The sequence below is a fragment of the Engystomops pustulosus genome, chromosome 4 (genome assembly GCF_040894005.1).
Source record: "Engystomops pustulosus chromosome 4, aEngPut4.maternal, whole genome shotgun sequence".
NCBI lineage: Eukaryota > Metazoa > Chordata > Amphibia > Anura > Leptodactylidae > Engystomops > Engystomops pustulosus.
Window position 1 is genome coordinate 175,853,930 of NC_092414.1, and position 267,546 is coordinate 176,121,475.

General features: G+C 41.6%; 2 protein-coding genes across 6 annotated transcripts; one reads left to right on the forward strand and one right to left on the reverse strand.

Moving 5' to 3' along the window:
- Window positions 1-3,158: 3,158 nt before the first annotated feature.
- PCSK6 (proprotein convertase subtilisin/kexin type 6) lies at window positions 3,159-134,883 on the reverse strand. 4 transcript variants are annotated; one of them, XM_072148621.1, is made up of 21 exons: window positions 134,621-134,883; window positions 81,011-81,115; window positions 69,028-69,138; window positions 68,519-68,662; window positions 66,792-66,868; window positions 63,984-64,072; window positions 54,828-55,000; window positions 52,573-52,785; window positions 47,164-47,264; window positions 46,207-46,310; window positions 45,458-45,575; window positions 41,571-41,759; window positions 37,676-37,812; window positions 32,481-32,657; window positions 30,507-30,609; window positions 27,887-28,083; window positions 27,220-27,307; window positions 13,906-14,009; window positions 9,453-9,582; window positions 8,506-8,618; window positions 3,159-6,966 (listed from the first exon to the last, which is right to left on the reverse strand). In XM_072148621.1, exons 1-21 carry the CDS (start codon window positions 134,774-134,776, stop codon window positions 6,869-6,871), a joined length of 2,727 nt encoding a protein of 908 aa, XP_072004722.1. In that variant the 5' UTR covers window positions 134,777-134,883; the 3' UTR covers window positions 3,159-6,868. The 4 variants fall into 4 exon arrangements, 3 of the variants coding, with proteins under 3 accessions (XP_072004722.1, XP_072004723.1, XP_072004724.1); XR_011855049.1 differs by lacking the exons at window positions 3,159-6,966; window positions 8,506-8,618; window positions 9,453-9,582; window positions 13,906-14,009; window positions 27,220-27,307 and having other exon boundaries at window positions 27,948-28,083; window positions 32,468-32,657; XM_072148622.1 differs by lacking the exons at window positions 3,159-6,966; window positions 8,506-8,618; window positions 9,453-9,582; window positions 13,906-14,009; window positions 27,220-27,307 and having other exon boundaries at window positions 27,940-30,609; window positions 32,468-32,657.
- A 72,105-nt stretch (window positions 134,884-206,988) lies between these two features.
- On the forward strand, window positions 206,989-247,166 carry PLEKHO2 (pleckstrin homology domain containing O2). Of its 2 annotated transcripts, XM_072148627.1 has the most exons (6): window positions 206,989-207,146; window positions 221,208-221,354; window positions 229,333-229,449; window positions 231,025-231,129; window positions 242,941-243,042; window positions 243,275-247,166. In XM_072148627.1, exons 1-6 carry the CDS (start codon window positions 207,138-207,140, stop codon window positions 244,493-244,495), a joined length of 1,701 nt encoding a protein of 566 aa, XP_072004728.1. In that variant the 5' UTR covers window positions 206,989-207,137; the 3' UTR covers window positions 244,496-247,166. The 2 variants fall into 2 exon arrangements, with proteins under 2 accessions (XP_072004728.1, XP_072004729.1); XM_072148628.1 differs by lacking the exon at window positions 231,025-231,129.
- Window positions 247,167-267,546: the final 20,380 nt, after the last annotated feature.

Here is a 267,546-nt window from a genome sequence, read left to right on the forward strand (position 1 = left end):
GCTTTCAGGCATATTTTGATACTTGCTTCTCTTCTTAGAACTGTAGGAAGAGGGAGAATGAGTAGACAGGACAAAATTATCTTTGGAGGATCTTCTGCTGGCCCCACCATTCTCTGTGTACAGAGGGACACTGGAAAGAAGCTAAAATGAAGCAAATTTCCCCTCCTTTCCATTGTGTTGCTGTCCTCAGGAGGCCTATCTGATTGAAAGTTTTTGAACAGGGAGCAATAAGTTACTGCTTTTAATTTTTGGTTGGCACCTCACGATAAATAAGGGGGGGTTTGGGTTGCAGTTTGGGCACTCGGTGGCTAAAAGGTTCGCCATCACTGCTATAGGGGGCTGGTTGGCTATACACTGGGGGGTCTGTGACCAATGCATTTCCCACCCTCGGCTTATACTCGAGTCTATATGGTAATTATCTACTTTTATTCTACGGGTTGTTGCGGAGGCGGTGATACTATAAATGTGGAGTTTGTGTTATGATTTAGACTTTTTTTGTGTTATGTCTCTTTATATGTTATGGGGATTATGGGCATTCTTATTGATTTATTGCTTTATTTTTACTAAATAACTTTTTTTTACATTATCCACCATGGGACATGATCATCTGATTGCTTGTTCATGATAATATTCTGCAATACTAATGTATTAGCAGTGTCAGCCTATGCACATGTATAGCTCCTATGTATGTGTGAATATCCTCACTTGTGTGACATGTGCCTGGGAGCTGCAGCCAGGACCATAGTAGATAGACGTTATATATACTAGAATAAAGCACTTCAGACATTTTGAGCAAATAATTGTTTTATTGATCAGGATGGAAGATCTTTGGACTTTACCTCGGGAGCTGATGATTGGGGTAACGGAATTGCTTCCATTTTCATTGGAATTACATGGCTGGTGTCATAACTAGACATTTCAGTACAGGACAAGGGTGGAGGATTTTCCGTATCTTTTACCAATATTAGGTGAGGGCATCCAGATTTGGAAATAAAGCAGCTTCATCACTGTAGTCTAATAATTCTAGCATGAGGTACATTAAACTGTACTCAATTATTAAGTATGGGTTTAATGTATAAAATTTACTTTCAATAATAAAAAGATGAAAGGACACGTCACAAGATTTCACCACCCCCTCAGGTATGGTATCACATGTCCTTTCAAGAATTCCCTTGTTTAAGTGAAATCTCACCTAGTTACCTATAATATATATATTCTCCCCCAAAATGGAAAATGAGCAGAGAAGAGTCATATTTACTAGAGACAAATTAAGTTTAGAGGGGGCAAGTAGAGTCACTTCAGACGCTGCAATCTTCAGCAAAATATAAAATTCTTCTCTGCTCACTTTCACATGATTTTGGAGATTTTTTTTTTTAGGCAAAAGAATGAGTTCTAGAGAGCACATTTCATCCCCTACCTGAGAAGGCTAGTAGTTTAATGGGGTAAAATCATTTTAAAGCACTTTAAAAGGGCATCTACCACCAGGACTGTATGAAAATGAGCCTGAGGGGCTCCAGAGGTGTTAATGGAGCCGGGAGCCCCTCAGACTCATTTGCATACAGTCTTTCATCCTGGTGGTACATGTCCTTTAAGACATCCTCTCTACTTACATCACTGGTTTTATAAGGACTTCTATTAGAATCCAGTTTTATCCCTCCAATTACATTACTGTTAAGATTTGCGTTTACAAAACACAATGTAAACGCGATGTTAATGCATGTTTTAATGCCTTTTTAATGCCAGATGCCTTTTGTTAACATTTTCTAAAATGTTAATAGTAATGTAATTAGGCAAATCACCTCTCCTCAGCTGTTGTAATGCGTTTCAAAACACAACACAACGTGTGACCACACCCTTAAAGGAAACCTACCATTTGATTTGAATGCTGTAGCTACACTGATGCAGGATGATATCTTGGTTAATCCCTGAGTTTAGCGGTTTTGCTGATAAAACAGATATAACATTATAATAATGAAGCTCTGTCACTTCTATAGCAGCTTCAACGCTTCTCCTAGCATGTGAGTTATTCTCTACAGGAGAGAACAATGTAATCCCTGGGTTGTGCCTGAAGTCAGAATAATCAATTGCTGCACCATCCCCCTGTGTATGAGTCATCCAGTTCATCTTGATTAGTCATGTCTTTACTAACTTCCATTTGTAATTACAAGCTCCGTGTCTAATGCATTTATCTAGTAAAGAAATGATTTCTGCTGCACACTATAAGGAGTGAGTTGCACAGGTGCTACAAACATCAGACTCAGTTTGTAATGAGGTATAGGAAAAGAGGGTTTGCTTATAGCAATGTGGCGCTGGGTAAAGAGAATGGCGCTCTACTCCACAAGCGGTACCCACCGCCATTCTCTTTACCCAGCGCCACAGTGCTATACGCAAACCCTCTTTTCCTATACCTACTCACACACAGTCTGATGAAGGTCAATTGTCTGACCGAAGCGTCACAACTTTGGATGTTTGTAGCACCTGTGCAACTCACTCCTTATAGTGTGCAGCAGAAATCATTTCTTTACTAGATAAATGCATTAGACACGGAGCTTGTAATTACAAATGGAAGTTAGTAAAGACATGACTAATCAAGATGTGACCGAAGCGTCACAACTTTGGATGTTTGTATGTAATAAAAAAACCTTCTTTAAAATTCAAATATGTTTATCTAGGCAGCCAGCCTGACCCAGCTTTCCCAAGGTCCTGAATGTTATAATCGTTTTTTCAGCAAAACCACTCCGCTCAGGGATTAACCAAGATATGATCCTCCATCAGTGCAGCTACAGCATTCTCAAGGTATGTTTGCTTCATACTATATCAAATGGTAGGTTTCCTTTAGTGTCACTGCTTTCACCGCTAGTGGGATGGGGAGGCTGTGACCTTTAATCAGCTGTGTTTTTTTTTAAGTTTTTAAAGCCACAAAGAGAATTCCTGCAGACCTTCCTTCATGTATATCCCCAGCCTAAAACCAATGTCAAGAGAGAAAGATTCTCTAAAATCGAGGCATAATATTCAAATTCCAGGTAAGCCGATCCCAAATGTACCAAGTTTATAATCAAACTGCATCCTAAAAAGATATACTTCTATAAAAATCACATGCAACATAGAAATATGTACATTTTGATGAATGCATCCTGAAAATAAACACCAGACAACTATTTCTGATACAAAAATGACGAAATTTATGGAAAAATAATAGTTCTTGACGTTATAATTTAAGAAAAACATATGTAAAAACAGTGCGGAGCATTCAAAAACATTTTACATAAAAACTATTAACCCCTTTAGTGGCTGCGCAGCACAGACACTTCTGGAAAGGCCACTATAGACCTATGTACAATTTTGGCAATGGTTCTTCAGGCAGAATGGAAAATGGCATCAAAACGGTGGAGGCTAAAAAATAAATCTTATAACATTGGATTATATTGACCTTTGAAATATATTTATATATTATATACATAATTTTCACCAGATTCCTGGAACAGCCATGTTAAACAATTCATATTTAAAAGGGTTAATTCAGCAACGAGTCTTAAAAATAAATATTGTACATGAGTTTAATATTTTGGTGGACTTTCCCAATCCACAGGAGAAGGGATAACGTGATGAAATGGTGGGGGGTCCAAACGTTGAGACCCCTACAATCCGAAGCGCAGGGGTTATGGGACAGCTGGAGATGGACAAGACCAGTGTTCAAGTCTCTCTACCAGAGAATAAAAGGACAGCAGTGCACATGCTTAAAGGGGTGTTCCCATTTCAGAAAATTATTGTTAATGTTTTTATGATAAAGAGTTGCACAATTTTTCAATATACTTTCTTAATCAATTCCTCTCTGTTTTCTAGATCTCTGCTGGCTGTCATTCCATAGACTTCCAGTGGACAGAAATCTAACCAAGTTTACACAGGTGCACAGCTCATTAGTATCAGAGAGTAATCAGCGCAGAGTGTTATTGTGTGACCATGGTTACACAGGTGCACAGCTCATTAGTATCAGAGAGTTATCAGCGCAGTGCGTTATGAGTTGTGCACCTGTGTGACCATGGTTACACAGGTGCACAGCTCATTAGTATCAGAGTAATCAGCGCTGAGTGATATAACGAGCCGTGCACCTGTGTGACCATGGACAGACTTCCGTCCACTGGAAGTAAACAATGAAGCGTCCTATAGAAGGACAGCAAGCAGAGATCTAGAAAAGTGAGGAATTGATACAGAAACTATATTGGAAAATTGTATATTTTTTTTTATAATACAAACAATAACATAAATTTGCTGTCATGGGAATACCCCTTTAACTTTCTGCTCCAAAGTGTTCACCTTAATAATAATGCAGCATGTTATCCAGAATCCTTTGGTTAAGGAATAACATTTATTCTTGGTACAAACCCTTTAATTAAGCAACTCCAATACCAATCCACTCTCTATACCGAAGCTGTTGTACATGAGCAAGCTCGGGCCAACAAACTCACTCTATCTACGTGTCTGTGGGATTTACTCAAAGAAACGTAAACTAGTGAACGGACATGTTGGTCCGGTTCAGCAGTATAACTTTGTAGTTGCTAAATCCCAGAGACACGCGGAGCAAATTTGTAGTAGCAATTTCACGGACCAAACACTCCAAGCATCATTGATTACAGTACGCTACTGATAACTGCAGTGATGCAGGGGCTCCTAACATCATATATAACTATGATGCTTGGAGTCCTGTCACTAGCACAGTGTTCAGTCTGTGAAATGCGGCTGGCGCACAGTCTAGTCTTCATGCATCAATCACTTTCATGTGTTTTTGGACTAACAGAGGTTCAGAAAGATGAATTAGGTGGAAACACCTCAGCTGGGTCCATGCACACACTTTTTCTCCATTTATAATGGACCTGTAGGTTTAAATGGATAGTCTGCTGTTACCAAAACAGGTCCATAGACAAGAGTGGCGCAGTATGGAAGTAGAAGGCTGCTCTCTATTCGATTTTAGGAATTTGCTAAAGTGAAACAGTGGGGGAATTTATAAAAACTGGAGTTTGTTACACTAGTCAGGATCTATGTGTGCTGACATAAGATAACAAGGGTCAAAGCTATTCGGGGACAGCCCAGTCCATTCACCCAAAGATGAAAAGTGCTACCTATTGATAAGTGGCTGTACAGTAAAAATATGGCTGCACAGAAAATGCCATTTTTAATAATTATCTAACTTCAGAAACCTGCATAAAATGTATGATAGCTCTCCCAATGTATTTTAGAACAGCAGCTGGTACACGAGTATACACTGCAAGATGTCTGAAGGTATACGCTTTTCCTTAATATGGATTTTCGTATATTAAAGGACATTTACCACCAGGATGAAGGATTGTAAACCAAGCACACTGACATACTGGTTTGCGCCCCCTCTGGCAGGACCTACTCTTTTTTTAGTTTTTATGCCCTTGATTTAATTTAAAAAAAAGGCTTTAAAATTTATGCAAATGAGCCTGAGGGGCCCCAGGATAAATGTGTAACTAAAAGAGTACCCCGTCCAGGCACCATCACATACATAATGCTTTCTGGAAGGCAACAAGTGTGACTTTCTAAACTTAACTAAACTGGACTTTAAAGTGCATCTACTACCAGGATAAAGCACTGTATGTAAATGGGCCTAAGGGGCTCCAGGCCCTATAGGTGTTAATGGAGCATGGAGCACATCAGGCTAATTTGCATACAGTCTTTCATCCTGGTGGTAGATGCCCTTTAAGACTAGGGTTCAGAGGCAAAAAGGATCATCTATTGCCGGGTTTCAAGTTCCACAGGGGAAAAATCCAATCTCTTTTGCAGTGCTGTAGCCCAAGTCAATATAAAATGGTATATTGGTGAGAGAATGGGTGTCTACCACCAGCACCGATCATATGTGAGAGGTGAATGTATATTGTAGGGTTTACATATTTCATTTTAGTGGTAGTGGTATATAGGAATCCAAGTCTGGGCTTGGATCTCTGTACAATACACTAACTTAGTTGACATCGGATTTGTAAAAGTTGTCTAATCTACTGAAATCTAGTGAAAAACAGAATTTAAACTGGCAGAACGTGACAACATTAAACAACTATTAAATTATCCCAGGCGCGTTCCCATACCAGTGTGAAGTAAATGACTTGTGTAAAAAAAAATTTTTTTGCGTGAAGTTAAAAAAAAACAAAAAAACTATCAACCCCATGAAGACGATCCAATCCTATGATATGCTGGAGGTCTTTGTGCATACATGTGCTCATGTGAATTCTTCCCGAGATGAGTTACTAAACCTTACAGACTTGTGTGTGCCCTCGGTGCGGTGTGCCAATCTCTTATACGTTTCCTAACAAACTGGGACCAGTGAAAGTCTAATAGCAGCGAATAACATGATCCAACAGACCCAAAAATCTGTCACCAGCCGTGCCGATTCTTCATAGATATAAGGCTGACCTACTGTTCATATGCAAGGCACATGTTTCTTCTTTCTTCTGGGCTTACTGGCACAAGTAAGGAGAGGTCTACCCCAGATGGATACCGCTGCCCTCTCCCTCCCTTACGGGATTATCTGTCGTCTCAGTCTTCGGATTTGAATGGGTAAAATACAATGGGTGCCGGAAACCTCGGGCAACTAATACATGACTTGTGATGATCCTGCGCTCAACGTTAATTTATAGCTTGAAATCCCTTCCAGAAACACTATAACACCACATTGGGGGCAAGGGGGGGGGGGGGGTTATAGTCAATCGGAGAGCCTCTTAACCCATTCGTTGCCAGTCAGCCTGGGCATGAAATGGATTAATGCAATCAGGATAGCACCATTGCCAGAAGTGGGTGTCCTGGACGCTACGTCCACAGCAGTCACACCATGGTAGAAAGAAGAGACTTCGAGGGGTCAGCCTGCCAGCATACAAGTCCGACAGCAAAACTGGATGAATAGCTTCCGTTCACAGAGTTTGCTGGACTTGACCATCTCACAGAACATTTCGTCAGCTGATGTGCATGGGGAAATGAACAAAAAAAAAAAAACAATATAATCAGATTATCAGGACATCAATCTCATTTTCTAAATTTCCAGTATTTTGCATCACAGAACAGGTTTTGGTTGTATTAATGCAAATGCTTGCCGTGTAATTCTTCCCTGTATCACCACTTCTGTATGGTGAAAATCATTACATGTTCATATGCAAAGTGCCCTATCCAAAAGTCCAAAATTTCCCTAGGGATACATTAAACTGATTACAGGCAGACCCAGGTTGCGTAGAAGATAGGTTCTTTAGGTTTGTTCCTAAGTTGAAATTATATGTAAATCGGAACTGTATATTTTTTATATCTTTTTGTCCCAGTGACAATTGGATTTTCAAAATTTTTGTGCTGTCATGAGAACAAGGATTATCAATAAAACTTCATTACAGACACCTTACAGCTGATCATTATAGCGCGAGACTAAAGTAACATCCAGGGAGCTTCACCAGAGGTCACAGTGGGCAGAGAGGTCTGTCTGTAACTAGGGGTTGTCTGTAAGTCAAGTGTAAGTCAAATCAGGGACCGCCCGTATACTGCAAATGACAGGCTGTTACCTGTAGTCTGTATTCAGCAGGCTGACCTGGACTATATTCTTAGAATTACTAAGAGCTCCGTACCGTGCCGAGATAATATATTGCAATGAACACTAATAATATATATAATTACTCATTAGCTGCGCACACCCCGCTTTGTATGTGTTTAATGAACACTAATGGCATACAAGCACAATTATGGTAGTCATTGATTTCTGGTTAACTGTATATGAAAGAGGGTCTACCATACTAAATGGTTGGCCATACAAAGCTGTGGACCGTATTGATCCTGGAGATCTCTAAACTTTATGTAGCAGCAGGTATGGATTTAAATTACTGGATTGTAGCTGGACTTGAAGCACTTGTGTGCTCTGGTGTGTGAGATCTCCTGACTGAACACTGCACATCACTACATATTCTAAATCATTTAATATGCTAAACTTTCTCCTACTGACATGTTAGTCTAGCTGCTGACCTAGCTGGCTACTTGTACTAATCGCCATGCCAGTCTCACAGGCCACCGAGTCCTTAAGAGTTTACTCCAAACACTAATCGGCTTAGACTTGGCTGGCAACCAGTTAAGGTAGGTACTTAGCTAGGTACTAAGGGGGAGGGCATCAGGTGTCACTCTGCATGCAGCACAGCTCCTGAAAAAAGACACTGCATGCAGAATGTAATTAAGTACTACTGGGCAGGCACACTCACTGACAGAGCCAGTTAGTCATTATCACAGCTTGGAGGCAGGCGCATGTGCAGTATAGTGGCACCGCCACTGCGCATCACTCCCAGAGACAGTCAGATCACAGCTGTGAGATGTTTGTCGGACATTGCTGGTGGGGGCCCTGGGTCATGCACCCCTGCAGCCCTCTCTATAGTGCATTCCTGCTAACACTGTACACAGCTTAGTTTCTTCTCCAAACTGAAATATTAAAATAATTCCTCTAACCTATGGGATTACATGTAAAAGACTTACCATTGTTACAGGTGTGGTTAGTGACACAAGACCCGCTCAGTAGGCTGTATCCTTCTTTGCACTTAATGCAATGTTTGCCAGTGGCTTCACAGATCAGGCAGTTCTCTTCACATCTGAACAGCAAAAGTTATGGTAACATTAAATATATTTCCTCAACCTTGTACTATGTTCTTATCCCAAAGAAAGGACATAAACATAGTACAAAGAGTAAATGTATCACATTTAAATAAGTACAAGCAGATGTGGGCCCTACACAACAATACATAAAAGGTGGGTACATGGACACTAAATAAGTTATATGCTATTCACAAGAAAGATGTACATAGTCCACTCCCCCTGATGAAGTCACCGTGAGTGACGGAATGCGTGGGGTGGATACACACACTTCCTGATTGCTCGGGTGCTTTGCTCCCCTCTCCACAGCCATGCCGGCTCTAGGTTTCTATTTTAGGATCGTTATTGGGGTTATCATGTCATGGTTGTGTTGAGTTTACATTGATTTGCACATATATTGATTTCTGTACTATTGTATTTATTGTTGAACTGATTTGTATATGGATCATTGAATTATGTGTTGTGTTTATTGGCGAGTAGACACCTTTAGGATTGGTGCAATCAGGGCATGAGTGCTGGTGAGCATATTCTATTCACCGCACTGAGTTTCTAGTGTAGATTGCTACACTTTTTAAATGTTTTTATACCTTATGTCTGGTCTTTGTGTAGTTGAATTAATAAAGAATATTGCTTGGGTTGTTATGGCACATCTTTCTTGTGAATAGCATATCACATTTAAATAAGCTCACACATTAAGTCATGGGCCAACACAATGTTCCCCAGGTTACTCCATGTATAATATATTTATACAGTATATGTATTATATACACATACATATAGACATACATACATATATACATACATACATACATAGCACTCACACAATATCTTACCTTCTGCATACTTTGTGTGGCAGCCCAGGCACTTCTTCTGAATAAAAGCCAGGGCTGCAGGCTGGGACACAGCGCCAGTCATGCAAGTGGAAGTCCTTGGCACACTGGGTACACTGATCTTTTCCAGTTCCTAAAAAACAAAAACACAATTAGGGCTAGCTATAAAGATGATGAACTCTTTTTGTGCATAAATTATTTTCCAAATGAAGCAAGTCAATACAATGAGAATGTACCTACTACATCTCCCATAAAGTCCCCCATACTCCGAAAATATTCAAATTGCCATGTGTGAATGTGTAACCGAAGATAAAGTTGGAAATTAAATGTCTGGAGTCTGGTAGCAGCTTTCTAGATTTACTACACCTGTACCTCATCCAAACTGATTGTAAACAAGAGCCAGGGATTTCGCTTTGCCCAAAAGTGGTTGGAAAATTTAGGGTGATTCAACACATAGCGTTTTGAACCCGTTTTTGGTCTGTTTTTAATCAGTCCGTCCAAAAACGCATGAGATTTTGACCGGTTTTAACCAAGATAATTGGTAAAATCTGTCAAAAACGGATGCTTTTTCAAAAATGCATGTGTTTTTTAATGCATGCATTTTTTAACGGACTGCTTAAAAACGGAACAAAAACAGGTTCAAAACGCCATGTGTGGCATCACCCTTAGATCTTCATACACATTACAGGCAGTCCCCGGGTTACATACAAGATAGGGTCTGGAGGTTTGTTCTTAAGTTGAATTTGTATGTAAGTCGAAACTGTATATTTTATAATGGAAGTTCTAGAAAAAAATTTTTCTTTTGCCCCAGTGACAATTGGAGTTTCAAAATTTTTGGTGTAATTGGACCAAGAATTATCAATAAAGCTTCATTACAGACATCTTACAGCTGATCATTGCAGTCTGGGACTATAATAAAGCATCCAGAGAGCTTCACCAGAGGTCACAGTGGGCAGAGGGGTCCGTCTGTAACTATGGGTTGTCTGTAAGTCGGGTGTCCTTAAGTAGGGGACCGCCTGTACATGGTTGGTGATATCATTAAGAATTGGCATGTCCTGTTTAAATGGATCTGCTCACTGATTAACACAAAGTACGAGGCTACCTCCGGAGCGAGCGAGTCCGTTACTCACAGAAATATTAGGAGGTATTTGTTCACATTAGATGACAATAAAATTGCTGGTTCTTGGAAACTTTGATCTTAAACACATGACCATCTTGTACAGGTTATAGTGTGAACACATGGCACACACCATCTACCTTTACTTGTTTTAGTGAAACACATTGGCCAACATTTATGAAAGTGTTTGCTCCAGTTTTCTGTCTGACTTTGCACTGAAAAGAATGTGCAAACTGCTTGTACATGTATTTATGTATAAGTGTCTGCGTTAGTTTTATGTTGTGGCTGCACTGTGTCTGCCAATCCACAAAATTCTGCACCTAAAAGGTTGTCCAGGTGCAGAGTCTGACCATGCGCCACATTTATAACCGTATCTCGACAGAATTGTGTTGCACGCTCTACGTTAAAGATGCACCCAAAAGCTTGGTGCACACTTACCGAGCAATGCCGGGTGCGCCAGATTAAGGAATAATTCTAATGTATCTACCGGTAGTATATGATGGAGGACAATGGTCATGAATATACCTGGTGTGTGCCATGTTTTCATACTACATGAAAAGTAGGATTCTCAAGCCTGTTAGAGTGTGCGGTACCTTTGCTTCTTAAAGGGAACTTGTCAGCATTAATGGACGTAAAAAGCCACTACCAGTATGTTACCAAGCCGCTGAACATCTTCCAGACTGTTTTTTTCATGGCCCATTGTGGTGGCATTATCCAGAAAATCTACTTTGAAGTGAGATGTAAATTGGCTGTATAACGTCAAGAAGATGGAGATTTTAACACAGAAGTCAAGCTCCCTCTTCCTCAGAAAGCCCCCATCACAGTAATTGACGGCCCTGAATCCAGAGACATAACTAACCAGATCTCCTGAAGTCACATGCATGATGTCAATCACAGAGGAGGAGGCGTTCCGAGATCCCCACCCTGACTTCAGTGTTAAACTCTCCGCCTCCTTGACTTTATACAACCAATTTACTTCTCACTTCAAAGATTATTTTCTGGATGATGCCAGCACACTGGACTATGAAAGAAACAAAAACTAGAAGGTATTACACTGTTTGACAATATACTGGTAGTGGTTTATTAGGCCAATTGTTGATGACAGGTTCCCTTTAAATATCTTTTGCAAAGTTCACCTACAAAATGACGTAGGAAACTAGTACATTTTCCTCTTTTAAATATAACTTTTTGCAGATGGAAAATTAGTATTGGTGAACATAAATAGGTTTTGTGCCAACCCAAGTGTATTAAAACAGGGACATGACTGCAAGCCCTAATGGAATCACAGACTAAAACTATTGGAACATATGAAGCGGAAGAACACAAATGATAGAATTTGCAATCAATGACAGACTATGTGGTTACAGACATGGCTGCTCCGTGGGAGGAATTGTCTGAAGTAGCCGCCATGCCCACAGTACATTCAGGTCACCTCCTTGATCAGATAACACTTCATTTATCCAGAAAGCTTTTATGGTGCAAGTGACAGAAGACTTCCCACTTATGTGATGTCATTGCCCTAATCATGGAACTGCCAAAGTAATGAAGACTACATGCATCCAAATCCACAAGTCATGAAGGTTCTGCTTGTCTGTAAATAAGTTTGTGGTTCTCAGAGAGATGAGCTTTTCCTCCCTCACCCTGCCTTAATTTAGGCAAATCTACAAACACCTCTCAGCTCTTCCAGCAAGAACCCACGTCACAAGTGCACTGGGCCACCCAGATACTTCCCAAACAGTGTGTGTGTGGGGTAAAGCCACAGAGCAGACAGGAGACCCTCTAACAGATAGTTCAGTATAATGAATCTCAGGAACTCCTATAGCTCCATTCTCCTCCAAACAAGCCATATTACTTTACCTATATTGCCCCATATTTTAAAATTGATTTTAAGGCTATATGATTGAGGGAATGTAAATATATATTTTTATTCTATTTTATTAAATAGGTTAAAATACTGAGTATATAATTCCATTTTTTTTTATAATGCCTTAGAATTATGTATGCTAAAGCATGACTGTCTGGGCATAGAAACTCCTTAAGCCGCTGTTCGGGCACCGCTTAGATGTTATTACAGGACAGTGATGAACCCTAGGGCAGTCATATGAGGTCTTTGGCAAGTCTAGGGTTGTCATAAAAGACAGGATAGGCGGTTCCTTGGGGGACCCAGGGCCCGTAGCCATGGGGGCTATGCCTGCCAGTATGGCTGCTGGGGGGCAATCCGGTCTTGGTCTCTGTCAGTGCTGTGGCAGCGGATGCCACGTGATGCCGCACAGAATAGCGTAGGGACCCACTACAACGAGGTCACAGTGTAGTGGTTGCTCGGCTTATACAATTTGATCAAAATGTAACTAAGAACCTCAAGTTCGTTATATAATGTAGTCTAGCGGCAGTAGATCATTGTGTGATTTGTGGTCCACTTCTTTTTCTCTCCCCATGTAAGGGATACATGTCTGATCACAGAAATTTCAACCTCCGTGAACCCTGACAATTAACAAAACTGGAGACTTCAAGCACCCCTACACTGTACTTTATGGGCTTGGTCATCTGGGATGGCCTATCCTTTTTGCTGTCCCAGGACTTCAAGTAGGTGTCAACCAAGTGCGAAATAGAGCTCCACTGAATTGTATGACAATTTTGCAACAGCCAACAGGACAGCAGATTTCAGAAAATCCTGGGTAGCAGATAAATGTCTTGTATATCTAAGGGGTTTACACCAATTTTACTTGTCTCCAGTGAGTGCCTGATCCATGAGGCCTGGGTGATGTAATTTACAAAGCAGTCCCGAAATACAATAGGGTTTAAGAGACCACCACAGAAACAGGCAAAATATATGTAAACAATGAAGATTTCCTCTGACCAAAACCTAGCAGAGATCTTTAGAATATAGAACGGATTCTGAAGATATAGTAATATATATTAAAAAATTGTACAACTGAAGGTGTACAGTAATACAGCAGTCTTTAGGCAAGTTAGATTCTAAGCGTTCGGCAAAATTTAGGCAGAATCTACAGTAAATGTAATGTCTTTTGGCTTTGCATCCAGCACAAATATTGGAAGCCCACACTTCACTACAGAATTCTTCCAGATTGTATTTGCATAGAAACTGACGGATGACAAGTCTCCTAACACTTCATGATACAAGTGACACGCACACACATTGCATGGAAATATTAATAGTAGTAAATCAAAGCATATGTTGCGCCTTCACAAGTCATCCCCGATGTGTGAAGTCCCAACTGGTCAAATTAAGATTCTGCAATATTATAGAGCGAGTGCCGAGACCTGCCAGGATCCTGTCTACAGATACAAACCGCATGGAGAGTTCTGCCTATGACTTACCCACACACGACTGGCACGATGCGTGGCACCTGTCACATTTCATCAAAGCCATATTAAAGAACGTCCCCTGCTCACACTCCGGCACACACATTGACCCTGAAAGGCTAAACAGAAAGAATTGCTAAAATAAAGTTCACAATATGACACTTTCACATGAGTTAGTAATGAGGAGAAAATATGGCAAAAGACTGAAACGTACTTTAAATTATTGCCTTATTTGACAGGTCCTCGGCGCTGTGCCATTGCTAATGTGCCATGTGCTCTAGATCTGCTGCTTAACCTCTTAAAGACCTGACCCTTTTTTGTTTGTGTTTGCACTTTTCAATCCCAACTTTCCAAAATAATGATAATAATAATTCCTTTATTTATATAGCGCACACAGATTTGCCAACTCTCAACTTTCATTTTTCTGTTTAAGGAGCTACATGAGGGCTTGTACCAGTGTACCTTCCTAGCATGATGTTGTATACCTAGCTTGGCATCTTTCAGAGATACCAAATTTATAGAAGTTTTATTAATTTTTAATACATAAAATTTTTTTTTTTAAACCTTTTCTGCAAGAAAAGATTTCTTAATTTCGGCATATTCTAATGGCAATAACTTATTTATACTATGGTGTATGCTGTGATTTTTTGGCGGGAGAAGGCGATTCTGATTAGCGTGTGAAGAAACAGGCTGCAACTTGCAGACACAGAGCGCTGGGCTTTAACACTCAATGTCTTATATATCGGACACAGAGCCTTGAGATCGGAGCGGAGCCGGCATCATAAAGCACGGGATGTCAGCTGTAACTAACAGCTTACACCCCAGTGTAACAACTGCGGTCAGAGTGAGCGCCGATTGTGTGCGTTTAACCAGTTAAATACTGTGGTCAGCACAACTTGCCTGCTGGTGGTCTCTGGGCCATGTTGGCCCTTCACGCTCCGTGGGGGCGCCGATCGCTGTAATCGCAGCTGACCAGGACCCCAGGCCCAATGCCCCAAATCCTCATTAACGCATAAAATGTCAGAATGTAAATAAGGTAAAAAATCTTTACACAAAATCCCAACACATAGTATCACCGCATTCGTAACAACCTGTAGAATAATAATAAAATTATTGTACCAACATTATGAACATTATGAATGCTGTAAAAAAAACAGAAAAACAGTATAAGCCGAGTTTTTCAGCACAAAAATTGTGCTGAAAAGCACAAACTCGGCTTATACTCAAGTCAAACAAAAAAAAAAAGGGAAAAAAAAAAAACTATCAAAACTCACCTTTCCAGCGGTCCCCCACTGTGATGTCAGCGGCTGCGGCTGATGTCAGTGCTCTGCGGACCTGCCGCTGACAAAAAAGAAAAACAATCAAAACTCACCTTTCCGGTGGTGATGTCAGCGGCTGCGGCTAACGTCAGCGTTGTGCGCAGTACGGACCTGCCGCTGACTGCTGGATCACACAGAAGACCCGAGGGGGCCGCCGGAAAGGTGAGTTTTGATTATTTTTATTTTTTTTACATTAACGGGGCGGGGGTCCGGCTCCATAACAGGGCACAGGGGTTGGCAGGTTATATTTCCCGGGGCACAGGGGTTGGCAGGTTATATTTCCCGGGGCACAGGGGTTGGCAGGTTATATTTCCCGGGGCACAGGGGTTGGCAGGTTATATTTCCCGGGGCACAGGGGCTGGCAGGCTGTATACTGGGGCACAGGGGCTGGCAGGCTGTATACTGGGGCACAGGGGCTGGCAGGCTATATACTGGGGCACAGGGGCTGGCAGGCTATATACTGGGGCACAGGGGCTGGCAGGCTATATACTGGGGCACAGGGGCTGGCAGGCTATATACTGGGGCACAGGGGCAGCCAGGCTATATACTGGGGCACAGGGGCAGCCAGGCTATATACTGGGGCACAGGGGCAGCCAGGCTATATACTGGGGCACAGGGGCAGCCAGGCTATATACTGGGGCACAGGGGCTGCCAGGCTATATACTGGGGCACAGGAGCTGCCAGGCTATATACTGGGGCACAGGGGCTGCCAGGCTATATACTGGGGCACAGGGGCTGCCAGGCTGTATACTGGGGCACAGGGGCTGCCAGGCTGTATACTGGGGCACAGGGGCTGCCAGGCTGTATACTGGGGCACAGGGGCAGCCAGGCTATGTACTGGGGCAAGGGCTGGCAGGGTATATACTGGGGGGGGACTGCTGGCTATATACTACTGGGGGCTACTGGCTATATACTGGGGGGCTGCTGGCTATATACTTCTGGGGGCTTGCTCGCTATATACTTGGGGGAAGGGGCTGTGATCAATGCTGGCTATATACTGGGGGACTGCTGGCTATATACTTCTGGGGGCAGGGGCTGTGAACAATGCATTTCCCACCCTCGGCTTATACTCGAGTCAGTAGTTTTTCCCAGTTTTTGTGGTAAAATTAGGGGTCTCGGCTTATATTCGGGTCGGCTTATACTCGAGTATATACAGTATTTCATCCCACAAAAAAATGCAATAAAAAGCAATCAAAAAAACCTCTCTGCTACAGAATTATACTGATACAAAGGTCTACATGTCCCACAAAAAAAAAAAATTATCAACCAGCTATGTAGACAACAATTGGAAATACCAACCCCAAAATGGTGTCACTGGAAAATACAGCTCATCAGACAAAAAAAATTGTCGCTCCTTCCCTTCTACGCCTTGCTGTGCACACATACAACAAATAAAATCCACATGTAGGGAGTCTCCATACTCAGGAGGAATTGCATAACAAATTTTAAGATGGGTTTTCTCTTTATCTTTTGGAAATGTGTCAATTTTAGGGCTAAATGAACGTATAACCGACACAATTTGACCAAAATTTTACCTCCATTTTGATGTCTATTTATTATGACGATCTTAAGGGGTTAATCTTCCTAAAAGCGGTTTGTGATAGTTTGAGGGGTGCAGATTTGAAAATGGGTAGATTTATAGCGGGTTTCTAATATTATACATTTCAAATTTGATTAAAAATAAAAATGATCCACAAAAAAGTCTATTCTGAAATCTCCTTGAAAATTACGGAAAACCCATGTACGATTTGTAAGCCGCGTGACATCAAAATAAATTTTCCAAACATTTTAAAAATTGTGAAAATGTTAAGTAAACATAGGGGAAATGTTATTCAGCAACTTATTTAGGTGGTAAATCTATCTGCCTGAAAACGAGATAATTTAAAATTTTGAAATAACAAATACAAAATTTACCATTAAAATGAAGTACAACATGTGGCAAAAAAAAACAAACTTAAAATCGCTTTCATAAGTAAAAGTGTTAAAAAGTTATAACCATATAAAGTGACGGAAGTCACAATACAAAAAACGGGGTATAGCCTTAAGCTAAAATCTGGCTGTCTCCTGAAGGGGTTAATTCTTCGCTACCTCTTTGGCTACATTCACACGGACGTATGAAAACGGCCATATCCGTACCGTACGTTTTTTTTACGGATTACATACGGCCACATTCATTTCAATGGACAATACGTCTGACCATTTATATTGCCGTTGTTAACTCCGTTCCGTACCGTACTGTATACTAGCCGTATAAAAATATAGAGCATGTTCTATTTTCTCCCGTATTTCAGTTCCGTATGCCCTAGAAGTCTATGGGGACGTATAAAATACGGGTTACATTCGTGCTGCATACGGATGAAAAACATCACGTATATACGGCCCGTAAATACGGGACTGGAGAAATCATACGGTCATGTGAATGTAGCCTTTGTCAAGACAAATCATCTGCCAAGCTGAAGACAGGACTCTTCTTTGCTTTCTGCTGACACAACACTGAGCAGTGGGCATTAACCCTTTCTGATCTCTCCCTGGCTATAGTAAGCAGCAAGCATTACTTTCAGAAACCAAGCCAAAAGCAAAGGGGTTAATCCTCCCTGCCAGGAGCTGTGTAAACACACAGATATTAGATGCAAGCTCATAGTCACCCTCCATAGACACACACATACAGGCTGGTATATGGAGCTCTGCAAGATGGAGCGCTTTAGCCCGATTAAGAAATTCTGCTTGGTTTGGAAACAATTAGGCTACAGAGCTCCCACTTGCAGAGATCGGTAGAAAATAAAACGTTTTTCCCATCAGAAAAAGCACCTCTACAGTCTCAGGACAAAAACTTATTTCAGAAATGAAAAGGAAAACTGCCTATTTGAATATCTAAGCAAGTAATGGATGAAGTGGCCCATCTTTCTCCAGAACATTGCTCCCATCCCGAAGGTCCCTATATTAGATCAGGGCTAGTTTTTCCTATGGGAATCTGGTCATGTAGCATCATAGTAGAACAGAATTGTCTTAGAAATTGCTTGCCGTGAGCAGATTTTCAGTTTCTTTGGTGGTTCAAAATTTATCAAAAGAACGTTAAAACAACTACTAGAAACATTCCCTGTGATGTACAGCTATTTCATGTGCTGTCCATGGTGCTGAACACAAATGAAGGCGCTGGATCCAATTGTTACGAACCAGCATGACAATCTATGGAGAAATACTGTCACAAATCTCCTTTTTTTTGCTAATCTGATATATTATATGCATCCAGGCTCCAAGCGGCCATAGGCAATATATCGGTGAAACCCTGAACTAGGTGTCCCACAGACCCTTCATGCGTAGTAAATGCCAGATTACTTTACTTCTTACAGTTATACAGCAACTTGTTCATCCTGGTGTTTTTTTTAACTGAACAATATGGTGATATTATATAGGCCCCTAGTTTATTTTTATATGCTGGATATTTCTATATCCACTGGATGGAGAGGACACATAGATGGAGCCTCTTAGCCCACCACTACCAATCCTCCCTGGGCTCCACCATCTCAACCACACTTTGGGCACTTGCTCCTGCTCTGCAGTCATATTTCTATATATTTTCGAGGTTCAGTGGTAAGTGCAGTTGAAGAACCCGTCAACAACTTACTGACAGGGCTCCAAGATCTATAACAAGCAAGGCTGGTCATCAAGCTACCTTCAAAATATATCTGGGTCACTTAAGTTTTCGTAATTTACGAATTGCTGTTGGGTAATATTTGCAAGTACCAACAAAGTGGTAAGGGGGTAGAAAACAGATTTTATTGGTGGACCCCAGGCATCCTGATTCGACACTTTTGGTATCATGAGGGTCATCCAGAGTAAGAAAAAAAATTACAAAAGGTTCATTAAGGGTTGTCTACCCCCTTATACATTTTTTTGGATAACCTATCCACAAACCTAGAAGCAGAAGGTCCTGTGCAGTGTATAGTGGTGGTGCCGAGAACGGCACCACCAGTATATAGTGAGTCCTGCTTCTGGCTACTTCCAATTTATATCACGTGGGGTAGAGTGCAGCCATGACACAAATTTGTTACAGAAGAACATGCAAAGTCCGACAAAAACTGGTGCAGGGGATTTCATAAATGTGGCCCAATATCTTCCCCTTCGCTATAATAATTCCTTTATTTATATAGCGCACATATATTATGCAGTGCTGCACAGAGATTGTCAAATCAGTCCCTGTCCCCAATGGGGCTCACAATCTAATCCACTAACCAGTAGGTTTTGGAGTGTGGGAGGAAACCCACGCAGCGAGAACACACTCTTTGCAGATGTTGACACTGGGACTTGAACCCAGGTCTCCAGCGCTGCAAGGCTGTAATGTTAACTAAGCCACCGTGCTGCACTATTTATACGGTGTTCAACGCAGAAAAGTCAAATCATTATTTTTATTTAGGGTGACACTTTATATCCTGTGTATAAATTGCTGCCATCCTGGTTCTGAATCATTTCACTCTGTGATCAAATGATAGTTTTTTTTTTAAATTTGAAGTTGTATTTTTGAAGATTAATACAAAATTGATTCATATGTGCTGCTGTATATTTATAAAGTTCTAAAATTTTCTCACAGCTCAAATAAAACAAAAAAAAAATAGAAGTAAATAAATCTCTCACAATGGCATCGGGCACCTAAACTTGTACAGTCATAAAAAAAAAAAAAAAACTTACTGCAGGTGATAATAGTGACCTTTTTAATATATAGATTTTTTTTAAATGTCTTCGCTTGTTTTCCCCTCCTCCACTTTCTATGAAGTGAAAAGTGTATATAAAAGCAGTTCTAAAATCCGTAGTCGCAGCAAATAAGCAGAGAAGAATTCTAAGGAGAAATCCTATGGAGGGAATGTCAGAGTCAAAGAAAAAAATGAGCCCCACAACACTGGCCAGTAACATGATAGAGTGTACTTACCCCCTATATACCAGTAGCGATCCAGTGCTGAACATCTAGCACTGCTTTAAGTCTCTGTTACACTGTGACCACCAGAATACTCCCATGGGTCGTCAAGATCCAGGGAAAGGCAAAGCCATTTGGAAGTCAATGGAGCAATGACTTGCCACTATGGTCTGTTTCACAAATACTATGGATTATTAGATCCCATTAATGATGAATCCAAAATGGGTATGGATGGAGGGCAACCGCCTCTGGCTTTCCATCATACCCCTGAGTCAGACACTTGCAGTGGCCAAAACATGGGCTGCGGCAGTCACAGCAGGACTGGCAAAGGATTGGCATGTACCAGCTCAAGGTCATGGTGAGACTTTTTTTTTTTTTACCAACGTAATGTGATGAGATATACCCTTTTCATGCTCAGACCACAAAAGACATCTGCAGGAGTTGGCGGATGCTTTAGTCCAGGTCTGAGAGGAGATCCCTCAGGAGACCATCTGTAACCTCATCAGGTGCATTCTGGGGCGTTGTAGGAAGGTCATACAGGCACGTGGAGGCCACACACAATACTGAGCCTCATTTTGACTCGTCTTAAGGAGATTAGATCAAAGTTGGATTAGCCTGTAGTGTGTTTTTCCTTCATTATAAGGAGGCCTCCAGGGGAGTGCGCTCCGGGGTCCCCCACCAGCAATGTCTGAAAGTCAGCTCACAGCTCAGAGCCGTCTTTCTGGTGGCAATGTGCTTGATTGGTGCCACCACACTGCATGTGCACCTACAATAAAGATGTGAAAGACTCACGGGCTGCGATAGTGAGTGCGTACGCACCTAGCCACATTCAATTGCATTCTGCATGTCATCATGCTTTACAGGAGCTGCGCCGCAAACACAGTGACACCTGATCCCCCCTCCCCTCTTAGTACCCAACACTACTAGTTGGGTGAACTGGTTGCCAGCCAAATCCTCGCCAAACAGTCTTAGGCTACATTCACAAGAACATATAGGGGACATATATATGGCCGACATATTTACCCCATACACTTCTATGGCCTCACGGAGCCGTACTGGAGCGGTACTGTGCCGCACATGTGCGGCACCGTACCGTTCCGTAGCACATAGAAAGATGGGATATGTCCTACCTTTCTACAGAATACGGTGCTGTGCACTGTATATTCCTATGGAGAGGGGCGGGGGTGAGCTGCGCTCATCCCCTGCTCCTCTCCCTGGTGCCGATGTATGCCCGCCGTACTACGGTATGGCAGCCATACATCGTGTGAATGTAGCCTTAGGTTTGCTTCCTTACAGATCACTCGACTAGATGTGTGAGAGAGAGAACTCTAAAGGAAGCAGCGACGCCTGGGACAGACGAGGCAATTCGGACTAGTAGTCCGTGCTACTGCCACTGTGCCAGCAGCTAGTCTAACATGTCAGAGGAGAAAACTTAGAATATTAATGATGATTTAGAATAATAATGTTTAACACTGTCTGGATACATTCAGTGGAGTTCCCACAAGATTTTGCACCCAGGGGCCTACACCTACATTAATCTGGCCCTGAGTATTCATGTATCTATCCTCCATATGGTGCTGACGTCTACCTTTCCACATGAGACATTGAGTGCGTTGCACCTGTGATCACACATCCAAACTGTTAGCGCTTCATAGCGGTATCTCTAGATCCTTACAATCAGTTACTGTGGGCTCCTCGAACTCATCGCCGGCACTATCCAACAAAAAATTCAAAGATGTGGCCAAGAAGTATTTAAAGCAGAAAAAAAACCCAGATGTGAAATATCAGAAAATCATCAGATGCAAAAAAAAAGTAAACTATAAGAGGTAAAGAAAGAATTGAAAAAAGTCCTTTAGATTTACCCCATATCACCTCTGCTAAAACAAGTTCCTAACTTTGAACCAATTGTATAAGAACCTGTTCTGCACTGTCAGGTTAAACTTTATTTCACATTGTTTAATTAGGAGACAAAAAAAATCTAAACCCACCCAGTGTAGTACCTAAACAGATGTTTCTCTGTTCACACTTCATTTGTGAGCTACAGATGCATAAAACTAACTTAATGTCAAGTTAATGTCACAATACTGCCACATCCGCATCTTTGGTGTATGAGAAAAAAGTCTTTTTTTGTACCCAATGTCTGTCAGCATACCTTGTATCACAATATAAAATAGAAGAGTCGACTATAAAGACACTGCACAATTAAGATACAGTAAAAAATGCTAATTTTAAACAAAAAAAAATCACATTGTAGGTCAGAACAGTTTGAGTACAGTACTGATTTTTTTTTTTAATTAAAAAACCACTAATTTTATTTCAACGATCTGCCACGAATATGGTATGATTAAAGCTACTTTCACACCAGCAGCTGTCAGTTTATAGTAGCTATTACCATCATGATTTTAGCAGGAATTGTGTAGATCTTCATCTTTTAAAAGAACCAATTTATATATTTCCTGATGCGAGGGAACAAGAAAAACAAGACAAAAAACAAACACCTCATAAATTAGGCTCACAACAGTACATCACAGCCCCGGCATAAAAATAAGGTCTACAGTAGGATAGCAATTTAAAGGGAACCTGTCACTAAGCTACTAGACCCCTCGGGAAGGGTATGAAATGTCCTTTCTAGAATCCTCTCATGTGAAATCTCACCCATTTCTCTATTAAAAAAAAAAACTCCCCCAGAAACAGGCAGATACGACTCTTCTCAGTCCAGTTTAGTGGTTGCAGGGCTAGTATAACTTCACAAGCCCCTATCTTCTCTTCTATAGTACCTAGACATGCTTTTTGTGTCAAATTAAAAGACAGATATCTCATCTTTTACTAGATCCCATAAGGCTAAGGCTGCATCTACACGATCGTATGGAGGACTTATGTATGGCCGCAAGCTTGCAGCTGTACATACGTCCACCATAGATGGTAAGAGGCGCACAGAGCGATGCATACCACTCCATACACGGGGAAAAGAGGACATGCCCCATCTTTCCCCGTGTGCACGGCCGTACACCCTGCATCAATATGGAGAGGGGAGAGGTTTCCCCTCCTCCTCTCCAGCGAGCCGGATATATGCCGCATATGTTCGTGTAAATTCAGCCTTATGGTTCAAGCTACAGAACTGGAAATACAGACAGTAAAAAAAGGCAGGAACTGGATCTTAATCTGCAGCTCATTTCCAACCATGTATTTAGATGCCTATATCTCCAGTTCTGTAGCTCCAAAAGCCATAAGCCTGATGTCATATCAAAGATAAGAATCTCATGTTTCAGATCACACCAGTGCTAAAGAGCAGAAGATGGGGGTGTCAGAATCGATACAACTCCTGTAACCACTTAATGTGAAAATGAGGTGAGGAGAGTTTGGGTGAGATTTCACATAGAAATGGGAATTCTATACAAGACTTTTATCTCCGAACTGAGGGGGGGTGGGTTAGTAGTTACATGGGATAAATCTGGTAACAGGTTACAGATCCCATACAAAAGGCACACGTGGTTTAGAAGCATGTGCTAAATTTCTCTTTCAGGATCATCTGGCTGCAGACTTTTTTTTTTCCACACTTCATGGAAATGCTACATGGGTGTGAATCTGGTCTTAAATTTCTTTAGGAGCACCCATGATTTCCTTTAAAAGTAAAAAATTAAACATCTGAATACAACATGTTGTATTTTGGCTTGTGTATTTTTGTGGTTGTTTATTATAAAGGCCATAGGTGCGCAATTTTTTTTTCTTCCATTGTTCCCCGACGGGAGAGAAAATCTATTTGGTATGAATCTGCCATTTTTTAGGTACTAAACGGATCCAACTTGCTTTGAACAAATCTTTTCAAATAAATACTTGCTATTGCTGTCATTTATCCCACAGTTTAGGGAGGGATGAGGGAAAATTTAAAAAAAATGAACAAAACAACATAGGAGCTTTTCACGATAAATCTGTGTTGGTTATATACCAATTTACAGGACAATTATGGAACATTGGTTCAGACCTTAACTCAACCTTTTTAAAAATTTCACAAAGCTTCCAAGAATAATAAATTATCAGTTTTGCAGGCTCCTTTCAGGCCCTCCAAGTCTTGACAAACACCAGATTACAGTAAAATGATACACAGAAGTGTTGAAAATACCTGGAACTGGTAGCAAAAGGTCTCAAATATGATAGCAAAGCAATTTTGAAAAAAAAAATAAAAAATCAAGCACCATCTGTGCAAGAACAACACTGTCTACTTATCCAATCTGAAAATTTTTTAAGAATTTCAGATTACGGTAATTGCTCTCTAGAGCACAAAGTTAAACTTTAAGTGTAAAAAGCTCATCCACAGAAGATGGAGAAGTCTGAATTCGGAGGATTTTTACTAGTATTTGTGCACAGCAGGAGCACACTGTGCGTTCTGTCACACCGGCACCCAGGAGACCGTATCCAGTCAGGACTTGATTTACGTCCAAATGAGTGAAGAGAAAGCGGGTACTAGTCTGGTTGACAGAGTCCTGGCAGCATTCGATGCTGAGCAACAAACTATAGCCCAAGGGAATCACTGAAGGTTCCTGAACAAGTGGCAAAGAATAGCAATGTACCTGCTGCAGGTCATGCTAAGGATAATCTCCTTTACCCTTTCTAAAGTGACAAGTTATATCCTTTTTCGTTTCCAACCCCTCGTTCCACATGACATCTTCTGGGATAATGTCATGTTAAACATTGGAACACCAGAAATATTTTTTTGTTAAAAATAAAGAAAAGTGTGCAGAGCAGTCTGACAATGTATTGCCTTTCTATTTCGATTTTTTGCATTTCTTAATGAATTACATCAGTTTTCTTAGTAAACCATACATGTCAAAAGGTCCTCTTGCAAATTGACAATTGTAAGCAGCATCAAGGTCCCATTGACATTAGCAGCCATGTCTCAACCAGTCACCTCCCTCATATCCCGTTGACGTCCACCCTTCCATGTATTGAGATCACATGTAGAAGTCATCCAGTGCACAAGCGCTTTAAAGTATGGTTCCTAGATATACACAATCCCATACTGAGGACCCCCTTAAATGCAGAGGAACCACTAGTGAGAAGAAATGCCCCACACATTGTCTACAATTGTCTATAATATATTGTACACTATAGTGTCGTGTACATTATACTGTATGTATATTACGCCACTTGTCTCATCAGAAATCCCCTTTAATCTCAAAAAATGTCTATAGTATTTCTCCCAAAGGTAAAGGTCCACCAAACAAAAAACTGCTGTTCAGTTGTCCTGAAGATCCTTAGACCAGCATAAACTTGGAAAAACATCAAAGAACCACAAGTGGAATAATTCTAAAATATTTAAAAAACTTGTGCTGTTGCCAAAACACATTAGTCGCCTCCTAATTTGTGTAGTTATCCCAAAAAAATATTCATTCGTCATGAATCCATTTCCTACGCCGCACTTCAAAAATCGAAAAAAAAAAGTTATTGAAATGAATGTGCTCCTGTGACACCAAGAAGATCAAAGAAGAATGTGCCTTCAAGAGTTTTACCTGCACTCCAACACAGTGGTCCATTCAAGCCCACCTTCAGAGTTCCCATTTATCCAAGTTACAGCTAAATATTTGCTCAGGTCAATGTGTTGGTTTCATTGAAAGCAAACACATCCAGTCTTATTGAAAATGTTTTTTACGCAGAGACTATCAGTCCACAAAGGAAGGTGGCGGCTCCAGGCTATAATTATATGGCACCTAAACCTAACCCCTGGCTGGTGACCTTATCCCATTAGGTGACGGCGCTTAAATTAGATTGGGGCTGTGTAGGGTAATTAGTGGGTGCATGGCCAGAAATGACAGTGTACGACAGGATCCCTCCTCTCTTTGGAATCCGATCAAGTGAGACAAGCGCTCATGTTTTGCAACATTTAAGTATCACCTCATTAATTTCAGCCTCGTTGGCAGATGATTATTATACACTGGAATGAACTTCTGACCTTGTCCAAAACAGGAAAAATACAGAATATTTTTTATTATACATAATGTGATGAGACTTTGACAGCTCTTAAAATAAGGCAAGTGTGCATGTCCTAATTACCCAATCATATCCTGACAAGATCTTCAAAACCTGGTAAAATTGAGAATCCAAGCAAAAAGAACTGTAAGAACCTTGTGTTCAGAGATAATTTTAATGTTGATTTCTGGTCATCAGGCTCCATTTGCTTTAAAGGAAACCGGTCACCAGGGGCCTAATTTTCGCTAAAGACAGGTTGCAGAAGCCCATTAAAGTTGGATGCCTTTTCTGTGCATTTGCATTACAATATAATTGTGTGTTTTAACTTACCTTGCACCCCAACAGAATTCTGTTCTGAGAACCAGGTATGTTTTGGTTTGGCTGCATTAAAAAAACATATTACTTGTCTGTGCTGTCACACCTCAGCTCTCAGCCCCCACCTTTGTGCTCCTGTACAGCTCCTCCCTCCCCCACTGTTGTCAACTCACCAGCCTGTGAGCTCTGTCCCTGTGTGAGTGAAGAACAAGGAGGGAGGAGTTGTACAGGAGCTCAAAGCTGCGGGCTGAGAGCTGAGGAGTGAGCAGCACAGACAAGTCACTTTTTTTCTTTTAAATGCAGCAAAACCAAAACAAACCTGGAACTCTGAACAGGATTCTCTCAGAATGCAAGGTAAGTTAAAACCCACAATTTTATTGTAATGCAAATGCACAAAAAAGGCAGGCATCTTTGCAATGCAGCTGTAAAATTAGGTCCCTGGTGACTCGTTCCCTTTAAGAATGGTTCAAAAACAACCAGAAATTAATATGATCATAACAACCACAACACAAGTCCAAGTGTGCTGACCTCTTAGATCACAGTGACTGATCTACTTGTGTAGCTTTATTCACCTAGGGCAGTGATGGTGAACCTTTTAGTGCCCAACCTACAGCCAAAACCCCACGTATTAATCACAAAGTGCAGACATTCGCATTAACATGCGAATTTAAACAATACCGGTCAGGCAACCCTTCTACGATGGTACAATATGGTCTAGAGTGTACAAAACAACCGCCTTCTCTCCGATGTATCCTACAGGTAGCAACGCTATTAAAATGGTTACATATACTGTTTTCTGTCAGTATGTGGCTGGGGACTCACCTAAACCCATCCCTGCACACCACACATTTATCCGGGTATCCGAGACATTTCTTACAGTTTTGGTGACACTTGAGACATCTCCTAAGGCCTAAAACAGAACATACACACCATTAGTTCATGGAGTTACCAGTCATATAAAACCACAAATCCTAGAAAGTAGCAGCTTAACGAGCAAGATTATTCAAGTGGATCCGTCAGTATAATCTCCTTCTCTACAACAGACCCAAATGTGAGCAGGTCATTAAAATTATGGCCATAACGTACTGTTATTCTGATGTCTAGTGACCTACTAAGAGGACACACAGTGCTCGTAAATACATTAGACCTCTAATATAAGTACTGTCATACTGACAGGATCACTTTAATTTCTAGACCGGGTACCATGAGACAGTAACTGCAATAATAACCTCTAACTTTATACTTCAGTATTATGATGCTGTAGCATGGCACAAACTGGAGTTTTATCATCTGTAAAACAGATTTCATTAAAGGGAACCTGTTACATTGAACAAGGATCTGCAGGTAGATGAAATATTGTAAAAACGGATCCTCCTTTGCTGGTTCTTAATCTTTGATATAAAATATATATAAGAAAATAAGGCCAGTTAAAACTAAAACATAAAGGAAGTAGATGAATAAAAAGGAGGGAGGGACACAGGATATTTACTTTCTTCAGCATATGCCCCTGCCGGACAAGATGTGGTACACATATTGTTCTCAGGTTGTAGGTAGAAGCCCCTCTTGCAGGAGCTGCACTGATTTTGGCCCCGTCCTAGGCAGGTTTCGCATCCTCGGTGGCAGCGCCTACATCTTCTACTAGCAACATCTGTCAGGTATCCTGAGGGACAGGCGCTCACACATTTCCTGCATAAACCGGAGCATAGGAATAATTAACACTAACACAGGCTGCAGAGTGATATTTCACAGCGATGTCATGGTGCAGAAGGCAGGCAATGGGATTTGAAGGGGTCAATACGATGAAAGGCAGAACTATTGAGGGAACTATTAAAGAGGGGTTGCTTGTACTGGATACCTTGATTTTTAAAAATAAATATGTGGAAAAAGCACTAAATTTCCCGTAAGTTTAATGGGAACCTACCACCACGATTCTACCTATAAAAGGTAGAACGGGACGTGTATGGGACGTGAGGATAGCCCTTTTTAGAGCTAATCCGCACGTCCCTGCTATCTTTTTAAAACTTTAACAGCCCAATATGTAAATTTTCTTAAGCGGCTACTGGGGTGTGGAGTAGCCGGACATGAGGCTACGTGTCGCGGTTACTCCACGCCCCAGTAGCCTCTTTTCTCCTTCTACCCTGACATCTGCGGCGCGCAGCAGCCACGCTATTAATAGTAATAATAGTGATAATAGTAAACTTTTATAATATAAACGGGCCCTTTCCTCATTTTTTACTCCCCACCTTCAAAAATCAATAACACTTTTTATTTTTTACATGTAAAGAGCTGTGTGACGGCTTGTTTTCTGCGTAACAATTTGCACTTCATAGTAATGGTATTGAATATTCCATGCCATGTACTGGGAAGCGGGAAAAAAATTCCAAATGCAGTGAAAATGGTGAAAAAAGCATTTGCGCCATTTTCTTGTGGGCTTGGATATTACGGCTTTCACTGTGCGCCCCAAATGACATGTCTACTTTATTCTCTGGGTCAGTACGGTCACGGGGATACCAAATTTGTATAGGTTTTATGTTTTCATTCATTTACAAAAATTAAAACCTCCTGTACAAATTTTTTTTATTTTTTTATTTTGCAATCTTCTGGTGCTAATAACTTTTTTATACTTTGGTGTACGGAGCTGTGGGTGGTGTCATTTTTTGCGATATTCGATAATATTTTCAATGATATCATTTTTAGGACTGTATGACCTTTTGATCACTCTATAGATTTTTTTCAATATTTTTCAAAATGGCAAAAAAGTGCAATTTTCGGCTTTGGGCGCTATTTTCCGTTATGGGGTTAAACACATTGAAAAACGTTAATATATTTTGATAGATCAGGCATTTTTGGACGCGTCGATACCTATTGTGTTTATGATTTTTATTGTTTATTTATATTTATGTCAGTTCTAGGGAAAGGGGGGTGATTTGAATTTTTAGGTTTTTTTATTATAATTTTTTTTTAACTTTTTTTTCTTTTTCTTTTTACTATTTTTCAGACTCCCTAGGGTACTTTAACCCTAGGTTGTCTGATCGATCCTATCATATACTGCCACACTACAGTTTAAAACTTTAATAGCCTAATATGCAGCTTTGCCAGCAGCGATCGCTGTGATAACACCCGCCATCGTTGCAAGCACCGATCGCGGGTGTTACCGGTTAGCCTTTGCTGCAATATGCAGCAAACACTTACCGGCTATGGAGAGGGCTCAGTCCGTAAGCCCTCTCCATGCAGCGGGACCTGACCTCCGCCGTGCATACACGGCGGGCAGTCGTGAACCAGTCCTTTTTACTGCTTCTTTTTCCTGCAGTGAGCTGTGTATATGAAAGCTTTAATAATAATTTCTTTATTTATATAGCGCACACAGATTACGCAGCACTACACAGTTCTTGCCAAATCGGTCCCTGTCCCCAATGGGGCTCACAATCTAATCAACCTACCAGTATGTTTTGGAGTGTGGGAGGAAACCAGAGGACCCGGAGGAAACAGAGAACATACAAACTTATTGCAGCTTTCTGAGATCCATTCACCTCGGACAGATAAGAATAATGATCTTCTCTTTCCATTTCTAAAGAAAATTTACCTTCACTATTCAGCTCTCCGAGGAGATCAGACTATCAAGCTACCATCTGTAAAAGGCTATGTCATTACCAGACACTACCAGGTTTTTATCTCACAGCTGTCAGTGGATACAGAACAGAAAGCGGATTTACAAAAATTGCTTAAATAAGGAAGAAAGAAGGAGAAATAGGAGGACAAAGGAACAGATTTCAAGTTTCAAAGTATATCACACAGCTTACTATCATCATCTGCATATCTGATTTACCAAAAAAATAAATACTTATTTATGCTATAAACCTAGGTTTTATTAGAGGTATGTAGTACTGTTATAATACATTAAATACCTGCATTCATCCATAAACCATTTTCTATATTTTCAAATTTGAAATAAAGGAACTTTACATCAAAATGTTTCTAATGTTGGGCCCACTTAAATGTCCGAGTTCAAGACCCATGGTCTATACTGACCATTTTCCAACCACTTACATCTCCAATGTTTTATCATTCTAGCTGGTTACAGGTCAGTCTGTGCCATTTCCTCAAATTACCTGCCAGATTTTATACTTCCGAGACTATAGTGAACACAGCTGAGACACTGCTCAGCACCAGGCCCATCACATCCTCTTTCTCCACATTCCATGTGGCATGGACCTTGGAAAAAATAAATATCCTGTTACTATAGGATTGAACAAAAACAGATTGAATTATTCTAACAGCATCTCCAAATGTGAGTCAGAGGGCGACATGTACAACTCCTATTGCTTTTTTTTATGGAGACTTTTCGCAGTTTGAGACTTTTTAGTTGCAGAATCAAGCACCGTACCAAAGTTAGCGGCCTCCAGGATTTAACGAAGTGGCCGTATTTATCTTTGTATCTCAGATGTGTGCGACTTTTGGGCTTGGAATTGTCCCAATCTTGCACCTAATAAGTTCCAAAACAGAGCATGCTAGACCCTGACTTTATTTTGGGAGCTACTATTAGAGACCAAAAAGTCGCACACCACAAAACTTTGCAAAAGTGAGACTAAACAGGCCGCTCATCACATGTATCACAAAGGGGAAAAAAAACTTAAAGGGAACCTACCACCACAAATCTACCTATAAAGGTAGATTGGGTGGTAGGTGGATCAATGGGACGTGAGGATAGCCCTTTTAAGGGCTAATCCTCACGTCCCCACACTTTTTTGATAACTTTTATTATCCCTATATTCAAATTTACTTATGCGGCTACTGGGGCGTGGAGTAGCCGCATCTGAGGTTAAACGAGGCGGCTACTCCACGCCCCGGTAGCCACTTTACCCCTCCTACTCACCCATCTTCGGCACGCAGCTCCGCGTAGCTGCGCGCCCTCGTCCGGCGATCCAGGGTTTTGGGGACGCCAGGAGCATAGTATAGAGTTTAAGATGGTGGAGACGATGGAAGATCCTCTACATCTCACATCAGATATCTCCTAACCTCTGACTTGTGTGAAAATTTCGTGTGTTTAGATTTCTGAAGAGCTAAAACAGCATCTTCATACATTTTCCGAAAACTGCAATTACCGTTAGGCTCTTATTTTTTTCCGCGGCAGCAGGGAACAACTTAGCCTCAGTTTACATCCTTGATCTTTTCAACATTCAAGCTGCACGTTCAAGAGTGAATCCCAGCAGCTCAAATCATACATTATATATGTGTCTAGTACAAAACCAAACCAAATCAGTGGGAAATAGTTACTTTCCCTTCAAATTTTCTTTGAGGCATCATACAAAAGGCATCAAAAGTCCCATCTATGTGCTTATATTATCAGCCATACATTTTTCTTTAATATATAATTTATTTATATTATTTATATTTAAAAATATTATTTATTATATATGTATATATATATATATACACATATATATATATACATATATATACACACACACACATATCTTAGTGTAACAAATACAGAAAAATCCCATGTAAATTGGTTATTAGTTACTTAAAATTCATAACTTATTTACCCTTTATATGGCACCAATTTTATAGGTTTTTTTTGCCATAATATTCTCAGTTTTCTCGATAGATTACTGCGCAGCAAATCCCAACAGGGATAACAAATGTTTAAACTTATTTTTTATGCCCAAATAGAAATATTTTTAAAAAAGGTGCAAAGTTTCAATCTATTGTGTAAGTAAACTTTTGCATGGAGAGTTGTTTTTTGGTACCGTAATGATACAACATAGTATAATTTTTTAAAATGGGGGAAATGTTATATGTAAAATGGGTGAAGGGAGAACTGATACAGTCACAATCTGGCGATTTGTCCACAGGTTGATGAAATAGTGATCCAGGGATGAATTTAGAGATAGGTACAATGGCTGCCCATGGTCAGTGGGCACCCCAACAGACAGAACCTCATTAAATTTTTATCCTCTATGCGGTGGTGAGTGCCAGATAACTTTTCTTCATAATAACCCCCCCCCCTTTAATATTATACATTAAAGTAGAAGAATAGGATAACACAGCTGTTACATGCATGACATACCCTAGACTTGTACCTGAATACTCGTCCTCCTCCTCAAGCTCCAAATGACTTTGAAAAAAAGCCACTTTTGCTGGTTCCATATCACTGGCGGATAAGTCCAACGCTTTCGTTTTTGAATGATGGAAGCTGAGAGGGTTATACGGATGCTCGGCTGTGCCATAAAGAATCAACGTCCATTCTTTTAACTTCCCTGGAACAAAGATAAATCCCTTCAGATACACTTAATGCAAGGTAGATCTATATCAAACTATACAAGGTATAATACTGCAGATCTACTACTTTCCTCAGTAGGATCACCAAGTCTTCACTTTCTATATCCCTTCTATAAAGATTTGTTTTTTTTATTGACGTGATCAATAGTATAAGTGAACTCAGATTGAATGATAGAAAATAGAGCACCTCAAGGTAATGAACAGCTTTGGCTTAAAAGCAAAAAACAAAAAAAACCATCGCCAAGATGCCAACTATCTTCGTTACACCTCTGTGCATACATAATAAGAAACATCTGTCATCTTGTTGGGGTGTGCAATACCATGTCATGAATAAATTACGGTTTGCTGGATGAACTGTATATATTTAGCTGCTCTATACTGATGAGGGTGAGCTGAGGGGTGTAGAGTTTACGAGCAGCAGAACTTAACCTTGTAGAAAAACAGATGAGTCAGTGAAAGGTTATTATCTAGCATTTATGGCCATCTCAAAAACCGATATCAGGAAGCATATGACGGCGGTGCCAGTGACATGACACGCCAATTAATGTGCGCTTTTCATTCAAATTAAATATATTAAAATCAAAAAACCACATGGAACCGGAGGAAAAGTCAACGTGATTTATAGGGGAAAAATATACGGTAAGTTTTGTAAAAAAGAAAACAAGCCAAGGACCTTACATAACCCAGGGTGGATGCATTACCCAGCTGCCAGTCAACACTTAAATGACGGTTATGCAAACTTTTCCATAAATACGACCTACCTTTTACCATAAGGGAAGGTTATGCACAAGATAATTATTCACCCAGGTAGCTGTTGCCCCCTACATGGTGGCTAATTTTCATTATTTTATGCATTAAAGTCATGGCTTTAAAAAAAAACAAAAACCAACAACTAATTTTTAGGTTTTTGATATTTTAATTTGTTATAAACCCACACAGAAAAGCTTATGGGAGAACCCCTGAATGTAACCAGAGTATGCTTATGCTTTAGAACACCAAAAAAGCCAGAAAATAGTAGCACCAAAAAGACAATGAAAATGCAGTGGGACAGGCAGGGTGTGAATGCCCTCATCTGCTGCATTTACTATAGTCTCCGGCAGAAAACCAGAGGAGACCGTTGGCCCAGCCTGGCCTAAACAGGGCCCAGCCTGGCCTAAACAGGGCCCAGCCTGGCCTAAACAGGGCCCAGCCTGGCCTAAACAGGGCCCAGCCTGGCCTAAACAGGGCCCAGCCTGGCCTAAACAGGGCCCAGCCTGGCCTAAACAGGGCCCAGCCTGGCCTAAACAGGGCCCAATCTAGTGCAGATGGCTGCAGCATTGCCGGGCTTAAAGGGAACCTTTTTTTTTTTTTTTTTTTTTTTAAGCTGTTCTTTTTAGGAAAAGAAGTAAATACATAAAGACAACATATTTATAGAATATAAACTACATGACCAATATGCGGCAGGTTTTTTTTTTTTTTGCGTCTGCCTTGACAAGCACGGCAAACAGGATAGTATTTTAAAGTAGAAATTATACTTGCTGTGTTTTTATTACAGATTTTATCACTTGTTAGATTATACTACACAAGTACCGTATTTTTCGGACTATAAGGCGCACAAAAAATCCTTTGATTTTCTCAGAAATCAAAGGTGTGCCTTATAGTCCAGTGCGCCTTATATATGAAGCGTACTTACAGACAACAGCTGACTTGAGCTGTGCACAGGTCTGCCACCTGCTGGTCATTCATCCTTATAATCAGGTGCGCCTTATATATGAACCTAGACGTTTTAGCAGGCATTTATTGATGGTGCGCCTTCTACTTCGGTGCGCCTTATAGTCAGAAAAATACGGTAGGTCTTGCAGTTGCTTAAAAGGAAACCTACCATGATGATTCTACAAACAGAAGTAGATCTGATGGTACATTCCCCCTGCCCGTCTCTACCATAATCCTGATACCTAACCTAACTTGTTAAACTATTTTAGGAATATGTAAATTAACTGCAGAGGCTACTGGGGCGTGTACTAGTCTTAGCTCCCAGTGCCTGGCCAGGCAAGTACATTCCCAGTAGCCTCTGCAGTTAATTTACATATTATTAAAATAAAGTTTTTAACAAGTTAGGTTCCAGGATGATTAAATGACAGATTAGGGCAGAGGCAGGAGGAATCTACCATCACATCTACTTCTCATGGTAGATTCCTAATGGTAGGTTTCCTTTAAGTCATTAGAAGACGTGGTGACAAGTTGACATGGTCAGCACTGACATAACAGAGTCACAATGGGTTACAAATTGTAACATCTATGATGCATCCAAAATGTCCTACTTTCCATACTGCAGAGTGGAACTGAAAGTGTAATTCAACAACTTCTCCTTGGCTGCATTTAACAGTTAACACTACCCTCTGCAAGCTGAGAAGTTAATGTGTGTTTTTGCCTGAAATGTTTTGTTTTTAGTGAGAAAAAACACATAATATGAATAAGCACCATGACTAATGCTCATTATAGACTTATGTTCTCACCCGTCCCGGCCCATTCCTCGCACACTGACAGATGTTCAGCATATCGCTGTGTGATCTGGGTTCAGCACGTGGGCCGACACTCCGCTTCTTATGAAAGTTGGCTGCTTCTCCCCACCCACCCGAGCATACGGCTTGCGGCCAGCATCCCCCTGGGGCCCCCGATTCTCTCTACTTAGCTGATGTCAAGCGGGGATCCTCCTTATAAAGCAACTTAATGGGAATGGACTACACAAAATATTTATATCTACAGTTAAATTATATTTGGCAGTTAAAATTGTCTAAAAAAAATATTGGAAAATAATAAACTTTCTATTTTTGCCGAGAATACAGAGTCCTTTGAGGAGCAGCAAAATTTGCTACTCTAGTGCGGACCATTTGGCCCCCCGTTGCCGCCTGAATCGCCAACAAGGTAAATAAATTGTGCCTGTCTATCTAAGGTGCGATCCATATACGGAGCAACACAGCGCCTGTCAGGCTGCCTGCGTCACTCGATAATTTGCAGGGACAGGATATAAGTAAACTACAGATGGTTATTTGGGAGGCTGTATATAACTGACGTGTGTGTGGGGGGGGGGTGGCTTCTGAATATAATAAAACAGATTTGGGGGAATATACATTTGGGGGCACTATACATTAGTAATTAAACTGGGGGTAGAGGCTACATGCCAGGTTCTTTATTGTCAAACTGAGGTGGGATCGAAAAATGGGGGACAAATAGTAATTAAACTGGGGGGACAATATGGTAGGCTGTATATACCCAAACTGAGGGGATGGACTATGTATTTGGGCCATATAGTAATTCAATGGGACTGGTGGACTATACAGTAGACTATTTATAATTAAACTAGTGAGTTCTATATTCAGGAGCTGGATTTTAATGAAATTAAACTAGTGGGTGGATGTATATGGGGTACAATATATAACTAGCTGTATATGTGGGAACAGATTTTATTATTATTTGTTTTTTTTAAGATGGAGGAGTTCTGTTGGGAGTTGTATATAATTTAATTGGGGAAGCTGTATATTAAAGGGATTTTCCCACAAACAAAATTTAGGCCCAGGATAGGGCCTAACTTGCAGATCAGTGCCGAGACACCCACAGATCATGAAAACAAGGGGTCCGATGGGGTCCCTTGTGTGTAATAAATATTATATAGATGAAGGATGCTGTGAGTGACGTTGGTATTTTAAGGGACACCGGGTGGAGATGTGCTACACGGAGCTGAAGATACCTGGCCGTGAATTCAGCACTAAAACTTCATGGATGGAAGAATCAGTAATAAAGTCTTCTTTCATATGGAAGAACTTGTCATCTAGAGTAATCTAGAGTAAGGCTACTTTCACACGGCCGTATGTGGGATGTATATACATCCCCCATAGACGGCAATGGGCGCGGTACCATTCCATAGCCATGGAAAAGATAGGACATGTCCTATCTTTCCCCGTAATACAGCACTGTGAGACAATCATCGCTATGGAGAGGGGCGGGGCTAAGCGGCGCTCACCCCTTCCTCCTCTCCCGGGTGCCGCCGTGTGCCCGCTGTGCTACGGTAAGGCGGGCACACGTCATGTGAATGAAGCCCATCAGTGATCCTGCCTGTCTGAATGTTAACAAATAGTCAGTGAAAAGTTTTGAGCATTTACTGAACAGGATGTGGACACTTTTAAAAGATTTGTCAGATTTGTTTCTGTCCCACTGCCAAATATAGCAGGGGAACAGAGGTAGGTTATTGGAGGAGGAAAGCGGGAGGCGGCATTTTATTTCACCTCTGTCAGCAAATGTGCTAGGATCGGCCCTGGGTTGGCTTAAATCTACCATAAAACTCAGGCATGATTAACCCGGGGCACTTATAGATCCAGGCACTGTGACTGTAGTAATCTTCTGACATTTGTTATCCATGGCCTTCTGCCTTCTTATGCTAATGAGGCCAAACGGTTCTGGGAGAGATTACCAGAGTCCCTCTGCGTGGCAGCTTCATAGTTTGTTGCATTGTGCAGTTGTTCTTCCCCACCCACTGTGCGAAATTACAATATGCAGAGGGAGGGGGAAATGTGCTGAGAGGGATGACGACAGTGTAACACCCTGTAAACCTACAGCATGGAGGGGCTCTCGTAAAACCCTTCTGGCTCATTAGCATAACTTATACAAGCTGATTTTAGAAGAGTCCATGAATAACAAATATAAGAAGATTATCAGTGTCCCGGTGCCTGGTTCTGTGAGTAAGTATCCCTGGTTTATCATGCTTCATTACGATGGTAGATTTCTTTTAACCCTTTCATAACACAAAACCATCCAGACTTGACCTGCTCTATTATGTCGGTTTTTGTTTTTTTTTTCAAATTTTGTTCTGAAATTAAAAATATTCAAAAAGTTGACTCGTTACACAGAAATTTCATGTTATTGCGGTGCTTGTAGAACCCCGAATATTTATCAAAAATAACGTATTCATATACTTTAATGCACAGTCTCCCATTGTTCTCCACAAAAACCTGACAATTACCCTGGGTCTCCGGATTACGCAGTTGGGAAGGAATATCATGAATTTCCAGCATCCATTCCCCTTCAGCTTTTTCACCCCAGCAATGAACAGTCATGAACTCCCAGTTCTTGAAGCCTTCATTGGAATAATCCAATGTCCTGTAAGAGAAGGGAGCTGTTTATTCAAGACATAGAGGCCTTAATATATCAGCCATCACTTACAGTGCAGCTGTCTATAGAACATCACAAGAAGAGTAGAGTAGTAGTAGTCATCTACAGCCGACAACTGATCCTAGGTCATATTGCCAGGGAACTCCAACCTGTTCTTCACAAGACTATGAAATATTCCCAGTCCTCAGTCTCATTTCCTTTCGCCAACCACCAAACCTTAAACAAAATCGGTAGTGCAGAGAGCCCTGCGACTTCCATTAGAAAATGACACCTCGACCTGCCTGCCAGAGCTCTCTTGTCATCCGGTTGTATATAAGAGGTCTGTGTATTTATAATTCTGTTTTAAAGTTGTTGTTTTTTTATATTGTTTGATGATCACTGCCTATGGTGTATAAAATGCTGTGAATTTTCTGTTTCATGCATGACATGTCTGACAAAGATAACTAGTGATCTCAAAAGTTCACCATCAAATATACTCATGTAGCCTTAAAACGGTATTGTCTGATTTCTTCACTCTTCTTCTGCTCTCTATGGTGGAATACGGCCATGCATTCCAATCAGCAATACGGCCATCCATGTACATGGTTGGCCGTATAAAATTATAGAGCATGTCCCATTTTCCAGCGTATTTCCGTTCGGACCATGGAAGTCAATGGGAATGTATAAAATACAGGCTAAATACGTGCTGCATATGGCTGTGCAGTGCATCCTACCATACACATATGCAGTATCCAGAACCAGTGGGAGGTGCATTCTGTCAGCCAGCCAATAGTTAGCCATCCACCATTTGGCATCCCACTGTATTTATACGGATACGGTGCAATACGTTGCCATACTGTTGCAATACGTCCTGTATTTACGGCCAGAATACAGCTGTATATGCAGAACAGAAAAGACATGAGGCCTAACTAGAAACCTACACTACTAAAGACCACCATTGAATGGTTAAACACATTGGGGCACATTTACTAAGGGTCCGAACGCCACACTTTCGTCGAGTTTCCTGAATATTTCCGATTTGTGCCGAATTTCCTCGCGATTTTGGCGCACACGATCGGATTGTGGCACATCGGTGCCGGCTTTCACGCGACAAATCGGGGGCGTGGTCGTCGGACATCACGACGGATTCGGAAAAACCACGGACTTAAAAAAAAAAAATAATTGTATTGCAAGATCAGCGATTACATGCATCGGGAGGAAGAAGGTGAACTCCGGCAGACTTCGGCGCAGCAGCAACACCTGCTGGATATCGGGTGCGCGACCTTAGTGAATCTCGGCAGACCCGAATCAGCGTTGGACAATGCGCGCGGGATTGTGACTGGACCGGGTAAGTAAATGTGCCCCATTGTGTACAAAAGAATTGTGGAAGTGAATATGAGAAACTGACTATTCTGCTAGCAGCTGAGTGAGTAAATCAAACTAAATATACAGGCTCCATGGATAAAAGTTGCTAGAAAATGAAGATTATGAGACATTGAGTTATTGCATATTCCGAAAAGTTTAATAAACTTTCCATATTAAAGAGTAACAATCACTTCTCCTGACTTGTCAATTTTAGTAATTTTTCTTCCCCATGAGACAATTGTGCATCATCTTTTCTCATAGCATCGTTTTCATTATTATTATCTATCATTTCCTGTTATTCCAATGCATTTCTAAAAAAGGAATAATTATTTCCCTTGTCAAAAAGAGGTCTCCGTCTGTCTAGCTGGCATTGGCAGTCCTGATTGGACTGCGTTTCCCTAAACTGATAACTCCCAGGTGTCATTCCTCTGTTATTTCAGAAATTGCAAACCCATAAATAAAATGTTACATGTTGTTAGAAGAAAATATCCTACAAAATAAAGTCATTAGAAATACAAGTATTCACTAAAACAGGTCAGAAGTTGATGGCTCCTCTTATAAATTTTTGACACTTTTACATATAGTAGTTGTGAGCATAGGTTGTGTTTTTGTCTTTCATTCTACCTTCCCAAATTCGGGCACAAGCAGGAGAAGTGTTAAAACAAGAAAGTTTTAACTTTGTACTAAGGAGGGAGGAAGCAAAGTTCTAGCCAAAAATATAGTCTAGTAAAAAAGGTTAGAAAAAGACATCAGTCCATCCTATACGTTTATATTGCCTTGATCCTGGAGGGAAAGAAGGGAAAATTTCCTTTCTGACCCCAGCGGTCAGAATAACTCCCTGAATTAACAAAATCTAACGTAAAGTTCTATTCCCATACAATGTTATATTATTGCTCTCTAGAAAGTCATCCAGGCCCCTCTTGAACATGTACATGGAGTCCTCCATAACTACCTCCTGCAGCAGAGCGTTCTATAGTCTCACTGCTCTTACAGTAAATAACCCTTACAGTATGGCAATGGCAGAACCGCCTCTCCTCCAGGTGTAGAGGATGCCCCCTGTCTATGGTCATGGTAGAGCCGCCTCTCCTCTAGGTGTAGAGGATGCCCCCTGTCTATGGTGATGGTAGAACCACCTCTCCTCTAGGTGCAGAGGATGCCCCCTGTCTATGGTGATGGTAGAACCACCTCTCTCCTAGGTGCAGAGGATGCCCCGTCTATGGTCATGGTAGAGCCGCCTCTCCTCTAGGTGTAGAGTATGCCCCCTGTCTATGTGATGGTAGAACCTCCTCTTCTCTAGGTGTAGAGGATGCCCCCTGTCTATGGTGATGGTAGAACCTCCTCTCCTCTAGGTGTAGAGGATGCCCCCTGTCTATGGTGATGGTAGAACCACCTCTCCTCTAGGCGTAGAGGATGCCCCCTTGTCCTGGTCACAGGCCTAGGTATAAAAAGATCTTTGGGGAGATCCTTCTACTGCCAGTTCAGGTATTTGTACATTTTAATAAGGTCTCCCCTGATCCAATCAGGTCGAAACAGCGCTGTCTACAGTTGGGAGTCTGTCCCTTCTGGAATAGATATACTGGTTTGTTTTAATTCCGCATCATGTCATAAGGCCTCTTGTAGGTCAGGCTTGATGTCAAGGGAACTACCTTAGAAAGTAGCTAAAAGAGCCGTGGTTTTCCATATAATATCTTGAAAAACTTGCATATTTTCCCAGAATCTTCCTAGTGGAGCATCCATGGCTATAAGACTCCACATGGTGGCCTTAATTGGCAGTCTTTGTAAAGAGAACTCTTACTCTTCTCGATCCATGTGCTGTACATATTTGTCAGCAACCGTCTTAGTTGGGAAAGATTTTACGTGGTTGGCCACACACAGATTAGTCTTCGAAAACCACGCTTAACCACTTGTAGCCACCTATCACTGAAGTTCTACCATGTTAGAGAATATGGTCACTACCTTCCATTACAATAAATTGGTAGCATATTTAATGCATTTTTTTTCTTCTACTGACGGATAGGGTTTCTACTGCATTCTGTGTAGCATCGGTTAAACTATTTCATTAGTTTGTCCAAGCTATAGGTAATTACTGTCCTAGTACTATGATATTAATGTTAACACTGCACATTATCTAAGCTTTGAGACATGGCTTACATATATTATTTAAGATCTAAATATATTTCGTTGGGGTCTACAGCTTCTATTTAGTTCCTGTGTTTCTATAGTAACAGACTACAAGACAATTATGTAGAGGCTGACCCTGTATTCATGTACTTATCTACAAATCCCTACTTGTGCCTTGCATACATTTGGTTAAAGGCTAAGGCTGACATATAGGGCAGATAAATGGACCGATCAGCATTGCTATATAGAAGCAATCTATGCAACATGTTTCAACAACTTACCTCCGGGCCAGAAGTTGAGACTTAGTCCCTGACGGGGAAATGAGGTTTATCTGTAGGTCTCCTCTGCGTGGATGGGAAATGGTAACTCTTACAACCACATGCTCGAGGTATGCCACATGCTGCCCGCTGTGGTCCGCACAGGCGCTGGTCTGCGTGGTGGTTCGGATTAGCTGGTCGGCTCTGATAAATCTTTTGAGTTACAACGGGGGGAAAAAAAATCCGTTATTCTTCCAGCAGTGATGGTCATCTAAGTTCCCAAAATATTCTAAATGGGAGTGATATATTCTTTTCTACTACATAACAATATGGATTTGTTCATCAGGAACCTGGGACAACTATGTGACAACTGTTGTGCTGTACTTGTAGTGGTCATAGTGATAAACATGTCTACAGGTCACAAGTTGTGCAATATTGTTGCCATCCTTCCATAGTTTCCTTACTATATATATATATATAAAACTGAACAGCAAATCTCTCCAAGATGATCCATTCTACAAGTAAAACTTACTTTACCAATTAAGAGTATTTATACAAAGATGTCAGGGCAGAGATTCACACTGCCAATGGATATTACAGCATATCAGCATGAGAATTAGGAAAGTGTTGAAAACACCATGAATATTCAGCGTTCCGCTTAAGTAATTGCTAAATACACTAAATTAAGTTTTGTGTACAAACTCCCAATTTCACTCATTATCCTGTTAAAGAATATTCACCATATATGTAAATGGCTTTACATCTGCACCATAATACATAAGTTGTACAGGATATTGCTATAATTGCCCTTTAAGTTACCCAGCACTTTATATTGAGCCTAATAAATGCCTGAGCACTACGAATATGTCAGTGCTTTATAGTAAAAAGTTAAGGAAAATGGTAATAGTACAAAATGTAACTCGTATGCAACAAATCTAAAACTACAAATAATCACTGAAAGTGTTGGAAAAATATTTTGTATCTCAGATGAAGAACTCAGATTATTTTTTATAATATAAAAAGGCCTGACAAGGTTTTAAATGGTTAATTTCATGCCACTCAACTCTAATCGAAGCTCCTAAACCTCTGCTACAACTCGTATATATAACCATCGAATTATATAAATGCTCAAGCGGTCCGGTGTATTCATGAGGGGGTGGGATTAGGGGTGGTGACTGACGCATGAAGGTCGGCAGTCACCGCTGGCCTATGGAGTGGGTGGGGTGTTCTGGGGAAGAGGCAGCGCCTCGGACTGCCCCCCTCATGAATACCGCTCAAAGCGCTCCGGCGTTTCCATTGTACTTCGCAGCAGTGTTTTCTACCGTTATCGGAGGGTTCCGATAGCGCTAACAGTGTAACACTGTTGCATCAGAGATGGCACTAGTAAGCATCTCCTAGTGCTTTTGTTATGGATGACAGGTCCTCTTTAAGGCATGGGCGTAATTCGAGGGGGTGCAGTGGTTGCAACCGGACTCAAGAGGCTTAAATGCCCATAAGGAGTCACTTTCCAATATGAGAAGACTCATATGGCCAATCAGTTTCAAGTTAAGCCACTGGGACAAGGCATTTATATAACCCCCACCCCCCGCCGTTTTACGCTTTTTCTGTAGATCAGGGCCATGAGAAGTGGTCACCAGGAGGGCGGGAATGCCACAGACCACCATATTTACTATGGAAAACTGGCAGAGACAAAAAGCTAAAATTTCTGCCAGGTCAGGCCAGGCATAACCAGGTCCAACCTAGAAGAGATCCCTTTTGGACTCCACTGCCCTGCAAAACAATTGTGTTATTGACATCAAAGAGGAATCATCCCTTTATAATGCAAAATAGTATGCATGTTTTACCTATGCATTACAGGGGTTGGTCATGAATGTTTTTTAGGGTAAGTAGAACACCCTAAAAGTGTGACCCATGTTATACTTATCCTGGTAGACATTTACCAGGATACCAATCGCATGGTTCCCTGACCCACTGAAAGTCGACTGGACATAGGGCGTAAATACATTATGGGTGACCCTATTAGGCCATTAAACTTTCTTATTCAAGCCCAACTCCTTTAAATCTTGCACTGGAACAGAATGGTTTCTCTTGTCAATAACCAGTTGCCTCAATAGTTGTCATTTATAAAGGGTTATATTTTACAGAAAAAGTGTAACTGTATTAGCCTTTCCAAAAAACTCATAGTACCAAGTCAGCCAACAAAAGGAAAAGTCTACCGCCTTAACACTGTATTACCGTGCTATTCATAGTGGTTTAATAAGTATACAGAAACACATTTATAATGTATGACTAAGCATGGAACCCATTTGCACCGGACGCTATTCCTTCAACACATCCAAAATCTAATAAAAAAATGACCGCATTTTCTGGATACGGATGAACGATTGTAAATATGACTAACAATATTACAGCTGGCTCAAAATCTGGTTTAGAGAGCATCAATACGCAGAAACAATATTAGGCAGCAGAAAAGTGATGACAAGAGAATCCAGAGGAGGGAGCCGGGCAGATCTGCAATATAAAGAGCCAGAGTAACAAAATAATATTGTGTTAACCCATCAGTGTCAGCGCTATTTGTACAGATTGCTGTCTGCACACATTACTAGGTGACATTATGAATGCGGCTTTCACTAGGTTTCCTTGGGGGCTTTACAGCCCGGACTGACAAAATTACCCAGATTAAATGTAAATATTTTAGTGAATTCTCAAGAGAACTCCAGGCATTTCATAGCACAACTTAATGTACAGAGCTCCCAAAAACAGCACTATCTGCAGACTCCAGAAGCTACAGTATGACCGACAGCTGACCAAGAGCTGGAAATATCAGGCTTTCAATGTTACCAAGAGAGGACAAATCTGTACATGTAGCAGTTTTACATTTAACTTAGTACCATTTTCCTTCTATATTGAGCCTTAAAAGACACTGCAACTTCAAAGTTCTGCCTTTTATATTCACTTTTTCACTATATATTTACATTTTGTAGCTTTTCCCCATAGACACCACTAGACAAACCATTCATATCCTCCCTTCTATAGAGAATTTATTTCACATATGAATTGTAAGGGAAATACCACAACTGGCAACAATTCTCAGCAAATAAACTATTGACTATTCCTGCATTGCATGTCCTGCAACTGATGTGCCATAATACACTGCCCAAAAAATTAACGGGAACACTTAAACAACACACTAAAACTCCAGATAGATCAAACTTCTGTGAAATTAAACTGTTCATTTGGGAAGCATCACTGATTGATCATTTCACAGGCAATTAGCAAGAAACACTTAATAAAATGTGAGGTTCTGCAGATGGGGACCACAGACCACTTCTCAGTACCTATGCTTTAAACCTGATATTTTTGTCAATTTTGAATATTGGTAGTGCATTCACACTCGTGGTAGCATGAGATGGATTCTTCAACCCACACAAGTGGCTCAGGATCAATGTGAGCTGTGGCAAGAAGGTTTTGCTAGTGTCCAGAGACTGAAGGTGCTACCATGAGACAGGCCAGTACACCAGGAGATGTGGAGTAGGCCGTAGGGGGGCAACAAACTAGCAGCAGGACCGCTACCTCCGTCTTTGTGCAAGGAGGAATAGGAGGTGCACTGCCCGAGCCCTGCAAAATGGCCTCCAGCAGCCACAAATGTACGTTTCTGCACAAACTATTAGAAACTGACTCCATGAGGATGGTATGAGGGCCTGACGTCCTGTGCTCTTCACAGATGAAAGCAGGATCACACTGAGTCTGGAGATGCCATCTGCTGCCTGTAACATCCTTCAACATTACCGGTTTGGCAGTGAGTCAGTAATGATGTGGGGTAGCCCAACTTGAATTTGTAGGAAAACCCCTTTAATCTAAAAACACAACGTAAAAAATATCATATTTACAAATGATTTCCAATATTTTACCTTGGGCGTCTGTCTGATGACCCAACACATACATGTTGAGGTGGCACGGTCCTCCACTTCTTTGCCTCAACCACCATGGCATCGGCATCCACCAATCCAAAGCCATAAAGATGGCTGACTGAAAAAAATAAAGGTCTGACAATTTCTTTTTCTTGGCTCAAAACACTTATGAAAATGTTAAAAAGGAAAAAAGTAAGAGCTGGCTTAGTAAATTCTTAACATTAGGAGTTGGCTACTTATGCATACAAGCCAATGCAATGGCAGGATCTGCCCAAGTGGAAACGAATAAGTAGATGTACCATTGTATAGAGTATGTACGTGAACATACAATGGCTTTAGGAGAGACCTCTCCATAAGAACATAGCCGGCATCTGATATCACGGGCACCTGCAGCAGGCCAAGGAATGTGCAGCGTTCTAGGTTTTATGTAACTGAAGCCGACTGTGCTCGCTCTGACCTGCTCACAGGCCACACATTGAGAACTTTGGAAGCCCTAATGTTTTATCAGCTGAATTTTGCATAACGTGAACACGGGTTCACAGTTGACTTATGATAAATATGCCTGTCCTAAAAAAAAAAAAAAAAATCTGGAACACATTTTAACAAATTGGATCAGATAGAGGAGTGCAATGAAAATCATGCTAAAACAAGTGTCTCTGAGCCAGGATTTCTTTGGATCGAGCAAAAGAGGGAATGATAGGGATTGGATACTAGGGCTTCAGTTCCTGTATTAGCTACTTGTTTCTGACCTTTACGACCAGCTCCATTGGTTCTCCAGTCTGGGGCCCTAAGATGGACGGATCGGGAGGTCTTCACTAGTAGGTGCTGGACGTCTCGCCAGTTGAGAATTGGGCTGTAGAACAAGAGGACTTGTAACAGTTACAAATATTACAACAGTCAAAGGAACATCATGTCCTGCTGTCAAGATCTAAACAAGCGGTTCATGCTGGATATTTATTGAGATCATGCCTCACCAAATGAACAATGCATCCACCAATGTTCTTGGACAGATTATTTTAGAAAAAGATGAAAATAACAAACTTGCAATCATCCATTTTTTAAGAGTTATTTTCTGGCATTATTTCAGAAGTAAAAACAAATGAGCTTTTCCAAAACAATATAGCTTTTACGACAAGGGCTGCTTATTATGTGCGCCCCCACACTTCCCTCTCCCATGCTCCCAGCACAAGGTTCGTGAACTCAAGCCTCGAAAGGGAGGTGGCAAGGACATGCATAATTAGCAGCCCAGAGTGCCAGACATCTTGTCCCCGTGATCCAGGCTGCTAATTATATGTTTCTTTTCCAGGTAGGTCATCCCGGTGTGTCAAGCTTAGCGAAGGATAGCTCCAGGATAAAAATAAAGAGGAGCGTGGGTTAGTATTTGTAGGGTTTATTTTAAAAAAATTTTAAATTGTTGATTTCCTTTAGGGACACCTGATTTGCCACTGTGTCCTCTGGTGAAGCTCTCTGGATGCTTTACTTTAGTCCCAGGGATGGCCCAGCATTAGCTGTAAGGTCCCTGTAATGTGGTTTTATTCACTATCCTTGTTCCCATTACAGCAAAAAAATTTGAAAATACAATTGTTACTGGGAGAATTTTTTTTTTCTGGAGCTACAATTCAAAATTATCTGTTCTGACTTAACAAAACTTAAAGAACCTATCTTGTACCTAACCTGAGAACCAACTGTAGATACTATCAACTTACTTTGCTTCCAATGCCAAAGCAATAACACCAGCCACCATAGGAGCAGAAACTGAAGTTCCTGTGTGATCATCTGTACATCTCTGTCTCAGATCCGTTGTGACCTAACGATTTAAATTTGGACAATTATTGAGCTGCACATTACCCATTTCCTTGGTCATCTCAATACACTGTGGTTTGAAAAATATATGACTAGGTTTACTCAAATTAGTTTGGACTTAACAAGCTATGCCCATGCCTAACTCAGACATAATGCTTGATGGGTTGCATAGACATGGCTGTTATTGGCCAGGTGTGTACCAGGTGTCTGGGTTAGGCAGAGCTGCTGAACGTAAGGCACCAAACCTAAAGTTGGGGTCCGCTCATATCTACTAGAGAGTCTAATAAGTTGGCGCCAGCTTAATTTGTATCCCGTATTATTTGTATATCGTATAATCTGATTGGTGGGGGTTTTTGACTGCAGAGATCCCAACCAATCATGAAATTAGGGGCCATTCCTTGAAAATAAGTGAAGCACTCTTAGAAAATTAATGAGTGTGCTGGAGATAGCCAAGCATTATGTTCAGGTATTTCCAGCAATCATATGGGGCTTATTTTCACTTGGCGGTGGAGTGGGCTGGTGCAGGACATTCATATCCCACTTTTGTGCACCCTCTTATAGCCTGGACCATTCAAGCTTGAATCATATAAAGTCGAAAAAATCGGATCGCTCACCCAATCACCTAGTTGACCTCCTGCACCCGTTGCCTGTGGTGGTGCACGCCGTCTGATCCTTGACTGTTGAGATCCCGGAACATGCAACAAAATGGTGGCGGGCGGCACTCAGGAAAACCACATCGGAGTAGGTGCAAACGTGTTCTTTTTATTAGGCTTTAATCGTGCATCGGTACATGGATAAAAAGAACGCGTAAGATCGACGCGTTTCGACGTTTAAAACGTCTTAGTCATGATCTCCACAGAACACGTTTGCACCTACTCCGATGTGGTTTTCCTGAGTGCCGCCGACCACCATTTTGTTGCATATTCAAGCTTGAATGGTTGCTGGTAATAGCCTGGCATAGAATTGTACACCGATGCAGCCGCCTTACTGAATACATAAGGAGACTGGGGCCTCCTGATGTATCCTGTGGTGCCGAAGGGGTGGGGCTTTTATCATACGCCGGTGATAAATCTCCCTCATTGTAAATTGGGGGAACAGGCACCCATTCTTGTGATCAGTGTTTTTGGCAGTTGAACTTCCAACTAACATATTGTTATATGTGATAAACGTGGATAGTCCCTTTTTGTTGTGGATTAAGTAGCTATTTTTTTTTTGTGGCACGTAAAAAAAAAAAAAGAAAACTGCTGCTCCAGTTCAGATGATGGAGCTCAAAAATTAGATTCATTTCTGAATTTAGAAAGATTGAGTTTCTCCATGTTTAGCCAGGCAGATATCACACACACATCTCCCTATAAAAGTTCTACAAAGACATAGATACAACACATATTTGTTAATCCACTTTGAGATTTGCTGACCCCATACAGAGTATCAGATACAAAGTCTGCGTTTTCAAGATCATTGACCTAGCCACCGATGTGTATCCACTAAGTGTTCTGCTTAGATTAAAGATAGGCGGCACAAGCAAATTGGATTTCCCATAATCCTTTGCAAAGATCATGGATAATTTAGTCAGCAAGAGCCAACATTACCCATCTGTGATTAATACTAACACTAATGACTGCACCTGTTCGTGTAGCAATGCATACTGGGTCCCGCACTATTACGGCCCATGCATTTTTTATAAATGTGGCAAGACCTATGCATTTCCCCAAAGTAAAATGCTTCCCCCCCATCCATAAAACTTCAACTTCAGAGCGATACATATAGCACATTTAGAAAAAACAGCGCTCTTGTTTCATTAATGATTTATAAGGCGGCTCAGGTTATTCTGGAACTCACGCTGGGTTTTTTCTCTTAGGGCGAAGTTGTGCCTTATAAAATATACGGGATCATGTTGCATATTAAGTGTGCAATTACAGCACAAGTTTGACAGTAAAATCCTTCAACTATCTGCTACCCTTTCCTCCCAGAACTATTAAAGTCATGAATCGTCTGCAGCGCCAAGAAAACAAAAACATTAAATGGCTGAGCGCTTTCTACTACTTACCGCCTCCTTTAATATATATGAAGCACACTTAAAGGAGAGACATTTATCGGAAGCCATAAATACACAGAACTAAGGCCAGAACCTGAAATACCAGGTACATTAATTATCACCCTCTCTCGGCATCTTCCACCCAATTAGTGAGGCAGACAGTCTACAGAGTCTGTCCTTTAATATCTAAATGGAAATATCCGGCACAGCCGTGAACACGCTTCAGAAATGGTAAATGGGTAATTGGATGTCATTCCAGCTGAAAAAATCTCGAAGGATAGATGTAGAATCTTTTCAAGCTATTAACCAAGTGGTAAAAATAAATAAAACAAGTGAAGAATATTTCCTTCTCCATAATGTCACCACTTCTTATGGCTGGAGACTCAAAAGGGCAGACTGCGCTTTAGTGCACTCAGCATGGAATGCCAACGATGTTATACATCCATAGTCAATTGCCACAAAGTGCCCAGGAACTAGTTGTCCTGCAAACTAATTATTACCCAAATCTGTGAAGGTAAAAAGGCCTCTGCTACCGACATCTGAAATTTGACTTGCATTAGAAAAGCAAACGCTACCTACTAAGGATCGGAGATGGCAACGCACTAACTGAGTGCCACAACTATTCCGCTACGTAGTTGTCTACTTATTCTAGTTAAGTGGCGCCGCTCTAGGCAGATTTATCAAAAAGTAAGAATAGTTCGAAAAATAAGATTGATAGTCACCCCCTGCCGTGGCAACATAGGATCTGATGAAGAATGACGAAATGTGTTATCTTGTTCTTATTTAATACATTTAATGACATATTTCAGCATGACCCAATTTGGACTCATGTGTCCTATTTATAAACCTACACACTACAATCACAAATTTTAGAACAAGGACGCTGGGCTGCCATTTTGTCTCCTCCATTCTAGTTAAAGCAAGAAAGCAAGACTAAACGGTCTTATTACTGCAACGGATTTAAAGTGCCTGATGCTGGATAATAAATCTGGCATATGTTAATGGTAACCCAACGCTAAATTTAACCTCTACAAAAGTATCATCAGTGAACCGGTCAACACTAGGAAATAATATGCACATTGCCAAAGGGTTTTTAAAATATAACAGGCTTTTTCCGAAAAAAAAAAAAAGAAAAGTTAGATTAAGGTTTACCTATCTCTATGCAGGGCTGTGTCCCGTGTGCTATTGGAGTAGCCAGAGAAGTGGCTTCCCCCCAAACCTCGGGAAACTGCTCCATCGTGTGCCTCTTTCAAATTGGAGGGAGGACGGTGTGTTTTTTATATTTGAAAAGGAAGTGTGACAGAACTGTACCTGAGGGTGGGGGGGGGGGACCGTTCCTCACTGGCCACTCCCATGGGACACAGAGAGATAGGTAAAAGTTCATCTAACTTTTCTTTTTATCAGAAAAAGCTAGTTTTATTCTAAAAACACGTTGGGAAATGTGCACACAATTCTCTATGGGAACATGGGAGTGCCAGAAAAAGGGCTCCTGATGACAGGTTCCCTTTAATGCAGCCATATGTTTATTCTTGAAATTACCAAGCTCCTTCCTATTTACTTATAAATGTGACTGAAGTACTATGAAACACCAGCACCAATCCTGACTGTGAAACAATTATCCTATATGGCGAGTACTGTATACCATGAGAAAAATTCAATATTGGGGTCAAAAGGTCATACATTTATGACCGTATCAATAAAAATTACAGGTTGATGAGAATATTAAGCAAATTACTCAAATGTTTAAAATGTGAACCCGAATGGCTCTCACCAATTCTCTCTGGTTAATATTACTGTGATATCCAAATAGAATGGTTCCGATCTAGTTCCCCAACTACATTCAACTATAGTTCAAATACTGTTGAAGCCTTGGAAACCGATGAAAAATTTTAATCATACCCCTGATTACGAGTGTAAGAATATGGAGAATCTTTTGTAAAATGAAATGAAATAAAGCGGGTAGTAAATACTTTCCTATGCTCCACTGAACTGAGAGATAAAGGAAACCTATAATGTGTCTTTACAGTCAGTCCTTGGATGGTCTAGTTAAAGAAAATACTCTCTGGGTATGTCAAGAGTTAATCAGCAGCTTCCTTATCTGTCTGAAGTCAGCAGACTTAAGGTGGCTTGCAGATAGTGCTCACTACAGGAGAAATAGCTGAAAAATAAACAGAGAAACTGCTTTACTTAATTAAGTATAAAACATAGGTTTACAATTATCACCTGTTCTATTCTTTTCTGTAAAAAAAAATATTAAGCTAGAAATCCTTTTAAAATGGAACATGCCAGGAGGGTCGTGCTACCCATAAAATCCTGATATATGCCTTATGGATGTTAGAAGATACAAAAGGTTTCAATTACTTTTGACAGCAACACAATTCAGATCTTAAAAAAAAAAAAAAAAAGGGTCAACTTAAAAAAAAAAAAAGTTTTCTGTAACCAGACTGGTGAATTGTTTTGTGTGACCTAAAGGTTTAATAGCAATTGCATGCTTTATGACATCTGAAATATTCAAAGAGACATGCCTGCGCCTCAGAAGCCAGCTCTACACATACCCTTTAAATGCCAGCAATATCTTTCTTGGTCTTACAATAATGTAACTGGGCAGTTCCAGAGACTGTGCTATTAACCCTCTCTTGATTTAAGAGTACCAAGATGCTTTGTAGGGAATTTCAACAACCACCTAGCAGATTTAATATTTACACTTTTTATAGATGAAACAGTACAGATTGGGGGAGAGGTCATCTACAATTTGATTTGGTTAAATCGTGTATATTGTAATTCCTACAGAGGTCTTACATTTGGAGCCCACCATTGAGAGTAAGGAGCCAGTTTTCTCTCCAAAATAGCAACAATTTAACATCACCAATAGCAGAGAGCCTTACTGGATAGAGAGCCTAGTTAAATGTTAAAGAACAGTGTTAAAAAACTGACTGTGCCAAACTCGTTGGATTAAAAACTGTTAAATCGAGATGAGCGGACTGAACAATTTGGCTTTGTGGGTTCCGGTGCACCCCACAAGATCCGGACATTTTTCTGCATTGGCTGCCAAACACCAATATGGCAAAACAACGCCCCTAGCAACTAGCCATGGCTATGATTTGCCAGGGGTGCTCCCTTGGCCAATGACAGCTATGGCTAGTAAGCTAGGGGCATAAATTTGCCTGATTGTAACTAGAGATGAGCCAAAGAGTAGGAGTCCGTGAAAGGTCCTCTTTAAAAAGCAGATACAGAAACCTTTTGTAAATGAAGGCTTGAACAGTCCAGTGTAACTTACTATTTTCCTCTCATAAAAGGCACCGCTGCTGTAGGTTGTAGCCAGCGTAGATGCACATTCCTCCAAGTACCATGGCTTGTATCCATTTTCTGTGGTGCTACTGATGGAGATTGTATAGATGCTGTTGGTATATCCATCACAGGAGCAGTAGTCCCCTTCACGGCCACCATTCCCCGATGCCCAGACAAAGACTGAGCCTAATCCTTTTCGACCCTATAATCAAAAACATTACTATTTTGATTAGACAATAGTTTGCAGCTACCTACTGAAAAAGAGTTGCTTATGTGTATCCATTTTTCTCCTTGCCCTTTACCAAGGAGTTTTTTTTTTATACCATTCGGAATTAGTGTTAACATATGGTTTAAAAATACTTATAATCCTGTCAACGCCATGTTATCAGCTATGTTCCGCAAGTGCAAACGATTATTATAGGCAGGGCAGATGATGTAAGAGTCCTGATGTGCTCCAGGACTCTCCGGAGGACCTCTATGCAGCTGCAGAAAACCAGGGGACTCTAAGCTTTCTCTACTAATAGCCGGCCTGGACACCTCCCCTCTGTGCATTATCACATCACCACAGCATGGGACACTCATGTCAGCTGTTCTCGCCCCTTACCATATGGCCTCCTGTAATGGAAAATTATGTTTCATTATGTCACGCCATATCTAGCAAAACCCGTTAGTCATGTATTTCCCTTTGCACCAACAGGATAGAATTGCAGCTTGTTGCTCAGTAGTTGGTGTATAATTTTTTTAAAGCCTACCATTAATTTGATTTCTGTGGATGGTCTTTAGTTTTAAATCCTAAATGAGATGGTAATTGTAAAAATAAGTAAATAAATTTAAAAAAGAAAGATCGACCATTTATAGATATTACTATCTATGCAGATATCTGGCCAGACTGGAATGTCGTGTGACATTTCAGCTATTCAAATAGATCTAAGGAATACATTGATGATTAAATAGATGGGGGATACCATGCTAACCTGAATCAATCTGTGGAAAAAAAAAAACAAAAAAAACAGGGATCCCCAACTATTCGAAGAACAATGGCCCTAAGAACTGGGCGGAGTAGCAGGTCAAGGATGCGTCTTGCCGCTCCCCCTAACAGTATGGAAGGGTCCGACAACAGCACCCAGCTATCTTTAGCTCGCCCATTCACTGCCAGAGATGGCAGAGTGCTGTGCTCAACAGCCCCCACCTTGTGGTGTTGGCTTACAACTAGGTATACGAAATGTAGCATTAACCCCAACATCTATTCACATCCTAGAAAACAATTTAGGAAAAAGCGTTAAACTATAAAGATAAAATGAAAGATTAAATAGTTCTGGCATTGATGTAGCAGAGATTTAAAGAAGCAATTCAAAAATTTAACACAAAAAGAAAAGGTTATAAACGTGACAAAATACGGAAAGAACAATCTGACTGCTGGGGGTCATGCTTTTTTACCTAATAAGTGGAGCAGCAGGTCCTGGATATATCTTGCCACTCCATCCAATACTAAAGGAGTGTGTCGGAAATTTCTGAGACCACCACACAGCACTACCCTACTCAGTTAATATGATCGTGCCAGGGATAGCCCTGTACACTGCAATTTTTCAATAGTCCATTAGCTTTGCCAATCAATCCATCCATCAGCGAGTGTAGGATTGCCCATTATATCAATCGGTGGAGGTGCCAACAGTTAGATTTCCTAGCACTCACAGGTAAGTATTCTCTAGTAGTAGACTGGACTACATTTCCCAGCACTACTGGTTGCTGTATTGCAATGCCACCTAGAGGAGGCGTTGCAGAGGAAAGCATTGATTGGTTGAGAAAGGCAATGTGGGTAAAGGCTCAGGAAGATGACAGGGGAACTATATGAACAGCAGACATTGTGCAATAGAGAGAAGAGCGAGTCCTGCCCCTGGGTAGACACAGCAGAGGTCCAGAGATGGCTCTAACAGCCCAGCACATATGCCACATATGAGAGGAACTATCATCCTGGAGAAACTGCACCTCTGCATAGCAGTCCGAAACCCAAGAGGTCTTCCGGTCTACCACACAGGAGGTTTCTGAATGCCACTACATGAGCCGAAACCTGGAGTGGACTCACCTTTCATGTAAGGAGTTATGAGTTGACATCACTGCGATTGAGAGATTAGAGAACTGTTTGTTAAATGAACAGTATTAAGTGTAGTGTAGACCCTAAGAATTAACATGTAATAGTATTGGGGTATAGAATAATCTTTGCTTCATATATCAAAATCTTATCACCTTCTTAATGCCATCTTCAAAAGCTTTCCTGGCCAGGGGCCCGGGTCCATCCACAGTCTTGCCATCATCATCAGGCCCCCAACTTGCACTATAAATATCAATGTAGTCGGGGCGAATACCCAGCGCCTTTGCTTCAACAACATCTGTCACATCTCCATCTAACATGCGGATTCCTGAAAGAAAGCAAGAAGTTGCAGAAGTGTGAGAGACAACAACCCCAAAAAACATGCTTGTCAAATCTAAAAAAAAACCCTCTAAATTCACTTTGAGCTCTTATAAGACAAACGTGTGAACATGTAGTTCTGGCAATTTTTCATCAGTTAAGTTTATGGAAAAACAAGTGACAAGATATGGTGATAAGGCAAACAGTCGACTTAACAGCACAGAAGGAATGTCAAAAATAGAATTTATCCCCTGATGATGCAGTCATTTCATTGGCAGAAGAGCTGACAGGTTCCCTTTAATTGGACTTTATGTATCTGTAGTAACTATTAATATGTATGATATGTAGGGAGTTGCTTTTAGTTTACCAGTCAGTCACAAGTGTTACTGCGCCCCACGGTATGATTACAGAGATTGACAACCCATATTCAATTCCTTAGAACTGTCAGTCAGGAACATACAAGTGCTGGTTTAACAAATGAGCCTTCAACTTTGCTGTCATAGCAAATAGTTGTTGTAGAATAACATGTTCTCTACTGTAGGCAAACTTTGCTATTTTTTTGTCTTTTTTTTTTTAATAGTTGGGTGCAAATCCGTGCAAACTATTCCTAATGAAATATATGCATTAGATAAATGTGTATTGGAAAAAGCCTTCCCTCTTAAAGGAAATCTACCATTTGATTCTATGCATTGTGAAACAAACATACCTTGTGAATGCTGTAGTTACACGGATGCAGAAACATATCTTGTTTAATGCCTGAACTAAATGGTTGTGCAGAAAAAATAATTATAAAATTATGATAATGAGGCTCACTCACTCCTTTGGCTTGCTCAGCACTATTCACCCAAATTATGCACTGCTTAAGCCTTGTCCTGCCCAGCATAAGCCGAGAATACTCATCACCATCCGCAGCTGCTGTATATGTCATCCAGCTCAGGTTGATTAGTCCTGTCTGGATAGTTCAGGAAGCTCCGCCTGTAATGCGTTTATGTAGGCACCCAGCTTTCAAGGTCCTGAGTTATAAGATTAAACAAGCTATGTTTCTGCATCTGTGTAGTTATAGCATTCTCAAGGTATGTTTGGTTCACAATGCATAAAAATAAATGGTAGATTTTATTTAAAGAAGCCGCCATTTTTCGTTCATTTCTTGCTGTCCACCTTCAAAAATCTATAACAACTTTTTCATTTTTCATCGTACAGAACTATATGAGGGCTTATTTCTGCTTAACAAATTGTACTACTTAGTGTTCGGATTTATTATTCCATGCCTTGTACTGGGAAGCGGGAAAACATTCCAAATGTTGTTAAATTGATGAAAAAACTCCTCTACTTTATTTTTTGCTTTGCTACTTTCACAAGGATACTAAAATGTATACAGGTTTTATTGTATTATAATGCATTTTTAAAAATGCAAACCTTAAGTACTAAAAAATGTTTTCGTTTTGCCCTCTTCTCATGCAAAGAACTTTTTCATACTTCGCTATATGGAGCTGTAGAAGGTGTCATTTATTTTGGGAGATGAGATGAAGTTTTCGTTACTACCATTTTGAGGAAATGTACAAACTTTGGATCACTTTTATTGTAAAATTTATTACACATTTTCAAAATCGCAAAAAAAATGGCATTTTGGACATTTGGTCGCAATTTTCTGTTAGAGTTCAATGCCAGGAATAAAATGTTTTTATATTTGATAGATCATTTGGGACACTGATGAACAAACAGGTTTATGATTTTACTTACGTTTGTTTTTAATAACAGTTTTCGGGAAAAGGGGGTGATTTGAATTTTAATCCTACTACATACTGCCAAGTTACCATATATACTCGAGTATAAGCCTAGTTTTTCAGCACAAAAAATGTGCTGAAACCCCAAACTCGGCTTATACTTGAGTAAAAAAATATATCAAAACTCACCTTTCTGGCTTCCCCCACTGCTGGCTATATACTGGTGCAGGGGGCTGGCTATATACTGGGGGATATGGGCTGGCAGGCTACATACTGGGGGGCAGGTGTTGGCTATATACTATGGGGCAGGGTCCGGCAGGCTATATACTGGGGAGGCTGTGACCAATGCATTTCACACCCTCAGCTTATACTCGAGTCAATAGGTTTTCCCAGGTTTGTGTGGTAAAATTAGGGTGGTAAAATTATACTTGGATTGGCTTATACTCGAGTGTGTACAGTACACTGAATTTTCGACATCTATTACAATGTGCAAACTGCATAAAGACCTGAGGCTGTTGTGGCAGATCGTCGCTATCCAATGACATCACAGGGAATGAATATCAAAACAAAGATGTCTTAAATGCCGCCGAAAGGGTTAACATGCGCCATCAGTTCTAGCACTGATCGCAGGCATTAGCGATGGGTGTTTGTAGCAATATGCAGCAAACCTCATATCTATGTCAGCCCTCGTCATATTTTATTTAATGTTCCATGACGTGTATATATACGTCATGGACCATCTCCAATTCCTTTGAGATGTAAAGAGCTTTTAGACTTGTCCTTGAGCTTTCCTCTTCTGAAAATGTGTTTTTTCAAATTCTATTGCACAATGTCCTGGTTATAGCTGCAAGTGGAAAAAGATGACAAAAAACTACCCACAAATGTTAAGAAGTAAACTAAAATGCACTCTAACCTTTATAGGTGAACCTTTGAACCTTCTCTAAAATTTTGAATGCCAATTGTTTAATTTTTTAAAAAAATGACACAATAAGTTATAAAAATCTAATTTATTGGGTATGCAGCACCACAGCTCCAAGGGCAGGTTAGAATAAACACTGTCCTATCTCCTCACCTTAATACAAATACATGAAACTAAGAAGCTTATGCTAAGGCTATGTACAAAACTGAACATCAAGTTATGATCTAGACACAAATTACTTGAATGTTCTATGTCCAATATGGGAAGCGTCTTCCTGACAGTTCATTAAGCCTGCTAAACATGTGGAGGACACTGCATGACAACATTGGGTATGTTAAATTGGCTGATGCCCTACAGTGGTACTGAATTTTACAATGAAACAATGGTGTCCTGTATTGGTGCTTTGGGAGCAAGGACATAACTAGGAAAGACAGGGCCCCATAGCAGACTTCTGAATGCCCCCCCCCCCCTATTACACTCCTATATATTATATACATAAACATACAGTTCTTTACTTCTTTACACACATTTATACTCTTACAACATACAGAGCATATGCACATCCCATATACACCCACATATAGTCCCATATACAGACATACAGCATATATACACACAGCATATATACATCACATATATGTTATATACATATTATGCTGTACAATGTGCAGCAAAATATGTATTTAATGGTGCACATCCTCTATTCTTTTGTGTTAGGTTGGATGACAGGGCCCCCTGATACTGTGGGCCCCATAGCAGTTGCTAAGGCCGCTACCACTGTGGTTATGCCCCTGGCCCCAGGTGCACAAACCTGCATGCCACTTCAAAGTTGTTTTTTCTGGATAAGGACATGGATATATTTTTACACCAATTATGTCTGCAAAGCGCTTGGGGGCTCTGTAACATGATGCCAATAGTTACATCGCTGGGTCAGATTGTTGACTCCCTTTAAAGGGGTATTCCCATGAAAGCAATATTCTTAAATAGACTCAGGATAACAAAATAACACATGTCTAAGTCTTGGTGTACACAATTTTGGTTGCCCTGGGAATCGACCGTGAATCTTCAGACTTTAGGGTCAGGAGGACATAGTGCAGCATCAAAAAGTAGAACAATAAGCCCCTCTACACTCCAGGCCCCACCCTTGCATTCCAGGACAAGCTCACACAGAGACTTCCTGCTGGCGTAAGGAGAGTAAATCTACAGACAGATAAGGTCTTTATCTAGGGGAGGGGAGGAAGACACATCAGATCAGACAGAAGTTGTGGCTGAGATGTAGCAGAGCCAAAAATGTAATTTTAGGTTATATGCATTTCATGGATCTCATTTTATCTGTCTCATCTCACTATGTGTCAGATACTAGTAGAATGTTCCGAAGCTAAATAAAAAAGTGTATACAAACCCTGTACCCTGATAATCTAAGCACATGCACACAGCATCCCACCGCACTAGAGGAATCATAATGTTTATGCTTAGTGGATTCCCGTCCATACTCTGGAATTTTACACTCCCCAAGCTAAAACGGCAATATTGTAAAAGTAAGGGATTAGAAATTATCTTTGTTCTGTTAACATCACTAGGGGATTGAAATTTTATAATTTTCTTTCATGGGCAAACCCCTTAAAGATGTATATTGTGATATAGTTTTAAGAAATTCAGCTTTGGCCTGGGTAGCCATGAAGATGGATGGGCATAAGGTCTTGAGTTTCCCTGTTACAAAATCATTCAACACAAATGCCACTATCTCAGGGTCCTGAACAGGTTGGTCTTTATTTTTGCCCATTTATTTCTACTTTTACCCGTAGCTGCCGCTATGACATCCTTGATGTTATCTGCTAATAAATACTACAGGTTATCCAAACCATGGCTTCAGTTTTGGAGCATCGTGCCTGCACTTTTTACTCAAGGACGATATATAATATTACGCTTGAAACCTGAAAATAAATAGTGTAGACACGGTCCGTCAGCCTGTCCATTGGGTTCACTCATCTGTAAAAGAACACATTGATGTTATACAGAGAGTTCATTCACAGTGTAAACCGGTAATAACCGTGCATTGCACTGTGACCCAACAGTAAAACAACACATAGCGCCAGATATTCTCCGCACATGGCTTGCCACCGACATTTAATACTCTGCAGATAGGAGAACTATTACAGGACGTTTAGACAAAGGCATTTTGAAAATACATTTCAACCTTTGTGTAGCAAAGTAAAGCAATTCTATTATTTGAAGATATGATCCGATGGCCAATAGAAAACAGATCGGCAGCTGCATGAGCGCTCCGTGCCGATAAAACATCTCATTTTTATGGCAATAACTGGGTATTCAATACAGGTGGTCTCCGTCCTAAGGACCCTTGACTTATAGACGACTCCCTCCTAGTTACAGACTGACCTCTGCCCACTGTGACCTCTGGGGAAGCTCTCTGGATGCAGTAATTTAGTCACAGGCTGCAATGATCAGCTGTAAGGTGTCTGTAATTAAGTTTTATTGATAATCCTTGTTTCCATGACAGCACAAAATTTTGAAAATCTGGAGCTACAAAAATTTTTTTTGTCTGGAGCTACAATTATTAAAAAAAAATATACCTGTTCCAACTTATATACAAATTCCACTTAAGTACAGACCTAAAGAACCCATCTTGTACGTAACCCTGGGACTGTCTGTAGTTTAAAGAGAACCTTTCCCCACCTTTTCATATTCTTTAACATGTGTCTCTTTGATTGTGTAGTTAGTAGCCCCATCTCTAGCCCCCACTTTTCCCAGAGCAAACTGTTCCATTAAATTTGGCACTCAAAATGCTAATCATGTCAGCGATGTCAGGGTGTCAGTAGAAAGTAATTAGCATATTCGGTGTTAAAATTAACAGCAATCATTGCACGTGAATGGTGAGGGCTGGAGAAAAACATCAGAGCTGTAATGGCATCAGAGGAACCCCTCATATTATAGGATGGAAAGAGTTGGTGATCCAATAGTTTTGATGAAGTTATGAGAAGCACATTGGTTACACCAGAACAGTACTTCCAGGCCTGGCCATCTTTCTCCTCTGCACTAGACAAGAACATGATGACTCCCTGGAAGTCATAGTAGCAGTCTATTTAGTTGATCTTTGCATGGGCAAAACCGATGCTAGTGCATATGGTGTTGTGAGATGTCCCATCAAGTGCTACTTCTTGTTAACATATAGGAAGAACTTAAAGGGCACCTACCACCACGATTCTACCTATAAAGGTAGATCGGGTGGTAGGTGGATGAATGGGACATGAGGATAGCCCTACTCCACGCCCCAGTAGCCACTTAAAAAAATTAGCATATACAGGCATTAAAGTTTACAAAAGGATAGCCGGGACGTGAGGATTAGCCCAAAAAAGGGCTATCCTCACGTCCCATTCATCCACCTACCACCCGATCTACCTTTATAGGTAGAATCGTGGTGGTAGGTCCCCTTTAAAAAGTGTCATGTTTCAGTCTACATAATGGAGGCCTTCTTTCCTTTTCATTTTCAGGAGATCACGTTAACTTTTAATCGATTATGAATGAATAGTATTTTTTGCCTCTTAAACTGCTGGAACCAACAACCCTACTTTGATACAGTACAGTGGCACCTTGGATTACGGGCACAATTTGTCACAAGTTTTGGGAATGTGTTTGTGGTCCAAAATTCTTGTATATCAAAGCAAGTTTTACCATACAAAATCCTTGAAATCCAAAAATATTTTTTGATGTATCCTACAGCATCCAGCACTTTTAGAATTTCTTCAATATTGTGTTGAGAACTCACATAATGCTTGTATTATGAAATTTGCTTGTAAACCAAGTTACAACTTGAAAAACGCATGCAAACCAAGTTACTCATAATCCAAGGTTTTACTATATTTGCTTTCCTGGATCTGAACCTGTTTTCTAGTCTTCTCTGCACCCTCTGATTGCCCCATTCAGATTGGAGCTAAAAACCTTTCCCCTTTTTATCTCAAGAACATTGTACTGCCCACTCCAGTCTAGAAACTAAGGAAGAGAGGACATCCAGTTGACCAATATTACTTCTGTTGCCTCCAAATAAAGTTTTTTCCTAATTGCTGAAATTTCAAAACTTTTTGCAAGTTTCATAAAAGATTGGATATGGACTGATGGAGACTGTTTACGTCATAGAAAATACCGAGTAGTCCAATTGACCCTAAAGTGAATGCATTCAACTTAAAGCTTCAACAATGTTTAAAAACTTGCACACCCAATCCGCCAGATACTGTATAATTTTACAGATTAATTTTCTGAAAGGAAGTGCAACATGTAACAGAAGAAACACTGTGCAGCAGTGACCCATTCAAATGACTTGTTTAACCCCCTTTGGTGATCATTGGAAAGCCGCGCTGCTAGGCTCTGCCAGGATTCCAGTTCATCAAGAACATAGCGAGATGAAGAATAAACAGCACAATACACAGCAACCCAAGCAAGTGTGACTAATGATTGCTTTCCCCTGGTACACGTTCCAGCTCATTGCCCAGAAGCAGGTGACGCACAATATAGACATCTACAGCTGTGTGTCCTCACACTCAAGGCATCAGAGGAACAATTCAAAACCCTGTGAATAGACTTATTTATGTACAAACACCACAGCACAACAAGCATTGAGCAACATTTATACCAAGTCAGTATTCTCTGGAGCATGGAAACCGGAGCAGGAATTTGGCAGCGGGAACCACTATGACAATTAAGGGGCACTTAATTGAAACGAACACGGAAAAAAAAAAAAAGAAAAAAAGAATCAGACTGTACAAATTACGCTATTGTGTGTCTGCGATGTCAAGTGAAGCGACATGTCCTGCAGGTCTCCAACACAGCTAATGAACTTAACCACTTTTCAAGTGGCAAAAAGACGAAAAGATGATGGGAACCGAAGTGCAAAAATTCTAACTTCACCAAGTTCACCAATGGTTTAATTGAAGTGCCTGGGCCCCATTAATATTAGATTGTCATTTGGACTCCAGATTTATGTTCTTTCAAAACCCCTCAAACACCAAGCTCAAGGTGTTTCTGCTACCTGTGCAACTCCCAAATAGCAATGTTCCTAAGAAAAACAGGCATCATGAAACTGCTGAATCTGGTTGAGGCTACATGCAGACAAACGTTAGACATCCTTTTATTTTTAAACTAATGTCACGCTGACAGATGAGTGTTTTTCACAGATACAGGATAAGACTGTAGAAAACTTCCTGGCCTTTTCAAGTTCGGACTGCAAACTATTAACTGTGCAGGGTGATGCACCAAGGACCGAACACTCATCTGGGGGCTAGACTCCAAGTGCTACATGATGCATGTGGTTCCATACTCCACACATTTTCTTTTAATCAGAACTTTTTTTTATTAAGGCAAAGCCTTACATTTTTCCATTTCTGAATCACAATTTCATCATTACAGTGTCAGCAATGCTATTTAGTGGGGAAGCAGAAACTTTGGGCATCATTTTTCAATATCAATATCACCAGGAGGGGGTATTATCCATGAAGCAGGACAGTCCATGCTTCACACACTGCACTTGGCAATTGTGAAGCCATCCAAAGTTAGTTTCCTGCCCTTGTTTGTGGCTAAGAACTTCCCATAAAGGTCTACAGGAATGTGAAAAATATGGGTGCCATGCAGTAGTGTAGTTTACAGGCAACACAATCATATGACCCTTCAAGATGTTGCGACAATCTGATGCGGATCTGCAATAACGAACGACACAAGGAGGCCACACTGACCTTTTTTGAGGACATATGACTCACTAACAAAAACACGCTAAAACTGCTAAAACAGATTACTGATCAGTTCTTTGTGACCCGAGAACAGCCCACACTTGTGAACAGGAGGCCTTGTAAACCGCCTCTTTCTCTCCAATGTACAACTACAGGGAGGAGTTGGAATGAAATGGTTGTCTAGCATGTGCCTTCATGCTCATTACAAATGTTGGACTCTTCCAGGGCTCCACTCACATGTAATAGATTGGCTTAGCCAATACCAGGGTCTGGACCATTCAAACACCATAGGGCTGCTGTTGTGCAGTGAGATGAGGCCTGGAGCACCCCTGTTCTGGTCATGATCTGTTATATCTTTTCAACAGTATGGACAAGCATACAAAAAACTGAAATGTTTCAACATTGGAACCTGCTGGAAGCCAAGTGGCCATAATGGGCATCATATTTCTAAATAAGTTAGATGATTTTTAGAAATGTATTCCATTCTGGTTATATGTTTGGGTGTGATTGCATTAAATAAACATTTCCACATATGGCATTCCATGAATGTGTGTTAATCCTAACAGTCAATAGTCGTCAAATGTAAACGGTATTCAAATGTGTATTCCAACTTACCGCCAATTCTTGCATTATATGCAATGCCCACAATACAGTAGGAGTTATTTGCAGACGCTGCCACTTCACCAGCACAGCGCGTCCCATGCCTGAAAAAATTAAGTTGGGAGGGTAAAACAGACAAAAAAACAAAAGCCATGTTAAAATCGTACATGATCACATCTTTAAATTTATAAAGAAATATTCCAAATTAACATTCATGGGGCCTTGACAGCTTTACAAAAACCAACTAAACCTTTTGAATCCTGTTTTTTGTTGCCGCCCAAGACACTGAGATCATGGTGTAAACCAGCTTCACATACTGTATTTTTTAATAATTTAGGAAATAACAACACAGTAGATGCTTCATGTTACAAGACAACTTGCCTCCCATTTACACCTTATGGAGGACCTGTCATTGCCCTCGCTAACCCCGACTCCTTGGAAAATCTGAAATAAAAAAATTACAGTATATACTCTTGTATAAACTGAGTTTTTCAGCACAAAAAATGTGCTAAAAAACGTCCCCTCGGCTTATACAAGAGTCTTAACCACTTAAAAAATAAAAAATAACCCACTTTAAAAAAAAAAAAAAAACTTATACTCGCCCTCCGATGTCGGCGCGGCTCCTGGATGTCCCTGATGTCAGCGCGTCCTGTCTTCTTTCTTCTCTGCGGCTCCTCTTCTTTCTTCTGTCATGGACGCGGCCATGTTTTCTTCCTGGCTGGCACATCTATGACGTCAGCAGCGGCCGCTGGATGCGCCGGCTGGAAAAAAACATGGCCGCGGCTACGAAAGAAGGGGAGCCGCGCTGACATCGGAGGGAGAGTGTATAAGTTTTTTTTGGTTTTTTTTAAGTGCTAGGGGGAGGCCGGCCGTATACTACATGGGGTGGGGCAGGCAGGCTAGCTGGCCGTATACTACATGGGGTGGGGCAGGCAGGCTAGCTGGCTGTATACTACATGGGGTGGGGCAGGCAGGCTAGCTGGCTGTATACTACATGGGGGCAGGCAGGCTAGCTGGCTGTATACTACATGGGGGCAGGCAGGCTAGCTGGCTGTATACTACATGGGGGCAGGCAGGCTAGCTGGCTGGCTGTATTCTACATGGGGGCAGGCAGGCTAGCTGGCTGTATTCTACATGGGGGCAGGCAGGCTAGCTGGCTGTATTCTACATGGGGGCAGGCAGGCTAGCTGGCTGTATTCTACATGGGGGCAGGCAGGCTAGCTGGCTGTATTCTACATGGGGGCAGGCAGGCTAGCTGGCTGTATTCTACATGGGGGCAGGCAGGCTAGCTGGCTGTATTCTACATGGGGGCAGGCAGGCTAGCTGTATTCTACATGGAGGCAGGCAGGCTAGCTGTATTCTACATGGAGGCAGGCAGGCTAGCTGTATTCTACATGGGGGCTGGCAGGCTAGCTGTATTCTACATGGGGGCTGGCAGGCTAGCTGTATTCTACATGGGGGCTGGCAGGCTAGCTGTATTCTACATGGGGGCTGGCAGGCTAGCTGTATACTACTAGGGGCTGGCAGGCTAGCTGTATACTACTAGGGGCTGGCAGGCTAGCTGTATACTACTAGGGGCTGGCAGGCTAGCTGTATACTACTAGGGGCTGGCAGGCTAGCTGTATACTACTAGGGGCTGGCAGGCTAGCTGTATACTACTAGGGGCTGGCAGGCTAGCTGTAAACTACTAGGGGCTGGCAGGCTAGCTGTATAGTACTAGGGGCTGGCAGGCTAGCTGTATACTACTAGGGGCTGGCAGGCTAGCTGTATACTACTGGGAGCTGGCAGGCTAGCTGTATACTACTGGGAGCTTGCTGGCTATATACTGGGTGGGGGCTGTGACCAATGCATTTCAATAGATTTTCCCCAGTATTGGTGGTAAAATTAGGGGTCTCGGCCTATACTCGGGTTGGCTTATACTCGAGTACATACGGTACATTGATTTCTCAGGAACAACTCTGGGGAGGTGGGGGTGTGTGTGGATGCCAACTATGCCGCAATCAGCAGATGGCATCTATTAAAGAATGCAAAGTGTTGGAGTTGATAAAGCTGGAGAAAGGTCCTCTTTCAGCAAGAACAGAATCCACAATTCCTTGCTATTATCTTGGCTGCGTCTGATCTAAGTTGAGCTTCTGAGACTACAGATTACCAAATTAGTCAACTCCATTTATTCAGAAGCCAGACCCATTATCGCTTCCACCAAGTTAATGAGGGCCATGCCTTGGTATAAATAAAAATAAAAAAGGAAATTCATGCAGATAGTTTAGCATATGGTTCATTTTCAAAATCGAATGTGTAAAACTTCACACCACCAGAGCATACTTTTCAGTTTGCAATTACCTTTTTGTGCCCATCACAGCTTTCTGAAGCGAGCAAATCACTTCTAAGCCGCATGGCTAATCAGAAAAAATAGACTTCTGCCATTAACCTTTTGTTACCCACAACAGCAACGATTAACCAAACTAAGAAGCACAACACAGGGCACCGTCAGCTTTGAAGTCTAAGTCTGGAGTCATACACAATATTTTAACAAATTTTTTTTGTAACGTTTTCAGTATTTTTGTAGATAGAATAACATAACAGTTTGAGTCTAGAGTAAGTTACCATAAATACTACATAATATTTTCGTTTTAATTAATGGTATTTTTGTAGGTCAGTGGCTTTTACAAAAAGTTTATGCTGGCATTTCTCATAGCAGTTAAGACTGGATTCAAGCAACTTAAAAATAATTTAAAATAAATGCTGTGTTGAAGAAGGCTAGAAAAAAAATACATGAAATTTCATTATGACTAGGAGTACTATGATTATGAGTAATATACGCACTTATTTTCATTGCTGGCATCATATCTTGGACTTGGGTCCTGATCATCTCCATTCACATCATGGCTTGCAAAAGGATCCTAAGAAAAAAATAAAAGGGTTTCTTTACGAAAAAAAAAAAACAACCCTTCATGCTAGCAGGCATACTACATATGTCTAATACAACACCCATGCAATACCATTATGGCACAAATGTCTATAGATGCACCGAACTGATCATTCAGCATGGGCCACAGGGTTACATGTTCACAGGTTCCCTACACTGTGCTGAAGAGATGCAATCATATTGAAACAGGGCTGTCTACGGTTGGAAATCTGTATCTTTTGGTATAGATATACTGGTTTGGATTTAATCCCACATCATGTTACTAGGCTTCCTGAAAGTCATGCTCGATGTTAAGGGGGGGGGTGCCTTGCAAGATAGCCAAGAAGCAATATTTTCCTTATCCCACCCTGGAAAACATATTTGCATATTTCCATAATCCCCTAATGGAGCAGCAATGGCTACAAATCTTCACACACCTGCAAGGCGGCCTTAATTGGCAAAGTCTCCAGAGTTTCTAGGGTATGACAATGTACATTACACTCTGTTTTAGGAGGGTGTAATGGAAACTAAAAATGTAAGGTCTTGCATTTACCTTCCATTCCCCAAAGACTTGATAGTATCTTCCACAACACATCCGTTCTTTTCAGATGAATTTGTACTATTTTTAACAGAAAGCTGAACGGTACCAGATGAAAGCAGGTAGGAATTTAGCTTCACATCCTATTTGCATATTTACCACATTAGTAGTCAAAGTTTATTCCCACGACTTGCATCTACTAAAGTCGAAAACCTGAAGGCAATTTCTTAGTTGACCTACTCTTAACAAATTTTAATCAGTTTCTTTTAACCGAATTAATAAGAAACCTTTCCTTCCAACTTCAAACACAGAATAAAGTTCAGATGCAGAACCAGCTCAGAGGCGTTTAAAGGGAGTTGACCACCTCCCCTAAAAGGTATCATCTGCTAGCAGTATGTTGTAGAGAAATGCACAGTGATTTCCAATACACTTTTATTATTTCTGTCCATTATGTAGTTTCTGTGAAATTTGGGTCTTTAACAGCTGGAGTGTTTCACCCATGAACCACTACCCTCTAACCTAGTGCAACCCAGGGGGCTTCTCAATATAAATCCCCTGCTTATGCAACAGAGGAAAATGGTCCAAGCAGGAACATTAGTGCTACAACTGATTTCACACGTGACCGGGTGACTACTTTGGGATCATCACCACCTTTTGCGTCTAATTACGTCTTATTAGCATATCATAAATATCTTTAAAGGTCCACAGGTAAATGATAGTTATGCTATGGCGGGTCAGTAAGGAATGGTTTGATATGGTACCGATTACTGCAGCAGTCAAACATTGACCTCAATGTCACGTGTAGGTCACCGTTGAGGCCAGTGATGACATCATCATGGATCGGTAACTGCACCAACAATACTGGAACAGAGTATTTATATTTAGCAAGTTATTTATTTTTGTAGCCTAATTACTAAAATTATTTATCCAAGTCAAACTGTGATCCTCCCAAAGTCCAGTCTAGAGATTATATGTACATCACAAAAAGTAAAAACAAAACTGAATACAGCATCCCATAATTCCTGCAAAAACTAAATAATTTTATTCATCCATCCGACAAAGCCAGTATTTGAATATGTAAAATGTGTGTTTGCCGGATGTACTTACGTAATTGTGGATAAGATCTGGATGATTTTTCTCCACTCCATCATCGAGGATACTGACAACCACGTTCTTCCCGGTGTAGCCTCTCTGCCAAGCAGCCATCACATTCATTTCTGACCTGCACCGGCTGCTCTTATCACTACAATGCTGAAAAACGAACCAGTAACAATATCAATAATGAACAGTCCCATTTACAAGCAGGTGATAGATTATGTATGTACAAATGTTATATGTAAGAAGCACATACATGAATACTACACATGCTCCCAATTTATTCCCCACCCAAAAATTAGACAGCTCCCTGATTGAAACTTTAATATAGTTTGTCTATAAAAGGTCCCTCCTTTGGTCTCTCCATAAGGAAGCACTGATACATCAATGGGTTAGAATTATCTCTAAATGCCTATAAACACATAAATTACAAGAAGTTAATTTATTTGCACGTACAAACTCTTCTGGGGTTCAGCTGGCACCCAGCAGGATATCAGAATTATAGTACGGAGAGTACTTACCAGATACCACATGTTGGACCATATGGGGTCGTTAAAGTAGAAAAGGTTAGGGTCTGACCGAATGTGCCTTTTAACCCTTTTCTTGATTTGCTGCTGCTGTACCCACTCTACCTGTATGGAAAACAAAAAAGCATCCAATATCTTATTTATTTCAAGTCAATACTTCTACATTATAAGCGATCCATCAAGCAGCAGCTCCTATGACAGTATCTATCTAGGAAGAAAAAAAAAACAATTATTTTTTTCCTGTTTCAATTACTGTTCAGCCTCGGCAGAAAAAAAAAACAAAAACTATTGTGCTTTATTCCATGTTAAAACTCAATAAACAGGACCTAAGGGAAGGAGTGACATGCTGAGAATATAATGAGCAGTTGTTCCCCTACAGGTCTCGGAAAACACTGGAAATCATCAGAATTTATGTTGCTTTGTTGAGTATGACGTTCCAGCCAATACCAAAGGCTCAGAACGAGCAGCTAACATTTATATAAAACCAGCAGATCTATCGATTACAATTCAAATAAGCAAAAAAATACCTATTCTTACCTAAAACCGATCCAGACAATGTTAAATACAAGAAGGTTTTCCAAAAATTCCTAAATAAGAATCTGCTTAAATCATATAACTTTTAATAGCATTTCGTCAATAACATTATCAGCCCTACACAAACAAGATAAAAATAGAAAAAAATCCATCTAGTGTTGCTGGGATGTCCACCCACATATCTCACATGGCCGGTAACGAGCACAGCAAGAAATTGCTTGCACAATTACGCAAACCACTCGGTCACTGAAGGATCGTGTACAGGGAGTGTCATGATGGAAAAATATTAATATACAATCTGCTATTCAAGTCAGAACATTTAGAATTAAAATATTAACTTAATGGGACAGTCTAAAAAGGAAACTTGGTGCAGGTTATGGTTTTACTGCCTTTCACAAATCTGAATCTGGGCATATATCTTAAAGGAGTATTGTGTTGATCACCTATCCCAAGGCTGCTTCCACACTGCCCTGTGCTCACCAAGCCGTAGCCCGGGCGAGTACATTAAAGAGCACTAGAGAGGATGAGGGTGACCGCTGCTCACCCCTCCACTCTCCATAGGTAGCAGTGCCATATGGCCATTCTTACGGACAAAGACAGAACATGCTCCATCTTTTTTGCGGCAACAGCACGGTGAGCTCACGTTGGGCACCGTAGGCATCAATGAAGACGTATCTGGCTGCAAGTTTTATACGTTCCCCTGATGAAGCCCATCTAATGGGCGATACGCGTGGAGCACTCTCACTCCCTTGTGTTGGACCACTTTCCCGGTAATGTAACCGATCTGTTTTTCTACACATGATTATACTAACATTATTAGGGACTGAGTGAATACTATGTGCTATTGAATCAATATAGAGGGCACTTGCCCGTGTAATCAATTTCTCAGTCCCTATGTGATTTGTTGTAACACTGTATGGTCACTATTCTCTCATTTCAATGTGTATTTTCAGAATTGGGTCTTTTTTATTATATTCATGACCTTCCAATGGGAGTTTGCGCTTTGCACCCAAATGAACTCTGTCCTTTGGGTTTTTAAATGATTTTAATAGTCCTTTTTTGATCATTCAATAAAGATTGTTATCCCTTAGCATCTGCTTTCTTTGTTTTGATTTCATGCATTTATCCAGATGTGGGAAAATTAACTATATGGTGCGTGTCACCCCCCCCCCCATATGTATACAATTTTATATGTTCCGACAACAGTTGTGTGAATTCGGCCTTAGAATGGGTTATCAATAGCACATACAGGACATTACTGGGATATGAAATGGAAGCAGTACTAATAAGGATAGGGAAAGAAAAAAAGTTGAGGGCGAAGATAAAACCTACGGAATATCTTTATTAATATTCATGTACTGTATAAGTAATATTATTTCTTTGTTAAATGTTTCAGTGCTGTATTACTTATACATATGCAATTAGTACTATTTAACCACACTTAGTGTCTCTAATTTAAAGATCCTGGGCTTATACACTTCTAAACATGATCCTTCAAGTATTGTTAAATATGCTCCTCTGTTACATGGTGTTGGCCCACTTTGTTGGACTTCACTTTGCGGCTTAAGGTGAGCGCTGCGTCCGGCTATTTTGCTCACTTTATACTGGGGGAATCTATTTGGGAACAATGAAAGCCACAAGGTGGAATATATGATGTTCATACTATATCCCAGGCCTAGCTGTCACCCGACATACGTGGTTAATAGTTGGATTGTGCTAAAATGTCAAGGAATTACTGCCAACACCGAAAAAGGGCTCCGCTAGGGTAGCGGACATGCGTTCCTCACTGTCAGCTGTTTCCCTCTACTGCCCTGTGGCAACTGCCCCACCATGGAATCAGTGCCACTAATATCAGCCACACAGTGGCAGACTATTCCAACACCAGGTATATATAAAAATATTCATTGTGCAGCTCTTCTGGCAGATAGAGCAAGAGGCCAGAGCCTCTCGATGTATCTTGCCAGTAGTGGATTATAATACAAACATTCTGGGGGGCCTATGGCCACCCAAATCACCCAGAAGAAATTCTCCCTTTAAGGGCCTTCACCCATGAAATCCTCAAACATCAGTTTCTATTCCTCATACACATGTACACTTCTGAACTCACGTGCAGTTGACCCAAGTCTGATTTGTAGAAGTCAGGGGCACGATACACTCCTGATATACACTCACCGGCCACTTTATTAGGTACACCATGCTAGTAACAGGTTGGACCCCCTTTTGCCTTCAGAACTGCCTCAATTCTTCGTGGCATAGATTCAACAAGGTGCTGGAAGCATTCCTCAGAGATTTTGGTCCATATTGACACGATGGCATCACACAGTTGCCGCAGATTTGTCGGCTGCACATCCATGATGCGAATCTCCCGTTCCACCACATCCCAAAGATGCTCTATTGGATTGAGATCTGGTGACTGTGGAGGCCATTTGAGTACAGTGAACTCATTGTCATGTTGAAGAAACCAGTCTGAAAGGATTCCAGCTTTATGACATGGCGCATTATCCTGCCGGCCCATCAGATGTTGGTTACATTGTGGTCATAAAGGGATGGACATGGTCAGCAACAATACTCAGGTAAGCTGTGGCGTTGCAACGATGCTCAATTGGTACCAAGGGGCCCAAAGAGTGCCAAGAAAATATTCCCCACACCATGACACCACCACCACCAGCCTGAACTGTTGCTAAAAGGCAGGATGGATCCATGCTTTCAGGTTGTTGACGCCAAATTCTGACCCTACCATCCGAATGTCGCAGCAGAAATCGAGACTCATCAGACCAGGCAACGTTTTTCCAATCTTCTACTGTCCAATTTCGATGAGCTTGTGCAAATTGTAGCCTCAGTTTCCTGTTCTTAGCTGAAAGGATTGGCACCCAGTGTGGTCTTCTGCCTCAAAGTTCGACGTACTGTGCATTCAGAGATGCTCTTCTGCCTACCTTGGTTGTAATGGGTGGCGATTTGAGTCACTGTTGCCTTTATCAGCTGGAACCAGTCTGCCCATTCTCCTCTGACCTCTGGCATCAACAAGGCATTTCCGCCCACAGAACTGCCGCTCACTGGATGTTTTTTCTTTTTCGGGCCATTCTCTGTAAACCCTAGAGATGGTTGTGCGTGAAAATCCCAGTAGATCAGCAGTTTCTGAAATACTCAGACCAGCTCTTCTGGCACCAACAACCATGCCACGTTCAAAGGCACTCAAATCACCTTTCTTCCCCATACTGATGCTCGGTTTGAACTGCAGGAGATTGTCTTGACCATGTCTACATGCCTAAATGCACTGAGTTGCCGTCATGTGATTGGCTGATTAGAAATTAGGTGTTAACGAGTAGTTGGACAGGTATACCTAATAAAGTGGCCGGTGAGTGTAGATGCAGAGGTTAGTCATACTTCTACAGAGCAAGGTCAGGAATAGATGCACATAAACTACTTCTCCTATGACAGCAGGTTTTTATGGAATATTAATAGCAGGGTGATCCAACCTGACGATCCGCTCACTAGCTTTCCAACAAGCAATTGTAGGATTCACAGGAAAGATAGATTTAGTGTTCAGAAACGACGGCTACTAAACAGTAGCAGATTTAATTTTGTACCTGCGGAAGTCAAGCTTGCCTCGTGAATGTATCACCCTTTAGAAAATTAGCATTTTAATTGCAGCAGAACGCTGCGGTTCCCATACAGAATTACAAGTGATACAGACAGTAAAGTATCGCTACTGACTACTGAGTATTCACAGAAAGATTTACGTGTCGATGACCAAACTAACGTGGACATAGACACCTTACACAAGAGCTCCAGAATCCGAGGGTATAGCAATGCTTTACTAATGCCCTGGATAAAGCAAAGCACTGGATTTTCCAGTCTCGCTATCCGGGGGTATACTACCACTACCAGAAGAGTAACGGTAAAATGAACGCATTGGACAAAAGTTTTTGGTAATGGTGTAAATAACCAATAGCCAGAATCTTTCATAAGGCTTTCATAATCGGACTGTAATTAACCACCATCTCTGATCTTGTAAGATCACGAATCCTAAGCATCCAAGACCAACAAAGAAAATATAACATGACAAAGAAAAGTCGCATGGTAGTAACTGTGTTCCAGGAATTCATAAAATTCATACACAATAAGACTCATTAAGAAACTGTCATATACTTCATGTCCAGGAATAGCCTCATTAAAATATGGAAAAGCTGATATGCAAGCGAACGCCTGAAAGAGAACTAGACCCCCTACATAGGCAATATGCTGTTATGTAAGAAATATCACTTAATTGCAATACTAAAATGTGTAATACCCTGACAAACACTAATTTCAACATACACAGGTCAAACTAAATATCAAATACAAATATTAGGTTAGGAACCCTCTTACTGTTGGGTCCAGTAGACACCAATTATAATGGAAAAAGATAATTACTATTTGCTATAACACCCGTCTACTAATAAGGCTTTTCTGGGGATCTTATAAACTATGGTGTCCCTGTTGCATATACAGGCGCTCCCCTACTTAACACCCGACTTACAGACGACCCCTAGTTACAAATGGACCTCTGGATGTTGGTAATTTACTGTACTTTAGTCTTAGGCCAAATAATCAGCTGTAACAGTTATCACTGGTGTCTGCAATTAATCTATTATTAATCCTGGTTCTTATGAAAACCCAACATTTATAAATTACAATTGTCCCAGAGACCAAACAAAATTTGGCTTGGGTTACAAGAATGCAATATACAGTTGCGACTTACATACAAATTAAACTTAAGAACAAACCTACAGAACCTATCTTGTATGTAACCCGGGGACTGCCTGTACTGTACTGAGCAGACATCATTTTTCCAATATGATCACAATTACAATCTTCCCGCATAAGGTGTCCTTTAAGGAAATATCTTACATTTACAGTATCACAGGCTACGTATATGTAAAAGCTTGGATTTCTTCACCTTAAACTCTCTCACTCATGACATCTAGAAGATTGTCGCGTCTCAAGTCTCTGCTCATCCCCATCAATTATTGATAGTCATTTAATTCCTTGCAAGGAACAAGACCCCGAGAGCTTGTCGGAGCGGTGAGCAAAATCTTGCTCATCTCTTGATAAATTCTCTGCGGATATGAAAGCATGTGTACAACGCCCTGCAGCTGCTGAGCCTGGTGTGACACACACAGGTCAGGGAAATGACAGAAAGCCCCATGGTCTTATTATTGACTGCGTATACCTGGCAGTACATGTTTTGTATTATCAATGACAGTACTAATGGTGTGGGGGTCACCAGGGAGGTCCAAGAGAGATAAGTTTGCTTTAAGAAAACAAAGATCTGTGAAAAAACTGTGGTGCCTGCATATCAGAGGCAGTTTGAGCAACTGTGTTATATGTGTGAAATTATACTGCAGAATTTTTATTGAAAAACTACATAAGGAAGCATTTACATGAACATATGAATATCTAGGGCTGGGCGGGCATACATTCGGTGCCATGGAGAGGAGGAGGGGCGACCCCTCTCCATAGAAATGCACTTCGTACGGACAGTAACACAGGGAAAGATAGGACATGTCCTATCTTTTTCCAGTTTACGGAGCAGTAGGTGTGGCACTATATCGCCCCATGCAGCCATTGCCGTCTATGGGGGACGCATGTCATACCATCCCCCATACGGTAGTGTGAATGCAGCCTAAGCGACATCGGGATACACGACAGATTTAGGCCATACAGTTGGAACATCCTTGGAAAACAAAAAGACTAAACATACTGCTAAAAGGTTTAGTCCAAAATGGGCAACTCTAGCACCTTAAGGACCCAGCCCAATTTTTCAAATCTGCCATGTGTCACTATATGCAATTATAACTTTAGAATGAATTTAACTTACCAAGGTGATTTTCAGTTGTTTTCATGCGATGTTGTACTTCACCTTAGTGGTATATTTTGGTTGAAATGTTTTGCATTTATTTATGAAAAAAATTAAAATTTGGTGACAATTTTGAAAAAAAAGCGATTTTCTGATTTCCAAAATCACACATCATACAGTTAGTTTAACCTCTCAGATTGGTTGCCAACTTAACATTATTCATACGTCTCCTTTCTGTTGAAGTAAATCTTTTTATATTATTTTAAGATGTTAGGGGGCTTACAAACTGATCAGCAATTTTCCAAATATTCACGAAAATTTTAGATTAAATTATTTTAAAGGCTTAACCATTTATCAGGGGTTTTAAAAGTCCTATTAGCCCTTGTTAAGCTTCTTAAACATTTAAGCATCGAACATGAAATACAACAAAATCGAGGTTCTAAACAGAATTTTTTAATTTTGACAATAAAATGTTTATTTAGCCCTAAAATATACATGTTCATGCAGGATAAAATGAGAAAAAGTCTCAAATTGTGTTGTGCAGTTTCTCTTGAGGACGGTCATGTGGATGTAAATCATTTTATGGGCCCATAACAGAGCGCAAATTTTGTTAAAACAAATTTCAGATGCTTTGTAGCATTTGCTGAGCCTTTAACATAACAGAACAAGAGAAACCCATAAAAAGTGACCCCATTTGAAATCTAAACCACTCAAGGAGTATTGTAACACTTGTGGTGGCTATACCTCATGGATTCCATTTATAACTTTTTTGGCAGGAATGTAGAAAAAAATCTATTCTGATACCGATTTTTTGTTATATACACTGTATAGGATAGATATCATCATGTTATTTATTTTCTATGGCTCAGTACTATTACAGTAATATTCCATTTATATAGCTTTTTTAGGTTTGAATGATTTTGCTGAATAAAACCACATTTGGAGAGAAATGTACCTTACTTTTGCATCACCTTCTAAATGGCGTAACATTTTTATTTTTTTGTTGATTGAAATGTAGAGCTTATTTTTTGTGGAATGAGTTTCACTTTTTATTGGAATCATTGTTGTGTGAAGTTGACTTTTTGATCTTTTTACGGCTTTTTTTGTTTGGATGGATGCACAAAATTCTAATCTTAGGCATGTTAATTGTTTTTTACTGTATTTACTGTTGAGGTTCAGTACAGGAGACTTACTTTTTATTTTTTTTTATTTTTTTTTACTGTCCCACTCTTGACTTGAACAAGCAATCTAATCACATGTTCAAGTAATACACTGCCATACATTAGCAGATGCATAGGCTGACATGCACAATGCCCTCTGACATATGTCATTGTCATGAAGGCAGCTCTGGGGTCCTCGTCTGGATGCCATAGAGACAATCGGCAAGCCCCGAAAGCAGGGCAGGGAGGTCATCATGGTGGAGGCATGCCTAGGAGCCCTATAGACACCTAAAAAGCTAAAACTACTGATCTGCTACTAACGTGCATTTACATTCAAGATAGTTAAGGGATTAAAGGAAATTTACCATCAAAATCAAGCAGGATAAACCAGGGGCACTTACTCATAGATCCAGGCACTGACACTCTGGTAATCTGATTATATTTGTTGTTCATGGCCTCCTTCCATCTAAAATCAACTTTTAAATGTGTGCTAATGAGCCAGGAAGGCTCTGGGAGTGGGGCATTACCAGAACCTGTTGTGCTGTAGCTTTACAACCCCCCTCCCGAGTGTGTGCAATAAATCCTCTGTTGCAATGAGATGACATTGGGCAGAGGAATCTGTGGGAGCAGAGGGAAGGATGAAACTACCTGAGAAGCTGCAGCACGGTGGGGTTTTGGTAACGCACCCCACAGCCCTTCTGTCTCATTAGCACACATTTAAGAGTTAATTTAAGCAGAAAGGAGGCCATGGGTAACAAAGAAGATTACCACAGTCACGGTGCCTGGATCTATGACTAGATGTCCCTGGTTTACCATGCTTGATTTTGATGGTAGATTTCCGTTAGTGTATTTCTCCACCCATTATATAGAAGTGAAGGGTTGTACTATCCCTTAAAGAGCCTTCTTAATAAAGGAGCCCAATGTCTTAATGTGTTCTACTTGTTTGACATCAGTGTTCATGGAGCCTTACTGCCACAGACTTACAGTAAAAAACCTAAGAGGCAGGGTTTAAGGAGTTCTCCAAAAATAAAAACACCTCAAATAACAGAGCCCTAGGAAATGACAGCATGTCTAGTTGTCTGTTATATGAGCTATAATATCCGAGCACCCCTTTATCTGTGGTCAAAAGAAGGACCTGCCCATAAATGACTCCTGTCCAAGTCAGTCTGCTCAGGAGATTAAAAAACATCATATCCTTAATAAGAACTAAATTGCAACATGTTGGTGAGAAGCCCAAGTGTCTGTGTAACACGCCCTATACAGGTAAAGCATCTACTCATGAGTGCATGGAATATTTCAGCTTCTTCCTGTATGGAATCCAAATAGCGGTCATGATACATTACACCAGATCAGTGGGATGTGATGGAACAGATGAAGCACAGAATGAATGCAAAGACAAGTATTGTATTTAGAAACTCTACATGGCAAAAAGGACCAGAACTTTTCCAGAGTATACTGTTTTCCACACCACCCAAAAAGGAAAAGCAGCCTGTCAAATATTACTAATATTCAATCTGAGCATAACATACTCAGTTTCTCTACCAATTTTTCTTCAATAACTCCTCCAAAACACAAGTTGGCATAAGCATTTAGGAGCCTGAAACATCTAGACAGCCATAATCATCTACATCTTTACCTTCGTCATTCATCGAAGGGGGAAGTGGCGGCTGCTGGGTTCTTTAACACCGCTATTACTTCAGCACTGGACTCTACAGAACTCAACCTCACTACAAGTGAATCAACGAAAAACCCTAGCCAAAAGTGCCAGCTTTCCCACTGGTATTGGAAGAAATCCCTCTTTGAGGAAGACTACTCAGTTTTATTCAGAGAGCAATATTAATTTCATGGTGCTGTACATTCAATAATGGGGTCACATACATTACAAGAACAAATGAAAGTACAAAAGACACAATACTACATTCAACAGTTGAACAGTCTTATCACCCATTAGATCACCTACACAATCCTCAATCCTTACAAGATCATCTTCATCACTCTCGTACTAGCACTTTTCTCACACCATCTCCCATGCTATCCTCAGTCTTGAACTTGCAAAACACATCAGAATGTCCGCCAAAATCCAAACTTCCAAATGGAAACCCACCCGTTTAGATAGAATTACCTACAAGCAATAACCCTACTGCTTTTCTCCTAAAGTCTTCCCATATAACCTCCCTAATTTAATATGCAATAAATGAAACATTGGTCACTTGATATCCAACTATGCTAGCCCTCAATCCTTTCTGTAGGACTTGTTGTGCTGCACTGATTCTATGTAACACACTAACCCTACTCATCGTCACCACCTGACCTGGTCGCAAATATCCGTTTTATTTGTGAGACACTTGTTGGACAACTCTGTTCTTTATGATTTTGTTTGCTTAAGTAATTCATGCAGCTTTATTTATATTCCTGTTGCCAACGCATATGAACAAATTTGGCACTATGTACCAATTATGTCACTTCTATTCAGTTTAGAATGTAAGCTCTTAGGGAACTGCTCACCTTTTGTCTGCTTGCTTGTTCATGTTGCACTATATAAATAGAGATTATTAATATTCTGTTGAGAGCTGGTTGAGAGTCATGACAGTGTCCTACAGTAGGTGAGATTTAGAGGGCATGAAAGCAATCCTAAACTGTACTAACAAGTAAAAGGTACTCCATTAAAGTCACAAACATTAAAGTAGTAAAGTCAGCGAGGTGAAGCCCCACACCGTTTTGTCTCAAAATATTTCCAGGAAAGAAACAAATTCGAGCAATTGGACGAGGAAGAACAGTTGATGATTGCAGAGAAGAGTAAAAAAACAAACAAAAAAATCTGTAGTCTGAGAACTCTAAGGTTCCCTAATGGTGCCGGCATTAACTGTGCATTTCACTTGTGCCTGGAGTTACAGTACAAAGAGTCAATCTGTATAGAAAGGATACGTAATCCTAAAGCAAGATGAGTGCAAATGGAGTGAGGGCGTAGAAATGTCATACTGCTACATAATAAAAAGTGTCATTACATGTCTGGAGAGACTGTGCTTAGTCCAAAAATAACTGCAGCAAACTCGACAACACTTCTAAACTCACACGTTCATCCGCAACTCAGACGTTAACCATTTTACTGCCAGACGGAGCCAACTAAACCGTAACCTAGCTCCCTGTCAATGTTCACAACGTACTTACTGTCTTAATCATTGCCCTAGTTACTTTTGTAACACATTGTCCCTTAAAGTGTACCTCACCTTTTAGAACAAAAAGTGATGAAATCCATGGTCCAGTGTATGTATGTAAGGAACGCTGGTCAGTATAGAACTTGTAAATCTTCATGTTTAAAATCTGTCTGTCTAGCTGTTGTAAAACTGGACACCACCAGCATACTGTGAGGGAGGGGTAGAAGTTATGGAGAGGGGATCACCTCGGACCGCCCCCTCATGAATATGCCAGACCGCTGTAAGCTTGCCAGTTGCTTATGGGGAGCAAGAAAAGGTAAATAGATATTTCTTTTTTCCCCTCCAACAGTGGGAGACGGGGCTGCCGGAGGGGTAAGGGGACACTGGCTGCTGGAGGGTGAGCACTGACTATTGGCTACTGTGGGGTACATACAGGCCATGCCGGTGTCTCAGGTTATTTAGCAATATGTTCAGCTTTGTGGTTGCCCACAAATGGCTGATTGTAATGGTAATTCTGTATAAAGGAATGTAACTACTAAACAGCTTGAGTAGATCCATTTATACAGTAATAAAATAACAGTTGCTACAACAAGGCTGATGCACCCCACCCAATGAACTTAGGATCTGCATTTTATTAATAATGATTTTTTTCTTGCTATATGTTGCAGAATAAATGATTGCTCTAACATTATGATAGGATGCCACCATATAAGATCACAGCTTCAATAACCGTGTCTAAGTGATTCATAAATGATTAAAGCTTGACACTATGATGCAATGTAGCTTTATTGCTTTATCAAAAGAGCAGAACATATTCTGTAATGGAAACAATATAACAGTTGAAAACTTATCCAATATTCACACATTTTACTGTTTTGTTGTATATTGAGGAGCACTTCCCCCTCCCCCACTGTGTGCTGAAACTTCCTCTGATGCAGTGTGATTAAATCAAGCAGAGGAAGGGAGAAGGGGGGTAGACAGTGTAACAGCCTGTGAAGCTACAACACAGAGGGGTTCTGATAACAGCCACCAAAGGTTTTCTGTCTCTTTTGCATAATTTTAAAGGTTGATTTTAGAAGGAAGGAGGCCATGACAAATATAAAATTACCACAATTGTGTTGCCTGGATCTATGAGTAAGAGTTCCTGGTTTATCGCGTTTTATTTTAATTGTGAACACGCATTTTTAAGAAGTTTATTTGACACAAAATGTCACATTAGGTTACATTAGATTACTTCTAAACCAGAACCTGCACATCCTCACCTATTACTGGAGATGATCATTACTTACATCTGGATCCATCTGAAGAAAGTTGTGCATTCCTCTGCTGCTGTAGGTAGACCGCTTAATGGTCTTACTGTGATAAAAATGGTAATAATTCTCGAGATTCCCAATCTGCAATATCAAAAAGAAATTTGAAAACTTTAACCTACTATTTTAGGACATTCCCCCACAAGTCTATAGACAAAGATTGTTTGCATCTACTGTAGGACATAATTTGGCATTTACAAAAAGCTTTTCAAATCCTGACCACACACGGGGAAATTTATCAGAAGTGACTGAGAGCTGCCCATGGCAACCAGAGTTTAGCTTTCATTTTCCCACAGCAGTTTATAAAAATGAAAGCCGAGCCCTGATTAGTTTCCATGGGCAACTAGAACAGTTTTACCTCAGCCACTTCTGATAAATCTCCCCCACAGATTCTATACCAATCTTCCGTAAGAATTTTTAGGACCAGCCTTAAAAGGTTTTTTCTTTTATTGATAATCATGCCATAAGGGGGTAAATGTTAAGTAATCAATGAAAAAAAACTTAAAGTAAAAATAGGATCGTGTTGGACACTTTATAAATTTTTAAGACATTTTTATTCAAATGAGCTTCTCTGCTCGACAGGTTGAATAGGTCGAACCATTTATCTTCTTCCTATGCTTTTTTACATGTCAATCATCCATTGTATAAAAGGTTGTATGCTAGCCAGTGTAGAAAGAAAAACCATATACCATTAAGCACAGCCATGTCCACAGTGGGATGCAAATCTCACTTTTTCTAGAAAAATATAAAACTCTTAGAAAGTGATATATACAATGCTGGTTTTACTTTGAAATGCATTCATCTAAGAATTGGAGAGAGGGAAGTTTTTTTTTATTACTTCAGGTCCCCATTCATACTCATTGAATTCCAGGAAGGTTACATATATGCGTTGGTCTCCATACTTCTTGGGCTAAAAAAAACCAATGTAGAACGGGCAAAAAAATAACATGGGCACTAGTTTTTAGGATTATAGTATTATTTAACAATTGCAGAATGAGTCATAATAGAATGGCTTGTGACAGAAAGCTACACATAAAAATGCCAGCCCTTCTTTGTGTTTTTTACATAGTGTTAAGGAGATCGCGCTGGTTTCGGACGCCATCTTGCGTAGTGTCAGCCATGTTAGATGAAGCAAACATTTTAGCCCACCTCTGTCCAGTTAAATGTCATTATTCAGCCATTTTTTCATCATCTGCCTGAAAGGATTTCTCCTTGACACTTGTTATAGATGGTTGTTCTCCTTCTCTTGTTTTGGTTAGTAAGAAGCTTCTGGAGACATTCTCTGTACATTCTGTAGATAAACATGTCTGTGAAGAAGGCCCATTAACTTTTCCCCAGAATGTGCTGGTGAATTCATTATGGCCAATAGCATTACAGTATTCTTATCTCCTCCTTCACGCCCCCAATGCTGTTTTTTCTGTGTGTGATATTATGTATTTGAGAGATTAAACAAGAGAGAGAAGGTCTTTACATACACTAAGAGACTGACGTGTGTCTTGGTTTTATTCTCTCCTCCAGGTACCGGGAGCCATGAAATATTTAATTTGAAAGTCACCTGTACAACATGAAGGACTGTTTAGAGTCCTAGATAAAAATGTCTAACAATAGTGACACAAACATGAACCCAGAGCCTAATGGTTGTGGAAAATGAACATACTATATGATAGTACTTTCATAGGAACTAGCAATAATATTTACTAACCAATAATACTATTTTGTGGACCAAAAGAGAAACTATTACTAATAGCAGCAAAAAACATGCCCATCACTAGTGTTGAGCAGCCCCCTCAACCATTTATGCCCATGATCGGTGCCTAGTGATCTTGTACGTTAATTCTATAAATGCCTGGTAACACCTCTATAGCCCTTTTTTTTTTTAAACTGTTTTATTGAAAAATATGCATAAAACAAAATAAGATTCACAAATCTCGCGTGCAAGCGAGAGAAGACATTACACATTATGCAAAATACAATAATCATCCTGTACATAGATCAAATCTATATGATAATAAAGAAAAGATCATACAATTCTTATAACTCTATAATTATTTTAACTTTACCACGTGGGTATTTTCCCACTTGGATCGTAACGTGCTACTAGTTGGGATTATCATGACTAAGGTTTTATCAATCAGGCTTGGTATTGTGGTTCAAGTTCTATTTCCTCTAAACAAAATATCTTCAGGACTAAGTGATGTAAGTGGGGATTCACACCAATTCCTCCACACCTTATCAAATTTCGCTAAGCAACCTCTCTTTTTATAAATCACCTTCGCATATGGGACTGTCTGGTTTACTAGCTGTAGCCATTGTGTGAGAGAGGGATCAGAGTCACCCATCCATCTTAGGGCAATAGCTTTCCTAGCTAAGAATAGTGATTCTCGTAAAAAGATTCTCTCATGATGTGTCCAGAGTTCATCGTCTAATACACCAAAAAGACATATCAGTGGGGTTTTTGAAATGGGCTTATTTGCAACTTGGGATACTACCCCCATCACCGAGGTCCAAAAAGCTTCTATACATGGGCAGGCCCAATACATATGCCAAAAATCAGCGGGGGTGTGCGAGCATCTCAAGCATTGAGGAGTTGCAAGTCTCCCCATTTTAAACAATCTTAGGGGAGTTAGATAACTCTGGTGTATTATGTACAATTGGGTAAGTTTATTATTAACAGCTGGAGAAACATATAGATGGGATTCCAAAACCTCTTTAAGTGACTCGTCATTTAATTCAGGGATAAGACCCTTCCACTTCTGGATCACTGGAAGTTGCATCTTAGTGGCTTTGCTATCGATAAGGTGTGAATATATGGTGGATATTATGCCTCCTGGGCCTTGAGATCTTACAATTCCTATAAGTGGATATGAGGAAATGGTAACTAGGGGGCTGGGGAATTGCGTCTGTACAGCGTGTCTCAGCTGCAGATATTTATAAAAATGTGTTCTCTGTAGCTGAAATTTATCTCTTAATTGGTCAAAAGAAATGAAAACATTATCCTCATAGAGTGTACCTAAAGTAGAGACTCCCATGGTGTCCCACCATTCTTTGTCAGGAAGTTGTTGTACCTGCGGTAAGCCATCGTTATGCCAGAGAGGAGTTTCCGATGGGGTACTAGTACAAGGGCAAATCAGGGTGGCTTCTTTCCACACCATTCTGGCCACTTTGTGTACAGGTAAGAGTTTCTTACCAATATTTCCCTCTGTTAAAAGCGCCCACAGGCTTAGTAGGTTTAAACAATCCGCCAGCTTTTTCTCTGGGTATGAAAGTGGAGTATGAGATAGCCATGATCCCAAAAATCTAAGTTGACCTGCAAGATAGTACAGAAAAATATTGGGGAGAGCCATCCCTGCTTGGTCCTTGGGTCTTTGTAGCTTCGCTAGTTGCAGCTTTGATCTAGAGGAACCCCAGATAAAGGTAATTATCATAGAATCTAAGGTTTTAAAAAAGTGTTTAGGTATCGGGTAGAAAATGTGTTCAAGTACGTAAAGACACTTTGGTAGCACAACCATTTTGACGAGATTTATTCTGCCTGCCACTGACAAAGGGAGGGATGCCCAGGTTCTAAATTTATCTCTAAAATAGCCCAGTAGAGGGAAAACGTTGGCATCTAGGGATGTCTTTGGATGCTTGGGCAGTACGATGCCGAGATATTTAAATTTATCTACGACCTGAAGGTCTGATACCATTCCCAGGGAGTCGTTATTCCTGCCTGGGGATAGGTACATTAAGCACGATTTGCTCCAGTTGATCTGGAGGCCGGAGAAGGTCCCAAATTCATTTATGAGGTCTATGGCTCTGAGGAGGGAACTGTCAGGCTGTGTCATGAAGAGGAGAAGATCGTCGGCATATAGTGCAAGACGATCCTGTCCCTCCCCATGCGGTATTCCGGTATATGCTGTGTCTAGACGGATTTTATTAGCTAGCGGCTCCATTGCTAGAGCGAAAAGGAGCGGGGAGAGGGGGCACCCCTGCCTAGTTCCTCTTTCAAGGGAAAATGGCGTAGATAACAAACCGTTTACGGAAACTGAGGCTTGCGGTTTCCTATAGATAATGGAGATCCATTTCCTAAACACTGGGCCAAACTTGAATTTCTGAAGCACTGCCTGCAGATAATTCCATTCGACTGAGTCGAAGGCCTTGGCCGCATCTAGTGAGGCCAGGGCCCAGTCTCCTTTCTGTTCTACACCTACTTGAAGAATTATCTGTGACCGACGTAGATTGTCTGATGTTGATCTGCCTGGCATAAAACCTGCCTGGTCTGTATGTACAAGGGCAGTAATGACCTTGTTTAATCTACAGGCCATTATCTTAGTTAGGATTTTATAGTCATTATTCAGCAAAGAAATGGGCCTGTAAGAGCCACATTCCTTCGGATTCTTATCCGGCTTAAGAATAACTACTATGTTGGCCTTGTAGAACGACTCAGGAAGGGTTTCATTATCAAATGAGGATTGGAGCATTTGTAGCATGGGGGGTAGCAGTAACTCTTGGTATTGGGACCACATCTCTACCGGAAGACCGTCAGGTCCTGAAGCCTTACCTCTGGCCATTAATTTTAAGGCTTCTTGTAGTTCTTCAATTGTGAAAGGGGCGTCAAGCAAGTCCCTTTGCTCCTGGCTAAGACTCGGACAGTCAATAGTGTCTAGGTAGGTGTCAATCTCAGACGGGGAGGAGTTCGTCTGTTTGGAGTATAATGTGCTATAGAATTCTGCGAAAGCCGCTAGAATCTCATCATTAGAGGTAATATCCTCTCCAGAAGGAGAGGCCAGTTGTAGGACCGTGGGAGAAGCTGTGTTCTGGTGTATTAGTTGAGCTAGCAGACTACTAGACTGATTCCCTAATTCAAAATATTTCTGGTGTGCGAAAAAAGTCCTCCTCTTATCCTTTTCATATAGGCATTGTAGATACTGTCTGCCAGTGGTGAGCCATCTTTCTTTGTTAGAGTCAGTGGGATTTTCAGTGTAAATGTGTTCTAGGCGAGAGCACAGGGCTCCTAATTCTTCCTCCTCTCTGCGCGCATCTCTCTTTATATGAGTAATGGCGGATTGCAAACAACCTCTTATATATATTTTTAGCGCATCCCAATATGCAGAGTGTGAATTTGAATCTACATTACTAGCCAGATATTCCTCAATTAGTGCAGGGGTTCGATCAGTGGCAGGCAGAAGAGAAAACCAGAATGGATGGATTTTGCGTGGATTGGTATATGTATGTGTATTTGGAAATTTGAGGACTGTCAGAATAGGGGTATGGTCAGAGACTCCTCTCGGCAGATGGCTGATTTTATGTAGCAGTGCTACCGCATTCCCATTCCCGCATACATAGTCAATTCTTGAAAGGGTATTTCTACCAGGGGTATGGCACGTAAATTCTCTAATCTGTGGGTGTTGTAACCTCCAGAGGTCAGTCCACCCAAGCTCCATTAATAATCGAGCCAGGGGGGTCTGAGAGTCCAAAGGCTCCTGTATGGGGTCACTTCTATGCTTGTCTAGGGAGACATCTAGCATAGCATTGAAATCGCCCATGCAAATCAAAGTAGCGTGTGGGAACTGAGATGCAAAGCAGGCTGCTTCATGCAGCACCGTTAGAGGGGAGGAGGGAGGATTGTATATACCAAGGATGACAAATTGACGGCAATTTACCCAAGCTTGAAGAAATAAATATCTGCCTTCGGGATCTCTTTTCACTAGACCTGGTTCCCATCGGACTGAACGGTGAACTAAAATCGAAACTCCTCTAGAATGGGACGTATGCGTTGAGTGTTGGGCCCATTGTACCCAGGGTTTCTGAAGCAATCTAACATTATCCTGGGTTAGATGAGTCTCTTGGAGACATATGATGGAAGGTAAGTGGTTCTGAATATATGACATCACAATGTTTCGCTTACGATTGTCTCCCAGTCCTCTTACATTCCACGACATTAGTTTAAGAGTCATATTACAAAAACCTTATGATAACAGTTTATACAATAGCTGAAGTCCCAATCTAGTATTCTTACTTATAACTTGCTCAACAGGAGCAACTCTGTAACGCTCTATCGGAGCAACTAGAAGCAGTTGATCCAATCCACAGATCAACTACTCAGAAGTAGTACGGGGTAGCCTACGCTTAAGATGGAATCTATTAGCGTAAGCTAACACTTCCGGGCAGAGCTTCATCTTATAACAGTTATATAGTATAGACCATATAAAATTTAAATACAAAAAGTATCACTTTCTCTCCGGAGTCGGAGGGCACCAAACATGGGTATCAATAATACATATTTCACTCTCGTGTGGTCAACACTTATATAAGCGAAGCATAAATGCAAATATATCACTTTAGATTCAAGTGTGGACCTGTTGGCCGCATTATACTGTCCGCTTAGGAGCAAACCACACCATTTTAGTGGGAAAAGAAACATAACATAACGGACAAACAAGGAGTATACTTAGCAAATAGGGTCTCTAGTATGCTTTGTAGCTTCATACAAGCTTGCAGCAGGTAAGAGAGAACGACGGTCTCAGGGTCTAGGGGGACGTCTCCTGGTGTTCAGCCAGTCATCTGCCTCATTAGGCGAATTGAAAAACATGACACGGTCTTCATGCACTACACGCAAGCGAGCTGGGAAAGCCATAGAATAGGGAATTTGTAGCTCTCGGAGTCTTTTCTTCACTCCCAGAAACGTGGCTCGCGACTTTTGAAGGGCTGCAGAAAAGTCAGGGTACATGGCCACATTGCTGCACTGATATGAAATGGTACCTGCACGCCTGGCGGCTCCCAAGATGGCGTCTCTGTCCTTACTACATAGTATGCGGATCAGCATAGGGCGTGGAGGAGCTCCAGGTGGGGGAGGCCTGGCGGGGACTCGGTGCGCCCGTTCTACAGCATATAGCGATGAGACAGATAACTGCGGTAGTACCTCTTTAATCCATTTCTCCATAAAAGTAATGGGGTCTGCTCCTTCCGATCTCTCTGGTAAGCCCAGTATCCTGATATTATTTCGCCGCAGGCGATTTTCCAGGTCGTCCGACTTCTGAGCCCACATTTCAGCCGCCTTCTCTAGTGATACAAGCTGAGCCTGCACTGGAGCGTTGTCGTCCTCTATTTGTGATATGCGCTCTTCCGTGTCTTTAACCCGGTCTCTCAGCTTTTGCATGTCTTGTCTGATGAGACCAACATCCACTCTTATCTCCTCAATTTTGGTAGTCAACGATACCGTGGAGTGATTTATTGCAGCTAGAAGTTGAGCAGAAACTTCTTTAAGTGTAGGTTCTGGCACGTCGTCCTGAACGGCTGCGTCATCAGACTCTGAAGTTGTTTGATCTAGCTGCGCACATGGTGGTGCCGCGGCGCCATTATGGGGCCCTGATCTTGCAAACCCCTTGAGCCTCTCAGCAGCGGCGGAGTTTCGGGCTTTGCTCATGGCTCTCAACCCGCGACCGGAGGAGCGTCTAACCCGAGAGTAAGGTATGTTTGCGGTCTATATTACAGCAGGATTATATAGATAAAGCTCTCTCGGCAGCGGAGCTCTTCTCAGATGCGTCCGCTCATTCCGGAAGTCAGACCACGCCCCCCCTCTATAGCCCTTTTAATTAGCATAACTTTAAAAGTTGATTTGAGAAGTAAGGAGGCCACAGATAAATATATTATCACAGTCCCTGGTGTATCACGGTGGATTTTGATGTTAGATTTCCTTTACATTTTTGTAATAAAAGTGATTGTTAATAGTTCAGGTAAATATAACAATTGGAATATATATTAGATTAAAATTCCTTTTCCTGCCTACTAAACTGCTTAGCTCCATCTGGTAGTGAGCAGGATCTACTACTGGTTCTGCAGACACAGGGAAACCGAAAGCATATAGCAAATTTCTAGCAATAAAGTAACAGATTTTTCAGTACAAAGTAGTGTAATGGTGAACAAAGCTCTAGTGGGACAAATACTTTACAATTATCCTTTTACAAAGATCTTCTCTAGAAGGTGGGTGTATGTAAGTACTCACTTAAAACACCAGGGGACTAATAATATACATTACATTTCGTAAAGTCATTTAAAATGACAGCTACTCTCTAAATCCAATATTTACCACAGCAGCACGATATATCTAGCTACCCCACGTTATATCTAGCTACCCCTTGATATCTAGAGCAGCCTCATTGAAACATCTTTATAGAATATGAAGTTACAAACATAATGTCTACTCTACAAACTTTGTAACCAAAATGCAAATGCTGAATGGACCACTAAATGGTTAACCTCTTTTCTATTTGCTTAAAACTCTTTTAAATGATTTGAATAAAACACACGGCTAATTGTATCAAAGGACAGAACATCATCCTTGGAAAACACATTACAGCGAGCATTGCGAAGGCAACCAATTAATTAGCACTCATTGCTGGAAAATATTCCACCAGGAGAAGAAAAAAAACATTTTATTTTTCTTGGCAGAAGGTATCTTTAAAAACCAAGGTTCAGAGACATCTGAGGCAGTGCTCATGTCTAATTAGTGTAGTGATACTTAATGAAAGGAACAGTTCTAGCAACGATTTGTGGTGGTGAAACCAATTCAGGTACTATGATCCTTGTATTGGAACTGATTATAAAATGATGGCAACCAACCCCATATTGACTTATTAACTTTGATTTTGCCTTTCATTTCATTATTGGTGAAAAGCTAAAGGAAGGTGCAGATTTGCAAAAAAAAAAAAAAAAAAAAAACATTCTTTAATGTGCCAGGTCGACAGGGCCCCCTGACCCTGCAACTCCATAGCAGCTGCTATGGCTGCTACCGCTGTAGTTACACCCCTGGCCCCAAATGGTACCTATGGAATTTTGTGTTTAAGTTACTATTTGGGCTCTTCACACAGATTGTAGAGTAAAATATCAAAAATGAAAAGTGTAAGTGAAGGGCTGGGATTGGGTGACAATCAAATTGGTCTACAATCTGTGCAAATGTTATATTGTATTTATTACGTGATTCTGTGTTCACAATTTGTTATTTGTAAAGAATTATTGTTATTTAAATTGGGGCTTCGTTCAGGAATAGAGATGAGCGAGCACTAAAATGCTCGGGTGCTCGTTATTCGAGACGAACTTTTCCTGATGCTCAAGTGCTCGTCTCGAATAACGAGCCCCATTGAAGTCAATGGGAGACTCGAGCATTTTTCAAAGGGACCATGGTTCGGGAATAAAATGTGTTAATTAATTGAAAAAGAATGTCTTCTGATAAGTTAGCAGATGTATGCAAACATCTGCAATCTATTCTTCACTGTTCCGCGCGTATATTATCTCCCGACAAGTTAGCAGATGTGAAGAACAGTGAAGAATAGAATAAAAACAGTGAACACAGGATCATTTAAGTGAAAAACACAGTGAAGAATAGATTGCAGATGTTCGGCACATCTGCTTACTTGTCGGGAGATACGCTGTCCCGGGATCCGCTGCTCTTCTTCCACTGAAGTCTGCCCGATGTCTCCGTGCCGCTGCCCGATGTCTCCGTGCCGCTGCCCGGTGTCTCCGTGCCCCTGCCCGGTGTCTCCGTGCCCCTGCCCGGTGTCTCCGTGCCCCTGCCCGGTGTCTCCGTGCCCCTGCCCGGTGTCTCCGTGCCCCTGCCCGGTGTCTCCGTGCCGCTCCCCGGTGTCTCCGTGCCGCTCCCCGGTGTCTCCGTGCCGCTCCCCGGTGTCTCCGTGCCGCTCCCCGGTGTCTCCGTGCCGCTCCCCGGTGTCTCCGTGCCGCTCCCCGGTGTCTCCGTGCTGCTCACCGTGTTCTTCAATGTGTTCTTCACACATATATATTGTTCTTCACATGCTATTTTGTTCGCACCGTTCCGCGCGTATCTTCCAACAAGTAAGCAGATGTGCCGAACATCTGTAATCTATTCTTCACTGTGTTCTTTACTGTGTTTTTCACTTAAATGATCCTGTGTTCACTGTTTTTATTCTATTCTTCATTGTTCTTCACTGTGTTTTTTTAATTAAATGCTCGATCTCGAGCAGGGGAAATACTCGTCCGAGCAATGAGCCGTTTTGAGTACCTTAATACTCGAACGAGCATCAAGCTCGGACGAGTATACTCGCTCATCTCTATTCAGGAATTTTCAGTTTATTATTATTTCGTGGTAGCAACCATCTCGGATTTGAGTCAACTGCTTCTTTTATATGGTCACGTTTGTAATAAAGTATTGGATAGTTTGTGTAATAATATACTATATACCAGTGATGGCTAACCTATGGCACTGGTGCCAGAGGTGGCACTCAGAGCACTTTCTGTGGGCACTCAGGCCATCACCAGAGATGACTCCAGGTATCTTCCTGCAGTCCCAGACAGCCCAGGACTTGCTGTGCACAGAGCTATTATAAAGTGACAGCTCTACCTGGGACTATTTCCTGCTTTATTGGTGTCCTCAGGAGCTGGTATCAATGAAAACTGTGACCGAGAAGGAAGTATAAATCACAAATGAAATTTCTGTGTTGGCACTTTGCGATAAATAAGTGGGTCTGTGTTGTAGTTTGGGCACTCGGTCTCTAAAAGGTTTGCCATCACTGCTATATATGGTAATTAAATTTATACTTTTTGATTGTTGATGATTTCTTAAGGTTTATGATAACTTTCTGGTCTTCTGGTCTATCCTACCAAAACCCCCCCCCCATTTGTGTTGCATGAAGGCCGGCGCGATTGAGGCAAAATCCGATCTCGTGCGACACAATACCCTTTTCAATGCGGCGCAAATCCGACATTTGTGCGGTCCGCCGACCCTTAGTAAATGAGCCCCATTATCTTATATAAATATTTGCTCCTAAAGAGGAACTAGGTCTTATTTTTAGGAGTGTCTTATTTTTTCATGAACAAGCATTCACATTTATTGTTCAACTTCTCCAACATCTTTATAACTCTCCAACTCTGAATTTCGTGCTGAAATCAGCTTTGATATCTGCGTCAAAGGTTTCGTTCACATCCTCAGTCTGATTAGGCAGGAGAACACTAATTGTACAAAATTTCTTGTCAAGGTCCTTCTGGTGCCATTGGTACCTACTTTATGACAGCTTCAGCACCGCCAGAGGGATTATGATGTGGAGTGCAACAGAAGTCAGTAGATCTGACAGATCCTCTTCAACACCATATTCTTTACACAACTTGAACACTAGTTCTCGCCTTGACCCGTACCTGAAAAGAACACAAGCCTTTCCATCGCATCAGCAGATCTATAGCATCTGTTAGGTCCAATTAACATATGTGATCACTACCTCCTGCTGTCTTTCTTCCCATGTGATAAGCTATTAAGCAAGAGTGCAATCTGGAAATTACCCAACTACGAAGACTAAGGTTGATTCACTAATAAATTGTATCCATCACCTTTTAGCGACTCCGTATTCTCCTAGATGCAGCTCATGCGATGCAGAATAATCAGCCACTTATTTTGTGAAAGCAATAGCTTGGAGGTTTTACTGCTCAAGATAATCTTGTTCTTATTAAGGATGTTGGCGCGGGGCTGTCTCGCAGCCCACAACTCACTATATTCTTAGTTCAACTTTTCAGATGTGAGAGTAATGACGCACTTTGATCACCTTCCTATCATTTCTTCCTGCTGCTTGGGTGAGCTAAATAGCGTGCTTCATCTTCAGATGTGACACCCGCATTTCTACCATCCTAATGGAAATAAATAAAAACACCAGCCCAAATCCTTTTTTGTCTAATAATCTATGGCATTTCCCTGATAAAACCAGCAGGCTTAATAAAAAATAAACACGCATGAGTAACCTCTAGCTAGACCTTCTGCTTGATGCCATAAAGCAAAATTAAAACACAGAGCTTCCAACTCGCTGGAATACAAATCTATGTATAATATTTAACAGGACCCAGACATCCCCATTACCCAAGATGACAGTGTCAAGATATTACTCCACCACCCAACATCATTTTATTTAACTGCATTCATTTTCTGTTAAGGGCAAATACATCCACTGGTATTGGAAAGCTGCCGTCAAGATGTGCTTTATAATGGAGCGGAGTCCCTGGCATCAACTTATGTATCTAATCCTACATCAGATAAATTGTTAGAGATTTTCAGAACTAGATACCTTATTACGGAGGCAGCAGATATCTGGGTGAAATCTTTTTTTATGACAATACCATTTCAAATGCTACAGATATAAGCTGCAATAAGATTGATGAGCATTGTCAGACATTTAAAAAAAAAAGTATGGTTTAGAAGGGTTATGCTATTTAGAAAAATAATAAAAAGATGCAATAAAAAAAGAAAAGTAGTAAAAATAGTGACCACTTTTAGACACAAAAATAAAATAAGTGGTCAAAATCAAATGGTTATAGTCATATAGTCCTGAAAAATAAAATGACGGCATACCCAAGTCATCGGGCTAGTCATCCATAAAAAGCAAGCCAGATAGAATTTGGCACAAATTAACTACTTTGCAATATGCATGTACATGGTTCTACACACACAAACACACATATAATATATAATATACATATATACACACACATATTGGGGGAGATTTATCATTAGACAGGCTCCATGGCACAGTTTTATATTGGTCTTTGGAGCTTCGCTGCTCATCAGATTCATTAAATTGGCTTTGGCTCATTAACCCCTTAACGCTCTGCGCCGTAGCTCTACGGCGCAGAGGTATAAGGGAAGTATGAAGAGGGCTCACGGGCTGAGTCCTCTTCATACAGAGGTGGGGGTTCTTGCATTTTGCACAAAACCCCCACCGCTAATAACCGCGGTCGGTGCTTGCACCGATCGCGGCTATTAACCCTCTAAACGCCGCCCGCAAAGTCGCGGGCGGCGTTTAAAAGACGGCGGCGCGCGGGCACCGCCATCTTTTTTTAGATCGCCACGCCCCCGAACGTCATCGGGGGGCGGTGATCGGTTACCATGGTAGCCTCGGGTCTTCTCTTGACACGAGGCTACATGGTTTATGCAGGTTCGTTACAATGAGCCAGTGGCTCATTGTAATGTAAGACCTGCAAAAACGCCATATATTGCAATACTGTAGTATTGCAGTATATGGTAGGAGCGATCTGATCATCTAGGGTTATTGTACCCTAGATGGTCTAAAAAATAGTGAAAAAAAAAAGAAAAAAAAAAGTTTAAAAAATAAAAAAAATTAATAAAATATTAAAAGTTCAAATCACCCCCCTTTCCCTAGAACGGATATAAAACATAACAAACAGTAAAAATCACAGACATATTAGGTATCGCCGCGTCCCAAAATGCCCGATCTATCAAAATATAAAAACGGTTACGGCCGGCGGTGACCTCCGAGGCGGGAAATGGCGCCCAAATGTCCGAAATGCGACTTTTACACCTTTTTACATAACATAAAAAATGAAATAAAAAATGATCAAAATGTCGCACAGACCTCAAAATGGTAGCAATGAAAACGTCGCCTCATTTCGCAAAAAATGACCCATCACACATTTCCGTGCGCCAAAGTATGAAAAAGTTATTAGCGTCAGAAGATGGCAAAAAATTTTTTTTCTTTTTTGTACACATTCGTTTAATTTTTGAAAATGTATTAAAACACAATAAAACCTATATAAATTTGGTATCACCGCGATCGCACCGAACCAAAGAATAAAGTAGGTGTGTTATTTGGAGCGAAGAGTGAAAGTCGTAAAAACTGAGCCCACAAGAACGTGACGCACGTGCGGTTTTTTTTCAATTTTTCCACATTTGGAATTTTTTTTCAGCTTCGCAGTACACGGCATGTTAAAATAAATAACATTACGGGAAAGTAAAATTTGTTACGCACAAAATAAGCCCTCACACAGGTCTGTACACGTAAAAATGAAAAAGTTATGGATTTTTGAAGTTGGAGAGCGAGAAATGAGCCGGAAAACCCTCCGTCCTTAAGGGGTTAATAAATGTTCTTATGCTATATATGGGTCTTGGATTTTCCCTTCAAAAAGGGCGCAAAATGCACCAAAACACATATACCAAAACACATACACCAGCGAGGGCTGGAGTCATGACTTTGCACAGCTTTACACTAGCTGTAGTTCTAGGTTTTCACAAGCGTATGTATGTATGTATGTATGTATGTATGTATGTATGTATGTATGTATGTATGTATGTATGTATGTATGTATGTATGTATGTATGTATGTATGTATGTATGTATGTATGTATGTATGTATGTATGTATGTATGTATGTATGTATAGCAGATTAATGAGATTGAATGTGAACACCCAGACGAGAATACCCCTTTAACAATACCACTAGAAAGTAGAATTTTCCCCACAAGTAAAAACCCTCATAAGGCTCTGTACATTGATAAAAATAATATTGCTTTTGGATTGCAAGAGTAAAAAAAAATGAAAATTGAGTCATGTAAATCATCAAGTGGTTAAATATGATTTTGTTAATTATGTGCCAGAAGATGTCTTGCCATCAATTGTATGCCAAAAAAAAATGCCTTGTTCACGTGACCAAATATATTTATCACAACAAGGACTTTCCATCGGAGACGACGCTTGTAGAGTGAAGAGGCTCAAAATGATGGGATTATTATAGACAAAACCAAATGGAAAATATAATAACGTGTGATTTATAGTTTCCGATATAAATATCTTCAAAAAAGGTAATAAATCCTGATAGACAAAATAAATTGTAGGGCAAATGACCTTTTAAAGGTGGACCCATTGGGATGATAGGTTCTTTTACATGTTGAGCTAGAAGAGCAGAATGTCTGAGGGCATTTATTCATTTCCTACCCAGATTTGGAATAAAAATATTGGAGAGAAAAAGAGGACCCCCCCTCCCCAAATGATAATCATCAATGCAGTGTTTAATGAGGTTCTAGATAGATGGAGATAGGAGGGTAGAATAGGGAGAGGTAACAGAAGTGGGAATGACTCCTAGGTGAAGGGTTATATAGTTTAGGACACTGCTAAAGCATTCTGTTATAGCATTATGTTAAAGCATTATGTTAAGAGACTTGAGTCTTTTAGGGAAGAGGTAGCATGTAAGGAAAGATTAAACATTATACAAAGAGAAAGATTATAAGGAAGAATCGGATGAGGCTAATGAGAAATATAAATTATGGTTAAAGATGAAAGCTATAATGTAGGCCCGGCAAATGAAAAGAGCTCTGAAAGAAGGTATAAGGACTCCCTGTTGGCCAATACGATGGCCAATATGGCGTTCACCCAAAACTTTTCCTAGCAATTAAATGGCAGGCAGAGGGCAGTAAACTCACAAAAAGAGATCAAAGGAACTTTGAGAATTTATTTTGGCAAGAGAAAATCAGAGATGACATTTTGGAATATGTAGGGGATTTAAAGATTCCTAGGCTAGAGGAATGAACATGAGGTCAACATTAAAAAGGGAGAAAATAAATAGTAATAAAGCAATGGGAACAAGTGGTATTGTAGTATTGTTATTAAAAATATGAAGGAATAGTAATATCAGTACCGGTAGATGCTTTTAATTCCCTATTGACATGATAGGAAGTACTTTATGAACAATGAAGGAAGGAAATTACTCACAAGACATATAGACCGATATCAATATTGAATGCAGACTTAAGTGTATGAATTGCTTGATAAAGAAAGATTAGCGGGGATTTATAGCAACTAAATTGGTAAATCATAGCATCAGATGTTTCAACAGTAATAAACAAACAGAAAGCGAGGAAGGGCAACATGTGGTTCAATTTTAGATGCGTCAAAAGCTTTCCACTCAGTCAGAATGGGCTTTTATGGTTTCTGTTGGTAACATATAGCATTGGCTATTTCACCCAACTTCAAAATTTTTTCCCAAGTGGCAAGAGTGTACAACCCCAAAATTTAATGAATGAGCTGATCTGAAAAAGGAGCCCTACACCCCCATGAATAAACTAAATCAGTTATATAAAAGGGTTAAATATGGAGGGGTTATACTTCCCCAATTTCAACTACATTGTAATAGCGCTCATTTAAAATCTCTGTAGAAAGAAAAGAGCTATAGGTCGGGAAAAAAACTGCAAAAATATGATGGGATGTTTGTAGACATCTAGTCATGGAGTGTGGGAAACCTCAATATGGGCCACAGTGGGTAAATGCTGGCACGGGGGTAAAGTCCATATGTATAATAGGGGGCGCTCTTGGTCATTTGATTATGATCGAACAGTATGGAAAATGGGATATATTTGGAATAAACCAGTTAGATTTTTTACGGAAAGTTTACTGCTTCCTTTTGAAGTATTGCAGGCGGAATGGGTTATTCCTATGGTGATAGGTTTAATTATAGGCAATTGGTTAATGCAGTGAGGAATTCTAAGGAGGAACATTTTTGTGTGTCACAAGTTGAGGCTTTGGAGACAATAGCAGTCACCTCTTCCACTAAAGGTGCCACTGCTACAGTTTATAAATATCTGTTGCCGAAAGGCACATATGTTAATATATCAGTCACAAGAAGTAAATGGGTGAAAGTGGTGATGGAAATCAGTGAGACAATGCAATGAGATCATTCAAAATGTACAAAATTCACGTTTTTGTATTGTACGTAAATGGATATTGCAGGAGGCTCCTTTACTGGAATACTTGGAGGTTTCAAATATTATGATATATAAAAAATGGTGGATCACAAATTTAAAAAAAAGGGGAAAAGTGGTTTTCCTAGAATAACCGCATCATAGGAAATTTGTCATGCTTTGTGCAGCGCTGCGTAATCTGTGTGCGCTATATAAAGAATTATTATCATTATAATAAACCAATAAACAAGGAAAAATAAGTATCCTAAACTCTAGAATAGTCTATTCTATGTTTTATTTTTATCCATCCCTGGTAAGAGGCAGGGGTGGTATATATGATCCTACAACTTTTCAAAATTGTAGGTTTAAAAGTCATTTTGACAAAAGCTTAATTAAAAATAAATGATTAGCAAATCCGGCCCCTTTTGTGTGAATCCTACAATGTTTTCAGATTAGTACAACAATGGTCTTCCCTAGAAATGAGCGAATCTATTCACTGGCTGGTAACAGATCTGTGAAAATGTGCATTGATTTTAATGGGGTTTTTGGTGGTTATCGTTAGTAAATTTGCACTGCATCTGTTAAAGGGGTTTTCCCATGAAGCAAGATAGACCCTATCCACAGGTGTGGCCCCTACAGATCATTAGAACAAGGATCACCCCTTGTATCATATGTCCCGGCTGCCCCATTCACCTCTATGGAGCTGATGGAGATTGCCAAGTATGACGCTCGGTGATCTGAATCAGCCCCATTAGAGATCTACGGAGCAGCCAATGGGAAAACCCCTTTAAGCTTCCGTCATTATCATTTAAGAAGTGAAAACTGAAAATGTATAAGAAAAAAAAATTAAAACAAACATGATAAAACCTTTTTATAAAAAGTGTTTTAGAGTACAAGAGGGGGTTATATACGGATTTCAAGGGCAATTAAAGCAACATGGGCTCCAACTGAATACATTCAGACCTCACCAAAAATGAAAAATTCAGCGAAGCGAATCTTGAATGATTTGCTCATCTATAGTCTAAACCAAAAAAGACTAAGACACCAATACATACATTTACTACATAATTTGTGCTGCTGTAGTATTGTAGATTGCATTTAGACTGCAGTCAGACATTTTTTTATTAATGTCATGAAAAAACTATTAAGAAGAGTATTACAGGCTTATGAATAATAAGGGCTAAGGGTAAATTTAACTAAAAGTATAATAGTTAAGAGAAGTAAAGGCGCAGTTAATGCCTTCATTTAGCCACTTATAAAAGCATACGTAGGGAGAGGCAATGGAGATGGCAGAAAACTTTCATCCTTATTTGACTTGTGTAACGCTGCCCTATATAAAAACATCTCGCTTTAATTCATTGAATCAAATTCCAAATAATTCATTGGAATACTAAAACCCATACCAAGCAAACCAATCCATAAATAGGATTCGGAATCACACCCATATACCATGGGAGCACTCAGACTGCAGGGATTTCAGACTTGGTCAATGAACCCAAGACTACAAGCCGTCACATAAAACCCTGGATCCTGCTGATGGATCTAGAGGGCGACCACAGGGTATTTGACATTCTCCGTGGCTCTGAATGGTATTTGACAGCTCAAACAGCTAAAAGGGGCATTTCTGACACACCAGATTAAAAAGACTGATTTATGCAATTTCCTCATATGCCTTTTTAAAGTGTCTTGAAAGGTGGCACTTCAATTCAATTACTCATGGCTTCCAATGGAATGAAAGTAAGTGCTGGAAATTGAGCAAATGAAACAAGTTTTTTCACCAGATAAAATGACTTTTCACACAGCTTCTTAGCTGCTACAATATCAGTGTAGATAAAAGCATACATCCAGGGGTGCAAGTCCAGAAGACACCTCCGCTGTGTGAAGCACAAAAAAAACAGATTGAGGAGTTCAAGTTTTGACAAAAATTCTTTATTAAAAAAAAATAATAATAAAAAAGGGAGTAATAATCCGGTTTCGCTCTTCCCAGTTCGTGTTGCTTTAGATATTCAAGTCATGACTTGATCATTTTAAGGAATGGGTTTAAGGGCTCTGCTCACCAAGGTTTAAAATTTAAGATAACGGCTTAAAGTGCAGCCATCTTTTATAATGGCATAAGTTATCCTCGCATTCTGGACCGCTTATTCAAGAAAACTGGTGCAACTTGGGAAATGTCTTTGTGACCAAATTGGTCATTTTAGATTAGAGTTGGTAAGGCCTTGCGCACATGACCATGTTTAATCTGGTAATACAGACTAACATTTGATGGACCAACTACAGTGCCGAGGATGGGACTCCCTGCACTATAATAATCTATGCAAGGAGTCAAACAAAAGAGACAACCATGTAATCACTTTCCAAACAGTGAAGAGAACATTCTGAACAACGAATCTCACAGATCGCAAATTGCAGGACAGTCTATCTACATTTCTACCACTTTTCAAAAGTAGACTGAAGTGGAAAAAGGACAATTAAAACAAAAACTGATGTAGACTGGGTAAGTTTGCTATAATCCCCCCTCAAAAAAGTTTTGGTCCATTCTTTACATAAGGTGTCTCCTGCTTCCTGGTCTTCCATTAGACCAACTAAATGTAAGTTAGAATTTCAGATTTCTACAGTCAGTGCATCTTCGTGCACCCTGATGAGACCCAGTCCCCAAAGTTCAGTCAAAAATAATTGTGTATAAAAACTAGAGAGATGGAGCTAAATACACCCAAAATAACCTAACAACAATCATTGTTGATAGAATTACCAAAACTACCATTAACTTCACTAGTGGACATCTTGTCAGGAACCACAAAATGATGTAACGCTGTTCAGCCTTGAAGCTTTTGCAGAAATGTTGCGGTGCAGCAGACAAGTTGAACTCTTCCTCCAGAGCATGTGAAAAGCCGAGGATATGGAAGACAATAAGGAAACCTTTTATCAGCATGTTAAATGCCATTATCTCTTTACGAAAAGCACTGATGGGCCCGTCTCCATGGAAACAAGTGTCAGCCAATTTACTTCCGAATAGCGTTAACATCTAAACAGCTGCGCGGCCCCATTCTACACGGCCATTTATCATCTTTGGGGAAATTGGACAATGACTTGTCTGTCTATTACCACCTCTTCATATACTTTCCCTGTCATGTGGGTTGAGTATAAAAATATACTCTTAATTCTGTTTTATAAAGAAAAAAAGGTCCTTCAACTGTGAAAGACAAATACATTAAGAGAGGAAGAGCCACTTATGGTCCCTGTTACATCTGTCCACTGGCTAGCCTTTGGCACAGATAGTCAGAGAACAGATGTGAGATCTGTGGTTTTATCCTGGCGTGCAAGTAAAACTTCTTAAGAACAAACTATAAAGTCTCCAGCAGTTAAATGACACTTCATTTAGCCGCAATTATGTAAAACACAATTTAGAGTCTAGAAATCACTATCCCCAATAGTGACAGAACAAATCAATGTTCGCCACAGGTTGCAAACACTTAAAATGTGTCCCACATCATCTGGGTTTCAGAACACAATAGATCGCACATGTTCAGATGACCAAAAAGGTTACAGTAAAGATTTATTAATATTCTCAAATGATTACTGCATTCATCTACCATATTCAAAGTAATTCACAAGCAAGGCATAGATAAAAGTCCAATACAGCTCACCAGACCACACATGTAGTCAGTCAGTCACAGCTTCTTCAGGGTCCACTATGACCAAGAAAGCCTAGAAATATAGAAAAGTCCTAACACAGGTAAAACTTAATCTTCATGAAATCATAATTAAAATGCATACATCCACCACCAGATGAGGAATGGAACACATTTACAGATTTTGGGCAATAAAATCCATGCCCTTATTCATAGCGTAATATATACATAGGAGCATGGATTTTAGTGCTGGAAATGGGTAAGCCTCTATTTCATCATCTGATGATGGATGTATCCATTTTACAATAATTATGCTCTAATAAAGATTAAGAGGATATCTACCACCAGGATGAAGGATTGTAAACCAAGCACACTGACTTACAGGTGTGTGCCCCTTTTGGCAGGATCCACGCTTTATTTAGCTTCTATGCCTTTGTTTTTACAAAAAAGGTTTAATAAATTATCCTTTAACACCTGGAACCTCTCAGGCTCATTTACAAAATATTTTAAAACACTTTTTCTTAAAAACAAGGACATAAGAATCTAAAAGAGCAGATCCTGTCAGAGGGGACACACACCTGCATGTAAGTGTGCTTGTTTTACAATCCTGCATCCTGGTGGTAGATGTCCTTTAAGGAGTCTCAACAAAATACTGCACCGGGAACCTTTCTATATTGCTACCTGGACAATCTACTATATTCACTTAAAATACTACTACTCCTATATCCCCTTAAAACAAACCTTTGTGACCACTTGGTATTAAACACCCCATCCCCCAGGTCCGGCACTGCTTTCCTGCTCCAAAGGACTTCCCATCCAACTGGACAGCATCATACTCGTGTACATGTTGGATAGCCAATCTTTGGCTTCAGCAGTCATGTGTAGAGAAATGGATTGCGACAATAAAAGGGAACGTCTACACATCTAGTCTAATGAGACCAAAAGGCAAATGAGGCCTCAGAGTATTCTTAAACTAATTTTTGCAAACACATTTAGCCATAAGTTTTTATTTTACTTGCATTAGTTAGGTATTTGACACGAAATCTATTTTGTAACTAGATTAAGTTAAAGGTTTTTGCAGGGAATGAAGAACAAAATTGATCTTTCTCTCCGTTTTAGCAGCGCTGGGGTTCTGGGTTCAAGTCCCATCCAGGTCAACAACTGCAAAGAGTTTGTATGTTCTCTTCATGTTTGCATGGATTTCCTCCAGGTCTTCCCACACCCCAAAACATACTGGTAGGATGATTAGATTGTGAGCCCCATATGGGACAGGGACGGATTTGCCAATCTCTGTGCAGCGCTGCGTAATCTGTGTGCACTATGTAAATAAAGAATTATTTTAAAAAAATACTCTGTGTAGGACACAGTGGCACCAGGAACGGACATAATCAGCAAAGAAAGAAAAAGCAGCACTTTTGCTCAGATAAATATTACAATGTTACATGTATTTACTTGAACTGTTAATTTGTATATGTTGGATGTAAATGTCCACTTCAACATTTCAAGAAAATCCTGATCAGAATTGGGGTGAAGAAGCAAAAAGGTTCTATTTATAAAATATCTCGTACTCCATTATACATATTCTCACTTAAGGATCTCTCGAGAGAATCTTGATATTGAAATGCATTTGCAGTCTGCTTTTACTGCAGTTTATGCCATTATGTGCACCAATATGAAAATGTATTCCATGTACTCACAAAATCTGAACTGTTCGGATATAAAAAAAAAAATAGGAATAGGAAAATGTTTATCTGCTGCTCGCACTAAAAATACCAGCTGCCATGTAATAGGCCTTTTATTTCAGTCCGACACATCTTGCGGGATTAATCACACTCTTAACCTTAGGCTTCCTATGGTGAAAATTGCAGCAAAGTTGTTTGACACAGATGAAAGTAAACACCTATTAGGGCTGGCCAGAATAAAATGACCTTTTTATACTCAGATCTGCAAAAAAAAAAAAAAAAAAGGATTGCAATAACAGTTCATGCATTACGTTTATTATTACAAATATAAGTAATAAAAAAAAATCAGTTTTTCACTAAAAACTTTTTTTCTTATGGGACTTCCATAAAACAAGAGAAAATTCACTGAAAAGTGCACATCTCATTTTTACTTAAAGGGGCATTTTTATTTCAGCAAATTATTATTGTTTGCATGATGAAAAAAATTATACATTTTTCCAATATACTTTCTGTATAATTTCATCACGGTTTTCTAGATCTCTGCTTGCTGTGATTCTATAGAAAGAGTCTATGTTTACTTGCAGTGGACATAAATCTGACTATGGTCACACAGGTGCTCATAACATTAACCCCTTAAGGACGGAGAGTTTTTCGGCTAATTTCTCGCTCTCCAACTTCAAAAATCCATAACTTTTTCATTTTTACGTGTACAGACCTGTGTGAGGGCTTATTTTGTGCGTAACAAATTTTACTTTAACGTAATGTTATTTATTTTAACATGCCGTGTACTGCGAAGCTGAAAAAAAATTCCAAATGTGGAAAAATTTTAAAAAAAAACGCACGTGCGTCACGTTCTTGTGGGCTCAGTTTTTACGACTTTCACTCTTCGCTCCAAATAACACGCCTACTTTATTCTTTGGTTCGGTGCGATCGCGGTGATACCAAATTTATATAGGTTTTATTGTGTTTTAATACATTTTCAAAAATTAAACGAATGTGTACAAAAAAGAAAAACATTTTTTTGCCATCTTCTGACGCTAATAACTTTTTCATACTTTGGCGCACGGAGATGTGTGAGGGGTCATTTTTTGCAAAATGAGGCGACGTTTTCATTGCTACCATTTTGAGGTCTGTGCGACATTTTGATCATTTTTTATTTCATTTTTTATGTTATGTAAAAAGGTGTAAAAGTCGCATTTCGGACATTTGGGCACCATTTCCCGCCTCGGAGGTCACCGCCGGCCGTAACCGTTTTTATATTTTGATAGATCGGGCATTTTGGGACGCGGCGATACCTAATATGTTTGTGATTTTTACTGTTTATTATGTTTTATATCCGTTCTAGGGAAAGGGGGGTGATTTGAACTTTTAATATTTTATTAATTTTTTTTATTTTTTAAACTTTTTTTTTTCCACTATTTTTTAGACCATCTAGGGTACATTAACCCTAGATGGTCAGATCGCTCCTACCATATACTGCAATACTACAGTATTGCAATATATGGCATTTTTGCAGGTCATACATTACAATGAGCCACTGGCTCATTGTAACGAACCTGCATAAACCATGTAGCCTCGTGTCAAAAGAAGACCCGAGGCTACCATGGTAACCGATCGCTGCCCCCCGATGACATTCGGGGGCGTGGCGATCGAAAAAAAGATGCCGGCGCCCGCGCGCCGCCGTCTTTTAAACGCCGCCGGCGGCGTTTAGAGGGTTAATAGCCGCGATCGGTGCAAGCACCGACCGCGGTTATTAGCGGTGGGGGTTTTGTGCAAAATGCAAAAACCCCCACCTCTGTATGAAGAGGACTCAGCCCGGGAGCCCTCTTCATACATACCTTATACCTCTACGGCGCAGAGCGCTAAGGGGTTAATAATCATAGAGAGTAATCAGAGCTGTGTGGTATAACGAGTCGTGCACCTGTGTGATCATGGCCAGATTTCTCTCCACTGGAAATAAAAAATGAAGCTTCTTATAGAACCACAGAGATCAGAAAACTAGAAACCTGTGAGGAATTGATACAAAAAGTATATTGGAAAATTGTATAACTTTTAACTATACAAACAATAACATTTATTTGCTAAAATGGGAATACTCCTTTAAACATGGCCCATTAAGTCACAATGTTCAACAGTTCTTGACCCAACATACTGTTTATTTCCCATCACAACGTCCAAACATTTCTTCCACATTAGCCGTTTAGTCACAATTGTAGATTGTGACTGTGTACAGTCGATTGTGTACATAAGGCTCCAGGATCCAAGTGACCACACCCTCACAATTTATGGCAATGGACCTAAAGACCCCTGCCTATGAGCTAGTTTTGTCTGATAAACTCCATACATTTGTAGGATTTCCTGTTCCAAATTTAGAGTGATTATGGACATTTGAGCAAATAAAGGTTGTTGTTTGTATAACGAAAAGTGATCTGTATCAATTCCTTTTGGTTTTCTAGATTTCTTCTACAGAAAGCTTAGTCCTTTATTTCCAGTGATACTAACGAGCCGTGCACTTGTGTGACAATGGTCAGATTTCTGTCCCTGGAAGTAAACATGGAATGTTTGCAAGCAGAGATTTAGAAAACTGCAAAATTGATAAAGTATATTGGAAAATTGTATAACAGTTTGCTGAAATGGGAATACCCCTTTAACTACTGACCTGAATGCAGCATGTCTGGTCAGTGCAGCGACTCAAAGTTCAGTTGGTGAAATCCCACAAGTACACAAAGCACCCAAATAGTAATATACACTCACTGGCCACTTTATTAGGTACACCTGTCGAACTGCTCATTAACACTTAATTTCTAATCAGCCAATCACATGGCGGCAACTCAGTGCATTTAGGCACATAGACATGGTCAAGACAATCTCCTGCAGTTCAAACCGAGCATCAGTATGGGGAAGAAAGGTGATTTGAGTGCCTTTGAACGTGGCATGGTTGTTGGTGCCAGAAGGGCTGGTCTGAGTATTTCAGAAACTGTTGATCTACTGGAATTTTCACACACAACCATTTCTAGGGTTTACAGAGAATGGTCCCAAAAAGAAAAAACATCCAGTGAGCGGCAGCTCTGTGGGCGGAAATGCCTTGTTGATGCCAGAGGTTAGAGGAGAATGGGAAAAGTGGTTCGAGCTGATAGAAAGGCAACAGTGACTCAAATCACCACCCCTCACAACCAAGGTAGGCAGAAGAGCATCTCTGAACGCACTGTACGTCGAACTTTGAGGCAGATGGGCTACAGCAGCAGAAGACCACACCGGGTGCCACTCCTTTCAGCTAAGAAAAGGAAACTGAGGCTACAATTTGCACAAGCTCATTGAAATTGGACAGTAGAAGATTGGAAAAACGTTGCCTGGTCTGATGAGTCTTGATTTCTGCTGCGACATTCGGATGGTAGGGTCAGAATTTGGCGTCAACAACATGAAAGCATGGATCCATCCCGCCTTGTATCAACGGTTCAGGCTGGTGGTGTCATGGTGTGGGGAATATTTTTTTGGCACTCTTTGGGCCCCTTGGTACCAATTGAGCATCGTTGCAACGCCACAGCCTACCTGAGTATTGTTGCTGACCATGTCCATCCCTTTATGACCACAATGTACCCAACATCTGATGGCTACTTTCAGCAGGATAATGCGCCATGTCATAAAGCTGGAATCATCTCAGACTGGTTTCTTGAACATGACAATGAGTTCACTGTACTCAAATGGCCTCCACAGTCACCAGATCTCAATCCAAAAGAGCATCTTTGGGAGGTGGTGGAACGGGAGATTCGCATCATGGATGTGCAGCCGACAAATCTGCGGCAACTGTGTGATGCCATCATGTCAATATGGACCAAAATCTCTGAGGAATGCTTCCAGCACCTTGTTGAATCTATGCCACGAAGAAGTGAGGCAGTTCTGAAGGCAAAAGGGGGTCCAACCCGTTACTAGCATGGTGTACCTAATAAAGTGGCCGGTGAGTGTATGCACACTTATCAAAGACATTTATTCATTCCTATGGCAGAATAATCTATGGGGCAGATCAACTTAAAGGGTGTAAAGGATTGACAAAGTGGAAAGTTAAAATAGACAGTCTTCAGCCTCTTTCACATGGACGTATGCACACCAGGCCTTAAGCCTACAGCTGTGCACTAGAGAGGAGGAAGGTTGAGCACTGCTCACCCCTGCCCTCTCCATAGCAAGGCATTGCACTTGGCCATGAACATAGGGAAAAAACAGAGTATACCATCTTTCCTGTGCATGGTACTGTAAAGGGGCAAAGGCTTGTGCTCACCGAACTGCGCCCACGAGCCATAGGTATCTATGGGGACGTATATCCGGCCACAAATTTGTTCCCGAATATACATCACCGCAACATCCACGTGATGTGACAACCAGATACTGTACCAGATTATCAAATGTTATTACTGATGGGTTGTAGTTTAAGTCTAATTTTTTTTTTTTTTTTTAACACTGCTTTATTAACAGGTTTGCAGGTATACATTAGATACAGGGTGAGATCACATAGCATGATGCATTCTGTTTCAGTATACATTGTTATAGTGTTACAAAGAATTAATGCATTCACCTACAAAAGGATGGTTATGACAGGATAGAATAAACACAACTTAATAAACTTAACTAATCAGAATCTAGCTGCTATCATACAGTTCTTGTGTATTGAAACCCAAACTATCAGCTTAGTTATTCCTGCTTTCGTGTCTTCTGATCTGTCATGTACGGAATCATTGATACAGGGGAGAGACAACTAGATGATGAACTCTACATCATCTCGTTGATAGTTGCTGTCAACTCTTGTGGTTGATTTGTCGTAAGGAGGACTCACACAACTGATCCCATATCTTGTTAAACTCAAGGGGACATTTCCTGTTTTTATAAATAACCCTCATATGTTATTAGTGAGGTTTTTTTCCACATACTGCACAAAGGGGGTCTATGATCTATCCATCTCAGCACAATTGCCTTATTAGCCATGAATAATGACTAAGAAATATACGCTCATAATGTGACCAGTCCTCCTCCTCCACAAGACCAAACAGGCAGACCCCAGGGGAGAGGGGGACCGGACAGTTTAATCCAATTTGTTGCCTTGGTTTTGGTTCCCAGTATAACAGATTAGACCAAACCTGCTTTTCCCAAACCCATGGCCCTATCCCATGAAGTTTTTTAACTATCAAACATTTTTCACAGCACACTTAGGTTTTATCACCAGTGTGTATCTATTCCCTGACTGAACACCGGGAATATGGTGAGACAACAGACAACTGGAGTATACAAAAATACATCACAAATCTTATGTTTGTTACTGTTTTTATAAAAGATTTTGCTCCAGATCAAGTGGAGTGAAAAAGAAAAGATTCTACCATTAATTTCCTATTCAATTAAAATCCCAACTTTGTCTCAACTGCATTAAAAAAATAAATAATTTGCTGAAGTGGGAACACCCCTTTAACTGGATCATATTTATCGTGACAAATGGATGATCTTGTATAAATTCCTAAATGACAAACATATTACGTGGCATAAAAGCAGTCATACGACGTGATAAATGTGGATAAGTCGATAATTACATTTCAAGGGAAACAAAAGGAAACCTATGAACATAAAGCTGATTCGCTCCATAATCCAGAAGTAAATCCCTACGTGTCGACACTACACAATCGGAGAAAAAAATTTCAAGAAAATTTTTAAAGCAATTTTCTTGTTTGTTATTGGGCTGGTGCATGCAACACATTTCTTTAGGGATCAGAGGGTTTCTATTTTGTTGCATTTGGAATGGTGTAAAAAAAGACTCCATATAAATAAAACAAAACATAATGAATATTTTATACTGCGATGTGCTTCATTTCTATGAATTATTACTGTTTTAAGTTAAAAGAAGTTGGTAATATTTAAAGTGTAACTAAATTCCCAACAAAATTGCATAAATAAACTTTGAAAAATACTTTATTAAAGAAATATATTCCTTTATCCTTCTAAATCCCTTGCCTTTAATATAGACAGCCCCAGTATATTATTGAAGGCCTTCAAGATACACTGTTCACTACAGGAGAAAGAATAGGGAAAAAGCTACAGCGAAACGGTTTTCCTTAATGATGTATACTACAAAATATATAACCTGCTCTCCATTTCAGCAATAGACCCAAAAATCAGCTTGAAAGGTTTATTTATGCTTTTAATTAACTCCCTCATCCAGATTGTTTTGCATATTGTTCTGTAATTAAAATTATTTCAACAAATCAAACTTGACCTTGCAACTAATTACATTGGTATGTTCAATCATCAGTCTATTAAATTAGACAGACATACTAAATTATTGACACTCTTGTTGGGTATCTGATGACGACTATGTTATAGAGGGATAATTACATTTGATATTGGGAGCCACAGAAGGTGGAATTAGCACAGTCTCTTAAAGGAAACCTACCACCACGAATCTACCTATTAAGGTAGATGTGGTGGTAGGTGCCTCTAATGTATGTAAGAATAGCCCTTTTAAAGGGGACTAAAGGATTAGCCCTTATCTTTTTAAATCTTTAATTGTGGTAATATGCTAATTTACCAAAGAGGCTAGTGGGCGTCCAGTAGCCGGAGCTGACGCTACTGCACGTCCCAGTAGCCTCCTTGATCTTCCTACCCAGATATATTCAGTGCACAGCTACGTTCTGCGCATGAGCAGTAGCTCTGGCTATGGACCAGATACCACGCAACCGGCGGCCTGCGTTCTGCACAAGCACAAAACACTGGCTTTGCGAACAAGGGCGTGCAGCTCATTGTAGCTGCCCGCTGAAGATCAGGAAGGCTACTGGGGCGTGGAATAGCCACGCCGTGAAGCCTTAGCTCCGGCTACTCCTTGCCCCACTAGCCTATGGTAAATTAGCATATAATCACAATTAAAGATTAAAAAAGATAAAGGGGACTAAAGGATTAGCCCTAAAAAGGGATATCCTTACATACATTAGAGGCACCTACCACGGGATCTACCTTAATAAGTAGATCCATGGTGGTAATAATATTTCTTTATATAGCGCACGCAGATTACACAGCGCTGCACAAAGCATGACAAATCGGTCCCTGTCCCCAAGGGGATCACAATATAAATAACCTACCAGCATGTTTTGAAGTGTGGGAGGAAAGCGGAGTACCCCGAGGAAACACATGCAAACACGGAGAGCACATACAAACTCTTTGCAGATGTTGACCTGGGTGGGACTAGAACCCAGGACTCCAGTGCTGCTACCCACTAGGACGCCGTGGTAGGTTTCCTTCAACCACAGCTACTTTCACATTTCCTCAATGGTAGCCAAATAAAGTGGTCCAAGGGATTGCTCCCCATTAATCTGATTTTGGATAACTTAATTTAGTGCTTTATCAACATTGTGCTTTTTAAATGAAAACATTTATTAGAAACAAAAAAAAAAAGCAATACCGTAGTGTGTTTAAGTTTTTAAGCCAAAGCCACAAGTGAATTCAAAGGGCGTGGGACCTATAAAAGGACAAACTTTTACTTCTCCTTCCTGCTCACATAATATCTGACTTTAGCTCATAAACTGGAACAAAAATTGTAACCATCCACATAAAGTCTTATCAAAGTCTCTTGTTTCAAACAGAACTCAAAGCTGTCATAACAAATTACACCACCAACCAGTCACCAACTTGTTACCTACAGCATTGACAAGTTCCTGAAATCGTCTTTGCAATTTTTGGCAGACTTGGTATCATAAAGCAAATAAAATTTAATTGGATGCATGCTGAAGAAAAAAGTATGCTGTTCCTGCTTCATAAGGGTTGTGTTGACATTCCCAGCCTATGCAACATCTATCAAACCTGAAGGTCAGGCAGCCACCCCTGTGACTTCATAGAGGCACAGAAATACATTGATTTGAGTTCATTTCCTTATGGAGCCACACTTGCCAACTACTTGTTTGGGAACCTGTCAGTACCTCCGTTAACAGCTTAGTAATAGTTTGGGGACATAATTACTCATGACAGTATCCCCAGGGGAACGCAGTTAATAGTCATAACAGTAATATCAGAAGGGAATACCGGAACATTTCTGATGACCACATGCTGTATAACACACAGAGGACAGCTCAATACACTACACTTTTAGCAGATGTGGTAAGATTATACTTAAAGGGGTTAGGAAGGAATAAGAATGTTTAGCAGGATAAGTGTGTTACCCTAAGGTGGTCACCCATATTGTAATAGAGATACCCTTGGTAAACTTTCCCCTTCTGCCAGTCAGAGCCGCAGGTCACATGCACCGCCAGCAGCCGCTTTTGGAATTTGCCATGATCACGTGTCCTGCAGACTTCCATCGGGACAAGGGGCAGTGTGCGGTTACTCAGTGCATGCCCCCTCACAAATCACAGCTTGAAGTGATTTACCATGGCAAGTACAATATGGGTGACCCTATTACAGTACTGTACTCAGCTTTCTAAACTCTATTATTGGTGCCCAACCCCTTTAAACTGCCTCAGAGGTGTCTTATTCTGCATGACATGTGGTGTAATTTATGAATATTTGGCACATTTCCAGAACTTTAAGAGAACTTGGGCCATGATTTCTTCCACAAGGCCATGAACCTTTTTCATACACATCACATTTATTCAACTACAGAAATAACACAATATTCAGCTGGATAATCTCTGTACTTGTTGGATATTGTAAATGCCAGTGCAACACCCCTGCCAATGCATAGGCAGGCTGGTAGTTGCAAATAGCGCCCTCTCCAGGTCAGGAGCTGCTTGGGATATTGTGTAAATGCAGCTGTAGCTACTGCCTAATAAGGCAACAGTTAACATTGTGATATGTGATTGTCCAATGATGTTCTTGCAAAGCAAGCTGGAAGGTGATTGGAGAGGTGCTACCACCTGACCAGGGAGTATGTAATCCCCTGCTGGGCGGAAGCACATGGCCAGTCTGTTCAGAGCCTAGAGTCTGCAAACAGAACCAGACCTCATGGTCGGTCTGCCACAGCTGCTGTCCCAATTCCAGGAACTTCAAGTGCCTCATGCCTACTGCCCAGAAACTAGGGCAAATCTGGAGACTTAAGCCCAGAACTGAGCAACATCACCCGGACTCAGTACCATCTACTATCAGGCTGCGTGTAACCTTCCTGTGGACCGACTCTCCATGCCTCTTCCAGCTTGAGAATCTGGTGTTACACGTTTTTGCCCGTTGCCGATAAAGAACTGTCAACACCATGGGCCCCCCATCCATCAGATTCATCCTACAGACACCTCAGGGGTTGCCCTAGGGAGAAACCATTGCAGCAGCCTCGCCCTCCATATTTCTTACACACCACCTGCTGGAGATCTGCCAGGCTGTAGGTCAGCCCACCGGTCCTCATACCAAGCACCGTGACCACAGTGTGCCCCAGGCAACACAAGCCAGCCACTCTGGTATTCTGGGCCCCGGCTGCCCCCCGGTTCCCAGGAAAAGGCTACTGGATGTTGTACCAGCCCAATGACCCAAGCTATTTATTAAAAATTCTACAGTTTAATAATGAAATGGTAGAATCTCACTTTCCATCAAGACTTATTCCACTGTGGACATAAAAGGTAGGAAACAACTTTCCAGAAAAAAAGTTTTCCTGAAAGAAAATGGCTATAAACAGAAAAGAAACTTTCCCCTAAAGCTAGTGCCCATTTTTCACTATGAATCTCATTTTACTTCACAACTTGACTCCAATTTTCCATCATGTGTCTCCTTTGCCCCTGTGTGTCAAGCCATCATTAGAACCTTTTCTTTCATGTCCCTTTGCTTGGGAGCATCAGGAGGAGAATTATGACAAAATAAGCATCGGCGGTTAAACATGTCAGTGGAGGACCGTCCAGGGAAATCAAAGTGACAGTCAAGTCATGATATTGTTCAGAATAAGACGCTTGGAAGCAAGAGTGTCTGGATGACTGGAGAATTTACGGATTCTGCTGCTAACACTTCACCAACTTTTAAATATTCAATATTTTTGAGAACCAAGCGGAAAAAAAGGCAGTGAAAATATTAACATAATAAACTCTCCAGCAAAAGGAAAACACATAAATACTAAACTGCAGTCTATCCATTTTATTGGAAAATATGGAAATTGATTGTTTTAATATTTCCATGGCCACTGTACTTCCAACAAATACACGTCAATAAATCAATAATACAGGCAAAATTTGTAGTGCATCATACCAGAGAAACAACCCTTCACTTATCAGACTTACTGCTCCCCTAGACTCTAAGGCCTTTAGGCAGTCTGGAATTTCTGTTGACAGGCTGTCAGCTTACTGAAGTATTAAATTATAGCTGGCCACAGCAGTCTATGGAGAAGGAGGAGTAAAGAAGACATAAGCAGAACCACAGACATTGAGCTGCAGCAAATGGCACTTTTTTATTATTATTGTGTATAGGATAGGGAGTAGAAACTGCTGTGCTCTCTATGGGTTGTTTACACATAGGCTGGGAAACAAGTTTGAGTGGGTTCAATTGACCATCATGTAGATTATCAGCCATATAAAAACAAGGCATTGACATACTTTTCTTATTATCCTAAGTAGTAATTGAAAAGTTAAAGGGCATTTACATTTAATTTAATTCATTTGCCATTAAATGTAAACATTTCTTCAATTAGATGTTATTAAAAAAAATGTTCCTGTGTGATGTAGCCATGTTGTCCCTTAGAAACAAGATAGCTTCCTCGGATACGACCACCTCACATTCTGGCAGCGGTGGCCAGACATGGGCTATAGAGTCCTGCCTGACCACCAGGATTCAGCAATCATTACCACAGGACGGCTGTGCAACATGTAGTAACTCCTGGACATTTTATATACAAACAGCCTTTGTCTTTGTGCAATCACTCCAGCAGAGGTGGCCATATCTAAGGACACTGTCTTGTTTCTATGGGACTTTGTGACTACATTTATGAGAAATTATCTTCACGTGGGTACATTTTTATTCATAACATCTAATTGAAGAAATGTTTATATATGGCAGATTAATGAAACAGAATGTGAATGCCAAGACGAGAATACCCCTTTAAGGTGTACTTTAAACAGAAATGACCTAAACTATCAAAATCCACAAAGCAATATGACAGTTGCAGAGCTGTAATCTGATCTCTCTAGATTGCTACATGCCCACAATCTGCCCCTGCGTGCCTTTCGGTATGCAATATATAATATATAACCAAAGGAACGGTCATCCAAGACAAAAATTTAAAAGCGGTTTGACACAATTTTAGAGCCTATGGTAAATACAAATGTTAAAGTAAATCTGTCATTAAAATATGACATTTTAACCTGATGACAGGTTCCAATAGCATTTTTTAATAAAGATTGCACACATGATTTTCTAGCCCAGCTTCTCCATTCCTGTAAGTTATAAAAGTATATTAAAGTTTACCTGGCACCCCTGCCCGCCCAGTGAGGCACGGGGGCGTCAGCATCAACAGACCAAGTTCTTGTCTTCTTGAGTCGATCCTCCCTCTTCCTCACCCATTCCCCCTCCCCAATGCCTACATGGTCCAACCAAACCTAAGCAAACCTCACACTTGTGCAGTCACCTTAAGGAAAAGTTCTTTGGTGCCATCATGAGCAACACCTTGTTGACAATTTTTAACTGGAGTCTTGGTGGATAAGAACCTAAATAATTTTAATGTAGCTTTAAAGGACAAGATTATCCACAGCACCACCACATCTGGGTCTATAAACCCTGCATAGGGCGAAGCCGCGGTAGCCGAAACAAAAGCTTTTAATATCACTAGTCACATAATTCATGAGTTTATAAGAACATCGCGCCAAAACTGACAGCTCCCCAGCACAGCTAGGGTTATTTTCCCGCGCAGCACACTGTAACACAACACTAAGTGGATTTCAATGTCAGCAGATTTTATACCCAAGACACCGGGATTATTTGATCCGCTATTTCCAGCCCCACCCTTCACAAAACAAATCAGTGTGGTGTGACTAGAAAATGAACGTTTTTAAATTAAATATTGATTGAACGCAGGTTGCAGTTTTGCGGAGGTCCCAGATCTGACATTTCACATAATAATCACAAAATCCAACTTGGAGCCTTAAAGCTCATAAGCAGCATGGAAAATGCTATTCAGCAAGTGTGACAAACCCCTGATATAGCGCCTCTAGGGAAGAGACCATTATATCAATATCGGGCCTTAAACCACTCAGTCTGACCTCAGAAACCACTCAACATCTGGAAGAAGCCGCACAAGATCTCATTCATTTCTTTAGGCAATGAAATATGAAAGGAGATCATATTAAATATTACAGAGGTTCGTACTGAGACATGCACTTCAAGGGGCTGTCCAGATCTTGATGTTGTAATTTGTACATCCTCTGAGTATCCGTCACAGGGGTATAACTCCCTTTAATATTGAACGATTGTCGCTGTGATTCCTGAAGCTTCTGCTCTCTACATAACCATTAGAATCCTCAGGGTTCTGAATTACAGTACATATCAATAATCCGGGAGGACTGAGACATTAGGCTAACAACTAGGAAGGTCATTTAGTGTGCTCCTCAATACTACATTTCTCTTCAAAATTTCTTTTTAAAGAAATAGATTTTTAAAAATGAAAAAAAAAAAAAAAGTAGAATTCTTACATACCATACACTGCTGTTATTCTGGTTCCCTTATATATCAAGCTCATACAAAAAGAGTTTAACAAGTCTGACATCAAAATGTAGATTGGGGTTTTTGGACTTGGTCCCGCAAAGATTTAGCAAAATCTTACATTTTTGAAAACGAAGTAGGAAAGTCTGGTGAACAGATGAGCAACTTAAAAACTCATTCATCTCAATTCTATACCGTTCCCTGGACCTCATAAAGATGGTGGCACACCTTTCAAACGTGTTATTCCGTTCTTAACCAATGAATTCAGATCCCTGCTTAATGTGACCCTTTTCCGGTCCATATTCCACACATACACACAGGTTCAGGGACAGTGTAGAATCATGCTATTACCATCGACTGTCCAGGCTTGAACTGTCGCAGGCTCCGGTCCACTCTGGTTCCTTACACTCACCTCCAAACCCACTTGCTGTGGAATTGGCATAATTAGGAATGTAATAAAAATTCTTGGTGGTTTGCAAGTAATTGCAGTTATTGTAGGGATTAAACAGGAGAAAAGTGGCATACAAGCCCTGATCACTATCACCCACAGTATGGAAAATTGCCTGTATGAGAAATCTCCTCATATTGGGAAGAATAACAAATTCAAGTAGGTCACTGACATTCAATGTTCAAGACTTAGATAGTAAAAGAATTCTGCAACCAGTAAGCCCCTCACCATATCAGATTTATTGTGCAAAATTCTATCTTTAACACCAATTACAAAACATAACAGATGTACGGAGAGGCTTAATGAGCTGACTCCTCTCCATAAAGGTCAGGTGTCTGCTGTATTATACAGCAGACACCCGCCACTAACACCCAGAATTTGTGTAGGTGTAAAGTGACACAGGTGTACAGTCCTCGAAATGGCATCAATGAAATAAACTCAGATTCAGATTCAAAAATGACACCTTATCCAGCTGTGCCGATACTAAACGAATGATTGCCAGAATATGGAAACTTAATTTTTTAAATGTATTAAAAGAATAATAAATCATATATAAATTTGGCATCACTGTATTCATACTGACCCAAAGAATATAGGGAACGTGTCATTAGGACTGTACTGTGAAATATATAAAACGGAGACATTAGAAAATAGTGAACATGTGCTTTTTCATCAATTTTGCTGGATTTGGAATTTTTCTCCAGCTTCCCAAAACATTGCATGGAATATTAAAACTGCCCAACTAGGAAGACCAAATTGTTATGCACAAAACAAGCTCTCATACATCTCTGTAAATGAAAATATCAATTATTTGTGGGGAAGCAAAATAAACGCAAAAGCAGAAAAAGGCATTCGGGGGCAAGGATTTAACCCCTCAAGCCCTCTTGTGCATGGAACCGGCACGGCACCCACCTTGTTTGAGAAGATAGATTTGATGGTCCAGCCAGATTCCAAATAACTTCAATCTTTATTCTAATAAAATTCTTACATCCACAGTGTTACTCCTGTTTCCACATATTCCGTTACAAGCCACTTAAAGGAGTATGGGGAGGGCTCAAGACCTCTACGTACAGACCAGTATTTATGCATCTGTGCCGAACACCAGTGGTCAACGCCATCACTGATTATTGGTGTTAACTTTTTAAACACCACTGACAAAGCTGTTGATTGGGTAGGTGACGATCCCTTGCCTGCAATATATTGCAAAATACAATACAAAAATATTGCACTATATGGTAGTTGTGATCAGACCCCCTACAGTTCAAGAAAGAAAAAAAAAGAAAAAAAAACCCCCACACATCTGATTTCAACAAGGCAACCAGGCTGCTCACTACCTGATCCGCGTTCTAATGACTGGACTAATGACTGGACTGGTCTGATCAAACAAGCACCAGCCTTCCCAATGGGAGCCAGGGATGCTGGTAGAGGGTTCAGGATTTTAGGACCCTGATCTTAAACATTCCCCTTGTGTCACTTTACAACAAGCAGCATAAATAACAAAACTGCAAAAAAAGGAAGATGTCAAATGATTTCTTATGAAATGTGTTTATCTATTTCCATCGAATTTTTGGGGTATTTCCTACTTGCATGTCATTTTTCCTTTTATCAGATACTTTTACTTAAATTATAAGAACTTGGCAGAGCATGAACTTAAAGTGTGACAGATTTACCAATAAGGTCGTCACAGGCGGCTTGTGAACTAAAAACGTCTCGCGTTGATCCTACTCAGCAGAGCTTTAAGAGACTTCCAACCAGAAAATCGCTGCGCTTACGAGAGCCGAATCGCTCCCACAGTGACATTAAAATTCAGGCAGAGCGCTCCTTACCCCTCAGACAAGAGCACTTCAAGAACCCTGGATCTGAGTGCCTCTGCTATGAAAGGAGTGAATCTCTGCTCCCGTTCTGGTATGGCTCCCATGCAGCGCGTCACATTTGTTTTGGTAACAGAATAAAGCGCTGTTCAATCACGGCAGCGCAACGCCTGTCAGAGTCTGTTCCTTCTGAAGTTTTGGAAGGAGTTAACTCCTACGTTGATTGCCTCCTCACTTCTTATGAAACATCAAAAGGAAGATCGCACTTTCTTATATTTTTTGTAAATGAGATACCATGAGTTGGGTCTATTTAACAATAGTACTAAGGGTGTGTTTGCAAGTGTTTGCCTCTACAAGTTTTACACAATTTTTTTTTTTTTACATGTTTTCGTCAAGGGTTTGTAGCTTTAGAAGTGCCCTGAAACTGCGCATCTGACAAAAATTTTCATCCAAATGCCTCCCAATAATTGACATGAAATGTTTTCTCTCTCCAAACTATTGGGAGAAAAAAAATTATCTCATTGGTGGGGCCAAATGGGGTCCCCACTATCACAAGAACGGAGTTCAGAACAATGGGGGGTCCTCTTCTCACTAATTGAATGAAGTAGCATGTCGATCATGTGTCCTGCTGCTCAATTCAGTCTATAGGAGTTGAGAGTGGCACTCTCCAGCACTCTCATAGACAGTGGCTGACTGAAATCATCAAGACTCATATGCAGGGGCTTAACTACAGCGGTAGCAGCCGCTATGGGGCCTGCAGTGTCAGGGGGCCCCGTCATCCGACCTGACACAATAAAGAATGGAGGATATGCACCATTATATCTATATTGTACTGCACATGTCCAGCATAATATGTACATAACATGATGTATATATGCAGTATCTGTGATGTATATATGGTGTCTGTATACACTGTACGTGAGTATGTTGCATATGGCACTGTATGTGGCACTGAGTGTATTTATATGTGTGAGTATACTAATATGTATATTTTTTAAGTGGGAACGGGGGCCCCATGCAGTAGCCTGCTTATGGGCCCTCTAGTTATGCCACTACAGGCGGTCCCCTACTTAAGAACACTCGACTTACATACGACCCCTAGTTACAAACGGACCACTGGATATTGGTAATTTATTATACTTTAGTCCTAGGCTACAATAATCAGCTGTAATAGTTATCACAGGTGTCTAATGAATCTTTAGTGTTAAACCCAACATTTTTAAAATCCAATTGTCACAGAGACCAAAAAAGTTCTGGCTGGGATTACAATGAGAAAATATACAGTTCCGACTTACATACAATTTCAACTTAAGAACAAACCTACAGACCCTATCTTGTATGTAACCCGGGGACTGCCTGTACTCATATGGGGTAAAGTCTGAGGTAAAACTGTTCTAGTTGCCCATGTAAACCAATCAGTGCTGCGCTTTAATTTTATAAACAAATGGGTGAAAATGAAAAGTTGAATTATTCTTACCGTTAATTCCTTTTCCATTAGTCCACCATGACGGCCCAACACGGAGGATGACCCTTGACCCTGCAGGGACAGGAAGCGGAGAGGTTAAAACACCCCCCCTGCATCCACATACCAGTGGCTTCCAATAACGAACCTTGGCAGTGGATACAACCCATTTATTATATGTTACATTCACATACAATATAGTCATAAACATTCAATAGCAACAATATGACATAGGGTGGGAATATACATGGGCCGTCATGGTGGACTAATGGAAAAGGAATTAACGGTAAGAATAATTCAACTTTTCCCCTAGCGTCCCCCATGACGGCCCCACATGGAGACATAACAAATAATCATTTCCTTAGGGGGGGACAACAGCCTGTAAAACCTTCCTACCGAAGGCTAACTCTTTAGTACTCTAAGTCTAGTCTGTAATGTTTTGCAAAAGTCATATGGCTGGACCAGGTAGCAGCCCTACAGATCTCCTCTATTGATGCTCCTCTCTTTTCTGCCCAGGAGGTTGCCATGGCCCGAGTTGAGTGAGCCTTAACCTTCCCTGGAGTTTTTAATTTTTGAGTTGCGTATGCTGACTTGATGACTGATTGAATCCATCTTGCAATTGATGCTTTAGAGGCTTTTTTGCCTTTATTTCTACCCCCATATTGAAGAAGGATGTTGTGATCCTGACGCCAAGATTCAGTCTGTTTGAGATATTGCAACAGTGCTCTCTTAACATCCAAGGAGTGCCAAGCCATCTCTTTTGGATTCTTTGGTTCCTGGCAGAAAGAAGGCAAGATGATTTCCTGATTTCGATGAAAGTCAGATGAAACCTTGGGGATAAAAGTTTTGTCTAGCGTTAATGTTACTCTATCATTGGATATTTTTAAATAAGGTTCTCTAATGGAGAGGGCCTGTATCTCTCCCAAACGTCTAGCTGAGGTTATAGCTACTAGAAATGTAATTTTTAGAGTCAGATCTTTTATGCTAGCTGATTCTAGAGGTTCAAACGGGGGTCCCGTTAGGTAGTTTAGGACTAAGGAGAGATCCCAGGTAGGAACTCTTTGTTTGAGTTGTGGTCTCAACCTGGAGGTGGCCTTAATGAATCTCTTAATCCACCTATGTTCTGCGAGAGGTATATCGAAAAAAGCCCCTAAAGCTGATATCTGTACCTTTAGAGTATTGGTTTTTAGCCCCTTCTCAAATACTGCTTGCAGAAAATCCAGGACCTGAGAAATATTGGGAGATAATTGATTAGGGGTTACGGTCCCACAGAAGGATACAAATCTTCTCCATATTTTGGAATATATAGCAAACGTTATCGGTTTACGACTTGCCTTAAGTGTAGAGATCACACTGTCTGACAAGCCTTTAGACCTCAACAGTCCCCATTCAGGATCCAAGCCGACAGTTTCAGGTTTTGCGGGTCTGGATGGTATATTGGTCCCTGGTGAAGAAGGTCCTTCCGATATGGAAGTAATATTGGTTCTGCTATTGCTAACTCTTTTAGTGTTGCAAACCAATTCTTGCTCTGTCCGCGATGACTTTTTGTATCATCTTGGGTATCAATGGCATTGGAGGGAAAGCATACATTAGGGGTGCGTCCCACTTGTGATTGAACGCATCTTTCTGACTGATCGAAACGTCCCTTTGTAGCGAGAAGAAACGACCTGTTTTGGTATTCTCCTTGGTAGCGAAGAGGTCTAACACCGGAACTCCCCATCTCAGTGTTATCTGGCCATAAACTTCTTGGTTTAGAGACCATTCGTGATGGTCTATTAACCTCCGACTCAGGAAGTCTGCTATCCCATTCAGACTCCCTTTTAAATGTATCGCTGTTAGGGATAAGATGTTGTTTTCTGCCCAGGTGAAAATTTTTCTCGATAAACTCAACAGATCCTGACTCTTGGTGCCCCCTTGATGGCGGAGATACGCTACCGTCGTCACATTGTCGGAGTAGATCTTTATATGGGAGTTCTCCAAATATTGGGAAGCCTCTTTCAGTACTTCCCAGACCGCCTTCAATTCTCGGTAGTTTGAGGATCGTTTCTGAGTTGTCAAAGACCATTGTCCTTGAAGGTATCTCCCTTCCAGATTTGCTCCGCATCCTGACAGACTTGCATCCGTCTGGATGACCTTCACTGGCCAAGGAAACCAGTGAACTCCCTTTTTTAGATGATCTTCTTCTGTCCACCATGCTAGGGATGACTTTATGGATGGAGGTAGTTGGATTCTTTGATCCAGGTGTAAGGGATTCTTGTCCCAAGATGACAGAATCCAACTTTGAAAGGTCCTCGTATGACTCTGACACCATTGGACCGCTCCTATGCAGGCGGTTAGATGTCCCAACACTTTCATTGCCTCTCTTATTGTGCAAGACTGCCGTTGCAGAAATAATAGCATTTTTTGAATCATGAGGCTCCTTTTTTCCTCTGGTAGAAAGGACATCTGGAGACTTGAATTCAGTTGTGTCCCTAGAAAGATAGCTACTTTGTTTGGGGTGAGCTTGGACTTTTCCCAATTGATGATCCACCCCAGTTGCTGTAGGGTTGAAATCGTTAGATTCCTGTGTAAGATCAGCTCTTCTTCTGTAGTCCCAATTATTAGTAGGTCGTCCAGATATGGAATGATCTTGATGTTCTTCATTCTCAAATGGGCTATTACTTCTATTATAATTTTTGAGAAGGTTCTTGGGGCTGATGAGACTCCGAACGGTAAAGCCCTGTATTGGAATCTGTATATCTCGTCTGTTGGAGAGGGAATCGCAAACCTGAGGTATTTTTGGGACTGCAGACAAATGGGTACATGGTAATAGGCATCTTTCAGATCTATTGTACATAGGAGTGCATGCCGAGGGATGAGATTGGTGGCTGAACTGACCTTTTCCAACTTGAATTTCCTGTAGAGGATAAATCTGTTTAGCGACTTCAGATTGAAAATAAGACGGAAGGAACCATTTGGTTTCTTTATCAGAAATAGAGGGCAGTAATGTCCGGTCAATGTTATATTTCTCGGTACTGGTATTACAACGCCCATCTCTTGTAGTTTCATGACTTCCTGCCATAATTGAAGAGAGAGAGACCGATTTTGCAGATTTGTTACTACAAATTTCTTGGGAGGAAGGGCTGTTAACTCTAATTTGTAGCCATTCTTCAACAGATTCAGGACCCAAGTATTTGATGTTATTTCCGTCCACTGCTGGTAGAATCCCAGAAGTCTTCCCCCCACTCTGGCGTCATTGTCTTCTGAACGGTTGAGTTGCATTACTGGAGCTGAGGAGAAAACCTCTTCCTTTTCCTCCCTTGGAATAGCTCCATCTCCCTTGTTTGCCTTTCCCTTTATAGGGAAATTTCCTTTCTCTTTGTTCACGAAAGGGTTGTTTCTTGGGAAGAGCTTTCGTCTCCGGAAACCCTTTCCTCTTGTCTGCAGCCTTTTCTAGAATATTATCTAGCTCTGGTCCAAAAACATATTCTCCCTGGAATGGGATACCACACAGTTTGGATTTGGAACGAAAGTCCCCACCCCATTGTCTTAACCATAGCGTACGCCTGGCTGAATTTGAGAGGGCGCCTTCCTTCGCGCTAAACCTTACTCCTGCTGAAGCATCGGCTATAAATGCTGTCGCAGATTTTAAAGTTGGTATTGTATCCAAGAGGACATCTCTCGGTGTTCCACTTCTAATATGGCTTTCCAACTCCGACAACCAGAAGAACATTGTACGAGCTACTGATGTTGTCGCTATATTGGTTTTAAGGTTTAACATGCTAGACTCCCAGGTTTTCTTCAATAAGCTGTCTGCTTTTCTATCTAATGGATCCTTCAATTGTATCGCATCTTCAAATGGGAGATCCGTCTTCTTTGCGATTTTAGTTACCTGTATGTCTACCTTCGGAGGGTTATCCCATAGGCGAGAATCCTGCTCATCAAATATTAACCGGTTCTTAAATTCTCGGGATACCGAAAACCTGTTCTCTGGTTCTCTCCATTCTTCCAAGATTAACTGTTTTAATGTCTCATTGACTGGAAATACCCTCCTTTTTGTTTTTAGAATGCCAAAAAGTTCATCCTGAACTGATTTGGTCTCTTCAATATCCTCGATTTTAAGCGTATCTCGTACAGCTTTTAGGAGGTTATCTAAATCTTCAGATACAAACATATATTTTGATTCCATTTTACATGCTGAGGAGGAAGGAGGTGGTTCCATTTCAAATAGCTCCATATTTGATGTGGAAGCCTGTTCAGACTCGGAATCTGATTCTGATAAGGATTCTACCACTCTAGGCCTTTTGCAAGGTGGCTGTAATTGTGGAATCAATGCAGAAATGGATGAAGATACTGATGTCTGAATTTCACTCTTTATGAATCCCTTCATTTCGTCCATAAATGACGTTCTTTCTTCTCGCATTAACCCTCAATACATTCTTTGCAGATTGGTTTTTTGTAATTAGGTGATAGTCTATTGTAACACATGTTGCATCTTTTAGCGGATGCTCTTTTCTTCTCCACCTCTTTAGTCTTATCCTTCTCCTTAGGATCCTGCTAAAGAGATGGAGATCAGGAATTTCAGAAAAAAAAAAAAATTTTTGGTAAAGGAGGGAAATCCCCCCCGTCCCCCCAGATACCCCCGAAACCACTCACAGGAGTTATAGACGGGGGTTCTGGTAGTGTTACATCCATAATCAGGGATTCCATGCCTTCAATCTAAACAGAGTATCATACATTTAGATAACTTCAAACATAATATGTACTACAATAAGACAAGACCTGACCTTATACAGAATTTTGCCGAAATAGGCCGCACCTGTATGACAAAATAAGGCATTTAGACACTGTACCGTGACATTAAAGGCATAGACCTGAAAAGTACCTTACACCCACTGGTTTAGGAGTGTCACCACCGAGTCACCGCTGATGTAATCCTATAGACCTCAGAGCAGCGTGCAGCTCGACCAGCGCTGGCTTCAGGAGTAGATCCTGTAGACCTCAGATCAGCGTGCGCCATTTTTTAAATCTTTGGCGCCCTGTGCCAGCCTTCAAAAGGCCCGATACATTACTTCCGGTGAGACGCGGTCCACCGGAAGTTGTCATCGAGCTCCCGACACGCGGCCGGGAGCACCAAGATGGCGGTGCCGGGTGTCTTTGGCTTCCCGGAGCCGCAGGCAGAGCCGGCAAGAGACTGCGTGAGACCAGAAAGAGTAAGCCCGGCGCTGATCGCGATCCCCAGATCTCTTTGGATGAAGGTAAGTACCCGCTCCTAATGTAAAAAGACTCCCCCATACAGTCCCACATGGCGGAGACCGGAGGAGTACTCTCCACTCCCTGCCCGTGTAGGGACAGGAAGCCACTGGTATGTGGATGCAGGGGGGGTGTTTTAACCTCTCCGCTTCCTGTCCCTGCAGGGTCAAGGGTCATCCTCCATGTGGGGCCGTCATGGGGGACGCTAGGGGAAAGCTGCCATGAGGAACTAGAACATTTCTGCTCTCAGACACTTCTGATAAATCTTCCCCATAGTCTTGCGCCAGGGACGCACGCTCTACTTGCCGTTTCTTTCAATAAGTGAGAATGGGATCCTGTTCTCATGAACTGCAGGGGTCTGTTTGCAGAGGGTCTCAGCTGTCTAACCCCCACTGTGGATAGGGGATACCAATCACAAAAATCTGTATAAACCCTCTAAAGTGCTTACCATATATCCGAGTCAAGTGGACCTGCTTAATTGCAATTCTTTGATGCCACACTACATTGGATGTTTGTTTACTTGACAGAATGATAAAAAAAAAAATTGAAGAGAAATTTCAGCAACACATCTGCCATGTGTGAAAAATAGAAAACTTGTCGCCTGAAGACTGAACATTATTTTCCCTCTAATGGCTATTTATACACTTACTGTATACACATCTATCTGCCCCCCTCCCCCTTACATTTCTTGAACAGCATGAACTTTCCATATTCACTTTGTTGCTCTTTTTTCTAGTTTGCCCGTTTATATAAAACTGCATTGGGCTATGCCAACGTAGTAATATCCAGTACAGTATTTATATCAACCAGCAATGGAATCTACTGAGATAAAATAGAATGGACAGATTTTTACCTCTGTCTTGGACCCAGTACTGGTTTTGGCTTATAAATACACATAAAACAACAAACAAAAACGCATTAATGAAAAGGATCCTATACAAATATATGCAATTATCAGAACAAGTCTATACTAATCCATATCTTATAAACGTACTTGTGCCAATAATTACATATTACTATATGACCCTCCTGATTCTGAAGTACCCAGAATTGTATCTGTAGCACATTTTGGTTTTTCATCATCTGTTGTTGTGAGGTCTTTTTGGTATTGATAATATCCTATACCAGATGAGGTTACACTTAAAGGGATATTCCCACAAAGACAGGATTCTTAAACATACATATATACGTACGTATAACATGTTCTCATGTGCGCACAGAACTAGATTGATCATAATGCGTCTGCTTAGAGAGTCCCTGTCCACACCCTGGCATTTTGCACTGAGCAGCCTAGGGAGTGATAGGAGCTAAAACAGAAATAAAACTGTAAAATTTTAAAGTAAGGGGTTAAAATGATTATTGTGTTATCACCAAGGGATTGAAATTGGAGAATTTTCTTTCATGGAAAACCCCCTTTAAGCTTAGTAATGTAGTTCTATTTCCAGAACTTCTGAGTCTAACATTCGGCTTTCTCTGGGATTGTCCTCCTGTAGGTCCCAACAGTCTGATTAACACCTAACAGATTGTTATTCCCTATCCACAGACAACTTTGAGACAACCTTTATAATGCTTCCAATGTGCCAAATATAGTTGCTATTGGTCCACTGTCATGCCCAAGGTATGATTCCAAAGATTATACTTTGCTGAAATAATTTAAAGTGATAACATTCCCCTGACCTATTAGACCGTTGGTTCCAAGACCAGAAGATGAAAGACTTAAGAGGCTTTCTCCAGTCCTTCTGGATGTTCCAGCTGTCAGAACATTACTCCATCGCTCAAATTTGGGATAACCCCTAGAATGCTTCTGATGTGCCAAATAAAGTCATACAATCAAGTCCACTGCTGTGTCCAATGTGCAATTAAAAAGATTAAACAAATTTATTTTAATTCATTGTTTACATAGGCCATAAATAACCCTTTCATTTCTGTTACTAATTGGAAATCTGGACTCTAAACCATGTTTTAATGTCTTTATTAGAGCTCAGCGGACTAAAAGTTTTAATTCTGGTTCGGCTGCACCCCCTGGTCAATCATAGCCATGGCTAGTAGCAAGGGGCATCAGTTTGCCGGATTGGCCATTCATCCGCCAGTCCAGCAACACATCCAGTTTGTATGGCCAAACCCAAACGGCGAAGCTGAACTAAAACTACGGTTCTCTAGTCTTGATGAATAGTGGATGATGTACATGTCCTTATCAATAAATCATTGGTCAATTGAATAGATCTTTGTAGATATTCTAAGAACTATGCTCCCAATAATAAAAAAGGGGAAAGAACAGATTGATTCTTAATAATGTGTTTGTAGATGGACAGGAGCGTGAGCTGTGGTGTAATAAAGTCTGCTTTGCTTGGACTGCTCTCAGCACAGATAGAGCTATTCATGACAAACTGGAACATTTCAAGATCAACAGATTCCTTGCCACTGAAAGTGCAACATTTTATAAATTATTTTCAGCTAAAAAAAAATAAAGATAGAATCGCCCCCACAGAGTTGTATTCAGTGTACACTGGTTTGAAGGCTTAGGATCCAGGCTATGGACATTTTATTAATTTCCCATGAATACAGGGATATTTCCCACAGGATTGTGCCTAACTTGCTGATCGGTGGAGGTCTCAGTGAAGAGACTCCCACAGATCACGAAAACGAGGGATCCAATGGGGTCCAACGTACCTCAGTAGGACCCCTCATCGCTCCATGATCTTCGTCAACTCCATAGAGATGAATGGAGCAGAGCTGTCTTGCACGGCCGTCTGCTCCCGAAGTCTCATGGAGCGACAAGGGATGCGACTGAGGTACATGGGACCGCATTCGACCTCTCATTTTCGCGAAAATGTGCGAATGCTCCCAAATATCGCACCCCCGCTCAAAAAAAATACGGATGCATGTACCCTACTGTGTGCCTAAAGAAAGGCGAGCAACCAGAGCAGGCTCTGCGGGAGGTGGTACGGATAACATGCAGTGTCGGCACAGCCCCTAGAATGAAGAAATCTAGAAGGGAAAACGTTGCAGGAATTAATCTGGCTAGACAGACAACATCAGAAAAAAAACTAGCAGCAGGTTACAACTACTGGAAATGAATGACAAACTTATGCAGCCTCCCCCACCAGGGCCTAGCCCTTCATCGTGTGGCTAGAGGAACCTGTGGCCCAAAATACCAGAGTGGATGCCTTATGCGGCCTTGGGCACACCATGGTCACTGTGCTTGGTATTGGGTCCAGAGGATGGGTCTACAGCCTGGAAGGTCTCCAGCAGGGGGTGTGTGCAAGAATAGTGGAGGGAGAGTCTGATGGAGCTTCAACAGCAGGCAACGGCCTAAAGTCAGCAGCAGGTTCAGCAGACTGGAAAGCTGGTAGAAGATAGTAGGTTCACCGGAAGGGTTGCTCACAGTCTTGGGCACACTACATCAGGCTGGGTTGGTAAAGATAGAGCAGAGTCTGGGTGGTGGACCTCTGCTCTGGGACTTAGTCTCCTGACTGCTCCAAGGTATCACGCAGCTGCTTCCTGGTAGTGTATCTAGAGGGCAGCTCTGCGGGAGCTGCACACTAGACTTGCTTCTCACTCTGTTTCCAGAATATACCAACTCTGCAAGACCAAAAAGACTAAAGACCCTGTGCTCCTGCCCACAAGGGGTTTTTCTACTCCCCTAGTGAGGTGGCAGCACTGTCTAACCAGCTTCTAGCTTGCTTTACTTTAAGAACACAGCATATAATTGGTTGTGGTTCAGGCTGCAATTACTAAGTATTCCCCTTTTGGAGACCTCCTATCGAGGTGATCAGTCTCCCTAGACAGCTCCTTACACGGAGAGGGTGCTATTTTTAACAACTACCCAACCTATGCATCGGCAGGGTTGTTGCACTTAGTTCACCATTCTCTCAAAGTAACCGCTAAAAAGATCAACCAAAAGCCACTTACCCGATCAGCCCCCTGACATCAAACTTTAGATGAATGAATTCATAAATATAACGAGCAACAAATATATCAGAATAAAAACAATCCCAGCATAAATGGCACTACATAATACTTTAGATTTCAGATATTTGCCCCAGCATATGAACAAATCCAAAAAGGTAGAGTCATGAGCATCGATTTGGGGTCCACAATAATATGCCAATATATAACATTGATTGCAAAGGATAAACTGTACAGCACCTTAAAAAATGCCATTAGCAAAAAAACACCAATAGATTTCTCATTAATCTAAAGGGCCGATGAGTGTCACCAAATGCCCCATATTACTAATGGGCACAGATCTGTTCTCCTTTAATTGGCAGCTCCAAGATCAATGATCACTGTTCATATGACAGGCTGAAAGGTGTGGATTCTCATACGGCTGCAAATGTCAAATGAGGCCATGGGTACAATGTCAGTTCTGGTCTAGGTGTGAGACGTGACGATGTTCTGCTCTGTAGCATACTACTATGTAAGTGAATAGAGAATTGAAAACCCAATTCACAAAGTGCAGACAAAAAGTCACAAACTACAGGGTTCCTGAGGATTTTCAATTTCACAGCATTAACTATTCTGCAGCGAATTTCATCAAATATTTTACCTCAGCCACCGCATATTGTGAACGCCAAGGTCAATTTCACACTCAAGCTCAGAAGAACAGAATGCCAAATGTAGTGAATTTGTGGGGAACGTCTCGCCGCCAAAACTGCCCTGTGTGAACATACTCCAAGGTATGAACTGTCCTCCTCATGAAAACAAGTTACAGCTGCATTTACGCTGATGTCTTTAACCCTTTAAAGGGAACCTGTCGCAAGGGACCTCATTTTCACTAAAGACGGGTTGCAGAAGCCCATTACAGCTACATTGCAATTATGCCTTTCTGTTTTCTCTAAGCATTTGCATTACAATATAATTGTGTGTTATAACTTACCTTGCACCCTGACAGAATCCTCTGTGTAGTCCCAGGGGTTGGGCTTTTGTTTGGATGCATTTCAAAAAACAACATGTGACTTGTCTACTCAGCTCTCAGCCCGATCTTTGCGCTCCTGTACAGCTCCTCACTCTCCCACTGATGTCAGCTCACCAGACTGAACTCTGTGAAGTAGCAGGAGGAAGGAGCTGTACAGGAGCACAAAGGTTGGGGCTGAGAGCTGAGCAGTCAGCAGCACAGACAAGTCACATGTTTTTTTTAAATGCATCCAAATCAAAGCCCAACCCCTGGGACTACACAGGGGATTCTGTCAGGGTGCAAGCCAAGTTATAACAGTCAATTATATTGTATTGCAAATGCTGAGAGAAAGCAGAAAGGCAGATTTGCACTGCAGCTGTAATGGGCTTGTGTAACCTGTCTTTAGTGAAAATGAGATCCCTAGTGACAGGTTCCCCTTAAGGACATGAACTTGAATCTTAAGAACATAGACATTTTCATTGTTTATTTTGTATAATTTTCAGGATTAGCAGGATCCAATAGTTGGACATGGCCTTGGACACCATCATAAACCATCATAAACCCCTTAGATGCTGTGATTGCCCTGAACTATGGCAAATGACAGGATAAATATTGATCACAGAGATGGCAATAGGGCTGTAGCGATTTGATTAAAAGGGTTGACGACTTTACCTGTGTTTTGTAACATGTGTGTGTAAGTGTGGTGGTAAGATATTAGGTAATTGACATGATCTGTATGAAGCCTCCTGTCTTACCTCATCAGCCTGATATTCCTGACCATAAAATGGCCACAGATGAAGGGTCATGTGATTTCCAACTGTCAATGAACAATTGCCCATCAAACACCTTGATCTTATAATCATGAATAGTATCATAATGCCCTGGCAGGGCGATTGCTCATTTACAGATAAGAGATCACATGACCATCCATCTGCAGCCATTTTATGGGCAGGAATGTCTGGCTGATGAGATAAAAGACAGGAGGCTTCACCTCACATAACAAGAAAGTGGGGCAGAACTTTTAATATAAGTATATTGGTTAATTGCCTAATATCCTGCCCCCACACCAACACAAGCATTACAAAAATACAACCCCAAAAATTGTCCAACCCCTTTAAGGCCGAAATCTCAGCTCAACATTTCAGCATCTCACCATCTTTTTGATGAATAATATATATAATAGCGCTGCCCTTAGCACCCACCCCCCAACATTATAGTATTTCATACGGTGGGAAGGTGTTAAAAAGAAACCTGATGGCTCTCCTTACAGGTATGCATTAATACATTTCGCACAGTAGGCAGAATCAGGTCCAATCACCAACAACTATGATAGGCCAACCTTCTAAAGATCACTACTGAAGATAGAGGTATACCAAGACCAGCAAAGTATCACAGGTGAGCTATGCCCTGGTCAAGAATTTAGAAACTGGAAGTCATGTTATTCTTTCCAGGTGATGTTAAATAAAATAAGTAACATAATAGGAAAACTGCCTTCAATGACCCCTGTGATACATAACATTCCAGAATTTAGAAGAAGGGTTCACCATGTGTAAGAATATCTGAGAATGCTATCATAATACACTACATACAGTAATACAAACCTACATTATCTTCCAATGAAGCAACTCTCAACAGGGAATTGCCAGTCAAAAAAAACTAAAACAAAAAAAACACCCAATGCATAAAGCTGGAGATATTCACTGTTCAGTTTTGTCTCCCATCTCCTTGCTGGATTGAAATGGGAACTTCACAAGCCGCAAACTTGGTGACAGAATTTCTCTAACATACACACACTGACACATCTCCATTCACATGTATGAATAAATATAGTCACAAATTTCATATCTGCCACAAATGAACATATCCTTACTGACAGGGTGATCAAAACACAGGTTTAAAGGAAATCTATCATGTGATTTCACCTCTACAAAGCTCCAACACCACTTTGCAGAGTTTAGCATCCACATTGCAGTCACACATTATATTGATGAATAGCAGGCTACTTCTGTTAAAAAACTTAAAGGGGTTGTTCAATTTCAGCAACAAAATGTTATTGTTTGTATAAAGAAAAGTTATACAATTTTCCAAAATACTTTCTGTATCAATTGCTCACAGTTCTCTAGATCTCTGCTTTCTGTCCGTCCATAGAAAGCTTCATTGTTTATTTCTAGTGGACAGAATTCTGACCACGGTCACACAGGTACAAGGCTCGTTATAACCCAAAGCTGTGATCACTCTGATATTAATGATCTGTGTGACCACTGTCAGATTTCTGTCCACTGGAAGAAATCATAGAGGCTTTCTATAGAATGACACCAAGCAGAGATCTAAAAAACTGTAAGGAAGTATATTTGAAAATTGTACAACTTTTCAGTATACAAACAATAAGATTAATTTGCCGAAATGGGAATACCCCTCTAACTTCATACTTATGTAAATTAGGCAGAAGTGCTTTAGGTGGAGCTTTACCAGAGCCCCTCTGAGCTATAGCTTCATTGGCTAATACACCCCCCCTCATCATCACTTCTTTCAAGCCTGCTCACCCAAGCACAGCTTTCCCTTGGACGTCTCCAAACTGCTGAGCTGCCGCCTAATACCCACTCTTCCGAGTGCGCTTGCACAGGACTTGCCAAGACCACACTCACTTCTCTCGGAGGAGGAACAAGCGTGTTAGAAGTGCTGTGGGGTTTCCGACGGGGCTCTGATATCACCCCCTATCTCCCAACGCACTTCTGCCCAATAGAACAATAGGTTATATATCAGAAAGACTGCTCTTCTTTAATATATAGAAGTTATAGCTGCAATGTGGATGCTAACCGCTTACCTCAAAGTAGAGGTGGGGCCATTTAGTAAGGGAAATTATATGATAAATTTCCTTCAAATACTCAGATATCATGTATATCTTAAGAATAAACCAGAGCTACACCACACAATTTTATAGTTCTGTCCACATCTGAAAGGAAATCTACCATCAAAATCAAGTATGAGAAACCAGAGACACTTACTTATGGGGACCAATAACTAAAGTAAATAATAGCCAAAATCTGTTCTTGATCCCTTACAGAAAATCTAACACCAAAATCCATCATAATAAACCAGGGACACTTACTCATAGATTCAGGCACCGTGACTGTGGTAATCTTATATTTGTTATCCACAGCCTCCATCTAAAATCAACTCTGGGGGCATCACCAGAGCTCCTCTGTGCAGTAACTTACACTGCACAAGGAGCACTTCCCCCTCCTATTGCATGCTCAAACTTCCTCTGCTGCTGTAAGATTACATCAGGCAGTGGGAAGGAGGAAGTACTGAAGGAGCAGGGGAAGGGGAGACAGTGTAACAGCCTGTGAAGCTGCAACAGTCCCTCAGATACATTAGCATAATTCTAAAAGTTGATTTTAGAAGGAAGAAAGCCATGGATAATATACATATAATTAGATTGCCAGTGTTATGGTGCCTGGATCTATAAGAAAGTATCCCTGGTTCATCATAATGGTACATTTCTTGAAATAAAATAGTACCCAGCCCAATTACATAAGTAAAGTAAGTGCATATGTAGTAGAAATTTCTGTCCCATTCACCTTGCAAAAAAATCTTATCCTTGTTGTAAAAACAACCTTGTCTAACAAATGGAATGAATTTCCAGATACTGAACCGCAACATGTGAATGTCCCCATAAAGTCATCTATACAACCAGATTATCCTATAATAAGAGACTTTCCCCCTCTCACAGCTGCACAGATGACAATGAATAACAACATTCACCAACATTTATTATAAACATTAGAACATTTCTTCCATATAGAAAACTTTTACTCTGTCCACATAGGTGCTGCACTAGAACAATTCTTAAGAAAGGTCTTTCCAGAATTAAGAAAACATGGCTGCGTTTCTCCAAAAATAGTACCACACCATGTCTGTCTGAGTAGCCGAATTTATATCAATGCAACTGAACAGAGAACCATGGGACAGGCGGGGCACAGTTCTGGGATGATCGCAGCCATGGTTTCATGATCCCGCACAACCACTTTAATTGTTTACCTCTTGACAAATGTATCTATAAGAGGCTCCTGGTGCCATCAAGACCATCACAGGTCAGAAGGTGGTACTGCACTTAAAATAAATCCAAAAATCCCCCAAACTTGCATAAACAGATCCTTAGGGACCCCATTTGGATCCATCAGGATTCTGTTAAAGCATTTTGCTAGAATGATAAAACTTAAGTTATCCAAAAATTTGTATCTACACCACAGTAAACTCCTATTGGTTTTAGGGTTCCTGCCATGAGCTCCACATCAAAATTACCCAGATTATTGGATTCTCCCAACAAGTATTCTATGCTTTGAGTAAAGTATCTGTGCACATTTGACGGATTGTTACTAGTTATATCAATATTTAATAGTGATGCGTCATTATACATGGAGAGAGATAGATGTTGCAGTTCATCATAATCAGATAGCAGAATATTACCCCATAATAGGAAGCCACCACACTCCATTATACACAATGGGTCAATTGTGATCTATAAAAGAAACCATCAACATTTCTCTTCCTATAAAAATAACTTTTTTTTTGGTTACTGAACATTAATTCGTTAGTCGTAGGCACCAGGTTGAAAACACTGCTATGACGGAACAGAACATGCAAAGTTGGATGGAAATGTGACTTTACTCATTGCCCATAGGGATCCATGTAGTACAGATGACTATCAGTCATGGTCTATAGCACATAGATCTGGCATCGGTCTTTCCACTCTAATCAATAAGTGATATGTTAAAAACGGTTCCGACTAGGACCTGCTCTACTTTATAACGGATCAACCACACAGTCCCTTAAAATAATGCCCACGGGCAGTGATCCATTCAAAGCTATTGCGTTTAGAGCAACCGAAGGGGGATTTCCACTGCTCTTAGTGATCGTGTGAACTTAGTCTTCGGTGAATCTGCCCAACACAATTATAATATAAGTGATCCAAGAGCCCAGCAGCTCATCAATCATAACCATCACCATGACCTGTGTCTAGGACATCATACAAGTAAATAATCCCATGGATTATTCATCACACATACACAAGGATAACATGGAGAGGAGGAGAAATACTAAACTCCTAAAAACCAAGCACTAGAAGAGAAAAGTGAGACAATTCGGAAAATACATAATAGATGGAGCTGATACAAAGATCAGAATTCTCTACACCGATTAGTACAAATTTCAGGTGAGACAATCCGAGACTTCCAGGAGACATCATCCCCTGGAGCGGAAAGTAGCAGAGGACGGAGTAAAGTTTGAGCAGGAGATGGCATGCAGACAGGCACTGCTACATACTACCCGGGTGTGATGCCCACCTGCCCCATGTTCAGATAGCCGTATTTGGCAGCCAGTTCCGCCGCTTTCTCGGGTCCCCCGGGCACTCGTACAGCCCAGTGGTTGGAGTAGACGGTGCGGGGAAGGGGAGCCAGGCAGCCGGGCAGGAGCAGCAGCAGGAGCGGAGCTGACAACATGTTGGGAGTCACCGGTAGGTCGCGGGCTCTGCTATCCGCTCACAGGGAGCTCTCAGCGGACACTCACAGAGGAACTCCCCGGCTCCGAACATCTGCTGGAAGCCGCGCTCCGCAGCCTGCTATTTGTCAACTCGTCAGCCAATCAGGGCGCAGACCTGTGCACGGTGCGAACAGAGGGCGGGGCTATGGGAGAGGCCGGGTCCCGGGCAGCGTGAGGAGGCGGAGTCATTGTGGGTGAGGAGCGCTGGGAATACGTGACTTCATTCATAAATGGATGTGGGATTATGTGCGGGATTAGCAGGGATTATTATCACAATTACAGCAAGGAAAACATCTAGTCTGTAGTAGAGGTTCCTGTGTAGACTGCTGCAGATGGCACAGTTTGCACACTGTGGGTGACTAATACATGGATGGAAGTAGAGGTTGCATTCACAGCTGCACAAGTGTCACAGATGCTTGTACAGGCAGTTTTACTCCTATAAAAAGTCCCATGCGGATTAATCCATATGATAGTTTTCTCCCTATGCCAAGCCATGAGCTGCAGCCTCTCCATGTTCTTCCACTGCTGCAGCTCCTGGCCTCATAGAAGTTCATGTGACAGGAGCTTCAGCGGTGAGGCCAGTTTTCCACGTGGAGTTTTTAAACACATCCCAAACGAGGGGGTTTGACCAAAACCCACGTGGGAAGGCGCCCTGAGGAGCCCTGCACATCCCCACCACTGTGTGTGCTCCTACAAACAGTACCATTGGCGGGATTGTGCTGTCAGTGTGACAACCCAGTACTGTACTTTCACAGGGGGCTGATACAATCTCTATGGGGCAGGTTTACTTACCCGGTCCTGTCGCGATCCCCGGTGCATTGTCCCATGAGGATTTGGGTCTGCCGGGATTCACTAAGCTCGTGCGCCCGAGTTCCTGCATCCTTCGCTTCCGCGCGGAGGTCCGACGGAGTTCACCTGCTTCTTCCAGGTGCATGTACCGTATATACTCGTGTATAAGCCGAGTTTTTCAGCACAAAAAATGTGCTGAAAAACGTCCCCTCGGTTTATATACGAGTCAATACTTTAAAAAAATAATTAAAAATGGACTAAAAAAAAAAACGTATTTACTCACCCTCCGGTGGCCCCGATGCGCAGCGCTGCTCCCCCGATGTCATCGCGGCTCATCTTCAGGCTTCCCAGCTCCTCTTCTTGCTTCCCCGCCGTCTTCTGTCTTTAACATCTTGCTGGGCGCCGCCATTGTTCTTCTCCTGTGCGGTGCCTAGTATGACGTCAGTAGCGGCGCGTCATACTAGGCGCCGCACGGGAGAGAACAGTTGCGGCGCCCAACGCGATGTTAAAGAAGACAGAAGACGGCGCGGAAGCCAGAAGAGGAGCCGGGAAGCCTGAAGACGAACCGCGATGACATCGGAGGAGCAGCGCTGCGCATCGGGGCCACCGGAGGGTGAGTAAATAAGTTTTTTTTTTCTAATTCTGGGCTGACTGTATACTAGTGGGGGGACGCTGTATACTACTGGGGGGCAGGCTGGGGTGGCTGTATACCACTGGGGGCACACTGTATACAACTGGGGGCACACTGTATACAACTGGGGGCAGGCTGGGTGGCTGTATACTACTGGGGGCATGCTGTATACTACTGGGGGGCAGGTTGGGGTGGCTGTATACTACTGGGGGCTGGCTGGGCAGTGCTGTATACTACTGGGAGCAGGCTGGGCTGTGCTGTATACTACTGGGGGCTGGCTGGGCAGTGCTGTATACTACTGGGGGCTGGCTGGGGTGGCTGTATACTACTGGGAGCAGGCTGGGGCAGGCTGTATACTACTGGGAGCAGGCTGGGGCAGACTGTATACTACTGGGGTGGCTGTATACTACTGGGGGCAGGCTACCAGGGGAATGGAGTTAGATTTCAGCCCGGCTCCCCCTCGGCTGGCAGAGCCAGCTAGAATTTTAACAATTAGCTTGTACATGCCAGAGAGAGACAGTCGAAACCCACCCCTGCGTATCATCCATAGTCTTGTCTGGGGCCGGCGTCCCTTCCGTTATTTTAAACATTCTAAGGAAAAAAAATAATCCCAAACAACGCCTTTAAAGCAAGCAACACATGATGAAAAAACACTGCAGTAAAAAGTGATTTTATTTAGCTTTTTTGGTGCAGATTGTGGGTCAAACCCAGAAATGGCTTTAGCTATGGGTTTAAAGAACTTCCTTAATAGGAAACAACACCAAAGAATTGCAATAAATATTTATTTAGTGCAGAAAACCTTACAAAGCGCGTAACTCCAGCACCATGAAGCCGTGTTTTCTTATATGAGATTTTTAAAAACGCAGAAGGATTGCTGACAATGTGTGGCTGCTTCATCAAGCTGGGAAACTCATTTGCATGAATCAGCCTTTGGCAAAAATATATGACAGGAATTCATAGAAAAGGGCAGAGCATCTGAGACGATTGTATCTTGTTAATGTGGTAATTAATTGATTTACATAATTAAAACTCTCCTGTCATGTCTGATATCTCTAGCAACAATCTAGCTTACATGCCGCATCGCAAATACTGTTTCAGCAGCAGTCCAACATTAGCTGGAAAGCTTTCAGCTTTTTGTCTAAGCAAAGGTCACGTAAAAACAATAAATAAAGTGTTGATCCCTATATTAAAAAAAGACACATACACACATGTCTGTAAAGTTATAGGTTGCTATACCTGTTGTGCAGCGTACGTGTAACACCCGTGTTGGCGTCATCCTCTGTCTGTGGCATGTGGCTGAGGAGGCAATGATTGTATATTTACGCCTTCCTCTACTGCAGTGTGAACACAGGTTTAAGCTGACTATGTTGTTTGGATTGATAAGATCCCCACCATCACTTTCCTGCAGCATTAAATCTAGTTCATTGTTAGTTAACCCACAAGGCAAGTTTTAGACAAGGTTGGGCCCTGGGGAAAACTAAAAGTGGGGCCCCAAAATAAAACTATTTTATGAGCAGTCACAGTCAGTAGGAGCCTCCTGTAGCCCTGCACAATAATAACACTTTGTAGATACAAGCAGTAGTATGGTAAGACAATCTGTAATATGGGACTGTAGGAAAATGTTATAGATAGATGATATATTTATAGATGCATAAATATAAAGTAGATTATATATGTTGAAGAGAGATGGATGATCGGCTGATTAATGTATAGATAATAAATAGGAGATAGACAAATTATAAGAGATAGATTGATATATAGATAGGAGATGATAAGCATCTTCACCCGGGAATTCAACCAAGTGGTATTACAAGAGCAATATATCCTCTGCCCACAAAAGTCCATATGCAAGGGGGCCCCTTTAGGACAGGGGGCCCTGTGCAAATGCCCTGTTTGCCGCCCCCTAACGCCGGCCCTGTTAACCCATTGATATTGACGGCTTATACTACTCAACTGCTTCCTATGTTGTCCATATCTTTGAGTCCTGGCCACACTTCTTAGGGTGTTGGCTATAGATTCTTCTTAGTTAGCTCCATTCTTTTATTGTGACCTTGATTACTGTCTTTCAGGTTTTCTGACTTTTTAGGTTGCATTGTTCCCTGGCTCTGCCATAGGCTGAAATCGGGGGGCCCCATTAAGGGCAAAGTGGTGGGGGCCCCAGGGCGGGGGCCTCAGGAGTCCCCCCTATAACCCGGAATTTATTAGTTGAGCATTGATCATTTTCTTCTGTTATTATTATCCTTCCATTAACCAAGTTGTTTTCTTAATTCTATACAATATTTTCAAACAATACAACAAATACAAAAGTGCATGTCCAGTCATATAATGTTTATATTCCCACTTGCAGGTGGGCACTCAATGTTTTTACTAATCATCATAATATTTGTATACATGTTTTAAAGGATATGCTCAGCTAAATGGTTTAGTACAGTTTTCTGTAAGGATAATCAAAGTGACATAACTAAAGTAGAGAAGAAAAATTGCAATCATCACCTTAAGGACACTTTATTTAATCATTTTTCCATGCTCCACTTCCAACAGACATAACTTTTTATGACATTTTGGCATATGAGGGCTTGTTTTTTGCAGTAAGAGTTGTATTTTCCTATAGGTTAACTCTTAGGGAAAAATCGTGCGAATGTTTTAATTTGTTCTATTTGGGGAGCAAAATTGTAAATAGTTATTTAATTCAATTAATAATTGTTTATGCAGTTCACTGTACAGTATGGAAACATAATAAAATTATTCTGCAGTTAAGTAAGATTAAGGTGATGCCAAACATGTATTGGCAAACTTGTATTTTACTACTAAAAACCCTTTTTGAGGAAAACTTATTTGCTAGACATTTTTTATTGTTTATTGCAGGATAAGATAATTATTTGATTGGTACTATTTTGGGGTACATTACATTTGGGATGGGATTACATCAGGCAGCAGGAGGGGGAAGTGCTGAGGGAGCATGGGGGAGGGTGAGATAGGCTTACATCCTGTGAATCTACAGCACGGGAGGCACTGGTAATGTCCGCTAGAGCCCCTACGGGTCATTAGCATACTTTTAAAAGTTGAGTTTAGAAGGAAGGAAGCCATGAATAACAAATATAAGAAGATTACCACAGTCACAGTGTCTGGATCTATGATCTGGAATGAAAAATTAAAAGGGTTGTCCGAGGCTAGACAAAAATCTCATGGTGGAATCAGTCGCCATGACAGCCTTGGGTCTTCCGAAGACCCCAGGCTGTCTCATTTTAACCCATTCATTACAATGTGGGATTAGCTGGCTGAAAGCTGGCTGTTAGCAGGCTATTTACAATATACTTCAGTACTGTAGTGTTGCAGTATATTGTATAATTGATCAGACTGCTTAGGGTTAAAGTACCCTAAGGAGTCTAGAAATATAGTGAAAACATTTTTGGGAATAAAATCTAAATAAAAAACCCTAAAAGTTCAAATCACCCCTCTAGAACTGATATAAAAATAAATAAATAAAAATCAGAAACATGATCAGACTGAGGAGTCTAGAAATACGGTTAAAAAATGTTTACATCCTAAAAGTTCAACTCCCCCCCCCCCCTATTCCCTGGAACTGATTAAAAAAATAAATAAATAATAAAACCCAAAAACATGTTAGGCATTGCCGCTTCCGAAAAATTCTGCTCTATCAATACATAAAAATGGTAATTCCCGGTGGTGAAGCTAGTAATGGTAAATAACGCCCAAATGTTCAAAACACCACTCCTTTGTTATTTTGAAACACAAAAACCAAATAAAACCAAATAAAACCTATATAAATGTAGTATCCATGTAATCGCACCAACCCAAAGAATAAAGTGGAGGTGTCATTTGGAGCAATAAGCAAATTGTGCATAATTGTTTTTTTTTGTCGGTTTCACTGAATTTGGAATTTTTTTTCCACTTCCCATTACATGGCATGGAATATAAAATACAGCCACTAGGAAGTACTATTGGTTATGCAGAAAACAAGCCCTTATAAAGTTCTATGCATAAAAATAAATAAAGAAGTTATGGATTTTTTATAAAAACCAAAAAATGTCCTTATGGCACAGTCTCACATGGTACTCTCACCACATCAGTAGTAGATTGAAAATTAAAGGATTCCCCAGTAATTTCTCCTGTTTCTCTGTATGCTTCCCCTGTTGGGTTCCGCTGTTGGATTTTTTTGAATACAGGGAGTAAAAAACGGAAATGAAAAATCAAAAAAAGGATTGGTGGGAAAGTGGTTAATAATCAATTTGTCTCTGATAGTTTAGGTCTACCTATACTGATAATTACAGGCCTCTCCAATCTATTTAAGAAGGAGAACTTGCACAATTAGTGGATGACTAAATTCTTTTTCTCCCCCAACTTATAGAGTGAAAGGACCTCCTTTGGGGGGAAATGTCTGGGACAGACCTGTATTTGGTCCGATTACACCCACTTGTTCTGCTTAACTCTTTCGTCGGTGTCACTTGACCTCCAGGTCTATAGAGCCGACGGCACTGTTAACTCCTGTACTCACTGCATAATGATACTTTAGTGCCATACAGTGAAGAAAGTGGAAGGCAGAAGCAGTAATTCTGCCTTCTCTCCAGGATACAAGACAAAAAAACGGGCAAACAAGGAACTGGCAATGATAAGCCGGTCCTATTGGCGCTAAAACCAAGCACTGTAGAAAACCACTAAGGACTTTCTACAGTGCTTGGTTTTAGCGCCAATAGGACTGGCTTATCATTGCCAGTTACTTGTTTGCCCGTTTTTCTTGTCTTGTATTATTTCCGGGACCCCGTGATTTTGGGGTTTTCAGACATTTTTTTGGGGCTACCGGCAGCAGATCCAAGCTCACGGTTTTAAATATTGGTAACCAGCGACATTTTTTGTGGACCATTGGAAATCTCATCCAGTTCCTAATTGGAATGTTTCGCTTTTATTCAAGAAACAAAAGGTGAGCAGCCCCGCTGTGGGACTTTGATCTAAATTTTGGACTTTGGTGTGAGGTGGTTTTTTTCCTTGTTCTCTCCAGGATCTCTGGTTGCCTCTGAAATTAGTGAGGTCGAAAGACGTTGCTGTAGGCTCAGGACCTGCACCATCTGACGTCAAAAGACAGTGGGTGGTCAGGATAGAGTTAAAGGGGTCATCTGGGTTTTAAAAATTACTAAGGGCCGGGCTGGGGTGGGCTATTTAAAAATAATAGACATGTACTTACCTTGTCTGGCGCCGCCGATGTCCCGCGCCGCGGCCCGTCTTCTCTGTGTGCCGGAAGCTCCCATCCGACACCATCTCCCAGCGCTTACAATACTGAGAGATAGGGACGGATGGAAGGAGCCGGCCACATTGCGGACCTGTACGCGGCTTCTGTGCCCCTGTAAACAAACAAAGTTTACTATTATCATCTGCACAAAAAAAATGTACTTACACTTACTTAACTTGTGGCTTTTTGGCCATAAATAAGCAGATTATCCCTAACTGTATCACTATTATTATTGTAAAACCCCTTTTTTATAAATGTACTTTAAAAACTGAGAAATCTATTAATGGAAAATCTTAGATTTTACATATAAAGTGAGCAATACCAGTAGGCACCAATGATTGAGGCTGTTTGTGATTTCCCGGCTATGATATTGTGCGGTTAGTCTCCTGAGGTCCTTAAAACACTACTTTGATAAGCATGTCATAAAGAATAAGAGAAAGTGTAGCAATATATGTTACATCCCATCATCAATTCTAGCAATATAACGCCACTAGCCAGGTTCTTCATCTCTTACCGGGACAGGTGTGCAATAAAGTAGAAATGATGAAGCTGGATCTAAGTTACGGAAACTTTTGCCGTATTTTCCCGCATTATGATTTAATGAACGCTTTATCACTTTCTAAGTCGCTGTTCTAAGTAAATCTGCAGTTTTCTGGCAGAGTAAATCTTGTTCTTTTTTTAAATGCTGCGCTGAGAAGATTATGAATTATGTATACATATTACACTTTGTTATTTGATTTTCACGCAAAGCGGCAGAACTGCCAGTTGTTTTTATTGGCTGCCAAGCGTTATGTCTGAAACTCCAGTGTTATTGTCTAGAGAAAAGCAAGAGGGACTGATAGCCGTCTGGAATTGGTGTGCGAGATATAAAAGCTAAAAAAAAAAAGATTACAAACTTGTATATGATTCTTCCTAATTTTTGTTAAAGTTAATGAGCTGCGAAAATATGCAAATAAATCTTATATTCACATTTTATCTTTACTGCCGAGTTTTCAGAAGCGGAAACTATGGCAATGTTTTTTGTTTTTCTGCGTTGTGGTTTACCCACTGCTCAATAAAATAGGGTATGATTATGTATAGAAGACATAACAGAGTACACAGTGTGGCCATATAGCAAACAAGAAAAAAAGAAGGATTCAGGTTTTTAGGTTTTATGCTAACAAAGCTACTTTATTTAACCCATTAGGCACCCTATTGAAGCGTGCCTTAAAAATGCCAGGGAGCCACATTGCATTTGCACAGGCGTAACTTTAATTCATAGAAGCGGAATACACTTTTGATAAATTTTTGGATGTCGAACTGCGGCAACGTTTCTGGCGCAGGTTTCCCAGAATTTCTCAGAATAGTTACATGTAGTTTATGTTCTTCAACAAACTTATATCTTGCTAAAATTTGTAATTGTTTGACTATTATAGGAAATTTACCATCAAAAACCCATCATGATAAACTTGGGACACTTACTCATAGATCCAGGCACCGTGACTGCGGTAATCTTCTTATATTTGTTATACATGGCCTTCATTCTTCTAAAATCAGCTTTTAGAAATATGCTAATAATCCCTCTGGGGGTGTTACCATAACCCTTCTGTACTGTAGCTTCACAGACTATTACACTGTCTCCCCTCCCCTTGCTCCCTCAGCTCTCCCCCTTCTCTCTGCCTGATTTAATCTCACTGCAGTAGAATAAGTTTGAGCACACGGTGGAACCCCCCCCCCCCCCCCAGCTTTCTGGCTCATTAACATAATTGTAAAAGTTGATTAAGAAGGAAAAATGTCATGGATAACAAATATGAGAAGATTATCACAGTCACAGTGTCTGTATCTACGAGTAAGTGTCCCTGGTTTATCCATGCTTAAATTTGATTGTAAATTTCCATATAATTGAAAACCTGGGTAAAAACCACCTTAAATAAGTGTCTATGAGGATGACTACGTAAGTATAATTGCACAGCACATTTTTTCCTGCATGACTTTGTAATTTATCATATAAGGCTTTAGAGATGTGAGCTATAACACTGCTCGGAGCTTTAATAGTAGCCATACTGACAGGTCGTAAATACTAGGGTAGCAACGCACAGCAGATACTTTTTGCTCAAGAACTTAGTGAGCCTGTCTCCATTAAGACATGAGCTGCAGTAAGTAAAGAATATGGAAGGAAGGGGATATCACACTCATCACATATTCTACAATATTGGGTGTATTATCCCTGTACTGTGACATCACCGTGTTTATAATCCTATTACTGTGACATCACTGTATGCATTATTCTTGTACTGTTATATCTCTACGTGTATTATCCCTGTACTGTGACATCACTATGTGTATTATGCGTGTACTGTGATATCCCTGTGTGTATTATCCCTGTACTGTGACATCACCATGTGAATTATCCTATTATTGTGACATCACTGTGTGTATTATCCTATTATTGTGACATCACTGTGTGCATTATTCTTGTACTGTTTTATCACTGCGTGTATTATCCCTGTACTGTGACATCACTATGTGTATTATGCCTGCACTGTGATATCCTTGTGTGTAATATCCAGTACCATGATATCCCTGTGTTATCCCTGTACTGTGACATCTCTGTGTATATTACTGTATCTTTTTACTCTGAGATCACTGTGTGGATTTTACATTTACTGTGGCATCCATATTTAGGAAGGTAAAAAACAAGATATACTCACCCCTCTGGGGCGCATCCTGTCACCTCAGCATTGATATCGCATGGACAGCGCGTACCTGCTACAGCATGTAGGTGCACTAAGGTCGCTGAGCCTCTTCATACAAAGAGAACGGTGATGATGGGATGCTACACTGTTATTTTTACGCTCCCATGGGTCCATATAAAGAAAAGCTTTAATGTAGCTCAGGCTGGCCAAATAGTGCTTCTATATGTTATCAGTAGATCTATTTTTTAATTCATTTTTCATGTTTAACATACTTTTTAAGAACTTTTGTAGAAGTTTTTACTATATGCAGAATTTTAAACAATGCCAATATCCTTCAGTATTACTCTGGCCACTTATCGTCTGAGACCCCTTGTTCTTTTAGGATATTTCTATGTGACACTCACCTCATTGCCAGTGTAAGACGAATTACAATGACAGGTGTGATTTAAGCAGAGCCTGATTATAAGGGGGGCACCCACCAGTGAGCAGGAGGAGGGGGCCCCCATCACCATCCTACCTGCCCTGACACCTGATTTATGATCAGCAATATCGATGTCCCTGTTCAATCCTCACTCCTGTCCCCAGATGTGCGTGTACGGGTGCATCCACAAGTACAGTTTTTCAGATGCAGTTTTTGAAGCCAAAAGCAGATGTGGATGGTAATGGATTCAGACAAATAATTGAAAGGTTCTGCTCCTCCTCCTACTTTTGCTCCACTCCTGGTTTGAGCATCAAAAATTTCATCTGAAAAACTGAACGTGTGGTCGCACCCTCAAGGTTTTTAATGGATGAGTAGGCCTTGCAGGTCTATAAGGTTCTGCAGCAGCCAAGGGGTATGTATTATGAGGTTCTATGGCAGCTGAGGTATGTAAGAAGAGGTTTAGCTGCAGCTGAGGTGTGCATGAAGAGCATCAGTGGCAGCTGAGGTGTGCATGAAGAACATCAATGGCAGCTGAGGTGTGTATGAAGAGGTTCTGCAGCAGCTGAGGTGTTTATTATAATGTTCTATAGCAGATGATGGATGTATGAAGAGGTTATGCTGCAGCTGAGGTGTGTATTATGAGGTTCTGTAGCAGCTGAGGTGTGTATTATGAGGTTCTGCAGCAGCTGAGGTTTATATTATGAGGTTCTGTAGCAGCTGAGGCGTGTATACAGAAGTTCTGAGAAAGTTGAGGTATCTATAAAAAGGTTCTGCGGCAGCTGAGGTGGTTATGAAGAAGTTCTATGGCAGCCTTCTCTGAAAAAAATCTGTAGAATTGTTATTTTTATAATTATTTATTAATGAATCATTTATTTATGAATTTATTATTTATTTATTAACTATTTTCTTTATTTGTAAAGTGCTACAGAATTTGATGGCGCTATATAAATAAAGATTATTATTATTTTTTTTAAATGAATTAAATGGGAGCTCACACCAGTTTTTTCACCTGTAGCGCTAATCCTTATATATAATTAACATAGGGACCATCATGCACTATAGGTCCCAGTTTTACTCTCCCACCTGCACAATAACCTCTACCTAGCATGCCTAGCATACTCCCCCATATACCCCGATTAACGCCACAGATAGTCTATTTAATAAGTAAATTCATATATAACTTTAGTAAGTATCCATGAAATGTCTAATACTGATAAATTCTGGTTTAATATTTTCGGTTTAGGGTAAAGAGGCTTAATGCATTTGTGAATTTGCCTGGTGTTTATAGGTTTTCCTTCTATTTATTTGAGTATCTTCCAGTTGCTCCAATTTTGTCTCAAAACATCCTGACAGGTTAATTGTCTTCCTGTGAAACATGGCTTTCTTTTGAGTATTTATCTATATAAGTACAACTGGGCTCTGAAGACAAATATTCTTCCATCTCTGGGTTCCATTAGACGCTGTCATTCCAATATCCGTCTTGTTGCTTGTGAATCCTTGCATATTGGCGGCTCTTCTAACATCCAGCTTGATTGTAACGCCTGGACTTATCCCTAAGCCAAGATGTAAGGCCAAACACATTACAAAGCACCTGTCCCTCAGTTATGTTCGAACACATGAATTGTGGCAAATAATGTTGTGATGTCAAAGATAATCCAAATGGCATAGAATCTGACATTGTGTGGATGCTTTATTAAAGTATTTTCTAAATTATGTAACTTGTCTAATTAGAAAAATTATGCTCCTCATAACTACATAGTAGGTAAGATGGTCAGTGTTGCAGACTTATAAAGAGCTCGTTATCATTATCAAAGATGTTACGCCTCTTTAACACAGGAAAAAATGCGTTTTGTAGCCAGTTTATATTGATAACCCATCCAGCACCCCCACTAATCAGCTGAATCAACATGAAATACTACTGCAACTGTTTCATCCTTCCCTCCCACCTCCAGCACTTCCCCCTCCCAATACCTAATGTAATCTCACAGAAGCAGAGGTTTCAGCACACAGTGGGAGGGGAAAGTGCCCCTTGCATACTCTAAAAACCTGTGAAGCTACAGCATGGAAGGGGTTTGATAACGCCCCCAGAGCCCTTCTGGCTCATTAGCATAATCTTTAAAGTTGATTTTAGAAGGAAGGAGTCCTTCTTCTTTATCATGATGAATTTTGATGGTAGATTTCCTTAACTATAGTATACAGCTGAAAGATGGGGAGCAGGCAAGGGCCGGTGAATGTGCATAGCGGAGGTTTTTATTTGAAAGGTGACACTGTACTGGGTGAAGGGAGGAGCTGATTAAATGAGGCTGTAGATACACATTAGATAAAAGTGTAATTTGCCCAGGAATAATAATTTTTTTCATACATGGCTGGGAGGGCTGTAATAATAATAAACTGTGTATACTAGCCTCTGTCCATGCTCCCGTTCAGCCTATTTGTATACAGAGGCTGGCTGTGTGGCGACTACAGACGCACCTGCTACAGCAGGAGCTTCAGGCTGTGACTGTGGTCATGATGTCACCACTGGTCTCTGTATACAAAAAGGCTCAGAAAATATGCAAATAAGTTTTCCCTACACTATACTGTACTGAAGAGATGCAACCACATCGAAACAGCTGTCTACAGTTAGGAATCTGTTCCTTCTGAAATAGATGTACTGTTTTGGCTTTAATCCCACATCATGTTTAGGCTTCCTGAAAGTCATGCTTGGTGTTAAGGGGGCTGCCTTACAGGGAAGGAAAAGGGGTGTGGTTTTCCTTTTCCCACCCTGGAAAACGTAATTGCATATTTTCCCAATATCCTCCAGTGGAGAGTCAATGGCTATAAGTCTACAAACTTACTTCCCAAGCTCAGCAGTGCAGAGAGAGGTGGCTATATGCTCTTCATTATTTCTATAGCTTCCCCAGCCATACGTACATTTAAAAAAAAATCCATAATAACTCCTTTAAAAAACCATCTATATATCTTGACTCTTCTACTTTCTTACTAGAGTGAGATTACCATGTATGGATCTTCCACCTACACTTTTGGATAGAAAAGCACAGTCTACCTACCATGTGTGGACATACCCTAAAGAGCCTTATACACATGAGAGACCCTTGGAACCTAATATTTTCAGATTTTATTTATTTGGGTCACTCTTTGATATTAATTCTAAATATATACTGTAGATGATAGCAGACTGCAGTATAGCAGCAGATGATATCGTAGCGGTGGTTTCTGCTTTGCATGCACCGTTGTGTAATAATCACATTGTCATTCATTTGTGTCTACTGTTCTTAGTTCTACATCTGCGAGACTTGTCTATGAACCTAAAGCTTCACAATATCATTCTGCAAATACCATTCTGCAGATGCTCAAACATCCAGGTCTGGCTGCCCCTCGGGCGTTGTCTGCGCCTTCATTCCCAAGACAGAGAAAAATGCTTTCAATTTCATCCCTGAACGCCACTTTCAATCAAAGCAAAGAAAGTGCTCATGATCCAGTTATTCTGTTACAGCAGACTAGAATATAGATTGTGCGAATGGGGAATAAAAAGTGGCTCCGAAAATCAGTACCAAAAAGACAAGAGTTGAAATTCTGTGACGTTTAAAAAAACAATAATAAGCGGATGGATACAACATTGTAAAGTGCTTTTAACGGTATTCAATAGTCATAAATTATTTGGCGGCTCTGTCATCAGGAATGGCCCATCGCAAGTCTCCAGACATCTAATCCCACAATTTATTATTTTCACAAAGAGGCCATTCTCCTCTATAATGGTAGACGTTTAATAAATAGGCATTTCAGTAGCATCTAACCTTCTGAGGGTTAATGTTTCGCAGTTCTCCGGAGAGGGATATATGGAATTCAATTAAGCATCCCTCTAAAAGAATGGATGTAAACAGGTTGCAAGCGTACAACCGGGATGCAGGGGACTAATGCTTGACTTGATTACAAACCATATAAACTATTCATGAAATCTGCTATAACACATAATAATCCCGATATTCTACCTGATGGAACATTGGCGTATATGGAAGACGAATGTTTCAACTTGACAAGATTAGTTATTTGGTGCAATATATACAGCTAGGAAGGGGGTTCTCCGAGACTTGGTCAATAAAGTTTAGTGAAGGAAGCCCGGTACGTGATTGCACTATGTAATGTGCCTTGCGTTGCAATCCTTTCCCTGAGTTATGATTTAGGGGACTGCAGGTACAAGCGTTCGCTCTCTATGTTTACAAGCAGCGTATGCATGAAAGTGAAATGGAGACACGGGTAGGAGTGATCAGTCCTCATCCATGACCCTGTTCTAATAAACTTTATTGACTGGATATATTGTAGTGCAGAAATGTAATTTGGAGAAGGTGGGAGATTGGTCCATATATAACACCTTCTCAGCTACCATTTGTTTGCAAGCTGCTGCTGTCTGGAGCCTGAAATTTCTTAAAACATTTTCCAATATATTTTTTGTATCCTCGTTGTATACAAAGCTGTCTGTAAATTGGAAGTATTCTGATTACTTCAGGTCAGTAAAACTCTCTCCTGACCACAGGTTTGGCACCCAATACACACATTGGGTCTCACATTCAATAATTATTTCTATTGCATAAAGCAAGCAGAGCTTTTGGAAACTATAATGATACAGATAAATATACAAATTACCAATTTTAACTTTTTCATTTTTTACCCATTAGTCTTTGTACTTAAGAGTTTGCTATTGTATCATTAATGTTCTTTTTAATCTATTGAGGAACTTAAAGGAAATCTACCATCAAAATCAAGCATGATAAACCAGGGACACTTACCCATAGATCCAGGCGCTGTGACTTTTTTCCTATATCAACGGCCTCTTTCCTTCTAAGATCAACTTTTAAAATTATGCTAATGAGCCTGAAGTGCTCTGGGGAACCCCTCAGTTCTGCAGATTCACAGGCTGCTACAATGAGCAGAACATGTCTCATCCAGCCCGCTTCTCTCTGTCCCCTCCACTATCTGTGTAATCTAGCAGAAGGAGGAAGTGCAAGGGGAGGGGAGACCTGCTCTGCTCATTGCAACAGCCTATGAATCTACAGCACTAAAGGGCTCTGTAAACACCCTCCAGAGCCCCTTGGGCTCATTAGCATAATTTTAAACATTGATTGTCAAGGACTGAAGTCATGGAGAACAAATATTAGAAGATTACCACATTCACAGTGCCTGGATCAATAAATAAGTGCCCCTGGTTTATCAGGCTTCATTTTAATGGCAGATTTCTTTTCAATAAAAATATTTTATGCAATAAAAAGCTAATTATGCAATTATTTTTTTAATTTTTACATTTTTTATACTATACAAATTATTTTGTAAAGAAGGTATCAACAAAGGTTTGAAAAAAAATATTATTAGGAATATTATGACATTGGGGCAGATTTACTTACCCGGTCCTGTCGCGATCCAGCGGCGCGTTCTGTGTGGAGGATTCGGGTCTTCCGGCGATTCACTCAGGAAGTTCCTCCGACGTCCACCAGGTGTCGCTGCTGCGCTGAAGTTCATCGGAGTTCACTGGACTTCACCAAGCCAGGCCGAGTGCAGGTAAGCGCGTGTCCAGCGACCCTTTTTTAAAAAAAAAAATGCGTCAGTTTCTCCGAATCCGTTGGGTTTTCGTTCGACCCCCCACCCCCCGCCGGCGCCGATGCGCCACAAACCCAGGGAAATTCAGGGGAAATCGGTGCAAAATGGAAAAATTCGGGTAACCCGATGGTAAAACGCGATTCGGCCCCTTAGTAAATGAACCCCATTATGTCACAAAGAGGTAGTATTATTTTTTTTAAAAAGGTAAATGAATTGTCTCAGGACAGACATATTGCTGGGCGTATGCTAACAATATCCAATAAGGATGGGTCCTGGCAATGTGACCCCCACTTATCCCTTGATTGAAATGGTACTTCTGTCAGTAAGACTCGATTATCTCAGAAATTGCATGGTTAAACGCCAACTTCCCTAAGTCAACTATGGCGTTGAAGAAAGCAGAGAGAAGCTTAGATGTATCAAGTAGCAAAATGTTTTATTTTAATTTTAAATGATGGAATGTTTGACATACCGTATTTTTCGGACTATAAGGCGCACCGGATTATAAGGCGCACCATCAATAAATGCCTGCTGAAAGATCTAGGTTCATATATAAGGCGCACCGGATTATAAGGCACACCTTATAAATTATATTTATAAGGTTTATATAATTTACGATTATAAGGATGAATGACCAGCAGGTGGCAGACCTGTGCACAGTTCAAGGCAGCTGTTGTCTGTAAGTACAGTTCATATATAAGGCGCACTGGACTATAAGGCGCACCTTTGATTTCTGAGAAAATCAATGGTTTTTTTGTGCGCCTTATAGTCCGAAAAATACAGTAATAAGCACATACTCTATGCAGATAACATGTTATAAAGCAGGAGGAGCTGAGCTGAAAGTGTGTTATACAGCAATCAGATTGTACATAGGGTTCCACTTTACCCTGCCAGTAAAACACACTGAAACCCCATTTAACCCTGAATGGCTTTTCTTGTAACTTTCATTAAGGTGAATGTAGAGAGAGTGGGGCATATTTATGATAGCCCCGCTGCTGCATGTTCGCAGCCTGATACATCAAGAGGCTTCCGCACATATGAAAAGTCGCCGGCAGCACCGAGTGCGCAGGCGTGGGGACAGTAACGCCCTGCACTGGCCCACTCCTGGCCGACCGCGCCCTCCGCTCGCCCGGCTGCGCCCCCCTTTCACGCCCAACTGGCGTGAAGGTGGCGGATCGGGGCAAATAATCGCAAAAGCTAGCAATAAGCACTGGCGTGGTGCAGAGGTCCTGATAAATATCAGTGACTGCATGTTTGATTGGTTCTCCACTCACAACTATGGGAGAAGGGGGACCTGTGTCTATGGGGCATTTATTAAAAAAAAGCTAATTCCAGCGCTCTCACATTTATAGAATATTTATAGAATATCCTGTGGAATACCCCTCTAGACTGAATAACTCAATCTGTAGCCTACAAAACATCCATGCATCAATCTATTATCTCCACCAGCACGACATTATAATGCCAGTCCTCTGCTTGTGTTTTGACATATAACAAACCCCTATAATATATAAACTTATATGAAAAATGAACATTTTTGGTGTAAAAAGCAGAAGGCATTGTTGTTTTCTTATTTATCAGAAGATGTTGTTATCTATGGGGAATTATCAGTTTTATTAGCAGATTTATATCTAACTTGGTTGAAAATCAAAGAAACTATCTATCTTATCTATCATGAGGATTATCGGGTTGACATAATCCAGGGGACTGCTGGTGCCTGTATTAGAACCATCTACAGTTATAGGTTTTGCGCACGTTTTTCTGTATTCCCAATTCTATTGTGTATCCAGGGTATAACAGAGGAGAATGATCTGATAGTTACCTTTGTAATTTGTATTCCCTGACTTTATTTCTCACTATGTGGTAATTTTACAGGTTTTTTTTACTGTTGTTTTACCAGAAAAATGCTAATGAGCTTCTAACTCCAATATTTAACTGAACAATTTCGGAGCCAGATATAACCACTAACTAGGTTTTAGTGTTGTCCTAGTCTCCAAATGGCAAAGATACAAAAACAGATGAAAAGTGTATGTAAAGTTCAATTTACATAAAAGTGTTTGATTGTTGGGGAAAAGTTCACTTGTGCAGTACTTTTTGCCCTTACAAGTATGGCAAACATTTACAATGGTGGTTATAAACGACAGCATCCATAAACTGCTCATAACGGCGGAGTACTGAAGCCATGCTTTCATAAAGAAGCCCGGCTTGCTTGGCAATAACATTCGGAATGAGTCATTTCACAGTAATAGAAGCACGTTAGTTTTACTACACAACAAAAGCAGTGAAGTATGTTATATCAGACCCGGTGAATCTCCTTCTTAAATGTCATTTGGCCACGGTGGAATTGCTAAAGATGCGCTCGCATCAACAAAAACATGGGAACTTCCAGGCTTCATGAATTAGCACATGGTCGGAATTTCGAGAATCATGGGCACTGATGGCCTTCTAACTGCAGGAGGAAGAAATAGCAACATAATTAGTGTATCAGCAGACTCATCAGTGCCGGTCAGTAGATGACCAGCTACCGGCTTCAGTCTTTTAAAACCCTCATTCATGCATAAGAATTGTAGACTTGCTCTCTATATACTGATGAAGAGACTGCTCAGTTTTGGCGTTTTTTTCAATATAATTTCTATTAAGGTGTTCAGATGCAGGAAGAGCTAAACTTCCCACCTCCCTGACTTTATACATCTAACTTACATCTCACTTCAAAGTTGATTTTGTGGGTAATACCACCGCACTGGGTCATGAAAGAAACATGATCTGGAAGCTGTTTAACTGCTCGACAACATACTCTTAGTGGTTTATTAGGCCAATTTCTGATGACAGGTTCCCTTTAAAAGACTGCATGTCTGACAAGACTGAGGTGCATGTTACATAGGACTGCATGACTGGTGTGGCGGAGGCGTATGTTACATGAGACTGCATGGCTACTGTGACTGAGGTGTATGTTACATGGGACTGCATATATGGTGCAGACTGAGGTGTATGTTACATGGGACTGCATGTCTGGTGCAGGCTGAGGTGTATGTTGCATAGGACTGTGTGGTTAGTGTGGGCTGAGGTGTATATTACATGGTACTTCGTGTCTGGTGCAGGCTGAGGTGTATGTTACATAGGACTGCATGGCTAGTAGGAGATGAGATAGATATATAGGTGTATTTCTGGGGCAAGGCGGCTGTACAGGCGGTCCCCTACTTAAGAACACCCGACTTACAGATGACCCCTGTTCCCATTACAGCAAAAAATAATAGATTATAAATAGATTATTGATAGATTGTATAATAGATTTATTACTGGTGGCTTGTCGGCTATATAATAGATTTATCGCTGGGGGGGTGTTGGCAGCTGTATAATAGATTTATTGCTGGGGGGTTGGAGGCTGCATATAAATGTATTACTGGGGGGTTGGCAGCTGTATAATAGATTTATCACTGGGAGGGTTGGTGCTGTATATAGATGTATTACTGGGGGTTGGAGGCTGTATATAAATGTATGACTGGGGGGTTGGCCGGCTGTATAATAGATTTATCACTGGGTGCTTGGCAGTTCTATAATAGATTTATTACTGGGGGTTTGGCCGCTGTATATAGATGTATTACTGGGGGGTTGGCGGCTGTACAATAGATGTATTACTGGGGGGATGGCGGCTGTTTAATAGATTTATTACTGGGGCGTTGGAGGCTGTACAATAGATGTATTACTGGCGAGATGATGGCTGTAAAATAGATGTATTACTGGGGGGCTGGTAGCTGTATAACAGATTTATTACTGGGGGATTGGCTGCTGTATAATAGATTTATCACTGGGGGTTGGCGGCTGTATATAGATTTATTACTGGAGGGATGGCGGCTGTATATAGATGTATTACTGGATGGTTGGTGGCTGTATATAGATGTAATACTGGGAGTGAGGTGGCTGTATGTAGCTGTATTTCTGGGGGGTTGGCTGTATGTATATGTATTACTGGGGGGGGGGTTAGGGGCTGTATATTAACGTATTACTGAGGGGTTGGCGGCTGTATAGTGCTGCATTACTGTTGGAATGGCAGTCCTATATAGATGTATTTTACTGCTGATCTCTAGTAGCCTGGCCTCTGCTGGCTATGAGAGATCATTACACATCGCAGGCCTACACGTCTCATTGAGACTGTAGGCTTCAATGGCAACTGATTGCCGCCCATGAGATGGTAAGTTAGGTGCTGCGGTCGACTGCCACGATTGGTGTCAGCATCAACCGCGGCAGTAACAGGTAGGTGTCCCCTGTATTATACAGCTGACAGCCACTGTGTATGGAGAGAGCTCAGCCCATGAGCTCTCCTCATACACCCCCAGCAGCACCAGGACGTTATAGTACATCCTAGTGCACTTAGGGGTTAAACCAGAAAATCAACAGTGTGTTTATAGGCTTAGTGTTTTTTTGGGGGAGTAAATCAACCTCCATAAGCATACTAGATGCTTGTAGAGGCGTTATTGCGACCTCTAGTCGGCCAGATGTCTCCTGCTGCTTAAAAAAGGTAGGGCAATTAGGCAAGGGCAGCTGGAAAGGGGTTTAGTCTCAGGGCTGTCTGTCAGTTTCCAGACCCTGCATAACACCAATATTTATTAGAACTGTGTTTTGTACATGATGCCACTGTGTTGAAAGTAAAAGAAATTAATTAACCGCATAAAAGCAAATGATTGGATAATTAAGATGATATATGGACATGAAAAACATGGTCCATGCTTTTTTACTAGTTTTATAGCTAAAGAGACATACGTTTGACAATACGCTAATATAGTTCATGAAATATTGCAAGTGTAAAATGTTCTTAGTGATTTTCCATTTATTAATGATTTGTTAGTCGGTAATGTCACAGACCTGGATCATTTACCCAGAATTATTTTGTTAATTGGTTTAGTGAAATGCTGCCTTGTTTATACAGTACGGTATTTGCTTTCCCATTTGCGCGGCCTCTTAAAATGTGAACTATTTAGGAGCTTTTTCATTTCTAACAATTCTCAGTTCAAGACATATGACTTTCTGTACCTTTAAGAGCAGCTGTGGATGGAAAAACATCTAAGGAGGGCTATCGAGATGAGAGGAATCCAGCTGGGGGATTTTTATAACCTGCATGTACAGAATGTTTAACGTAAATGCCCTATAAAAATGATGCTCTCCGTCATTGGGGGTGCTGACGTTACAGCGGGGCACTGGCAGTTCTCCTGTGATAGCCCAATCACATCAAATATTTAAGAGGTGAGATGTAGAAGTGTATTTTGTCATAATAAATCACCGTTTGGCATCCTATGTAAAGGGAAGATCAAGCTACATACAAAACTCTTTTATTCCACCAGGATAGCTACCACCAGGATAAGGATTGTAATTCAACCACATTGACCTACTCATGTGTGCCCCCTCTGGCAGGATATGCTCTTCTTTTAGCTTCTTATACCCAGAGGTTTAAAAAAAAAAAAGCTGTAAATATTATGCAAATGAGCCTGAGGTGCTCCAGACTCATTTAACAGCTATGGTGTCCCTGACGCCATCCAAGCCTTGGAGGGTCATGGCACCCTTAATAATAATAATAATCTTTATTTATATAGCGCCATCAAATTCGGTAGCGCTTTACAAATCAACTTAGCATCTAGTCAGCAGGGTGGATTATTTTGTGGGATCCTGGAGCAGAATTCCAAAAAAAGTGGTAAGTAAGCAATAATATATAACTTTTAATAAGTATGCTGTGTAACATCTTGGGTTACAGTGGTCACTCCAAACAAATGTAGATGTAATGCAGTGGCTAGATGGGCAGCACACTAAACCAAATAAAATGAAACAAAGTGCTATGGTTGGCTTCACACTAAATCAGCAGCACACTAAAATGAAAATTAAACCTATTTAAACCAGCTGGGGGAGGGTACAACACCAAGATAGCCAATATGGAGTGTCCCAGCAATCAGAAGACCCTCCCTCATTAGCATACATCCAATCACGACAGGGGCTGAAAAATGCATAATATCCAGGTCATTAGCACTGCTTAGCAAAGAGGGAGTTTACATTTAGAAATTAAAAACAATGTTGCGGGTGTATATAGATGTATTACTGGGTGAGGCGGCTGTATATGGATGTATTACTGGGGTGGGAGGCAGCTGTATATGTATGTATTACTGGGGGAGGCAGTTGTATGTAGATGGATTACTGGGGGGGATTGGTGGCTTTATATAGACGTATTAATGCGGGAGACGGCTGTATATAGATGGATTACTGGGGGTAGACTGTATATTAATGTATTATTGGGGGGATTTGAAAGCTTTATATAGGTGTATTGCTGGGAGGGGGAGGCAGCTGTTTATAGATGTATTACTGGGGGGGGCTGTATATAAATGTAGTGCATGTTATTGAGAAAAGTGAGTTAAGTTGCAAATGATTATATTGCTTAAATAAAACATGTATTGCCTGTAAGAAATGTAAATGCCCAATATTAAGTTTGTGCCACATTTACGGAATGCAGAACCATCAACTGTTGCCAAGCTAATTCAATAGTATTCTTAAAATGCAAAGCAAACATCAATCCTGAATACAGAATATATGCATGCAGCTTTCCCGTACTGGAAGGAGCTGAGAGATTGGAAGGAGCTGAGAGATGTTTGCATCTGGAAGTGCAACAGAAGAATTGTGTCTGGCACAGATGTGACAGTGACACTGTTCTAGCCCTGCACTGTTAGAGGCTGTTTGTCCTCATATTAAGTGTCATTGCTCTTTATTTGCTTAACTTACTGAACTCCTCTTAGTTTGTACATGGGGGCAACCTCATCCCCAGGAGTCCAGAAGAGTCTAAAAGCTTAGAATATTTACCAGAGCCGGACTTGACCTTGCATATTTGTATGGATTTTTGCTTTTCAATGAGTCTGAAATGTGCATATGTATTACTATGGAAAGACTGTACAGATGTTTAGATGCTCGGGACAAGACATTTGGACATACATATCTATCAGCATGTAAAGGGGTTGGCCCCCCTAGGTTAATTTTGCATGACATTGGAAACAGTACCAATATATATTCAGATAAAGTTCTGCAGCATTTTCATGAAATCAGAACCCACTGCCCTCCATCAAGAAACCTTCCTGCTCAGCAGCCTGCTGCTCCCATCCGTAAGATGGCAGGAGATGGAGGGTCATGTGACCAAACACTCCAAGGAGCACTCACTCTTCTACAACGTCCTGTGAGCTGTTACACATGGAGGTAAAAAAGAAGAGGAGTTATAACTCTGACCGGAGCTCTCAATGTTTCCGACACATCCTCCTTCCAATATTTCATCAATAGAATCTTCAGTTATGTTCTACCAATGGAAAAATCATTTCAATAAGATGTAGTTCACCATTCAGAACATCCTTACGGTGCGATTTATCCCTCTTTAGATCCACCCCGTAATGTGGTAGAGAACTAGAAGAAAATGTAGGCAACAAATAGCGAAATATGTTCCTAAAATCTTGGACTTTAATCTTAAAAGTTATACTCACTAAAGCATGTTAAAAAATGCGCATAAAACAATATACAGACGGGATGCCAGCTCCACACGCTTGCCGGACCCTGGGTTTCCTGGAGGTGGTGAAAGGTCTATTTTAACAGGCTGATAGATTATGGGGGAGATTTATCAGCACTGACATAATCACAATTCCTGTCACGCTCCCCGATGTGCGTCGTCTGACGAGGATGAAATCTGGCGCGATTCTTCATATTCGTGCTTCCATTTTCCTGCATGTGTCGCTTCCCTGCTGAGGTCCACCGGAGTTCACCTTCTTCTTCCTGGTGTATGTGAGTGCATTATCTTGCAACACAATTTGAATTGTAAATCCCACGGTTTGTCCGAATCAGTCGGGTTGTCCGTCAGACACGCCCCCGATTTGTGTCGCACGCAAAGCCGCGCGATTGCGCCAAAATCCGTTCAAGTGCGCCTTAAACCCCACTTAAATGCGGCGCAAATCGAAAATAGTCAGGAAACCCGAAGAAAATGCGCTGTGCGGACCCTTAGTAAATGTGCCCCTGTGTCTCTTCAAAGATGCCATGCTAAGTTTTTGTCGGAATACTTATTTTAGTGCAAACTTTAAGTAATAGAGTTTTTATATTTGCATTTAAAACAATTGACCAAAAAACTGCAGTTTTCTAAATATAAAAATTTTATGGGCATTTTAGGATCTTATGTGGTGGTCTCCATTTGAGAGTGTTTTTGGATGTAATTTTGATTCATTACTATAAAGCCTACGGACTGTGGACTATGGAGTAAAATTCCTTAGGAAAAACATACCCAGGGACATAAAGTGTTTCCAAAAAAGTAGCTAGAAAATACACAAACCAGAACAGTCTGAAACTAGAATACTTTGGTATACAGAAAAGTTCATGGTTGACTTTATGACTGCAAATGAGCCACATCCTTTGGCTGCAAGAAGTGCCCAAATCATCACCCCTCCACCACTTTACTTCACAGCTGTTACGAGGTGTTTGTGTTGATCTGCTATGTTTTTGCTGGGATTATGGGTTTCTTCTGGTTTTCGCCAAATGTGGTGCTTTGCTTTATGGTCAAACATATCCATTTTCTCCTTACAACTACCCAGACAAGCCAGAATTATTTAGTCTTTTTCTTTTAGTACTTGACCTTAAGATAGAGATGTGTTTGTTGTATTTTTTAAATTTGGGGTTAGGTCGTCTAAGTGGTCCACTCCTGGGGGACTATCAAGGGTCTTGAAAGTTTTCCAATATAGAACAATAGACTTCAAATTGTTTTTAGAACAGACTAATGGACAGCAACAATGGGGGAAATGTATCAATCTGTCTACGCCAGAATACTGGAGTAATTTGTACAGGGGATTTTAGACCATTTTAGCCCATTTTCCATGTCATCCCAAAACGGGCATTACTTTGGTAAAAGGGGGTGTGGTTGTGACAAGCCTGTGGCACACCAAACTAGACCAACTTATAGGAGGTACGAAATACAACTCGCCAGTCTTATACTACACCAGATTAATAATCCGACACAATGATTAATCTGATGCAGTAGAGAATTGTCTAGTTCTACTCTACACTGATCTAAAAACTGCCACTTGCATCTGCTCCAGAGACTTTTTTAAGATCATTTCTGTCCTTTTTGGTATTGTGTTGAAAAAAAAACAATGAATGCTTCAGACCATCAAACCGATATAACTTCATCTTTTATAGAGGTGGTCACACTTGCCAATGATCAACTAATGGCATTCAGCTGTTGCTTACCTTTTACTTCCTATTTAAGGGTGCAGTCACACGTTGCAGTTAAGGGTGCTGTCACACGTCGCGTTTACTGCATGCGTTTAAAAACGCATTGCTACAGCTGAAGGGATATTTCCCTAATTAAACAGCTATTAACGCTTGCGTTTACAAAACGCAAGCGTTAACGCATGCGTTAACATCGCGGTTAACGCATGCGGTTGTTAACGCATTGTTAACGCATGCGTTAACCGCGATGTTAACGCATGCGTTTTGTAACTGTTTAGCTGTTTAATTAGGGAAATATCCCTTCAGCTGTAGCAATGCGTTTTTAAACGCATGCAGTAAACGCGACGTGTGACAGCACCCTCAAACTGCATTGCAATCAGTTTTGAGGCGGTTTTAGGTGCAGTTTTGTCAATTGAACAGGTGAAAGACATGAACTGAACGAGTGAATTTGATTTTGAAGGGGAAACCTGCTCCACAAATGTTCCACAAATGCTCCCGTTCACTTCATGTCTTTCACCTGTTCAATTGACAAAACTGCACCAAAACCACCTCAAAGCTGACTGCGATGCAGTTTTAACTGCAACGTGTGAAGCACCCTCAGCATTAGGGGTGTACTTCATTATACACACACTGGGGGACATTTACTTACAGTGTCGGTGTCTGCATTGGCTTTGTTACCGACCTGCTCTCGGTAAGAAGACACACATTTAATATTGTGGAGCTGTGCAGAGACATTTCTGGCGCCGAGACTATTTTCTGTCCCTGGGACAAAATCTGTCCCGAGCACCAGAAATGTGTCCAACAGTCCCTGCTAGACCAGTTTTCTTTTGGTCTACTTTCCGTCAGTTTACAGCGCCCAAAAAGGGCTGCGACACATAGTAATTGTGTCTGAGTTTCCACTCCGCCAAAGCCACGCCCCTTTTCGGAGAAGAGTCGGAGCAGACGGAAAAAGGCATTTTTTCTGTCCCCGACAGCTAATAAATAGGTCGGAGAGCAGAACATGTGGTGAGAGCGCCACAAAACTGGCGGAAACGCCATAGTAAATGTCCCCCACTGTTTTAGCATTTGGAATCTGGTTCGTGTTGTTGTTTACCCGATATCATTTTAAGACTGTCTAAAGACCAGATGTTTTATTATGTCTTGATTTGCAAAACCATTACATTTAAAGTGGATGTGCTTTCTTTTGCATGGTTAAATAAAAAAAAACATTTATGACTGCATGTTCCTTTTTATTTATAAATCTTTCACCATTAGTTAATAAATTGCACAATAGCTTAGTTATAAATGCTTTGATAAATGTTTGCCAATGTGTTTGGTGGGATCCATGCGTTCCTATAGACTATCTGGATAGTTGTTTTGGCAAAATTTTTGCATTACTGAGTTGTTCAGTGTATGTACATGTAATTGTATGTTCGTAATATTCGCAAGCCAAGCACTTACATGCACGGGGAAGAAGAACTCTGGCGGACCTGAGCGGGAAAGCAACACATGTAGGATATCGGGCGCACGATCTTAGTGAATCGCAGCGGACATTCCGGATCAAGGATCGCGCAGGGACCGGGTAAGTAAATGTGTCCCACTGATTACAATGCGTCAGAGTGCAATGCAAGTTCTGCACATCAAAAGTACATGCAGAACATGTGTGTGAAAAACGCAAGTGTGAAAGAGGCCTAAATGTACGGTATGTACTATATCAGTGCATAAACGTTTGCGCATAAGTGTATAAATGTGTTTATGTGTGCAAGAGTGTATAACTGTGCGAGTATACAAATATGTATATTGTCTTAGTGGGTTGGGGGCCCCATTTAGAAGTCTGCTATGGTGCCCTACCTCTCCCCCACCCTTGCAAGTAACTGCCTCTCTATGAGACTACATTCTTTGAATATATTTGCAGGAAAACTGTGTTTAAAAAATTTGTCATATTTGTGCTTGGAATATGCAAGATTATTACAAAAGAATATATGTATTGAAGGTATATTTAAGACATCAGCCGGCGAGGGTTCCCGAGTCTGCAGTGTCGTCTTTAAATGTTGCTGCAGTTTTACCTGCTCCCACACTAATCGCGGGAACATTATTGGGTCACCAGCTCAAACACAGACAGAGATCCTAGGGAGAAGGTAGAAACAGTCAAGTAATAATAATACCGTAATTCCTTTATTTACTGTATATAGTGCACACAACGCTGCACAGAGCTTGCCAAATGAATCAACCTACCAGTGTGTTTTGGAGTGTGAGTGAAAACCAGAGGACCCAGCGGAAACCCACAGAAACATAGAGAGTAGACACAAACTCTTTGCAGATGTTGACCCTGGGTCTTGAACCCAAGTCCCCAGCACTGCAAGGCTGTAATGCTAACCACTAAGCCACCGTGCTGCCCAAGTGATTGTTGGGTTGGAGGGATTATTAGAGCTGTGGTACCTGATCAGGCCCAGTACAACTCTGCTCCAGACATCAGTGAAAAAAAAGAAACACACAACATATTGATAAATATTTAGAAATAAACATTTTATTTCCTAATGAAATAAAAACAACACCTCTTTACAACTTAAAAACATTATAATTGTCATTTTGAGTTCATTTGAAAACTAAAAAAAATATATTCAACACATAATGGGGCAGATTTACTTACCCGGCCCATTCGCGATCCAGCGGCGCGTCCTCTGCGCTGGATTCGGGTCCGGCCGGGATTCATCAAGGTAGTTCCTCCGCCGTCCACCAGGTGGCTGAAAAGCATCGGAATGCACTGGAGTTCACCGGCTCGGGCTGATTGAAGGTAAGTGCAAGCTCCGGCGACAGATTTTTTGTTTTAAATGCAGCGTTTTTTCCGAATACGTCAGGTTTTCGTTCGGCCACGCCCCCCGATTTCCGCCGCATGCATGCGTGCGCCGATGCGCCACAATCCGATCACGTGCGCCAAAATCCTGGGGCAATTCAGGGACAATCAAGCAAATATATATAAATATTCGGGTAACACGTCGGGAAAACGCGAATCGGGCCCTTAGTAAATGACCCCCAATGTGTTAAAAAAGACATGATTTAGTCACAATTCTCGGCTCTGCACCCTGTAAGCAGGTGGGGCAGGGAGTGTGGTGCTCGGTTGGCACAAACTTTGACATAGTTATACGCCATAGCAGACCTGCCATAAAATTGCTCCACCGGTGCAGGGCTCCGCTGCCGTAGCCAGGATTAATCAGAAGGCAATCCTGGGCGCATGCCAAGAGGAGGGGGCACCATTGTACGGTGGCACACTTAGAGCCAGCTGCAATTTTTCATCCAGCAGTATGATGTTCTCTCCGTGTTTGCGTGGGTTTCCTCCGGGTCCTCCGGTTTCCTCCCACACTCCAAAAACATACTGGTAGGTCGATTAGATTGTGAGCCCCATGTGGTCAGGGACTGATTTGGCAAGCACAGTGCAGCGCTGCGTAATAGTGATTACTGGGGGCTGTATATAGCGATTGCTGGGGGGCTGTATATAGCGGTTGCTGGGGGGCTGTATATAGCGGTTGCTGGGGGGCTGTATACAGTGATTACTGGGGGAGCTGTATATAGTGATTGCTGGGGGACCTGTATACAGTGATTACTGGGGGCTGTATATAGTGATTACTGGGGGAGCTGTATATAGTGATTACTGGGGGAACTATATATAGTGATTGCTGGGGGAGCTGTATATAGTGATTACTGGGGTAGCTGTATATAGTGATTGGTGGGGAGCTGTATACAGTAATTGCTAGGGCGGCTGTATATAGTGATTGCTGGGGGGGCTGTATATAGTGATTGCTGGGGGAGCTGTATATAGTGATTGCTGGTGGGCTGTATATAGTGATTGCTGGGGGGATGTTTACAGTGATTGCTGGGGGAGCTGTATATAGTGATTGCTGGGGGAGCTGTATATAGTGATTACTTGGAGCTGTATATAGTGATTGCTGGGGAGGTGTATATAGTGATTACTGGGGGGGGGCTGTATATAGTGATTACTGGGGGGGCAGTATATAGTGATTACTGGGGAGCTGTATATAGTGATTGCTGGGGGAGCTGTATATAGTGATTACTGGGGGGCTGTATATAGTGATTACTGGGGAAGCTGTATATAGTGATTGCTAGGGAGCTGTATATAGTGATTGCTGGAGGAGCTGTATATAGTGATTGCTGGAGGAGCTGTATTTAATGAATACTGGAAGCTGTATATAGTGAATACTCGGCTCTTTGTATAGTGATTACTAGGAAGGCTGTATATAGTTATTGCTGGGGAGTGGTATATAGTGATTGCTGTTCCCTGTCTGGACTACATTCAGTGGGGGCCCCCACCATATTTTGCACCCAGGGGCCCCCACCAACCTTAATCCGGCCCTGATTCTGTATGACATCTGTCATTTTGGCAGATATACATACCGTAGTTGTAGAATGAATCTGATGTATATATATTGTTTCCTTCTATAAATGATCGCTATTTTTTACCTTGTACCAAGTTAACAACCTGATACTTTCCAGCGTATGCTCCACAATAACAATACTTGTAGGTAGAATCTATCCAGGATTACATTAGGTGCTTGTTCTTGTAATGAAATAATATTGGATTGCCGGTACAGAAAAAAATGTTTGTGTCTCTGCAGAGGACGAGAGGCCGCTATGCGCCAAGGAGAGCGAGCGCTTATTTACTAGACAGGATTTATCCCTAGGCAGAGCTGTCTAGCTGGATAACATGTGGCACCATTTGTCTATCTCCTGATTAGTTCCAGTGCCTTTTTGTTAGCATCACGACAGCACAGCCTGCAGCCCTACCATCAGCCACACTACGCAGCCTCTGTAAATACACAGAGTTCAAAACCCTCTCAAAATTGGATATTTGGTGGAAAAGGAAGACATAACACATAATGCTTTTCATTTCCCCAGCACTTGTGGACATTTGCAAAATAGGAAAACAAACTTTTTAATTGTCTTTTCTTTATTAGGTTTTTTATGTTTACGTATTTTAGGAAGCAATAACATTGAGGATGTAAGAAGTCTACTACACAGGACGAGCGCTCTCAGTCTTACCTATAACTATGCACCCAGTAATAAAAATATGCCACACGGTATGGTGTAGATTATAGATTGCAGCAGTACAGCCACAGAAAAAGAAGGTATTCAGGTTATATTGGTATAGACGATAGCAGAAAGTTGAATGAATCACTATGCTGGTACAATATGCTTATATTAATTGTTAAAAGAAATCTAGCATCAAAATCAAACATGATAAACCAGGGGCACTTACTCATAGATCCAGGCACTGTGACTGTGGTAATCTTCTTATATTTGTTATCCGTGGTCTCCTAGGGAAGTGCAGAGTGAACAAGGGGGAGTGTGAGACCTGCTCCTGCACAGTGTAACAGCCTCTGAGACTGCAGCATGGAGGTACTCTGGTAACACTCCTCCCACCCCGAAATCCATTCTGGCTCATAAGCATAATCTTAAAAGTTTATTTTAGATGGAAGGAGGCCATGAATAACAAATACAAGATAATCACCACAGTCACAATACCTGGATCTATGAGAAATCTCCCAGGTTTATCATAATTGATTTTGATGGTAGATTTCCTTTAAAGGGGTTGTCCGAGTTTTGAAAAAAAAATATATGTGGCCGGGAGCGGGCTGCCTAAAACAATAAAGCTGTACTTACCATCTGGTGCCCTCCCGTATCCAGCGCTGCTGTCGCTTCGGTCCGGACGCCATGTAAACAAACATGGCCATCGGAGCAGCACTGCATTCAGCTTCCGGCCGGACCCGACAACCTTCCGGCCCCCATACACAATGCTGTGTATAGGGACGGATAGGCGTGCCCGGCCACAGCCGGCCGGAAGCTGAATCCAGCGCTGCTCCGGCGGCCATGTTTGTTTACATGGCGCCCGGACCGGAGCGACAGCAGCGCTGGATACCGGAGGGCACCGGAGGGTAAGTACAGCTTTATTATTTTAGGCAGCCCGCTCCCGGCTACATATATATATATTTTTTTTAAACTCGGACAACCCCCTTAAAGGCTAGGGGGGACATACGTCAGAATTGTTGTAGTTAACCTTTTAAGGCTGCAGACATTTACCTTTTTTTGCATTTCCATTTTTTGTGCTTCCTATTGGCACCATTTATCATTCAATTCCGTGTACTGGGAAGGTGGAAAAATCTTTCAAATGTGGTGAAAATGCCGAAAAAACACAGATGCACCAATTAAATACGAGATTGTTTTTCATGGCTTTCACTGAGAGCTGCAAATAATCTCCCCTTTACATTAGTACAACCTTGGAGATGCCAAATTTATTTAGCTTTGTTATGTTTGAATTCCTTTAATATAATTCTAAACTTTGGGGAATTTTTTTTTTTGCAGTGTTATATTTTCCAACAGGCGCTGCACAATGTATATTTTTTTTTTTGTGGGGCAAGCTAATGTTTTCATTTATATCAATTTGGGAACTGTAGAACCTTTTGATCACTTTTTATAAAAAATGTTATATGTGGTGGAATGGCAAAAAGTGGCGGTTCAGACATTTTTTCCCTTGCAGTATTCAGTGTTTGGAATAGTTATTTTGATAGATTGGGCATTTTGGGAAACTGGGATGTTTATGGTTTTGTTTGATTATTTTAATGTGCATTCCCTGGCACATTGTTGCACCTCAGGTAAACCAGAAGGGATGATCTCAGAATTCACCTTCACTGCTGAACATGACTGTTCCCTGGCCCATTCATCATACTGCAAAACCACTTTAACTTTTGATAAGGATTCTATGTGGAATTCTGTCCTTCAATGGTTGATCTGCACCTTCTACCGCAAGCAAATCATAGCTGAAGGCTGCGGACATTTCACAGCCAATATGGCATTTGCGTCCCTGGCCTAAGACACTTTATTGGCTTGTCTGTCAAGGGGACTTAGGTTTAAGGAAAAGGAATTTTGCTAGACAGAAAAAAAACAATGGTTGCACAATGAATACATGAACTGCAAAGTCAGCCTACTAATAGGTGCTGTAAGGTAAGGCTGTTTGTAAAATTGTTACTATACAAAGTGCTAGCCTATAGATCTTCACTCTAATGGCTTAGCATGATTTGCACAGCTAGTGGCCATATGGCTAAGCATTTTGTTCTTATGCTATGAATATAATTTTCATTGCATAATCAGTTAAAGGGGTTTTCCAGAAATCTGGAAGATCCCAAGAGAGCAGACTGTGGAAAAAAAGTATATGTACCTCGCTCTTGCTTCTCGGTCTGATATGGGTCTAGTGATGTCTTGTGGTCTGACAGGGTCACACATCAACTAAAGTAATAACATCCCCAAACTTATGGAAAGACAAAAGGCTTAAAACTGGAAGTAACTGAGCAATGGGTGAACTGGAAACTGGAGTCGGCTAAGTATGTTTTTTTCTTTCACCCTGGCCTCAGCCCAACCAAATGTTATCCAGATTCCTGGAAAACCCCTTTGAGATGCAGAATCTTCTGCTTGTAACCTTTTTTTTTTGATCAAATAATTTTTTTATTGAAAACCAACAACATAGTTTTCCATTTGTTAAACATTTAGCAGTATAAACAATAAAACACAAACTCTCAGACACCTGCACCTCAGCCATATAGCCCAAAATACATACAAGAGGATTACGTGCAATGGTAGTGGTATACGTCTGATCAATCAAGTCAAGAACCTCTCGCCAATAGCGACGTAATCTGGGGCAGTTCCACATCAGGTGAATGAGGTCTGCATCAGATCCGTTACATCTTGGACAGCTATCATCACTTCTATATCCCATTTTAATCTGCTTGTAACCTTAGAAGTGCTCATATTCAAGATGTCTGCTTTGAATAGTTTTGACAAAAATAGCCTTAGACCTTGGGACTGGATAATTCTGCTACACCCCAAATAAACTCATTATAAATATTTGTACATTTTATCCACATTGTAGCAAGCGATCAGATGTGGAGTCTCTATGTAGATGTTTCAGGTTCCATGTGTGGACCACCGTGGACGAGGTCATAAGCCGACACCTGGGGCTGGAGACTAAGTGGCACCCGGTTTTCACCAGAGCCCGCCGCAAAGCAGGTTGGACTTGCTGTGGCATGGTACCACCAGATCGTTCCACAGGTGCGACTTTGTCCGCGGTGGCACCCAAGAAACGGAAGGCAAGTTTGTGGTCGTGGACAGGCAGGAGGTCGAGACAGGCAGCACAGGATCAATGTCATGAACAGTGCAGGTGGAACAGGAGTCAAATGCAGAACCGGGGTCACAAAGGGAAATACAAACACAAGCGCAAGGCAGGGACAGAAGATTTCTAGACGGCATGAGCTCGAAGAGCCGGCAGGAAATGCTGCAAGACACCGGTGCGCTGGTCGCGGAAGCACCCATGACATCACGTGGATCTTTTAGTGAAAGCAGATTTGTGTAGACATACACAGTCTCATCCATGCCCATGTGCTACATGATACCAGTTATGTAAATGGCATAGGGTATATGGGGACTCTTAGCATTAGGATCCAGGCACTTTGGATCACACCTCTGGTAGAACTAGTAGTTTGACTTACATGGAAAAAGTTTATAGAATAGTTACAAAATAAAACCTTTTTCCGTACCCTAGCGGTAAGGAATGCAGCCCTGCAATAGCTGTTTATACAAGGAGAGCAGGAGATCGGCGAGAAACTGACCCATAAATGGGCCTTTTTCATGTTTGTTTGTTTGTTTGTTTCTGCTGCAGCCAAGTTACACAAGTCAGATATTCAGACTGCACCAAGCGAGTGGGATGGGTACATGAGAAGAGCCAAGAGAAAGGTTCACAGAAGCTGGAACTCCAATTATGACCGTATAAAGAGCTGTGGGCTAAGCTCGGGCACCCCAGGGGGACAGTATCACACAACCCATCTTTTGAAAGGTTGACTGAAGATCGCATTTAACCTTTAGAATGGAACGTGGCCTATTAGTTATTATGTAAGATGGATACATGTAACTTCTAAATAACTTTGTCAAAATTATTGCATTTACTTTACACCTCTCATTTGCTTGTAGATCCAGAGTCCTGAAATTTTTGTTAACTATATGAAGTCTGCAGAAGATTTAACAATTAAACGAAAAATGTTAAAAAGTCATATAAATAAATATATATATAAATATATATATGTGTATTAAATACATATATATATATATATATATATATATATATATATATGTATTAAATATACAAACCTGACTGTTAAAGATATATTTCTACTCTTACACATCGTCGACTTAGGTGTGATAAGTATGACCAGTGGAAGGGGAAAAATCTCCACTTCCCTCCAACCTCATCTTGATTAGCCAAATTGAGCTAGAGAGTCATCAAATCTCCAGGTGGTAGAGCTTCAAAGGACTTCCCCAGCTGCAGCAGCTCCAAGCTTTCAGAGGCTTCCCTCCATTTTGTTTGCGAACAGATAAAGGGTCATAAAAATCCCCATCCAATATGTTGGTTATGGAAAGATATGGAGATGTCAGCTTAAGGGCAAATACATTTTTGCAATCGTATAGCTCTGACTCACTAGATTCTAGTATTCTTAGACACAGAGATACAAATATCTCTTATTGGAACCATTGCAAATGGATCAATCAGGTTTGGTTTCAATGTGATCCAATGTCCTGGACCTGATACCAGTCAGGGGGGTCCCTAGAGCCCTACCAATCTTATTTTGATGACCAAGTCGTTGGTCATGAATATCACAATCAAAAAATACACCCTTTATACATTGGGAGAGATTTATAATCAGCTTGAACTTTTACAAATCTGCAACATGCGCCAAATCCCCAAATCACAGCGCTGAATGAATTATGTGCATATACCAATAATCCTTGATAGAAACCTTGGACACATCTAGTGTGAGAAGAAAATGGGTATTCAATTGACTATTTGTATTTGTGTATCTATACGAACTGAGCAAATAAACTGTGACCCCCCCCCCCCTCACGCTGGGGACAGGCCTGATGTGAGTGATTGGTGTGTGCGCCGCGATGCTGAACAAGCACTAAACAAATAGTGGAAAATAATTAATATGAATTGATTTCTATATCAGTCCTCGGCTGATGATTTTTTTTTCTTTTATTCCCCATGGAGACGACACACAGTGAATTTTAACATCAGGAGCAGATTCCAAGGTAGATGTGTAAAGCTTTCTCCTGGGACCCACTGCGAGATTTAACTAAATCTGATAAACATTAATATTCTCCTGAAATAGCTTTTCTCATTGCTATAATATTAATTATAGTATTGTATTAGAATACATAACGACAGTAGCACATGTGACACAGTAACACTATACAGTACTGTATACACCACTATCTCTGTGCTTGTAGGTTGGAGAGCAGTTTCAGCAATAAAATAATGCGGGCACAGATATTACTGCATCCTTGTATTATCATACAGTTAGTACGGAAAGTATTCAGAAACCTTTACATTTTTCACTCTTTGAAAAAGAGAAATGTAGATATTTTTTCCTAATTTATTAAACAAGCAAAACTGAAATTTCACATGATCATAAGTATTCAGACCCTTTGCTGTGACACTCATATTTAACTCACATGCTGTCCATTTCCATCCAATCCTCCTTGAGATGGTTCCACTTCTTCATTGAAGTCCAGCTGTGTTTAATTAAACTGAGTGGTCTTGATTAGGAAAGGCACAAACCTGTCTATATAAGACCTCGCAGTTCACAGTACATGTCAGAGTACATGAGAATCATGAGGTCTAAGCAACTGCCCAAGGAGCTCAGTGACAGAATTGTGGCAAGATACAGATCTGGCCAAGGTTACAAAATAATTTCTTCAGCAGTCATGGTTTCTAAGAGCCTCCAAAGTGGAAGACAGTTGGGACAACCACAACTCCTCCTCAATCCTGGCTGTTAAGCCAAATCACGCAAAAGAAGAGCCTTGGTGAGATAGATAAAGAAGAACCCCAAGATCACTGTGGCTGAGCTCCAGAGATGCAGTAGGGAGATGGGAGAATGTTCCTGTAGCCTCCTCCAGTCGGAGCTTTATGGCAGAGTGTGCCGACGGAAGCCTCTTCTCACATGAAAGCCTGCATACAGTTTGCAAAAAAACGGCTATGAGAAATATAATTGTCTGGTCTGATGAGACAAAGATTAACCTAAACCCAATTGAGCATCTCTGGAGAGACATGAAAATGGCTTCCACCAACGTTTACCATCCAACCTGAGGGAACTGGAGAGGATCTGCAAGGAAGGGGCAGTGGATCCCCAAATCCAGGTGTGAAGGACTTGTTGCATCTTCCCAAGAAGACTCCTGGCTGCACTAGCTCCAAAGCTGCTTCTACTCAACACTGAGCAAAGGGGCTGAATACTTATGGCCATGTGACATTTCAGTTTTTCTTGTTTAATAAATTAGCAAAAATATCTACATTTCAGTATTTTTCTGTCAAGAAGGGATGCAAAGTGTACATAAATGAGCAAAATAATAGAACTTTTGTCCAATTGGCTGCAATGAAACAAAGAGTTAAAAATTGAAAGGGGTCTGTATACTTTCTGTACCCACTATATATAGGGGGGAATTTATTAAGACTGTTATTTTAAATGCCCTTCCGCTGGAAAACAGTGTCCCAAATCTACTAAGAGGTTCTGGCCTCTGGACTTCTGGGTTTTCTCTATTTTCTGATCGCTGTTCTTCTGATTATTTGGGATCCCACAGTAGAGATCATCTGATATTATATATTCATCCCCTGTCCTGTGGATAAAGCATAAATATGATTGATTATACAATGCCTTTAACCCATTAAGGACAAATCTATTTTGTAGCTTAAGGTAGGGGATTAAGAGCAGTCCTTATGGAGACTTTGCAATTAAGGCTGCCTTGCAGGCGTGACGAGACTTCTAGCCATTGACCCTGAGGGTGCGTCCACACATTCAGTTTTTCAGATACAGGTTTTGAAGCCAAAAGCAGGTGTGGATTATAACGTGGCACATTTACTTACCGGGCCGCTGGAGTTCATGAGGTACAGAGTATCCAACGATCATGCACTTTGCCGCAATTCACTAAGAATCCTGCATGTGCCGCTTCCCCGCTCAGGTCTGTCGGAGTTCACCTTCTTCTTCCTGGTACATGTAAGTGCATTGTCTTGCGACACAATTTGAACGTTAAATCCTGCGCTCAATCCAAATCTTTGGATCGTCCAGCGCCCCCCCCCCCCCCCCCGAATTCTGACGCATGAAAGCCAGCAATCCGATTGCGTGTGCCACAATCCCCAGTTAAATACCTGTCACAGCAGCGCAGATGCCGAAAATCCTTTGAAAGTGCTGTCACCAACCCTTAGTAAATAAGCCCCAATGGGTGAGGACTTATCATTAAAGGAAACCTACCATTTCAAATGGTAGGTTTAAGCTGTAAACACCGAGCACCAGCTCAGGGTGAGCTGGTGCCGGTGCTTAGTTTCGTTAGTGTTAAAACCGCGGTATCGCGGTTTTAACACTTTTTAAACTTTATAGCATAAACTGCTTCGGCGCTGCGTGCGCACGATCGCGCGCAGCGCCGAAGCGGCTTCTGCTATAAAGTTTAAAAAGTGTTAAAACCGCGATACCGCGGTTTTAACACTAACGAAACTAAGCACCGGCACCAGCTCACCCTGAGCTGGTGCTCGGTGTTTACAGCTTAAACCTACCATTTGAAATGGTAGGTTTCCTTTAAGAAGTGCTCCTCCTCCTCTATTTTCACTCCACTCCTGGTTTGGGCATCAAAAACTGTATCTGAAAAACTGAATGTGTGGATGCACTCTGGAGGGTTCTGAGAAATATGCAAATACATTTTCCAGACTAAGATAAGGAAAATATTGCCTCTTTTGGCTACCTTGTAAGGTAGCCCCCTTAACATAAAGCATGACTTTTATGAAGCCTAATGACTTAATGCATAATTAAGATACATTATGGAAAACATATTTGCATATTTCCCAGAAACCTCCAGTGGAGCGCAATGGCTATACGTCGTCACATGCCTGCAATGTGGCCATAATTGGCAAAGTCTCTGTATGGAGAACTTTTACTTCCAGGGGCGTAACTTGAGGGGGTGCAGAGGGTGCGATTGCAACCGGGCCCTGGAGGCTTAGGGGTCCATATGAGAAGACTAGTACTATAAACCATACGTTATAGTCGGGGGGCCTGGCACAGACTTTGCACTAGGGCCCATCAGCTTCAAGTTGTGCCACTGCTTACTTCCCTGACCCTAGTCAAAAGCCTCTCACTCAACCAAAAAAGTTCTCTACACTGTACTGAAGAGACACAACCACATCGAAAAAGCACTGTCTACAGTAGGCTTCCGGAAAGTCATGCTTGATGTTAAGGGGGCTGCCTTACAAGATAGAGGTAATGTTTTCTTTATCCCATCCTAGAAAACATATTTGCATATTTCCTTGTAGCTTAAAGAGGTTGTCCGAGACTAAGTAAAAATAAATGAGCTGACCGGGGGTGAGCAGCATAAAAAAATAATTAGTACTTACCTCCTCTGGCACTCCGCTTGCAGATCCTGTCTGACTGGGCATGGGCACCTATCACTATGTCTCAGCACCTAAAACAGGTGGGGGGTCTACCATGGGATTGGGATTATAAATAAAGATTTGCTCATTTAATCTCCAATGAAGGATGTTTTATGTGTTTATTGTGTCTTCTTTGGTTTGATTCATTATGCTGGAGAGTCAGGGTCCATACAAGGTCTGTACACATCACATATCACACAGTCATAAGGAAAACTTACGAGTCTGTTATATGTGAACAGTGTTTCATAACTGCCCCATATGCATGCATCTCCCCTAGTGGTTGCCCCTTACCTTGTGAAGAAGCCATACTGCACAGATATCACGTGTTCACACATCCCTGGGGAAACAAAGCCTAAGATATGCAAAACGCTGTCCTGGTTACCCATAACAACCACAGTACAGGTTTCATTTCTGATAATTGTCTCATACAATGAAAATTTCTCTGTGATTGGTTGCCACAGGGGGCAGAGACAAAGTAGGCTCCAGAACACTTTATTAATCACTTTTTTTTATGAGAAAATGAATATGATGATAGGTTTTTGACTTCATTAATAAGTCCTACCTAGATATGTAATCAATATATAGAGAATAAATAGTGGAAGACAAGTAGCACTACATACAGTATCTACATACACCATGGGACCTGAACTAGAGTAAAAATTAAAAAAAAATCTATACTTACCTCTGGGATCCTCCTCTCCTATGTTCCCGCTGTTACCTGGTCTCCCGCGCTCTCTAGTTCAGCAATGACATAGTCAACCATAACCCGACTGGAATCTCTAAACAGTAGGTGGCTAGGATTTATCAGGAATGTTGTTTTTTTAGACAAATTCATATTAGTCCAATGAGGATCCCCCAAACATTTCCCCTAGTCCAATCCTCTTGAAGATTATTTTCAGCCAACTTTAGAAAAATGTAGAAGAAGAACTGGAGCAGATGCTACTCATGGAATCTCCTGGAATCTCTAGGGATACACAATGTCAAAGAACTGTACACATTACACATTGCTGGATTTACAGAAAGAACCAAAGGGTTAAACTAGAAAAATATGTTTTCTGTCTTGGAGCAAATAGTGGCATATTTGCTAAACACAAACTTTTAGTATGCAGATGCTCAAAAACATAAACCTTTGTGCGTCTCATATTGCTGTAATGTTGTGCTGGGAAACTACTGGGATTTAACCATATAGCAGCTCAATGGAGTCTTCGTGTTCTGAATAAACTTCTTTTATTTAACTTACCACACGATGATTCAAACCACATTTACTAATATTGTTTTATACTCAGAAATTGTAAACTTTGTTAAATCAAAAAAATTTGGTTGCAATCCTCAGAAAAGAACTTCAAATTTAACTTCAACTTCAAAGCTTAACAAGATGTTCCATTCCATCTCATGACTCTGATTTGTCTCGTTTCTCTTTTTCTATGTGTCAGATATTAGTAAAATCTTCAGAAGATAAATGAAAGTGTAGATAAACCCTGTACCATGGTAATCTAAGCACATTGTCAGCAAACAGCATCTCACAGCACAAAGGAATCAAAGTATCTGCTCAGCTAGTTTAACAACATGTCTCATTCCATCTCATGACTCTGATCTGTCTCCTCTCTCTTTTTCTATGTGTCAGATATTAGTAAAATGTTCAGAAGATAAATGAAAGAGTATATAAACCCTGTACCATGGTAATCTAAGCACATTGTCAGCACACAGCATCTCACAGCACAGAGAAATCACGAAGTGTCTGCTCAGCTAGTTCAATAACAGGGAAGGCACTGCCGCTCTTGAGTGTCATAACAATATAGTCCTAATTCAAACATCAGTCATCTGGGAGCAGGATAGTCAACTAGTGCGATGAACAGGTAATGACAACAAGGCATACAAAATATACTGCAGCAAAGAGAGTAGTGGTGCACTCACCCAGCAGCGGGTTTATAGAGTACATAAATTATAGTTTATGGTACATTTGGATATGAGCTGGATTCCTTTTTAAATTCTTATCCGGGGTTTAGGTTGGTCCTGTGCAACCCAGACAAATAGCCAGATTGGTGGACATGCAATATAGGTGGATCCACATTGGTGGATTGGTGGCAATATAGTAAATATGTCTTAAAATTCAGAATTTATAGAATTAAAACACACACATTACATTTTCTGGCATTTTATTTCTATGCAATATGGGAAGTGCCGTGATATTCAGTGGAGTCCTGAGAAGAGCCCTACACACTGAGATGCTGTGCGGCAGCCTCCCCCGTGAACACTACTACTTTATGGAGAGGCAGAGCCCTTTGTGGCTTTCGCTGTCTCCACGGAAGCTATTTGTGGATGTGAAACAGAACAAGGGTCAGACTAGCTGGGCCGTGACAGCCGTTACCTGGGCTGCCAGCACGATGTTGGAACAGGGCTCCTATGTAATTCTGATGGGCGTTTCATCTACCCAGTAGCTTTCATGGGGCTTTAAGTGTGACCTTATGTGAAACTCAATATAAACACTTTCAGTGTAATCCCTATACTGTTCATTCACATACATCAGGATTCTGCTACCCAGTGGAAAATACAAAGTGGTATATAAGGCTGTGGTTAGAAATGGGTCCTTCCTCGAAGTTATAAATACAGATGCCCTATAATTTACCTTTGTTTTATCAATGAAACCACTCACTGGAAAAGCTTAAAAATGTAATATCACCCACGGCCCAAGAGAACGGATTACTGAGACATGTACAGCACAGCGACATCCATGGAAAGTAACATTCTGAAATAAAAAGCTCAATGGAATAAATTTGTACTTTATTTTCTAAACTGGGGAGCTACTAGTATTTTAGTTTTTTTATTATTTGTTGAAATGGCAAATCTTTTTATAGTATACTGTTTTCCATATGGGAAAGTCCCAAAGAATTGATAAGGAGTCTCATAGGCCATGCAATACTCCTCCGGGAGAAAAATGCTAATTTAAAAAAAAAAGAAAGCATTGGACAACATTTATTATTTTTGGAGCTGGGTGCCGTTTTTTGGCACCCAATCTTAGCGGTGATTTGCACTGTGATTTTATATTGTGACAATTGGTCTTAAAGACGTTTGCCCATGAAAGAAAATTCTTACATTTCAAGCCACTAGTAATGTTTACACAAAAAAGATTTTTCAACCCCTTACTTTACAATTTTACTCAGTTTTATTGCTGTTTTAGCTCCTATCACTCAGTGATGGTCAGTGTAAGATACCGGAGTGTGGGTGGGGACTCTCTAAGCAGACACAGTGGGGCACATTTACTAAGGGTCTGAACGCCACTGATTTGGACAAACCGCAGAATTTAAAAAGCAAATTGTGTCGCAAGATCAGCACTCACATGCACCCTGGAAGAAGAAGGTGAACTCCAGCGAACCTCAGCGGGGGAAGCGATGGAGGCAGGAATATGGACGCACGATCTTAGTGAATCCTCGTTGGACAACGCACAGTGGGGATCGCGACGGGACGGGTAAGTAAATGTGCCCCACTATGATCCCTCTAGTGCCATCAGATGCTGTGTGCTGACAATGTGCTTAGATTATCAGGGTACAGGTTTATATACTCTTTCATTTAGCTTCTGACCATTGAACTAGTATCTGACACATAGAGATTTGAGACAGATCAGAGATATGAGATGATGAAATCCATGAGATGCATATAACACATGACATACTCAGCTCTGCTAACTCACCTATAACACACACAGCACTACTACATGCCTCCCCCTTCCCCTGGATAAAGACCTTATCTGCCTATAGCTTATAAATGTAATCTCCTCACACTGTGCGGTTTGCCGGCAGGTTGTCTCTGTGTGAGCTCGCCCTGGAATGCAAGGGTGGGGGCTGGAAACAGAGAGAAGCTCGATGCAGCGTCACACAGGAAAATAATATGTCTTCCCGACCCTAAAATCAAAAGATTTACGGTCATAGCCAGGGACAACCGAAATTGTGTACACCAGGGCTACTAGAGACAGGTTGGACTTATATATGTGAAATGCTGTATTTTTGTTAATAACAGTGAATTAGAGAATGTGTTATTTTGTTATCCTGGGTACATTTAAGAATCTTGTCATCGTATGTATACCCCTTTAATGTATCCCCTTTTATGTAAAATGAACTAATGAGCGTCAGCAATGGCAAACCACATTCATAAAGGGGTTTAGAAGCTATTAGACTTGCTTTTTATTGGTCTAGTTATGTACCAAATTTTTGCCAAGCAAGGTGTTGGGTTTGAACAACTTGAGCAACAAAAAAAGTGAGTGTTGAAAAAGACGCTACCGTATATACTCAAGTATAAGCCAACCCGCGTATAAGCCGAGTTTTACCACCAGAAACTGGGAAAACCTATTGACTCGAGTATAAGCCGAGGGCGGGAAATGCATTGGTTACAGCCTCCCAGTATATAGCCAACAAACGCCCTGTAGTATATAGCCTGCCAGTCACCTGTAGTATATAGCCTGCCAGCCCCCTGTAGTATATAGTCTGCAAGACTCCTGTAGTAAATAGCTTTCAACCCCCTGTAGTGTATAGCCTGCCAGCCCCTTTAAGTATACAGCCTGCCAACCCCTTTAAGTATATAGCCTGCCAGCTCCTTTAAGTATAAAGCCTACCAGCCCCTTTTAGTATATAGCCAGCTCACCCTTTAGTATACATTGCCTACCAGCCCCCTCTTGCCAGTAAAAAAAATAATAAACTGACTACTCACCGTTCTGACGACCCGGGCAGCTCCTCTTCATCTTCATGAAGCTGTTGCGGACCCGCAGCCGGCATGAAGACAAAAGAGGCACGGCCATGGAGCTGTTGCAGACCTGCGATATGAGGATGAAGAGAAGCTGCCCGGGCCAACGGAATTCTGAGTAGTCCGTTTTTTTTTTTGTATACCCGAGTATAAGCTGAGTGGGGAATTTTCAGCACAAAGATTGTGCTGAAAAACCCAGCTTATACTCGAGTATACACGGTAAATTGTGGCACCAACGTATAATAAGTATACAGCACATGGAGCAATAACAAAAAAAACCCAATTTTTTAAAATCCTGGCACAAATTTTGCTATTTACTCTTGTGAATTCATGTGAATTCAAGCTCCTAAATTTCAGCACGTGCGTTCTTATTGTGAACAAGCTCTTAAATTGCAATATATGTGTTTTTCTTAAGGCATAAGTAAACATTACACCTGTATGCGATTTTTTGAAATGTACCTAATGTACAGTAAAGGGACATTATAAGCTAGTGTGTTGCAAATATACAAGCTCCTAAGTCAGCAATAGTAGACCATGCAATATCTATTTCCTATTTATAACTACAATTGTTTTCCCCCCTTTACATATTTAATCGTTAATAAGCTACTTACCTTGTGTCCAAGTTTTGCACCTTTTGTTTCCATCAACGTTTGCTCCATAATCTAACTTCCTGTGCTCCCGATTACGGGACAGAAAATTTCATATTTGCTTTTAACATTGTTATAAGAAAGTACAGGCAGTCCCCGGGTTACGTACAAGATAGGTTCTGGAGGTTTGTTCTTAAGTTGAATTTGTATGTATGTCGGAACTTTTTTTTTTTTTTATTGTAACCACAGAGAAAACTTTTTTGGTCTCTGTGACTATTGGATTTTAAAAATGTTGCATTGTCATAAGAACCAGAATTAACAATAAAGCTTAATTGCAGACACCTCTGATAACTGTTATTGCTGATAATTGTAGCCTAAAGCTAAAGTACAATAAATTACCAATGTCCCGAAGTCCGTTTGTACATAGGGGTCGTCTGTAAGTCGGGTGTTCTTAAGTAGGGGACCGCCTGTATTTATACTCTGTTTTAAAGTTAACAAATAAAATGTGTTTTTGGCATTATTGTCCAGCATGTCAGAACAGCGGCTTAGTGGTTAAAAAAATCTCTGATGTTCTCGAAGAGGGCGGGTTGTTGCTCCTCCCCCTATCTTACTGACGTTAGTCCACACAACTCCATATAGCAGTTTTCCCTTGGACATGCTGTAGCCATGACTAAGAGCGTTTAACAAACTTGAAACGCGTAGGCTGAAAATTGCAGCCCATACTATGGACGCAGTGCTATGGTCAATGTAATTTTTATTCTACATGTTGGAGAATATTTCTTTTAACCACGCGCTGGATCATTGCTTTTCTTTGAAATTCTCTGTCCCAAACACACTGGTCAGGTGGAGATCCGTGCTCAAGATGAATTTTTTCAGGTGAGCGTAACTAACTTACCATACCCTTTTTTTGTTTAAAAAAAAAAAAGCAGCCACCAAAAACTGGTACAAAGCCAGGTGTTGGAAGATAGGCCTCTTCCTGTTGGAAGATAGGCCTCCCATAAGTCAACATATTTCCCTTTAACAGGTCTTACAACATTTTCTAAGTATTAAGCTCACTCTAAGGCACCTGCCCACAAGTGTTTTTCTCTTGCGAGTCGAATGCAATCCGTCATCGCACTGGACTCACACTAAATTCTGACACATAGCTGTTTAATGGACCTTTACACACATCAGTTTTTAAAATCGCTGTGCGTCTCCATTGGGATGCGTCAAAAGTAGAGCAACTCCTACAATGATGTGAATCTGAGGAAAAACAGATCATTCTAGTGCGGTCATTTCTTCCTGCACAAATTCCCAGGAAGTAGCTGAGGGCAGCACTGCACAGAGGTCTTTCCAAATCAATCCATGTCCCCAATGGACATGGCTCACAGTCTTAGCAACCTACCAGTATGTTTTGGAGTGTGGGAGGAAACCGGACGACCCGGAGGAAACTCACAGAAACACGGAGAGAACAAACAAACTCTTTGCAGATGTTGTTTTTCCATGATAAAAATGTATTTGGTCAATTTCCGATGGCTGTGGTTTCACTACTGGAACCCCATCTTTAGAACACAGGAGTGTAAGTCCCTTAAACTTCGAAAAGTGAATGGGATTTCCAGTACTTCTGTCCTGTGGCCATATTTGAAGTCACAAACAAGTGAATGGATGAAAAGACTAGTTGAGGGAGACTTCCAGGGCAGCAAGTGGTGCAGTTCAGGGGACTTTTGGCTCCCCCAATTATTGGTGGATAATGCGGATTGGGTAGTTTTGAGAAGATCCCATGAAATCTGTCATCTCTGTCTCTCTGACAACTGTGCCTGCTCTCAATACACATGTACATAAGAGCCATTTCAGGGCCTTTGAACGTCCTCCAAAGGTTCTGCAACCTCAGATTGAAAGCAGGCAGAAGGGATGTATCCTTCATTCCCCAAGAAGCTGATTCTAGTACCATATGTAGGAAGTGACTTCCAGACTTGTAGGGGCTATAATATTCTTACACCCCAGGGCCCATGGCAGTCTTAATCCACACTTGCCCCAATTGCACTGATTGCAGCAATCAGACCCTGAACGAACACACATAGGATAGTGGATATATGTATGAAAAATGTGTGCCAATAAAACAAAAAGTTTCCTGCAAAAAACAAGCATTCATACAGTTTTTTAGTGAAAAATTTAAAAAAAGAATAATTTGGGGTATTCATCCCATGGTAAAATAGTCATCAGGGGGTTAAATATATTAAGCATTAAACTCAGGAAAAGTTTTGTTGTTTAGTATATTGTCCTTTGCTATGGCTACACAGGAACAACACTTTTCCATTCCCACTAAGCACGCCTGCTCTCAGAAGTATTACTGCACCTATGTTGCTCTTCCATTGTTAGTGAACAAAGCGTCTCTGCACAAGTATCACTGATACCCTGGAATGCACTGGCAGGGAAAGTGTGGAGATTCCTGCCATGGGTGTGAGGCTTGGAGAAAGGAACAACCCATGGGAAAACTCCTGGTTACCAAGTGAGTCACTCCAACCCTCCAGCGAGCGGATCTCCTCCCACTGACCTTGCCATGGATTCTCATAGGTCATGGCCTCACCTGGAAATGTCTCAACGTGTGTTGTTTTGTGTAGGATAATATCACAATTGGATGGGACAGAAATTTACCATGAAACCTCCACCCTTCAGTTGAGACATGGAACATATTTGGGAACTGTATACCATTGCACTTGTTATAAGAAATTAGTCATCTTTTGTAGCATTTTATTATTCTAAATAAAGTGACTGTGGAACCAAATAAAGGATAGATTCATATCTTACCAGCTTCAAAATCTACCACCAGGCACACGGACATGCTGATGTGGGCCCCCTCTTCTTTAAGCTTCTTATGCCCTTGTTTTTAAGAAAACTAGGCTTTAAAAAATATGCAAATGAGTCTGAAGCACTCCATTAACATCATTTACATAATGTTAGAAGAATTGCAGATCTTGCCAGAGGGGGCACACACATCAGTATGTCAGTATTCTTGGTTTACAATCCTTTAAAGAGGACCTGTCATCTGGATATTGTCTCCAGGAGCTGCTTACTAAAGTAAGCAGCTCCCTAGCCCTCCCTAGTAATAGCAGTAATAAAGCTAGCAAACATTGCACTACATAGCCCTCAGAACACCGGACCAAGTTTACAGTGGTCCAATATATTCATGAGGGGGCAGTAGTGGCACCTAGCGACACCCCTGAATAGTACCAATCTAGCATTTACCTTTTCCAGCCCCCCCCCCCAAAAAAAAAACGATACAGCGCATGTCAAAGGAAATCCTCCATTCTTTTATTGACTTTTAACAAAATAACACATTGGGGCTCATTTACTTACCCGGTCCATTCGCGATCCCGCAGCGCGTTGATCCGGAGCTTGCCGGATTCACTAAGGTCGTGCACTCGATATTCACTAGGTGTCGCTGCTGCGCCGAGGTCCACCGGAGTTCACCATCTTCTTCCTGGTGCATGGAAGTGCGTGTCAAGCGACTCTTTTTTTTAAAAAAAAATACTGCGGTTTCTCCAAATTCGTGGGGTTTTCCGACGGCCATGCCCCCCGATTTCCGTCGCTTGAAACCCGACGCTGATGCGACACAATCCGATCGCGTACGCCAAAAACCTAGGGCAAAACAGCGCAAACCGGTGATTTTCAGGAAACCCTACGAAAATGAGCGATTCAGGGTCTTAGTAAATGAGCCCCATTCGCTTATTCACTGTTATTAATAAAAATTCAGCATTTCACAGATGTAAGTCTAACCTGTTTCTATCAGTCCTGCGGTACACAATTTCACGTGCCCTAGACACGACCCTGTAACTTCTGACTTTAGGGTCGGTTGCCATCTTGCCTGAGGCATCACGGAGCTTGTCTCTGTCTCTCTTTTTTCTTGCACTCTAGCCCTTCCCCCTGCAGTCCAGGATGGCGCTTACACTGAGACACAGACACCGGGGCTTATTTACTAAGGGTCCTGCTGCCGCATTTTCTGCGGGTTTCCCGACTTTTCGGGGATCGTGCCGAGGAATTGGGGGGGGGGGGCGGGATTTTACATTTAAATTTGTGTTGCAAGCCAAGCACTTACATGCACCGGGAAGAAGAAGGTGAACTACGGCAGACCTGATCGTTGAAGCGACACATGCAGGATGTTGGGCGCAGTATCTACGTAGATTGCGGCACAGTACATCATCGTCAGGCACTCTGGAACGAGGAATGCGCAGGGACTGGTAAGTAAATGCGCCCCAATGTCACGATTCCATCTGGTGTTCCCAAATATTTATGTTTTGCCCCGGGTTTTGCCCCACGCGATCGGATTGTGGGCATGGCCGTCGGACAACCCGACGGATTCGGACAAACCGCGGAATTTATAAAAAAAGAATTGTGTCGCGCGATCAGCACTTACATGCACTGGGAAGAAGAAGGTGAACTCCGGCGGACCTCGGCGCAGCAGCGACACCTGGTGGATATCGGGCGCACAACCTTAGTGAATCCAGGCAGACCCAAATCCTCGTCAGACAACGCGCCGCGGGATCGCGACTGGACCGGGTAAGTAAATGTGCCCCAATTTGTCTGCTTAGAGAGTCCCAGCCCACACCCTGGGATTTTACACTGAGCATCACTGAGCAATAGGAGCTAAAACAGCAATTAAACTGAGTAAAATTGAAAAGTAAAGGATTAAAATAATCTTTATTGTGTTAACATCACTGGGGGATTGAGATTTGAGAATTTACTTTCATGGGAAAACCCCTTTAAACAAGCCCTAATAATCCTCTTTTGATTGAGGAATAAAAAAGATACAGCTCTTATGACAAGAGATATGGAGGCAAATGCGATTTCCTTAAAAAGGGAACAAGTCCTCAAAACGAGCCCTTATAAGCCCAAGTCAGAAAAAAATATATAAAAGTTATGTCATTTGAGTCGGGAAAAAATAAATAAAAAAGGGCTGTGTCCTTTAAGGCCATGTCCTTTAGGGGTAAATTAAAATTTTTTTTGATAATATCTAGGTGGCGCTACATTAAAAAGTATCCTTCACATAAATATATTATGAAGGATAATAGAACAAGAAAGATGTCTCCTCCTAGTTGGCCATTGCATAAAACCCCATGGTGAGATAACAGTAGGCAATAAGAACTTAGAAACTTCTTGAGTAAACACAGCTGCTCCTCTAACCAGCGGAGGAGACATCTGCAGAGGACAAGTGTTTTTGTGTCATACAACGGACATCAGGATTCTCATATGTAAACATATTAACATTTTACTGAATTTATCCAATAGACAAAACTTATGTAGCCCAAACAACATTTTACAAAAATACACAATGTAACAAAATCTGCACCAGCGGGGAAGTAGTAGAGAGATTCCCCTTGTATGTTTATCAGGACACCACCACCAGGGTGTGACAGCTGGAACGGCCGTTCTTCCATGGAAATGGGAGCTACATCAGGTGAACGTTGTTATTGATGAAAGTTTATAGCTGGGATGAAGCAAGCTTAGAAATATGTCTAGGAAATTCCTAGAATGGCTGAAAAGTTAATAACGGTAATACTTTACATTTTTTTGGGACTGACTGGCATTGCTGATCGCCGAGTAAAATAAGGTCACCACTGAAGAGGAGGCAAGGAAGGAGCCTGTGGGACAATTACGTGGGTTGGAACGATACTGGAATGATAGCAGAATTAGAAGCACGTTATTCCAGCGTAACCAACATTTTTATTTTCAAGAATTGTGGAAAAGTGTGGAAAAAAATGCTGCAGAGTAAAAATGCTTCAAAAAAAGACATTCAAAAAATGTTACATGTGAATGTACAAAATATCCAAATCACATTAATATTTGGTTTCTCTGCACTTCCTTCAGCTACAATTTCTTACAGTTTCTGAGGTTGGAAGGGAGGTTGTTCCAAACATCTTAGAAAACTAACCAGGAATCTTCTCTCAAATCTGATCAGAGGGTACTGAGGACAGGACCATATTATCACTTCCAGAACTTCTTATTCTTCTTTACACTGAAAATAATTAGTAAAGAGGACCTTTCCCCACCCCAAACATATTAAATCTAACATACCAAGAATGTAGGGACTTACACACTGATTTAGGGACAATTTGTGTTTGAGATATGAGCCCCGGTGTCTGATTATTCAATCTTGGGTATCGTCAGAGAGGAGGAGCTGAAGCATCGGTGGGGGTGTGTCAATATGCTAATCGTCTCTTTTCCCATCCAATTAGCGGCGGCACACTCTGCTGTGAGAGCACACTCTGCCTGCTGCACACTCCCGGCATAATCGCTTGTCACTGCCGGGTGCCCACAGTGGCTCTTCTCCGTTCCGCACATGGATCAGAGCATGGAACACAACGCCCGACGCTGATTGGATGGAGAAAGAGAAGATTAGCATATTGACACACCCCACTCATGCTGAAGCTCCTCCTCTCTGACAATACCGAATATTAAATAGCCAGACATTGGGGCTCATATCTCAGGAATGGAGGGGACTAGGAGAAAAAGCCAAATTGCCTCTGTATCAGTGTGCAAGCCCCTCATGCTGGTATGTTCGATTTAATACATTTGGGGTGGTGAAAGGTCCACTAATCACACCTTTTTCCCACTTCTGGTCCGACCACGCCAAGCAGGTATGAAGTAGCATGAAGGGGACATGGACAACAGTGATGTGGGGAGGGGGGGAAGAACATCATACACTGACAGACTTAGCACCAATGTATGATTAATGTGCCCCATAATTATTTTAATTGTATATCTGATATAGACCTGAGGGCTTTACTTGTGGTAAGAGTTGTATTTTACAATGGGTTAATTTTTAGGGTAGAAATAAAAATGTATTAAAAGAAAACTACCACATTGTGTATCCTCTACAAAGCACCCCCAGTATGTAGATATGCCCGATGGGCTCCGGGGGTGTTACTCCCATGCTAAATGTCCCCCTAAACATTTCTGACCCAGCCACTGCCTCCTCTGGCTCTACCCTCCCGATGACGTCAGCTCGCTCCTCATGCACATAGCAGAAGGGGACTTGGGATGTGAAGGCAGTGGGTGGGTTACAAGTGTGGGGGGCATACTGGCTAATTTACATGAATATTATAGTCTATTTTACAAAGAAACACCCAGCTATTGCCTTTCATAAAAGTATGCCAGTTTTCAGCCTTTTACCCTATACATAGCACTGGTGGTGCTTCTTCAATTTCATGTTATCGAAAAAAAAATTCCCTGTGTGATAATAATTTCCCATAAATTTAGCCATGTTTCCATAAGAAACAAGATGTCCTTGGATCCGACTACCTCCTCACTTTCCCAGCTGTGAAAACCCTGCGCTATTGAGTTCTCTACTTGACCACCTGGATTTAACATTCATTACCATAGTGGGACATGCACTAACACCCCTGTCCTTCTCGTATGTAAAGCCAATCTGTTTCTTTATGCAATCCCTGCAACAGAGGTGGTTGTATCCAAGGGAAGCTGTCCTCCATTTCTAAAGGACCATATGGCTATATTTATGGGAAATTATTTCCACACAGGTACATTTATTGTAATAACATTCAATTGAGGAAATGTATATATATATGGCAGATGGATTATATGAAATGTAAATGTCCAGTTGTTAATACCCCTTTAAATGATGAGGTAGATTTTCCTTTAACTCTTTCCTGCTGCAGAATGTTCACAGTAATTTTTTAAATTGAATTGTTTATATTGCTTACCATAAAGTATATACAGTAAAACATGATAAAATAAATCTGTAGGCCTCACCTGCCATGGGAGCTCCATGGTACCCTGCGAATGTCTTGTGGGGGGCCGAGGGGGCAACATTGGAAACCCCTTCCCTCTGTCTCCTTTACTGACACGATCAATCTTGATCACAACATTTAAGGGGTTGTATTGCTCTGCACTGAGATGTCTCTATTTAGGGCATATGTAGCAAAAGCCAGGGTGTTATCACTGGGACACCCAATGATCATGAAATTGGAGGTCTACAAGTTCCCCTTTACTACCCAAGGTGCTTGCAGTATTCTATTTTTATTAGTATTGAACTTTTAGGACAGAGTACAAGTGTAACAATGTTCTCATGCTATGGAAGCATTCTCATCCCATTATAGTTATCCCAGAGGGTCCCAATCTTAACCGCAACCTGCTCCTATTTTGGAAATCCTTTTAAGGCCCGTTCCACACTTGCGAGTGTGATGCGATGAACTCGCATCACACTTGCAACGCAAGCTGCCGGAAATGCACGGCCCAAACGCTGCACCGCGGGAGCGAACTCAGCATGTCAGTTCACTCCCGGTGTGCAGCGTTCGGGCCGTGCGTTCCCGGCAGCATGCGTTGCGAGTGTGATGCGAGTTCATCGCATCACACTCGCACGTGTGGAACGGGCCTAAGAGTATAGTAAGTAAGGTATTTCAGAAACTATATCATCTGATGAAGTTTTCTAAAAATTATTTTGGCAACCCCTTCAACCCCCCCCCCCCTCGTGTTCATCTCTCAAATGTGTAGTATGCACAGCAGAATTATATAGTATAGAGTATCCATTGTACGTTCTATATTTAGATGGCTCCGCTTGATGCTTGTTTCAATCCAGTTCCATTTGATGTCTACACCAAATAGCGCACACTATAGCTAAAGAAAATATATCCTTAGATTTCAGTATTTTGAAATATGTTTTCACTTTGCTTACAACTCAACCGCTACATATGCCATTGGCATTACATCCATTTGATAAAGCAGTGAGAAGACCTTATAGCAGTGCCAAGGTAATGATGAATGCAGACATTGAAGCATTGGATGGAGAACTGAAAAACATATTTACTAGTGTTATTTCTGTTTAAGCATACACAGGCATCTAGTGAAATAACAGCATGTCCGATGAAAGGACCTATGTAGTCCTGAAATCATGTAATCTGCCTGTTTAGTGAATAAAACATATGAAAATTATATATTTTGGGTGGAAAATTTTAAGAAGGAGCCCCCGTAGTATTTTATACAAGAAAAATATAACTATTAATGTAATATCCCTTTGGGGCATGGAATATTTATGTTGATGTTATAATGATGGACCATAGAGACAACTTTATTTTTAACAAGAAATTTTAAATATACTGTATCTAAATACTATGTCACACTGGACTATATTTATTTTTAACACCTACATCTTCTGCATGTTCAGAGCTCAGTGGGTGTCTCCTGTGACTCATGAATGACTTTGTAACTTTTATGATCCCCCACATGTATAGTTATGGAAAATGTGATGTGAGAAACATAGCTAAGCCACTTCCTATAACTGCATATGGATAATAATTATCGGCACTGACATCAGTTGTCTGTACAGAAGTAGGAGGAAAAGAGAATGGGCCACATTTACTTACCCGGTCCTGCAGAGTTCACAAAAGTGCATTGTCCGACGATAATGCACTGTGCCGCGATTCACCAAGATCGTGCACCCGATATCCTGCATGTGTCGCTTCCCCGTTCAGCTCCCCCGCCTTCTTCTTCCTGGTGTATGTAAGTGCATGTCTTGCGACACAATTTGAAAGTTAAATCCCGCGCTCGGTCCGAATCAGTCAGATTGTCCGGCTGCCTGCCCCCCATGATTTCTGTTGCATGAAAGCCGGCGCAGCTGTGCCAAAATCCTATCACGTGCGACACAATCCCAGCGCAAACCCCTGTTAAATACCTGTCAGAGCTGTGCAAATCCTGAAAACCATGAACAGTCCGACGAAAATTAGTAAATAAGTTCCTATGACTGTGGAAATGTGAGCATCACTGAGGTGGTTCTCCTAGCAGGAGGCTCATCTATTGCTCCTCAGGCGTGGTGGTACAATACTTTCAGGTCAGAACACTACCCTGGCTTTTAGTCAATGGAGGTCATTTATTATTTTTGTTTCATGGTTTTCTTGTTTGGCACAGGAATTGCATGTTTTTTTTTTAGACTGGGATTTTAGATTGCGTCACAAGGGCACAATAAATTGGTGCACGACCAATAACCATCTAGGATGACCCCATATTCTTGACGGTGAAATAGAACATGCTAGACTTGCTTTTTGTTGGTCTAATTATGCACCAAAATATGTGCAGGAAAGTACAAGTGCAGGAAAAGTGTTGGGATACAAGAGCTGCGCCCAATTTGAGTGACAAAAGACAAAGGTGTTAGTGTTAGAAAAGAAGCTAAATTGTGATGCACAAGGGAAAGGAACAAGCAAACAAAAAAAGTCTGCCATTAAGCTGGTGGAAAGTGAATAATAAATGCCCCCGATTGTGTGGATGTTTGGTATGAAGCTGAGGAAGTGGAAGCTTCTAGGTGTATGTGGAGTGCACCAATAACCAGTTCTAACTCATACCCTCCTCATCAAACCAATGAAGTTGGTCAAGTACCGTGACCTTGGTGCCCTTGAACTCACAAGTTTGGGAGCTCACTGTGTGCTCACTGAGTGATAACCAGTAAACCATTTTTTCAGGGATAATACAGTAGTTTTACAATTAACACAGAATCTTTCAAGGTACTGTGTCCTGATAGGAGGCCCATTCTGGAGGTACAGTCTGTGTGTGTGTCCACCAGGTTCTGTACCTTTTTTCAAGTCTTAAATTCTTGGGTGGGCACTGGGGTAGCAGCCAAAGTGAAACCCAAGAAAAGGTTTTTCCTAAAAGTCTGTGAAGGGAAGAGATTGAACCTTGTAGCTTCAAAGGGGTTTTCCCATGAACAATAGTTAGGCCCTATCAATGGGATCAGTACTGAGGCCCCCACAGATTACAAAAATGAGAGGTCCGATGGGGTCCCACGTACCTCCATTGGACCCCTCGTCGCTCCGTCAGACTAATGGAGCAGACTGCCACACATGACCATTCTTCTCAATTAATCTCTATGGAGCTGACCGACAACTCCATAGAGATTAATGGAGCAGAACAATCATGCTTGGCCATCTGCTCCATTAGTCTGACGGAGCAACTAGGGGTCCAATGAACCCCTCATTTTTGTGATATGTGGGGGTCTCAGCACTTTCCACAGGATAGGGCCTAACTTGTTCATGGGAAAACCACTTTAAGGCTTGGGGAGGGTTGTTATCACCTTTCTAATTGTGGACATGGTTTACAATAAACCCCATGCTTGTTCTCCTTTTCCATGTGACAAAATGCCATTTTTAGCAGCATTGAATTTTGCAGCATTTTCAGGTGTCAACCTTCTTGATTATCCCAAATGATCAAAAATATATTACTTACCAAGAGACGCATAGGGGTCATTTACTAAGGGCCCGATTCGCATTTTCCCGACGTGTTACCCGAATATTTCCGATTTGCGACGATTTTCCCTGTATTGCCCCGGGATTGTGGTGCATCGGCGCCGGCATGCACGCGTTGGAAATTGGGGGGCGTGACCAAACGATAACCCGACGGATTCTGAGAAACCGCCGCATTTAAAAAAAAAAGTGTCGCGGGACACGCGCTTACCTTCACTCAGCCTGGCTCGGTGAACTCCAGTACGTTCCGGTGCTCTTCAGCGCAGCAGCAACACTTGGTGGACGTCGGAGGAACTGCCTTAGTGAATCGCGGGAAGACCCGAATCCACCGCAGAGAACGTGCCGCTGGATCGCGAATGGGCCGGGTGAGTAAATCTGCCCCATAATGTTGAAGGGTAAAGCATGGTCAAGGATTTATTTCAGGAGACATCTGCTGTTGGTTTCTGATTTATAAATGGTACGTTTTTTATTTGTATGGAGGATCTGTCATGGCACCCAAGGCATATGAGGTCATACATTAGGTCAGGTAAATTTAACGTTAAAGGTTTGTGCTGAGTCTAAACCTGAATCTTTTACAGATTAAATTACCAATTCCCCAGTACTTTTGCAGTTTTATAAAAGTAACTAAACTCAAAAAAAACGTTCTCCGTAGTGTACAGTAATTTCTAGATAAAGAGCTGTCTCTGGCTCCCTCTAGTGTGCACTGTGCTCATAACCAGAAGTCCATATTACACAGATCAAACAAAATGGACCACATTTATCTATCACTTAAACCTTAGCGTACACATAGATATTGCTGTCTCAAGATGCACCAAACTCACCCCCGTTGTTCATACTGTATGATGGATGTTACATATCTTGTTTGACACAATGAGGCACATTTAATAAGAACAGTGCAGTCTGTACTATGTGCAGTTTGCCTGTGTATAGTGCAAGGGGAGCCAGATTCAGGATTTCTTCATGAACCTGGCGCCCCCTGCACTCCCCGACAGAGTGTACAAACTTTTTTTTAACACAAGGCACAGAGGGATCTTCTATATCTCTTCTACTCTATATATCATAGCTCCCAACCGTCCCGATTTTGACGGGACTTTCCCGTTTTTCTTACCTCTGCCCCGCGTTACGGGCAGCTATGAGATTGTCACGGATTTCCCCCCCAGGTCCCGCTGCTGTGTCTGCATAGTAAATACTTTGAAAGTCTGAACTCACAGTACAGAATGGCTTCTACAGACATCGGGAGGGAATCCTTTTCAGAGAAGTGTCAGGCTTAGCGGAGAGCAGGGACCACATCATCAGATCAGCATCTGTCCATATATGGATCACTGCATCTCCTAGGGTTCCTCAGAGCAGACATCAGGCAGGGAATCCTTTTCAGAGAAGTGTCGGGCTTAGCGGAGAGAGCAGGGACCACATCATCAGCTTCAGATCTCTATCCATATATGGTCACTGCATCTCCTAGGGTTCCCCAGAGCAGACATCGGGCAGGGAATCCTTTTCAGAGAAGTGTCGGCTTAGCAGAGAGAGCAGGGACCACATCATCAGGTCAGATCAGTATCTGTCCATATATGGTCTCCAGGGCTTCCCCAGACACAAGCTATTTATATAATTAAATTACATAAAGTTTTGGCCAGGCTGAGATTCGAACCTGGGACCTTGTGCACCATAGACAGGAGCTTAAAGGAAACCTACCATTTCAAATGGTAGGTGTAAGCTGTAAACACCGAGCACCAGCTCAGGGTGAGCTGGTGCCGGTGCTATAGTTTCGTTAGTGTTAAAACCGCGGTATCGCGGTTTTAACACTTTTTAAACTTTATAGCATAAACTGCTTCGGCGCTGCGTGCGCACGATCGTGCGCGCGCCTACATAGGAAATGCCGCAGGCGTTGCGCGCGCACGGTCGCGCGCAGTGCCGAAGCGGCTTCTGCTATAAAGTGTTAAAACCGCGATACCGCGGTTTTAACACTAACGAAACTAAGCACCGGCACCAGCTCACCCTGAGCTGGTGCTCGGTGTTTACAGCTTACACCTACCATTTGAAATGGTAGGTTTCCTTTAACTAACTGAGCTATAAGCCCAGTGATACAGAGCTCAGGATTTCTGGTAACTAAGACATGTTATCTGCCATTTACACTGTGACACAGACTAATGCACTGACATATAGAGAGGGATCTTCTCAGAGATTATTATTATAATTATTGAGACTATTATTATTATTATTATAAATTTTATTATTTTTATTATTATGGAGATGATTATTAATAATGGTAAAAATAATAATAATCATCTGAATAATAATAATAATAATAATAGTCTCCATAATAATAATAATAGTCTCAACAATTACAATAATCTGAGAAGATCCCTCCCTATATACCAAGGCAGTATATAGTCATAGTTCTTAGTTACCAAAATTCTACACCTTGTTAACCACTGAGGTTATAGCTCAGTGGTTTGAGGCACTGTGTTATTATTGTACATGGACACTGCCGGTTCTGGGTTCAAATCCCAATGAGGATAATTTTTAATTTTTTTTTATTGAGATGATTTTTATTATTTTAATATGGCTAAAATTTGGGGCGTGGCCAGGGAGTGATTGGGGGTGTGGCTTAGGGGGATCGCCGCTACGCGTGCCGCCATTTTGTCCCTCTTTCGTTTTCACGAATGTTGGGAGGTATGATATATACAGGGCCGGCGTAATGGGGGGTCTAGTGGGACTGTGTTCAAGGCCCCTCCATTTTCCTATGAAAAGGGGGGTTTGAGAGGCAGTACCCACTAAACCCCGCATTCCCGGGCCCTATATGAAAAAAAAAACTATAATCACCTTTCGGCCTCTTCTCCCCGGACCCGTCTTCTTCTCTTCCGCGCCAGGCGCATCACTATGACGCGGAGGTGTCTTGGTTGTGTCACGTCAAATGCAGGGGCTTTCTATATACTGAGTGGGCACGTGCAGCTTGTCATGGCTCAAAAATGTTTTGGTAAAAAAAAAATAGTGTATAATGTTATGTATCAATGTGGGAATGGACGCCGGTGGGGAGTTGGGTGGGGGGGATGCCCAGAAAAATCTTCCAGTCAGGTGCCCCAAAATTCCTAGTGGCGGCCCTGTCTATATATCTCTCATATATATATATATATATATATATATATATATATATCCTACTTTATATTTATGCATCTATTGGGGTTATTTATCATAGGCCGGTGCTCATGCATCCAGAAGCTCCGGCCTCTTGATGTATCCCGCGGGGTCCTGCGCAGCGTTTATTTCTACGCCAGGCCGTACCTACAAAGTGTTATTATTTTGCAGGGCTAAAGGAGATTCATACTGACTGTGACTGTTCATAAAGTAGTTTTATTTTGGGTCTACACTTTTAGTTTTGCCCAAGGCCCCACTGTGTCTAAAACCAGCCCTGACAGAACATCACAGCTTTAATTGCTGACGGTGGTGACATTTCCTCTGCTTTCAGGTAATTTCTGCAGGTAATCACTGGCCTCATTGGTGACCTGTACACAACCAGTGCATCGCTTACTGGCCTCATTGGTGACCTGTACACAACCAGTGCATCACTTACTTGCCTCATTGGGGACCTGTACACAACCAGTGCATCACTTACTGGCCTCATTGGTGACCTGTACACAACCAGTGCATCACTTACTGGCCTCATTGGTGACCTGTACACAACCAGTGCATCACTTACTGGCCTCATTGGTGACCTGTACACAGGGGCGTAACAACAGGGGTAGCAGCCATAGCAGCTGCTATGGGGCCCACATTCTCAAGGGGCCCTGGCATATGCCATATTTGGGATGTGTATATGCTGTATGTCTGTGTATATGATGCATGGGTATATATATGGTACTGTATGTATGTGTGTATATGATATAAGTATATATGGTGTGTATGTACATTTTTTAAGGGGTAAGTGGGACCCCCTTCAGAAGTTCGCTATGGGGCCCTGCCTTTCCTAGTTACGCCACTGCCTGTACACAACCAGTGCATCACTTACTGGCCTCATTGGTGACCTGTACACAACCAGCGCCTCACTTACTGGTCTCATTGGTGACCTGCACACAACCAGCGCATCACTTACTGGCCTCATTGGTGACCTGTACACAACAAGCGCATCACTTACTGGCCTCATTGGTGACTGTACACAACCAGCGCATCACTTACTGGCCTCATTGGTGACCTGTACACAACCAGCGCATCACTTACTGGCCTCATTGGTGACCTGTACACAACCAGCGCATCACTTACTGGTCTCATTGGTGACCTGTACACAACCAGCGCATGACTTACTGGTCTCATTGGTGACCTGTACACAACCAGCGCATCACTTACTGGTCTCATTGGTGACCTGTACACAACCAGTGCATCACTTACTGGCCTCATTGGTGACCTGTACACAACCAGCGCATCACTTACTGGTCTCATTGGTGACCTGTACACAACCAGCGCATCACTTACTGGTCTCATTGGTGACCTGTACACAACCAGTGCATCACTTACTGGCCACATTGGTGACCTGTACACAACCAGTGCATCACTTACTGGCCTAATTGGTGACCTGTACACAACCAGTGCATCACTTACTGGCCTCATTGGTGACCTGTACACAACCAGTGCATCACTTACTGGCCACATTGGTGACCTGTACACAACCAGCGCATCACTTACTGGTCTCATTGGTGACCTGTACACAACCAGCGCATCACTTACTGGTCTCATTGGTGACCTGTACACAACCAGCGCATCACTTACTGGCCTCATTTGTTGCCCCTTATCTATTTAATTGGGTCAAGACATCAATCTGGAATATGTGAAGTTGAGGTCATGTATAGATAACTGCTGCATTTCTGTGCAGTTATATCTTCAGTGCTGGTTACAACAAAGGAAGTAGCAGCACTACTAGACAATAGGTCTAGAAACCTTAGGGACCGTTTGGTGAGAAGTGACATTGGTCCTACCACGACTAAAGTAAATCTTTCGACGGCACTTAAACCTGGTTGTTTTCCATGTATGAACTGCGAGAACTGTCAATATATGATGAAAGGGGATAAATTTATTCACCCAATCTCCAATAAAATATACACGATCGCACACCATGTCACCTGTAGATCAGACTATGTGATCTATGTTCTAACTTGCCCTTGTCCTAAACTTTATGTGGGTGAAACCACGACTGAATGCAGGTTTAGACTCAACAATCACCGTTCTACCATTAACACGGCCAAAATCGACTTACCAGTTCCAAGACATTTCTTGGAATGTAAACATAATATCCATCAGTTAAAATTTTGCATTATCGATCATGTCCCCCCTATGAGGAGAGGAGGCAACAGACAAAAAATGTTAAAACAACGAGAAACTATGTGGATACATAGACTTAACTCCCTCCATCCTTCTGGTCTCAATATTGAATTTAACCTTAGCACTCTATTATGATGCCCTATGGGTACCGAGGCATCCACCCGATAGGTGTCGTGCTGGAGGTGTTCAACCCTGATGGACATTGGGAGCTTGTTTCACCAACCAAACTATCGACCCTGGAGCGGTTATGTCCTTGAGACACTTGTTCCTCTGGTCCCGCTGGCAGTATCACAAAGGGACATACTTACCTGGTCCCCCCAATGTATGCACATCAGGTGGAGTCCCCGTCACTCTGTTCCCTCTTCTAAGATGGCCGGTACCATACCGCAGCGATATTCTCGCGAGAGGTGAGACTCTGTATGTGGACGCGAATCTGCCAAAGGACACAAGCAACCGCCAAATCCTGACAGTCGCTTCAGGAGCAACTCCTCGCCGGCAGGTACAAAGACGGTCATTCTTTTTGTGGGCAAGTACTGAGTGCAGAAGCTTGTAGACTCCGGGGCGCCTCACACTTTCCTTTTCCTATGCTAAGCTTGGAAGGTTACCAAGCAACGCTTAGACATGCGCAGACCATCCATTGATGTCACGGGAGTTGGAACGCCGTGGTGTTGAGTGTCATTGTTTATCACAATTGTACACATGAGCATCAGTTCACCATATTTATTGTCACAATTATATATTATATTTTATGATATTACACATTTCCATATGTATATGTATTTGTATATTGTTAAACGTCATTGCTGACGTCACATCCTGCGGGGGATTTAAACCCGCCATGTAACACCTGTATCACTGCTTGAAAATGGCTACAATGAGTTAGCTGAAATGTCGCTATACCCTCACTTGGTGAATAAACTACCTTGAACTGGAACGGAGTGCTGCTACTTCCTTTGTTGTATGCTGTACATAGCGGCCTGGGATCGGACTCGCTGTAGCTTTGCACCCACTGGGTTGAACCCTTTTTCTACTGTGCCGCCCATCTATATTACGTTTATTCAGTGCTGGTTAAATACCTTTAAAATGTTACAATACTTATTGTATGTTTTTTTCTGTAAAAGTGACTAGAAAAAGTAGTATGTGTAGTTACAGCCTTTTAGCTTCATTTCACATTCAGGGATACAATTTATAGAATAGAAACTGCAGCATACAATGACAGGAACACACACAAGGTACTGAATGAGTTAGGCTGCAATCATATCACGTTTTTGTAGGGTTGGACTGGCCCAGCGGGTGAATGGAGGTTCCGCTGGTGGGCCCCCCTCTGGTCAACTTGTGGCACCTGCAACAATGTAACATGCACATCTGCCCGATACCTGCTGGCTGCAGCACACAGCACAGAGCACACACTAAACAGATAATAGCTGCAGTGGATATGGTCAAGGACCTTCAATGAGGTTGTGAACTTGTTACTCATGTGTGGGAGGAGCAAATGAAGACCTGGGTAAAGTGCCTGCCATGTGCTGCTGAGGTATAGGATTGGAAAGTCCTACGAAGGCAGTGCGAAGGGGAAAATATGAATGTGGGGGTGCAGTGTAACATGTATGCAATGTGGGGGTGCAGTGTAAAATGTATGCAATGTGGGGTGCAGTGTGACATGGATGTAATGTGGGGTGCAGTGTGACATGGATGTGATGTGGGGTGCAGGGTGACATGGATGTAATGTGGGGTGCAGGGTGACATGGATGTAATGTGGGGTGCAGTGTGACATGGAAGTAATGTGGGGTGCAGTGTGACATGGATGTAATGTGGGGTGCAGTGTGACATGGATGTAATGTGGGGTGCAGGGTGACATGGATGTAATGTGGGGTGCAGTGTGTCATGGAAGTAATGTGGGGTGCAGTGTGACATGGATGTAATGTGGGGTGCAGTGTGACATGGATGTAATGTGGGGTGCAGGGTGACATGGATGTAATGTTGGGTGTAGGGTGACATGGATGTAATGTGGGGGTGCAGTGTAACATGTATGCAATGTGGGGGTGCAGTGTAAAATGTATGCAATGTGGGGTGCAGTGTGACATGGATGTAATGTGGGGTGCAGTGTGACATGGATGTGATGTGGGGGTGCAGGGTGACATGGATGTAATGTGGGGTGCAGTGTGACATGGATGTAATGTGGGGTGCAGTGTGACATGGATGTAATGTTGGGTGTAGGGTGACATGGATGTAATGTGGGGTGCAGGGGGACATGGATGTAATGTTGGGTGTAGGGTGACATGGATGTATTGTGGGGTGCAGCATTACATGAATGTAATGTGGGGGTGCTGTATGTCCCGGCGAGTTGTATGGCCCAGGATATGAACTCTATCAGCGTCCGCCAGTCACAAATAGAGTTTGATGAATTTCTATGGTGATACAGAGAGGGACCAGCCTGTACACATCGGGCAGGGACAATGGTCATGTGACATCACACGACCTCAGCCAGGAAGAAGAGAAGAGGAGTAGAGGGACCGAACACAGAGGTGGGTGGGTCAGCAGCACCTAGGGGAGCAGCAGGGACATAGAGGAATGGGCTCAGTGCACATAAATAAGTTGGGGGCCCCATAACAGCTGCTAAACATAAATTGGCAAAGCCAGTTTAGTATAACACTGAAAAAAACATTTTCTGTCACAAAATAGGAGAAAACTGCAGCATAAACTGCAATATGCATGGGACACACTGGAATCACAGGGGGATGTCGTCAGCTGTTACCCGTGAATTACCAGCAGTGAAGTGTGGAGCTCAACCTTTGCATTGTAATGGTTGAGTTCTGTATAAATAATTCATAACAATAATTGCAGATTAAAAACCTGCAGCGTGAATCATTTAGTAACTAACCAACCTCGAAATTTATGCCACATTTCTCCCCATAAAAAAATGTGTGAAGGAAAACAAATCATTTCAGATTTCAACCTTTTTCAACTTGTAGACTTAAATACTCCAAAAACTGCTCTGGAAACTGCAGCAAATTTTTAAGATGTGTGAAGGAAGCGTCTCCTTCTATATTTTATTAAATCAAACCAACTCTGTCTTTTTAAAGGGACAGTTTCACCAGATTTTACATCATGAAATTAGCAACAACCTCAGGTAGGGTATGAAATGTCTTTTTATAGAATTCCCTCTTTTATGTGAAATTCACCTCCAAAGTTAAATTCAAATATGCTGAAAAGAGCCTGAGATAAGTCACTTTTAGAGGCTGAGGGAGATTGTGGCTTCAGATGCCTCTATCTTGGGCTCTGTAGAAACATTCTGTTGGTATCATATTAACTAATAATTAGAGATGAGCGAGTATACTCGTCCGAGTATACTGCTCGGTCGAGTATTAGTATACTCGGACCGGCTCGTTACTCGGACGAGTATCTCGCCGGCTCGAGATCGAGCAGTAAATTAATAAAATAAATTGAATAAAAGTATTTTTATTGTAAAAAAAAAATATTACACATGTTTGCAGATGTTTTACTTGTAAGAACACATTGAAATAACACTATTCTTCACTTTGCAGGTGTTCGCACGTGTCTCCCGCTAGGTTAGGAGATGTGCACGAACATCTGGAATGTGAAGAATAGTGTTCTTTCAATGTGTTCTGCACTTAAATGGTCCTGTGTTCACTGTTTTTAATGTTTTAATTCTATTCTTCACTTTGCAGCTGTGCGCGCGTATCTCCGAACCTATCGGGAGACACGCACGCACACCTGCAATGTGAAGAATAGAATTAAAACATTAAAAACAGTGAAAACACGAACATTTAAGGGCAGAACACATTTAAATAACACTATTCTTCACTTTGCAGCTGTGCGCGCGTATCTCCGAACCTATCGGGAGACACGCGCTCACACCTGCAATGTGAAGAATAGAATTAAAACATTAAAAACAGTGAACACAGGAGCATTTAAGTGCAGAACACATTGAAAGAACACTATTCTTCACATTCCAGATGTTCGTGCACATCTCCTAACTTAGCGGGAGACACGCGCGAACACCTGCAAAGTGAAGAATAGTGTTATTTCAATGTGTTCTTACAAGTAAAACATCTGCAAACATCTGGATTTTTTTTTTTTGCACTTTTCTTTTACTGTTCAGTTTTATTAAAAAAATGCTCGGGTCTCCCATTGACTTCAATGGGGCTCGTTATTCGAGACGAGCACTCGAGCATCTGGAAAAGTTCGTCTCGAATAACGAGCACCCGAGCATTTTAGTGCTCGCTCATCTCTACTAATAATTCCTTCTTTATAATTGCATCATGTGGTTTAGTGACCTACAGAACTGGAGACACAGACAGTTAGTTGAAAATGTGAGCTGTGGATAAAAAAAAAATCTCTGGTTCTATTACAGAACCACCAACCTGATTGGAGAGAGGAGATTCTAATCTTGAAAATGATACCAAATGGTTGTAAGTCTTATAGAGTACAAAGTACTGGAATCTAAAGGGAAGCTCCAATTGCATCTCATCTCAGGTAAAAAGTGACTTTTTTCAGCTCATTTGCATATGGCTTTGGAGGAGATATATTTACAGGTAAACTGGGGAATTCTAGAAGGGACATTTCAGACCCTACTTGAGAGGGTTGTTAGTTAAGTTGGGTAAATTCTGATGACAAGTTCATTTTTACGTACTAAATAAATCTCTTCCCCTCATGAGAGTAGAGGTTGTCACTTTGATCAATCTTGCCATCACATTGAGTGGACAGATGGCTGCACATAACCTTCTCTCCATTCACTTCTTTGGATCATCTAATAAAAGCAGAACCTCTTATAATTAATAGTAATAACAAATTTTACACCCGGGTTACGCACAACATAGGGTCTGTAGGTTTGTTCTTAATTTAAATTTGTATGTAAGTCGAAACTGTAAATTTTATAATTGAAACCCCTGCCAAAATTTTTTTGGTCTCTGTGACAATTGTATTTTAAAAATGTTGGGTTTTCATGAGAACCAGAATTAACCATAAAGATTAATTAGAGACACCAGTGATAACTGTTACAGCAGATCATTGTATCCTAGGACTAAAGTACAACAAATTACCAGAGGTCCGTTTATACAGTAACTAGGGGTCGTCTGTAAGTCGGGTGTTCTTAAAGGAAACCTACCACTTGTAGTGGCAGGTTTCTGATGGAAATACCGGGCACCAGCTCAGGGTGAGCTGGTGCCGGAGCTTATTTTCGTTAGTGTTTTAAACCGCGGTATCGCGGTTTAAAACACTTTTTAAACTTTATAGCCGGCGCAGGCAGGTACGCGCTCGGTGCTTACCGTGCGCGCGGCTACATAGGAAGTGAAGGAGAGCCGCACGCATGGTAAGCGCCGAGCGCGTACCTGCCTGCGCCGGCTATAAAGTTTAAAAAGTGTTTTAAACCGCGATACCGCGGTTTAAAACACTAACGAAAATAAGCTCCGGCACCAGCTCACCCTGAGCTGGTGCCCGGTATTTCCATCAGAAACCTGCCACTACAAGTGGTAGGTTTCCTTTAAGTAGGGGACTGCCCGTACTATTCTACTCTTTGTTTGGCAGGAACATGGTGGAGAGAGTAGAAATTGGGCCCCATCCAACATCTTGACCGTCATGCAGCTGGACAGACGGTTACATGTTGGCCCTTGCCTCCACGATAGGTTAATATAGTATAATAGGTCCATAGTATCCCCCACACCCTATTAGAGACACCAGCTGGTTTACTGCCCACCTGAGGAACCAACATGTTATCCCCCACTCCATTGTCCCCCATACTGTATAATCCCCCTTACACTGGCTATACCCATCGACCCTATCCCCTCCCTATAAAATGCCCCCTTTAAGTGACTTCCACTATATATTAAAATATTTCCTGTGGCCCCATTTACGATCCCCCCCTGTTGCCCCTGAAGTATCTTTATATTTTCTCTGCCTCTTCTTTTGGAGGCTGTGGAGTGAATTCCAAGGTAAAAAATAATTAATAGTTTAAGTACAATGCCTGTTTTTTATCATGAGAAATTAGTTGTCAGCCCAGATGTGTGCAAGACATAGCACCAGAAACACAATAGTTTTCTTGTGTGTCTTATTGCATTGAATGAGTGCATCTACCTGCGCTGGAGAAGAGAAATAAAGTTACCATGTATAACCTCATGGTGGCACTACAGGAGTTTATAGCATTGTAGCATAGTCTCCCTAAAGTCTTATTACACATTCAGCAGTTTTACTCCCATTGAAGTAAAAAATAACACTGAAAACGCTTACTAAATTTATAATTAGTTCTACTGCGATGCATAGAATCATTAGCCTAATGAATCCTATACTGTGTGACGAAAACAAACCCCCTAAAACAACAAATACATTAAAGTAACTATATTTTCTAGGTATTACAGTATAATAATAATAATTCTTTATATAGCGCACACAGATTACGCAGCGCTACACAGAGCTTGCTAAATTGTTCCCTGTCCCCAATGGGGCTCACATTCTAATCATCCTACCAGTATGTTTTGGAGTGTGGGAGGAAACCGGAGGACCCGGAGGAAAGCCACACGAACAAGGAGAGAACATACAAACTCTTTGAAGATAACAGCCAGGACCTTTGCACACAAACGTATGCTACACCCCAACCGGATCCCAGGCGTAACACATGGCCATTTCTCCGTAGGGAGCTGTGCAGCCAGGTTGTACATACATATACATACATTTTTTTTTCACAGTACAGTGACCCAGTTGCGTACTAACCATACTCTGCCATGCACAATGGACGTTCGTACAGCTAGCTTGCGGCTGCCATAAACAGTTGTGTGCATGGAGCCTTACCCTAATGGTGACTTTAGTAACCCTAAAGTTCTCTTTATATCACATTTATGTAATCTTTTAATAGTTAATTAGTACGGTGTACACAACACTATTTTGCCCATAATATTCTGTTCTATTTTTAACACCCCTCTGCAAGCACTATGTCTAATTCTCAGTTGTCCTTTTTATAGAACTGGTGGTTGAAAAATTGCTGCTTTGATGTCTCCCATACACGGCACCCAGAAAATAGTGGAGAATCTGGGTGTAGTAAAGGAGAATCAGAATGCGTCATGATGTGAATAAAGCACTTGGAGTAAGATAGAAACTTCCAATTTGACTCCAGGACCTAATAGGAAGCATATACCCCTCCTCTCTTATTCCTCCATCTTTCTCAGAACATTTGTATTTCACGCCTCCGAATTTATCATCTGTGAGTATTATCCTTCTTCTCCCTTCTTATGTCCTGATACCACAGCTCCATGAAAGTTCAATTCGTTAACATCAGGCGCTGACTAGCCAAAACTTATACAGAGCAAGTCAAGATCCCATTTACCCAAAAATGACTAAGTACTGGACTGGAGCAGGATTTCAGCATCTAGCCATGCCCAGTACTGTAGTTGGCCGTTGTTGGGGAGACGAGACCCAGCTCATTGCGCATGCGCTGGTTAGACAGTAGGTTGTGAAGTCAGGGCAGAAGAAAGAAGGGGGAGAATAATGCTTTGAACAAAGATGGGAGGGGGGAGGAGTGGCGAGGGGAGAGAGCTCTCTTGGCACTAAAGGCAGTGCCCTGGGTATTGCACCAAAAGTATAATCTCTGCAAAATTTTATAACTCGATTTTTGGCAAAACAGAGATTCAAGGTATGTTTCTCCTCAATGTGAGGGGCTCTAACTGTGAAGGTCGTGGTAGGCTCTATTTTTAAGAAAACCTAAGTAATTAATACCTACTGTAAAGGGTTTAATGTCCTCCTCATATCACCTAAAATTATTTGCTACTGAGGTACTGTATTTCAAAGGATATCTACTATCAGATTACCTGATGGTACATGCGTATTACTCAACTCCCCTCCCTGGCAGTATGGATATTTTTTTTTAACTTTATATGCCCACATTTTGTTGAAACAAAAGTTCCTAAAATATCAAAATCATGCTGAGGTGCTCTGCAGCGAACCTCCAGGCTCTGCTGCAAGCTGATTTATTCAGGCCCCAGTGGTTCCGAAAGCCAGAGACAGCCGACAGTGGAGAAGTGCGGCTGCGCAAGGAAAGCTACTCTCACGCTCCGTAGGTGGTGCTAGGAGGCACCGGGGCGTGATTAAATTAGATTGTGGTGGAGCCAGAAGGTGCTCTGCAAAGCACCTTGGGCTGATTTGAATATTTTATAAATTGAATATTTTATAAATGAAATGGTAATACACATGTACTATCAGGTAATCTGATGGTAGATGTCCTTTAATTACAGATGTTTTTCTGATATGCAAATGAGTAGCGATGGGTCAACTTCTGAAGAGAAGAGTCAAGTTTTCTCCTGGGCTGGTGGTGAACCACACCTCTTTCTTTTGACTGACAGATCTGTGTCTCTGAGCAGACAGGAAGTCCTCTCTCTTTCTCCACCTTCTGTCTTTACTAAAATGATATCCTTCTCACTACATGGTATATTTTACAGTGGTCACTGAGCAGGAAACTGCGGGTCTTATGACGTACCCCTTGATGGGTATGGCCCCTCTTGGTGCACTGAGCCACACAGTAGTCGGCAGGCTAACTTAGGCAAAGAGGGAAAAAAATGGGGAGCAATTTTATTAGTGGGTGGAGTACCTGCACCACACTTTTAAACCAAGGCACAGTGGGGGGGCGGGGGGGGTAGTAAGGTTCTTGATGACAGGTTCCCTTTAAGCAGCGGCATCAGAGTGAGTGTCACCTCAGAAGGGAGGGTGAGCCTCTCATATACTTCAGTTTGTATCTATGAAGTTTTTATTGCATTTTCTAAATTTTACCTCACAGAATGGAGGATCCAATTAGACATAAATGGCAAATAATTATTAGAGCCTGTGACGTGTGAAGTTTTTGATGTTTTATCCCACTGAATGATGGGCAGATCTCCAGTTGTTTCATAGAAAATCATTACTGGAACATTGTTTCGCTTGTTTCCTGAGATTCATACAGTGATGTACAGTAGTCACGCTTATTGACCATGCTCGGTGACATGCTACTACACAGCAGGCCTTTGTGCTGAGGATCCCAGATGGTCAAGGACCACAGGCTGCTCCACTCCACATTCCTCTTTGGTGTCAGTTTTCTGATCATTAATGTTGGCCAGAAGATTTCTAAATTTTCCTTGTAGCTCTGAAGAAGGGCTTGAGGTGTGATACCTGCTTCTAAATCACCATGTTTTAGTTAATGGCTCTAAAAAATAAGGAATTGATTATACTTATACCACGTAGCATGAACAGAAAAGGAACAGCAAGCACAGTACATTTGGATGTGGATGTTGCAGGGCAGATCATGTGTCTAACGGGTTGTCTCACCTGGAGAACAACATTTAAATATTACCCTAATAGGATATATGATCACCATAGGGAGATGCTTGTGTATCTAAGTACATGGTCAGCCATTCATCTCAATGGGATACTACATCTTGGGATGGGATACTACACCTTCTTTGCAACCTCTATGACAGATAGTTCAGAGGGACAATATTTTAATGGAGGAATGCCGTCATTTATGCTTAATGTCTTGTATTCCCCATAAAAAACAATTTACTTGAACAAACAAGTCAGATGTCACTCCACAAAGTCTTTTTTATGTAACCTCCACCATTCCCAGGCAATCAGTGCTGTTAGTTTTGAGAAACAATGGGGCACATTTACTCACCCTGTCCCTGCTCGAGGTGTGTTGTCCAACTATGATGAAGTCTGCCGCGATTCACTTACATCGTGCGCACAATTTCCTGCATGTGCTGCTTCCCCACTCAGGTCTGCCGGAGTTCACCATCTTCTTCCCGGTGCTTGTAAGTGCGTGTCTTGCGACACAATTTGAAATGTAAAATCCTGCGCGTAGTCTGAATCCGTCGGGTTGTCCAATGGCCCGCCCCCCTGATTTGTGTCGCATGCAAGCCGATGCGCCAAAATCCCCTGGTAGATGCAGCGCAAAACGGAAATTGTCGGAAAAGCAGACAAAAATGCGCTCCGCGGACCCTTAGTAAATGAGCCCCAATGTGTGAGATTTATCAAGCTGTCTTAAGAGTAAGAATGGCAACCAATTACAGCTCAGCTTTCATGAATATTTTAAAGGAGAGCTGTAATTGGTTGCTATGGGCATCGAAGAACATTCTTAATCTTAGACAGCCTGGCATCGCCCACTTGAGAGTAGAGAGCCTAATTAGCATATTATGTGCCAACATTTGCTTGAGAACAGTGAGGGCTAGGGAAAAAATTCATCTGTGCCAGAATCAGTGGAGCAATAGCCAAAAAAAGGATGCAAAGAGTAGGAGATGTTGAAGTAGGTGTAAGGTCCTAAGTGAATACTTAATTAAAGGGATTCTACAAGGGACGTAATGAGGAAACGCCAGATCTCATAGCAGACGTCTACCCCCCCTTACCCTTAAAAAAACATGTTTGTGCTCCTTACTCCCCATGTATACACCCATATATCTGTTCATGAACAATTGCCCTGCCAGAACCTTAATCTTATATTCATGACTACTATTATAAAATCCTGGCATTGCTTTACTTTTTCTGTTATCTTGGTTTTGACACGGTTCTGTCCGACTCTGCTTGTCTGCATCTGTTGTTTGTCCTTTTGTGTTGTGTTCCTCCCGGTGTGACTCCGCTTTACCTGTCCCAGCCTTGTTTATTTCTGGTGTGAGTCTTTTCTCTATACAAGTGTGAACACTGGTCTATCTCTGGTCTCCTGTTCCCTATTCGTCCCATCATGCAGCAGTTGTCAGACAAAGTAAGTTTTCCCTGTCACCTTGTAAGGGTCACTCAGGGACTGTTAGTTAGGTTCCTGATAGCGGTTCTCCCTTGTCAGGGCAGTTTTATCTGCTGCCGGCAGGGCAATAGCCCACAGGGACGTTGCAGTGTGAGTTTGCCATCACTTACCCAGTCTGACGTCTAGCGCCAAGTCTGATTCTGGTTGCACTGTTGCTGGACAAGTTCATGACAGACGCCCAATAAAGTTTGAGAGTTACCAACAATCCATGGGTTAGGGATAACAATCTGACTGGTGAGGGTCCAACTGCTGGTACGCTGGACACTGTAGCGGTGTTGATCGGACTATTTCAAATCACAGTGGAGCGGTGAGATTGCCGTGTACTGTTGTGGGAGCTTGCTCTTTGATCTGGTAGTTGCTGTCATTACCCTGTACAGTACCACCATATGTGACGACTCAATTTTCCTTCTATAGTGAATGAATTATTATTATTCTTTATTTGCTTCATGGTTCCTATATTCAATGGATGCAAAGTGTTGAAACATCATTTTGGTCCATACCTGTGGTTATGGTGGCATATGGGAGATCTTATATCCTCTGAACTAATCTGTAACTATTCCGTCGGCACATGATATGTAATGCTATGTATTTTTGAAACTTTTAACTTTTTATTTTGAATGTATATATCTTGAGAGCATATAAAATTGTTCAAATGTGCAAATGAGCATCACAACTAGGTACACAGTTTTATCAGAAGTGTCTGAGGTAAAACTGTTCTAGTTGCCCATGGCAACCAATCAGAGCTCAGCTTAAAGTTTTTAAACAGCTGTGGGAAAACAAAAGCTGGGCTCTGATTGGTTGCCATGAGCAACAACTACAACAGTCCTTTGCTTAAACATTTCTGATAAATCTCCCCCAATGACTTTCAGATTCATTTTAACAAGATAGAAATCCATGCGATTCAGTTGCAAATTTTCCATACTTTTTAAGAACACTTTCATTAACCTCTAAAGTCCATCTGTTAAAATCTCTTGTGAGTTTGTATTTAGGTGTGAATTTTGCATCAGTATTCATATGTCAATACCAAAAGCACCACTTTCACGTGGCGGTCCTCTGGTTGATATTTTGCAATGGAAAGTCAAAACCAGAAGTGGCCCCTTCACATGGATGAGGTCTCATGGAAAGATTTACACCTCCCTTATGTTTCGGACCAACTCCTGGTTTTGGATTCTAAATACTGCCCAGTATACCGTCATATTATACAGTGAATTTTTAATAGTGAATTTACAATTGACCAAATTTTGCCTACAGGTACGGCTTCAACCGAATTGGGTTATTTCTCTTCTATACTAGCGATGGTCTCTTCTAGATCAAAGCTCTGTAAAGTGTTGCTACATCGCTCTGTACTTTCAGTTCACTGACTCAACTTCATCTCAACCACCGGAAACCCAAGTTTTTTAAGCAGAGGGTTTGTTAGCAGCAGAGAAAGAGGAATCGAGCAGAGCAGAGGGAGGAGAGCTGAGAGCTGGGGCTAAGAAGGTTCCTCTTGCTCAGCCTGTCAGGGCCTAAGGTCCAGCCTGGGTGGGTGGGGAGTGCGGGGAAGGGGGTGCATGGAGGACGACATCTGGCTTCCCTTCCTGTAGAGAAGTCCTAGGGCTGGGCAGCGTATCCTGGGGACAGGCTCACCATGGAAGATGTAAGTTATACACCAGCCTCTCTTATTAACCCATCCTCTTTCATTGTCACCTGTTTATCAAATCAGTGCTTCCATGAATTCCCAGCAGGATGGGCTTGTTAACCCTTTCCTTCCGCAGGGATGCAGTGATGCTGTAACTGTACATCTCCTCCTATTATTCCTGAGGAGCCCACAGTGAAAGTAAACTTCAGTTCTCCACTTCTCTGACGGCGTGAGAGGGTCTAAAAACAAGGAGAACACAAACGGTTACAAATGTTAACATCCGTAAATAGCAGAAGGATAGGATTGTGCTCGTAGAGTTAGGCGTGAGATGGAGCGGCTTGTCATACGTGATACATGACTTCCCTCCTGGCTGCAGATGGGAAAGAGTTAAGTAGGTGTCCTCTTCTGCGCACCGCAGAACCCTGGTTATGTGCTTAAATAAAGATGCTGAGTACAAGCATTACAAGGAGCTGCCTGTGATTCTATCTGCCAGATATCCGAGCTGCTAATCTCTAAATGTAGTGACAAAAGGGAAACGTACAAACCACAGAGATGTCACCTCATTACTAACATCTCTCAGCCGTAGACATTGAAAGAGGGCTAAATAAGAGAAGATAGATGGATGCCTCCTAGATCAGTAGCGCTGATAATACCGCCGCACAGAAGGGGTTACTACGCCCGCAGCTGTGTGTCAAGCTGTTGTAGCTGCTCTGTGCTGTACCCAGATTGTTCTCTGAATTCAGCAATGTTTTTCAGCTGATTAAAAGTTTCCAGCTCCATCCCTAAGACATCACACTTTCACACAAGCATTGCAGAAAAGCCAGGAAAGAATAGCAAATAACAGAACTATTATTAATGACGACAATTACAACAATAATAAATACATAGTATAATTAATATTTAGTAATAATACATAATATAATCACATATAATAAATAATAACAATATAAAATGTAAAGATTGATAAGCCACTACTATTTCAAGGGAACCTGTTGTACTGTCAATGTAGGGAAAAGATTCTAGTCCTCATTCTCGTCTTAGGAGTCCAATGGCCAGTCACCTCTGTATGGCAAAAATACAAGGAAGACTGATATTGTTCATAATACCAGAATGAGAAGAAAATATATGAATGAATTACACTGCAGACTTATTTTTCCCACAAACCATATATCAGTCTGCATCTCCTGCTCTATAACATGCTGGCTGCAGAAAGGACAGGACACTGTTTACAAGTAGCTTTACCACTTCTGCTCCATAACAGAAAGAGCATTTTAATCAATCTGCTCAGTTAATTCTAAAAATGTTTCTTGCAGATAGGACACTAGATACAATTTGCCTAGTTCTTCCTGCTGTACAAGGCTGCATTCACACTAACGCAAGGGGGACGTATATACACTCACCGGCCACTTTATTAGGTACACCTGTCCAACTGGTACACCTGTCCAAAAGCCCAGCTTTTGTTTTCCCACAGCTGTTTAAAAACTTTAAGCTGAGCTCTGATTGGTTGCCATGGGCAACTAGAACAGTTTTACCTCAGACACTTCTGATAAATCTGTGTACCTAGTTTTGATGCTCATTTGCACATTTGAACAATTTTATATGCTCTATACATTATATGCTCTATACATACATGCTATATACATTCAAAATAAAAAGTTAAAAGTTTCAAAAATACATAGCATTACATATCATGTGCTGACGGAATAGTTACAGATTAGTTCAGAGGATATAAGATCTCCCATATGCCACCATAACCACAGGTATGGACCAAAATGATGTTTCAACACTTTGCACACTAACGCAAGGGGGACGTATATACACTCACCGGCCACTTTATTAGGTACACCTGTCCAACTGCTCGTTAACACTTAATTTCTAATCAGCCAATCACATGGCAGCAACTCAGTGCATTTAGGCATGTAGACATGGTCAAGACAATCTCCTGCATTTCAAACCGAGCATCAGTATGGGGAAGAAAGGTGATTTGAGTGCCTTTGAACGTGACATGGTTGTTGGTGCCAGAAGGGCTGGTCTGAGTATTTCAGAAACTGCTGATCTACTGGGATTTTCACGCACAACCATCTCTAGGGTTTACAGAGAATGGTCCGAAAAAGAAAAAACATCCAGTGAGCGGCAGTTCTGTGGGCGGAAATGCATTGTTGTTGATGCCAGAGGTCAGAGGAGAATGGGCAGACTGGTTCGAGCTAATAGAAAGGCAACAGTGACTCAAATCGCCACCCGTTACAACCAAGGTAGGCAGAAAAGCATCTCTGAACGCACAGTACGTCGATCTTTGAGGCAGATGGGCTACAGCAGCAGAAGACCACACCGGATTCCAATCCTTTCAGCTAAGAACAGGAAACTGAGGCTACAATTTGCATAAGCTCATCGAAATTGGACAGGAGAAGATTGGAAAATCGTTGCCTGGTCTGATGAGTCTCAATTTCTGCTGCGACATTCGGATGGTAGGGTCAGAATTTGGCGTCAACAACATGAAAGCATGGATCCATCCTGCCTTGTATCAACGGTTCAGGCTGGTGGTGGTGGTGTCATGGTGTGGGGAATATTTTCTTGGCACTCTTTGGGCCCCTTGGTACCAATTGAGCATCGTTGCAACACCACAGCCTACCTGAGTATTGTTGCTGACCATGTCCATCCCTTTATGACCACAATGTACCCTGTAACATCTGATGGCTACTTTCAGCAGGATAATGTGCCATGTCATAAAGCTGGAATCATCTCAGACTGGTTTCTTGAACATGACAATGAGTTCACTGTACTCAAATGGCCTCCGCAGTCACCAGATCTCAATCCAATAGAGCATCTTTGGGATGTGGTGGAACGGGAGATTCGCATCATGGATGTGCAGCCAACAAATCTGCGGCAACTGTGTGATGCCATCATGTCAATATGGACCAAAATCTCTGAGGAATGCTTCCAGCACCTTGTTGAATCTATGCCACGAAGAATTGAGGCAGTTCTGAAGGCAAAAGGGGGTCCAACCCGTTACTAGCATGGTGTACCTAATAAAGTGGCCGGTGAGTGCATGGCCGACGTATATATGGCCGATATATGTCCCCCATAGAAGGCAATGGGCGCACGGTGCCATGTATCCATATGGAGAGGGGCGGGGGTGAGCAGCGCTCTCCCCCTCCTCTCCCCGCGTGCTGCCGTGTGCCCGCCGTGCTACGGTACGGTGGGCAACGGAAGTGTGATTCCAGCCTAACATGGTGGCTGCATAGGACATTGGACCACATTTATTAAACCCCTTGCAGTGGTTTTCTCTCTGAATTTGCACATTCTTTTTAGTGCAAACTGCTCACAAATGTATTTACAGGCAGTTCTTAAAGAGGACCTGTCACCCCAAATTAGTACCCCCCATCCAAACATACCTACTGAATCTACTCCCCGACCCCTTTCTAATGCTGCCCATTTCAAAGTGCTGGCATTAATAAAACTTCAGTAATTGGTGCTATAGCATATGACACCTAACATACTTGATGTCCGATCGACGGACAAGCAGTCCAGCTTATTCATTAGGGGGCCGTCCAGGCACTCCTCTTCTCCACAGGCCACCACTCCTCAATTGTCCCACTGCACGCGCATAGTAGATGCCAGGAGCATGACGCCAGCAGCGCTTGCGCACTGGATGCCACGATCGCCGGCATCTAGTGCATATGAAAAGAACTGGTGCCTAGGGGAGTGGCGGCCTGTGGAGAAGAGGAGTGCCTGGACGGCCCCCTAATGAATAAGTGTGCATATTGTCCCTGTACTGTGACATCACTGTGTGTGTTATCCCTGTACTGTGACATCACTGCGTGTATTATCCCTGTACTGTGACATCAGTGTGTATATTGTCCCTGTACTGTGACATCACTGCGTGTATTATGCCTGTACTGTGACATCAGTGTGTATATTATCTCTGTACTGTGACATCACTGTGTGTATTATCCTTGTACTGGGATATCAGTGTGTATTTTATCCCTGTACTGTGACATCACTGTGTGTATTATCCTTGTACTGGGACATCAGTGTGTATATTATCCCTGTACTGTGACATCACTGTGTGTATTATCCTTGTACTGGGACATCAGTGTGTATATTATCCCTGTGCTGTGACATCACTGTGTGTATTAACCTTGTACTGGGACATCAGTGTGTATATTATCCCTGTACTGTGACAGTACTGTGCCCCCTGCACTGGTCCTGCTTCCAGGAATATGTAACATGCATTCCTGAAGTTTGTTGATTGATGTCAGTCACAGCAGAGGGCTTCTTAGGTCATGGAACTTGACTCCAATGCTAAACTCTCCCTTTCTATGATGTAATCCATCTCACTTGATTACTTACCCCCACTGGGCAACGTTGGTTTTTTAGGTGGCTAATGTATGTCAGTATATATTCATGCTGTCACAGTGTCCATTGTAAAGTTTTAGTGCCAATATTATAACACTTGGCACAACATCACAACATTTCGGGGCTTAAACGGCTTGCACGGGTATTTAAGAAATGTGTGCACTGGGATTGTGGCGCATGCGAGACTTTGTGGCGCAGCTGCGCTGGTTTCCATGCGACGCAAATTAGGGGGCGTGCCGTCGGACCATCCCACTGATTCGGACTGAGCGCAAATTGTGTCGCAAGACAATACACTTACACACATCACTGAAAAGATGATGAACTCTGTCGGACCTGAGCGGGGAGGCGAAACATTTATGATATTGGGCGCACGATCTTAGTGAATCACCACACAGTGCATTATAGTCGGACAATGCACTTTCAGTAAACTCCGGTGGCCCTGTAAATAAATGTGCCCCATTATATCAGTAGCGGGACATCACTGTGTGTATTATCCTTGTACTCTGACATTACTGTCTGTATTATCCCTGTACTGTGACATCACTGTGTATATTGTCCCTGTACTGTGACATCACTGTGTGTATTATCCCTGTAATGTGACATCACTGTGTATTATCCCTGTACTGTGACATCACTGTGTATATTGTCCCTGTACTGTGACATCACTGTGTGTATTATCCCTGTAATGTGACATCACTGTGTGTATTATCCCTTTACTGTGACATCAGTGTGTGTATTATCCCTGTACTGTGACATCACTGTGTAATATCCTTGTACTCTGACATTACTGTCTGTATTATCCCTGTACTGTGACATCACTGCGTGTATTATCCCTGTACTGTGACATCACTGTGTGTATTATCCTTGTACTGTGACATCAGTGTGTATTATCCCTGTACTGTGACATCAGTGTGTATATTGTCCCTGTACTGTGACATCACTGTGTGTGTTATCCCTGTACTGTGACATCACTGCGTGTATTATCCCTGTACTGTGACATCAGTGTGTATATTGTCCCTGTACTGTGACATCAGTGTGTATATTGTCCCTGTACTGTGACATCACTGCGTGTATTATCCCTGTACTGTGACATCAGTGTGTATATTGTCCCTGTACGGTGACATCACTGTGTGTATTATCCTTGTACTAGGACATCGCTGTGTATATTATCCCTGTACTGTGACATCACTGTGTGTATTATCCTTGTACTGGGACATCAGTGTGTATATTATCCCTGTACTGTGACAGTACTGTGCCCCCTGCACTGGTCCTGCTTCCAGGAATATGTAACATGCATTCCTGAAGTTTGTTGATTAATGTCAGTCACAGCAGAGGGCTTCTTAAGTCATGGAACTTGACTCCATTGCTAAACCCTCCCTTTCTATGATGTAATACATCCATCTCACTTGATTACCCCCACTGGGCAACGTTGGTTTTTGAAGTGGCTAATGGATGTCAGTATATATTCATGCTGTCACAGTGTCCATTGTAAAGTTTTAGTGCCAATATTATAACACTTGGCACAACAGCTGATTTAGTGACTAGAAGTAATTACTGGGACCGATTCATGAAATAATCTAAAAGTAAAATGATCAAACCTCCATTCCTTACCTCCATTTAAAAAAACTATTATTTAAAAAACCCATTGATATCAATGGAAATTGTATGCCATTCGTTACGTTCAGTTTGGCAAGTATCCATTATTGATGGTGGCTGCAGTACTTTTTACTGGTCCCTGTTACCTGGGACATGGTGCTGGGACGGGTGGACGTGCCAGGCGACCGGAAGCAGATGTGCCATGCCTCTGTAAACAAACAGGTGCAAAGCACCGAGGGAGGGTGGCACAGGAGACAAGTAGTGCCGGAGGAGGCAGCTACAGCTTTATTTTTTTAACAGACCCCCCAGCCCACCAAGTTGGAAACCCCAATAAGGTGTCATCTTACTTTCCTGACCAAGTCTTCAGTCTCTCATTTGCTAAACCTGTTCCCTACATTGTGCTGAAGAGATGCAAACACATAGAAACAGTGTTGTCTACACTACAGTTGGGAGTCTGTTCCTTCTAGTTATAATTCTAGTTATACTGGCTTGGCTTTAATCCCATATCTTAGACTTTCTGAAGGAGTCATGCTTGATGTTATGGGGGCTGCCTTACAAGGTTATCCAAAAGGCAATGTTTCCCCAGTACAACTGAAGCCCCTCAAGTTACACCCCTGTGTGGTAGGGAACATTTTGTAATTTAGTCTTCTCCGCCATGTTCTCAGAGAGGACTAAGCCAGTCTTTTAATCAACTATTGCAAGTTCAAGTTGGGACTCTTAGCTCTACTGTCAGAGAATTTTTCGTGTTGTTACATACCTTTGGTGAAGCAATATGTAAAAAGTTGCTGGTGACTCAGCGAGCGGAACTGAGTAGTACTCACACCATATTCAAGAACAAAAATAGTATTAGCCCACCCAGTGCTGCACTCATCTACTACATGTATTCTATCATTATAAATAAGCAGAAAACCTCCACTGGCTACTTTCCGAATATGGAAGAGGTTTTGTGTACTATTGCAACTTCTTTTCTTTTTGCTCTAATGCACAAGGAAATGAAACAACTGTGGCACACAGCATGGGTGCTGTATACACAAAACGGTAACTTAAAAAGTTACTCTAAACAGGAAATAAGGTTGCAAAAGTGAACAGGTTCCGGTCCCCATCCCGTACTGCGCTTGCACAGCGATTATTCCATTAAGAACATTCATCAGTTTTCCACTGGTTAGATGAGAAATGTCTCATTGTTGTGGGTCCCATTGAAAGGAACATCACTAACCAATAGAAAGAGGGTCTGAAGATACAAAATGGAGCCATGATCAGGTATGTTTAATACCACTCCAATAAAATAGCGGAGGTTTGTGCTGGTGTACAAGCATTGATAAAGTAGCAATGGTGCATGGTCAGGAATTGCAACTTATCCCTCTTATGTCACCTTCACGCCAAGTGGGCAGGGAGGGGCAGGGCCACCACTAGGAAGTTTGGGACCCCTGACTGTCAAATTTTGTGGTCCCTCCCACAGAATGATAAAGTTACCTGCACCTAAGAAGGCATGAGGGTTTTCTGTGACTTGGGACCCCTTCTCCTCCTCCGGGCCCCCTGAACACAGTCACACTAAACCCCCTTGATGGCAGCCCTGGGGAGTGGTCGTGGACTGAACCGTATCAGGCCTCAGAGCGAGTTGCTGTGGGGCAGTTATAGCCTTGGTCAGGGCACAAAATTATCCGTCCACGCAGCTGTGTGCCTGACCAGAGCCTATGTAGTAAATGTTGTGTTACAGGTTACATTACAGCTCTCACATAGCTGGAATATGGACTCCACCAGCATTCAAGTGACCCCTGTGTAGAAAGTTTTTCAATAGATTTTCACACAACTGATGAGAGTAGCTGAAGAGAACCAATAAATAATCAATTATATTAGGCTTAGTCATTTCCTTATAGATGTAAATGTTCCAAACCTTTATTTGGCACATATTGTAAACTTTGGCTTTCAGTATCCATTGTGACCTCCTGGTGCAGCAGTAACTGCATCAAAATAGTTCAGCTTATTGTTGACAAGTCACCTTGGAGGAGTAGTGGCCCATTCCTCTGCACAAAGCTTCACCTCTGTGACATGGAGTGCTTGTTTTATATCCTTTCCCAACATTTCTACTGGATGAAAGTCAGGAGATTCGGCCATTTCAAACTTCTTCTTAAACCATTCTGTGCTCAGGGACATTGGGGCACTTGCATCAATTTAGAGCTCCCGACCTCCGGACCTGAACTTAAAGTTTGGGTCCGCTCATTTCTACTTGCTAGTTAAAGGAAATCTATCTTTTGATTTCATGCATTATGAACCAAAATTACCTTGAGAATTCTGTGGCTACACTGATGCATAAACATATCTTGTTTAATCCCTGAGCTGAGTGGTTTTGCTGAAAAAACAATTATAACATTCAGAATCCTGGGAAAGCTGGATTGACTTCAGCCTGCATGTTACACTGAGCTTCCTGAACTATCCAGACAGGACTAATCAACCTGAGCTGGATGACTCATACACAGCAACTGGGGGATGGTGCAGCAATTGATTACTTCTGCCTGTCAGGGACAACACAGTGATTAAGATCATCCTCTGAGCAGTGCAGACTTAAAGGGGCTGAGACCCCCACAGATTGCAAAAATGATCCCCCTTTGATGTAAGAAGCACTGAGCCCCAGCACAGAAGCGATAGAGCCTCACTATCATAATTTTATAATAGTTTTTTCAGCAAAACAGCTTAGCTCAGGTATTAAACCACATATGTTTCTGCATCAGTGTAACTACAGCATTCTCAAGGTATGTTTGGTTCACAATGCATCAAATCAAATGGTAGATTTCCTTTAAGTTTCATTCCTTGGATGCCAATTTATTAATGTGTGGCGCAAGGTCTGTTTTCTAGCACCCAATTTTAGCAATGATTTGCACTGAGATGTTATATTGTGGCGCACAGCCTCAATGTATATTGCACACCGTAAGAAGGACAAATGAGCATCAGAAAGGGGTTTAGAAGTTGGTAGACTTGCTTTTTGTTGGTCTGATTATGCGCCAAGATTTGTGCCAAAAAAGTGCTGGGAGACTAGAAGTGCAGGAAAAGTGTCGGAATTCCAAGTTGAGAGTGTCAAAAAAATTAGATTTTTGGGGGCGCTAACAATTTGTAAATCAGAACAGACACAAATATAAAAAAAACACTGCAGATTGCCCAACAAAAATTAGGCGCAAAACCATTAATAAATGTGCCCCAATGTCTTGCTGTACAACCCACTCTTTCTTGAAATTCAGCTCACGGACAGATGTCCTGTCACTTTCTTCTAGAATTTGCTTGTAGTGATCCAGAATTCATTGCTCTGTCAATGAAGGGAAACCGTCCTGACCCAGATACAACAAAAGAAGTCCAAAGCATGGAACTGCCAGCACTGTGTTTCACAGATGGTTTAAAAAAACGTTTTTTTCTAGAACTGAATACAGTGATGTCTGTCTTGTGTTTGGTTGTTAGTGGCAACATAAACATATACATAAAATACTGTATATAATAAACTAGTTTTGTAACTATCCTTACTCTTCCACTTCTACACAAAATACTAATATCTTGTTCCCTTTTGTGCTCGTTTGTAAATCCGCATTATTATGTTGTGACCTACATAGTGTAATGTCACATGACATCAAGATAAATATATCTTAAAATGTATGAGCATTATAAAACTTCATTCGTTTATTATTTTTAGGAGCAGCTTTTACCCTCTCTTCCTTTTTTTAGGTATTGCTCCATCTATTTCCACAAAGTTGGAATTTTTTTCTCTACCATACCATACCAGGGCAATCACTGTCACATTTGTAGTGTTAATATGCTAATAAAGATCTCTTTTGTCAAGTGGGTGGTCCGGGGTTGGGGCAGATAAGTTCATAATCATTTGTCTTGGGAATAGTAGGGACTAGAGGAAAAATTCCAATTGCCATGAAATCAGTGGATCTGATTTATTTGTTATATCTGATATATCTGTTATATGATGTGATGTGTTGGACTTAGCTGGGTTGTTATGGGAATGTATGTGAATAATACCGAGAGGTTGGTGTTAGATGCACCAAAAGATGGCTACAGTTTTCTGGATTTAGAAACAAGGATTTTAAGAATTTTATTAATCATTTGATTTCTTTCGCAATGTTTTTCCGGCTAACAGGACATGGACTTTCCATAGACTATACAATCGGGTCACATTTTTATAGCATTAGTTTCAGGGAACCCTGACTATAGAGATAATGGTTTATCTCTTCCTGCATTTTTTGACCTCCTGTAATCACATTACATTGACATTTTGTCACAGACCCTGTTCTATTATCTGTAGTAGCAGAAATGTTGCCAATACAAACTAAAAAGTTATTTCTATGCTAGTGTCATGGGATTTCTATAAATGCTCTGTGCACTTCTACAATACACGACTCATCGGGCAACAGAAGTGAAAAACAATTTGTGAGGAAGTGGGCATGTAAATAAAGAAGCAATGTAGTGCCTTCTGAGAAATGAGCGACATCGAAACTGTAGAGCTGTAGATCCAAAATTGGGACCAATAGAGAAGGATCTGTTCCTGATACCCAGTTTCAGTGGAAAGGTGGCTGCAGACCCAAGTGACCATCAGGCATGATATAGCATCATGACAGGAAAAAAAACTTTAAAAAGAACCTCCTCTCCTCTTTTGACACACCTGAAATACCAATTCTCAAACAATTATGCATAAATAAATAATAAATAAAATAAGAATTCCTTTATTTACATAGCGCACACAGATTACACAGCGCTGCACAGAGCTTGTCAAATCAGCCACTGTCCCCAATGGGGCTCACAATATACTCAATCTACCAGTATGTTTTGGAGTGTGGGAGGAAACCGGAGGATCCAGAGGAAACCCACGCAAACACTATTAAAAAGTATTTTTATTTAAATAACACAATTAATGATGCTATTCCTATGCTAGTCCACTTTACCATCAGATCTTGTTTACAGTTGTGTAAATGAAGCAAGTTATCAAACCCTACACATAGCCTCTACCTAGCCTTAGGTTACCTGCATATGACATGTGTAGCCTGTTGAAATGGGCCTGTATGTTGGCCCAATCCCACAGACTAAACACATGACACAAGACAGGAGTCCTTGAATTATACTGAAATATAATGCATCTGACGACCGGACTTCAGTACTGACCATTATAACAGCTAATACAGTTAATATGTGAGTTGTGCAGTCTGTGGGATTTGGTCAACATAAAGGCCGGTTCCCATGACCTGCACACTAAGTAGCCTTAAAGGGAACTTGTCACCAGGGACCTCATTTTCACTAAAGACTGGTTGCAAAAGCCCATCACACCTGCAGTGCAAATATATATTTCTGCCTTTTCTAAGCATATGCCGTACAATTTAATTGTGTGTTATAACTTACCTTGCACCCTGACAGAATCCTCTGTTAAGTCCCAAGGGCTGGGCTTTAGTTTGGATGCATTTCAACAAACAACACATGACTTACATGTGCTGCAAACTCCTCAACTTTCAGCCCCCACCTTTGTGCTGATTTACAGTTCCTCCCTCCGGCTCCCTCACAGAATTGTGAGCTGACATCAATGGGGAGGCAGGAGCTGTACAGGAGCACAAAGGTGGGGGCTGAGAGCTGAGGAGTGCACAGCACAGACAACTCACATGTTGTTTTTTTGAAATGCATCCAAACCAAAGCCCAATTCCTGGGACTACACAGATGATTCTGTCAGGGTGCAAGGTAAGTTTTAACACACAATTATATTGTAATGCAAATGCTTAGAGAAAGGCATATTTGCAATGTAATAGGCTTCTGTAAGTGAAAGTCTTTAGTGAAAATGAGGTCCCAGGTGACAGGTTCCCTTTAAGTAGGATGGTGTTCTATTATGAACACCTGTCATATATGTACAGCACATAATGCGTATAAATAATGGATGCATCAACCATCCTGTCAGATGCATTTTCTACAATGTCTCCATGTCTCATCCAGCACAATGATGGTCCTGTACATTGCCTCTGTAGATAACACTTTCCTCTGCAGGCCATCCATGCAGCCCCTCCTCACTGCTATTTCTGGCTCTATCTCATTGTTTGTCTGACTTCCTCTGTGTGATTTTCCCTTTGTCCCAGTTACCTGGTAATTTCCCCATCATCTTCTCAAACAAACAAGAATTAAACTCTGTAGCTTCCACCCTATAATTTCGGTATTACTCCTGGTCTGTATAGTTTTCGCATACATGACTGCATTCTCGCTCGAGGGGTTAAATCCATTCTATAGCAGCTGGAAGCTCTGCAGCTGAGAAAACAGGCCCCCAGCGGAGCAATATATAAGAAAATAGCAGCATTGTTTATTATCCCTAATGCCTCCTATGGGCAGCAATAGACTCTGCATTCGGATGCAAGACCTTTGGTATTTTTGTTCTTCTTTTCTTTTAAAGAGGACATGACATCGCTTTCGACATGTTTGTTTTAGGAAATACTTGAAACGTTAATAAATAACCATTATATGTCTTTCCTTTGTGTTTATCCCTACTATAAATGTATGAATAGATTGACAAATGGGTGTTACCCGTGTCTAATTGGTAACACTTACAATGTCAGCACTAATTAAACAGTAATGTAGTGTGCAAGGACAACCCCCCAACTAGTAACACCCAGTTGTCCATCTATTAATACATTTCAAGAAAGAATAACAAAAGAACATTATAATGCAGAGTGATATGGAAAGATGCTTCAAAGTTGTTATTTGATTAAAAATATAATTTATTTTACCTAGTAACACAACAAATGTATGGTTACACGTAGCTGCTACTGTTACAGGACTATGAAAAATGTATTTATATTCCAGGATTGTAGCTGGACTTGGAGCAGTAAGGTTGTGTCCTCCTGTGCAGTGGGATTGTGAAATTTAACTTCATCACTGCTCCTCAACTCTACTCTACGTGACTGCTGTAGTTTTCAATCAGATTTACTCAGAGCAGAGCAGTGTGAAGACACTCTTCCAGGGCTCCAAGTCAAACTACAATCCTAGAATATAATCAACACACAGTATAATATCATTAGGCAGCTGTACAGGGACAATGCCCAACACTAGTTGTAGTTTTCTATGATGAACCCTCTGCAAACATTTAATCTTAGTATATGGGGTCCCATTTACTTACAATCCCATGGGAGTTCACAGAAAGTGCACTGTCCGACGATAATGCACTGTGTCGCGATTCACTAAGATTGTGCGCCCGATATCCTGCATGTGTCGCTTCCTCGATCAGGTTCGACAGAGTTCAACATCTTTTTAGTGGTGCATGTAAGTGCTTGGGCTTGCGACAAAATTTAAAAGTTAAATCCTGCGCTCAGTCCGAATCAGTCGGATAGTCCGACGGTCTGCCCCCCCCCCCCCTTCTGTTGCATGAAAGCCGGCACCGATGCAAATCCAACCAATCCAACGCAGACACCTGTTAAATATTTCCCGTTATCCTTGAAAACGGTGCACAGTCTGACAAAAGTGAGCAGTGCGACCCTTAGTGAATGAGCCCCATTGTGTTAACAGACGGCAAAGCAGAGAGTCACTGTGAATCTCTAGAGGACTGTTAATGTACAGACACCAATTGACGTCATTGGATACAATGTAGAGTAATACTTAGGGGAAATGACATACAACTAAGTGCTTGATACGGGATTATAAGGTTATAAGGGGTCCCAGGAGATTATGCATAATTAAAAGGAATTGTCTCCAGTCATGTACCACCTGAACATCAGGTCATGTATCAAAACCAACTTCAGAAAATGATATTACCCGTAGCAAATAATATATATTTCACCAGTCATACAAGGAAATATATAACTCTATTCATTTTGTGATCATATTTTCATCTATGACCAAACCTTTGATTTTTATATGTTTTCTTTTTCATTCCTATTAATTTCTTTGTACTGAAAATTAAATGATTAAAGGGATTGTCCAGGTTTAGAAAATGTATCGCCAGCCTCTGTATATGGAGGTCTGAAATAACGTCACATTGATATTGTGCCCATCCGCTACAGCCCGCAATTTCTACTGTAGCAGGAAACTCCTTTAAGAGTTACTTTTCTCGGGTAGGTTATCTAAATTCTTCTAATTTAATTGGAAAATCTAAATCTTATCATTTTTTTCTTTAAGGGTCTGAAGGGAAACAATGTTTCTCCAACAGAATCTAAAGTGATCCATAAAGCCGGTTGGTTGAAGAAGAGCAGTGGACTGCTGGGACTGTGGAAGGATCGCTACATTCAGATATTGCAAACCCAGCTTCAGGTGTTTGACAATGAGGTAAAAATGTGTTTTATCCTAAACCCTGAACAGATAGTCTAAATTATCAATGGTAGCATGTCTCTAAGAAAAAAATGTGTATACATAGAATGTAATGGTTATTATTTTTATTAGTGCTAGCGATTCAGGCTCTATTCACATGGTTCTACAAGGTATCAATTGTCTCCAGTATTATTGTACTATTACCCAGTAAAAACCCAAGTCAATTATATAATCACTCCAACAAACAATAATAAATAATATCATAGTATATAAGGTCAGAAATAGACACAGGTCCATCAAATCCAATCTATAAGATTAAACAAAAATAACCTGTGATATTATTGGTCTCCAGAAAGTCATCCAGGCCTCTCTTGAACATGTACATAGAGTCCGCCATAACAACCTCCTGCGGCAGAGAGTTCCATAGTCTCACTGCTCTTACAGTAAAGAACCTTTGTCTATGGTGATGGTAGAATCGCCTCTCCTCTAGGCGTAGAGGATGCCCCCTTGTCCTGGTCACAAGCCGAGGTATAAAAAGATCTTTGGAGAGATCCTTGTACTGTCCGTTCAGGTATTTGTACATTGTAATGAGGTCTCCCCTCAGTCTTCTTTTTCTAAACTGAATAATTCCAAATTTGGCAATCTGTCATTGTATTCTAGTCCCCCCATTCCCCTAATAATCCTGGTTGCTCTCCTCTGCACCCGTTCCAGCTCTACTATATCCTTTTTATACACTGGTGCCCAAATCTGTACACAATATTCCATGTGTGGTCTGACCAGGGATTTGTATAAGGGCAGAACTATGTCTTTATCATGAGAATCTATTCCTCTCTTGATACATCCCATAATTTTAGTTGCTTTTATTTGCAGCTGCTTGGCCCCTGTCACTAAAATTAAGTTTACTATCCACCAATACCTGTTACCTATTGTATTTGTTTACTGCTGTTTCAGCCCCCTAGGGTACTTGAACCCTAGGTTGTCTGATCACTCACACTTGTAATGCAGTATATTGTATATTACAGACAGACTGTATTACAGAAGTACTATGGGAGCATTTAATAGGCTCCCAGCTGTCATTGCGATGATCAGCGTGCGGACCGCCACTTAAAGACCTGTTAGGTGCCACGGTCAGGTTCGACCATGTGCCAAGCAGATAAACCGAGACTCTCTGGAGCACCAGAGCCTAATTTGCATATTTTTATAAATGCCACTGTTTCTTGAAAAACAGTGGCATCAAAACAACAACCTGTAGGTGAGCGCAGCTTTAGACAGTATTATGTAAATGGTTGATTTCTTTTAATAAAAATATTAACAAAAAGGGGGCCAAATACTGTCTCCTGTGGCACCCCACTAGTAACTTCAACCCAATCTGAAAAAATGCCATTAATAACAACCCTCTGTGTTCTATCACTAAGCCAATCATATCACTGTGTGCATATTATCCCAGAGAAAAAGGTTTTATTTCATTTAGGTTCCCCAGTAACTGCAGAAAAAATGTATTTGAAAAAACAATGCATTCTTTTTTAAATATACTGCTCAGAAAGGGTTAATATAAATTCAACAGCAATACATGAAACCCCAAATTGTACTATTATTAAAACTACATTTCATCCAGAACAAAACAAGAACCCAAGCAGCCGGTGAGCGGAAAATACAAAAGGTTGTAGAAGACATTGATGATAAAAAGAAATATAACCTGGGCATTCACAAGGAAAAATGGTGCAGAAATAAAGGGTTAAAATAATAATCTAATGATAAAAATAATAATAAATATGAAACACAACATTCAGTCCTTTTTATTACTAACAACAGCAGAAGTGTGTCCTAGAGAAGGACTAAACCTGGCAGAGAAATGGTTCTAGACCAGGAAGGAAACCTTTAGGTTAATGGTATAAATGTGAGCTGTACAGGATATCCTGGAAGTTTTACTTTATTCATAACAATTTTTCTATTTAGCACATTACTGTACTAGAATATTAGAGAACGGTATGTAACAGAACCGTACCTTATCAATCTTACCCTTTACTGTAGCAAAGGGAAAAACAAATTGGGGAAGATTTACTTACCCGGCCCATTCGCAATCCAGCGGCGCCTTTCGTGCGGTGGATTCGGGTGATTCACTAAAGCAGTTCCCCCGACGTCCACCAGATGCCGCTGCTGCGCTGAAGTTCCCCGAGGTCCGCCGGAATGCACCGTCCCGCGACACTTTTTTTTTCTTTTAAATGCGGCGGTTTTTCCGAATCCGTCGGGTTATCGTTCGGCCACGCCCCCCGATTTCCGTCACATGCATGCCGGCGCCGATGCGCCACAATCTGATTGCGTGCGCCAAAAACCCGGGGCAATACAGGGAAAATCGGTGCAAATCGGAAATATTTGGGTAACACGTCGGGAAAACGTGAATCGGGCCCTTAGTAAATGACCCCCATTGTGTGCTGTGGCCTTATGCAGATTACACTGGGTTTATGGAGTTGTTCGTGTGCTGATAAGCTGCAGGCGAGCCAGAAGAATTGGGATTTCCCTTCCCTATAATTATATCGGACCCTTAGTAAATGTGCCTCAAGTCTGTCTCAAGTTTCCCTTTTTTTGCATGTGGTTTGTTCCTTTATTGTGTTGTAATTTATGTGGATTGTCTTTTTGCCTTAATAAATGCGTTTTAACGTGTCGCATGGCCGTTTCATTCGCGCCTAATTTTGCACCTAAATTGTCACAACTTATTCCCCTTTAAAGTCAATTGCATTTGCGACCAATAAGGAAGCTAGAATGAGAAAAGGTGACAGAACATTCCTAGCTTCATTTTTTCACAAAAAAAGAGACTGCATGTATAATGTCCAGACTACACATTGGGGGAGCTGTCTAAGTATAAGAATGTGCTTAGCTGCCCATGGCAACCAATTACAGCTCTCCTTTACAATATTCATGAGCAATGTTAAAATGAAAGCTGAGCTGCAATTGGTTGCATTGGGCAACTAAGGACATTCATAAACTTAGCTTGATAAATCTCCCCCATTGTGTTGCAGAGACTAAAAGTTACAGGTATGTAAAAAGAAATTCAGCATTTTTTTATTATAATAATGTGAAATTGAGCCTGCACATAAAGATTGACAATAATCTATAGAAAATGATGAAATAGTTTCTTGAGGCCATTTTAATGGCAGAACCCCCCATTCACTATTTCAGATAAGGTGCAGAGGCTCAAAACCACTAAGTGCCGGACTTTTGCTTGCACCCAAAACAGTTGCAAATTTAATAACCAAGCCAAAAAATTGCTACAGAAAACCCCAGCAAAAACAGTTTAAAAATTATGATTTAATGTTCCACTAAGTGCCATACTTTTTCTTGCACCCAAAAAAGTTAAAAATTTAGAGACAAATTTAATAAGTGCACCAAAAAAATTGTGCAAAAAAAGGCAAAAACAATCAAAGGCAACAAAATTATGATCCATGTCCCCCATAGAGTTTCCTCCCTCTTGTCTAATATGAGCTAATTTACATCTAGACTAATGGATGCCATATCTTTACAACTGGTGGGTGGATGCTAATAAAATAAACACCAAATTGATCAAGGACACTAGGGCAATAAAATGCAATTAGAACTTGGTAACAAATGAAAATTTCATGCACATCTGATGTGTTTCCTTCTGTGGGCGCACTATTGTCCCCGTATTATGTCAGTTATACACTGTGTGGTAGATGTTTGCTATCGTATTATATTAAGGTGAAATGTGGGAGTGAATGGTGTATAGCAAATATTAATAAAGTAGACACTAAACTATAATGCTATGAAGGAAAAAGTGCATGAACAGGCAGCTTGCAAAAACACTGTGACCTTTTATTGTTCACAAATGTGCAAGTCCATAAAAACCTACACATTTCAGGTGGAACAACCTTTAAAGAAAATCTACCATATGGATGGAGTATTGTACACCAATCACACTTACGCACTGGTGTGTGTACCCTGAAACAGGACCCGTTCCTCCTTTATCTTCTAATGACTTAGTTTGGAGAAAATAGTATTTTTTTTTTGTAAAGAACATCTACATCCACATGAAATAGTCAACAGGTGGAATTAAACTCAAAATCACTTGTTAAGTGATTTCATTGATAATGTCATTGTGCCTGGTGTCATTTCTGCACATAAAAACCGCTCTGAAGTCTATTAAATGACATGTAGTCTCATCTGTAAAAAATCTTTGGAAAATTCTTGAATGCCCGGAAAAACATGGATCTCAGGGAGGGTTTGCTGACTCTGGTGTCACCGTCGGTCTCCTCTTCTCTCAGGAATGTCAGACACCTTTGTTTGCTGCCAAGATACTCGTTTTTATGAACAAAAAATTGGCCGCGTTACAGTGGAAAAAATATGCTGTGCGCAGGATGAATCTGTGGGATTTATTTGGCTGACACCTGTCACTCCTGAAAAAAAACATGGCAGCTGCTTTGCAAAACTCAAACGCTAAAGACATGTTGCATGGAGGAGAATCACATGAAATAGCAATTCTTTTCTATAATGTTATAAAAATCAATCATCTTATCTGTGCATTTGCTCCAGTAATAACCTTCATGGCTGCCGGGGATTTTACACACAGGTTATAGAATGGCCAGAGCTGCCATCTGAAGTGTAAGGCCCCTTCCACACTAGCGAGTGTGATGCGATGAACTCGCATCACACTCGCAACGCAAGCTGCCGGGAACGCACGGCCCGAACGCTGCACCGCGGGAGTGAACTCAGCATGTCAGTTCACTCCCGCGGTGCAGGGTTCGGGCCGTGCGTTCCCGGCAGCTTGCGTTGCGAGTGTGATGCGAGTTCATCGCATCACACTCGCTAGTGTGGAAGGGGCCTTAGTTTAGGGATTAGTGTGTTGAGTCCTAATTAGGGACCTACATTCTCCTGGTGGCTTCCTCTTTACCCATCCTTTTAAGTTTTTGCATTTCCATTTTTCAATTTCTGTATTCCTAAAAAAAAACATATCTTTTATATTTTTGTGCTTCCACAGTTGTATGAGGTCTTATTATCTGGGAGACATATTGGAGGGGGGAAGGGTATTTGGCTGGAAGTTCAGTGTGATGAAAGTTTGTGGTACAAATTAATGATTTGCTGCATGATCAAAAAGATTGAAGACTGCCTCCACATTCATGAAGGCGAAATAGAACTCCTTAGACCTGCTTTTAGCTGCTCTAATTGTGAGCCAAAGACTGCGCCACAAAACCAGTCAGAATAATAGAAGTGCATGAAAAGTGTCGGATTCACAAGCAGCGCCACAAATTTGTGCCCACAAACAGAACAAAGTTAATTTCTACGCCTGGTCAGAGGCAGCCTTAGATATGCCCCAACTGGATTCAGGTGATAGTTCAGGAAACAAATGTGGGAAAACAGCTGCAAATTGAACATGTGTGCGAAAAGTCACCCCTATTACCACTAGGTGGGCAAGCAACCTCACATTACCAAGTAAAAAGACCTTACCACAACATGTCGCTTCTTTTTAAGTGCAGCCTGCCCGTATGCCAGTGCTTGAGGCGCCAATTTGCCCCTTCTTCCTGACTTGCCCTGACCTGCGAGCTGTAACATCTGAAAAATAGAAAAGAAAACTCAGTACCCAGATAACAGCAACATTTACATCATAGGAAGCCATTACCATTTTTTGGGAGGGGGACGGGCGTCCTGACTTTTGAAAAGGTAAGACCGCTAACCCTATCCCCCCTAGTCCCATATATTCACACACTGCCCCTCCTCTACAGTGTCCAAACCACCAATCAGCTTCCACCTGCTTTTCGCCCACCAAAAACTCCACTGGCCTGCCACTGACCTCTCTATTGTTAACCCCTTCAGGGCTTCTAATGAAGTTAAACCGGTAGTTTTAACAGAACATACTGATAAAGCTAGATAACACTCCGGTACATAGCCCTCAGAATGCCGGACCAAGCTTACAGTGATCTGGTGTATTCATGAGGGGGCGGTCTGAGGCGCTCCCTCCCTTAGTTTCTCCCCCAGACCACCCCTTCAATACCATAGGCTGGTGGTGACTACCAGACATCATACGGCAGTCACCACCTCCTTGGGCCGCACCCTCATGAATATGTCGGACTGCTGTAAGCTAGGTTTGGTGTTCTGAGGGCTATGTAGTGCAGTGTTTGCTAGCTTTATCAATATATTCCGACAAATCTTTTTTTGATTGCCATATTATGTATAAATAAAGATACAAATATTTGTTTTATAATACTGGAGTCATAGTTTATAGTCGATAGTAACTTAGTCCTATATACTTGTATTGGTATTTATGTTGTGGTTGGTATTAGGATCATATATGGTAGAAGTGGGTATTCCTTTTGGTATTCAAACCTTTTAGCCTTTGGCGCATGGAGGCCAAGTTTCCAAAGTCTCCAATTTGCACCTTGGGCAGACGAGTATTGCATGGGATGTGGAATCAAAATGAGCCCATAGAAGTGAATGGGGGTGTTTACTAGTCCCCAAAAGGCCCCAAAAATGTCCCCCATTTCAACATGAATGGGTGGAAGAAACTAAACACATTAAAGGAAATCAACCACATGGATTTAGTGTTTTTTAAAATATGCAAATGGAATTTAGGGGTTCTTGTGTAAGTCACAGCAGCCCCTTCTGGTTCCATCGTCTGCCAATTATTCACGCCTTCCTTCTGTGTTTTTGCCCGCCTCCTCCTTCCCTTCCCCTGTCACATTTGTATATTTTCAAAAGTCCTTTTTTTTCAAGAAGAATAAGACATTAAGAGCGAATCCCACTTGAGGGAGCACATGCCAGAGTGTAAGTCTGCTCAGGTTAAAACCACTTGTCACAGATGCACCCGCGATCCTTGTCGCGGATCGTGGGCACACCTTTGCCCCTCAATGTGCCGCGGTCCCCGCTGCCACTGTCCCGCTCCCTAGCCTGGACTCACCTCTCCACGCTCCTGGCTGTACTCCTGCTAGGTCGCGCGCTCCCGCTCCTAGGGTGCGCGTGCCGGCTCTTTAAGACTTGAAGGGCCAGCGTCCTCCTGATTGGAGCTCGTTATTCTGGCTCTCCCTTATAATCCGGCACCTCCCTTCACTCCTCGCCGGATCTTCAGCATCATTTCCTGCTAAGTGAAAGCCCTCCTGTGGTCCCTGTGTTTCCAGTGCACCTCTGCATTCCTGCCTTTCCAGAGATCTTGCGTGTTGCTACCATTCCTGTGGCGGGCTCTGGCGAAGACCAGGTGCCACTAAGACTCTGGTCCGGGGTTGCAGCTAACTCCATCACCTTCTGCGGTGGTCCAGAGGGTCCACAGACTGTTTGTAAAGACACTCTCTGTCAGTTGTCCCCTCCGAACTGTGACACCACTAAATCCATGCGGTTGATTTCCTTTAGGTAGAATTTGCCTTTAAGGGCCAAATGTGCAGGCGACCATTGATGGAAGGCTCTTGACAGCTATTGAAAAGACTGTCTTTATTGGTCTCTGAGTTTTAGGATATGTCAGAAGTAAATTTTGGGTTGCTTACTTATCATCCTCAATTTAACAGATGGTAATAAAAAGCAGAGTTGGGAATTCTATTTTCATTGAGTTACATAACAATGCGGCATGTTAATAGTTGTCCAATAATTCTGCAGACTTACATATTCTCCTAAAATAAACACTTATACTTGTCTTTTTTTAATATTCAGATTATAGGATTACACAAGTTCTCTAATAATTGTATATGCAGTGTAATGGCTGCTCCATTGATGGAGTTCCAGTCCCGAATCACTAATCTGTGGACCAGAGGGCAGTACAATGCTGAACTTTGGCAATTTGTTGATGGGCCATATTGTAAGATATGGAAATGCTGATTTTTTTTCCTAGTTCAGAAACTTCTGAGTTCAGGTTCCAGTTTTTGGATTTGTGTTGCATTCTTCCCACAGAAGATCGAGACCTACATTTTGTCAAATTTCACTGATTGAGTGAAATATTTGAGTCAAATATTTCCAAGATTGTCTTCTAAAATACAGTCTAATTTAGGTTTCTCCATTTCTACAGGAAGAACAGAGATGTCTGGAGACACTAGAGCTGGCAAATTATGAACGGTGCCAAGACCAAAAAGTCTTTCTCAAAAGAAAAAAGCATTTTAATTTGATCCCATCTCCAGGCACTAAGGTAAATTTTTGTGATAATTATCAATTTATTATTTCACCGGGAGCAAGAACCTGGAAAGAGTTTAAAGGGTCTCAAAGACTTTAAATACTAAAGAGGCCATTATTATCTGATAGATTGGGATATAATACTTCTATCCTGCACCGATGAGCTGTCTCCAGGCAGATTACACCCTACACTGTATAGTGGCCGTATCATGGTACTGCAGCCTGGTTCCGTTCACATGATCATAGGTATGAAAATATCCCAGCAAACCCCTTTTAAAGTACCTTCAATATCACATTTTTTATTGTCTTAACACATTGTAAGATGAAGTAACACTAAAGTATTATCTATATTAATCAAAACTTAATGTTTTTTTTTCTATAAATAATGCATTTCCATAGTAACGGACAGGAAAGAAATGAAGTGCAGTGTAATCATGCATGTACATTCTTCCTTTTGATTTCTACTTTGTGCTGATGTGCATTTGTTAGGTTATCCAGAAGTAAAATAAGATAGGAGGAATAAAGGTTGGGTAACACTACCTGTGTCTGTTTACATGGAGACACACATGTTCTTCATTGGAGCTGTAAATACAAAACTATGGTAAATTATTTACTTTCAGGTTCCAGTTCTGGTTCTTACAATATATTTCTCAAATGGGCAAGATGCACTTACTCACTTTTAGGGCAGGTTACTGGGAGGGATCATGGGTAATAAAAGTTTTTGCCATGTGCCATGCCTTGCTGTGAAGACTTCTCCCGTTGATCCACCTCTGATTTTGGTGTGTTCTTTGGTTCTGTCATGTTCATGTTCATGGGTAATGCATTGAATTTATGTCTCCGCTTCTGAGTTGGTAGTTAGTTGACCTACATGGCCCTATAAAGTATGGCTGAAATTTGGGTAGTACTTTGCTTTAAGTTGATTTACTCTCAAATAATGATGCTGTTATATTTAAAGGAAACCTACCACTTCTGAAGGTAGGTATGAGATGCAAACACCGGGCACCAGCTCAGGGTGAGCTGGTGCCGGTGCTTAGTCTCGTTAGTGTTAAAACCGCGGTATCGCGGTTTTAACACTTTTTAAACTTTCTAGCAGAAACTGCTTCGGCCCTGCGTGCGCACGATCGCAGCGCCGAAGCAGTTTCTACTATAAAGTTTAAAAAGTGTTAAAACCGCGATACCGCGGTTTTAACACTAACGAGACTAAGCACCGGCACCAGCTCACCCTGAGCTGGTGCCCGGTGTTTGCATCTCATACCTACCTTCAGAAGTGGTAGGTTTCCTTTAAAGAGTCAATCCACAACTAAAAGGAATTACAGTTGTTAGTAGTTTATTGTATGATATTTTATGTCATGTTGGGTTGGGAAAAATACATTAGGACAATCTTATTATGTTATGGTGACATCATCTGGTAAACCAGAACAGTATAAATACAGACGGAGGAGGCGAACAACACAACTACATTGTGACCATAACATTCCCTTTTATGGACAGATAACACTTGTGATAAATGTCATCTGCTCTGTCATCTGTGTCACAAGTTCATGTATTGCTTAATGGATGAATTGAAGAATAATGACATTTACCATCTTAGGTTCAGGATGTGAAATTCCAAGCAAAAAACACAGAGGAGAGAGATGTGTGGATCCAGGCTCTGAATGACGGGATAAATAGAGGGAAAAACAAAGTCTTTGATGAGGTAATGAGGATTCTTACTTTTCAACAAACTTTTTATGAATAAATAGTGCGAGTGACTATAAGAAAGTTTACAACTAGAGATGAGCGAGCACTAAAATGCTCGGGTACTCGTTATTCGAGACAAACTTTTCCCGATGCTCGAGTGCTCGTTTCGAGTAACGAGCCCCATTGAAGTCAATGGGAGACTCGAGCATTTTTCAAGGGGACCAAGGCTCTGCACAGGGAAGCTTGGCCAAACACCTGGGAACCTCAGAAAAGGATGGAAACACCACGGAAATGGACAGGAAACAGCAGGGACAGCATGCATGGATGCCTCTGAGGCTGCTTAATTGCACCATTATGCCAAAATTATGGGCAACAGCATGGCCATGACAGAGTGACAGAATGAAGCTAGATAGCATCTAAAACATCCAATAATTGACCCTGACACTATAGGGGACGGCATGCAGAGGCAGCGGCAGCAGCGGAAGGCTAGAGAGTGGCATGGCAACATACCCTAAATGGACTCAGGCTTCAAACCAATGGGTAGCAGAGAGGAACCAAAGGAGGTGAGCAAGAAGCGCTCAAATAATATCGGTACATGATAAAAGTTTGCCAGTATATTTTGTGGATTACACAGCAGGGTGGCGACAAAGTTAACATGGAAGCCATGAAAACAATCCAAAATTCTGCCTGACACAGCTCGTTTGATAAGGGGACGATGTATGGAGGCAGTGAACTAGTAGTAGATTAAAGGTGCTGCAGTTAAAACTATGTTAGTTGTTTCTTGGCATGGAGCTGGCGCTCCGCTGCCAGGCGAGCTTTCGCCAATCCAAGCCCCTGTCTCTAGGCTACTCCCCAAACAGCACTTCTAAGAACCTTTTGTATAAGATCAAGTGTAGTAGCGTTCTTATAAGTTTAGGATATGGCGGGTGAGGGGAATGTAAACATCTGCGCAAGAAGCGCTGAAATAATATCCGTAAATGGTAAAAGTTTGCCAGTATATTTTGTGGATTACACAGCAGGGTGGCGACAAAGTTAACAAGTTTGTTGTGGAAGCCATGAAAACAACCCAAAATTCTGCCTGACACAGCACGTTTGATAAGGCGGGCATGTATGGAGGCAGTGAACTAGTAGTAGATTAAAGGTGCTGCAGTTAAAACTATGTTAGTTGGTTCTTGGCATGGAGCTGGCCAACTTTGATGTGGAATCCATGAAAACAACCCAAATTTCGGCCTGACAAACCTCGTTTGATAAAGGGACGATGTATGGAGGCAGCTATATGGACGACTTTTGGAGGTAGCAATGGAGACAACGTGTGGAGGCTGCTATGGAGACAATTCAATTTGGATAGTGCCTGTATGTGGCAGTCCAAAAAATTTTTCAAACCAGAGGAGCAGGTAGGTGGCCCTCCAGAAAAATGGAATAGATTGAGTGCCTGTATGTGGCAGTCCAAAAAAGTTTTTAAACCAGAGGAGCAGGTAGGTGGCCCTCCAGAAAAATGGAATAGATGGAGTGCCTGTATGTGGCAGTCCAAAAAAGTTTTTAAACCAGAGGAGCAGGTAGGTGGCCCTCCAGAAAAATGGAATAGATTGAGTGCCTGTATGTGGCAGTCCAAAAAAGTTTTCAAACCAGAGGAGCAGGTAGGTGGCCCTCCAGAAAAATGGAATAGATTGAGTGCCTGTATGTGGCAGTCCAAAAAAGTTTTTAAACCAGAGGAGCAGGTAGGTGGCCCTCCAGAAAAATGGAATAGATTGAGTGCCTGTATGTGGCAGTCCAAAAAAGTTTTTAAACCAGAGGAGCAGGTAGGTGGCCCTCCAGAAAAATTGAATAGATTGAGTGCCTGTATGTGGCAGTCCAAAAAAGTTTTCAAACCAGAGGAGCAGGTAGGTGGCCCTCCAGAAAAATGGAATAGATTGAGTGCCTGTATGTGGCAGTCCAAAAAATTTTTCAAACCAGAGGAGCAGGTAGGTGGAGCTCCAGAAAAATTGAATAGATTGAGTGCCTGTATGTGGCACTCCCAAAAATTGTTTAAAACAGAGGACCGGGTCGGTGGCCCTCCAGAAAAATTAAATGCATAAAGTACTATAGGTAGAGCCAGTGGGCCCTGTCAAAAAATAGCCAGTTTCCTCTGCTTTACTGTACAAAGAGCAGGAGAAGGAGGAAAATGAGGAGGAGGAGGAGGAGTGGATAAATTATTCAGGTTGAGCTTCCTTCACCTGCTGGAGATTGGAAATTAGGAGAAATCCATGCTTTATTCATCTTGATAAGCGTCAGCCTGTCAGCGCTGTCAGTCGACAGGCGTGTACGCTTATCGGTGATGATGCCACCAGCTGCACTGAAAACCCGCTCGGACAAGACGCTAGCGGCAGGGCAGGCAAGAACCTCCAAGGCGTACAGCGCCAGTTCGTGCCACATGTCCAGCTTTGAAACCCAGTAGTTGTAGGGAGCTGTGTGATCATTTAGGACGATGGTATGGTCAGCTACGTACTCCCTCACCATCTTTCTGTAAAGATCAGCCCTACTCTGCCGAGACTGGGGACAGGTGACAGTGTCTTGCTGGGGTGACATAAAGCTGGCAAAAGCCTTGTAAAGCGTACCCTTGCCAGTGCTGGACAAGCTGCCTGCTCGCCTACTCTCCCTCGCTACTTGTCCCGCAGAACTACGCACTCTGCCGCTAGCGCTGTCAGAAGGGAAATACTGTTTCAGCTTGTGCACCAGGGCCTGCTGGTATTCATGCATTCTCACACTCCTTTCCTCTCCAGGGATGAGAGTGGAAAGATTTTGCTTGTACCGTGGGTCCAGGAGAGTGAACACCCAGTAATCGGTGCTGGAATAAATTCTTTGAACGCGAGGGTCACGGGATAGGCAGCCTAGCATGAAATCTGCCATATGCGCCAGAGTACCAACGCGTAAGAATTCGCTCCCCTCACTGGCCTGACTGTCCATTTCCTCCTCCTCCAATTCCTCTTCTTCTGCCCATACACGCTCAACAGTGAAGGACTCAACAATGGTCCCCTCTTGTGTCTCGCCAACATTCTCCTCCTCTTCCTCCTCATCCTCCTCCACCTCCACCTCCTCCGATATGCGCTGAGAAACAGACCTAAGGGTGCTTTGGCTATCAACAAGGGAATCTTCTTCCCCCGTCTCTTGTGAGGAGCGCAAAGCTTCCGACTTCATGCTGACCAGAGAGTTTTTCAACAGGCCAAGGAGCAGGATGGTGAGGCTGATGATGGCGGCATCGCCACTGACCATCTGTGTTGACTCCTCAAAGTTACTCAGCACCTGACAGATATCAGACATCCACGTCCACTCCTCATTGTAGACTTGAGGAAGCTGACTGACCTGACTACCAGTTCTGGTGGAAGTTGACATCTGGCAGTCTACAATCGCTCGGCGCTGCTGGTAAACTCTGGATAACATGGTCAGTGTTGAATTCCACCTCGTGGGCACGTCGCACAACAGTCGGTGAGCGGGCAGTTGGAGGCGGCGCTGCGCTGCCCTGAGAGTGGCAGCATCTGTGCTGGACTTCCTGAAATGCGCACAGATGCGGCGCACCTTCGTGAGCAAATCAGACAGATTGGGGTATGTCTTGAGGAAACGCTGAACTATCAGATTTAACACATGGGCCAGGCATGGCACATGTGTCAGTCTGCCGAGTTGCAGAGCCGCCACCAGGTTACGGCCGTTGTCACACACAACCATGCCTGGCTTCAGGTTCAGCGGTGCCAGCCACAGATCAGTCTGCGCCGTGATGCCCTGTAATAGTTCTTGGGCGGTGTGCCTTTTATCGCCTAGGCTCAGCAGTTTGAGCACCGCCTGCTGTCGCTTAGCGACGGCACTGCTGCTGTGCCTAGAGCTACCGACTGATGGCGCCATGCCCACGGATGGTCGTTCGGAGGAGGAGGTGGAGGAGGGGTGGGAGGAGGAGGAGGCATAGTAGGCCTGAAACACCTGGACCGAGGTAGGCCCCGCAATCCTCGGCGTCGGCAGTATATGACCAGCCGCAGGGTCACACTCGGTCCCAGCCTCCACCAAGTTAACCCAATGTGCCGTCAGAGATATATAGTGGCCCTGCCCGGCAGCACTCGTCCACGTGTCCGTGGTCAGGTGGACCTTGTCAGAAACGGCGTTGGTCAGGGCACGGATTATGTTGTCTGACACGTGCTGGTGCAGGGCTGGGACGGCACATCGGGAAAAGTAGTGGCAGCTGGGGACCGAATACCGAGGGGCGGCCGCCGCCATGAGGCTGCGAAAGGCCTCGGTCTCTACTAGCCTATAGGGCAGCATCTCCAGGCTTAGCAATCTGGAGATGTGCACATTAAGGGCTTGGGCGTGCGGGTGGGTTGCACTATATTTGCGTTTCCGCTCCAGCGTCTGGGGTATGGAGAGCTGAACGCTGGTGGATGCTGTGGAGGATCGTGGAGGCGACGATGGGGTTTTTGTGGCAGGGTCCTGGGCAGGGGGCTGACTATCAGCTGACACAGGGGAAGGAGCAGTGGTGTGCACGGCCGGAGGTGAACGCGCTTGTTGCCACTGAGTGGGGTGTTTAGCATTCATATGCCTGCGCATACTGGTGGTAGTTAAGCTAGTAGTGGTGGAACCCCTGCTGATCCTGGTTTGGCAAATGTGGCACACCACAGTCCGTCGGTCATCCGGTGTTTCCTTAAAGAACCTCCAGACTTCTGAAAATCTAGCCCTCGCCGCAGGAGCCCTTGCCACGGGAGCTTCACTAGTTGACACATTTGGCGCTGATGCACCAGCTCTGGCCCTGCCTCTCCGTCTGGCCCCACCACTGCCTCTTCCAACCTGTTCTGGTCGAGGACTCTCCTCCGTCTCAGAAGCACTGTGTTCACCCGGCCTCTCAACCCAGCTTGGGTCTGTCACCTCATCATCCTCCGATCCCTCAGTCTGCTCCCCCCTCGGACTTCCTGCCCTGACAACAACTTCCCCACTGTCTGACAACCGTGTCTCCTCATCGTCGGACACCTCTTTACACACTTCTTCCAGTACGTCAACAAGGTCATCATCACCCACAGACTGCGACTGGTGGAAAACCTGGGCATCGGAAAATTGCTCATCAGCAACCGGACAAGTGGTTTGTGACTGTGGGAATGGTCCAGAAAACAGTTCCTCAGAGTATGCCGGTTCAAATGGCAAATTTTGCTGGGAGGGGGCAGACTGGGGGGGGAGGAGGCTGAGGTGCAGGAGCTGGAGGAGTGCCGATTTCGGTGACATGGGTGGACTGCGTGGAAGACTGACTGGTGGACAAATTGCTCGAAGCATTGTCGGCAATCCACGACATCACCTGTTCGCACTGTTCTGGCCTCAACAGTGCTCTACCACGATTCCCAGTAACTTCAGACATGAACCTAGGGAGTGTAGCTCTGCGGCGTTCCCCTGCTCCCTCATAAGCAGGTGGTGTCTCACCCCGCCCAGGACCACGGCCTCTGACCCCTGCAGTAGTTGGACGCCCACGTCCCCGCCCTCGTCCTCTACCCCTAGCCCTCGGGTTAAACATTTTGAAAATGAGAGTTATAACTTGAATTTTTTTTTTAACTTTTTTTTTTTTTTGTGTTTTTTTTTTGTGTTTTTTAGTTTTTAAAACCAAACGATGCTATCCTATTGCTATGGCTATTTTATAGCCAAGTATGAAAGCACACTGCTATGCCAGATGAGATGACGCTGAGTTATGAAAAAAATAAACGTAAAATAAAAAAGGAAATGGCAGACTGTGCCTAATTGAAATACAACCCCGGGCCCTAATAAATTTTCCCACTTCGGTCTTTGCGATGGATATGTGCGTCACTAAAACACAGTGGTCGCAAGTCTGACTCCAAATTGCTCACAATTTACTAGTAGATGCACTGCAACAACTACAGCCACCAGCAGATCAACCAGAAATCAAATATATATAACGCTACTGTAGGCGTAATTAAGCCGTTTGTATTCTCCTGAGGCTATTTTCTAGCCAAGTATTACAGCACACTACTATGCCAGATGAGATGACGCTGAGTTATGAAAAAAATAAACGTAAAATAAAAAAGGAAATGGCAGACTGTGCCTAATTGAAATACAACCCCGGGCCCTAATAAATTTTCTCACTTCGGTCTTTGCGATGGATATGTGCGTCACTAAGCGCAAAACACAGTGGTCGCAAGTCTGACTCCAAATTGCTCACAATTTGCTAGTAGATGCACTGCAACAACTACAGCCACCAGCAGATCAACCAGAAATCAAATATATATAACGCTACTGTAGGCGTAATTAAGCCGTTTGTATTCTCCTATGGCTATTTTCTAGCCAAGTATTACAGCACACTACTATGCCAGATGAGATGACACTGAGTTATTAAAAAAATAAACGTAAAATAAAAAAGGAAATGGCAGACTGTGCCTAATTGAAATACAACCCCGGGCCCTAATAAATTTTCCCACTTCGGTCTTTGCGATGGATATGTGCGTCACTAAAACACAGTGGTCGCAAGTCTGACTCCAAATTGCTCACAATTTGCTAGTAGATGCACTGCAACAACTACAGCCACCAGCAGATCAACCAGAAATCAAATATATATAACGCTACTGTAGGCGTAATTAAGCCGTTTGTATTCTCCTATGGCTATTTTCTAGCCAAGTATTACAGCACACTACTATGCCAGATGAGATGACGCTGAGTTATGAAAAAAATAAACGTAAAATAAAAAAGGAAATGGCAGACTGTGCCTAATTGAAATACAACCCCGGGCCCTAATAAATTTTCCCACTTCGGTCTTTGCGATGGATATGTGCGTCACTAAAACACAGTGGTCGCAAGTCTGACTCCAAATTGCTCACAATTTACTAGTAGATGCACTGCAACAACTACAGCCACCAGCAGATCAACCAGAAATCAAATATATATAACGCTACTGTAGGCGTAATTAAGCCGTTTGTATTCTCCTATGGCTATTTTCTAGCCATGTATTACAGCACACTTCTATGCCAGATGAGATGACGCTGAGTTATGAAAAAAATAAACGTAAAATAAAAAAGGAAATGGCAGACTGTGCCTAATTGAAATACAACCCCGGGCCCTAATAAATTTTCCCACTTCGGTCTTTGCGATGGATATGTGCGTCACTAAAACACAGTGGTCGCAAGTCTGACTCCAAATTGCTCACAATTTACTAGTAGATGCACTGCAACAACTACAGCCACCAGCAGATCAACCAGAAATCAAATATATATAACGCTACTGTAGGCGTAATTAAGCCGTTTGTATTCTCCTATGGCTATTTTCTAGCCAAGTATTACAGCACACTACTATGCCAGATGAGATGACGCTGAGTTATGAAAAAAATAAACGTAAAATAAAAAAGGAAATGGCAGACTGTGCCTAATTGAAATACAACCCCGGGCCCTAATAAATTTTCCCACTTCGGTCTTTGCGATGGATATGTGCGTCACTAAAACACAGTGGTCGCAAGTCTGACTCCAAATTGCTCACAATTTACTAGTAGATGCACTGCAACAACTACAGCCACCAGCAGATCAACCAGAAATCAAATATATATAACGCTACTGTAGGCGTAATTAAGCCGTTTGTATTCTCCTATGGCTATTTTCTAGCCAAGTATTACAGCACACTACTATGCCAGATGAGATGACGCTGAGTTATGAAAAAAATAAACGTAAAATAAAAAAGGAAATGGCAGACTGTGCCTAATTGAAATACAACCCCGGGCCCTAATAAATTTTCCCACTTCGGTCTTTGCGATGGATATGTGCGTCACTAAAACACAGTGGTCGCAAGTCTGACTCCAAATTGCTCACAATTTGCTAGTAGATGCACTGCAACAACTACAGCCACCAGCAGATCAACCAGAAATCAAATATATATAACGCTACTGTAGGCGTAATTAAGCCGTTTGTATTCTCCTATGGCTATTTTCTAGCTAAGTATTACAGCACACTACTATGCCAGATGAGATGACGCTGAGTTATGAAAAAAATAAACGTAAAATAAAAAAGGAAATGGCAGACTGTGCCTAATTGAAATACAACCCCGGGCCCTAATAAATTTTCCCACTTCGGTCTTTGCGATGGATATGTGCGTCACTAAAACACAGTGGTCGCAAGTCTGACTCCAAATTGCTCACAATTTACTAGTAGATGCACTGCAACAACTACAGCCACCAGCAGATCAACCAGAAATCAAATATATATAACGCTACTGTAGGCGTAAGTAAGCCGTTTGGATTCTCCTATGGCTATTTTCTAGCCAAGTATTACAGCACACTACTATGCAAGATGAGATGACACTGAGTTATTAAAACAATAAACGTAAACTAAAAAGAAACTGGCAGACTGTGCCTAATTCTACTCAAACCCCTAATAAATTTTCCCACTTTGGTGTTTGAGGTGGATATGTGTGTCACTAAGAGCTAAACACAACGGTAGCAAGTCCCCCTGCAAATTCCTCACAATATGGTACTAGCTGCAAATAATAAAAAAAAAAAATTAGAACGTTATTGTAGCCCTAAGAAGGGCTGTTGGGTTCTTTTAGAATCACTCCTGCCTAACAGTAAGCTAATAGAACACCCTAACGCAGTGGTGGCGAACCTATGGCACGCGTGCCAGAGAGGGCACGCAGAGCCCTCTCTGCAGGCACGCGTACCATCTCCCCATTCTTATCAAAGTCGGAGCTCCGGCTGCCACTGCATCCTGAAGCTGATCGGCTCTGCTCTCACTAGTGATGCCTTAGTGAGACAGTAGCAGCCGATCAGTGCCCGCCCCTCCTCCTCTTCAGCCCGGGAAGACAAGTACAGCAGTATGAGGAGTGAGAGTCCACAGAAGGAAGCCTGCAGGATCAGAAGATGATAAGAGGTCAGGAGCTGCTGGGGCTGCTGTGTGTGGTTTTCACATCAGCAGTTCAGTGTTAGAGCTGCAAATGCCTTCAAAGGTTCTGTCAGGTGGCTTTGGGACACTAAACCAACTATAGGTAACTGTGATTTAGTGTCCCAAATCCCCCTGTATGACAACTGTCTGTTGCCACATATATACTGGTCTGTGTCTGAAGAGCTCATCACTTGCATCAGGCGGGCAATGAAGCCAGCATAGCTCCACTGCAGGCAGCGCATGCACAATGTGGCCGGGTGCTATGCTGCATCACTGGCCGCACGGTGCATGTGATGAGGCAAGTATATATGTGGCCACAGACAGCTGTCATACGTGTGATCCCAAATCCACATGTGCCCACACCTTTCTCCACCTCCCTGCCAAATTGGATCAAAATGCCACTTTTTAGCCATTTTGCAGCATGTAATAAAAACTGATCAAAAGTCTGTACGGTCCTCAAAATGGTAGCATTAAAATCATCAGGTCATCTCGGAAATAATTACACTACACACAGCTCCGTACACTGAAGTATGAAAAAGTTAGCGCCAAAAATGGCAAAATAAATAATTTTTTTTTTTTTTTTGTACAGGTGGTTTCATTATTGTAAATGTATGAAAATATTATAAAACCTTTATAAATTTAGTATCCCCGTGATCGCACCCACCTAAAGAATATATGAGACATTTCATTTGTGGTCAACAGTGAAAGCTGTAAAATCCAAGCCCACAAGAAAATGGCACAAAAAATGGCACCAATTTCACAGCATTATGCAGAAAGCAAACCCTCACAAAGCTCTTTACATGGAAAAAATAAAGTTAGATTTTTGAATGTGGGGAGTGAAAAATGAAAATGCAAAAACAAAAAAGGGGTTAAGATTGCAATATTTGGTCCATAAGCAGACTAACTTATAGTCCCCCAGTCCCTGCCTCTACTCAGGACTGCTGTCACTGTATGGGGGTAATGATAATCAGTATATGGCGGTAATATTCCACACTGATGGCAGTAATACAGTATTCATCACTATATCAGCTTCTAGTATAGTGTTATTATTGGTAATGTTGGCCTTTCTATAGTCTTTATAACCAGAATTCTGCTATTTATGTGGTTGTAATGGTGGCGTCATGATGTCACAGTGTTATTTGTCTCTTGTATAGTGGTATTGTGGCACTATTGGGCTAAATTGCTGTGTTGGCACCTTGCACTAGAAACGTCGCCTTTGGTTTGCAGTTTGGGCACTCGGTCTCTTAAAGGTTCGCCATCACTGCCCTAACGCTTTCCCTGACCAGCAGCAGCTCTCTCCCTAGCGGCATCCAGACAGAGAATGATCCGAGCAGCGCGGGCAGCGGTTAGTCTATCCCAGGGTCACCTGATCTGGCCAGCCAACCACTGCTATCTACGTGTAAGGGTACCACGTCATGCTGGGTGGAGTGCAGAGTCTCCTGGCTTGTGATTGGCTCTGTTTCTGGCCGCCAAAAAGCAAAACGGCGGGAGCTGCCATTTTCTCGAGCGGGCGAAATACTCGTCCGAGCAACGAGCAGTTACGAGTACGCTAATGCTCGATCGAGCATCAAGCTCGGACGAGTATGTTCGCTCATCTCTATTTACAACATATTTTATCATCTTCCTATTTTCCTATTTTGGATTACACTCAGAAAGTTTCCCTGACTTCTTTCTTACAACCAAGTAGTGGTAGTGATCATACGCTATTGATCATGCATCGTGTGATAAAAGCTACAACCATCCCCCTAACCAAAAGCCCCCCCCCCCTTGTATACATCAATTCCAAGACATTAATCTGTAATATCCTGGAGTTGGCCAATACTTAATGTAATACTAGAATTCTTGCCCTAGCGATCTAGTGGGATTGGCCCATTAGCGTCCCCAATTCAGGTAATCCAGATATTTAGGGCCTCAGGATCCCTTTAGGTGCATATTACACTGCTTATTTCATCCCCTAGTTTGCATGGTACAACACCACCACCAAGAGGGCATTGCTTGTGCAATATTGTTTGTATGACTGCTTAACCTTAAAGGGTTTAATGTTATTGACATTATATTTACACAATTGTAACCTTCCTGAGGCTTAGCAGGCTGTCATTGGCTGGCACCCCAGTGTGTCTAGACAGAGCAAACCTATAAATATTGGCTCTGTCTCTATCTCGGACTCTGGGTCCATCTCTTGAGATTAGTGTGTCTCTGACTTGAGATTTATGCTGTGAAAGCATTGCTACTAAATTGATCGCTAATTAAGCAGTGTCAACCGGGCTCATAGGAGATACTCGTTAGCTAAGCTGACCACTGGTCCACTGGTTCCTGCAATACCGGGATTGTATCTACAGCAACAGCCCCCGGGGGAAACCTGACAGCATATCTCTACATACAGTTGGCCCTAGTGGGAATATTGAAAATCTGCCCTACTACTCCATATTGAAAGAATTCTCTTTATTACCAAACATAGGGAAAAAACTCTCAATCAGCAGTAAGTACACAATGAATCCAGTAGCTTATTAATATTGAGCACTAACATAAATTATTTTTCAACAAGCAAAGGTCTTCTCCCTCTTAAAGACTTTCACTGTAAATTAATCCCAAACATTGCATGTATCTGTCTTTATTTATATTTTTATATATATATATATATATATATATATATATATATATATATGTATATATATGTATATATATATATATATATATATATATATATATATATATATATATAAATATATATATATTTTTATTTATACATTTACGTTCAATGTAAGCTGTGTATGTAGTGACAGTGCCTGCTTCTGGTTCTGTTCTGGCAACACATCTTGTGTATCCATTTACAGTACAATGTGATTTACAGTACAATGTGATTAAGTAATTTCAAAGATATAACTTTTTGCTTGATATTCTGTAGTTAGTATTATAAAAAAATCAATAACCCTAAATGCTGTTTTGTCCACTTTTAGGTAAAGGTAGACCCCAAATGTTCACTAGAACATGTTACCCGGGATCGTGTTAAGGTTGGAGCTACAAAGAGAAGACCTCCTACTAGAATCCATCTCAAAGAGGTCTGTGAAAAATATTAATTAACAATTTATTATCTATCTATTCTATAGCTTATACTCTTCATACATACTGTACATTATTTCATGAACCCACTAATCCTGTCATGACTGGATGCATATAACTTTTACTGATGCAAAAGTTAATTGGTAATATTTATCCATATTGGTGGGTAAATAGCCACCTAAGTATTAGCCTCCAACAACTTGTAATGTTTGGTAATTTACCTCACTACAGGTAGCAGATGCTTCTGCTGATGATTCCCTTAGACTTGGACTGGAAGCTTTGGACACTGGAATTTTAACAGTAGTTCCACCAATTCCTAAAGAAAAGGTTGAGGAAACAATTCCCCAGAAGGAGGCAGTGAAGATCCCAATGCCACCCACAAAGCCAAGCAATCTTCAAACCACAGAACCTTCCATTTCTGAAACAACAGATGGTAATATTCAAGCTCCTCGTGTACCATCTCCTCCTCCAAAAAGCTTGAAAGAAAATGTTTATGCTCGTGAAAAGCTTCTGTCTGAAAATGCAGAGACAAATGTGGAAAATAAGTCACATGAAGAAAATGTAAATAATATAGTGAACACTCCACCAAAACCTCCGCCCAAAATTTTGTCAGACAAGATGAAGATTAAATGGATAGGGTCAAATTCAGACTTGATGGGAAAGGAAAATGTATATGTTGAAAAAGGGAGCAAAGAGAACTTGGTAAACTTTGATTCTGATGATCCAGAAAAGACTAATCCTATGGAAGCCATGATACCTAATGATATAGATATGAAGGAAGACCGTACAAGCAGTCTAGAAGACGATGAGAAAACGGAAACGGATGATGGGAATGATGACCAAAATGATGATGAAGATACGAAGGATGAGGTGTCTACAGAAAGAACATCTGAAGACATGGAGGAAGAAGAAGAAGAACACGTGCTTGATGAGAATGACTCAGTAACATATGATACTCAAGAACCTCCCACTGACCCACAAGTTCTTCTCTTAGATGACACAAAAAGATTGTCTCCAAGATTGTTGAGAGAAAGACGAGACTATGAAATGCCAGCAGAAAAGCATCTCATTGATCAAAAACCTAAGGCATCTTCCATGGGAGACCTTTTGTCTGACAGCACTATAAACATTGGCAGTAAAGAGGGTAGTCCAGTGTTACATCTAAGGAAGCACCATTTACAAAAAGTGGAGATGAAGCTGGCATGTGGCAGGCAGAGAACAGAAACTCTTTTACACCACGTATTAAATGGGCAACATGGAGCACCAAAAGAAGGCAATAAGCTGGATGTTGACTCTGCGACACTTCTAAATGAGGTGATGAGAGACCTTCAAGAAGCTTCGGAGGCATTGCGAGAAATGAAGGGACCAAAAACGACAGCACCAGAGGCGGTGGCTGACAGGCAAAAAGAAAAGGAATTGCTTGCTCTCCAAAGGAGAACTGTTCATTTTTAGTCCTTGGAGAATAGATGTACCGTATATGTAGATAGTATACAGCACAAATCGCTTCAGCACTTTATCTATATGCTGTCTCTATTTGCACCTTGAGGAATATACAAGAAAATGCTCTTGCCTTTAATCCTTTTTTAAATATATAATTTATATGACGTTACAAATGCTTTACAGAAGTCATCTTCATAAACAATCTTCATATACCACATGGACCAGTCACATTCAAAAGAAATCTACCATCAGAATTCATAGATCCAGGCACCAGGATTATGATAATCTTCTTATATTTGTTATCCATGTCCTCCTTCCTTTTTAAAAACCACTTTTAAAATTCAGTTAATGAGCCAGAAGAGCTCTGGGGTGTGTTACCAGAGCCCCTCCATTCTTTATCTTCACAGGCTGTTCCACTGTCTCCCTATCCTCAGCACTTCCCCCTACCTCTGCCTACTGTAATCTCACACCAGCAGAGGAGTTTCAGGGCACAGTGGGAGAGAGAAGTTTCCCTTCACAGTGTTACAGACAGTGAAGCTGCAGCACAGAGGGTCTCTGTTAACACATCCAGAGCCCTTCAGGCTCATTACCATAATTTTAAAATTAGATTTTAGAAGGAAGAAAGTCATGGATAACAAATACAAGAGAATTACCATAGTCACAGTGCCTGGATCAATGAGCAATGAGATTTCCTTTAACAAAGTATCTGCTCTGCAGGCAGCTTGTTATAGAGGGAATATAGACCAGATTTAGGGTGCTTTCAGATGGCCATGTTCAGGGCCAAAAGGTGGAGGTGAGAGGGGTGAGCTCTCTTCACCTCTCCTCCGTCCATGTGAAAACGAGGGGATGCCCAACTTGGTCCCACTTTGGTCAGACACCATGGAGCACATTTACTTACCCGGTCCTGTCGCAATCCCCGAGGTGCGTTGTCCGACGAGGATGAAGTCCGGCGTGATTCACTAAGATCGTGCGCCCGATATCCTGCGTGTGTCGCTTCCCCGCTCAGGTCACCAGAGTTCACCTTCTACTTTCCGGTGTATGTGAGTGCAGGTTTTGCGACACAATTTGAATTTTAAATCCCGCGCTTAGTCCGTTTCAGTCAGGTTGTCCGACGGCCACACACATGAAAATCGTCCCATTTGCACCAAAATCCGATCGCGTGCGACCCCTGTTAATTGCGGCACAAATCGGAAATAGTCGGGAAAGCCGACGGAAATGCGGTGTGCGGACCCTTAGTAAATGTGGCCCCATGTTCTCTCCACGCCATGACTGGGAGCCATAGATTTCCATTGTGTAATTTGTGCGGCCAGATCATGGCTACAACAACGGCCGTCTAAATGAACCCTTAAATGAACAAAATTTTGGGCAAATACATTTATCATAATGCTGTATCAAGCTGCTAAGCTCATTCTGCTCTCTAATATGCTCACACAGGGCACTGTTTACATTGTGCTCAGCTCTTCTTGCTCTATAACATGCTATGTACAATCTACTCAGTGTCTCATTTCTCTCTCTAGCAAAAGACACCATTTAGAAGTGACCTTGCATCTAAGGTCTATTTTTATGGGTTAAATCACCAAAAATTCCACGGTCGTCATTAATATTATATCTAGTGCAATGATAAAACAAACAGAATGTAATTAAGATTGTGTCCATCCTATAGCCTTGTTTTGTTCTGCATAGTTGTAGATTGAAACCACAAATCATTATTTCCTTTGGTGGACCCATTGAGCCACCGTCTGCTCTAGTGGTTTGGGATGTAGTTAGATTCTCTTTTTTCCAAGGCATTATAGAAAAGCCAGTAACTCCTTTGTAATGGAAAGCAATGCACACAAGCAGGTCGCTCTGCACCAGTCATCGGGGCTTAAACCAGTCCTTGATATTGGTGGGCTTCCTCCATGGATTTGGGTTTGATGACATCTCATTAGCATCTCATAAACCACCTTTTTTTGCGATCGCTTGCTAAGGCTTTAGTAACCATATATACTAATCATGTGTCAAGTCCTGGATTTCCTTTTCAGTGTGTTACGATTTGTCAATGGCGAGAGAGGATCTGAGTAATATCAAAATTTGGTCTATTCTCCTGCTTTGTCTAAACAGGTTGTAATAATATATAATTGTATATAACTTTTATACGGGACCTTTCACCACCTCCAGTTGGAATTTGACCTCTAGACTCTATTGTCCCTGAGCGATCAGTTGTAAGTTTCTGCAAACAATATGCTAATGAGGCTGTCAGGTGGGCGGTGCCAGACAATCTCCTCCAGTTCAAGACTGTCCACTTGAAGAAAGCATCCCCTGTGTATTGAATTCCGAAATTTACACTACTGATTGCTGGAGTCAAGAAGAGTTGGAGTTGGTGGATGTGATGTAATGTTCTTTTTAAAGATATTTAAATTGGTTGTAAACTGGAACAGATATGTAAATGTGTGACTACTAAAAGGGATTCTGCTACAATGAAAAACCTAACACTTCTTACTATTGCAAGGCCAAGCGTCTGTTTTGTGTTCTTCCAATATTCTCTAGTTTTTAGAAATTTCTGGTCTTACTTTTGAAATTCCCTTTTCACTAGCATCAGCGCAATCGGATATTTTCTCAGTTTACTTAAAATGAAAAAAAAATTCAGTAGGGAAATTACAAATACTCATTTCTAAAGTCATATTTACACAGTGCTGTTTTGTTGCAGTCAATTGTGAAAGAGAATCTCAAAGCTAGAACTGATAGATCTGTCTCTATTTTGAAGACAATGGGGCAGATTTACTTACCTGGTCCATTCCCGATCCAGCGGCGCGTTCTCTGTGGAGGATTCGGGTCTTCCGGCGATTCACTAAGGTAGTTCCCCCGATGTCCACTAGGTGTCGCTGCTGCGCTGAATTCCGTCGGAGTGCACTGAAGTTCACCAAGCTAGGCCGGGTGCAGGTAAGTGCGTGTCAAGCGACATATTTTTTTTAAAATACGGCGGTTTGTCCGAATCCAACGGGTTTTCCGGCAGCCACGCCCCCGATTTCCGTCGTGTGCATGCCGGCGCCGATGGGCCAAAATCCGATCACGTGCGCCAAAATCCCAGAGCAATTCAGGGAAAATCGGCGGAAAACGGTATAATTCGGTTAACGTGAAGTAAAAACGCAATTAGGGCCCTTAGTAAATGACCCCCAGTCTGCCTACTTCATGCCCCTTAACACTCAATTAGCATGGAGGTGGCGCAAAGGGGTAAATAGTCACAATTCTTTGCCATGCTCCATGAATAGCATATAAGTCGACCCGAGTATAAGCCTTTTAAGACATTTTTTTATTACTTTTTTGGCCTAGAAAAAATGAGTTATGTACTAAAGGTATGGCCCAGCATGTCTTGTAGAGCAAACTGGATGGAGACAACATGAGATAAGACATCAATACCAGGGGAACATCAGCTTACACAGCTTGTCCTATGTGGTGCTTGCCTATTACATTGATGGCCTAGTAGGATAGGTTATCAATATCACATGTGTGATAACTCCCAACACCACTGTACATCTGCTGAATGTGCACAGGGTATGGAGCCAGGAGCAGGCTCCACACACAGTTTAGTGGCCATGGCAGGGTACTGCAACTCAGTTCCATGTTTTGATGAACAAATTGGGGCACATTTACTAAGGGGTTTGCGCTGCACTTTTGTTGGACTTTCCATGTTCTTCTAGGTTAAAACGACTTGCACTGGTATTTAAGAAGTGCCCCACACCAGATGTGTAGCCCCAGCAAAATTGTAAGATATTCCTTCACTCTATAGTCATATAGCCGCGCCCCTCCCAATTTGTGTCACGTGAAAGCCGTGAAAGCAATTGCGACACAATCCGATCGCGCGCGACAAAGACCCCTGTTAAATGCGGTGCAGAACTGAAATCGTCGGGAAGCCCGACAGAAATGCTGTCCGCGGACCCTTAGTAAATGTGCCCCAATGTTTGTGTTTTGCCTTGTTTAACAAACATGAATGTTTTTTTTATGTCAAAGTAGAGAAAGTTAGAAAAAGACGCAGGTCCATCAATCAAGTCATTCGTGTGAGAGACTGATCCTTGGGCCTTTCACAATGATCAGGAACAGATCCTATATTGATTTACTCCACTAATAATCAAAATGAACCATTACAAGAAGAGTCACTTTGAGTTACGCTTTTAGCTTCTGCGAGAAGACAGGCTTTAGCTGTACGGCTGTAATAATGGAGGGTACAAGTAAGTAAGAAGTGCAATGTGATGCAATCTGCTGACCTCCTTAAAGGAAACCTACCATTTAGAATGGTAGGGGTAAGCTGTAAGTACCGAGCACCAGCTCAGGGTGAGCTGGTGCCGGTACTTACTTTCGTTAGTGTTATAAACCGCGGTATCGCGGTTTTAACACTTTTTAAACTTTAGAGCAGGAGAGGCTCTATTTCCTATGTAGGCGCGCACGATCGTGCGCACGCAGCGCCGAAGCCTGTTCTGGTCTAGAGTTTAAAAAGTGTTAAAACCGCGATACCGCGGTTTATAACACTAACGAAAGTAAGCACCGGCACCAGCTCACCCTGAGCTGGTGCTCGGTACATACAGCTTACCCCTGCCATTCTAAATGGTAGGTTTCCTTTAAGAGCTAAATTGTTTTATCTGTGTGTTTTGCGGTGACTGGTTACCAAGTCTGGCGCTGAATCCCACTTTCTATTCAGATTTCATGCCAACAGTGTATTTTGGCCCTGGATCGAGTTCAGATGGTGCTGTTCTTCTCTGCTGGTTCAGATCCAGTTTAACAGCTGGGTAAAACTTCAGTGAATGTCTTGGATACCTCAGCCTGGCACTGCCAGTGTTTTCAGCCTGGGAAATGTGCCTTTGGAAACAGACTTGGTCTTTTTGGGAACCATTGTTTGTTATAGCTTGATTTTTCTGGATGTGACCTGCTAGAGACGTGACTACTATCCAGTATGTATACATTCCTCATCATCTCCTTCGTACATGAAGTACATAAACGGGGCACAGTGTTTCTGCAGTTTTAATACGAATGTTGTAGCCTCATATGCATAAAATGATATTTTATGATGACTATTGCTTTGTATAAAATGCAATTAAAGTTTTTTTTTGTCCAGATTACTTCTTTGCTTCACTACTATTATTTGGTGAGATTGACCCCTCAGAAACCCTGTACATATATCCTATATGGAAATTATAGAGGGAATCCCTTGTGGTTGGGCTCGTGCATACTAGCGCATTTCACATTCATGATTTTCACAACTACTGACCCATCTGTGTTTTTTTGTTTACTTTAAGGGGTTGTCCCATTTCAGCAAATTATTGTTTGTATAATGAAAAGTCATACAATTTTCCTATATACTTTCTGTATCAATTTCTCATGGTTTCCTAGATCTCTGCATGCTGTCATTCTATAGGAAGCATCTGTGTTTACTTTCAGTGGACAGAAAACTGACCATGGTCACACATGACCTTGTTTATTATACTAGTTTATACTTGATCGTATGGAATATATTGAATACAATAGACTACTAGCTGCCGAATATAGTGATACAGTCACACCAAAGTCATGAACAGCAATATTGTTTGTAGCCCTGGTGTCCCAGGTACCAATATGATGTGCTCACTGACATATCGGAGAATGATTTGTTAATTCCCCTAATTTTCTTTGTAAACGGTTCATGTTATTATGAAACGGACTTTCTGTTCTCAGACAGGAAGGTGCGTTCATCCCTCATCCTGTAGTTGGTGCGGCCCAGCCATGGAATCCCTTGCCCTCCTCGCAGAGTATCACTGCCAACAACAATATGATAAACAGCAGCTCAGTGTCTGCGCTGCCAGGAGATGGAGAGACGGCTACAATAAGGCTTTATGCTGGAGCAAGGACACCGCACGACTTACACCAGAAGCGCTGCAGAAACAGTTTCATTTTGTCAGCCTGGTGATAGAATGTAACCACCTCTCGTACAGTCCCAGTTTTTTGTGTTACTTTCTTTGTGGGAAGTTCTATTAAATATTATAAGTTATATGGCTTAAAGGAGTATTTCAATCATAAAATGTTATCCTTTTACCTTTCCCCCATATAAATGTAGAAGCAGCTACGCATACACTGCAGTTCAGTAAATTTTTACAGGATTGCCATAAGGTGAATACTGCAGTCAGATATCTCTGGCAATGCCATGGAACCGGATGAGAAAAGGCTTCTTTATTGTAAGAACTATGAATCTCTGGAATAGCCTGCCTCAGGCGCTGGTCACAGAAGGGACGGCAGAGAGCTTCAGAAAAATAACATTGATGGTTATGCTAAAATATTGGATTGTGTTCATGGACATATGTCTTTTTTCAACTGTACTAACTTAACCTATGATCTGGAAGTAATCTACTATCCACTAAATTCACTAAAAAGTTCACGGTTTAGAGAACCCATGATCCCGTATACTTAACATATCGAGAAAAAAACATTAATTTGCCACTTCCATCAATAGGAATTCACAAATCATCACAAGAGCAGATCGAGAAGAGCAGTTATGGGTTAAATACTATGGGACACATTTATCAGTTTCCCGACTTGTACGCTTGAAATAAATAATAAAAAAAGAGGGAATTCAAAAAATATAAATCTGAAATGTCACCTGAAAGCTTTAATAATTACTAAACACTTACTAAAATAAGAAGGAAATAAAATCAGCTAAAATACAAAATGAAATGAGGGGCCTGCAGGGGGTGCGGGCAATGATAGAGCGGGGGCCTCCTGATAAATCCGGTGCGACAGGTGGAATCATTATATCATTATATGCTAGCACATGTAGCACCAGTGTATGATAAATGTCCTTGGTGACATGCAGTAGGGGAGTGCTAGTTAGCATTTGAGTTTATTTCACCACTTCTCTGCTAGTTTGGCACTTCAGGCTTTTAGCTGCAGCCAAGAAGTAATAAGATATACCATATATACCCAAGTATAAGCCGACCCGAATATAAGCCAAGGTACCTAATTTTACCATAAAAAAACCTGTGAAAGCCTATTGACTCGAGTATAAGCCGAGGGTTGGAAATGCATTGATCACAGCCTCCCGGTATATAGCCAGCCAGCCTGCCAATGCTCCCAGCAAATAGCTATCAAGCCCCCTGTCCCCCAGTATATAGCCTGCCCCCTGACCCCCAGTATATAGCCAAACCAGGCCCAAGTATTTAGATTGCCTGCCCAGGTCCAAGTATATGTCTTGCTAGTCCAAGCCCCAGTATAAAGCCTGACAGCCCATGTCCCATTAAATAGCCTTCGGGCCCATTCCCCAGAATATAGCCTGCCAGGTCATGCCCCAGTAAATAGCCTGCCAGCCCATGCCCCAGTACATGGCCTGCCAGCCCCCAGTATATAGTATAGTATATAGCCAGCTAACACATAGTACAGTGATGGCAAACCTATGGCACGGGTGCCAGAGGTGGCGCTCTGAACCCTCTCATTGGGCACTCGGGTTGTTGCCCCAGCACAGAATTCACCAGACAGGACTTAAGAGATCCTTCTGCAAGCCCAGGCAGCCCAGGACGTGACACACTCAGTGTTATTTTAAAGTGAAGCATCTGGGTCTACCTGAGACTGCAGGAAGATAAAGTGTGGACATGGTCAGATTATCATTGGACCCATTGAAGCTCCTGCTCTTGGCCCTACAATTCTCCCTGTTCAGTGGGTTGTCAAGGGAAGCTCCAGTTGCAATCTGAATTTTCCCTCCTTCTGTCAATGATATTGGTGTCCTCAGACCTGCTGAAAGCTGTGGTATAGCGCGGAGGAAGAAGATTTTCATAAGTTACTGCTAGAATCGCTATGTAGGCACTTTGCAATAAATAAGTGGGCCTGGTTTGCATTTTGGGCACTCAGCCTCTAAAAGGTTCTCCATCACTGCAATAGTATATAGCCAGCCCATAGTATATAGGCAGCCCACCCATATCATATAACCAGCCCGACTCTAGTATATAGTTAGCTAGCTCACGCTGTTCCTCTCCCCCAGTGCAGGTTCTCTTCTTTCTTCCAGAAGCAAGTGTGTGCACGGTGGTGGTGCACAGACGATGATGTCAGCTGCCGGCATTAGGGTGCACAGACCTGCTACTGGAAAAAAGAAGAGGACCTGCGGGTGGTGTCGGAAAGGTGAGTATTGACTTTGTTTTTATTATATACTCCAGTATACGCTGAGTATATACGATTGAATTATTGGGGCATTGGTAGGCCAAAAAATCTGCCAAAAGACCACACAGCTGATGACACCTGGTTGGTGGTATTTTTATTGCCAAGACAGCATTTTTTCATTTTGCAGTAGGGAAAACTTGTGCTACTGCGTTCCCCCCAAATGCAACTATATGAGGACTATCACTGAAGTCAATGGCGGAGCAAGGAGCAAAAAAGCTCCCCATTCTCTATGGCACATGCCACAAAGGACATAACTCCATCATGCTTTATCTACCAGATGGCTGCCGGTTTGTCACGCTGTGTCACGGCTCAGAGGTGGATCAGGTTTGGGTAAGTATAATTATTTCATTTTCTAATATTTTAAGTGCACAAGGGCCTGAGCCCCTATTACTATTCAAGTAAAATACATTTCTGGACCTGCAGATCTTCATAAATGGCCCAAAATATAAATTGTAGATTTTTAAACACATTAATAGGACTGAAGTTGAGGCTTGAGGTGGAAATGAGTTGCTCTCTGGTGTGAGGTAATTCTTCTGCAACAGGAAGCGGTTAGCAAGGTTTACAGTTTTTACACTTCCTTCGGGTAATGCAAATATAATAATGATAGAAAATAGCAACTCCATAAGTTATCCGAAATGAAGAGTGATGAAGTAAGAAGTCGTAGAAGACAGGTCAGGCTTGTGCAGAGCTCTGGTCTGTGTTAGATAATTTTTTTTCCCTGTGACAATTGGATTCCCTAGTATAGTTTTTAAGACATTGGTTTGACTATTACCTTAATAATTCAACACCATTCTATTTTACAATAGCCTTATTTAGTGCAATTTTAGTGCCATTTCAAGAACTGTTCGTAGTAAGGGCAGAACGGCATAATTAACAGGAAAAAAAAGATTTTTTAAAAGGTGACGTAACCTGAGCGAAACTCGGCATTGCCAACTTTTAATTTATTCACATCCTGTGCTGCTAGTCCTGCCTGCTTCCACCCGAGATGCTAGGACTGGTGATGTCAGAGAGCCGGGGTATGAGCTCCTTCCTAGCTTCTCAGTCAGGAACAGACAGGACTAGCAAATTTATTATGCTTTGTACACCAAAAAGACACTTAAGGCATGCAAAAAAAGTGAGTTTTGGGCAATTTTGTGCTAGCAAAAAGATGCCCTTGTCCTAAGCTGGGCTTAGTTTGTGTATAGGTTTTACTTCTGACACACAGGATGCACCAAAGTTATTATAGGGGACTTGTCATAACTTTTCTCATTCCCCATTCTGGATATCTAGAAAGCTGTGAGGAATTGATACAGAAAATATGTTGGAAAATTGTATAACATTTCATTATACAAACAATAACATCAAGTTTTCTGAATCGGGAATACCCCTTTAATCTGGTACACATTCACTGCTCTGGAAGTGTGCACCAACTTTTGGTGCACCTTTAACGTTAAATTATGTCGAGTCACAGTATTAAATGTGGTGCACAGTCCGACTCTGCACTGGATCGCCCCTTTCGGTGCAGAATTTTGTGACGCGTCGGACCTTGCGACAATTTGAAAGTTAAATCCCGCACTCAGTCCAAATCAGTCGGATCGTCCAACGGCACGCCCCCTGATTTCTGAAAGCCAGCGCAGCTGTGCCACGATCCAGTGCGACAAAAATCATGTCGCGTGCGACAAAAATCATGTGGCTCATATTTGGAAGAGTAAGAGTCTCTGGCCAAGATCAAGACACATGAGTTTTTCTACTTAAAAACGCTACACTGGCAACCAAGTAAATGGACTGATTGGGATTTAAACCTCGGGTACTCATGATGTCTAAGGTCTAGAAAATTGCAAGCTACACTATGAGTGAATCACTAAGAAATTGTTGTTATACTTTCATCAATATTGGAATTGTATATGAAAAAAACTTGAAGTAAAGTGAAGAAAGTTTATTGCATATATTTATTGTGGTCATTTTCTTGGACACTATTCATTGGAGCATTATTTGTGGGGAAACAGGAGATCCCACCGGAACCAGATTACCTGTGTCTCCGCATATTTCCTCCACCTACTGTCACTTTTTTGTATTGCATAAAATGAAACTTAAAATGAAAATAAAATAGCCCGTTGAGAAAAAAACATCTACGATGCACAAAAACTTTTTAAAACTTCTGTTAATAAAACTCAAGCACAAGTGTGTCCCAGTGAATGTGTAATCATCATATAAAGTCATTGTAATGATATTATTATAACAATATAATGTATTATTACTCAATTAAATAATAATAGTAATCTTTATTAATAAAGTGCCATCAAATTCCGTACTGATTTACAAATCATAGGGGACATGAACACATATAATATTACATTACAAACAGTCATATGGAACAAAAGGAGTGAGGGTGCATAACAACCTTTCGCAGGGGACAATATTTCCCGTAAATGACGCAGGCTAGAAGGGAGGGGACTCTGTGTTCCAGTTCAGTGCTTCTGTATAGGCCGTACTGCAAAGCTTCTGCTCTGAAATAATTTGAATGACCATGTAACATGTGACAAGCTCCTGTTGCCATGTGGATCGATTTTTTTGTAGGTTGGCACTAAGAGAATAGGTTTACCAGGTGCATGGCTTAGCACTTAAAATAAGTGTCTCTAGTAAATTCCATGTGAGCAGGGGATTTTCTCATAACAATGACTGGCGGTTTAAAAAGCAGCCTCTGCACTGAAAAAGGGAGAGGTTGGATTCTGTGTGCTGACAAGCCGGGACTCCTTGCATCATATGATGTAAGGAGTCCCGTCCTTGGTAGTGTGGTCAGTCTATGGAATTTGACCAACAGAAGGTCCGGTTTTCACAGACTGTGCATAGTTGTGTTGCTGCCGGCCTTGTCTTTATTTCCAGATACCCAATTCCCTACTTTGAAATTACTGGATCACTGAAAAAAATAAATTTCATTTCTGTGAATGGTTTTTTACCCAGGTTTAAGAAGTTGAAAATGTCGCCATCTAGTGATTAATACTGAACAAAGCAACATGCATCAATATTATAGGAAATCTACCACCAGGATCAAGGATTGTAAACCAAGCACACTGACATACTGGTGTGTGCCCCTCTGGTAGGATCTGCTCTTCTTTTAGCTTCTTATGCCCTTTTTTAAAATATAAAGTTATGCAAATGAGCCTGAGGGGCTCCAGGATCCATTAACACCTATGGAGACCAGAGCCCATGAGGCTTATTTTCATCAATTTAAAAGCCAATTTTTTGGAAAAAACAAGGGCATAAGAAGCAAAAAAGGGCAGATCCTGTCAGAGGGGGCACACACCAGTATGTCAGCGTGCTTGGTTCACAATCCTTGAATCTGTTGGTAGATTTCCTTTAGGGCAATAACACACCAGCCCAGCATTTTCCAAAACTCTTGTTATTTACGTGCCTATGGACACATATACCTTCTATGTGTACAAAAGCAGGATGTGTACAGAGGGAGCCCTAGTTACAGATGATGTCACTTGCACATCCAAAATGATAAAACTTTTGATCATTTTAAAACATGAGCAAAGAGGATAACACAAGGCACGTGCCCTTTATGTAGAGGATATGGGACATGAGTGTGGACCCATTGCTGTTTTAATAAGAAAACCCCCTACTTAAGAACCCCCTACTTACAGACAAGCCCTAGATACAAACGGACCTCTGGATGTTGGTAATTTACTGTACTTCAGCCTTAGGCTATAATAAACAGCTGTAATAGTTATCACAGGTGTCTGCAATTAATCTTTATTGTTAATCCTGGTTCTTATGATAATCCAACATTTTTAAAATCCAATTGTCACAGAGGCCAGAAAATTTTGTCTGGAGCTACAATTATAAAATATACAGTTCCGACTTACATACAAATTCAACTTAAGAACAAACCTACAGAAGCTATCTTGTACATAATCCGGGGGCTGCCGGTATTTAATTAGAATATATAGTGATTAAAGTTTTTTTGTAATAAAATATGAAATATTGGAATAAGTGAAATTGCAGATTTATTTAGGTACTTAGAAGACCAACAATAATTTTCTTTTAAAATTTATTTAGTTTTTTTCTTAACATTCGTGCTGAGGATTCGGCTCCCAGTGTATTTTTTGTGGACGCCGTGTGAGCCTTTCCCACCAGTCCATTGATGAATTACTGTGAGACTCCCAACATATGTTGAGTTGTTCACCACAATTGTAAAAAACTCAAATCCCCTGAAGAAGCGCGAGCGAAACGCGTGTTGGGCAGTCCGTGGGCGACCTCACTGCACAAACAATGGGTAGGACACTGGTCTTTAATACGTAGATCGACCGCTAATGTGTACATTAGCTGCCATAAATTGTAAAGTAACTTTTTCTATAAGATATTACTGTATTTTTTGGACTATAAGGCGCACCGTAGTATAAGGCGCACCATCAATAAATGCCTGCTGAAACGTCTAGTTTCATATATAAGGCGCACTGGATTATAAGGCGCATCTGATTATAAGGATGAATGACCAGCAGGTGGCAGACCTGTGCACAGTTCAAGGCAGCTGTTGTCTGTAAGTGCGGTTCATATATAAGGCGCACTGGACTATAAAGCGCACCTTTGATTTCTGAGAAAATCAAAAGAATTTTGGTGCGCTTTATAGTCTGAAAAATACGGTATGTCACAGGTAGGTTTATTCATAGCTGGTAGACATACCTTATATTGTACATAGGGGACTAGCACAGTCACACCTGTTTTTATTGGGTTTTCTTACTTGCATCCAGTGTATTTTTAATATATTCAATAAAGTTGATCTGTAGTTTTATACTTTTTCTTGTGGTAGTGCATTTGATATTTTGGAGAAGTTCTGTATATTTGAAGGTGGAAGGCTAAGTGTCTAGTCCTGTAATGTAGAAAATGGAGATTAGGGATTTGACCATTGAACAATCCGTTGTTGTGTATATCAGTTTTAGGCTATATGCACCCAAGGGTTGTTTTAGCCTGTTTGCTATCCGTTCAATGAAAGCCTGTGGACAAATTAATTTCTATGGGCTCACAAACACAACTATGGTCCCCAAGGTAGAACTGGGGAGGTAGAACTGCTAGCCAATAGCCTCAGCTGTCTTTTATGCTGTCATCGGACCTTGGATCTCCTGATTGTAGCCCAAGAAAGCACATGTTACTGTGCTGTTAGAGTTTCATTGATATTGTGTGATTTTTATTTTTTTTAAACTCGTTTTATTGTAACAGCAATGTGCATGCAGTAACACTACAATACTGTATTGTTATTACATATTACAATAATATTACAATATTGTATCTGCTAGCTTTAGTCATAATATCAATACAGCAGGATAAGTGGGCCTAACAGCAGGTCAGCGCTTTCATGAACGTGTATGCATCCCATTGAGCAGGGCCGGCGTCAGCACTAGGCATACCTGGGCAAGTGCCAGGGGCCCAGAGCTGCTGGGGGGCCCACATTAGGCTGGTGAGGTGGGCTGTATCTAATGAATCCATAGTGTGTGATGGGGACTTATATAAAATAACCATGAGTTGGAACTGTTTGTGAAAATAAACTAGGGAATATTTTAGGACAGATGACAGTTCTAGTTTCTGAATTTTAAATGCTGCCACATGAGTTCAGTGTAAAGGGGCCCACTGATGCTCTCTCACCCAGGGGCCTACTGAAACCTGAGGCCAACCCTGCCACTGAACATGAGGTATTGTACAAATATTACAGAACCGTAAAACAAAAACCAAAGACAATAATAAAAAACAAGGTAAAAGATTCACCGTGGCGTCCTCCCACATCACCACTCTTATATAGTTACATGCTATCAACTCAAATTATCTCAAGAGCCACAGAGGCCAAGGTTCAGGGGATTAAAATAAGGCACAAATGATATCAGATCGTTTGAGGCATTGGCAGGTAAATCAGATGTGCACCACCAGTCACAAGTTTTATGGAACTTTTCCGGGCCCGTCCTATTCTTATACACCACTGTTTCATATGGGATTATGTTATAAACTAGGCCCTTGCACTTGGTTAGTGATAGGGGTCTTGGATCCATCCATCAAAGGACTATGAGGAAGAGGGTGGAGGTTAAGACGGTCTTAGCATATTTGGAGCATATTTCACATTAAGAAGGTCTTGTGTGATGTTTATTAATACTGTTTATAACTGTTTTAAATGTACAGACGCGGACTATTTGCAGTTCATCACTTTTATAACCTTTTGGCAAATGGGACACTTGTCCATGTGCCCTATGAGGAGAAATGATGTGATAGATACAAAGCAAAGAGAAGTGACTTCTGGTCTGAAGAAATGAACGGACCATGTATTACAATACCATAATGGACACCAGGCAATTCCACACTTCTCCTGCAGTGGACAGTATATATATATATATATATATATGTCAATATAATTGTTGTCACCAGTGGATCTCCACAGTATCTCATTTAGAGAAGGGTTGTCCAGATGGGACAATCCTCTAGGATTAGCAGAGCTTTACCTCTTGGATACCTTGAAGGCATACCTTAACATGAAGAATGACTTACTCTAGTGATATGATACAGGATAATAGACAAACCAGTTTATCTAAGACTTGAAGGTAAAACTTGTTCTGTAGTTACTGTTATACTATTGGGGGAAAACATTTTTTTTAGTAATCAATCAAAACATTACCTAAGCATAAAATAGTTGTACAGCTCACCCTGTTTGTAGTGGAGGTCTTTCAAACACCAAAGAGTCTATAATCACGCCGATCCAGCATGTGTGGAGTGCAATCGCATTGCCCGCTAGGACTGCAGGTGTAGTCTTAAAGTTCCAAGGAAGATGTTCACGGCAAATCCGTTAAAATGTAATTTTATTTTCTTTAAAAACATTGTGGGCTAGTAGACATCAAGCATACGCGTTTCAAGCATCTTGTGCTCTTAGTCAGGGCATGATTAGTATACAACAACATAAAATATCTAAAACTAACATCAACCAATCACACAAGAGGGGGTGTACAGTCATGGCCAAAAGTTTTGAGAATGATACAAATGTTAATTTTTACAAAGTTTACTACATCAGGTTTATAATGGCAATTTGAATATACTCCAGAATGTTATAAAGAGTAATCAGCTTGACAGCAATTAATTTTAGAGTCAATATTGCCTAGAAAATGAACTTTTTCCCCCAAAACACATTTCAACTTCATTGCAGGCCTGCCTTAAAAGGAGCAGCTAACTTTCAGTGATTGCTCCATTAACACAGGTGTGGGTGTTGATGAGGACAGGGCTGTAGATCAATCTGTCATGATTAGGTAAGAATCACACCACTGGACACTTTAAAAGGAGGCTGGTGCTTGGCATCATTGTTTCTCTTCTGTTAACCATGGTTATCTCTAAAGAAACATGTGCAGTCATCATTGCACTGCACAAAACTGGCCGAACAGGGAAGAGTATCGCAGCTAGAAAGATTGCACATCAGTCAACAATCTATCATATCATCAAGGAATTCAAAGAGAGAGGTTCCATTGTTGTCAAAAACGCTCCAGGGCTCCCAAGAAGGACCAGCAAGCGCCAGGACCGTCTCTTAAAAGTGTTTCAGCTTCGGGATCGGGCTCCCAGCAGTGCAGAGCTTGCTCAGGAATGGCAGCAGGCAGGTGTGAGTGCATCTGCATGCACTGTGAGGAGGAGACTCTTGGAGCAAGGCCTGGTGTCAAGGAGGGCAGCAAAGAAGCCACTTCTCTCCAGACAAAACATCAGGGACAGATTGATATTCTGCACAAGGTACAGGGAGTGGACTGCTGAGGACTGGGGTAAAGTCATTTTATCTGATGAATCCCCTTTCCGATTGTTTGGAACATCTGGAAAACAGCTTGTTGGGAGAAGACAAGGTGAGCGATACCACCAGCCTTGTCTCATGCCAACTGTAAAGCATCCTGCAGCCATTCATGTGTGGGGTGGCTTCTCAGCCAAGGGAATCGGCTCTCTCACAGTCTTGCCTAAAAACACATCCATGAATAAAGAATAGGACCAGAATGTCCTCCAAGAGCAACTTCTCCCAACCGTCCAAGAGCAGTTCGGTGATCAACAATGCCTTTTCCAGCATGATGGAGCACCTTGCCATAAAGCAAAGGGGATAACTAAATGGCTCAAGGAACAAAACATAGAGATTCTGGGTCCATGGCCTGGAAACTCCCCAGATCTTAATCCCATTGAGAACTTCTGGTCAATCATCAAGAGAAGGGTGGACAAACAAAAACCAACAAATTGTGACAGAATGCAAGCACTGATTGTGCAAGAATGGACGGCTATCAGTCAGGATTTGGTCCAGAAGTTGATTGAGAGCTGCCAGGGAGAATTGCAGAGGTCCTGAAGAAGAAGGGTCAATACTGCAAATATTGACTTGCTGCAGTAACTCATTCTAACTGTCAATAAAAGCTTTCATTACCCATAATATGATTGCACTTGTATTTCTGTATGTGATAAAAACATCTGACAAACCAGAGGGCAACAGATCATGTGAAAATATCATATTTTTGTCATTCTCAAAACTTATGGCCATGAATGTATAATCAGAAGGAAGAAAACGCCCTAAGGTACGTCAATCCACGCTGGAACACCACCCCATACAAAAGAGCTTTGTCTAAATTCATTCTTAGTACGTTCGTATATGGCATCGGACAGATAATAGTTAAGAGAATGGATAATCAACAAGATGAAAAATTCATTTAGGAAAAATGCTAATTAATACATGATAAATGTATATTATACTATCACAGCTCTGAAACAATGAAACAGATGATGAATGGAATATAAGTAATATAGAAATAGGCTATGGTTAATCACCTTGACATATCTATATCAGATGTCCTGGAAACCTGACCTTTAGGTATATAACCTAAATTAAAAGGGTGCTGTAATTTCCAATATTTAATCAATATCATAAACAGCTGATTTAATAGAAAAGTGCAATGTCAGATCTTAAGTTCAAGCCTGATGGTGACCTGGTGCCTAATTGAAAAATCCAATAAGCTTCTCTCTGTAGTAAAATTATAATTTTATCCCCACCTCTTTTGGCGGTTTACACTTTCTCAATGCCAAAGAAGCATAAATATAGAGATATCTCCACTGAATGTATGGTAGCAAAGGGTCTGGACACCACTGACATGCTATTCTGTGAGCTTTTGCTGCTATCTCTGCGATTCCGGTTTTGAGTTTGCGGGTTGTAGAACCTACATAACGGACATTACAATCAATGCATTCTATGATGTACCATATTTACTCGAGTATAAGTCGACCCGAGTATAAGCCAAGGCCCCTAATTTTAACACAAAAAATGGAAAAACCTATTGACTTGAGTGTAAGACGAGGGTGGCACATGCATTGGTCACAGCCTCCCCCCAGTTTATAACCAGCAGCCCCCAGTATATAGCAAGTCCTGCCCCCTAGTATAAAGCCAGTAGCCCCCTGCCACTTGTATGTAGCCAGTGCCTGCCCCCTTGTATATAGCCAGCAGCCCTCTATCCCCTTGTATATAGTCAGTGCCTGCCCCCTGTATATAGCCAGTGCCTGCCCCCTAGTATATAGCCAATGCCTGCCCCACAGTATATAGCCAGTGCATGCCCCACAGTATATATTATAAATGTAGAATCACAATTGATAATTGATAAAATGTTTCTAAACCATCCACTGTACAAAAGGAATTCATATGTTTTGTATATGTACAAATACTGCAACGTGAAGTGCCACAACGATGAAAACCTTGTGTGTCTAACCAAGTGTTCCTATTCAATTGATCATCCAAAAATAGGCTGGGGGAAAGTATAGAACCCAAAGTGGAGCCCCTTTTGGAAACAAAATTGCATCCTTCTTTTAGAATTTAGTTTATCATCCAGATACAATATTGGCAAATTCGTTTTCAAAATACTTATGATTTGGCAATAATCACTACTATATTGTGTAGAAAAAGTTTCTTTCGATTTGGTTACATTTTTTATGGACTTGTTAGAAGACATGAGTGTAGTACAATCTTTTTGTTTTGCAATTTCAAAACCTCTATTTATTGCCCACATAGGATAACCTCGGTTCAGTAATCTTTGACCTAATGATTTTGCCTGATGCATTAGGTCAGTGGTGGCGAACCTATGGCACGGGTGCCAGAGGTGGCACTCGGAGCCATTTCTGTGGGCACTCAGGCATCACCCCAGGACAGAGTTCACCAAATAGGACCAAATCCACCAAGTCCCAGGCAACTTAAGAGATGCTGCTCTCAGCACTATTTTGGCTGTTAGGAACTGCGGGAAAAGGTGAGAAGGTGTTAACAGAACTGCAATGTCTTTCAAGGTCATCCTGCTGGACCAACCATTTTTCCTACAGAGAGAGACCCTGGATAGAAGCCACAACAAGAGTCTCAATTTGCTCTCCTTCTTTCAACTGTATTTGTTGCCTCAGGGGGGCGATACAGTTGAAAAATGTGGAAGAACAGGTATCAATAAGTTACTGCTTAAAATGCCATGTTGGCACTTCACGGGAAAATAAGCGGATTTTGCTTGTAGTTAGGGCACTCTGTCTCCAAAAGGTTCGCCATCACTGCATTAGGTCTTTAGTGTCCGTGCATGCTCTTTTAAGTCTAATAAATTCCCCAAATGGGATAGACTTTAGGGTATGTTCTGGGTGCTTGTTGGTGGCATTTAGTGTCTTTTTACCCGCTGTTGTCTTTCAATAAAATGTAGTTATTACTTTATTTTCTCTTAGAGAACCCTTTATTAGGATGTCTTAAAAAGCAATTTCATCTTTATTTGCAAAACTCAAATTTACATTGTTTCTGTTAAAGTAGGAGACCAAGCCTTGCACAGACGATACACTGCCTGCCTGTACCAGGCAATGTCCCCCGAATAAATGAATTCTTCCTCCCACCAGGACACGAACAGATTCGCCAATGAGGGAGAAAACCGAGCCCCCATTGGTGATCCTTTTAGACTGTAAAGAGAAAATATCGTCAAAAGAGAAATAATTATGTGAAAGTAAAAATTTAGTGGCATCTATAATATATTCACATAATTCAACAGAATATGTACTTGATTTATATAAATTATGGACCAGTGCAGTCAATAGCTAGATTGTGTGGAATTGAGTTATAGGGGCAGATTTACTTACCCGGTCCATTCACGATCCAGCGGCGCGTTCTCTGCGGTGGATTCATTAAGGCAGTTCCTCCGACGCCCACCAGGTGGCGCTGCTGAGCTGAAAAGCATCGGAACGCGCTCAAGTTCACCGGCCTATTCCTAGTGAAGGTAAGTGCAGGCTCCGCAACACTTTTTTTGTTTTAAATGCGGCGGTTTTTCCGAATCCGTCGGGTTTTCGTTCGCCCACGCCCCCCAATTTCTGTCGCGTGCATGCCTGCGCCGATGCGCCACAATCCAATCGCGTACGCCAAAATCCGGGGGCAATTCAGGGGAAATTGGCGCAAATCGGAAATATTTGGGTAACACGTCAGGAAAACGCGAATCGGGCCCTTAGTAAATGACCCCCATTGAGTGCATTGATATAAATAATTTTGATATTTTTCTGGTATAATACCCAAATCAATTCCCTCCTGCCCCTGTTTAATAAGTGTGGGATCCAGGGCCGGATTAAGGTTGGTGGGGGCCCCTGGGCGCAAAATCTGGTGGAGGCCCCACTGAGTGCAGCGTGCATACACGTCCTCCTGCTCACTATCCACTATCCCCGCAGTAACACCGCTACATACAGCCGCCTCGTCCCCAGGAACACCACTACATACAGCCGCCTCACACCCAGTAACACAGCTACATACAGCCGCCTCACCCCCTGTCACACAGCTACATACAGCCGCCTCGCCCCCCAGTAACACAGCTACATACAGCCGCCTCGCCCCCCAGTAACACCACTACATACAGCCGCCTCACACCCAGTAACACAGCTACACACAGCCGCCTCACCCCCAGTAACACATCTTTGTATCTACCTTCACCCCTACCAGACATGCAGTCCCATTTAACATACACCTCAGCCCGCACCAGACATCCAGTTCCGCAGTTTATACAATTACACACATTTATACACTGATATATTCACACCTTTATATACACACATGAAGTTCTACACTCGTATGCTTGCACCCATATATATACAAGTATACACACACATTTATGTACCCATATACATTTATACACTAATACACAGAGTATACACAAACTCCTAAAGTATATACACCCATACAGTATATATACATCACACATACGGCATACACATTATATATATATATATATATATATATATATATATATATATACACACATTCAGTGTACACTGACCAAATATACATATACATGCAGTATAAAAACACCATATACATGCTGCATATACATACAGAATATACACACTTACAGCAAATACAGACACATTCAGTATATATAGCATGTTCACACACATACGGGAAATACACACACATTCAGTATACAGAGCATATACATACATACCATATACACAGCATATAAACATAAACATACATCATATATACATATATATGCATATATATGCTTATACAAATATATGCGTGTATAAATACAGTATATTCATCTATACACAGTATTTACATATATACACAGTAGATGCATATATACACATATATACACTAGCTGCATATATACACAGTATATACACATATAAACAGTAGATGGATATATACACAGTATATACATATATACACAGTATATTCAAATACACACTTTATATACACAGTAGAATCATATATACACAGTGGGGGTCATTTACTAAGGGCCCGATTCGCGTTTTCCCAACGTGTTACCCGAATATTTCCGATTTGCGCCGATTGTACCTGAATTGCCCCGGGATTTTGGCGCACGCGATCGGATTGTGGCGCATCGGCGCCGGCATGCCCGCGACGGAAATCGGGGGGCGTGGCCGAACGAAAACCCGACGTATTCGGAAAAACCGCCGCATTTAAAAACCGAAAAAGTGTCGCTTGGGGAGTGCTTACCTTCACCTGGTCCGAGGTGGTGCATTCCGGCGCGATGAGATGACTTTCAGCGCAGCAGCGCCACCTGGTGGACGGTGGAGGAACTACCTTCATAAATCCCGGCCGGACCCGAATCCTGTGCAGAGAACGCGCCGCTGGATCGCGAATGGGCGAGGTAAGTAAATCTGCCCCAGTATATAAATATATAGACAGCAGATGCATAAATACACAGTATATACACATATACACAGTATATACATATATACACAGTAGATGCATATATACACATATACACAGTATATACACATATTCACAGTATATACATATATACACTTTATATACATAGTAGATGCATATATACCCATATACACAGTATATACACATATACACAGTAGATGCATATATACACATATATACACTAGCTGCACATATACATAGTATACATACATATACACAGTATATACACATATAGACAGTAGATGCATATATACACAGTATATACACATATACACTTTATATACACAGTAGATGCATATATACACATATACACAGTATATACATATATACACAGATACACACAATATACATTATATATACACACAGATAAATAAATATGCAATGTATACTTACCCTTTTAGGGTGTTCAGCTGTCAAGAGGGTGTTCAGCTGTCAGGAGGGTGTTCGGGCGGGGGGGGGGGCGGTAGCTTCGGACGGCTGCTTGTTCCAGCGGGCGGACGGCTTCTTGCTCCGGCGGCGGGGGGGGGGGTATGGTGGTCGACGGAGGTCAACTGCATGTTCCGGGGGTGGGGGGGGGGGGGGCGGTATCGGCGGCGGGATGACTGCTTGGTCCCTGGGGGGGGGGGGGTAGGGTATGGGGAGCGGAGGACGGCTGAATGTTCCGGCGGGGGGCGCTTGGAGCGGAGGACGGCTGAATGTTCCGGCGGGGGGGGGGGGGGGGGGGCGGGTAGTGGAGGATGGCCGAATGTTACGGAGCAATATCCGTTATTCTAAATTCGACATTAAGGCCCTTGGGTTTTAGTGTATCCAATCTATGGATCCACTTCAATTCCTTCCTGCGTAATCTATATAACCTGTTGCCCCCCATATATGTGGTGGGACATGATCAATGATTCTTACTCGTAGTTGGAACTCAGTATGTTTTGCTTCTGCAAAATGTTTAGAGACAGGTAAATCAACTCTTCTGTCCCTAATAGACTGTCTGTGATTATTCAATCTCATTTTCAACTCTGTATTGGTTTCTCCAACATACCATAGCCCACACGGACATTCAAGAAGATAAATCACATAGGATGATTTACAGGTGAGATATTGGGGCAGATTTACTTACCTGGTCCATTCACGATCCAGCGGCGCGTTCTCTGCACTGGATTCGGGTCCGGCCGGGATTCATTAAGGTAGTTCCTCCGCCGTCCACCAGGTGGCGCTGCTGCGCTGAAAAGCATCTGAACGCACTGGAGTTCACCGAGCCGGGCTGAGTGAAGGTAAGTGCAAGCTCTGCAACAGATTTTTTTTTTTTTTAATGCGGCGGTTTTTACGAATCCGTTGGGTTTTCGTTCGGCCACGCCCCATGATTTCCGTCGCGTGCATGCCAGCGCCGATGCACCACAATCCGATCGCGTGCGCCAAAATCTCGGGGCAATTCAGGGGAAATTGGCGCAAATCTGAAATATTCGGGTAACACATCGGGAAACCGCAAATCGGGCCCTTAGTAAATGACCCCCAATGTCTGATTGAGTATGCTTTCCCAGTGAATCTGTCAGTAAGCGTGTTACCCTTGACAATCATTTTACAGTTAATACAATTCAAGCATGGGAAACAACCCTTCCTGATTGTAGATAAAGAGGATTGGACGGCAATTTTCTTAGGACCAATGTCGGACCTCACCAGGTCATCTTTTAAGTTTCTCACTCGTCTATAGGAGAATAAGGGGAGTTGTTCAAAAATATTAGAT

Coding starts and splice junctions, on each gene's coding strand:
- PCSK6 (XM_072148621.1), bottom strand. CDS start 134,776: ATGTTGTCAGCTCCGCTCCTGCTGCTGCTCCTGCCCGGCTGCCTGGCT. Junction 46,311..47,163: donor GCTTTGGCATTGGAAGCAAA/GTAAGTTGATAG, acceptor CTTGTTCTACAG/CCCAATTCTCAACTGGCGAG. Junction 14,010..27,219: donor GTGTGCAGGGATGGGTTTAG/GTGAGTCCCCAG, acceptor CTTTCTGTTTAG/CCTTTCAGGGTCAATGTGTG.
- PLEKHO2 (XM_072148627.1), top strand. Junction 221,355..229,332: donor TTCAGGTGTTTGACAATGAG/GTAAAAATGTGT, acceptor CCATTTCTACAG/GAAGAACAGAGATGTCTGGA. Junction 243,043..243,274: donor CTAGAATCCATCTCAAAGAG/GTCTGTGAAAAA, acceptor ACCTCACTACAG/GTAGCAGATGCTTCTGCTGA.